A 270,967-nucleotide genomic window follows, 5' to 3' on the forward strand; every position below is an offset into this window, starting at 1 on the left:
TGCATTATACAACACATGTGCCGATGGATTCCCGAACATCGCACACAATAGATGTGGCCTAGTACACCTGCCGCACGTTGGGCTCAGATCCCTCCCAGCATCCCTGCGGCGTGTGCATTATACAACACATGTGCCGATGGATTCCCGAGCATCGCACACAATAGATGTGGCCTAGTACACCTGCCGGACATTGGGCTCAGATCCCTCCCAGCATCCCTGCGGCGTGTGCATTATACAACACATGTGCCGATGGATTCCCGAGCATCGCACACAATAGATGTGGCCTAGTACACCTGCCGCACATTGGACTCAGATCCCTCCCAGCATCCCTGCGGCGTGTGCATTATACAACACATGTGCCGATGGATTACCAGCATCGCACACAATAGATGTGGCCTAGTACACCTGCCGCACATTGGGCTCAGATCCCTCCCAGCATCCCTGCGGCGTGTGCATTATACAACACATGTGCCGATGGATTCCCAGCATCGCACACAATAGATGTGGCCTAGTACACCTGCCGCACATTGGGCTCAGATCCCTCCCAGCATCCCTGCGGCGTGTGCATTATACAACACATGTGCCGATGGATTCCCAGCATCGCACACAATAGATGTGGCCTAGTACACCTGCCGCACATTGGGCTCAGATCCCTCCCAGCATCCCTGCGGCGTGTGCATTATACAACACATGTGCCGATGGATTCCCAGCATCGCACACAATAGATGTGGCCTAGTACACCTGCCGCACGTTGGGCTCAGATCCCTCCCAGCATCCCTGCGGTGTGTGCATTATACAACACATGTGCCGATGGATTCCCAGCATCGCACACAATAGATGTGGCCTAGTACACCTGCCGCACATTGGACTCAGATCCCTCCCAGCATCCCTGCGGCGTGTGCATTATACAACACATGTGCCGATGGATTCCCGAGCATCGCACACAATAGATGTGGCCTAGTACACCTGCCGTACATTGGACTCAGATCCCTCCCAGCATCCCTGCGGCGTGTGCATTATACAACACATGTGCCGATGGATTCCCGAGCATCGCACACAATAGATGTGGCCTAGTACACCTGCCGCACATTGGACTCAGATCCCTCCCAGCATCCCTGCGGCGAGTGCATTATACAACACATGTGCCGATGGATTCCCGAGCATCGCACACAATAGATGTGGCCTAGTACACCTGCCGCACGTTGGGCTCAGATCCCTCCCAGCATCCCTGCGGCGTGTGCATTATACAACACATGTGCCGATGGATTCCCGAGCATCGCACACAATAGATGTGGCCTAGTACACCTGCCGCACGTTGGACTCAGACCTTAGATCCCTCCCAGCATCCCTGCGGCGTGTGCATTATACAACACATGTGCCGATGGATTCCCGAGCATCGCACACAATAGATGTGGCCTAGTACACCTGCCGCACGTTGGGCTCAGATCCCTCCCAGCATCCCTGCGGCGTGTGCATTATACAACACATGTGCCGATGGATTCCCAGCATCGCACACAATAGATGTGGCCTAGTACACCTGCCGCACATTGGACTCAGATCCCTCCCAGCATCCCTGCGGCGTGTGCATTATACAACACATGTGCCGATGGATTCCCGAGCATCGCACACAATAGATGTGGCCTAGTACACCTGCCGCACGTTGGGCTCAGATCCCTCCCAGCATCCCTGCGGCGTGTGCATTATACAACACATGTGCCGATGGATTCCCAGCATCGCACACAATAGATGTGGCCTAGTACACCTGCCGCACGTTGGACTCAGATCCCTCCCAGCATCCCTGCGGCGTGTGCATTATACAACACATGTGCAGATGGATTCCCGAGCATCGCACACAATAGATGTGGCCTGGTACACCTGCCGCACGTTGGACTCAGACCTTAGATCCCTCCCAGCATCCCTGCGGCGTGTGCATTATACAACACATGTGCCGATGGATTCCCGAGCATCGCACACAATAGATGTGGCCTAGTACACCTGCCGCACGTTGGACTCAGATCCCTCCCAGCATCCCTGCGGCGTGTGCATTATACAACACATGTGCCGATGGATTCCCGAGCATCGCACACAATAGATGTGGCCTGGTACACCTGCCGCACGTTGGGCTCAGATCCCTCCCAGCATCCCTGCGGCGTGTGCATTATACAACACATGTGCCGATGGATTCCCGAGCATCGCACACAATAGATGTGGCCTAGTACACCTGCCGCACATTGGACTCAGATCCCTCCCAGCATCCCTGCGGTGTGTGCATTATACAACACATGTGCCGATGGATTCCCGAGCATCGCACACAATAGATGTGGCCTAGTACACCTGCCGCACATTGGGCTCAGATCCCTCCCAGCATCCCTGCGGCGTGTGCATTATACAACACATGTGCCGATGGATTCCCGAGCATCGCACACAATAGATGTGGCCTAGTACACCTGCCGCACGTTGGACTCAGATCCCTCCCAGCATCCCTGCGGCGTGTGCATTATACAACACATGTGCAGATGGATTCCCGAGCATCGCACACAATAGATGTGGCCTGGTACACCTGCCGCACGTTGGACTCAGACCTTAGATCCCTCCCAGCATCCCTGCGGCGTGTGCATTATACAACACATGTGCCGATGGATTCCCGAGCATCGCACACAATAGATGTGGCCTAGTACACCTGCCGCACGTTGGGCTCAGATCCCTCCCAGCATCCCTGCGGTGTGTGCATTATACAACACATGTGCCGATGGATTCCCGAGCATCGCACACAATAGATGTGGCCTAGTACACCTGCCGCACATTGGGCTCAGATCCCTCCCAGCATCCCTGCGGCGTGTGCATTATACAACACACGTGCCGATGGATTCCCGAGCATCGCACACAATAGATGTGGCCTAGTACACCTGCCGCACGTTGGACTCAGATCCCTCCCAGCATCCCTGCGGCGTGTGCATTATACAACACATGTGCCGATGGATTCCTGAGTATCGCACACAATAGATGTGGCCTAGTACACCTGCCGCACATTGGGCTCAGATCCCTCCCAGCATCCCTGCGGCGTGTGCATTATACAACACATGTGCCGATGGATTCCCGAGTATCGCACACAATAGATGTGGCCTAGTACACCTGCCGCACATTGGACTCAGATCCCTCCCAGCATCCCTGCGGCGTGTGCATTATACAACACATGTGCCGATGGATTCCCAGCATCGCACACAATAGATGTGGCCTAGTACACCTGCCGGACATTGGGCTCAGATCCCTCCCAGCATCCCTGCGGCGTGTGCATTATACAACACATGTGCCGATGGATTCCCAGCATCCCTGCGGCGTGTGCATTATACAACACATGTGCCGATGGATTCCCAGCATCGCACACAATAGATGTGGCCTAGTACACCTGCCGCACGTTGGACTCAGATCCCTCCCAGCATCCCTGCGGCGTGTGCATTATACAACACATGTGCCGATGGATTCCCGAGCATCGCACACAATAGATGTGGCCTAGTACACCTGCCGCACATTGGACTCAGATCCCTCCCAGCATCCCTGCGGTGTGTGCATTATACAACACATGTGCCGATGGATTCCCAGCATCGCACACAATAGATGTGGCCTAGTACACCTGCCGCACATTGTACTCAGATCCCTCCCAGCATCCCTGCGGCGTGTGCATTATACAACACATGTGCCGATGGATTCCCGAGCATCGCACACAATAGATGTGGCCTAGTACACCTGCCGCACGTTGGACTCAGATCCCTCCCAGCATCCCTGCGGCGTGTGCATTATACAACACATGTGCCGATGGATTCCCAGCATCGCACACAATAGATGTGGCCTAGTACACCTGCCGCACGTTGGACTCAGATCCCTCCCAGCATCCCTGCGGCGTGTGCATTATACAACACATGTGCCGATGGATTCCCGAGCATCGCACACAATAGATGTGGCCTAGTACACCTGCCGTACATTGGACTCAGATCCCTCCCAGCATCCCTGCGGCGAGTGCATTATACAACACATGTGCCGATGGATTCCCGAGCATCGCACACAATAGATGTGGCCTAGTACACCTGCCGCACATTGGACTCAGATCCCTCCCAGCATCCCTGCGGCGTGTGCATTATACAACACATGTGCCGATGGATTCCCGAGCATCGCACACAATAGATGTGGCCTAGTACACCTGCCGCACATTGGACTCAGATCCCTCCCAGCATCCCTGCGGCGTGTGCATTATACAACACATGTGCCGATGGATTCCCAGCATCGCACACAATAGATGTGGCCTAGTACACCTGCCGCACGTTGGGCTCAGATCCCTCCCAGCATCCCTGCGGCGTGTGCATTATACAACACATGTGCCGATGGATTCCCAGCATCGCACACAATAGATGTGGCCTAGTACACCTGCCGCACATTGGACTCAGATCCCTTCCAGCATCCCTGCGGTGTGTGCATTATACAACACATGTGCCGATGGATTCCCGAGCATCGCACACAATAGATGTGGCCTAGTACACCTGCCGCACATTGTACTCAGATACCTCCCAGCATCCCTGCGGCGTGTGCATTATACAACACATGTACCGATGGATTCCCGAGCATCGCACACAATAGATGTGGCCTAGTACACCTGCCGCACATTGGACTCAGATCCCTCCCAGCATCCCTGCGGTGTGTGCATTATACAACACATGTGCCGATGGATTCCCGAGCATCGCACACAATAGATGTGGCCTAGTACACCTGCCGCACATTGGACTCAGATCCCTCCCAGCATCCCTGCGGTGTGTGCATTATACAACACATGTGCCGATGGATTCCCAGCATCGCACACAATAGATGTGGCCTAGTACACCTGCCGCACATTGGGCTCAGATCCCTCCCAGCATCCCTGCGGCGTGTGCATTATACAACACATGTGCCGATGGATTCCCAGCATCGCATACAATAGATGTGGCCTAGTACACCTGCCGCACATTGTACTCAGATCCCTCCCAGCATCCCTGCGGCGTGTGCATTATACAACACATGTGCCGATGGATTCCCAGCATCGCACACAATAGATGTGGCCTAGTACACCTGCCGCACATTGGGCTCAGATCCCTCCCAGCATCCCTGCAGCGAGTGCATTATACAACACATGTGCCGATGGATTCCCAGCATCCCTGCGGCGTGTGCATTATACAACACATGTGCCGATGGATTCCCAGCATCGCACACAATAGATGTGGCCTAGTACACCTGCCGCACGTTGGACTCAGATCCCTCCCAGCATCCCTGCGGCGTGTGCATTATACAACACATGTGCCGATGGATTCCCGAGCATCGCACACAATAGATGTGGCCTAGTACACCTGCCGCACGTTGGGCTCAGATCCCTCCCAGCATCCCTGCGGTGTGTGCATTATACAACACATGTGCCGATGGATTCCCGAGCATCGCACACAATAGATGTGGCCTAGTACACCTGCCGCACATTGGACTCAGATCCCTCCCAGCATCCCTGCGGCGTGTGCATTATACAACACATGTGCCGATGGATTCCCGAGCATCGCACACAATAGATGTGGCCTAGTACACCTGCCGCACATTGTACTCAGATCCCTCCCAGCATCCCTGCGGCGTGTGCATTATACAACACATGTGCCGATGGATTCCCGAGCATCGCACACAATAGATGTGGCCTAGTACACCTGCCGCACATTGGACTCAGATCCCTCCCAGCATCCCTGCGGCGTGTGCATTATACAACACATGTGCCGATGGATTCCCAGCATCGCACACAATAGATGTGGCCTAGTACACCTGCCGCACATTGGACTCAGATCCCTCCCAGCATCCCTGCGGCGTGTGCATTATACAACACATGTGCCGATGGATTCCCAGCATCGCACACAATAGATGTGGCCTAGTACACCTGCCGCACGTTGGGCTCAGATCCCTCCCAGCATCCCTGCGGCGTGTGCATTATACAACACATGTGCCGATGGATTCCCGAGCATCGCACACAATAGATGTGGCCTAGTACACCTGCCGCACATTGGACTCAGATCCCTCCCAGCATCCCTGCGGCGTGTGCATTATACAACACATGTACCGATGGATTCCCAGCATCGCACACAATAGATGTGGCCTAGTACACCTGCCGCACGTTGGGCTCAGATCCCTCCCAGCATCCCTGCGGCGTGTGCATTATACAACACATGTGCCGATGGATTCCCAGCATCGCACACAATAGATGTGGCCTAGTACACCTGCCGCACATTGGACTCAGATCCCTCCCAGCATCCCTGCGGCGTGTGCATTATACAACACATGTGCCGATGGATTCCCAGCATCGCACACAATAGATGTGGCCTAGTACACCTGCCGCACATTGGACTCAGATCCCTCCCAGCATCCCTGCGGCGTGTGCATTATACAACACATGTGCCGATGGATTCCCGAGCATCGCACACAATAGATGTGGCCTAGTACACCTGCCGCACATTGGGCTCAGATCCCTCCCAGCATCCCTGCGGCGTGTGCATTATACAACACATGTGCCGATGGATTCCCGAGCATCGCACACAATAGATGTGGCCTAGTACACCTGCCGCACATTGGGCTCAGATCCCTCCCAGCATCCCTGCGGTGAGTGCATTATACAACACATGTGCCGATGGATTCCCGAGCATCGCACACAATAGATGTGGCCTAGTACACCTGCCGCACATTGTACTCAGATACCTCCCAGCATCCCTGCGGCGTGTGCATTATACAACACATGTGCCGATGGATTCCCGAGCATCGCACACAATAGATGTGGCCTAGTACACCTGCCGCACATTGGGCTCAGATCCCTCCCAGCATCCCTTCGGCGTGTGCATTATACAACACATGTGCCGATGGATTCCCGAGCATCGCACACAATAGATGTGGCCTAGTACACCTGCCGCACATTGGGCTCAGATCCCTCCCAGCATCCCTGCGGCGTGTGCATTATACAACACATGTGCCGATGGATTCCCGAGCATCGCACACAATAGATGTGGCCTAGTACACCTGCCGCACATTGTACTCAGATCCCTCCCAGCATCCCTGCGGCGTGTGCATTATACAACACATGTGCCGATGGATTCCCGAGCATCGCACACAATAGATGTGGCCTAGTACACCTGCCGCACATTGGACTCAGATCCCTCCCAGCATCCCTGCGGCGTGTGCATTATACAACACATGTGCCGATGGATTCCCAGCATCGCACACAATAGATGTGGCCTAGTACACCTGCCGCACATTGGACTCAGATCCCTCCCAGCATCCCTGCGGCGTGTGCATTATACAACACATGTGCCGATGGATTCCCAGCATCGCACACAATAGATGTGGCCTAGTACACCTGCCGCACATTGGACTCAGATCCCTCCCAGCATCCCTGCGGCGTGTGCATTATACAACACATGTGCCGATGGATTCCCAGCATCGCACACAATAGATGTGGCCTAGTACACCTGCCGCACGTTGGACTCAGATCCCTCCCAGCATCCCTGCGGCGTGTGCATTATACAACACATGTGCCGATGGATTCCCGAGCATCGCACACAATAGATGTGGCCTAGTACACCTGCCGCACATTGGACTCAGATCCCTCCCAGCATCCCTGCGGCGTGTGCATTATACAACACATGTGCCGATGGATTCCCGAGCATCGCACACAATAGATGTGGCCTAGTACACCTGCCGCACATTGTACTCAGATCCCTCCCAGCATCCCTGCGGCGTGTGCATTATACAACACATGTGCCGATGGATTCCCGAGCATCGCACACAATAGATGTGGCCTAGTACACCTGCCGCACATTGGACTCAGATCCCTCCCAGCATCCCTGCGGCGTGTGCATTATACAACACATGTACCGATGGATTCCCGAGCATCGCACACAATAGATGTGGCCTAGTACACCTGCCGCACATTGTACTCAGATCCCTCCCAGCATCCCTGCGGTGTGCATTATACAACACATGTGCCGATGGATTCCCGAGCATCGCACACAATAGATGTGGCCTAGTACACCTGCCGCACATTGGACTCAGATCCCTCCCAGCATCCCTGCGGCGTGTGCATTATACAACACATGTACCGATGGATTCCCAGCATCGCACACAATAGATGTGGCCTAGTACACCTGCCGCACGTTGGGCTCAGATCCCTCCCAGCATCCCTGCGGCGTGTGCATTATACAACACATGTGCCGATGGATTCCCAGCATCGCACACAATAGATGTGGCCTAGTACACCTGCCGCACATTGGACTCAGATCCCTCCCAGCATCCCTGCGGCGTGTGCATTATACAACACATGTGCCGATGGATTCCCAGCATCGCACACAATAGATGTGGCCTAGTACACCTGCCGCACATTGGACTCAGATCCCTCCCAGCATCCCTGCGGCGTGTGCATTATACAACACATGTGCCGATGGATTCCCGAGCATCGCACACAATAGATGTGGCCTAGTACACCTGCCGCACATTGGGCTCAGATCCCTCCCAGCATCCCTGCGGCGTGTGCATTATACAACACATGTGCCGATGGATTCCCGAGCATCGCACACAATAGATGTGGCCTAGTACACCTGCCGCACATTGGGCTCAGATCCCTCCCAGCATCCCTGCGGTGAGTGCATTATACAACACATGTGCCGATGGATTCCCGAGCATCGCACACAATAGATGTGGCCTAGTACACCTGCCGCACATTGTACTCAGATACCTCCCAGCATCCCTGCGGCGTGTGCATTATACAACACATGTGCCGATGGATTCCCGAGCATCGCACACAATAGATGTGGCCTAGTACACCTGCCGCACATTGGGCTCAGATCCCTCCCAGCATCCCTGCGGCGTGTGCATTATACAACACATGTGCCGATGGATTCCCGAGCATCGCACACAATAGATGTGGCCTAGTACACCTGCCGCACATTGGGCTCAGATCCCTCCCAGCATCCCTGCGGCGTGTGCATTATACAACACATGTGCCGATGGATTCCCAGCATCGCACACAATAGATGTGGCCTAGTACACCTGCCGCACGTTGGACTCAGATCCCTCCCAGCATCCCTGCGGCGTGTGCATTATACAACACATGTGCCGATGGATTCCCGAGCATCGCACACAATAGATGTGGCCTAGTACACCTGCCGCACATTGGACTCAGATCCCTCCCAGCATCCCTGCGGCGTGTGCATTATACAACACATGTGCCGATGGATTCCCGAGCATCGCACACAATAGATGTGGCCTAGTACACCTGCCGCACATTGGACTCAGATCCCTCCCAGCATCCCTGCGGTGTGTGCATTATACAACACATGTGCCGATGGATTCCCGAGCATCGCACACAATAGATGTGGCCTAGTACACCTGCCGCACATTGTACTCAGATACCTCCCAGCATCCCTGCGGCGTGTGCATTATACAACACATGTGCCGATGGATTCCCGAGCATCGCACACAATAGATGTGGCCTAGTACACCTGCCGCACATTGGGCTCAGATCCCTCCCAGCATCCCTGCGGCGTGTGCATTATACAACACATGTGCCGATGGATTCCCAGCATCGCACACAATAGATGTGGCCTAGTACACCTGCCGCACATTGGACTCAGATCCCTCCCAGCATCCCTGCGGCGTGTGCATTATACAACACATGTGCCGATGGATTCCCAGCATCGCACACAATAGATGTGGCCTAGTACACCTGCCGCACGTTGGACTCAGATCCCTCCCAGCATCCCTGCGGCGTGTGCATTATACAACACATGTGCCGATGGATTCCCGAGCATCGCACACAATAGATGTGGCCTAGTACACCTGCCGCACATTGGGCTCAGATCCCTCCCAGCATCCCTGCGGCGTGTGCATTATACAACACATGTGCCGATGGATTCCCGAGCATCGCACACAATAGATGTGGCCTAGTACACCTGCCGCACATTGTACTCAGATCCCTCCCAGCATCCCTGCGGCGTGTGCATTATACAACACATGTGCCGATGGATTCCCGAGCATCACACACAATAGATGTGGCCTAGTACACCTGCCGCACATTGTACTCAGATCCCTCCCAGCATCCCTGCGGTGTGCATTATACAACACATGTGCCGATGGATTCCCAGCATCCCTGCGGCGTGTGCATTATACAACACATGTGCCGATGGATTCCCGAGCATCGCACACAATAGATGTGGCCTAGTACACCTGCCGCACGTTGGGCTCAGATCCCTCCCAGCATCCCTGCGGCGTGTGCATTATACAACACATGTGCCGATGGATTCCCAGCATCGCACACAATAGATGTGGCCTAGTACACCTGCCGCACATTGAGCTCAGATCCCTCCCAGCATCCCTGCGGCGTGTGCATTATACAACACATGTGCCGATGGATTCCCAGCATCGCACACAATAGATGTGGCCTAGTACACCTGCCGCACATTGGACTCAGATCCCTCCCAGCATCCCTGCGGCGTGTGCATTATACAACACATGTGCCGATGGATTCCCGAGCATCGCACACAATAGATGTGGCCTAGTACACCTGCCGCACATTGGACTCAGATCCCTCCCAGCATCCCTGCGGCGTGTGCATTATACAACACATGTGCCGATGGATTCCCGAGCATCGCACACAATAGATGTGGCCTAGTACACCTGCCGCACATTGGACTCAGATCCCTCCCAGCATCCCTGCGGCGTGTGCATTATACAACACATGTGCCGATGGATTCCCGAGCATCGCACACAATAGATGTGGCCTAGTACACCTGCCGCACATTGGACTCAGATCCCTCCCAGCATCCCTGCGGCGTGTGCATTATACAACACATGTGCCGATGGATTCCCGAGCATCGCACACAATAGATGTGGCCTAGTACACCTGCCGCACGCTGGACTCAGATCCCTCCCAGCATCCCTGCGGCGTGTGCATTATACAACACATGTGCCGATGGATTCCCAGCATCGCACACAATAGATGTGGCCTAGTACACCTGCCGCACATTGGACTCAGATCCCTCCCAGCATCCCTGCGGCGTGTGCATTATACAACACATGTGCCGATGGATTCCCGAGCATCGCACACAATAGATGTGGCCTAGTACACCTGCCGCACATTGTACTCAGATCCCTCCCAGCATCCCTGCGGTGTGTGCATTATACAACACATGTGCCGATGGATTCCTGAACATTGCACACAATAGATGTGGCCTAGTACACCTGCCGCACGTTGGACTCAGATCCCTCCCAGCATCCCTGCGGCGAGTGCATTATACAACACATGTGCCGATGGATTCCCAGCATCGCACACAATAGATGTGGCCTAGTACACCTGCCGCACATTGGGCTCAGATCCCTCCCAGCATCCCTGCGGCGTGTGCATTATACAACACATGTGCCGATGGATTCCCAGCATCGCACACAATAGATGTGGCCTAGTACACCTGCCGCACATTGTACTCAGATCCCTCCCAGCATCCCTGCGGCGTGTGCATTATACAACACATGTGCCGATGGATTCCCAGCATCGCACACAATAGATGTGGCCTAGTACACCTGCCGCACGTTGGACTCAGATCCCTCCCAGCATCCCTGCGGCGTGTGCATTATACAACACATGTACCGATGGATTCCCAGCATCGCACACAATAGATGTGGCCTAGTACACCTGCCGCACGTTGGACTCAGATCCCTCCCAGCATCCCTGCGGCGTGTGCATTATACAACACATGTGCCGATGGATTCCCGAGCATCGCACACAATAGATGTGGCCTAGTACACCTGCCGCACATTGTACTCAGATCCCTCCCAGCATCCCTGCGGCGTGTGCATTATACAACACATGTGCCGATGGATTCCCAGCATCGCACACAATAGATGTGGCCTAGTACACCTGCCGCACATTGTACTCAGATCCCTCCCAGCATCCCTGCGGCGTGTGCATTATACAACACATGTGCCGATGGATTCCCAGCATCGCACACAATAGATGTGGCCTAGTACACCTGCCGCACATTGGACTCAGATCCCTCCCAGCATCCCTGCGGCGTGTGCATTATACAACACACTAGGTGATTCATCGCGCCCTACGGGCGCTCTTCACACCGGCGTAAGGGGCTACGCCCCTTAATTTGTGAACATTTGTATTGTGAGAAATATGGTTAGAATTGTATGAAAGATGCCCTGTATTGCAGCTTCTGGCAGTGGGTGAGGGTCCAGCGTGGCAGCACAGGAGTACCGGACGGTGGCCCTGAGTCAGTGTCTCCTCCTACTGGGTGGGAGTTAGGGTGCATGAGAGCAGGAGGCTGGGATATGAGGCATGATAGGGGTATGTGGGCAACACAGCGTCAGCGATTACCCAGTGGTGGAAGTTACGGTTCAGGAGAGCAGGAAGCTGGGTAGTGATAGGGGTGTGTGGGCATACGGGGGACTAAAGAGGGTGGTGGACACTGTGCAGCTTCTGCCAGTGGGTGAGGGTCCAGCGTGGCAGCACAGAAATACAGGAGTCAGTGTCTCCTCCGACTGGGTGGGAGTTAGGGTGCATGAGAGCAGGAGGCTGGGATATGAGGCATGATAGGGGTATGTGGGCAACACAGCGTCAGCGATTACCCAGTGGTGGAAGTTACGGTTCAGGAGAGCAGGAAGCTGGGTAGTGATAGGGGGGTCCCGGGGGACTAAAGAGGGTGGTGGACACTGTGCAGCTTCTGCCAGTGGGTGAGGGTCCAGCGTGGCAGCACAGAAATACAGGAGTCAGTGTCTCCTCCGACTGGGTGGGAGTTAGGGTGCATGAGAGCAGGAGGCTGGGCGGTAAAGCATGATAGGGGAATGTGGGCAACACAGGGTGAGCGGGTCTCCACTGGCAGAAGTTACGGGGCAGGAGAACAGGAGGCAGGGCAGTGTCCTCCCACATTGATGGCAAAAGTATTCAACATCGGCCATAAACCATCGATTATTTGAAAATCATTGATGGTCGATGGGCATCCCTAGAACTGGAGGAGGGTGGGGGACAGTATGCAGCTCCCGGCAGTGGGTGAGCGTCTCCTCCCACTGGGAGGGAGTGAGCGTGCATGAGAGCAGGAGGCTGTATAATAGTGGTATGTGGGCAAGACATTGATAAAAGTTGTGGCGCTGGTGCAGAGGGCAGTGGGGAAACCTGCAGTGCGGCAGCCAGGGCCGGATTTCCCACCTAGGGGCGGTACCTGCTTGTGGTGGTACAGGATCCCCCATTGTCACGGGGGTACGTGAAATGTGGGAGCGGGGGCCGCGGTGGTCCGCTGGGGGGGTGGAATTGCCGGAAGGGGGTCTGGGGGGTCTGCAAATTGCGGGAGGGGTGGTGGTGTGTGGGGATCCGCGGTTAGCGGGAGGGGGCGGGGGTCCGCAAATCGTGGGCGGGGGCGCGGGGGGGCTTGAATCGTGGGAAGGGGGGTCCGCAAATTGCGGGAGGGGGGTTGTCGGGGTTAGTGAATTGCGGGAGGGGGGGTTGCGGAGGTCCGTGAATTGCGGGAGGGGCGCGTGGGGTGCCGTGAGTCAAGAGGGGGTGGTGCGGGGGTCCGTGAATCACGGGTGGGGTCATGAATCACAGGAGGCGGGGGTCGTGGGGGGGCTGCGAATCGCAGGAGGGGGGGTGTGGGGGGTTGCCGTGAATTGCATGAGGGGGGCGTGAATCAAGGGAGGGTGGGCGCAGGGGGGTGGTGCGGGGGTCCGTGAATCGCGGGAGGGGGCATGAATCGCGGGAGGGGGGTCGTGGGGGGTTCCGAATCGCAGGAAGGGGGGTATGGGGGGTGCCGTGAATTGCGTGAGGGGGACATGAATCGCGGGAGGGGGGGTCCCCGAATGTGTGAATTACGGGGCGGTCGCAAATTGCGAGAGGTGCCGAGGGGGCCCGCAAATCGCGGGAGGGGGGCGCTACGGGGGGTTTCGTGAATCGCGGGAGGGGGGGTCGTGAGGGGTTGCGAATCGCAGGAAGGGGGGTGCCGTGAATTGCGTGAGGGGGGCATCAATCGCGGGAGGTGGGGTCCCCGAATGTGTGAATTAGGGGGCGGTCGCAAATCGCGAGAAGTGCCGAGGGGGCCCGTGAATCGCGGGAGGGGGGCGCTACGGGGGGTTCCGTGAATCGCGGGAGGGGGCGGCGCGAATTGCGGGAGTAGGGTCGCAAATCACAGTAGGGGGGGTGCCGTGAATCGCGGGAGGGGGGGGTCGCGGGGGGCCCTTTTAATGCCGGGAGGGGGGGTCGCAGGGGTCCCGCGAATCGCGGGAGGGGAGGATGCAGGGGTCCTGCGAATCGCGGGAGGGGGCTCGCGGGAGGGAGGGGTCGCTGGGGTCCCGCGATTTGCGGGAGGGTCGCGGGAGGGGGTGGTCGCGGAGGTCCAGCGAATCGCGGGAGGGGGTGGTCGGGTCTGGGACGGATATTAGACAGCACTTACATCGACAGCCATTACATCGACACCATTAGTTCGACAGCTCAATAGGTCGACATGGTTTTAGGTCGACATACCATTAGGTCGACATGTCATTATGTCGACAGCTCATTAGGTCGACAGCTCATTAGGTCGACATGTTTTTAGGTCGACACTGCCATTAGGTCGACAGAGTCTATGTCGACAGTCAAAAGGTCGACATGGGTTTTTTCACTGTTTTTTGGCCGAAATGTCGACACAGTCGACATGGACACCGTTTGAAGTGTACCGCAGCCGCTCGCTATGCTTCGGGCACGGTGCCTCGCTGCGCTCGGCACACTATTTTATTCTCCCACCACGCCCTAGTGGATAGTAGGGCATGAAATACCGCCTGTCGGCACATGTCGGCTCAATAAACAGTGAAAAAACCCATGTCGACCTTTTGACTGTCGACATAGACACTGACGACCTAATGGCAGTTGCGACCTAAAAACATGTCGACCTAATGAGCTGTCGACCTAATGAGCTGTTGACCTAATGAGCTGTCGACATAATGACATGTCGACCTAATGGTATGTCGACCTAAAACCATGTCGACCTATTGAGGTGTCGAACTAATGGTGTCGATGTAATGGCTGTCGATGTAAGTGCTGTCTAACAATAGTCCGGATACCGGGGTGGTCGCGGGGGTCCCGCGAATTGCGGGAGGGGGGTCGCGGGGGTCCCGCGAATCGCGGGAGGGGGGGTTCGCGGGGGTCCCGCGAATCAAGGGAGGGGGGGTCGCGGGGGTCCCGCGACTTGCGGGAGGGTGGAAAGCGGGGGTCCCGCAAATTGCGGGAGGGGGGGTGCGGGGTCCTGCGAATGGCGGGAGGGGGGGTCACGGGGGTTCCGCAAATCGCGGGAGGGGGGGTCGCGGGGGTCCCGCGAATCGCGGGAGGGGGGGCCGCGGGGGTCCAGCAAATCGCGGGAGGGGGGTCGCGGGGGTCCCGCGATTCGCGGGAGGGGGGGGGTCGCGGGGGTCCCGCGATTCGCGGGAGGGGGGGTCACGGGGGGTCCCGCAAATCGCGGGAGGGGGGGTCGCGGGAGGTCCCGCGAATCGCGGGAGGGGGGTCGCGGGGGTCCTGGCAGAGGGTAGGGATGTGCAGGAGTAATGGTGGATGGTGGCTGTGGAGTAATGGTGGATGGTGGGCGTGTACTGTAGCCCTGGCTGGGCGGGGGAAGGTGATGTCAAGGGGGTGGAACGTCAGACACATGAAAGTGAAACTGTTCTACACAGGAACGTTCTCCACAGGGGTTGAGTGACAGATCTGGCTAAATATATAAGAGATGTGACGATGGATTCCCAGCATCGCACACAATAGATGTGGCCTAGTACACCTGCCGCACATTGAACTCAGATCCCTCCCAGCATCCCTGCGGTGTGCATTATACAACACATGTGCCGATGGATTCCCAGCATCCCTGCGGCGTGTGCATTATACAACACATGTGCCGATGGATTCCCAGCATCGCACACAATAGATGTGGCCTAGTACACCTGCCGCACATTGGACTCAGATCCCTCCCAGCATCCCTGCGGCGTGTGCATTATACAACACATGTGCCGATGGATTCCCGAGCATCGCACACAATAGATGTGGCCTAGTACACCTGCCGTACATTGGACTCAGATCCCTCCCAGCATCCCTGCGGCGTGTGCATTATACAACACATGTGCCGATGGATTCCCGAGCATCGCACACAATAGATGTGGCCTAGTACACCTGCCGCACATTGGGCTCAGATCCCTCCCAGCATCCCTGCGGCGTGTGCATTATACAACACATGTGCCGATGGATTCCCGAGCATCGCACACAATAGATGTGGCCTAGTACACCTGCCGCACATTGGACTCAGATCCCTCCCAGCATCCCTGCGGCGTGTGCATTATACAACACATGTGCCGATGGATTCCCAGCATCGCACACAATAGATGTGGCCTAGTACACCTGCCGCACGTTGGGCTCAGATCCCTCCCAGCATCCCTGCGGTGTGTGCATTATACAACACATGTGCCGATGGATTCCCAGCATCGCACACAATAGATGTGGCCTAGTACACCTGCCGTACATTGGACTCAGATCCCTCCCAGCATCCCTGCGGCGTGTGCATTATACAACACATGTGCCGATGGATTCCCGAGCATCGCACAGAATAGATGTGGCCTAGTACACCTGCCGCACGTTGGACTCAGATCCCTCCCAGCATCCCTGCGGCGTGTGCATTATACAACACATGTGCCGATGGATTCCCAGCATCGCACACAATAGATGTGGCCTAGTACACCTGCCGCACATTGGGCTCAGATCCCTCCCAGCATCCCTGCGGCGTGTGCATTATACAACACATGTGCCGATGGATTCCCGAGCATCGCACACAATAGATGTGGCCTAGTACACCTGCCGTACATTGGACTCAGATCCCTCCCAGCATCCCTGCGGCGTGTGCATTATACAACACATGTGCCGATGGATTCCCGAGCATCGCACACAATAGATGTGGCCTAGTACACCTGCCGCACATTGGGCTCAGATCCCTCCCAGCATCCCTGCGGCGTGTGCATTATACAACACATGTGCCGATGGATTCCCGAGCATCGCACACAATAGATGTGGCCTAGTACACCTGCCGCACATTGGACTCAGATCCCTCCCAGCATCCCTGCGGCGTGTGCATTATACAACACATGTGCCGATGGATTCCCAGCATCGCACACAATAGATGTGGCCTAGTACACCTGCCGCACGTTGGGCTCAGATCCCTCCCAGCATCCCTGCGGTGTGTGCATTATACAACACATGTGCCGATGGATTCCCAGCATCGCACACAATAGATGTGGCCTAGTACACCTGCCGTACATTGGACTCAGATCCCTCCCAGCATCCCTGCGGCGTGTGCATTATACAACACATGTGCCGATGGATTCCCGAGCATCGCACAGAATAGATGTGGCCTAGTACACCTGCCGCACATTGGGCTCAGATCCCTCCCAGCATCCCTGCGGCGTGTGCATTATACAACAATGTGCCGATGGATTCCCAGCATCGCACACAATAGATGTGGCCTAGTACACCTGCCGTACATTGGACTCAGATCCCTCCCAGCATCCCTGCGGCGTGTGCATTATACAACACATGTGCCGATGGATTCCCGAGCATCGCATACAATAGATGTGGCCTAGTACACCTGCCGCACGTTGGACTCAGATCCCTCCCAGCATCCCTGCGGCGTGTGCATTATACAACACATGTGCCGATGGATTCCCAGCATCGCACACAATAGATGTGGCCTAGTACACCTGCCGCACGTTGGACTCAGATCCCTCCCAGCATCCCTGCGGCGAGTGCATTATACAACACATGTGCCGATGGATTCCCAGCATCGCACACAATAGATGTGGCCTAGTACACCTGCCGCACATTGGGCTCAGATCCCTCCCAGCATCCCTGCGGCGTGTGCATTATACAACACATGTGCCGATGGATTCCCAGCATCGCACACAATAGATGTGGCCTAGTACACCTGCCGCACGTTGGGCTCAGATCCCTCCCAGCATCCCTGCGGTGTGTGCATTATACAACACATGTGCCGATGGATTCCCAGCATCGCACACAATAGATGTGGCCTAGTACACCTGCCGCACATTGGACTCAGATCCCTCCCAGCATCCCTGCGGCGTGTGCATTATACAACACATGTGCCGATGGATTCCCGAGCATCGCACACAATAGATGTGGCCTAGTACACCTGCCGTACATTGGACTCAGATCCCTCCCAGCATCCCTGCGGCGTGTGCATTATACAACACATGTGCCGATGGATTCCCGAGCATCGCACACAATAGATGTGGCCTAGTACACCTGCCGCACATTGGACTCAGATCCCTCCCAGCATCCCTGCGGCGTGTGCATTATACAACAATGTGCCGATGGATTCCCGAGCATCGCACACAATAGATGTGGCCTAGTACACCTGCCGCACGTTGGGCTCAGATCCCTCCCAGCATCCCTGCGGCGTGTGCATTATACAACACATGTGCCGATGGATTCCCGAGCATCGCACACAATAGATGTGGCCTAGTACACCTGCCGCACATTGGACTCAGATCCCTCCCAGCATCCCTGCGGCGTGTGCATTATACAACACATGTGCCGATGGATTCCCGAGCATTGCACACAATGGTGACTAACTTAGGGGGTTATTCAGACCTGATCGCTTCTCTGCTGATTAGCGGAGCCTTGCGATCAGATAGCCACAACCCCACCAGAGTGAAATCACACCCCGGGCGAAATGTAATAGGGTGCGATTTTTTAGACATGTGCGATTTTTGGTCAAAAACGGCCGAAATCGCACATTTTCCGAAAATCGCACATTTAATAGGTTAAAAATCGCGGTAAAAAGCGCACTTTTTACCGCGAAATCGCACATTTTAAAGATGCGATTTTCAGTCACACTGAAAATCGCATCCAGATGTTTTCCCATAGAAAACTATAGAACTCGCATATGTAATAGGATGCGAGTTCTAAAGTCGCATATGGGACCTTACCAAAAAACGCAAAAAAAATAGACCAGCTTCTTGCTGGCGATTTTTACAGAACCATGCACAAATCTGTGTGATCTGTGCATGGTTCTGTCCAAAAAAAGGCTAAAAGTTAAAGTAAAAAAAAAAAACGGCGTGGGGTCCCCCCTCCAGAGCATAACCAGCCCCGGGCTGAAAGAGCCGGTCCTGGTTTCATAAAATCACAGGAACAAACAAGTTGGGGTTCCGTGCATTTTATAAAACCAGCACCAGGCTCAAGGGCCGGTCCTGGTTCCCAAAATACGGGGGACAAAATGACTAGGGGTCCCCCGTATTTCAAGAACCAGCACCGGGCCCAACCAGCCAGCAGGGTAATGCCACAGCCGGGGGGAGACTTTTTATACAAGTCCCCCCGGCCAAAGCATTTAGCCCTCTGACCGGTCAGCATGGGCAGGGGTCCTGGGGGAGTGGGGACCCCCCCAAAGAAGGGGTCCCCCCCCTCCAGAACTTACCAGCCCATGCTGAAGCCCGGGGCTGTCCTCGATGCCCCTGGGCGGTGGGCATCGAGCTGATATTTGGTGTAAAAAAATAGATAAACTATTGTTTTTTACTGTGGCACTACAAGTGCCAGCAAGCCTCCCCAGCAAGCTGGGACTTGGAGAACCACAAGTCCCAGCCTGCTGGGCATTAAAGGGCCCGCTGGCACTTGTAGTTCCACAGTTAAAAAAATAGTGCACAAAACACACTGACACACATTTTAAATAAAACTTTAATACACACATTACACACATACTAATACTTACCTATCTTCTTCCCGTAGGTAGCCCTGGTCCTGATGTCCTCCGGTCCTGTGTCGGCGTTCCTCTTCATGTCGACGTCCTTCTTGAAGTCGACGTCCCTGTCGGCGATGGCGTCCGGTGTCCGGGTCCGACGAAATCCATGGAGGAAGCTGTGGAAGGAAACCATACTCACCTGTCCCAGCGCGACGTAGTCCAGGTAAGGGTCTTTGCAAAAAAACAAACCGACACCCGAATCCAGCCGGACAGAGAGCCGCACGGTGTTTACATCGTGCGGCTCCGCCTCCCGAATGCCGCTATTGGCCGCCTTGCGGCCTAGCGGCTCCTGATTGGCCGCTAGGCCGCAAGGCGGCCAATAGCGGCATTCGGGAGGCGGAGCCGCACGATGTAAACACCGTGCGGCTCTCTGTCCGGCTGGATTCGGGTGTCGGTTTGTTTTTTTGCAAAGACCCTTACCTGGACTACGTCGCGCTGGGACAGGTGAGTATGGTTTCCTTCCACAGCTTCCTCCATGGATTTCGTCGGACCCGGACACCGGACGCCATCGCCGACAGGGACGTCGACTTCAAGAAGGACGTCGACATGAAGAGGAACGCCGACACAGGACCGGAGGACATCAGGACCAGGGCTACCTACGGGAAGAAGATAGGTAAGTATTAGTATGTGTGTAATGTGTGTATTAAAGTTTTATTTAAAATGTGTGTCAGTGTGTTTTGTGCACTATTTTTTTAACTGTGGAACTACAAGTGCCAGCGGGCCCTTTAATGCCCAGCAGGCTGGGACTTGTGGTTCTCCAAGTCCCAGCTTGCTGGGGAGGCTTGCTGGCACTTGTAGTGCCACAGTAAAAAACAATAGTTTATCTATTTTTTTACACCAAATATCAGCTCGATGCCCACCGCCCAGGGGCATCGAGGACAGCCCCGGGCTTCAGCATGGGCTGGTAAGTTCTGGAGGGGGGGGACCCCTTCTTTGGGGGGGTCCCCACTCCCCCAGGACCCCTGCCCATGCTGACCGGTCAGAGGGCTAAATGCTTTGGCCGGGGGGACTTGTATAAAAAGTCTCCCCCCGGCTGTGGCATTACCCTGCTGGCTGGTTGGGCCCGGTGCTGGTTCTTGAAATACGGGGGGACCCCTAGTCATTTTGTCCCCCGTATTTTGGGAACCAGGACCGGCCCTTGAGCCTGGTGCTGGTTTTATAAAATGCACGGAACCCCAACTTGTTTGTTCCTGTGATTTTATGAAACCAGGACCGGCTCTTTCAGCCCGGGGCTGGTTATGCTCTGGAGGGGGGACCCCACGCCGTTTTTTTTTTAATTTTATTTTTTTACCCAAAATCGCATATATGAAAATGCGCACATTTTCATGACTGAAAATGCGCACATTTTCATGACTGGAAATCGCAGCAAATCGCATTTTTTGCCGCTAATTCGCATCTCATTACATATGCGAATTCGCGGCAAAAAACGCGATTTTTAAAGGTGCGATTTCTGGCGAGTTTGGAACTCGTCCAAAAATCGCACCCTATTACATTTCGCCCCCCATGTACGTGTGCAATCAGCCTGCAAAAAATACTACAGGTCTACTCCGTGCCAGATTAAGCCTTCGGGGGGCCCGGGGCACTTTAGACAGGGGGGCCCCTTGCACTGGTCTTTACTGGCCGCAGACTGCACAGGAGATTATTACACTGTCAAAACACAGAGTAAAGACTTGGACCATAAACTTGGTCAATGGGTAACTGCAGGGGGGATAGATAGATATACATATATACCACATGAAAAGCCTGTGTTTGTCCCTCTGCACCTTACTCTGTAGGAGACCTTACAGGCTCAGTGCTACCTCTGATTAAAAACCCTCCCATGACTAGGCTGTTGCTGCTGCTGTACTCCATGGGCCTGAGAAGCACGTAGTGAGCTCCACCAATCAGAGCTCAGCCCAAGCCTCTCAGCTGCTGACCTCTTGTGCAAAGTCTCATGGGACAACTCCCAGTAATGCATTGCACACTTGTGCAGTCAGCGATCCTTGGATCCCAATGCTCAGCACCATAAATCATTGTCACATTGGCAGATAGGTGAAGCTGCAGCACTACCCCACTGCCATGCACAAAAGCATTAGCTAACAAAAAATGTTTTTTATTTTTTTAAATACATGCTGACCACAGGTAAAAGCTAAGTTTCAGGGACATGTACCATGTGAGAACTTAATACTGAGACAACTGCATTGCAAGCAAAAAGTTAAATGTTTAGGAAATTTGAATGTAAGATTAAGTGTTAAACTTGTCACAAAATAGGTCACAAGGAAATCAATTGTAAACAGATAAAAGTGGATACAAAGTCAGAACTGTGATGGCAAGGATCAATCAGTCCTGGGTGTAACCGATCCCCACAGAAACTATTCCTGGTATATTGATTCAGGTGCAACAAGAGATTCCAGCTGCAGTAAGGCGTGGTTCACCAACATAAGGGCTTGCTACCCTATCACAATCAAAGTAATTGGCCATCAAACTTGGACAGCTACTAAAGTTAGACCAATTGAAGGTCAAATGAGGATTGAATCAAGAACCAGGGTCACATAAATCTGAAATGTATTCTTTGTAACAGAAATCAGTACAGATCTGATTGCCACCCACATCCAAAAACAAAGAGGCCAAAAAGTTCAGTTTGTAAGAGGTAAGTGCATTGTGAGCAACAGAAGTGGAACAATCACAACTGCAATCATGAAACCATCAATTGTTGGTCTGTGTATTGTATGGAGAAATCTACAGTAGCAAAGAAAACGACTAGAGAATCAAAGACGCTCAACATTCTCAACAGGGAACTGCTGGCAGGATATGGGGCAGGGCATCAGCTGATCGTTGTTTATTAGAGTACAAGCAAGCCATGCCCTAGTAGAGAACGTACGGAGTTTGCTGAAGGCTACAAACTTAGAGGAACGGAATCATCCGCAGCCTACTAAGAGAAGTGTTCTGCAAACATTGCTTAAAGGGCATAACACCAACTGAGTCCTGGCCACAAAACAAAGCCAAGTTTAAAGCACCTGAGAATATAAGCACTGCTTGTGTCCATATAATGATGGAAAGACCGCGCAATCTGGATCCACAATGAATCGGCATGACCAGTGGTGTCTATGAGACTGTGACCGGCAGTGACTTCCTTTTGGATGTCCAACCTGTCAGTCACCCAAGGCAGTCTCAGATGAAGCAGCCCATAGAACCAGGGGTATAAGCAGGCGCTGGTCCTGGCACCTGTACCAGGCACAGATGTACAGGTGCCGGCTGCGCAGCGGGGAGCGGCCAGTGGCGGCCCCCTCCTACAATACAATGATGTCGGGTATACAGCCTGGTTATTGGGCCTGACTAAGCATGAATCGTTAAGCAGAGAAGCCATTCTGCTCTGCCAGCTACCAAAGCAGAGGTCTGCTCCGTGACCAGTGGTGAACCAACCGACACCAGTCGGGGGGTGTCAGCAGCGGGTCAACGCACACGTGCCAGCGTTTGGGCCTGAGGAGGTAACGGTGCAGGCGTCACCTAGTAGGAGCCTGGTGGTGGCAGCGATATCCCCGCCCACTGGTGGTGGGCAGAGTAAGTTTTAGGAGGTTACTGACGGATATTGGGGATCATCTTGTGTATAAAGCATGGTAGAGGACAGATGTCCTTCTCATAGCCCCAGAGATCTGCTCCGTGACTCCGCTACAACCACCGTTATTTGAGTGTCAGGCCTGTCATGATCGTGTTGGGTATAGCGGTACAATCCCCTGGCAATTTGAGTGACAGGAAGCCGGCGTTTGTGGGTGGTAACCCGGACGTTTTCTGTGAGTATCCAGAAAAACGCAGTATCCATCGGATCTGACATCACAAATGGGCAAATGCGCCCGTCCACCGAGCTGTCAATCACCAGCAGCTCAGCGCGGCCAGTGTATACACACCTGTCTTCATCTGCATATATATGCAGATGAACAGGCAGGTCTGAATTAGACCCACACTCAGACGGAGAAACCGCGCCTGCTAGGGGCTGCTGGAAGTTCCCATGGTGTAACCTAAAGACACTAATCAGTATTTCAATGTCTACGAGCGCTAGGCATGGGTTTATTAGACGCTCGGATCTCCGCCAGGGAAGTGCCCTGTAGCAGCATTATTATACCTGTGCAGACGAGATTGCATCAGAACCGGCGCCTGTGTGTTGTATTACGGTGCAGGTACACTAGACCCCGCTTTTATCCTGGATTAGGTTATATTCTGCATTCGTACAATAAATACCCATTTACCACCAGGCCCAAGGGGTGAGAAGAGACGATCTCCCCGCTCGCCAACTAGGAATCCTACTGCGTCATTGGTCAATATTTAAACATAAGGACATTTCCGTGCTGTAAAAGTCAGGCTGAGGGTCCAACTGGGGGAGCAACAAGATTAGTAGACTGAGCAAATAATCAGCGAGACAGCAAATACTCAGCGAGACAGCAAATAGCGAGACAGTCAGGAAACCGGTATGACAGGTCTGTACCCAGCAGTTGCTGAGTTTGTGAAGAAATGGTCGCTTTCGAAGTTTTACTGGTTTGCAAATCCCCTCTCCAAGATTAAAGTCTTCCAGATAAGATAACACAACAGCACTGGCCGGAGCTGATCCGCTGCTGACAGAACCTTAGACAGAGGTTTCAGTCTGAAATAGTTTTTTTTCCCGGCAAGAAACTTGATCATTCAGCAGACATTAGCGCGAGGTATAAATAGATGTGACCTACTTGTATGTCGGGGGGAAATAAGGCCGGGAGGAACGCGGAGCTATTTGTGTTTTTCTCAGGCAGAATCTATATAAAAAAAGGCAATCTGCCCATTTCCAAAATGTTCCCCGAAATGGCCGCCCCTCGCTAAGTAACATCATAGGCCCGAGTCGCACGCAATCCCGAATACCCATGTAACTGAGTAAATGTAAAAAGATGTCTGAAATCACCAAAGTGCAAGGTTCAATGCTGTAACCGATGGCAACGGATAAGACCGCACCAATCTGTATTACAGTCTACATTGCTCACACTAGTAATTGGTAGCAACTTCCCCATGTCGCTGAGATGCTTCCAATCCCCGCTGGGCTTCCTCCACCGGAACGCAGTGCTCAGCACGGGATCTCCCAGAGTGCATCACTCTACGCAGTCCTCAGCGCGGGATCTCCCAGAGTGCATCACTTTACGCAGTCCTCAGTGCGGGATCTCCCAGAGTGCATCACTCTACGCAGTCCTCAGCGCGGGATCTCCCAGAGTGCATCACTCTACGCAGTCCTCAGCGCGGGATCTCCCAGAGTGCTTCACTCTACTCAGTCCTCAGCGCGGGAACTCCCAGAGTGCATCACTCTACGCAGTCAGCGCGGGATCTCCCAGAGTGCATCACTCTACGCAGTCAGCGCGGGATCTCCCAGAGTGCATCACTCTACGCAGTCCTCAGCGTGGGATCTCCCAGAGTGCATCACTCTACGCAGTCCTCAGCGCGGGATTTCCCAGAGTGCATCATTCTCTGTCAGTGTGTCATTGTCCTGGGTCCCCAGGTGTCAGTGTGTCATTGTCCTGGGACTCCGGGTGTCAGTGTGTCATTGTGCTGGGACCCCTGGTGTCATGCTGGGACCCCAAGTGTCAGCGTGCCATTGTTCTGGGACTCCGGGTGTCAGTGTGTCATTGTGCTGGGACCCCAAATGTCAGTGTTCTGGGACCCCAGGTATCAGTATGTCATTGTTCAGTGTGACAAGGGCCCAAGCATCCACAGAAATTGATGAGCACCCACGGGCCGAGTCCCACTGTTGGGCCGCTGTATTAACTTGGTAATTTGCGGCTGCAGCACCCGCATCGCCGGACCTGCCGCCTGGGAAACAGTACGCCGGGACAGTGGGAAGAGTGAATTCCGTCCGCAGAGTAATACACGGATGTGGGTGAGCGGCTGTTATCTGGGAGTGTCAGGTAATACGCAGGCGTGGCCAGGTGTGTGAGGGGAAGTCATGTGACATCAGCTCCGCCCCCGATCAGCCTGATTCTATCACAGCCGCTGAGTAAGTCCTGGGCTACGCACACACTGCACACACTGGGGAATCATTACATGGTGAGCGGCTGTTATCTGGGAGTGTCAGGTAATACGCAGGCGTGGCCAGGTGTGTGAGGGGAAGTCATGTGACATCAGCTCCGCCCCCGATCAGCCTGATTCTATCACAGCCGCTGAGTAAGTCCTGGGCTACGCACACACTGCACACACTGGGGAATCATTACATGGTGAGCGGCTGTTATCTGGGAGTGTCAGGTAATACGCAGGCGTGGCCAGGTGTGTGAGGGGAAGTCATGTGACATCAGCTCCGCCCCCGATCAGCCTGATTCTATCACAGCCGCTGAGTAAGTCCTGGGCTACACACAGACTGCGCACACTGGGGAATCATTACATGGTGAGCGGCTGTTATCTGGGAGTGTCAGGGAATACGCAGGCGTGGCCAGGTGTGTGAGGGGAAGTCATGTGATGTCAGCTCCACCCCCGATCAGCCTGATTCTATCACAGCCGCTGAGTAAGTCCTGGGCTACGCACATACTGCACACACTGGGGAATCATTACATGGTGAGCGGCTGTTATCTGGGAGTGTCAGGTAATACGCAGGTGTGGCCAGGTGTGTGAGGGGAAGTCATGTGACATCAGCTCCGCCCCCCGATCACCCTGATTCTATCACAGCCGCTGAGTAAGTCCTGGGCTACGCACAGACTGCACACACTGGGGAATCATTACATGGTGAGCGGCTGTTATCTGGGAGTGTCAGGTAATACGCAGGCGTGGCCAGGTGTGTGAGGGGAAGTCATGTGACATCAGCTCCGCCCCCGATCAGCCTGATTCTATCACAGCCGCTGAGTAAGTCCTGGGCTACACACACACTGCACACACTGGGGAATCATTACATGGTGAGCGGCTGTTATCTGGGAGTGTCAGGTAATACACAGGTGTGGCCAGGTGTGTGAGGGGAAGTCATGTGACATCAGCTCCGCCCCCGATCAGCCTGATTCTATCGCAGCCGCTGAGTAAGTCATGGGCTGCACACTGACTGCACACACTGGGGAATCATTACATGGCGAGCGGCTGTTATCTGGGAGTGTCAGGTAATATGTAGGTGTGGCCAGGTGTGTGAGAGGAAGTCATGTGATGTCAGCTCCGCCCCCGATCAGCCTGATTCTATCACAGCTGCTGACTAAGTCCTGGGCTACGCACACACTGCACACACTGGGGAATCATTACATGGTGAGCGGCTGTTATCTGGGAGTGTCAGGTAATATGTAGGTGTGGCCAGGTGTGTGAGGGGAAGTCATATGACATCGGCCGGCCTCTGTTACATCCATTCGCCGGCCTCTGTTACATCCATTCGCCTCTGTTACATCCATTCGCCGGCCTCTGTTACATCCATTCGCCGGCCTCTGTTACATCCATTTGCCTCTGTTACATCCATTCGCCGGCCTCTGTTACATCCATTCGACGGCCTCCGTTACATCCATTCGCCGGCCTCCGTTACATCCATTTGCCTCTGTTACATCCATTCGCCGGCCTCTGTTACATCCATTCGCCTCTGTTACATTCATTCGCCGGCCTCTGTTACATCCATTCTCCGGCCTCTGTTACATCCTTTCGCCTCTGTTACATCCATTCTCCGGCCTCTGTTACATCCATTCGCCTCTGTTACATCCATTTGCCTCTGTTACATCCATTCGCCGGCCTCTGTTACATCCATTCGCCGGCCTCTGTTACATCCATTCGCCGGCCTCTGTTACATCCATTCTCCGGCCTCTGTTACATCCATTCGCCTCTGTTACATCCATTCACCGGCCTCTGTTACATCCATTCTCCGGCCTCTGTTACATCCATTCGCCTCTGTTACATCCATTCTCCGGCCTCTGTTACATCCATTCGCCTCTGTTACATCCATTCGCCGGCCTCTGTTACATCCATTCGCCGGCCTCTGTTACATCCATTCAACGGCCTCTGTTACATCCATTCGCCGGCCTCCGTTACATCCATTCGCCGGCCTCCGTTACATCCATTTGCCTCTGTTACATCCATTCGCTGCCTCTGTTACATCCATTCTCCGGCCTCTGTTACATCCATTCGCCTCTGTTACATCCATTTGCCGGCCTCTGTTACATCCATTCGCCGGCCTCTGTTACATCCATACGCCTCTGTTACATCCATTCGCCGGCCTCCGTTACATCCATTCGCCGGCCTCTGTTACATCCATTCGCCTCCGTTACATCCATTCGCCGGCCTCTGTTACATCCATTCGCCTCTGTTACATCCATTCGCCGGCCTCTGTTACATCCATTCGCCTCTGTTACATCCATTCGCCTCTGTTACATCCATTCGCCGGCCTCTGTTACATCCATTCGCCTCCGTTACATCCATTCGCCTCTGTTACATCCATTTGCCTCTGTTACATCCATTCTCCGGCCTCTGTTACATCCATTCGCCTCTGTTACATCCATTTGCCGGCCTCTGTTACATCCATTCGCCGGCCTCTGTTACATCCATACGCCTCTGTTACATCCATTCGCCGGCCTCCGTTACATCCATTCGCCGGCCTCTGTTACATCCATTCGCCTCCGTTACATCCATTCGCCGGCCTCTGTTACATCCATTCGCCTCTGTTACATCCATTCGCCGGCCTCTGTTACATCCATTCGCCTCTGTTACATCCATTCGCCTCTGTTACATCCATTCGCCGGCCTCTGTTACATCCATTCGCCTCCGTTACATCCATTCGCCTCTGTTACATCCATTCGCCTCTGTTACATCCATTCGCCTCTGTTACATCCATTCGCCTCTGTTACATCCAATCGCCTCTGTTACATCCAATCGCCTCCGTTACATCCATTTGCCTATGTTACATCCATTCGCCTCTGTTACATCCATTCGCCTCTGTTACATCCATTCGCCGGCCTCCGTTACATCCATTTGCCTCCGTTACATCCATTTGCCTCCGTTACATCCATTCGCCGACCTCTGTTACATCCATTCGCCCGCCTCTGTTACATCCATTCGCCTCTGTTACATCCATTCACCGGCCTCTGTTACATCCATTCGCCGGCCTCTGTTACATTTATTCACCGGCCTCTGTTACATCCATTCGCCTCTGTTACATCCATTTGCCGGCCTCTGTTACATCCATTCGCCGGCCTCTGTTACATCCATTCGCCTCTGTTACATCCATTCGCCTCTGTTACATCCATTCGCCTCTGTTACATCCATTTGCCCACCTCTGTTACATCCATTCGCCGGCCTCTGTTACATCCATTCGCCGGCCTCTGTTACATCCATTCGCCGGCCTCTGTTACATCCATTCTCTGGCCTCTGTTACATCCATTCGCCGGCCTCTGTTACATCCATTCGCCGGCCTCTGTTACATCCATTCGCCTCCGGTACATCCATTCGCCTCTGTTACATCCATTCTCCGGCCTCTGTTACATCCATTCGCCTCTGTTACATCCATTCGCCGGCCTCTGTTACATCCATTCTCCGGCCTCTGTTACATCCATTCGCCTCTGTTACATCCATTCTCCGGCCTCTGTTACATCCATTCGCCTCTGTTACATCCATTTGCCTCTGTTACATCCATTCGCCGGCCTCTGTTACATCCATTCGCCGGCCTCTGTTACATCCATTCGCCTCTGTTACATCCATTCTCCGGCCTCTGTTACATCCATTCGCCTCTGTTACATCCATTCACCGGCCTCTGTTACATCCATTCTCCGGCCTCTGTTACATCCATTCGCCTCTGTTACATCCATTCTCCGGCCTCTGTTACATCCATTCGCCTCTGTTACATCCATTCGCCGGCCTCTGTTACATCCATTCGCCGGCCTCTGTTACATTCATTCGCCGGCCTCTGTTACATCCATTCGCCGGCCTCTGTTACATCCATTCGCCGGCCTCTGTTACATCCATTCGCCGGCCTCTGTTACATCCATTCGCCGGCCTCTGTTACATCCATTCGCCGGCCTCTATTACATCCATTCGCCTCTGTTACATCCATTCTCCGGCCTCTGTTACATCCATTCGCTTCTGTTACATCCATTCGCCGGCCTCTGTTACATCCATTCTCCGGCCTCTGTTACATCCATTCGCCTCTGTTACATCCATTCTCCGGCCTCTGTTACATCCATTCGCCTCTGTTACATCCATTCGCCTCTGTTACATTCATTCGCCGGCCTCTGTTACATCCATTCGCCTCTGTTACATCCATTCGCCGGCCTCTGTTACATCCATTCGCCAGCCTCTGTTACATCCATTCGCCGGCCTCTGTTACATCCATTCGCCTCTGTTACATCCATTCGCCTCTGTTACATCCATTTGCCTCTGTTACATCCATTTGCCTCTGTTACATCCATTCGCCGGCCTCTGTTACATCCATTCGCCTCTGTTACATCCATTCGCCGGCCTCTGTTACATCCATTCGCCTCTGTTACATCCATTCGCCTCTGTTACATCCATTCGCCTCTGTTACATCCATTCGCCTCTGTTACATCCATTCGCCGGCCTCCGTTACATCCATTTGCCTCCGTTACATCCATTCGCCTCTGTTACATCCATTCGCCTCTGTTACATCCATTCGCCTCTGTTACATCCATTCGCCCGCCTCTGTTACATCCATTCGCCGGCCTCTGTTACATCCATTCGCCGGCCTCTGTTACATCCATTCGCCGGCCTCTGTTACATCCATTCTCTGGCCTCTGTTACATCCATTTGCCGGCCTCTGTTCCATCCATTCGCCGGCCTCTGTTACATCCATTCGCCGGCCTCTGTTACATCCATTCGCCTCCGGTACATCCATTCGCCTCTGTTACATCCATTCTCCGGCCTCTGTTACATCCATTCGCCTCTGTTACATCCATTCGCCGGCCTCTGTTACATCCATTCTCCGGCCTCTGTTACATCCATTCGCCTCTGTTACATCCATTCTCCGGCCTCTGTTACATCCATTCGCCTCTGTTACATCCATTTGCCTCTGTTACATCCATTCGCCGGCCTCTGTTACATCCATTCGCCGGCCTCTGTTACATCCATTCGCCTCTGTTACATCCATTCTCCGGCCTCTGTTACATCCATTCGCCTCTGTTACATCCATTCACCGGCCTCTGTTACATCCATTCTCCGGCCTCTGTTACATCCATTCGCCTCTGTTACATCCATTCTCCGGCCTCTGTTACATCCATTCGCCTCTGTTACATCCATTCGCCGGCCTCTGTTACATCCATTCGCCGGCCTCTGTTACATTCATTCGCCGGCCTCTGTTACATCCATTCGCCGGCCTCTGTTACATCCATTCGCCGGCCTCTGTTACATCCATTCGCCGGCCTCTGTTACATCCATTCGCCGGCCTCTGTTACATCCATTCGCCGGCCTCTATTACATCCATTCGCCTCTGTTACATCCATTCTCCGGCCTCTGTTACATCCATTCGCCTCTGTTACATCCATTCGCCGGCCTCTGTTACATCCATTCTCCGGCCTCTGTTACATCCATTCGCCTCTGTTACATCCATTCTCCGGCCTCTGTTACATCCATTCGCCTCTGTTACATCCATTCGCCTCTGTTACATCCATTCGCCGGCCTCTGTTACATCCATTCGCCTCTGTTACATCCATTCGCCGGCCTCTGTTACATCCATTCGCCAGCCTCTGTTACATCCATTCGCCGGCCTCTGTTACATCCATTCGCCGGCCTCTGTTACATCCATTCGCCTCTGTTACATCCATTCGCCGGCCTCTGTTACATCCATTCGCCTCTGTTACATCCATTCGCCTCTGTTACATCCATTCGCCTCTGTTACATCCATTTGCCTCTGTTACATCCATTCGCCTCTGTTACATCCATTCGCCTCTGTTACATCCATTTGCCTCTGTTACACCCATTTGCCTCTGTTACATCCATTCGCCTCTGTTACATCCATTCGCCGGCCTCTGTTACATCCATTCGCCTCTGTTACATCCATTCGCCTCTGTTACATCCATTTGCCTCTGTTACATCCATTTGCCTCTGTTACATCCATTCGCCGCCTCTGTTACATCCATTCTCCGGCCTCTGTTACATCCATTCTCCGGCCTCTGTTACATCCATTCGCCTCTGTTACATCCATTCGCCGGCCTCTGTTACATCCATTCGCCGGCCTCGGTTACATCCATTCGCCTCTGTTACATCCATTCGCCGGCCTCTGTTACATCCATTCGCCGGCCTCTGTTACATCCATTCGCCTCTGTTACATCCATTCACCTCTGTTACATCCATTTGCCTCTGTTACATCCATTCGCCTCTGTTACATCCATTCGCCTCTGTTACATCCATTCGCCTCTGTTACATCCATTTGCCTCCGTTACATCCATTTGCCTCCGTTACATCCATTTGCCTCTGTTACATCCATTTGCCTCCGTTACATCCATTTGCCTCTGTTACATCCATTTGCCTCCGTTACATCCATTTGCCTCTGTTACATCCATTTGCCTCCGTTACATCCATTTGCCGGCTCCTGTGAGCAAGTCGCCCTTGCGATTGGGTGGTGGCAGCCAACCATTCACAACGCCAGCTTCGCAAGGGTGTGAATTCGCATCCGAGCGAATCAACCAGAATAACCCCCAGAATGCGCACACTGGGAAATCATAGTAACATAGTAACATAGTAACACAGTAACACAGTAACATAGTAATATAGTAACATAGTAACATAGTAACACAGTAACACAGTAACACAGTAACACAGTACCATAGTAACACAGTAACACAGTAACACAGTAACATAGTAACATAGTAACATAGTAACATAGTAACACAGTAACATAGTAACACAGTAACACAGTAACACAGTAACACAGTAACACTGTAACACAGTAACACAGTAACATAGTAACACAGTAACACAGTAACATAGTAACATAGTAACACAGTAACACAGTAACATAGTAACACAGTAACACAGTAACATAGTAACACAGTAACATAGTAACACAGTAACACAGTAACATAGTAACACAGTAACACAGTAACACAGTAACACAGTAACATAGTAACACAGTAACACAGTAACATAGTAACACAGTAACATAGTGCCATAGTAACATAGTAACACAGTAACATAGTGCCATAGTAACATAGTAACACAGTAACATAGTAACACAGTAACACAGTAACATAGTAACATAGTAACACAGTAACACAGTAACATAGTAACACAGTAACACAGTAACACAGTAACACAGTAACATAGTAACACAGTAACATAGTGCCATAGTAACATAGTAACACAGTAACATAGTAACATAGTGATTCCAGGTGAAAACAGACGTTAGTCCATGGAGTCCAACCTATCCGACGTGTAACTACTGACGTGAGTCATATCTATAGGATTCCCTTAGTGGCCAGTATTGATATACATTCAGTATCAGTAGTTGCTGTAACCCCCCACTGGCAATGAGTTCCAGAATGTTACTGCTCTAATGGTGAAGAATCCTCTTCTTAATTCAGTATGGAATTTGGTACTTGTGTATTATCACGGCGCCCCGATATGTGATCGCGCAATATTTAATCGCATCGCATGCCGTACACCCGATGCAGTGCGATTTTAGCCCCCTATGTGATGAAAAATTGTATAAGCACCCTAATGCTTACAATGTTTAATGCACCCCCACGGAACCCCCCAGTACAAACGGGAACCCGAAGCGTGGTGAGCGCACGCGTATACCTGTGAAGTTATGCGCATCCCATCTCGGGGCTCGCTGCGCTCGCCACGCTTTGGGCTCGCTGCGCTCGCCACACTTTGGGCTCGCCACACTTTATAAAATCAACTCCACGCCGACGTGGATAGTGGGGGTATGAAAAGGTCGTAGGACGCGTACCACCGCCCCTCGCAGGCTCGCTGCGCTCACCACGCTTCGGGTTCACGTTTATACTGGGGGGTGGCCTGGGTGTGCATTTAACATTGTAAGCACCCATTAGGGTGCTTATACAAGTTATAATCGCATCCCATCGCATTGTATGGCATTGTATGACATATACAATACCATACAATTTAAAAATTTACAACATCGCGCGATATCGCATCGCATACCATCGCATCGCATGCCTTATGGTATGCGATGCGATGGGCGCCGTGATAGTACCGGAATTTCTTTTTCCCGAGCCTCAGTACATGCCCGCGTGTCCTAAATATAGGCCTGTTAGTGACCAATCATCTCCCAGTTCCATATGATTCCCAATCCTGTATTTGAACATACAGATGTAGCACGCCAGACCACCCCCGCTGGCGAGCGGACGCTACATCTGACTGGGATGCCAGTCCCACACGCACGCGCGTCCTAGTTTACCGCCAGTGGGGGACGGGAACCCTGCCTGTCTCCGCTTCAGTAACCCTAATTTACCTAGTCTCATTAATAACCTTTTATGAGGCACAAAAGCTTAAGCGAAATCAAGCAGTATTACATCAACAGATTTCCGTAAGTCTAGCCCCCTACTGACTTCCTCATATCCTCTATTTTTGATGAACCCATGCTGAGCCTTACTTATCACATTCTCCGGATCTAAGAAAATGTTGATACTATCTCTTATTATTCCTTCTAATATTTCCCCCACAATGGATGTAAGGCTGACCGGTCTATAATTTAAGGGTTAGATTTTATACCTTTTTTCCATATTGGTATACGTTAGCTATGCGCCAGTCCTTGGTACCGTCCCCGAGTTTATTGATTCCCCGAATATCAGATATAATGGTAGTGCTATGACAGAACTCAATTATTTTAGTATCCTAGGGTGTATATCGTCCGGGCCAGGAGATTTGTTACTACAGTATTTAGGTTCTTTAATCTATTTTTGACCATTTCCTCACTAAAACCTACAGTTTGGGAGCAATCAGGAGCCGAGCATTTAATCTGTGGGAGATCTTATGAAGATTCTTCCCTTGTAAATACCGAAGCAAAATATTCACTGAATAATTCCGCTTCCTCTTTTCCTTCTATTACCAGGGACCCTGCTTATTTATTAGTGGGCCAATATTTTCCTTCCTTAACCGTTTCTGGTTTATATAACTGTAGAATCTTTTGGGATTAGATTTGCTATCTGCGGCTATTTTACATTCAGTCTCTAATTTAGTCATCTTGATTGTATTTTTACATTACATTCTTTACATGCGGCAAATGATTTGGTGTCCCATCTTGAATGCCCTCCTTTTTGTAGCTATTTCAAATCTTCCTCCAAAACGAGGGTCTTTAGTTCCCCCATTTTACCAGTTAAACTCCTGGCACTCAGATAAAGGCTTTTCAGATCTTGTTTTTCCTTTGCCCTTGTTACAGTTACAGAAGGTTCCTGAGATGATAAATCCGTATCATGGACAAGCAGGGTGGATGGATTTGCAGGAGAATCCCCAATACGGTTACATTTCGCAAGCTGTGCTCAGCCATTCGCAGGTGGGATTTCCCTCTGGCGGGGCATCTGCTATCTGATAGCTGGGCATGAATCAGGCCCAAGGTGCGCGCAGGGATTGTCTATGTGAAGACAAATTTTGACCTTATAAAACTGCCCCGCGGTGTGTTACTACAAAATGGACATTTTGGGTCTGATTCTGGGTCACACACAAAAGGGGAAATGTACTAAAAAATACAAATATGTCCGATGCCGAGTACGACCGCATGCGACCGTCATTGGCCGTATTTTCGGAAAATTACAATAAGTAAATAGGGCAGATTCACTAATCTGTGTATTTAAGGGATTCATACTTCTTGATGGCGCAGGCGGCTGTATGCCTGCGTATGCGGCGACCATATATACGGAAATACGCCTCATATTCCAGCCGTGTTTGGCTGAAGCCTGCATGAATCTGACTGATCTGACTGATCTGACTGATCTGTGCAGGCTTCAACCAAATACGGCTGGAATATGAGATAGTCAATTTGGTGATTCGTATTCTATCGTATACATTCGTATTCAGAAATACGAATATGCCCGGAATACTGTGGGGGAAATTTACTAAGAATACGAGAACAAAAAATCGTATTTGTATTCTTAATATGAATGAACACGACTGTATGCGGCTGTTTCAGCCATATGCAAAGTCGTGTTCCGGAGGGGTATTTACAAAGCAGTCAAATACGACTGCTATGTAACCCTCCGATGGCGTAATGATTCGTATATACAGCCGCTAATACGAATTCCTACAGGCAGTCTGCACGGATCAGTCAGATCCGTCAGATCAGTCAGATCCATCATATCAGTCAGATCCGTGCAGGCTGCAATGGGTAAACAAAAATGGTTAAATAAATAAATAAATAAATAAAAAAACCCGCATGGGGTTCCCCCCCACAGCTGTAACCAGCACCAGGCTGGTATTAAAAAATCAGGAAACCCAGCAAATAGGGGTTCCCCAATTTTTTTTAAAACCAGCCCCAGGTTCCAGGTCCGGGGCTGGTTCCCAAAATACGGGGGACAAAATGACTAGGGGTCCCCGTATTTTAATAACCAGCCCCAGGCCAAACCAGCCAGCAGGGTAATGTCACAGCCGGGGGACACTTATTATATAAGATCCCAAGGCCAAAACATCACCATACTGACCAGTCAGCCTGGCCAGGGGCCCTGGGGGAGTGGGGACCCCCCCAATAAAGGGGTCCCCCCCCTCCAGGACTTACCTGACCAGGCTGAAGCCTGGTGCTGTCCCCGGTGACCCTGTGCGGTGGTCACCGGGCTGATCTTTGTGTAAAAGAAAGAATAAAAAACTATTGTTTAATACTGTGGAACTATGAGTCCCAGCAAGCCTCCCCCTCAAGCTGGAACTTGCAGTTCCACAGTAGTAAAAGTAGTCAAATAAACAGTGAGTGAGTGCAGGGTACAGTAGGCAGAGGGTGAGTGCAGGGCACAGCAGGTAGAGGGTGAGTGAAAGGTACCGCAGGCAGAGGGTTAGTGCAGGGTACAGCAGGCAGAGGGTGAGTGCAGGGTACAGCAGGTAGAGGGTGAGTGTAGGGCACAGCAGGCAGAGAGTGAGTGCAGGGTACAGCAGGTAGAGGGTGAGTGTAGGGCACAGCAGGTAGAGAGTGAGTGCAGGGTACAGCAGGTAGAGGGTGAGTGCAGGGCACAGCAGGTAGAGGGTGAGTGCAGGGTACAGCAGGCAGAGGGTGAGTGCAGGGTACAGCAGGTAGAGGGTTAGTGCAGGGTACAGCAGGCAGAGAGTGAGTGCATGGTACAGCAGGTAGAGGGTGAGTGTAGGGCACGGCAGGCAGAGAGTGAGTGCAGGGTACAGCAGGTAGAGAGTGAGTGCAGGGTACAGCAGGAAGAGGGTGAGTGTAGGGCACAGCAGGTTTAGTGTGAGTGCAGGGTACAGCAGGTAGAGGGTTAGTGCAGGGTACAGCAGGCAGAGAGTGAGTGCAGTGTACAGCAGGTAGAGAGTGAGTGCATGGTACAGCATGTAGAGGGTGAGTGTAGGGCACGGCAGGCAGAGAGTGAGTGCAGGGTACAGCAGGTAGAGAGTGAGTGCAGGGTACAGCAGGAAGAGGGTGAGTGTAGGGCACAGCAGGTAGAGAGTGAGTGCAGGGTACAGCAGGTAGAGGGTGAGTGCAGGGCACAGCAGGTAGAGGGTGAGTGCAGGGTACAGCAGGCAGAGGGTGAGTGCAGGGTACAGCAGGTAGAGGGTTAGTGCAGGGTACAGCAGGCAGAGAGTGAGTGCATGGTACAGCAGGTAGAGGGTGAGTGTAGGGCACGGCAGGCAGAGAGTGAGTGCAGGGTACAGCAGGTAGAGAGTGAGTGCAGGGTACAGCGGGAAGAGGGTGAGTGTAGGGCACAGCAGGTTTAGTGTGAGTGCAGGGTACAGCAGGTAGAGGGTTAGTGCAGGGTACAGCAGGCAGAGAGTGAGTGCAGTGTACAGCAGGTAGAGGGTGAGTGTAGGGCACGGCAGGCAGAGAGTGAGTGCAGGGTACGGCAGGTAGAGAGTGAGTGCAGGGTACAGCAGGTAGCGAGTGAGTGCAGGGTACAGCAGGAAGAGGGTGAGTGCAGGGCACAGCAGGTTTAGTGTGAGTACAGGTAGAGGGACCGCACACTCAGTGTGTACCCCCCGTTCCCCCTCCACACATACCATTGCATTTTGATTGTGTTTGGATTGGCCATAGACCTAACAGGGAAGATTCCCAGTAGGCCGACACACCCATGGGGGTGTCAACCAATTACTTTTTTAAAGAAGCCTCCTATGTGCTCCCATCAGTAGTGGTGCTATCTGGGGTATTTCTGGTCTCTACTGGGGCGGGGTGCAGGTATGTGTGATATTCAGTGGATTATGGTAATGAGTTGTCTGCACGCTTAATGGAGAATTGTTTGATATTCTACATTTTGATTTGTCGCAGCATCTTAAAGGTCAGGGGCCACCAGATTGCCAAGCACATGAAAACCACTGGCTTCCACACAGGTGCAGTGATGGATTCATCGGGTGACATTCTATGGAGTGAGATAATCTGACTTTGGCGATGTATTTCGCAAAAACGGCCGAAATCGCATTTTTTTCCATTTTCGCATATTTAATGAGGTGCGAAAATTTGAAAAAAGTGCGATTTTGGCCAACAAGTTGGACACACTGGAAATGCGATGGCTGCTTTTCGCAGCACATCGCATCCAGATGTTTTCACATGGAAAAGTATACAAATCGCATATTTAATGGTATGCGATTTGTATAAAGTGTGACTATAATTCGCCCAAAAATCAGACCAGGTTCTGTTTGGCGAATTAGCCAGAAACCTGCACAGATCGCAATGTTCTGTGCAGGGTTCTGGTGTAAAAAAAGTTTAAACAGTTAAAATAAAAAAAAAAAAACGAGCGCGGGGTCCCCCGCCAGAGCATAACCAGCCCCGGGCTCATTGAGCCGGTGCTGGTGACATAAAATCAGGGTCTCCGACAAATAGGGGTCCCCTTGATTTAATGAAACCAGCACCAGGCTCAAGGTCCGGCGCTGGTTCCCAAAATACGGGGGACAAAATGACTAGGGGTCCCCCGTATTTTAAGAACCAGCACCGGACACAACCAGCCAGCAGGGTAATGCCACAGCCGGGGGACACTTATTATATAAGGTCCCGCGGCCAAAGCATTAACCCCCTGGCTGGTCAGCATGGGCAGGGGTCCTGGGGAAGTGGGGACCCCCCCAATGAAGGGGTCCCCCCCCTCCAGGACTTACCAGCCCATGCTGAAAGTCCGGGGCTGTCCCCGATGCCCCTGGGCGGTGGGCATCGGGCGGATGCAAAGTGTAAAAAATAGAATAAAATCTATTGTTTTCTACTGTAGAACTATGAGTCCCAGCAAGCCTACCCCGCATGCTGGGACTTGGAGAACCACAAGTCCCAGCATGCAGGGCATTAAAGGGCCCGCTGGCACTTGTAGTTCTACAGTACAAAAAATAGTTAAATAAAACACACTGACACCCTGAAAAATAAAATAAGTTTAATACACACATAACACACACACTGATACTTACCTACCTTGAGCCCGTAGGTCGGTCCCTGGATCCTGGGTCCGGGGCTCCTGGACAGAAGAGTCCGGTTCCGGGGCCTTGGTCCTGGTTCCGGGGCTGGTCCGGGGTCCTGTGCTCCAGGGCTGATGTCTCCAGGATCCGAAGTAGTCCAAAAGGGGTTCCTAAGGAAGGAAATCCTACTCACCTGGTCCCCGGCGACGACATCGGCATCCTCTCCGGCAGACGCGCTGCTCCCGGCTGGTACCCGCTCACAGACTGGAGAGGCGCAGAGATGTTCATCTTCCGCGCCTTTCCTCCGAATGATTCTATTGGCCGCCTAGGGCAGAGGTCGTCACCGGGGACCAGGTGAGTAGGATTTCCTTCCTCAGGTACCCCTTTTGGACTACTTCGGATCCTGGACCCCGGAGACATCAGCCCTGGAGCCCAGGACCCCAGACCAGCCCCGGAACCAGGACCAAGGCCCCGGAACCGGACTCTTCTGTCCAGGAGCCCCGGACCCCGGATCCAGGGACCGACCTACGGCCTCAAGGTAGGTAAGTATCAGTGTGTGTGTTATGTGTGTATTAAACTTTTATTTTTCAGGGTGTCAGTGTGTTTTATTTAACTATTTTTTGTACTGTAGAACTACAAGTGCCAGCGGGCCCTTTAATGTCCCGCATGCTGGGACTTGTGGTTCTCCAAGTCCAAGCATGCGGGGTAGGCTTGCTGGGACTCATAGTTCTACAGTAGAAAACAATAGATTTTATTCTATTTTTTACACTTTGCATCCGCCCGATGCCCACCGCCCAGGGGCATCGGGGACAGCCCCGGACTTTCAGCATGGGCTGGTAAGTCCTGAAAGGGGGGGGACCCCTTCATTGGGGGGTCCCCACTTCCCCAGGACCCCTGCCCATGCTGACCAGCCAGGGGGATAATGCTTTGGCCGTGGGACCTTATATAATAAGTGTCCCCCGGCTGTGGCATTACCCTGCTGGCTGGTTGGGTCTGGTGCTGGTTCTTAAAATACGGGGGACCCCTAGTCATTTTGTCCCCTGTATTTCGGGAACCAGCGCCGGACCTTGAGCCTGGTGCTGGTTTCATTAAATCAAGGGGACCCCTATTTGTCGGGGACCCTGATTTTATGTCACCAGCACCGGCTCAATGAGCCCGGGGCTGGTTATGCTCTAGCGGGGGACCCCGCGCTGTTTTTTTTTTTAAAATGCGATTTCCTGCAAACGTGCGATTTTCAGACCTGAAAATCGCACATTTTCAGGACTAAAGAAATCGCACCAAATCGCACCTATTCGCACTATTTGGACCGTTTTTCGCATCTCATTAAATATGCGAAAAACGGGCCAATCTTGCGATTTTCAAAAGTGCAATGTGGTGCGATATAAAAACATGCGCATTTATCTCAATCCATAGAATGTCACCCATCTTGTCTATATGGCGTTGGTGTCGCTCACGTGAGGCCACTGCTAGAAATTTTCTCAGGGCCACTTTTAGTTCCCAATCCGCTCCTGGTTTAGCGTAACTGTGCGATCCAGGGTCTCCGCTGTACACAGAACCCACCGACTAAGAGTGTGGAGCCTGAGGCGTCTCACCCCACTCCAGCAGGACTCAGTCACCTGCAACATTGAGGCCGTGCACAGGCACATACCTCATACACCTCCCGGCAGCAGGGGTAGCGGCTAAGTCCGGAGCACTCACAGCAGCAGGCAGTCAGGCGGGTACCGGGAATACCACCCGCACCCAGCGCCATCTGTCTATGCTGTGTACCCGAACCGATCTATAGCCACCCCCACCCCCGAAATTGTATATGGGGTACATTGTATTGTTAGCCCACTGTAACCGTACATAAGGTTAGTTATTCATTGGGCTACCTAATACCGGTGAAGAGTGTAATACCATCAATTTCATTGAATTTTAATAAAAGTGTTACTAATTTGTGAAACGAATCCCCTCTTATCCACGTTTACCCACCTCTGCGTCATCACCCATAAGCAGACCCATATATTCCATATATCACCCTTATATCTACATGATATGAGACAAGCTGGTAGATTCTTTTGGAGAATTAACACTGTGTCCAAATACTTTCCAATCTTCAATCTGCCAATTACTGCATACACACCAAAGGATCAGACAAGTTGCATGGTCAACCTAATTACAGAGGGAAAAGTGTATGGGGGTGGGGGGTCCACGGAGTGAGGATTTTTATCCTTTTTAACTCACATCTGTGTCTATGTGTCATGTTATGTGTTTTATTTTGCAACCTTTTAAAATGAGTCAATAAAAGTTGCATTGTATTCAGTTGAATCTTTAGGTGCCCCACACATGGACACACTTTCCTTACCTTTTCTTTACAGGTAGAGCGAGATTGCAGGGAACAGCAGGTAGAGGGTGAGTGTAGGGCACAGCAGGTAGAGGGGGAGTGCAGGGTACAGCAAGTACAGGGTGAGTAAAGGGTGAGGGTGAGTGTAGGGTACAGCAAGTAGAGGGTGAGTGCAGGGCACAGCAGGTAGAGGGTGAGTGCAGGGTACAGCAAGTAGAGGGTGAGTGCAGGGCACAGCAGGTAGAGGGTGAGTGCAAAATACAGGTAGAGGGTGAGTGCATGGTACTGTGGGTGAGTGTAGGGCACAGCAGGTAGAGGGGGAGTGCAGAGTACAGGTAGAGGGTGAGTGCATGGTACAGGGTGAGTGTAGGGCACAGCAGGTAGAGGGTGAGTGCAAAATACAGGTAGAGGGTGAGTGTAGGGCACAGCAGGTAGAGGGCGGAGTACAGAGTACAGGCAGAGGGGGAGTGCATTGTACAGGTAGAGGGTGAGTGCATGGTACAGGTAGAGGGTGAGTGTGGGGAACAGCAGGTAGAGGGGGAGTACAGGTAGAGGGTGAGAGCAGAGTACAGCTAGAGGGTGAGTGCAGTGAACAGCAGGTAGAGGGTGAGTGCAGGGTATAGAAGGTAGAGGGTGGATGCAGAGTAAGGGTGAGTGCAAGTAGAGGGTTAGAGCAGGCTACAGCAGGTAGAGGATGAATGTAGGGCACAGCAGGTAGAAGGTGAGTGCACTGCACAGCAGGTAGAGGGTGAGTACAGGTAGAGGGAGATTGCAGGGAACAACAGGTAGAGGGTGAGTGTAGGGCACAGCAGGTAGAGGGGGAGTGCAGTGTACAGGTAGAAGGTGAGTGCAGGTAGAGGGCGAGAGCAGAGCACAGGTAGAGGATGAGTGCAGGGAACAGCAGGTAGAGGGTGAGTGCAGGGTGCATGTAGAGGGTGAGTGCAGAATATAAGTAGAGGGTGAGTTCAGGGTACAGCAGGTAGAGGGGTGAGTGCAGGGCACAGCAGGTAGAGGGTGAGTGCAGGGTACAGCAGGTAGAGGGTGAGGACAGTTAGAGGGTGAGGACAGGTAGAGGGGTGAGTGCAGGGTACAGCAGGTAGAGGGGTGAGTGCAGGGTACAGCAGGTAGAGGGGTGAGTGCAGAGTACAGCATGTAGAGGGGTGAGTGCACGGTACAGGTAGAGAGTGAGTACAGGTAGAGGGGTGAGTGCAGGGTACAGGTAGAGGGTGAGTGCATGGTACAGGGTGAGTGTAGGGCACAGCAGGTAGAGGGTGAGTGCAAAATACAGGTAGAGGGTGAGTGTAGGGCACAGCAGGTAGAGGGCGGAGTACAGAGTACAGGCAGAGGGGGAGTGCATTGTACAGGTAGAGGGTGAGTGCATGGTACAGGTAGAGGGTGAGTGTAGGGAACAGCAGGTAGAGGGGGAGTACAGGTAGAGGGTGAGAGCAGAGTACAGCTAGAGGGTGAGTGCAGTGAACAGCAAGTAGAGGGTGAGTGCAGGGTATAGAAGGTAGAGGGTGGATGCAGAGTAAGGGTGAGTGCAAGTAGAGGGTTAGAGCAGGCTACAGCAGGTAGAGGATGAATGTAGGGCACAGCAGGTAGAAGGTGAGTGCAATGCACAGCAGGTAGAGGGTGAGTACAGGTAGAGGGAGATTGCAGGGAACAACAGGTAGAGGGTGAGTGTAGGGCACAGCAGGTAGAGGGTGAGAGCAGAGCACAGGTAGAGGATGAGTGCAGGGAACAGCAGGTGGAGGGTGAGTGCAGGGCACAGCAGGTAGAGGGTGAGTGCAGGGTACAGCAGGTAGAGGGTGAGGACAGTTATAGGGTGAGGACAGGTAGAGGGGTGAGTGCAGGGTACAGGTAGAGGGTGAGTGTAGGGCACAGCAGGTAGAGGGGGAGTGCAGAGTACAGGTAAAAGGTGAGTGCAAGTAGAGAATGAGTGCAGGGTACAACAGGTAGAGGGTGAGTGCAGGGTGCATGTAGAGGGTGAGTGCAGAATATAAGTAGAGGGTGAGTGCAGGGTACAGCAGGTAGAGGGGTGAGTGCAGGGCACAGCAGGTAGAGGGTGAGTGCAGGGTACAGCAGGTAGAGGGTGAGGACAGTTATAGGGTGAGGACAGGTAGAGGGGTGAGTGCAGGGTACAGGTAGAGGGTGAGTGTAGGGCACAGCAGGTAGAGGGGGAGTGCAGAGTACAGGTAAAAGGTAAGTGCAAGTAGAGAATGAGTGCAGGGTACAACAGGTAGAGGGTGAGTGCAGGGTGCATGTAGAGGGTGAGTGCAGAATATAAGTAGAGGGTGAGTGCAGGGTATAGCAGGTAGAGGGTGAATGCAGGGTACAGCAGGTAGAGGGGTGAGTGCAGGGTACAGCAGGTAGAGGGGTGAGTGCAGGGTACAGCAGGTAGAGGGGTGAGTGCAGGGTACAGCAGGTAGAGGGTGAGTGCAGGGCACAGCAGGTAGAGGGTGAATGCAGGGTACAGGTAGAGGGTGAGTGTAGGGCAAAGCAGGTAGAGGGTGAGTACAGGGCACAGCAGGTAGAGGATGAGTGCAGGGTACAGCAGGTAGGGGGGTGAGTGCAGAGTACAGGTATAGTGTGAGTGTAGGACACAGCAGGCAGAGGGGTGAGTGCAGGGTACAGCAGGTAGATGGTGAGTGCAGGGTACAGGTAGAGGATGAGTGTAGGGCACAGCAGGTAGAGGATGAGTACAGGGTACAGGTAGAGGGGTGAGTGCAGAGTGCAGGTAGAGGGTGAGTGCAGAGCACAGGTAGAGGGGTGAATGCAGGGCGCAGCAGGTAGAGGGTGAGTAGAGGTAGATGGTGAGTGCAGGGTGCAGCATGTCGAGGGTGATTGCAGGGTACAGTAGGCAGAGGGTGAGTGCAGGGTACAGCAGGTAGAGGGTGAGTGTAGGGCACAGCAGGTAGAGGGTGAGGACAGGTAGAGGGGTGAGTGCAGGGTACAGGTAGAGGGTGAGGACAGGTAGAGGGGTGAGGACAGGTAGAGGGGTGAGTGCAGGGTACAGGTAGAGGGTGAGGACAGGGCACAGGTAGAGCGTGAGGACAGGTAGAGGGGTGAGTGCAGGGCACAGTAGGTAGAGGGGTGAATGCAGGGTACAGCAGGTAGAGGGGTGAGTGCAGGGTACAGCAGGTAGAGGGGTGAGTGCAGGGTACAGCAGGTAGAGGGTGAGGATAGGTAGAGGGTGAGTGCAGGGTACAGCGGGTAGAGGGTGAGTACAGGTAGAGGGGTGAGTGCAGGGCGCAGCAGGTAGAGGGTGAGTACAGGGCACAGGTAGAGGGTGAGCACAGGTAGAGAGGTGAGTGCAGGGCACAGCAGGTAGAGGGTGAGTGAAGGTAGAGGGGTGAGTGCAGGGCACAGTAGGCAGTAGGTAGAGGGTGAGCACAGGTAGAGGGGTGAGTGCAGGGCACAGCAGGTAGAGGGTGAGTACAGGGCACAGCAGGTAGAGGGTGAGTACAGGGCACAGGTAGAGGGGTGAGTGCAGGGTACAGCAGGTAGATGGTGAGGACAGGTAGAGTGGTGAGTGCAGGGTACAGCAGGTAGAGGGGTGAGTGCAGGGTACAGCAGGTAGAGGGTGAGGATAGGTAGAGGGGTGAGTGCAGGGTACAGGGGTGAGTGCAGGGTACAGCGGGTAGAGGGTGAGTACAGGTAGAGGGGTGAGTGCAGGGCGCAGCAGGTAGAGGGTGAGTACAGGGCACAGGTAGAGGGTGAGTACAGGTAGAGTGGTGAGTGCAGGGCACAGCAGGTAGAGGGGTGAGTGCAGGGCACAGCAGGTAGAGGGGTGAGTGCAGGGTACAGCAGGTAGAGGGGTGAATGCAGGGTACAGGTAGAGGGTGAGTACAGGTAGAGAGTGAGGACAGGTAGAGGGGTGAGTGCAGGGTACAGCAGGTAGAGGGGTGAGTGCAGGGTACAGGTAGAGAGTGAGTACAGGTAGAGGGGTGAGTGCAGGGCACAGCAGGTAGAGGGGTGAGTGCGGGGTACAGCAGGAAGAGGGGTGAGTGCAGGGCACAGCAGGCAGAGGGGTGAGTGCGGGGTACAGCAGGAAGAGGGGTGAGTGCAGGGTACAGGTAGAGGGTGAGTACAGGTAGAGGGGTGAGTGCAGGGCACAGCAGGTAGAGGGGTGAGTGCAGGGCACAGCAGGTAGAGGGTGAGTGAAGGTAGAGGGGTGAGTGCAGGGCACAGTAGGTAGAGGGTGAGTACAGGTAGAGGGGTGAGTGCAGGGCACAGCAGGTAGAGGGTGAGTACAGGGCACAGGTAGAGGGGTGAGTGCAGGGCACAGTAGGTAGAGGGTGAGTACAGGTAGAGGGGTGAGTGCAGGGCACAGCAGGTAGAGGGTGAGTACAGGGCACAGGTAGAGGGGTGAGTGCAGGGCACAGCAGGTAGAGGGGTGAGTGCAGGGCACAGCAGGTAGAGGGGTGAGTGCAGGGCACAGCAGGTAGAGGGGTGAGTGCAGGGTACAGCAGGTAGAGGGGTGAGTGCAGGGTACAGCAGGTAGAGGGGTGAGTGCAGGGTACAGGTAGAGGGTGAGTACAGGTAGAGGGTGAGTACAGATAGAGGGGTGAGTGCGGGGCACAGCAGATAGAGGGGTGAGTGCGGGGCACAGCAGGTAGAGGGGTGAGTGCAGGGTACAGGTAGAGGGTGAGTACAGGTAGAGGGTGAGTACAGATAGAGGGGTGAGTGCGGGGCACAGCAGATAGAGGGGTGAGTGCGGGGCACAGCAGGTAGAGGGGTGAGTGCGGGGTACAGCAGACAGAGCAGCAGCGAGCGAGTAGCAGAAGGCGGCACTAGGACCCGGCGGCGGCGACGGCTGCAGCCCGGATCAGGGGAGGAGGCGGTGCAGGCGGCAGCAGCAGCAGAAACCGGGGGGTGGGGGGACGTGCACAGAGGACTGAGGGGGACACAGGCAGGAGAAGGAGGGATAAGACCCCCCATCCACGACCACCGACCTGCCCCGGGGTAAGTGCACATGGGTGGGGTGACGGCGCCTAATAATATCATGTGTGCGGGGGGAGCCTCCTGGGGTGTCATACATCTGTCATACATGCAACGTGCATTAAAGCCTGTGGCAGTGTGCTGCATGCAGTGCGGGGAGGGGGCACTGAAGGGAGATCTGTGCCCACCCAGCTGCTGGCACTGCCTCTGCATGCAGAGTCTCAAGGTGCCCCAATTGCTGCACTGCCCGGCCCTGCCTACCTCTTCCCTCCGCCTGGCTGTCTCATGCCCCTTCCTGGCTGTCTCATGCCCCTTCCTGGCTCTCTTCCCTCTGCCTGGCTGTCTCATGCCTCTTCCCTCTGCCTGGCTGTCTCATGCCCCTTCCTGGCTGTCTCATGCCCCTTCCTGGCTGTCTCATGCCCCTTCCTGGCTGTCTCTTCCCTCTGCCTGGCTGTCTCATGCCCCTTCCTGGCTGTCTCATGCCCCTTCCTGGCTGTCTCTTCCCTCTGCCTGGCTACCTCTTCCCTCCGCCTGGCTGTCTCTTCCCTCTTCCTGGCTGTCTCATGCCCCTTCCTGGCTGTCTCATGCCCCTTCCTGGCTACCTCTTCCCTCCGCCTGACTGTCTCTTCCCTCTGCCTGGCTGTCTCATGCCCCTGCCTGGCTGTCTCATGCCCCTTCCTGGCTGTCTCATGCCCCTTCCTGGCTGTCTCATGCCCCTTCCTGGCTGTCTCATGCCCCTTCCTGGCTGTCTCTTCCCTCTGCCTGGCTGTCTCATGCCTCTTCCCTCTGCCTGGCTGTCTCATGCCCCTTCCTGGCTGTCTCATGCCCCTTCCTGGCTGTCTCTTCCCTCTGCCTGGCTGTCTCATGCCTCTTCCCTCTGCCTGGCTGTCTCATGCCCCTTCCTGGCTGTCTCATGCCCCTTCCTGGCTGTCTCTTCCCTCTGCCTGGCTGTCTCATGCCCCTTCCTGGCTGTCTCATGCCCCTTCCTGGCTGTCTCTTCCCTCTACCTGGCTGTCTCATGCCCCTTCCAGGCTGTCTAATGCCCCTGCCTGGCTGTCTCATGCCCCTTCCTGGCTGTCTCATGCCCCTTCCTGGCTGTCTCATGCCCCTTCCTGACTGTCTTATGCCCCTGCCTGGCTGTCTTATGCCCCTTCCTAGCTGTCTCTTCCCTCTGCCTGGCTGTCTCTTCCCTCTGCCTGGCTGTCTCTTCCCTCTGCCTGGCTGTCCCTTCCCTCTGCCTGGCTGTTCCTTGCCCCTGCCTGGCTGTCCCTTGCCCCTGCCTGGCTGTCCCTTGCCCCTGCCTGGCTGTCCCTTGCCCCTGCCTGGCTGTCCCTTGCCCCTGCCTGGCTGTCCCTTGCCCCTGCCTGGCTGTCCCTGGCCCCTGCCTGGCTGTCTCATCCCCTGCCTGGCTGTCTCATACCCCTTCCTGGCTGTTTCTTCCCTCTGCCTGGCTGTCTCATGCCCCTTCCTGGCTGTCTCTTTCCTCCACCTTGCTGTCTCTTTCCTCCACCTGACTGTCTCATGCCCCTTCCTGGCTGTCTCTTCCCTCTGCCTGGCTGTCTCTTCCCTCTCCCTGGCTGTCTCATGCCCCTTCCTGGCTGTCTCTTCCCTCTGCCTGGCTGTCTCTTCCCTCTGCCTGGCTGTCTCTTCCTTCTGCCTGCCTGTCTCTTCCTTCTGCCTGCCTGTCTCTTCCCTCTGCCTGCCTGTCTCTTCCTTCTGCCTGCCTGTCTCTTCTCTCTGCCTGCCTGTCTCTTCCTTCTGCCTGCCTGTCTCTTCCCTCTGCCTGCCTGTCTCTTCCCGCTGCCCTCTCACATCTCCTGCATGTCTCTTCCATCTCTCACATCCCTTCTGTCTCTTCCCTCTCTGTCTCTTACGCCTGCCTGTCTCTTCCCCTTGCCTGCCTGCCTGTCTCATCCATCTGCCCTCTCTCACATCCCCTGCCTGTCTCATCTCTCTGCCCTCTCTCACATCCCCTGCCTGTCTCATCCCTCTGCCCTCTCTCACATCCCCTGCCTGTCTCATCCCTCTGCCCCCTTTCACATCCCCTGCCTGTCTCACCCCTCTGCCCTCTCTCACATCCCCTGCCTGTCTCATCCCTCTGCCCTCTCTCACATCCCCTGCCTGTCTCATCCCCCTGCCCTCTCTCACATCCCCTGCCTGTCTCATCCCCCCTGCCTGCCTGTCTCATCCCCCTGCCCTCTCTCACATCCCCTGCCTGTCTCATCCCCCTGCCCTCTCTCACATCCCCTGCCTGTCTCATCCCCCCTGCCTGCCTGTCTCATCCCCCCTGCCTGCCTGTCTCATCCCCCTGCCCTCTCTCACATCCCCTGCCTGTCTCTTCCCTCTCTCACATCCTCTCTCTGTGACTGTCATGTCTGCCCTTGAGGGCTGGCTGAGGCCTGGCATTAGTGTAGCTGTATAAGGTGGCACTGGGCATTGTGTGTGTGCCAGGCAGACAGACCCTTTCCCTGCCAGGCACGCTGCCCCTGCACTGCTCTGGAGACAGACCCTGGCAGCGGGATTGATGTCAGCCACCTGTAGCTTGTTGCTGTGTGGGGTTACACGGGGTTACCAGCACTGTGCTTCGGGGGGCTTGCTGTTTAGCATGGACGCCCCTCCCTGGGGCAGCGGATTCCATAACTCCTTCCTAATGACCAGAGACAGGGTGATTGGGGGCTTTGTCTGTGCCTGGAGGTGTGAGGGTCTCCCCAGCTGTCAGGCAGGGGGCACATGTGGGTAACCCCCCTGCCTGAGGCCTGTGATGCTGTGCTGGGGGCTCTGCCGTGGTTACTGACGTAAATGATATTTACCTAGCTCCGTTTTACATGGTGCGGTGAGGAAACGGCACGGTGGGGGAGGGGAGGGTGTGTGTGCCGGGATAAGGGGGGCTTCATCCTCTAATCTGAGGATAATCTGATCTCTCTCCGCTTCGTCCTCAGTTACCCCTTGACTGTAATCAGAAACAGCTCTGTATTGTAGGGCCGTCAGGACGCGGGTAGGACCGGCGCGGGCACCTCTGAGGCAAGGAGGGGGTTAATGCAGCTGTATCTGTGCCTGATGGGGACAGAGAGGACACCCCCTGCATCTGAGGAACCCCCCACTCAGTCCCCCCCCCTGCCCCACACAGTATGCTGGTGCCTCTGCAGCTAGGATAGGGTTAATACAGCGGTGTCTGTTCCTGATGGGGATCTGGAGGACCCCCCCACCCCCAGACATGTACAGTGACTGCTAGCATTACCTTATCCACGCCTGGCAAACACCCCAACGCCCCATCCCCCAGCAGCTCTGTATTGTGTATTACATACAGGAGATGGGGACACAGCGGCCATTGTTAGCCAGAAGTCTGTAAACAGATGTTTTACTCACAGATAACGCTGTAATATAGAACATCCAGCCCGGCTGACTAGGCCCAGCATCCCTACAGATCCCTACACCAACGGCTCTCTAACTACAACCCCCAGCATGCCTTGCCATGGTTTTTCCTGTTATGGTATGCTAAACGGTGGCCGGGTATGCTGGGATGTGTAGTTCCACAGCTGCTGGAGAGACACAGGCTGCCTTCCTATAACCTACGGAGGTATCAAACCTTGGTGGGAGGTGGAGACTTTGCCCATAGCAACAGCTTCTACTGTCCTGTCATGCGTGCTGCAGCGGCCTCCAGCGGGAGAATTGTACAGTGTGGTACATAGGTGTCAGGCCCCAGTGATAATAATGGGGACCTCTGTGTACAGTGCGGATTGGCCGCCGGCAGGAGATTTCTGTGAGAGTTAATCAGGGCATGATTGAGATGCCAGCGCAGGGTTGCCAATTCCCAGGACGGGCGATTATCGAATAACCTATAGGGTATAATACTACCGGTGACCGGTGCGATGCAGAACAGAGGCGTCTCATTGCTCCCTCCGCCTATAGGGTATAATATTACCGGTGCCCGGTGCGTTGCAGAACAGAGGCCTCTCATTGCTCCCTCCGGCCTATAGGCTGTAATATTACCGGTGCGTTGGAGAACAGAGTCTTCTCATTGCTCCTTCCGGCCTCTAGGCTGTAATATTACCGGTGCCCGGTGCGTTGCAGAACAGAGGCGTCTCATTGCTCCCTCCGGCCTATAGGCTGTAATATTACTGGTGCGTTGGAGAACAGAGGCGTCTCATTGCTCCCTCCGGCCTATAGGCTGTAATATTGCAGGTGCCCGGTGCGTTGCAGAACAGAGGCGTCTCATTGCTCCCTCCGGCCTATAGGCTATAATATTACCGGTGCCCGGTGCGTTGGAGAACAGAGTCTTCTCATTGCTCCTTCCGGCCTATAGGCTGTAATATTACCGGTGCCCGGTGCGTTGCAGAACAGAGGCGTCTCATTGCTCCCTCCGGCCTATAGGCTATAATATTACCGGTGCCCGGTGCGTTGGAGAACAGAGGCGTCTCATGGCTCCCTCCGGCCTATAGGCTGTAATATTGCCGGTGCTCGGTGCGTTGCAGAACAGAGGCGTCTCATTGCTCCCTCCGGCCTTTAGGCTATAATATTACCGGTGCCCGGTGCGTTGGAGAACAGAGGCGTCTCATAGCTCCCTCCGGCCTATAGGCTGTAATATTGCCGGTGCTCGGTGCGTTGGAGAACAGAGGCGTCTCATTGCTCCCTCCGGCCTATAGGCTGTAATATTGCCGGTGCCCGGTGCATTGCAGAACAGAGGCGTCTCATTGCTCCCTCCGGCCTATAGGCTGTAATATTACCGGTGCCCGGTGCATTGGAGAACAGAGGCGTCTCATTGCTCCCTCTGGCCTATAGGATATAATATTACCGGTGCCCCGTGCAGTGGGGAACAGGGGCGTCTCATTGCTCCCTCCGGCCTATAGGGTATAATATTACCGGTGCCCGGTGCATTGGGGAACAGAGGCGTCTCATTGCTCCCTCCGGCCTATAGGCTGTAATATTGCCGGTGCCCGGTGCGTTGCAGAACAGAGGCATCTCATTGCTCCCTCCGGCCTATAGGCTGTAATATTACCGGTGCCCAGTGCGTTGGTGAACAGAGGCGTCATTGCTCCTTCCGGCCCATAGGGTATAATATTACCGGTGCCCGGTGTGTTGCAGAACAGAGGCGTCTCATTGCTCCCTCCGCCTATAGGCTGTAATATTACCGGTGCCCAGTGCGTTGGGGAACAGAGGCGTCTCATTGCTCCCTCCGGCCTATAAGGTATAATATTACCGGTGCCCGGTGCGTTGGAGAACAGAGGCGTCTCATTGCTCCCTCCGGCCTATAGGCTATAATATTACCGGTGCCCGGTGCGTTGGTGAACAGAGGCGTCTCATTGCTCCCTCCGGCCTATAGGGTATAATATTACCGGTGCCCGGTGCATTTTGGAACAGAGGCATCTCATTGTTACTTCCGGCCTGTAGGCTATAATATACCCGGTGCGTTGGGGAACAGAGGTGTCTCATTGCTCCTTCCGGCCTGTAGGCTATAATATTACCGGTGTGTTGGAGAACGGAGGGGTCTCATTGCTCCCTCCGGCCTATAGGCTATAATATTACCGGTGCCCTGTGCATTGGGGAACAGAGGCGTCTCATTGCTCCCTCCGCCTATAGGCTGTAATATTATCGGTGCCCGGTGCGTTTGGGAACAGAGGCGTCTCATTGCTCCCTCCGGCCTATAGGCTGTAATATTCCGGTGCGTTGGGGAACAGAGGCGTCTCATTGCTCCCTCCGGCCTATAGGCTGTAATATTACCGGTGCCCGGTGCGTTGGGGAACAGTGGCGTCTCATTGCTCCCTCCGCCTATAGGGTATAATATTACCGGTGCCCGGTGCGTTGGGGAACAGAGGTGTCTCATTGCTCCCTCCGGCCTATAGGCTGTAATATTACCGGTGCCCGGTGCGTTGGGGAACAGAAGCGTCTCATTGCTCCCTCCGGCCTATAGGCTGTAATATTACCGGTGCCCGGTGCGTTGCAGAACAGAGGCGTCTCATTGCTCCCTCCGGCCTATAGGCTATAATATTACCGGTGCCCGGTGCGTTGGGGAACAGAAGCGTCTCATTGCTCCCTCCGCCTATAGGGTATAATATTACCGGTGCCCGGTGCGTTGGGGAACAGAGGCGTCTCATTGCTCCCTCCGGCCTATAGGCTGTAATATTACCGGTGCCCGGTGCGTTGGGAACAGAGGCGTCTCATTGCTCCCTCCGGCCTATAGGGTATAATATTACCGGTTCCCGGAGCGTTGGGGAACAGAGGCGTCTCATTGCTCCCTCCGGCCTATAGGGTATAATATTACCGGTTCCCGGAGCGTTGGGGAACAGAGGCGTCTCATTGCTCCCTCCGCCTATAGGGTATAATATTACCGGTGCCCCGTGCAGTGGGGAACAGGGGCGTCTCATTGTTCCTTCCGGCCTATAGGCTGTAATATTACCGGTGCCCGGTGCGTTGGAGAACAGAGGCATCTCATTGCTCACTCCGGCCTGTAGGGTATAATATTACTGGTGCCCGGTGCGTTGGAGAACAGAGGCGTCTCATTGCTCCCTCCGGCCTATAGGCTGTAATATTACCGGTGCCCGGTGCGTTGGATAACAGAGGCGTCTCATTGCTCCCTCCGGCCTATAGGCTGTAATATTACCGGTGCCCGGTGCGTTGGAAAACAGAGGCGTCTCATTGCTCCCTCCGCCTATAGGGTATAATATTACCGGTGCCCGGTGCGTTGAATAACAGAGGCATCTCATTGCTCCCTCCGCCTATAGGGTATAATATTACCGGTGCCCGGTGCGTTGGAGAACAGAGGCGTCTCATTGCTCACTCCGGCCTATAGGGTATAATATTACCGGTGCCCGGTGCGTTGGAGAACAGAGGCGTCTCATTGCTCACTCCGGCCTATAGGGTATAATATTACTGGTGCCCGGTGCGTTGGAGAACAGAGGCATCTCATTGCTCCCTCCGGCCTGTAGGTGTCTCAGAGGGAGGTTATGCTGTGCACCCAGGATAGAGGGAGGTGGTCCTGTGCTCCTGGGATAGAGGGAGCTGGTGCTGTGCTCTCGGGATAGAGGGAGCTGGTGCTGTGCTCTCGGGATAGAGGGAGATGGTGCTGTGCTCCCGGGATAGAGGGAGGTGGTGCTGTGCACCAGGGATAGAGTGAGGTGGTGCTGTGCACCCGGGATAGACGGAGGGGGTGGTACTAGTGTTTATTCCAGGAGGGCATGATGCATCAAGCATAGCTTCGGTAGCTGTATCACACATAATTTTGCCCTTCGAAATTTTAACCTTCCCCTTTTCCTGATTAGATGCAGAGTGCTAGAGGGGCATAGTGGGAAGTATGGCTGGGAATCAGTGACACGGGATGCAGTTAAAATCCCGGCGGTCGGGATCCCGGCGTTCAGAATCCCGACGCCGGAATCCCGGCGTTCAGAATCCCGACGCCGGAATCCCGACCTCCGAAATGCCGACACATTCTCCCTCCTTTGGTGTCCACGACACCCCTGGAGGGAGAATAAATTAGTGTGCCGAGCGTAGCGAGGCACCGGGCCCGCTGCGTGGCGAGCGCAGCGAGCCCGCAAGGGGGGGCGATCCACGTCCCCCCCCTTGTCGGCATTTCGGCTGTCGGGATTCCGGCGTCTGGATTCTGAACGCCGGGATCCCGACCGCCGGGATTCAATACTGAATCCCAGTGACACAGGGAAGTGGTACTGTGCACCCGGGATAGAAGGAAGTGGTACCGTGCACTGGACAATTAGAACATGATTCATGGTATATTTCTGTATGAGGAGTCCCTGAGGATCCTGCACAGCACAGGAACCTGTGGGAACACCTGTGACAGGTATATGGGGTGGGCAGGTGACAGGTGCGTACTACAGATGTCAGGCATCCTCCTGGGAATTCACATCTATGAACCAGTCACAGAACCTCGCATTCTGGTGGAATCGATGCAATAAAGAATACATTATCTATCCTTATGTATCAATGCCTATTTCCCTATAGATTGTAAGCTTGCGAGCAGGGCCCTCCTACATTTTGACTGTCTGTAAATACCCTGTTTTGTTGTATCACTGTCCCCTTTGTAAAGCGCAACGGAATATGCTGCGCTATATAAGACACTGTTAATAAATAATAAATAAATAAATAAATAAAATAAATCTATGCTTATATAGTGAGGCTAAGACTGTGCACCCCCCCTCCCCCTGATGCACCCCTCTCTTTGCACCATTTCCCCTGATGCACCCCCCTCTGTGCACCCTTACCCCGGATATACCCCTCTTTATGCACCATCCCTCCCACTGCACCCCCCCCCCCCCTTGGATGCACCCCTCTCTGTGCATCATCCCCCCCCCCCCCGGATATACCCCTCTCTGAGCACCCTCCCTCCGGATGCACCACTCACTGTGCACCATCCCTCCGGATGCACCCCTCACTGTGCATCATCTCCCCGGATATACCCCTCTCTGTGCACCCTCCCTCCGGATGCACCCCTCACTGTGCACCATCCCCCCGTATATACCCTTCCCTGTGCACCATCCCCCCTGGATGCACCAATCTCTGTGCACCATCCCTCCGGATGCACCCCTCTCTGTGCACCATTCCCCCCCCTAATGTGCACTCCTCCGGATATACCCCTGTCTGTGCACCCTCCCTCCGGGTGCACCCCTCTCTGTGCGCCATCCCTCCGGATGCACCCCTCTCTGTGCCGATGCCAGGAAGGTGGAGCCGATGCCAGGAAGAGGGTTTAGTTGTTACATAGAAACATAGAAAGTGACGGCAGATAAGAACCACCTGGTCCATCTAGTCGGCCCTTCTATTAAACATGTTACCTCAAACCATATTTGATCCTTATTTTCTTGTAAGGATATCAATATGCCTATCCCAAGCATGTTTACATTGTACTACTGTATTTGCCTCTACCACCTCTGATGGGAGGCTATTCCACTTATCTACTACTCTTTCTGTGAAGTAATTCTTCCTCACATTTCCCCTGAACCTTCCTCCCTCTAGTGTCAGTGCATGTCCTCGTGTTCTGTTGCTCCTCTTCCTGTGACTAATGTCTCCCACCTGTAGCTTCCTCCCTCTAGTGTCAGTGCATGTCCTCGTGTTCTGCTGCTCCTCTTCCTGTGAAGAATGTCTCCCACCTGTACCTTCCTCCCCCTAGTGTCAGTGCATGTCCTTGTGTTCTGCTGCTCCTCTTCCTGTGAAGAATGTCTCCCACCTGTACCTTCCTCCCTCTAGTGTCAGTGCGTGTCCTCGTGTTCTGCTGCTCCTCTTCCTGTGACGAATGTCTCCCACCTGTACCTTCCTCCCTCTAGTGTCAGTGCGTGTCCTCGTGTTCTGTTGCTCCTCTTCCTGTGACTAATGTCTCCCACCTGTACCCTCCTCCCTCTAGTGTCAGTGCGTGTCCTCGTGTTCTGCTGCTCCTCTTCCTGTGAAGAATGTCTCCCACCTGTACCTTCCTCCCTCTAGTGTCAGTGCGTGTCCTCGTGTTCTGCTGCTCCTCTTCCTGTGAAGAATGTCTCCCACCTGTACCTTCCTCCCTCTAGTGTCAGTGCGTGTCCTCGTGTTCTGTTGCTCCTCTTCCTGTGACTAATGTCTCCCACCTGTACCCTCCTCCCTCTAGTGTCAGTGCGTGTCCTCGTGTTCTGCTGCTCCTCTTCCTGTGAAGAATGTCTCCCACCTGTACCTTCCCCCCTCTAGTGTCAGTGCGTGTCCTCGTGTTCTGCTGCTCCTCTTCCTGTGAAGAATGTCTCCCACCTGTACCTTCCCCCCTCTAGTGTCAGTGCGTGGCCTCGTGTTCTGCTGCTCCTCTTCCTGTGACTAATGTCTCCCACCTGTACCTTCCTCCCTCTAGTGTCAGTGTGTGTCCTCGTGTTCTGCTGCTCCTCTTCCTGTGACGAATGTCTCCCACCTGTACCTTCCTCCCCCTAGTGTCAGTGTGTGTCCTCGTGTTCTGCTACTCCTCTTCCTGTGAAGAATGTCTCCCACCTGTACCTTCCTCCCTCTAGTGTCAGTGCGTGTCCTCGTGTTCTGTTGCTCCTCTTCCTGTGACTAATGTCTCCCACCTGTACCCTCCTCCCTCTAGTGTCAGTGCGTGTCCTCGTGTTCTGCTGCTCCTCTTCCTGTGAAGAATGTCTCCCACCTGTACCTTCCCCCCTCTAGTGTCAGTGCGTGTCCTCGTGTTCTGCTGCTCCTCTTCCTGTGAAGAATGTCTCCCACCTGTACCTTCCCCCCTCTAGTGTCAGTGCGTGGCCTCGTGTTCGGCTGCTCCTCTTCCTGTGACTAATGTCTCCCACCTGTACCTTCCTCCCTCTAGTGTCAGTGTGTGTCGTCGTGTTCTGCTGCTCCTCTTCCTGTGACGAATGTCTCCCACCTGTACCTTCCTTCCCCTAGTGTCAGTGTGTGTCCTCGTGTTCTGCTGCTCCTCTTCCTGTGACGAATGTCTCCCACCTGTACCTTCCTCCCCCTAGTGTCAGTGCATGTCCTCGTGTTCTGCTGCTCCTCTTCCTGTGAAGAATGTCTCCCACCTGTACCTTCCTCCCTCTAGTGTCAGTGCATGTCCTTGTGTTCTGCTGCTCCTCTTCCTGTGTAGAATGTCTCCCACCTGTCCCTTCCTCCCTCTAGTGTCAGTGCATGTCCTCGTGTTCTGATGCTCCTCTTCCTGTGACTAATGTCTCCCACCTGTACCTTCCTCCCCCTAGTGTCGGTACCTGTCCTCGTGTTCTGCTGCTCCTCTTCCTGTGACTAATGTCTCCCACCTGTACCTTCCTCCCCCTAGTGTCAGTGCATGTCCTCGTGTTCTGCTGCTCCTCTTCCTGTGAAGAATGTCTCCCACCTGTACCTTCCTCCCCCTAGTGTCAGTGCGTGTCCTCGTGTTCTGCTGCTCCTCTTCCTGTGACTAATGTCTCCCACCTGCACCTTCCTCCCTCTAGTGTCAGTGCGTGTCCTCGTGTTCTGCTGCTCCTCTTCCTGTGAAGAATGTCTCCCACCTGGACCTTCCTCCCTCTAGTGTCAGTGCGTGTCCTCGTGTTCTGTTGCTCCTCTTCCTGTGACTAATGTCTCCCACCTGTACCTTCCTCCCTCTAGTGTCAGTGTGTGTCCTCGTGTTCTGCTGCTCCTCTTCCTGTGACGAATGTCTCCCACCTGTACCTTCCTCCCCCTAGTGTCAGTGTGTGTCCTCGTGTTCTGCTGCTCCTCTTCCTGTGAAGAATGTCTCCCACCTGTACCTTCCTCCCTCTAGTGTCAGTGCGTGTCCTCGTGTTCTGTTGCTCCTCTTCCTGTGACTAATGTCTCCCACCTGTACCCTCCTCCCTCTAGTGTCAGTGCGTGTCCTCGTGTTCTGCTGCTCCTCTTCCTGTGAAGAATGTCTCCCACCTGTACCTTCCCCCCTCTAGTGTCAGTGCGTGTCCTCGTGTTCTGCTGCTCCTCTTCCTGTGAAGAATGTCTCCCACCTGTACCTTCCCCCCTCTAGTGTCAGTGCGTGGCCTCGTGTTCGGCTGCTCCTCTTCCTGTGACTAATGTCTCCCACCTGTACCTTCCTCCCTCTAGTGTCAGTGTGTGTCCTCGTGTTCTGCTGCTCCTCTTCCTGTGACGAATGTCTCCCACCTGTACCTTCCTCCCCCTAGTGTCAGTGTGTGTCCTCGTGTTCTGCTGCTCCTCTTCCTGTGACGAATGTCTCCCACCTGTACCTTCCTCCCCCTAGTGTCAGTGCATGTCCTCGTGTTCTGCTGCTCCTCTTCCTGTGAAGAATGTCTCCCACCTGTACCTTCCTCCCTCTAGTGTCAGTGCATGTCCTTGTGTTCTGCTGCTCCTCTTCCTGTGTAGAATGTCTCCCACCTGTCCCTTCCTCCCTCTAGTGTCAGTGCATGTCCTCGTGTTCTGATGCTCCTCTTCCTGTGACTAATGTCTCCCACCTGTACCTTCCTCCCCCTAGTGTCGGTACCTGTCCTCGTGTTCTGCTGCTCCTCTTCCTGTGACTAATGTCTCCCACCTGTACCTTCCTCCCCCTAGTGTCAGTGCATGTCCTCGTGTTCTGCTGCTCCTCTTCCTGTGAAGAATGTCTCCCACCTGTACCTTCCTCCCCCTAGTGTCAGTGCGTGTCCTCGTGTTCTGCTGCTCCTCTTCCTGTGACTAATGTCTCCCACCTGCACCTTCCTCCCTCTAGTGTCAGTGCGTGTCCTCGTGTTCTGCTGCTCCTCTTCCTGTGAAGAATGTCTCCCACCTGGACCTTCCTCCCTCTAGTGTCAGTGCGTGTCCTCGTGTTCTGTTGCTCCTCTTCCTGTGAAGAATGTCTCCCACCTGTACCTTCCTCCCCCTAGTGTCAGTGCGTGTCCTCGTGTTCTGCTGCTCCTCTTCCTGTGACGAATGTCTCCCACCTGTACCTTCCTCTCTCTAGTGTCAGTGCATGTCCTCGTGTTCTGCTGCTCCTCTTCCTGTGACTAATGTCTCCCACCTGTACCTTCCTCCCCCTAGTGTCAGTGCATGTCCTCGTGTTCTGCTGCTCCTCTTCCTGTTCAGAATGTCTCCCACCTGTACCTTCCTCCCTTTAGTGTCAGTGCATGTCCTCGTGTTCTGTTGCTCCTCTTCCTGTGACTAATGTCTCCCACCTGTACCTTCCTCCCTCTAGTGTCAGTGCATGTCCTCGTGTTCTGCTGCTCCTCTTCCTGTGACTAATGTCTCCCACCTGTACCTTCCTCCCCCTAGTGTCAGTGCATGTCCTCGTGTTCTGCTGCTCCTCTTCCTGTGACGAATGTCTCCCACCTGTACCTTCCTCCCTCTAGTGTCAGTGCATGTCCTCGTGTTCTGCTGCTCCTCTTCCTGTGAAGAATGTCTCCCACCTGTACCTTCCTCCCCCTAGTGTCAGTGCATGTCCTCGTGTTCTGCTGCTCCTCTTCCTGTGACTAATGTCTCCCACCTGTACCTTCCTCCCCCTAGTGTCAGTGCATGTCCTCGTGTTCTGCTGCTCCTCTTCCTGTGAAGAATGTCTCCCACCTGTACCTTGATATATGTGAAAGTTTCTATCATGTCCCCCCTTTCCCTTCTCTGCTCTAAAGTATACATATTAAGATCTTTTAGTCTTTCCTGGTAGGTTTTGTGATGTAGGCCATGCACCATTTTAGTTGCTCTTCTTTGTACAGTCTCTAATGTATTTATATCCTTCTGGAGATATGGCCTCCAGAACTGAACACAATACTCTAGGTGAGGTCGTACCAATGACCTATACAGTGGCATTATTACTTCTTTCTTTCTACTGCTGATACCTCTCCCTATGCAACCAAGCATCTGACTTGCCTTCTTCATTGCTTTGTTACATTGCCTACCTGCCTTTAAGTCCCCTGAAATAGTGACACCTTGATCCCTCTCTTCCTCAGTAGTTTCCATTATAGTGCCATTTATACTATATTGAGTCTTTGGATTTTTGCAACCCAAGTGCATGATTTTGCATTTTTTGGCATTAAACTGTAGTTGCCATGCTCTTGACCATTCCTCTGATCTACCTAGATCATCAATCATTTGTTTTACCCCTCCTGGTGTGTCTACCCTGTTGCATACCTTTGTGTCATCTGCAAAAAGGCTCATTTTACCCTCAATTCCATTTGCAATATCACCAATAAAGATATTAAAAAGCACCGGTCTAAGTACAGATCCCTGGGGTACTCCACTTGTAACCTTTCCCTCCTGTGACTGTACTCCGTTTACTACAACTCTGTTTTCTGTCCTGCAACCACGCTCTTATCCATTCAACTATCTTAGAATCCAATCCCAAGCTTTCAAGTTAATGGGCCAGATGTATCAACTGATAAAATGAAGAGTGATAAATTGCCAGCCAATCAGCTTTTAACTGCCATGCTACAGGCTGTATTTGAAAAATGACAGTTAGCAGCTGATTGGCTGGTGGTTTATCACTCTCCATATTATCACTTTTTGAAGCTTGATACACCTGGCTCTCAGGAACACTGCCATCTGTTGGCAGCAAGTGAAACTACATCTAATAGCTTCCAAAGCATCAGCTTTGAGTGGGGTTACTGGTATATACACACAAAACCACAACAAGGTGGGGCTGGGTATATACACACAAAACCACAACAAGGTGGGGCTGTAGATGTAGCTTATCTAGACTTTAGTAAGACTTCTGACACTGTCCCACATCGCAGACTGTTAGAATAGAGCCAGATAAACCACCAGCCAATCAGCAGCTACCTGTCATTTTTCAAACACAGCCTGTAACATGGCAGTTAAAAGCTGATTGGCTGGCTGTTTATCACTCTCCATTTTATTACTTGATACATCTGGCCCGTAGACGTATATATTATAGATTTATAAAGCATCACAAGTGGTTCGGAGCGCCGTACAGAGGGCACACATTGGAACAGTACATGATACGCACGGCACCGTCCTGAGCCAATATAAGACTGGCAAATAGAGCCGGGCTCACCAGCTGTAAACCTAAAACCGACTAGGCGTTATTGCGTCGGCACCAGTAACGACGCCCTCACTCGTGTTCCTATAAAGCATCCGCAGGTGAAGCCGTTTTCTAGACAAAGCCGCGGACAGCTGCCCAGCCACCTGCTCTTATCACACCGCTGTGCAGATAAGGGGAGCGGTGAGATTTATGGCCGGCACCTGCCGACAGCCCCGGCCACTGACTGTCTCCCCGTACCCTCCCGCTGCTTCTCCCAGCCAGGCCACACTGCAGGGGGCATTCAGGACAGCAAGAATGGAACTCTGTGACAGGGCGGCTTAAAGCGTGCCTCATACCTCGCTGATATCACATGATATCATCCAGGTGCTGTGATTGGTCACACATTCAGTAGCTATGACGTATATGACATGGCAGCTGCGGTGCCCAGCCATGTTTGGGGGCGCGGAGGGGGTGGAGTACTGGGGGGCAGACCAGCTCAGGGCCCATGTTCTCATCTCTCTGTCGGCAGACTGACCGGGGTAAATTGGGGATTTACAGAGACGGGCCGCACCGCAGGGATTATACCCTCATTCCTAGGCCGCTGTGTACCCGCGCCCTGGCACATTCATTTCTCCTTTATACATTGACTGAATTTATCTCCTCCTGTCGCAGACTCTATAGTTCGGCCGCCGTCCGGCGCAGGCCTGCGGTTATTACCACCATTATTGGAGATAATCTTGTGTACAGATTTGTCCTCCTGACCCTAGCGCCTGTGTTCCTGGCGGCGCGGACTTGCGCACCAAACGTTACTCTCCATTTTGCGGCTGCAAACGCATTAATTTGTGATGGTTGGACGGCTCTGCGCTGTGTACTGCTGTGTTGTTGCGATGGTTGAACGGCTCTGCGCTGTGTGTACTGCGGTGTTGTTGCGATGGTTGGACGGCTCTGCGCTGTGTGCTTTGTGTGTACTGCGGTGTTGTTGCGATGGTTGGATGGATCTGCACTGTGTGCGTTGTGCGTACTGCTGTGTTGTTGCTATGGTTTGACTGCTCTGCGCTGTGTACTGCTGTGTTGTTGCGATGGTTGGACAGCCCTGCGCTGTGTACCTTGTGTGTACTGCGGTGTGATGGTTGAACGGCTTTGCGCTGTGTACGTTGTGTGTACTGCTGTGTTGTTGCGATGGTTGGACGGCTGTGCACTGTGTACGTTGTGTGTACTGCTGTGTTGTTGCGATGGTTGGATGGCTCTGCGCTGTGTACGTTGTGTGTACTGCTGTGTTGTTGCGATGGTTGGATGGCTCTGCGCTGTGTGCGTTGTTTTAACTGCGGTGTTGTTGCGATGGTTGGGCGGCTCTGCGCTGTGTACGTTGTGTGTACTGCAGTGTTGTTGCGATGGTTGGACAGCCCTGCGCTGTGTACCTTGTGTGTACTGCGGTGTGATGGTTGAACGGCTTTGCGCTGTGTACGTTGTGTGTACTGCTGTGTTGTTGCGATGGTTGGACGGCTGTGCACTGTGTACGTTGTGTGTACTGCAGTGTTGTTGTGCGATGGTTGGATGGCTCTGCGCTGTGTACGTTGTGTGTACTGCTGTGTTGTTGCGATGGTTGGATGGCTCTGCGCTGTGTACGTTGTGTGTACTGCGGTGATGTTGTGATGGTTGGACGGCTCTTCACTGTGTACGTTGTGTGTACTGCGGTGATGTTGCGATGGTTGGACGGCTCTGCACTGTGTACGTTGTGTGTACTGCTGTGTTGTTGCGATGGTTGGACGGCTGTGCGCTGTGTACGTTGTGTGTACTGTGGTGATGTTGCGATGGTTGGACGGCTGTGCGCTGTGTACGTTGTGTGTACTGCGGTGATGTTGCGATGGTTGGACAGCCCTGCGCTGTGTACCTTGTGTGTACTGCTGTGTTGTTGCGATGGTTGGACAGCCCTGCGCTGTGTACCTTGTGTGTACTGCGGTGATGTTGCGATGGTTGGACAGCCCTGCGCTGTGTACCTTGTGTGTACTGCGGTGATGTTGCGATGGTTGGACAGCCCTGCGCTGTGTACCTTGTGTGTACTGCAGTGCGATGGTTGGACAGCTGTGCGCTGTGTACGTTGTGTTTACTGTGGTGATGTTGCGATGGTTGGACGGCTCTGTGCTGTGTACGTTGTGTGTACTGCGGTGATGTTGCGATGGTTGGACAGCTCTGCGCTGTGTACGTTGTGTGTACTGCGGTGATGTTGCGATGGTTGGACGGCTCTGCGATATGTACGTTGTGTGTACTGCTGTGTTGTTGCGATGGTTGGACGGCTCTGAGCTGTGTACGTTGTGTGTACTGCTGTGTTGTTGCGATGGTTGGACGGCTCTGCGCTGTGTACGTTGTGTGTACTGTGGTGTTGTTGCGATGGTTGGACGGCTCTGCGCTGTGTACTGCGGTAATGTTGCGATGGTTGGACGGCTCTGCGCTGTGTACGTTGTGTGTACTGTGGTGTTGTTGCGATGGTTGGACGGCTCTGCGCTGTGTACGTTGTGTGTACTGCGGTGTTGTTGCGATGGTTGGACGGCTCTGCGCTGTGTACGTTGTGTGTACTGTGGTGTTGTTGCGATGGTTGGACGGCTGTGCGCTGTGTACATTGTGTGTACTGCTGTGTTGTTGCGATGGTTGGACGGCTCTGCGCTGTGTACGTTGTGTGTACTGCGGTGCGATGGTTGGACGGCTCTGCGCTGTGTACGTTGTGTGTACTGCGGTGCGATGGTTGGACGGCTCTACGCTGTGTACGTTGTGTGTACTGCGGTGATGTTGCGATGGTTGGACAGCCCTGCGCTGTGTACCTTGTGTGTACTGCGGTGCGATGGTTGGACGGCTGTGCGCTGTGTACGTTGTGTGTACTGCGGTGATGTTGCGATGGTTGGACGGCTCTGCGCTGTGTACGTTGTGTGTACTGCTGTGTTGTTGCGATGGTTGGACGGCTCTGCGCTGTGTACGTTGTGTGTACTGTGGTGTTGTTGCGATGGTTGGACGGCTCTGCGCTGTGTACTGCAGTAATGTTGCAATGGTTGGACGGCTCTGCGCTGTGTACGTTGTGTGTACTGCTGTGTTGTTGCGATGGTTGGACGTCTTTGCGCTGTGTACGTTGTGTGTGCTGCGGTGCGATGGTTGGACGGCTCTGCACTGTGTACGTTGTGTGTACTGCAGTGCGATGGTTGGACGGCTCTGCGCTGTGTACGTTGTGTGTACTGCGGTGTGATGGTTGGACGGCTCTGCGCTGTGTACATTGTGTGTACTGCGGTGCGATGGTTGGACGGCTCTGCGCTGTGTACATTGTGTGTACTGCGGTGCGATGGTTGGACGGCTCTGTGATGTGTACGTTGTGTGTACTGCGGTGATGTTGCGATGGTTGGACGGCTCTGTGCTGTGTACTTCGGTGATGTTGCGATGGTTGGACGGCTCTGCGCTGTGTACGTTGTGTGTACTGTGGTGATGTTGCGATGGTTGGACGGCTGTGCGCTGTCTACGTTGTGTGTACTGCTGTGTTGTTGCGATGGTTGGACGGCTGTGCGCTGTGTACGTTGTGTGTACTGCGGTGATGTTGCGATGGTTGGACGGCTCTGCGCTGTGTACGTTGTGTGTACTGCAGTGCGATGGTTGGACGGCTCTGCGCTGTGTACGTTGTGTGTACTGCGGTGTGATGGTTGGACGGCTCTGCGCTGTGTACGTTGTGTGTACTGCGGTGTGATGGTTGGACGGCTCTGCGCTGTGTACATTGTGTGTACTGCGGTGCGATGGTTGGACGGCTCTGCGCTGTGTACATTGTGTGTACTGCGGTGCGATGGTTGGACGGCTCTGTGATGTGTACGTTGTGTGTACTGCGGTGTGATGGTTGGACGGCTGTGCGCTGTGTACGTTGTGTGTACTGCGGTGATGTTGCGATGGTTGGACGGCTCTGTGCTGTGTACTTCGGTGATGTTGCGATGGTTGGACGGCTCTGCGCTGTGTACGTTGTGTGTACTGTGGTGATGTTGCGATGGTTGGACGGCTGTGCGCTGTCTACGTTGTGTGTACTGCTGTGTTGTTGCGATGGTTGGACGGCTGTGCGCTGTGTACGTTGTGTGTACTGCGGTGATGTTGCGATGGTTGGACGGCTCTGCGCTGTGTACTGCGGTGATGTTGCGATGGTTGGACGGCTGTGCGCTGTGTACGTTGTGTGTACTGTGGTGATGTTGCGATGGTTGGACGGCTCTGTGCTGTGTACGTTGTGTGTACTGTGGTGATGTTGCGATGGTTGGACGGCTCTGCGCTGTGTACGTTGTTTGTACTGCGGTGATGTTGCGATGGTTGGACAGCCCTGCGCTGTGTACATTGTGTGTACTGCAGTGATGTTGCGATGGTTGGACGGCTCTGAACTGTGTACGTTGTGTGTACTGCTGTGTTGTTGCGATGGTTGGACGGCTGTGCGCTGTGTACGTTGTGTGTACTGCGGTGGTTGGCCGGCTGTGCGCTGTGTACGTTGTGTGTACTGCGGTGATGTTGCGATGGTTGGACGGCTCTATGCTGTGTACGTTGTGTGTACTGCGGTGATGTTGCGATGGTTGGACGGCTCTGCGCTGTGTACGTTGTGTGTACTGCGGTGATGTTGCGATGGTTGGACGGCTCTGCGCTGTGTACTGCGGTGATGTTGCGATGGTTGGACGGCTCTGCGCTGTGTACGTTGTGTGTACTGCGGTGATGTTGCGATGGTAGGACGGCTCTGCGCTGTGTACGTTGTGTGTACTGCGGTGATGTTGCGATGGTTGGACGGCTCTGCGCTGTGTACGTTGTGTGTACTGCGGTGATGTTGCGATGGTTGGACGGCTCTGCGCTGTGTACTGCGGTGATGTTGCGATGGTTGGACGGCTCTGCGCTGTGTACGTTGTGTGTACTGCGGTGTGATGGTTGGACGGCTGTGCGCTGTGTACATTGTGTGTACTGCGGTGATGTTGCGATGGTTGGACGGCTGTGCGCTGTGTACGTTGTGTGTACTGTGGTGATGTTGCGATGGTTGGACGGCTCTGCGCTGTGTATGTTGTGTGTACTGTGGTGTGATGATTGGACGGCTCTGCGCTGTGTACGTTGTGTGTACTGCTGTGTTGTTGCGATGGTTGTACGGCTCTGCGCTGTGTACGTTGTGTGTACTGCTGTGTTGTTGCGATGGTTGGACGGCTCTGCGCTGTGTACGTTGTGTGTACTGTGGTGATGTTGCGATGGTTGGACGGCTCTGCGCTGTGTACGTTGTGTGTACTGCGGTGATGTTGCGATGGTTGGACGGCTCTGCGCTGTGTACGTTGTGTGTACTGCGGTGTGATGGTTGGACGGCTGTGCGCTGTGTACGTTGTGTGTACTGCGGTGTGATGGTTGGACGGCTGTGCGCTGTGTACGTTGTGTGTACTGCGGTGATGTTGCGATGGTTGGACGGCTCTGCGCTGTGTACGTTGTGTGTACTGTGGTGATGTTGCGATGGTTGGACGGCTCTGCGCTGTGTACTGCGGTGATGTTGTGATGGTTGGACGGCTCTGCGCTGTGTACGTTGTGTGTACTGTGGTGATGTTGCGATGGTTGGACGGCTCTGCGCTGTGTACTGCGGTGATGTTGCGATGGTTGGACGGCTCTGCGCTGTGTACATTGTGTGTACTGCGGTGATGTTGCGATGGTTGGACGGCTCTGCGCTGTGTACGTTGTGTGTACTGCGGTGCGATGGTTGGACGGCTCTGCGCTGTGTGCGTTGTGTATACTGCGGTGATGTTGCGATGGTTGGACGGCTCTGCGCTGTGTACGTTGTGTCTGTGTTACTGTTCTATCAACACGGAGACGGCGGCTCTGATGAAATCTGTGCTGGCAGCTGGTAATCAGGCGACAGACAGCCCACGTCTGGGGGGATATACATTGTCTGCAGACTTTCCAATGGGAGTACTCCCGTTTTATCCAGCGACACAACTAAGAACTCCTTCACAGTCTCCCTTCCGTACCCGCGCGGCTCCCATGTGACTGTGCACAACGTCTTATTCCATCGCTTTATGACAACAGTACAACAGTTGCCTCGTTAATAAATGACCCTAACGTACCTGAGCGCTGCATCCATATAACATTACACCGTCCGTACTGCCCCATGAGAGAGAGATAAAGTACGGCCAATCCGCTCCTGATGTGTTTCATTGGCACATGAAGATTGAGCGACAGCTAGTGTTCTCTGTTATCAGGGGGGGGGGGGGGCGCGGCTTCAGTGGGGTTACTGACTGTTCTGGGAAGTAAACATCAGGGCCTTATCCCCCTGTAATCTCCATTCTGAGAGGCGGGGGGGGGGGGGGGGACCTATTGCAATTTGGTAAATGTGTTACCAGGATGGGTTATCTCTTGTCAGCCACATATAGGGTGCGGCTGTGCGGTCAGACGTGACCCCCATAGGAGGGGGCGCGGTGCCACCGTGCCAGGGATGGCAGAGACTCTGCCTCTGGGAACCGTGGGGCTTTCCTGCATGTCTCATGTAATACATCTGTTGTCACCACCTGGTTAACCCCTCGCGGGAAGGACTCCGCCGCCCTCACCTCACTGCTGGTGCCCCCTGCTAGCTGCACAGCATATATACACCACCAGGGGGCAATGTACCAAGCCTTTATGTCTACCTTATCTGTGTCCAAGGCTAAAGGGGCCTACACACGTACAGGTCACAGGACAGTCCACGCCGGGGTCACAGGACAGTCCACGCCGGGGTCACATCCCTGCCCCGAGGTCACAGGACAGACCACGCCGGAGTCACATCCCTGCCCCAAGAGGTCACAGAACAGACCACGCCGGGGTCACATCCCTGCCCCAAGAGGTCACAGAACAGACCACGCCGGGGTCACATCCCTGCCCCGAGGTCACAGGACAGACCACACCGGGGTCACATCCCTGCCCGAGGTCACAGGACAGACCACGCCGGGGTCACATCCCTGCCCCGAGGTCACAGGACAGACCACGCCGGGGTCACATTCCTGCCCCGAGGTCACAGGACAGACCACGCCGGGGTCACATTCCTGCCCCGAGGTCACAGGACAGACCACGCCGGGGTCACATCCCTGCCCCGAGGTCACAGGACAGACCACGCCGGAGTCACATCCCTGCCCCGAGGTCACAGGACAGTCCACGCCGGGGTCACATTCCTGCCCCGAGGTCACAGGACAGACCACGCCGGGGTCACATCCCTGCCTCGAGGTCACAGGACAGACCACGCCGGAGTCACATCCCTGCCCCGAGGTCACAGGACAGACCACGCCGGGGTCAAATGCCTGCCCCGAGGTCACAGGACAGACCACGCCGGGGTCACATTCCTGCCCCGAGGTCACAGCCCTGCCCCGAGAGGTCACAGAACAGGCCACGCCCGGGGTCACATCCCTGCCCCGAGAGGTCACAGGACAGACCACGCCGGGGTCACATCCCTGCCCCGAGGTCACAGGACAGACCACGCCGGGGTCACATCCCTGCCCCGAGGTCACAGGACAGACCACGCCGGGGTCACATCCCTGCCCCGAGGTCACAGGACAGACCACGCCGGGGGTCACATCCCTGCCCCGAGGTCACATAACAGACCACGCCGGGGTCACATCCCTGCCCCAAGAGGTCACAGAACAGACCACGCCGGGGTCACATCCCTGCCCCGAGAGGTCACAGGACAGTACACGCTGCCCCACTGCTGGTCCTAGCTGCTGTACAGTATGCATCCTTATGATCAATGACCTCAGTGAGGCACCTAGTGCCTCGTGGCTCTGTGCTGGGAACGTCCTGTCTGTGTATGGCCGCAGTAACGTAGGTCAGTGTGTAACATTCCAGCGTTATCTCCCGCAGTACAGGGTGTGTGAGTGCCAGAGCTGGGCCTAGCCATGCACATTAACCCTGCGCTGCCTGGTGCTCGGCTGAGTATATTACTGCCCCTCTCTCCTGTACTGAGACCACACAAGCCCAGACAGACCCGCATCATTATACACAGGTGACCGGGACATTGACAGATTCACAATCAGGGGCGCGGCCGGCCATGTCTGTACAAGTTGGATGGGAAATAACTGGCATGCTGTGCTCTGCTGTTTCAAGTCTTTGTCCTTCGCCCCCCTGGCCATTGTTGAGATCCCTTTGATGTGTGTGTCTGTTGTCTGTGGAGGGAATACACCGTCTTTGTCCCCACTCAGCAGCCTGGAGGTACATTGTACTGATGCCATCAGATTCCTCCGTCACTGATGTCAGGATCTCCTGTAACACCGACCTCCGCTCAGGACACTCCTTATCCTGGGATATTCACTAAGGACCGGAGACCTCTCAGAGACAAGAGGCCAGTAACCTGCGGCTTCTTACACCTGGTTACCCCCAGGTCCTACAGGTATCTATTGCTGCTGTGACCCAGTGACACAGATCAGCCAGGAGATCACAGATAGAATAGAGGGTGGTACTCCACCACTGCTAGGGATTCCCTTCTCACCACCTGCCGCCACCTGCTACTAACTCCGCCCACTGCGTCAGGGCGGCATGGGCCTGGGGCTGAGAGAAGTGTAGGATCTGTGCTGCGTAGGCGTGGTTAGTGCCATATGGGTGTGGTTAGTGCCATATGGGTGTGGTTAGTGCCATATGGGTGTGGTTAGTGCCATATGGGTGTGGTTAGTGCCGTGTGGATGTGGTTAGTGATGTGTGGGTGTGGCTTTCTCTGTGCCTGACCCTACCTGGCCTTCGGTATGTCTGACATTTGCCAGATTGCCGGTCCGGCCCTATATTGGATCCTATTTATCATTGCGGTTTGCCCCAGTTCTCATGCTGCACTTCCTCTATATACCGCTCTGTAATACCATATACTACCCTGCGATGCTGTAATCTGTCCTGTGCCTCTATATACCACTCTGTGATACCATATACCACCCTGCGTTGCTGTAATCTGTCCTGTGCCTCTATATACCGCTCTGTGATACCATATACTACCCTGCGATGCTGTAATCTGTCCTGTGCCTCTATATACCGCTCTGTGATACCATATACTACCCTGCGATGCTGTAATCTGTCCTATGCCTCTATATACCGCTCTGTAATACCATATACTACCCTGCGATGCTGTAATCTGTCCTGTGCCTCTATATACCGCTCTGTGATACCATATACTACCCTGCGATGCTGTAATCTGTCCTATGCCTCTATATACCGCTCTGTGATACCATATACTACCCTGCGATGCTGTAATCTGTCCTATGCCTCTATATATACTGCTCTGTGATACCATATACTACCCTGCGATGCTGTAATCTGTCCTATGCCTCTATATACTGCTCTCTGATACCATATACTACCCTGCAATGCTGTAATCTGTCCTATGCCTCTATATACTGCTCTCTGATACCATATACTACCCTGCGATGCTGTAATCTGTCCTATGCCTCTATATACTGCTCTCTGATACCATATACTACCCTGCGATGCTGTAATCTGTCCTATGCCTCTATACTACCCTATAATGTCTGTAACCTGTCCTGTGTCAATCTGTATATCTTGGTGAGCTCTGTATTGTATTCTGGCCACTGATCGGGGGTGGAGCGGGTACTAAGTACCCGGGCCTGGGCTTGCTAGAGGGGCCCAGCAGGGGCTCTATTGTATTCTGGCCCTTAATCAGATCTGATTGCAGTACAAATTTGTTCTCAAAATGGGCAAAACCATGTGCACTGCAGGTGGGGCAGATGTAACATGTGCAGAGAGTTAGATTTGGGTGGGGTGTGTTAAAACTGAAATCTAAATTGCAGTGCACGAATAATGCAGCCAGTATTTACCCTGCACAGAAACAAAATAACTCACCCAAATCTAACTCTCTATACATGTTACATCTGCCCCACCTGCAGTGCAGCATGTTTTTTTCCATTTTGAGAACAAATTTGTACTGCGATCAGATCTGAATAAGGGCCTCTGGCCACTGAGCGGGGAGCTCTGTATTGTATTCTGGCCACTGAGCGGGGAGCTCTGTATTGTATTCTGGCCACTGAGCGGGGAGCTCTGTATTGTATTCTGGCCACTGAGCGGGGAGCTCTGTATTGTATTCTGGCCACTGAGCGGGGAGCTCTGTATTGTATTCTGACCACTTAGCGGGGAGCTCTGTATTGTATTCTGGCCACTGAGCGGGGAGCTCTGTATTGTATTCTGGCCACAGAGTGGGGATCTCTGTATTGTATTCTGGCCACTGAGCGGGGAGCTCTGTATTGTATTCTGGCCACAGAGTGGGGATCTCTGTATTGTATTCTGGCCACTGAGCGGGGAGCTCTGTATTGTATTCTGGCCACTGAGCGGGGAGCTCTGTATTGTATTCTGGCCACTGAGCGGGGAGCTCTGTATTGTATTCTGGCCACTGAGCGGGGAGCTCTGTATTGTATTCTGGCCACTTAGCGGGGAGCTCTGTATTGTATTCTGGCAACTTAGCGGGGAGCTCTGTATTGTATTCTGGCCACTGAGCGGGGAACTCTGTATTGTATTCTGGCCACTGAGCGGATAGCTCTGTATTGTATTCTGGCCACTTAGCGGGGAGCTCTGTATTGTATTCTGGCCACTTAGCGGGGAGCTCTGTATTGTATTCTGGCCACTGAGCGGGGAGCTCTGTATTGTATTCTGGCCAATTAGCGGGGAGCTCTGTATTGTATTCTGGCCACTTAATTGGGGATCTCTGTATTGTATTCTGGCCACTTAGCGGGGAGCTCTGTATTGTATTCTGGCCACTTAATTGGGGATCTCTGTATTGTATTCTGGCCACTTAGCGGGGAGCTCTGTATTGTATTCTGGCCACTGAGCGGGGAGCTCTGTATTGTATTCTGGCCACTTAGCAGGGAGCTCTGTATTGTATTCTGGCCACTTAGCGGGGAGCTCTGTATTGTATTCTGGCCACTTAGCGGGGAGCTCTGTATTGTATTCTGGCCACTTAGCGGGGAGCTCTGTATTGTATTCTGGCCACAGAGTGGGGATCTCTGTATTGTACACCGGCATTTATGCACTGAGCATTGTGGGTGGGATAACTGTATAACATTATTGCTGAGAGTACTCATGTCCCTGATTTTATGCTAATTTTTTGTTTATTTTTCCAAAAATATCTAGAACAACAGAAGGAAGATTTGACAGAAACGTTCAGCTGGTGCTTTTTTATCCTAAACGTCGTCTTTTTCACAACTTCTGGTTTTTAATCACTCTGGATTTATATCAAGTTCTCCAAAGGATTCCTCTGTGTCCCAACCAGTAACTCTCCCCCCCCCCCCTCCCCCAAACATTGGATTACCGGGAACCTCTTCCCAATGATGCTGTCCAATGGCACCATCCTCAACACCAGCAGCCCCGCCACGGACACAGACGTCATCCAATCGCACAAGGTGAGGCCATCTTGTTATATAGACCCCTCCTGTGGTGCGGGCCCTGTCCTGTAATGTAGACCCCTCCTGTGGTGCGGGCCCCGTCCTGTAATGTAGACCCCTCCTGTGGTGCGGGCCCCGTCCTGTAATGTAGACCCCTCCTGTGGTGCGGGCCCTGTCCTGTAATGTAGACCCCTCCTGTGGTGCGGGCCCCGTCCTGTAATGTAGACCCCTCCTGTGGTGCGGGCCCTGTCCTGTAATGTAGACCCCTCCTGTGGTGCGGGCCCCGTCCTGTAATGTAGACCCCTCCTGTGGTGCGGGCCCCGTCCTGTAATGTAGACCTCTCCTGTGGTGCGGGCCCCGTACTGTAATGTAGACCCCTCCTGTGGTACGGGCCCCGTCCTGTAATGTAGACCTCTCCTTTGGTGCGGGCCCCGTACTGTAATGTAGACTCCTCCTGTAATGCGGGCCCCGTCCTGTAATGTAGACCCGTCCTGTGGTGCGGGCCCCGTCCTGTAATGTAGACTCCTCCTGTGGTGCTGGCCCCGTCCTGTAATGTAGACCCCTCCTGTGGCGCGGGCCCCGTCCTGTAATGTAGACCCCTCCTGTGGTGCGGGCCCCGTCCTGTAATGTAGACCCCTCCTGTGGTGCGGGCCCCAGCCTGTAATGTAGACTCCTCCTGTCTGTAATGTAGACCCGCCTTCCTGGACGCTTTCCCCCCGCTGCTTCCTGGACGCTTTCCCCCCGCTGCTTCCTGGGCGCTTTCCACCCGCTGCTTCCTGGGCGCTTTCCCCCCGCTGCTTCCTGGGCGCTTTCCCCCCGCTGCTTCCTGGGCGCTTTCCCCCCGTGCCTTCCTGGGCACTTTCCCCCCGTGCCTTCCTGGGCGCTTTCCCCCCGCTGCTTCCTGGGCGCTTTCCCCCCGCTGCTTCCTGGACGCTTTCCCCCCGTGCTTCCTGGGCGCTTTCCCCCCGTGCCTTCCTGGGCGCTTTCCCCCCGTGCCTTCCTGGGCGCTTTCCCCCCGTGCCTTCCTGGGCGCTTTCCCCCCGCTGCTTTCTGGGCGCTTTCCCCCCCGCTGCTTCCTGGGCGCATTCCCCCCGCTGCTTCCTGGGCGCATTCCCCCCGCTGCTTCCTGGGCGCATTCCCCCCGCTGCTTCCTGGGCGCTTTCCCCCCGTGCCTTCCTGGACGCTTTCCCCCCGCTGCTTCCTGGACGCTTTCCCCCCGCTGCTTCCTGGGCGCTTTCCCCCCGCTGCTTCCTGGGCGCTTTTCCCCCCGCTGCTTCCTGGGCGCTTTTCCCCCCGCTGCTTCCTGGGCGCTTTTCCCCCGCTGCTTCTTGGGCGCTTTCCCCCCCGCTGCTTCCTGGGCGCTTCCCCCCCGCTGCTTCCTGGGCGCTTTCCCCCCGCTGCTTCCTGGACACTTTCCCCCCGCTGCTTCCTGGGCGCTTTCCCCCCGCGCCTTCCTGGGCGCTTTCCCCCCGCTGCTTCCTGGACGCTTTCCCCCCGCTGCTTCCTGGGCGCTTTCCCCCCGCTGCTTCCTGGGCGCTTTCCCCCCGCTGCTTCCTGGGCGCTTTCCCCCCGCTGCTTCCTGGACGCTTTCCCCCCGCTGCTTCCTGGGCGCTTTCCCTCCGCTGCTTCCTGGGCGCTTTCCCCCCGCTGCTTCCTGGGCGCTTTCCCCCAGCTGCTACTTGGGCGCTTTCCCCCCCGCTGCTTCCTGGACGCTTTCTCCCCCGCTGCTTCCTGGATGCTTTCCCCCCGCTGCTTCCTGGGCGTTTTCCCCCCGCGCCTTCCGGGGCGCTTTCCCCCCGCGCCTTCCGGGGCGCTTTCCCCCCGCGCCTTCCGGGGCGCTTTCCCCCCGCGCCTTCCGGGGCGCTTTCCCCCCGCGCCTTCCGGGGCGCTTATCCCCCCGCTGCTTCCCGGGCGCTTATCCCCCCGCTGCTTCCCGGGCGCTTATCCCCCCGCTGCTTCCCGGGCGCTTATCCCCCCGCTGCTTCCCGGGCGCTTATCCCCCCGCTGCTTCCCGGGCGCTTATCCCCCCGCTGCTTCCCGGGCGCTTATCCCCCCGCTGCTTCCCGGGCGCTTATCCCCCCGCTGCTTCCCGGGCGCTTATCCCCCGCTGCTTCCCGGGCGCTTTCCCCCCGCGCCTTCCCGGATGCTTCCCCCGCGCCTTCCCGGACGCTTCCCCCGCTGCTTCCCGGACGCTTTCCCCCCGTGCCTTCCCGGACGCTTTCCCCGCACCTTCTCGGGCGCTGTCCCCCCCGCGCCTTCCTAGGCGCTTCGCCCCCGTGCGTTTGCCCCCGTTGGGATCTGTGTTCTCTTAGTGTGTGTATCCCTGCGGTGTGTGTGTGTATCCCTGCGGTGTGTGTGTGTGTGCAGCACGTCTTTGTCTCCTGGCAGCAGATGAGAGCACAGCAACCGCCCATACACCTGTTCTGAAGACAGCTCCCGGCTCCCCGTGTCTGTGGGAAAGTCCTGTGACGGTTGGAGGCCCTGTAGGGAGTCGCACGTGGGGCGGTTGGAGGCTCTGTAGGGTGTCACACGTGGTGCTGTTGGAGGCCCTGTAGGGAGTCGCACGTGGGTCGGTTGGAGGCTCTGTAGGGTGTCACACGTGGGGCGGTTGGAGGCCCTGTAGGGAGTCGCACGTGGTGCTGTTGGAGGCCCTGTAGGGTGTCGCACGTGGGGCGGTTGGAGGCCCTGTAGGGAGTCGCACGTGGGGCGGTTGGAGGCACTGTAGGGAGTCGCACGTGGGGCGGTTGGAGGCACTGTAGGGAGTCGCACGTGGGGCGGTTGGAGGCCCTGTAGGGAGTCGCGGTTGGAGGCCCTGTAGGGAGTCGCACGTGGGGCGGTTGGAGGCCCTGTAGGGAGTCGCACGTGGGGCGGTTGGAGGCCCTGTAGGGAGTCGCACGTGGGGCGGTTGGAGGCCCTGTAGGGAGTCGCACGTGGGGCGGTTGGAGGCCCTGTAGGGAGTCGCACGTGGGGCGGTTGGAGGCCCTGTAGGGAGTCGCACGTGGGGCGGTTGGAGGCCCTGTAGGGAGTCGCACGTGGGGCGGTTGGAGGCCCTGTAGGATGTCGCACGTGGGGCGGTTGGAGGCCCTGTAGGGAGTCGCACGTGGGGCGGTTGGAGGCCCTGTAGGTGCATCATAGACTCACAGATCCTACATGTATGACCGCCCCAGCCCCGTCCTGTAATGTAGACCCCTCCTGTACATGTATGACGCCCCAGCCCCGTCCTGTAATGTACACCCCTCCTGTACATGTATGACCGCCCCAGCCTGTAATGTAGACCCCTCCTGTACATGTATGACCACCCCAGCCCCAGCCTGTAATGTAGACCCCTCCTGTACATGTATGACCGCCCCAGCCCCATCCTGTAATGTAGACCCCTCCTGTACATGTATGACCGCCCCAGCCCCGTCCTGTAATGTAGACCCCTCCTGTAGATGTATGACCGCCCCAACCTGTAATGTAGACCCCTCCTGTACATGTATGACCGCCCCAGCCTGTAATGTAGACCCTCCTGTGCATGTATGACCGCCCCAGCCTGTAACATAGACCCCTCCTGTCCTTGTATGACCACCCCAGCCCCAGCCTGTAATGTAGACCCTCCTGTACATGTATGACCGCCCCAGCCTGTAATGTAGGCCCCTCCTGTACATGTATGACCGCTCCAGCTGAGACTGAAATGTTGTATCGTATGAGCAACTCACAGACAGACAAAGCGGTAAGAGGGCGCTGCTCACACCTACAGCTGGGAACAAAGTATTAGTAGGAGACCAGGCACTCGCAGACAGATAAAGTGGCAAGAGGGCGCTGATCATATGCTACAGCTGCAAACACAGTAATAGTAGGAGACTGGCACTCTCAGACAGACAAAGCGGTCAGAGGGCGCTGCTCACACCTACAGCTGGGAACATAGTAATAGTAGGAGACCAGTACTCACAGGCAGATAAAGCGGTCAGATGGCGCTGCTCACACCTACAGCTAGGAACACAGTAATAGTAGGAGACCAGCACTCATAGACAGATAAAGCGGTAAAAGGGCGCTGCTCACCTACAGCTGCGAACACAGTAATAGCAGTAGACGGAACTTACAGACAGACAAAGCGGTAAGAGGGCGCTGCTCACACCTACAGCTGGGAACACAGTAGTAGCAGGAGACCAGCACTCACAGACAGACAAAGCGGTAAGAGGGCGCTGCTCACACCTACATCTGGGAACACAGTAATAGCAGGAGACCAGCACTCACAGACAGATAAAGCGGTAAGAGGGCGCTGCTCACACCTACATCTGGGAACACAGTAATAGCAGGAGACTGGCACTCACAGACAGATAAAGCGGTAAGAGGGCGCTGCTCACACCTACAGCTGGGAACACAGTAATAGCAGGAGACTGGCACTCACAGACAGATAAAGCGGTAAGAGGGCGCTGCTCACACCTACAGCTGGGAACACAGTAATAGCAGGAGACTGGCACTCACAGATCGACAAGTGGTAAGAGGGCGCAGCTCACACCCACAGCTGGGAACACTGTAATAGCAGGAGACCGGCACTCACAGACAGACAAAATGGTCAGAGGGCGCTGCTCAGACCTTCAGCTGGAAACATAGTAATAATAGGAGACCGGCACTCACAGACAGATAAAGCGGTAAGAGGCCGCAGCTCACACCTACAGCTGGGAACACCGTAATAGCAGGAGACCGGCACTCACAGACAGACAAAATGGTCAGAGGGCGCTGCTCACACCTACAGCTGGGAACATAGTAATAATAGGAGACCGGCACTCACAGACAGACAAAGCGGCAAGAGGGCGCTGCTCACACCTACAGCTTGGAATACAGTAATAGCAGGAGACTGGCACTCACAGACAGATAAAGCGGTAAGAGGGCGCTGCTCAGACCTTCAGCTGGGAACACAGTATTAATAGGAGATCAGGCACTCATTGACAGATAAAGCGGTTAGAGGGCGCTGCTCACACCTACAGCTGGGAACACAGTATTAGTAGGAGACCGGCACTCACAGACAGATAAAGCGGTTAGAGGGCGCTGCTCACACCTACAGCTGGGAACACAGTATTAGTAGGAGACCGGCACTCACAGACAGATAAAGCGGTCAGAGGGCGCTGCTCACACCTACAGCTGGGAACACAGTATTAGTAGGAGACTGGCACTCACAGACAGATAAAGCGGTAAGAGGGCGCTGCTCACACCTACAGCTGGGAACACAGTAATAGTAGGAGACCAGCACTCACAGACAGATAAAGCGGTAAGAGGGCGCTGCTCACACCTACAGCTGGGAACATAGTATTAATAGGAGACCGGCACTCACAGACAGATAAAGCGTAAGAGGGCGCTGCTCACACCTACAGCTGGGAACACAGTAATAGCAGGAGACAGACAAAGTGCTCAGAGGGCGCTGCTGACACCTACAGCTGGGAACACAGTAGTAGCAGGAGACCAGCACTCACAGACAGACAAAGCGGTAAGAGGGCGCTGCTCACACCTACATCTGGGAACACAGTAATAGTAGGAGACCAGCACTCACAGACAGATAAAGCGGTAAGAGGGCGCAGCTCACACCTACAGCTGGGAACATAGTATTAATAGGAGACCGGCACTCACAGACAGATAAAGCGTAAGAGGGCGCTGCTCACACCTACAGCTGGGAACACAGTAGTAGCAGGAGACCAGCACTCACAGACAGACAAAGCGGTAAGAGGGCGCTGCTCACACCTACAGCTGGGAACACAGTTATAGCAGGAGACCTGCACTCACAGACAGACAAAGCGGTCTGAGGGCGCTGCTCACACCTACAGCTGGGAACACCGTAATAGCAGGAGACCGGCACTCACAGACAGACAAAACAGTCAGAGGGTGCTGCTCAGACCTTCAGCTGGGAACATAGTAATAATAGGAGACCAGCACTCACAGCCAGACAAAGCGGTAAGAGGGCGCTGCTCACACCTACAGCTGGGAACACAGTAATAGCATGAGACCTGCACTCACAGACAGATAAAGCGGTAAGAGGGCGCTGCTCAGACCTTCAGCTGGGAACACAGTAATAGTAGGAGACCAGCACTCACAGACAGACAAAGTGGTCAGAGGGCGCTGCTCACACCTACAGCTGGGAACACAGTAATAGTAGGAGACCTGCACTCACAGACAGATAAAGCGGTCAGAGGGCGCTGCTCACACCTACAGATGGGAACATAACTGGAGTCCGGCACTCACAGACAGACAAAGCGATAAGAGGGCGCAGCTCACACCTACAGCTGGGAACACAGTAATAGCAGGAGACCTGCACTCACAGACAGATAAAGCGGTAAGAGGGCGCTGCTCAGACCTTCAGCTGGGAACATAGCAATAATAGGAGACTGGCACTCACAGACAGATAAAGCGGTAAGAGGGCGCTGTTCATACCTACAGCTTGGACCACAGTATTAATAGAAGACCAGGCACTCATTGACAGATAAAGCGGTCAGAGGGCGCTGTTCACACCTACAGCTGGGAACACCGTAATAGCATGAGACCGGCACTCACAGACAGATAAAGCGGTAAGAGGGCGCTGCTCACTACTAGAGCTGGGAACACAGTAATAGCAGGAGACCTGCACTCACAGACAGATAAAGTGGTCAGAGGGCGCTGCTCACACCTACAGCTGGGAACACAGTATTAGTAGGAGACCGGCACTCACAGACAGACAAAGCGGTAAGAGGGTGCTGCTCACACCTACAGCTGGGAACACAGTAATAGTAGGAGACTGGCACTCACAGACAGACAAAGCCGTAAGAGGGCGCTGCTCACACCTACAGCTGGGAACACAGTAATAGTAGGAGACCAGCACTTACAGACAGATAAAGCGGTAAGAGGGCGCTGCTCACTCCTAGAGCTGGGAACACAGTAATAGCAGGAGACCTGCACTCACAGACAGACAAAGCGGTAAGAAGGCGCTGCTCACACCTACAGCTCTGTCCCCTTTGTACCCCTGTAGCATGTATGTGCCTCTCCCTGTCCCCTCTGCGTGCCTCTCCCTGTCCCCTCTGCGTGCCTCTCCCTGTCCCCTCTGCGTGCCTCTCCCTGTCCCCTCTGCGTGCCTCTCCCTGCCCCCTCTGCGTGCCTCTCCCTGCCCCCTCTGTAGCATGTATGTGCCTCTCCCTGTCCCCTCTGCGTGCCTCTCCCTGTCCCCTCTGCGTGCCTCTCCCTGTCCCCTCTGCGTGCCTCTCCCTGTCCCCTCTGCGTGCCTCTCCCTGTCCCCTCTGCGTGCCTCTCCCTGTCCCCTCTGCGTGCCTCTCCCTGTCCCCTCTGCGTGCCTCTCCCTGTCCCCTCCGCGTCCCTCTCCCTGTCTCCTCTGCGTGCCTCTCCCTGTCTCCTCTGCGTCCCTCTCCCTGTCTCCTCCGCGTGCCTCTCCCTGTCCCCTCTGCGTGCCTCTCCCTGTCCCCTCTGCGTGCCTCTCCCTGTCCCCTCTGCGTGCCTCTCCCTGTCCCCTCTGCGTGCCTCTCCCTGTCCCCTCTGCGTGCCTCTCCCTGTCCCCTCTGCGTGCCTCTCCCTGTCCCCTCCGTGTCCCTCTCCCTGTCTCCTCTGCGTGCCTCTCCCTGTCTCCTCTGCGTCCCTCTCCCTGTCCCCTCTGTACCTCTGTAGCATGTATGTACCCCTCTCTGTCCTCATGTCACCTGTGCCTCCCTGTTACTTGTCCCCCTCTCACTTCTGCAGCTGGGGCTGCACATTCTGAGATCTGAGCCAGATGTGAGTGGCGGGCGCTGAGGGTGCGGCGGCTTCCTCTCGCCTCCCCTGGGCTCTGTTACCTGGTTTGACTTTGCACTGCAGTACAGATGTAGCTGGAGAAGAGCCAGGATAGAGTGTGAGTGAGCAGTCATATTACGTGTGTGTGTGCGCATTATAGCACCGCAACCTGCTCTCCTACATACAGTGTGTTACAGGAGAGCAGAGATAGAGGGAGCTGAGGGGGTGTTACAGGAGAGCAGAGATAGAGGGAGCTGAGGGGGGATGTTACAGGAGAGCAGAGATAGAGGGAGCTGGGGGGGGGGAATGTTACAGGAGAGCAGAGATAGAGGGAGATCGGGGATGTTACAGGAGAGTAGAGATAGAGGGAGCTGGGGGTGTTACAGGAGAGCAGAGATAGAGGGAGCTGAGGGGGGGGGGGAATGTTACAGGAGAGCAGAGATAGAGGGAGATCGGGGATGTTACAGGAGAGCAGATATAGAGGGAGCTGGGGGTGTTACAGGAGAGCAGATATAGAGGGAGCTGGGGGGTGTTACAGGAGAGCAGAGATAGAGGGAGCTGAGGGGGTGTTACAGGAGAGCAGAGATAGAGGGAGCTGAGGGGGGGATGTTACAGGAGAGCAGAGATAGAGGGAGCTGGGGGGGGGTAATGTTACAGGAGAGCAGAGATAGAGGGAGATCGGGGATGTTACAGGAGAGCAGAGTTAGAGGGAGCTGAGGGTGTAATAGGAGAGCAGAGATAGAGGGAGCTGGGGGGGTTGTTACAGGAGAGCAGAGATAGAGGGAGCTGAGGGGGGGGGGTGTTACAGGAGAGCAGAGATAGAGGGAGCTGAGGGGGGGGGTTACAGGAGAGCAGAGATAGAGGGAGCTGGGGGGGTGTTACAGGAGAGCAGAGATAGAGGGAGCTGAGGGGGGGGGGTTACAGGAGAGCAGAGATAGTGAGAGCTGGGGGTGTTACAGGAGAGCAGAGGTAGAGGGTGCTGAGGGTGTTACAGGAGAGCAGACATAGAGGGAGCTGGGGGGGGGTGTTACAGGAGAGCAGAGATAGAGAGAGCTGGGGGGTGTTACAGGAGAGCAGAGATAGAGAGAGCTGGGGGGTGTTACAGGAGAGCAGAGATAGAGGGAGCTGGGGGGTGTTACAGGAGAGCAGAGATAGAGGGAGCTGGGGGGTGTTACAGGAGAGCAGAGATAGAGGGTCCTGGGGGGGTTACAGGAGAGCAGAGATAGTGGGAGCTGGGGGTGTTACAGGAGAGCAGAGGTAGAGGGAGCTGAGAGGGGGGGGGGGAATGTTACAGGAGAGCAGAGATAGAGGGAGATCGGGGATGTTACAGGAGAGCAGATATAGAGGGAGCTGGGGGTGTTACAGGAGAGCAGATATAGAGGGAGCTGGGGGGTGTTACAGGAGAGCAGAGATAGAGGGAGCTGAGGGGGTGTTACAGGAGAGCAGAGATAGAGGGAGCTGAGGGGGGGATGTTACAGGAGAGCAGAGATAGAGGGAGCTGGGGGGGGGTAATGTTACAGGAGAGCAGAGATAGAGGGAGATCGGGGATGTTACAGGAGAGCAGAGTTAGAGGGAGCTGAAGGTGTAATAGGAGAGCAGAGATAGAGGGAGCTGGGGGGGTGTTACAGGAGAGCAGAGATAGAGGGAGCTGAGGGGGGGGGTGTTACAGGAGAGCAGAGATAGAGGGAGCTGAGGGGGGGGGGTTACAGGAGAGCAGAGATAGAGGGAGCTGGGGGGGTGTTACAGGAGAGCAGAGATAGAGGGAGCTGAGGGGGGGTTACAGGAGAGCAGAGATAGTGAGAGCTGGGGGTGTTATAGGAGAGCAGAGGTAGAGGGAGCTGAGGGTGTTACAGGAGAGCAGACATAGAGGGAGCTGGGGGGGGTGTTACAGGAGAGCAGAGATAGAGAGAGCTGGGGGGTGTTACAGGAGAGCAGAGATAGAGGGAGCTGGGGGGGGGGTTACAGGAGAGCAGAGATAGAGAGAGCTGGGGGGTGTTACAGGAGAGCAGAGATAGAGGGAGCTGGGGGGTGTTACAGGAGAGCAGAGATAGAGGGAGCTGGGGGGTGTTACAGGAGAGCAGAGATAGAGGGTGCTGGGGGGGGGGGGTTACAGGAGAGCAGAGATAGTGGGAGCTGGGGGTGTTACAGGAGAGCAGAGGTAGAGGGAGCTGAGAGGGGGGGGTGTTACAAGAGAGCAGAGATAGAGGGAGCTGGGGGGGGGGGGTTACAGGAGAGCAGAGATAGAGAGAGCTGGGGGGTGTTACAGGAGAGCAGAGATAGAGGGTGCTGGGGGGGGGGTTACAGGAGAGCAGAGATAGTGGGAGCTGGGGGTGTTACAGGAGAGCAGAGGTAGAGGGAGCTGAGGGTGTTACAGGAGAGCAGAGGTAGAGGGAGCTGAGGGTGTTACAGGAGAGCAGACATAGAGGGAGCTGGGGGGGTGTTACAGGAGAGCAGAGATAGAGAGAGCTGGGGGGTGTTACAGGAGAGCAGAGATAGAGGGAGCTGGGGGGGGGGTTACAGGAGAGCAGAGATAGAGAGAGCTGGGGGGTGTTACAGGAGAGCAGAGATAGAGGGAGCTGGGGGTGTTACGTCTTTGCTGCAGCCCCTCCCACTGCGCCACATTTTGTCAGACTGTATTAGCGCCAGGTGCCTTTTTTACCGTAAGTGCGTTTTAGTAGTTCCTTCTGCCTGATGACGGCTGCGCCAACATTGGGGGCATTCATCTGCTGTGTGAGGGAGCAGCTGCTAAGGAGGTGCCTGGTGTCCCTTATATCTAGGTGTTAGACACGGCCAGGGCTTCCGCCACAGGGGCAGTAATGGCACGCATAGAGTATTGCTGAGGGTTCAGTGCTATGTCTGACACTGTGTCACCCGTCGGCTCCATCAGTAACCTCTATAACCTGCCACGGGATGTCCCCAGTACTATGACACGTGCGCGGCGAATACAGGACCATATACTGAATGTGGCCATACGTGCATGGACAATAACATGGTCTCCTGTTATTCTGCAGGGAAAAGACGACTCCAGGGATCAGAAGAGTAAGGACGAGAAGGATGTTGGGGCGTCTGCGAAGAAAGTTGGGCGTCCAGGCAGGAGACGCCGAGTTGACACGGTGAGTAGTAGGTGACTGGTAGCCCCCTTCCCCACTGGCTTTATCCTTCCCCTCCTTGGATCATATGTTCTTGTTGGGGTGAGCTAGCGGCTACATGCCCACCGTGTTCTCAATGTGCGCTCCTGCCGTACGTTGACTGTATTCAGTGAGAAAACTCTTTGCAAAGTATACAGTTTAGCCATCTGCACCCGAACCATGTATATAGAACGTACTCTCCCCCATCCCCCTCCCCTCCACCCCATGGAACTCCCAAAACCATAATGATTTGCCAACAACCATTCACTGCCGTTCTTGTAGGCTGGCCTCACATTTGCTCCCGTCTATTTCTTGCGAACATGGAGGGTGATCTGACCGTATCTCCTTTCATGACCATGCTTCACCACCCGGGGTTTTACGGTCAGTAACCACCCGTTGCCGATTCCTACTGCACCCTAAGAGCACCAGGCTCCTGCACCTGGAACCGCTTGCCTCTGTGTATGCTGCCACGTCATCTGGACGCTTACTGTGGCCCTTCTCTGGCGTGGTACTGAGCAGAGTCGCTGGGGACAGTCGGGGAGTGCGCACGCCGTTGTGCTTATCTTGTGTTCTTGGAGACAACTACTATAGGAAGTATTGTCCACAGAAACTCGGCTCCTATAGTGTTACAATACGTTCCAGCTGTATCGTTGGAACAGTGAACTGTGTATATTTAGAAGTACTCGCTCTACACAACATTTACAACATATTCTGACCGCATAAGGCAAATCGTGCTAACATTGGTCCTCGGGGGTAAGAACCCTATGGAGCAAGTTGGAGAACCACTGTTCTAGGGAATGTAGACAAGAGTAAGGGTTTTGGTGCCTTTTATAGCAAGTCATTACCAACCTGTCTCTTTCAGCTATTGTGAAACTACATATACCAGCACGTCCTGCTACAGTTTAAGCATTCCATAATAATAAAACTGTGTGCAGGGCATGCTGGGACTTGTGGTTTCACAACAACTGGAGAGCCACTGGTTGTCAATGCCTAATCTGTAGAGATTGTTGAGCAGAGTAGAGAATATTGAGGACAGTAGGAGTGGTAGTGACTCTCCAGAGAATGTTAAGGCGATTGTGGGTGTTGGTGCTGCTCTAGAGAATATTAAGAAGATCAGGAATGTTAATGCCGCTCTAGAGAATGTTGAGGAGAGTTGGTAGTGCCTCTCCAGAGAATGTTGAGGAGAGTTGGTAGTGCCTCTTCAGAGAATGTTACAGAGAGTAGGGTTGGTAGTGTCTCTCCAAAGAATGTTGAGTAGGGTAGAGTGGGGTTTTTGCTGCCCCTATAGACAATGTTGTGGAGAATAGGGTTGTTGATGCCTCTATAGATAATGTTGAGGATAGTAGGGTTGTCTGTGCCTCCGTAGATAATATAATATAGTAGGGTTGCTGTCCCCTATAGGGAATGTTGTGGAGAGTAGGATTGTTGGTGCCTCTGTAAACAATGTTGTGAAGAGTAGACTTGTTGGTGTCTCTGTAGAGAATGTTGAGAAGAGTAGGGTTGGTGGTACCTCTGTAGAGAACATTGAGGAGAGTAGGATTGGTGCCTCTGTAGAGAATGTTGAGGAGAGTAGGCTTGTTCGTGGCTCTGTAGAGAAAGTTGAGGGGAGTAGGATTGTTGGTGTTTCTGTAGAGAATGCTGAGGAGAGTAGGGTTGGTGGTACCTCTGTAGAGAATGTTGAGGAGAGTAGGGTTGGTGGTACCTTTGTAGAGAATGTTGTGGAGAGTAGGGTTGGTGGTACCTCTGTAGAGAATGTTGAGGAGAGTATGCTTCTTGGTGCCTCTGTAGAGAATGTTGAGGAGAGTAGGCTTGCTCTCCTCAACATTCTCTACAGAGACACCAACAAGCCTACTCTTCACAACATTGTTTACAGAGGCACCACCTCTTGAGGAGAGTAAGCTAGCTGGGGTCTGTAGAGAACATTGAGGAGAGTAGGGTTGCTGGTGCCTCTGCAGAGAATGCTGAGGAGAGTAGGGTTGCTGGTGCCTCTGCAGAGAATGTTGAGGAGATTAGGGTTGTTGGTGCCTCTGTAGGGAATATTGAGAAGAGTAGGGTTGTTTGTGCCTCTGTATAGAATGTTGAGTAGAGTAGAGAATGTTGAGGATAGTGGGGTTGCTGGTGCCTCTGTAGACAATGTTGTGGAGAGTAGGGTTGTTCGTGTCTCTGTAGAGAATGTTGAGGAGAGGAGGGTTGTTGGTGTTTCTGTAGAGAATGTTGAGGAATGTAGGGTAGGTGGTGCCTCTGTAGAGAATGTTGAGGAGAGTAGGCTTGTTGGTGCCCCTATAGACAATATCGAGGAGAGTAGGGTTGTTGATGCAACTCTAGAGAATGTTGTGGAGAGTAGGGTTGTTGGTGCCTCTGTAGATAATGTTGAGGATAGTAGGGTTGCTGGTGTCCCTATAGGGAATTTTGTAGAGAGTAGAGGGGTTGGTGCCTCTGTAGAGAATGTTGTGAAGAGTAGGCTTGTTGGTGTCTCTGTAGAGAATGTTGAGGAGAGACAGGTTGGTGGTACCTCTGTAGGCTTGTTTGGCTCAATGCTTTTTCCAACCTGCTAGCTAGCAGAACTTATTGCACAAATGGTGTCTTGAGGGTAAACCTCAGATCTGAAGTGATGCTGCTGCCTCCTCCATAGCAGTGAACGGGACCCGGGGCGCTCGACCCAGGTTACCTGTTCAGACTGCCCAGCAACTCAGCTCCGACCATGTAAAACCTTTCTTTTAACCTGGGTCGGAATACCGGGTTGCTGGACCTGGTTTTTTTTTAAATGTCGGTTGAGACCCGGCAAAACCGCGGGTCGGAACCGCTTTAGTTAGAGGTCAACACGCAAAGGGCCTGATTCTGGTTCACTTGCATAAGAAAAGTCAATCTCTAATGGTCACAACCATGTGCACTGCAGGTGGGGCAGATGTAACATGTGCAGAGAGAGTTACATTTGGGTGTTATTTTGTTTCTGTGCAGGGTAAATACTGGCTGCTTTATTTTTGTTTTCTACACTGCAATATAGATCTTAGTTTGAAGTACAAACCCCACCCAAATCTCTCTGCACAGGTTACATCTGCCCCACCTGCAGTGCAGCATGGTTTTGTCCACTAGAGAGTGAATTTGCTTTTGCAAGTGAACCAGAATCATGCCCAAAGTGTGGTTGTCGTATTTTTGGGTGTACGCCATCATTTTCAATGTATTGCGTATTATCACACTATTTGCTGATTAAAGAAGGTTCATTGTATTGTTTTGTGTATGTTTCATAGTGATCTACTCCATATACATTCCCTTATGGTTACCTTCACATTCAGTGCATTCATAATTAAATACTGGATCCTGGTAAGTGCCGACATCACTGGGTCCCAGCGGGAGAGGGGAAGAATCACTACTGTGGCTTTGACTCAGTGAAATTTAATATTCAGTCTTATGAAAAATTTAAGTCATGATTTATTCAGAGACATATAGTGCAGCTTGTATTTCTATTCATTGGCTGGCTAGCCGTCACCTGGTGTTACCTCTGTCCCCAGCTGTCACCTACAGTTTGCTGTATCTGTACCCTGTTACCTGGTGTTACCTCTGTCCTCTGCTGTCACCTACAGTATGCTGTATGCTGTATCTGTACCCTGTTACCTGGTGTTACCTCTGTCCTCTGCTGTCACCTACAGTATGCTGTATCTGTACCCTGTTACCTGGTGTTACCTCTGTCCTCTGCTACCTACAGTATGCTGTATCTGTATCTGTACCCTGTTACCTGGTGTTACCTCTGTCCTCTGCTGTCACCTACAGTATGCTGTATCTGTACCCTGTTACCTGGTGTTACCTCTGTCCTCTGCTGTCACCTACAGTATGCTGTATCTGTACCCTGTTACCTGGTGTTACCTCTGTCCTCTGCTGTCACCTACAGTATGCTGTATCTGTACCCTGTTACCTGGTGTTACCTCTGTTCTCTGCTGTCACCTACAGTATGCTGTACCTGTACTTGTACCATTACCTGGTGTGACCTCTGTCCCCTGCTGTCACCTACAGTATGCTGTACCTGTACTTGTACCATTACCTGGTGTGACCTCTGTCCTCTGCTGTCACCTACAGTATGCTGTATCTGTGCCCTGTTACCTGGTGTTACCTCTGTCCTCTGCTGTCACTTACAGTATGCTGTATCTGTACCTGTACCATTACCTGGTGTTACCTCTGTCCTCTGCTGTCACCTACAGTATGCTGTATCTGTACCCTGTTACCTGGTGTTACCTCTGTCCTCTGCTGTCACCTACAGTATGCTGTACCTGTACCCTGTTACCTGGTGTTACCTCTGTCCTCTGCTGTCACCTACAGTATGCTGTATCTGTACCTGTACCATTACCTGGTGTTACCTCTGTCCTCTGCTGTCACCTACAGTATGCTGTATCTGTACCCTGTTACCTGGTGTTACCTCTGTCCTCTGCTGTCACCTACAGTATGCTGTATCTGTGCCCTGTTACCTGGTGTTACCTCTGTCCTCTGCTGTCACCTACAGTATGCTGTATCTGTACCCTGTTACCTCTGTCCTCTGCTGTCACCTACAGTATGCTGTATCTGTACCCTGTTACCTGGTGTTACCGCTGTCCTCTGCTGTCACCTACAGTATGCTGTATCTGTACCCTGTTACCTGGTGTTACCTCTGTCCTCTGCTGTCACCTACAGTATGCTGTATCTGTACCCTGTTACCTGGTGTTACCTCTGTCCTCTGCTGTCACCTACAGTATGCTGTACCTGTACCCTGTTACCTGGTGTGACCTCTGTCCTCTGCTGTCACCTACAGTATGCTGTATCTGTACCCTGTTACCTGGTGTTACCTCTGTCCTCTGCTGTCACCTACAGTATGCTGTATCTGTACCCTGTTACCTGGTGTTACCTCTGTCCTCTGCTTTCACTTACAGTATGCTGTATCTGTACCCTGTTACCTGGTGTTACCTCTGTCCTCTGCTGTCACCTACAGTATGCTGTATCTGTACCCTGTTACCTGGTGTTACCTCTGTCCTCTGCTGTCACCTACAGTATGCTGTATCTGTACCCTGTTACCTGGTGTTACCTCTGTCCTCTGCTTTCACTTACAGTATGCTGTATCTGTACCCTGTTACCTGGTGTGACCTCTGTCCTCTGCTGTCACCTACAGTATGCTGTATCTGTACCCTGTTACCTGGTGTGACCTCTGTCCTCTGCTGTCACCTACAGTATGCTGTATCTGTACCCTGTTACCTGGTGTGACCTCTGTCCTCTGCTACCTACAGTATGCTGTACCTGTACCCTGTTACCTGGTGTTACCTCTGTCCTCTGCTGTCACCTACAGTATGCTGTATCTGTACCTGTACCATTACCTGGTGTTACCTCTGTCCTCTGCTGTCACCTACAGTATGCTGTATCTGTACCCTGTTACCTGGTGTTACCTCTGTCCTCTGCTACCTACAGTATGCTGTATCTGTACCCTGTTACCTGGTGTGACCTCTGTCCTCTGCTGTCACCTACAGTATGCTGTATCTGTACCCTGTTACCTGGTGTTACCTCTGTCCTCTGCTGTCACCTACAGTATGCTGTATCTGTACCCTGTTACCTGGTGTGACCTCTGTCCTCTGCTGTCACCTACAGTATGCTGTATCTGTACCCTGTTACCTGGTGTTACCTCTGTCCTCTGCTGTCACCTACAGTATGCTGTATCTGTACCCTGTTACCTGGTGTTACCTCTGTCCTCTGCTACCTACAGTATGCTGTATCTGTACCCTGTTACCTGGTGTTACCTCTGTCCTCTGCTGTCACCTACAGTATGCTGTATCTGTACCTGTACCCTGTTACCTGGTGTGACCTCTGTCCTCTGCTGTCACCTACAGTATGCTGTATCTGTACCTGTACCCTGTTACCTGGTGTTACCTCTGTCCTCTGCTGTCACCTACAGTATGCTGTATCTGTACCCTGTTACCTGGTGTTACCTCTGTCCTCTGCTGTCACCTACAGTATGCTGTATCTGTACCCTGTTACCTGGTGTTACCTCTGTCCTCTGCTGTCACCTACAGTATGCTGTACCTGTACCCTGTTACCTGGTGTTACCTCTGTCCTCTGCTGTCACCTACAGTATGCTGTACCTGTACCATTACCTGGTGTGACCTCTGTCCTCTGCTGTCACCTACAGTATGCTGTACCTGTACCCTGTTACCTGGCGTTACCTCTGTCCTCTGCTGTCACCTACAGTATGCTGTATCTGTACCCTGTTACCTGGTGTTACCTCTGTCCTCTGCTGTCACCTACAGTATGCTGTACCTGTACCCTGTTACCTGGTGTTACCTCTGTCCTCTGCTGTCACCTACAGTATGCTGTATCTGTACCTGTACCATTACCTGGTGTTACCTCTGTCCTCTGCTGTCACCTACAGTATGCTGTATCTGTACCCTGTTACCTGGTGTTACCTCTGTCCTCTGCTGTCACCTACAGTATGCTGTATCTGTACCCTGTTACCTGGTGTTACCTCTGTCCTCTGCTGTCACCTACAGTATGCTGTATCTGTACCCTGTTACCTGGTGTTACCTCTGTCCTCTGCTGTCACCTACAGTATGCTGTATCTGTGCCCTGTTACCTGGTGTTACCTCTGTCCTCTGCTGTCACCTACAGTATGCTGTATCTGTACCCTGTTACCTGGTGTTACCTCTGTCCTCTGCTGTCACCTACAGTATGCTGTACCTGTACCCTGTTACCTGGTGTGACCTCTGTCCTCTGCTGTCACCTACAGTATGCTGTATGCTGTATGCTGTATCTGTACCCTGTTACCTGGTGTTACCTCTGTCCTCTGCTGTCACCTACAGTATGCTGTATCTGTACCCTGTTACCTGGTGTTACCTCTGTCCTCTGCTGTCACCTACAGTATGCTGTATCTGTACCTGTACCGTTACCTGGTGTTACCTCTGTCCTCTGCTGTCACCTACAGTATGCTGTATCTGTACCCTGTTACCTGGTGTGACCTCTGTCCTCTGCTGTCACCTACAGTATGCTGTATCTGTACCCTGTTACCTGGTGTTACCTCTGTCCTCTGCTACCTACAGTATGCTGTATCTGTGCCCTGTTACCTGGTGTTACCTCTGTCCTCTGCTGTCACCTACAGTATGCTGTATCTGTGCCCTGTTACCTGGTGTTACCTCTGTCGTCACCTACAGTATGCTGTATCTGTACCTGTACCATTACCTGGTGTTACCTCTGTCCTCTGCTGTCACCTACAGTATGCTGTATCTGTGCCCTGTTACCTGGTGTTACCTCTGTCCTCTGGTATTGCCTGTACTGTATCTGTACCATGTTACCAGGTGTTAATTGTGCTGTACCTGTGTATTTTTACCTGTACTGTATCTTTCTGGTGTTACCTGTACTGAATCTGTGTGTTGTTACCTGTACTGTACCTGTGTATTGTTACCTGGTGTTATCTGTACTGTACCTGTGTGTTGGTACCTGGTGTGTCCTGTACTGTTCCTGTGTATTGTTACCTGTACTCTTCCTGTGTATTGTTACTTGTACTGTATCTGTGTATTGTTACCTGTACTCTACCTGTGTATTGTTACCTGTACTGTATATGTGTGTTGTTACCTGGTGTTACCTGTACTGTACCTGTGTGTTGTTACCTGGTGTTACCTGTATTGTTACCTGTATTATACCTGTGTGTTGTTACCTGTACTGTATATGTGTGTTGTTACCTGTACTGTACCTCTGTATTGTTACCTGGTGTTGCCTGTACTGTACCTGTGTGTTGTTACCTGGTGTTACCTGTACTGTACCTGTATATTGTTACCTGTACTGTACCTGTGTATTGTTACCTGTAATGTACCTGTGTATTGTTACCTGTAATGTACCTGTGTATTGTTACCTGGTGTTGCCTGTACTGTACCTGTGTGTTGTTACCTGGTGTTACCTGTACTGTACCTGTGTTGTTCCCTGGTGTTGCCTGTACTGTACCTGTATAATGTTACCTGTACTGTACCTGTGTATTGTTACCTGGTGTTACCTGTAATGTACCTGTGTATTGTTACCTGTAATGTACCTGTGTATTGTTACCTGGTGTTGCCTGTACTGTACCTGTGTGTTGTTACCTGGTGTTACCTGTACTGTACCTGTATATTGTTACCTGTACTGTACCTGTGTATTGTTACCTGGTGTTGCCTGTACTGTACCTGTGTGTTGTTACCTGTACTGTACCTGTATATTGTTACCTGTACTGTACCTGTGTATTGTTACCTGGTGTTACCTGTACTATACCTGTGTGTTGTTACCTGGTGTTACCTGTACTGTACCTGTGTGTTGTTACCTGGTGTTACCTGTAATGTACCTGTGTATTGTTACCTGTAATGTACCTGTGTATTGTTACCTGGTGTTGCCTGTACTGTACCTGTGTGTTGTTACCTGGTGTTACCTGTACTGTACCTGTGTTGTTCCCTGGTGTTACCTGTACTGTACATGTGTGTTGTTACCTGGTGTTACCTGTACTGTACCTGTGTATTGTTACCTGGTGTTACCTGTAATGTACCTGTGTATTGTTACCTGTAATGTACCTGTGTATTGTTACCTGGTGTTGCCTGTACTGTACCTGTGTGTTGTTACCTGGTGTTGCCTGTATTGTACCTGTGTGTTGTTACCTGGTGTTGCCTGTATTGTACCTGTGTGTTGTTACCTGGTGTTACCTGTACTGTACCTGTGTTGTTCCCTGGTGTTGCCTGTACTGTACCTGTGTGTTGTTACCTGTACATCTTTGTCCTAAGTATATGAAAGGATGTGGTTTCTTTGTTGGGGTTCGGTTCCATCGTGTTCATTGTGAATATATAAGAACTTGAGTGACATCTATCAGCCAGACTATGTGAATATGGGTGACGGGAGGTGACAGGGCCTCTGCGCACAGCTGGTATTAGGACACCTGCTGTCCTCTCTGGTCTGTATCGCCGAGGTGTCATGTCCTAGACTGCGGATCACTCAGACCGTGCTCAGTCACATGAGGACACCACTAAATATATCTGCGCGACAGGAAATGCACCTAATTCTGACTTCCTGCACCAGCTGCCTCCTTCCTTTCTCCCTGCTGATAGTATTATCTACATGTGTGTAAGCAAAGCAACTGGGTAACACCATGCTACATTGCAGGTGGGGTAGATGTAACAAGCACCTGGGAACACCATGCTACATTGCAGGTGGGGCAGATGTAACATGCACCTGGGTAACACCATGCTACATTGCAGGTGGGGCAGATGTAACATGCAACTGGGTAACACCATGCTACAATGCAGGTGGGGTAGATGTAACAAGCACCTGGGAACACCATGCTACATTGCAGGTGGGGTAGATGTAACATGCACCTGGGTAACACCATGCTACATTGCAGGTGGGACAGATGTAACATGCAACTGGGTAACACCATGCTACATTGCAGGTGGGGTAGATGTAACAAGCACCTGGGAACACCATGCTACATTGCAGGTGGGGTAGATGTAACATGCACCTGGGTAACACCATGCTACATTGCAGGTGGGGCAGATGTAACATGCACCTAGGTAACACCATGCTACATTGCAGGTGGGGCAGATGTAACATGCAAGTATGCTGCACTGTAGGGGGGTTGCATGTATCCCACACATTTTAGAAAGCTTAATTGTTGCACTGCAATTTAGATTTCAGATTCTACCTGCCCCCCCTGCATGTTACATCTGCCCCCCTGCAGTGCAGCATGGCACTGAACAGTTGCTGTATTTTTCGCTTTACATACAAACATGAATCAGGCCCTTAATGCCGGCATATGTCAGCATTCAGAGCATGTCGACATGTTTCCTATCAACACTTTTTACGACCTCATAGTGGATGAGTTTTTAGTGTTGGATGTTTAACCCTGCAATGCTGAGCAGCCAATGTTTCCTCAACATCGCTAGATTTCTCCCCCGACAACTTAAAAAACAGTAACACACACTGTCACGGTGTATGCTGCTGCTGAGGCGGGTGACAGAGTGAAAGACAGTCTGGTCAGCCAATCAGCAGCAGCACACAGGATAGCCCCACCCCTGCCTCACTGCAACTGGTGCTGTTAGTGAGTCACTGGTTGCTATGATGGCTGGCTCTGTAGCTATTGGTCACTAAGCAGTGACTGACAGCTTGTGTCAGGCAATCACTGTATGACAGACCCAGGCCAGCGGTGCCTATAAGTCTGGAGTGACATCATTGGCGAGGAGCTGAGAGAGAGGAAGGGTTTGAGAGGTAACATACTACAGAGTGCGGGCCAGATGCACTAAGCTTCAAAAGCGATAAAATGGAGAGTGTTAAACCACCAGCCAATCAGCTCCTGCCTGACATGTCACATGCTGTGTTTGAGAACTGTCAGGCAGGAGCTGATTGGCTGGTGGTTTATCACTCTCCATTTTATCGTGTGTGTGGTGATGATACAGACTTCAGTTGGGAGAGGAGAAGAGAGAGAGAAGGGGGAACTACAGAGGAAGTGAGAACATTAAAGGTACGGGATAGGACGCGCCTACAGTTGTTTCAACGTACATTGGGGCAGATGTACTAAGCCTGGAGAAGAGATAAAGTGGAGACAAAGCACCAGCCTGTACTGTGTTTGAAAATGACAGTTGGGAGCGGATTGGCTGGTGCGTTATCTCCTTTCACTTTATCGCCACTTTATCTCTTCTCCGGGCCTAAGGGGTGTACACACGGAGCGACTTTTGCTAGTGAGCGATTTTGACTATACTAGAATGAACATACTTGGTTGGTACTCATTGCAGATCGCCTAGTGATTATCTCCCGCAGCAGTGAATAGCAGACAGCCAGCGATCTAGCCAAAATATTCCTGCCTGGCAACTCTTTATTACTAGGCGATATTATAGGGAGATTTGTCACCGTGACAGAGATCTGTACTAACCTTCTAAGCAATTTTGACTATGTAGTCAAAATCGCTTAGAAGGATCTCACCGTGTGTACACCCCCTTAGTACATCTGCCAGAGTATGTTCATGACATAGATGTGACGGCAGATAAGAACCCCTTGGCCCATCTAGTCGGCCCCTCTATTAAACATGTTACCTCAAACCATTCTGTGTAAGGATATCACTATGCCTATCCCAAGCATGTTTACATTGTACTACTGTATTTGCCTCTACCACCTCTGATGGGAGGCTATTCCACTTATCTACTACTCTTTCTGTGAAGAATGTCTCCCACCTGTACCTTGTTATAACCCTTGGTAAATCTGACAGTGTCTATCATGTCCCCCCTTTCCCTTCTCTGCTCCAAACTATACATATTAAGATCTTTCTTGGTACGTTTTGTGATGTAGGCCATGCACCATTTTAGTTGCCCTTAAAAAAAAAAAAAGGGCAGCTAATAGCAGATTGTGAGCCGCTGTGACATGTAGCAGATTGTGAGCCGCTGTGACATGTAGCAGATTGTGAGCCGCTGTGACATGTAGCAGATTGTGAGCCGCTGTGACATGTAGCAGATTGTGAGCCGCTGTGACATGTAGCAGATTGTGAGCCGCTGTGACATGTAGCAGATTGTGAGGCACTGTGACATGTAGCAGATTGTGAGGCGCTGTGACATGTAGCAGATTGTGAGGCGCTGTGACATGTAGCAGATTGTGAGGCGCTGTGACATGTAGCAGATTGTGAGGCGCTGTGACATGTAGCAGATTGTGAGGCGCTGTGACATGTAGCAGATTGTGAGGCGCTATGACATGTAGCAGATTGTGAGGCGCTGTGACATGTAGCAGATTGTGAGGCGCTGTGACATGTAGCAGATTGTGAGCCGCTGTGAGATGTAGCAGATTGTGAGCCGCTGTGACATGTAGCAGATTGTGAGGCGCTGTGAGATGTAGCAGATTGTGAGCCTCTGTGACATGTAGCAGATTGTGAGCCGCTGTGACATGTAGCAGATTGTGAGCCGCTGTGACATGTAGCAGATTGTGAGCCGCTGTGAGATGTAGCAGATTGTGAGCCGCTGTGACATGTAGCAGATTGTGAGGCGCTGTGACATGTAGCAGATTGTGAGCCGCTGTGACATGTAGCAGATTGTGAGCCGCTGTGACATGTAGCAGATTGTGAGCCGCTGTGACATGTAGCAGATTGTGAGGCGCTGTGAGATGTAGCAGATTGTGAGCCGCTGTGACATGTAGCAGATTGTGAGGCGCTGTGAGATGTAGCAGATTGTGAGCCGCTGTGACATGTAGCAGATTGTGAGGCGCTGTGACATGTAGCAGATTGTGAGGCACTGTGACATGTAGCAGATTGTGAGGCGCTGTGACATGTAGCAGATTGTGAGCCGCTGTGACATGTAGCAGATTGTGAGCCGCTGTGACATGTAGCAGATTGTGAGGCGCTGTGACATGTAGCAGATTGTGAGCCGCTGTGACATGTAGCAGATTGTGAGCCGCTGTGACATGTAGCAGATTGTGAGGCGCTGTGACATGTAGCAGATTGTGAGCCGCTGTGACATGTAGCAGATTGTGAGGCGCTGTGACATGTAGCAGAATGTGAGGCGCTGTGACATGTAGCAGATTGTGAGGCGCTGTGACATGTAGCAGATTGTGAGCCGCTGTGAGATGTAGCAGATTGTGAGCCGCTGTGACATGCAGCAGATTGTGAGGCGCTGTGACATGTAGCAGATTGTGAGCCGCTGTGACATGTAGCATGATGTGAGGCGCTGTGACATGTAGCAGATTGTGAGCCGCTGTGACATGTAGCAGATTGTGAGCTGCTTTGACATGTAGCAGATTGTGAGGCGCTGTGACATGTAGCAGATTGTGAGCCGCTGTGACATGCAGCAGATTGTGAGGCGCTGTGACATGTAGCAGATTGTGAGCCGCTGTGACATGTAGCATGATGTGAGGCGCTGTGACATGTAGCAGATTGTGAGCCGCTGTGACATGTAGCAGATTGTGAGCTGCTTTGACATGTAGCAGATTGTGAGGCGCTGTGACATGTAGCAGATTGTGAGCCGCTGTGACATGTAGCATGATGTGAGGCGCTGTGACATGTAGCAGATTGTGAGCCGCTGTGACATGTAGCAGATTGTGAGCTGCTTTGACATGTAGCAGATTGTGAGGCGCTGTGACATGTAGCAGATTGTGAGGCGCTGTGACATGTAGCAGATTGTGAGGCGCTGTGACATGTAGCAGATTGTGAGGCGCTGTGACATGTAGCAGATTGTGAGGCGCTGTGACATGTAGCAGATTGTGAGGCGCTGTGACATGTAGCAGATTGTGAGCCGCTGTGAGATGTAGCAGATTGTGAGCCGCTGTGACATGTAGCAGATTGTGAGGCGCTGTGACATGTAGCAGATTGTGAGGCGCTGTGACATGTAGCAGATTGTGAGGCGCTGTGACATGTAGCAGATTGTGAGCCGCTGTGACATGTAGCAGATTGTGAGGTGCTGTGACATGTAGCAGATTGTGAGGCGCTGTGAGATGTAGCAGATTGTGAGCCGCTGTGACATGTAGCAGATTGTGAGCCGCTGTGACATGTAGCAGATTGTGAGGTGCTGTGACATGTAGCAGATTGTGAGGTGCTGTGACATGTAGCAGATCGTGAGCCGCTGTGACATTTAGCAGAATGTGAGCCGCTGTGACATGTAGCAGAATGTGAGCCGCTGTGAGATGTAGCAGAATGTGAGCCGCTGTGACATGTAGCAGATTGTGAGCCGCTGTGACATGTAGCAGATTGTGAGGCGCTGTGACATGTAGCAGATTGTGAGGCGCTGTGACATGTAGCAGATTGTGAGCCGCTGTGACATGTAGCAGATTGTGAGGCGCTGTGACATGTAGCAGATTGTGAGGCGCTGTGACATGTAGCAGATTGTGAGCCGCTGTGACATGTAGCAGATTGTGAGGTGCTGTGACATGTAGCAGATTGTGAGGTGCTGTGACATGTAGCAGATCGTGAGCCGCTGTGACATTTAGCAGAATGTGAGCCGCTGTGACATGTAGCAGAATGTGAGCCGCTGTGAGATGTAGCAGAATGTGAGCCGCTGTGACATGTAGCAGATTGTGAGCCGCTGTGACATGTAGCAGATTGTGAGGCGCTGTGACATGTAGCAGATTGTGAGGCGCTGTGACATGTAGCAGATTGTGAGCCGCTGTGACATGTAGCAGATTGTGAGGCGCTGTGACATGTAGCAGATTGTCACCTCCTGTGAGTTGTTGCAATAAAGTGCAGTTAATGCTCCATGCTTTTTTTCCTTCCGTAACAAATTTTATTTACCACAAAACCTGAATCATATATCCAACTTTCTGTGTATAACTGTAATGCTGCGCACACACTATATAGTCAAAATCGCATCGGTATCGCATGCAGATTGTATGCAGATCGCACGGGTTTTTCACCTTGCGCTCCCGCTGCGCGCTCCCCGTGGCAGCACAAATAGAAACCCAGATAGATAGACAGGGCAGCAATGACTATATGGTGCAAATCTAATGCAGATAGCAAGAATTGTATGTAAATGGTACAGAGTCAGCAAAGATTGCATAGCAAGGGAATCTCACCGTGTGTACACAGCATAAGCCTCCAACAAGATAAACTTAATAGAAGGATTGTCGGTACTTCTTTACTTTCACGGCGCCACTAGATTAGGAAAGATAGGATATCGCGGTCATCACGGGCATTAAATGCACTAAAAAAATCGGGTGCGACGCGATGCCCGCGATTTCCCATAGGGACCAATGTTAAATTTCTCAATTGACACGATTTTTCTGTTCAATGCCTCAATTGACACGATTTTTCCATAGGAATCAATGTTAAATGGCCCACAGAGGCCAAATAGACACCCTGAAGTGTGAAATGGCCCCCACAATTGTTAACGCCACCCCACGATCAACGCGAACCCGAAGCGTGGCGAGCGCAGCGGTACGCGTCCTACGACCTTTTCATACCCCCACTATCCACGTCGGCGTGGAGTTGAGAATAGAATAGTGTGGCGAGCCACCGAGCCCGAAGCATGGCGAGCGGACGAGGATACCTGTGAAGCCCGCGAAGGGACGCGTTTACCTGTGAAGGTATCCGCGTCCCCTCGCGGGGCTCGCTGTGCTCGCCACGCTTCGGGCTCGGTGGCTCGCTGCACTCGCCACACTATTCTATTCTCAACTCCACGCCGACGTGGATAGTGGGGGTATGAAAAGGTCGGAGGACGCGTACCGCCGCCCCTCGCGGGCTCGCTGCGCTCGCCACGCTTCGGGTTCACGTTGATCGTGGGGTGGCGTTAACAATTGTGGGGGCCATTTCACACTTCAGGGTGGCTATTTGGCCTCTGTGGGCCATTTAACATTGTTTCCTATGGAAAAATCGTGTCAATTGAGGCATTGAACAGTAAAATCGGGTCAATTGAGAAATTTAACATTGGTCCCTATGGGAAATCGCGGGCATCGCGTCGCACCCGATTTTTAGTGCATTCAATGGCCGCGATGCCCGCGATTTCTAGTGGCGCCGTGAAAGTACAGGAGTACCGGATTATTTATCATTTCAGCAGTGTAATAGTGTATTTTATGCTTAAGTAAACCCTTTATTAAAAAAAAAGACTATAGAAACATCGGTTAACCAATGTTTTCTCTTCGATGTCCCTATGCCGACTGTTACGCCTGTGTTGGGCCATTTCAGCCACACCAATAGCTACCCCAGGAGTTAGAGCGGTGTACACATGATCCTTGTAGGTGGTGACCTTACAGTCTCTCTCCAGCAGAGGGCGTCTTACAGATGCTTGTAGTCCTCCCCATTGGGAATGTCTGTTGCTGTAGGGAGCGGGGATAAAGGCTCTGTGCTTAGTGTAGCACACGACCTGGGGATCGGAGCCTTTGTAGAGGTTTGTATTTAGGGGTCTGGAGTTGGTGTGAGTTGCTGACGGTTCGGCTGTGTCGGCATCAGGGAGTAAGGACTCACTGCACTGTGGATTACCCATGTCCCCACCAGAGAGGTTACACTGCACTGCGGATCAGCCATGTCCCCACCAGAGAGGTTACACTGCACTGCGGATCAGCCATGTCCCCACCAGATAGGTTACACTGCACTGTGGATTATCCATGTCCCCACCAGAGAGGTTACACTGCACTGCGGATCAGCCATGTCCACACCAGATAGGTTACACTGCACTGCGGATCAGCCATGTCCACACCAGAGAGGTTACACAGCACTGCGGATCAGCCATGTCTCACCAGAGAGGTTACACTGCACTGCGGATCAGCCATGTCCCCACCAGATAGGTTACACTGCACTGTGGATTATCCATGTCCCCACCAGATAGGTTACACTGCACTGCGGATCAGCCATGTCCACACCAGAGAGGTTACACTGCACTGCGGATTATCCATGTCCACACCAGATAGGTTACACTGCACTGTGGATTATGCATGTCCCCACCAGAGAGGTTACACTGCACTGCGGATCAGCCATGTCCCCACCAGAGAGGTTACACTGCACTGCGGATCAGCCATGTCCACACCAGAGAGGTTACACTGCACTGCGGATCAGCCATGTCCACACCAGATAGGTTACACTGCACTGCGGATCAGCCATGTCTCACAAGAGAGGTTACACTGCACTGCGGATTATCCATGTCCACACCAGAGAGGTTACACTGCACTGTGGATTATGCATGTCCCCACCAGAGAGGTTACACTGCACTGCGGATCAGCCATGTCCCCACCAGATAGGTTACACTGCACTGTGGATTATCCATGTCCCCACCAGATAGGTTACACTGCACTGCGGATCAGCCATGTCCCCACCAGATAGGTTACACTGCACTGCGGATCAGCCATGTCCACACCAGAGAGGTTACACAGCACTGCGGATCAGCCATGTCCACACCAGATAGGTTACACTGCACTGCGGATCAGCCATGTCCACACCAGAGAGGTTACACAGCACTGCGGATCAGCCATGTCCACACCAGAGAGGTTACACAGCACTGCGGATCAGCCATGTCCCCACCAGAGAGGTTACACTGCACTGCGGATCAGCCATGTCCACACCAGAGAGGTTACACAGCACTGCGGATCAGCCATGTCCACACCAGAGAGGTTACACTGCACTGCGGATCAGCCATGTCCACACCAGAGAGGTTACACAGCACTGCGGATCAGCCATGTCCACACCAGAGAGGTTACACTGCACTGCGGATCAGCCATGTCCCCACCAGATAGGTTACACTGCACTGCGGATCAGCCATGTCCCCACCAGAGGGGTTACACTGCACTGCGGATCAGCCATGTCCCCACCAGATAGGTTACACTGCACTGCGGATCAGCCATGTCCACACCAGATAGGTTACACTGCACTGCGGATCAGCCATGTCCCCACCAGAGAGGTTACACTGCACTGCGGATCAGCCATGTCCACACCAGAGAGGTTACACAGCACTGCGGATCAGCCATGTCCACACCAGATAGGTTACACAGCACTGCGGATCAGCCATTTCCACACCAGATAGGTTACACAGCACTGCGGATCAGCCATGTCCACACCAGATAGGTTACACTGCACTGCGGATCAGCCATGTCCACACCAGATAGGTTACACTGCACTGTGGATTATCCATGTCCCCACCAGATAGGTTACACTGCACTGCGGATCAGCCATGTCCACACCAGATAGGTTACACAGCACTGCGGATCAGCCATGTCCACACCAGAGAGGTTACACAGCACTGCGGATCAGCCATGTCCACACCAGAGAGGTTACACTGCACTGCGGATCAGCCATGTCTCACAAGAGAGGTTACACTGCACTGCGGATCAGCCATGTCCACACCAGAGAGGTTACACTGCACTGTGGATTATCCATGTCTACACCAGAGAGGTTACACCGCACTGCGGATCAGCCATGTCCACACCAGAGAGGTTACACTGCACTGCTGATCAGCCATGTCCCCACCAGAGAGGTTACACTGCACTGCGGATCAGCCATGTCCACACCAGAGAGGTTACACTGCACTGCGGATCAGCCATGTCCACACCAGAGAGGTTACACTGCACTGCGGATCAGCCATGTCCACACCAGAGAGGTTACACTGCACTGTGGATTATCCATGTCCACACCAGAGAGGTTACACCGCACTGCGGATCAGCCATGTCCACACCAGAGAGGTTACACTGCACTGCGGATCAGCCATGTCCCCACCAGATAGGTTACACTGCACTGTGGATTACCCATGTCCTCACCAGAGAGGTTACACTGCACTGCGGATTATCCATGTCCCCACCAGAGAGGTTACACTGCACTGCGGATCAGCCATGTCCCCACCAGATAGGTTACACTGCACTGCGGATCAGCCATGTCCACACCAGAGAGGTTACACTGCACTGTGGATTATCCATGTCCCCACCAGAGAGGTTACACTGCACTGCGGATCAGCCATGTCCACACCAGAGAGGTTACACTGCACTGTGGATTATCCATGTCCACACCAGATAGGTTACACTGCACTGTGGATCAGCCATGTCCACACCAGAGAGGTTACACTGCACTGTGGATTATCCATGTCCACACCAGAGAGGTTACACAGCACTGCGGATCAGCCATGTCCCCACCAGAGAGGTTACACTGCACTGCGGATCAGCCATGTCCACACCAGAGAGGTTACACTGCACTGCGGATCAGCCATGTCCACACCAGAGAGGTTACACTGCACTGCGGATCAGCCATGTCCCCACCAGAGAGGTTACACTGCACTGCAGATCAGCCATGTCCACACCAGAGAGGTTACACTGCACTGCGGATCAGCCATGTCCACACCAGAGAGGTTACACTGCACTGTGGATTATCCATGTCCACACCAGAGAGGTTACACAGCACTGCGGATCAGCCATGTCCACACCAGAGAGGTTACACTGCACTGTGGATTATCCATGTCCACACCAGAGAGGTTACACAGCACTGCGGATCAGCCATGTCCACACCAGAGAGGTTACACTGCACTGTGGATTATCCATGTCCACACCAGAGAGGTTACACAGCACTGCGGATCAGCCATGTCCACACCAGAGAGGTTACACTGCACTGCGGATCAGCCATGTCCACACCAGAGAGGTTACACTGCACTGTGGATTATCCATGTCCACACCAGAGAGGTTACACAGCACTGCGGATCAGCCATGTCCACACCAGAGAGGTTACACTGCACTGCAGATCAGCCATGTCCACACCAGAGAGGTTACACTGCACTGCGGATCAGCCATGTCCCCACCAGAGAGGTTACACTGCACTGTGGATTATCCATGTCCACACCAGAGAGGTTACACTGCACTGCGGATCAGCCATGTCCACACCAGAGAGGTTACACTGCACTGCGGATCAGCCATGTCCACACCAGAGAGGTTACACTGCACTGCGGATCAGCCATGTCCACACCAGAGAGGTTACACTGCACTGCGGATAAGCCATGTCCACACCAGAGAGGTTGCACAGCACTGCGGATCAGCCATGTCCCCACCAGAGAGGTTACACTGCACTGCGGATCAGCCATGTCCACACCAGAGAGGTTACACTGCACTGCGGATCAGCCATGTCCCCACCAGATAGGTTACACTGCACTGCGGATTATCCATGTCCCCGCCAGATAGGTTACACAGCACTGCGGATCAGCCATGTCCCCACCAGAGAGGTTGCACAGCACTGCTGATCAGCCATGTCCCCACCAGAGAGGTTACACTGCACTGCGGATCAGCCATGTCCACACCAGAGAGGTTACACTGCACTGCGGATCAGCCATGTCCACACCAGAGAGGTTACACTGCACTGCGGATCAGCCATGTCCCTACCAGATAGGTTACACTGCACTGTGGATTATCCATGTCCCCGCCAGATAGGTTACACAGCACTGCGGATCAGCCATGTCCCCACCAGAGAGGTTACACTGCACTGTGGATCAGCCATGTCCCCACCAGAGAGGTTACACTGCACTGTGGATCAGCCATGTCCCCGCCAGAGAGGCGTGGGCGTAACATTGAGCTTGGCGGCCCTGGGGGGTAACAAAGTATCGGTGGCACCGTAGTGGAGTGTTCCTGCCTATATGGGGCTGTGAGACACTGGACACGGCGCGGTCTGTGCGGCACAGGGACCACTGTCAGCATAGCAAATACTGTATATAAACCAAAAGTGTGCTGCTAAGATAGTCGCACCCTGCACCGTGGTCGCACTCCCCTGTCCCTTCTGTCATATATAAGTGCTGGTGGTGGTGGACACGGTGGTCGTCCCTCAGATTTAGGATTGCACAAGGGAGGCTAGCGTTCCTCCAGGGCACATGGAGCATGAAAGTGGGGTCACCGCAGAGGGGACGGCTGTATGTGGGGATCAGGCGTGCCAAGGCTGTATGTGGGGAGCAGGCGTGCCAAGGCTGTATGTAGGGAGCGGGCGTGCCAAGGCTGTATGTAGGGAGCGGGCGTGCCAAGGCTGTATGTAGGGAGCGGGCGTGCCGAGGCTGTATGTAGGGAGCGGGCGTGCCGAGGCTGTATGTAGGGAGCGGGCGTGCCGAGGCTGTATGTAGGGAGCGGGCGTGCCGAGGCTGTATGTAGGGAGCGGGCGTGCCGAGGCTGTATGTAGGGAGCGGGCGTGCCGAGGCTGTATGTAGGGAGCGGGCGTGCCGAGGCTGTATGTAGGGAGCGGGCGTGCCGAGGCTGTATGTAGGGAGCGGGCGTGCCGAGGCTGTATGTAGGGAGCGGGCGTGCCGAGGCTGTATGTAGGGAGCGGGCGTGCCGAGGCTGTATGTAGGGAGCGGGCGTGCCGAGGCTGTATGTAGGGAGCGGGCGTGCCGAGGCTGTATGTAGGGAGCGGGCGTGCCGAGGCTGTATGTAGGGAGCGGGCGTGCCGAGGCTGTATGTAGGGAGCGGGCGTGCCGAGGCTGTATGTAGGGAGCGGGCGTGCCGAGGCTGTATGTAGGGAGCGGGCGTGCCGAGGCTGTATGTAGGGAGCGGGCGTGCCGAGGCTGTATGTAGGGAGCGGGCGTGCCGAGGCTGTATGTAGGGAGCGGGCGTGCCGAGGCTGTATGTAGGGAGCGGGCGTGCCGAGGCTGTATGTAGGGAGCGGGCGTGCCGAGGCTGTATGTAGGGAGCGGGCGTGCCGAGGCTGTATGTAGGGAGCGGGCGTGCCGAGGCTGTATGTAGGGAGCGGGCGTGCCGAGGCTGTATGTAGGGAGCGGGCGTGCCGAGGCTGTATGTAGGGAGCGGGCGTGCCGAGGCTGTATGTAGGGAGCGGGCGTGCCGAGGCTGTATGTAGGGAGCGGGCGTGCCGAGGCTGTATGTAGGGAGCGGGCGTGCCGAGGCTGTATGTAGGGAGCGGGCGTGCCGAGGCTGTATGTAGGGAGCGGGCGTGCCGAGGCTGTATGTGGGGAGCGGGCGTGCCAAGGCTGTATGTGGGGAGCGGGCGTGCCAAGGCTGTATGTGGGGAGCGGGCGTGCCAAGGCTGTATGTGGGGAGCGGGCGTGCCAAGGCTGTATGTAGGGAGCGGGTGTGCCTCGGGGAGCAGTGAGGTACCAGCATGGTATATGGTGCCTCATGGCAGAGGTAATACTGAGAAATGACCCTAGCGTGCTGGTTTCTGGGAATGACATACGTGTTTGAGGTGTGTGGTTTCCGCTGTAGGTGCCTGGTCCCGGCGTGCACCTCAGCTGCGGCTTCCTGATCCCCTACACAGGGGGATGCAGGCACTGTGGCCTCACCACACAAGTCTGCCCGCTACCCCCGCTTCTCCAGTCTCAGGGTGACAGACTTCCTGTCCGGGCCGGGGCACACATGTGATAGAGTGTCAGCTCTTTGTCCCCATTTGGGGGAACAGGTCATGCTTAGTAATAGTGACCCTGAGTGCAGAAGTTTTACATGTGGTAAACACAACAAGATCAGGTGCAATGAAATAATTACTGCTCTCTCCACAGCCACTGACTGTATATAGCTCCTGTGCAATATCCATCGGTGTACCAGGAAATGTATTTATTTATTACCAGGTATTATATAGCACAGGCATAGTCCGCAGCACTGTACAGAGATTATTATTACCAGTTATTATATAGCGCACACATATTCCGCAGCACTGTACAGAGACTATTATTACCAGTTATTATATAGCGCACACATAGTCCGCAGCACTGTACAGAGATTATTATTACCAGTTATTATATAGCGCACACATATTCCGCAGCACTGTACAGAGAATATTATTACCAGTTATTATATAGCGCACACATAGTCCGCAGCACTGTACAGAGATTATTATTACCAGTTATTATATAGCGCACACATATTCCGCAGCACTGTACAGAGAATATTATTACCAGTTATTATATAGCGCACACATAGTCCGCAGCGCTGTACAGAGATTATTATTACCAGTTATTATATAGCGCACACATATTCCGCAGCGCTGTACAGAGAATATTATTACCAGTTATTATATAGCGCACACATATTCCACAGCGCTGTACAGAGATTATTATTACCAGTTATTATATAGCGCACACATATTCCACAGCGCTGTACAGAGATTATTATTACCAGTTATTATATAGCGCACACATATTCCGCAGCACTGTACAGAGACTATTATTACCAGTTATTATATAGCGCACACATATTCCACAGCGCTGTACAGAGAATATTATTACCAGTTATTTATATAGCGCACACATATTCCGCAGCGCTGTACAGAGACTATTATTACCAGTTATTATATAGCGCACACATTCCAGCGCTGTACAGAGAATATTATTACCAGTTATTATATAGCGCACACATATTCCGCAGCGCTGTACAGAGAATATTATTACCAGTTATTATATAGTGCACACATATTCCGCAGCGCTGTACAGAGAATATTATTACCAGTTATTATATAGCGCACACATATCCCGCAGCGCTGTACAGAGAATATTATTACCAGTTATTTATATAGCGCACACATATTCCACAGCGCTGTACAGAGATTATTATTACCAGTTATTATATAGCGCACACATATTCCGCAGCACTGTACAGAGATTATTATTACCAGTTATTATATAGCGCACACATATTCCGCAGCACTGTACAGAGAATATTATTACCAGTTATTATATAGCGCACACATAGTCCGCAGCGCTGTACAGAGATTATTATTACCAGTTATTATATAGCGCACACATATTCCGCAGCACTGTACAGAGAATATTATTACCAGTTATTATATAGCGCACACATATTCCACAGCGCTGTACAGAGATTATTATTACCAGTTATTATATAGCGCACACATATTCCGCAGCACTGTACAGAGAATATTATTACCAGTTATTATATAGCGCACACATATTCCGCAGCGCTGTACAGACTATTATTACCAGTTATTATATAGCGCACACATATTCCGCAGCGCTGTACAGAGACTATTATTACCAGTTATTATATAGCGCACACATATTCCACAGCGCTGTACAGAGATTATTATTACCAGTTATTATATAGCGCACACATATTCCGTAGCGCTGTACAGAGAATATTATTACCAGTTATTATATAGCGCACACATATTCCGCAGCGCTGTACAGAGATTATTATTACCAGTTATTATATAGCGCACACATATTCCCGCATCGCTGTACAGAGATTATTATTACCAGTTATTATATAGCGCACACATATTCTGCAGCGCTGTAAGAGATTATTATTACCAGTTATTATATAGCGCACACATATTCCGCAGCGCTGTACAGAGAATATTATTACCAGTTACTATATAGCGCAGGGTATCACACACAGCAGAGCTGCGGAGACACAGGGTATAATACACAGAGCAGAGACGCAGGGTATAATACACAGCGCTGAGACGCAGGGTATAATACACAGCGCTGAGACGCAGGGTATAATACACAGCGCAGAGACGCAGGGTATAATACACAGCGCAGAGACGCAGGGTATAATACACAGCGCAGAGACGCAGGGTATAATACACAGCGCAGAGACGCAGGGTATAATACACAGCGCAGAGACGCAGGGTCTAATACACAGCGCAGAGACGCAGGGTATAATACACAGCGCAGAGACGCAGGGTATAATACACAGCGCAGAGACGCAGGGTATAATACACAGCGCAGAGACGCAGGGTATAATACACAGCGCAGAGACGCAGGGTATAATACACAGAGCAGAGACGCAGGGTATAATACACAGCGCAGAGACGCAGGGTATAATACACAGCGCTGAGACGCAGGGTATAATACACAGCGCTGAGACGCAGGGTATAATACACAGCGCTGAGACGTAGGGTATAATACACAGCGCAGAGACGCAGGGTATAATACACAGCGCAGAGACGCAGGGTATAATACACAGCGCAGAGACGCAGGGTATAATACACAGCGCAGAGACGCAGGGTATAATACACAGCGCAGAGACGCAGGGTACAATACACAGCGCAGAGACGCAGGGTATAATACACAGAGCAGAGACGCAGGGTATAATACACAGAGCAGAGCTGCAGAGACGCAGGGTATAATACACAGAGCAGAGACGCAGGGTATAATACACAGAGCAGAGCTGCAGAGACGCAGGGTATAATACACAGAGCAGAGACGCAGGGTATAATACACAGAGCAGAGACTCAGGGTCTAATACACAGCGCAGAGACGCAGGGTATAATACACAGCGCAGAGACGCAGGGTATAATACACAGCGCAGAGACGCAGGGTATAATACACAGCGCAGAGACGCAGGGTATAATACACAGCGCAGAGACGCAGGGTATAATACACAGCGCAGAGACGCAGGGTATAATACACAGCGCAGAGCTGCAGAGACGCAGGGTATAATACACAGCGCAGAGCTGCAGAGACGCAGGGTATAATACACAGCGCAGAGACGCAGGGTATAATACACAGAGCAGAGACGCATGGTATAATACACAGAGCAGAGACGCAGGGTATAATACACAGAGCAGAGACGCAGGGTATAATACACAGAGCAGAGACGCAGGGTATAATACACAGCGCAGAGCTGCAGAGATGCAGGGTATAATACACAGCGCAGAGCTGCAGAGATGCAGGGTATAATACACAGCGCAGAGACGAGGGGTATAGTACACAGCGCAGAGACGCAGGGTACAATACACAGCGCAGAGACGCAGGGTACAATACACAGAGCAGAGACGCAGGGTATAATACACAGCGCAGAGACGCAGGGTATAATACACAGCGCAGAGACGCAGGGTATAATACACAGAGCAGAGACGCAGGGTATAATACACAGAGCAGAGACGCAGGGTACAATACACAAAGCAGAGACGCAGGGTACAATACACAGCGCAGAGACGCAGGGTACAATACACAGCGCAGAGACGCAGGGTACAATACACAGAGCAGAGACGCAGGGTATAATACACAGAGCAGAGACGCAGGGTATAATACACAGAGCAGAGACGCAGGGTATAATACACAGCGCAGAGCTGCAGAGACCAGGGATAATACACAGAGCTGCAGAGCCTTTTGCTCTGCCAGCGATGAGATAATACATGTGCAGCCTGCTGTGGAAGTGACTGATTGTGAGACCGGTGACACACAGAGGAGGCCGCTAGTGAAAGTGTCCCAGACACACAGGAAGCAGGAGAAAGTGAGCAGATGCAGAACACTGCACAGCACCGTTACCACGTGCATTGTACACACAGAGCCCAGCACAGGCCATGGTGAGACTCATCCGCTTCCTCGCTGCAGACTGCGCAGGGACACCTACATCCATGTACTCATTAGGGACCTATGTACCAGTACAGTGTCCACCAGTCTGTATCGCAGGCCGATAAACAAATAGCTATTTATCAAGGTGGGAGAGTTCTTGGGAAAAGTGCCTTCCCGGGGTGACACATGTCGCCGTGTGATGGCGCTTATATCGCCAATGCTGACTTCTGCCACAGACAGGTGGAAACAGCGATACATATAGTAAATAGGCCCCTTATTGAGATAGGTGACCAGCTTTGGTAAGGATCTAAGTGGCCGATTCAAACCATTTATATGCGGCAGGTAAATGCCTGCTCGGATAGGGCAGCTGATGTCACATGACATCAGAGCCCGCCCCCTTTTGTGCGTTCACTTTAGACTGACGTTTATTACCAAAGGGGATAAAAATGATTCAATGCTGTGCGCCCATCGGAGGATTTCTCTCCCGATCGCCCGCATGTGAGGCGGTTTGTCAGGTAACATGCTAGTGATGGGATTTGGGTGCCGGGGAGGGGCAGACGTTTGGGCAAGTATACGCAGCTTAGCAAACCGGTCTGAATCAGCTCCTAAATGTGGTCCTATTCCTGTATCCGTGGTACCTGGTGCAGGGGCGCAGGACACGGCCTCATTTAGTGGATGTGTGTAAGGACAGACCTGAGCGTGGAAGTGGGAGAGCAGACAGTAGGAGGTGTCAGTAGCACAGGCGGGGAGCAGGCAGTAGGAGATGTCAGTAACACAGGTGGGGGAGCAGACAGTAGGAGGTGTCAGTAGCACAGGCGGGGAGCAGACAGCAGGAGGTGTCAGTAGCACAGGCGGGGAGCAGACAGTAGGAGGTGTCAGTAGCACAGACGGGGAGCAGACAGTAGGAGGTGTCGGTAGCACAGGCGGGGAGCAGACAGTAGGAGGTATCGGTAGCACAGGCGGGGGAGCAGACAGTAGGAGGTGTCAGTAGCACAGACGGGGAGCAGACAGTAGGAGGTGTCAGTAGCACAGGCGGGGTAGCAGACAGTAGGAGGTGTCAGTAGCACAGGCGGGGGAGCAGACAGTAGGAGGTGTCAGTAGCACAGACGGGGAGCAGACAGTAGGAGGTGTCAGTAACACAGGCGGGGAGCAGACAGTAGGAGGTGTCAGTAACACAGGCGGGGGAGCAGACAGTAGGAGGTGTCAGTAACACAGGCGGGGGAGCAGACAGTAGGAGGTGTCAGTAGCACAGGCGGGAGCAGACAGTAGGAGGTGTCAGTAACACAGACGGGGGAGCAGACAGCAGGAGGTGTCAGTAGCACAGGCGGGGGAGCAGACAGTAGGAGGTGTCAGTAGCACAGATGGGGGAGCAGACAGTAGGAGGTGTCAGTAACACAGGCGGGGAACAGACAGTAGGAGGTGTCAGTAGCACAGGCGGGGAGCAGACAGTAGGAGGTGTCAGTAGCACAGGCGGGGAGCAGACAGTAGGAGGTGTCAGTAGCACAGGCAGGAGAGCAGACAGTAGGAGGTGTCAGTAACACAGACGAGGGAGCAGACAGCAGGAGGTGTCAGTAACACAGGCAGGGAGCAGACAGTAGGAGGTGTCAGTAGCACAGGCAGGAGAGCAGACAGTAGGAGGTGTCAGTAACACAGACAGGGGAGCAGACAGTAGGAGGTGTCAGTAGCACAGGCGGGGGAGCAGACAGTAGGAGGTGTCAGTAACACAGGCGGGGAGCAGACAGTAGGAGGTGTCAGTAGCACAGGCGGGGAGCAGACAGTAGGAGGTGTCAGTAGCACAGGCAGGAGAGCAGACAGTAGGAGGTGTCGGTAGCACAGGCGGGGAGCAGACAGTAGGAGGTGTCGGTAGCACAGGCGGGAGAGCAGACAGCAGGAGGTGTCAGTAACACAGGCGGGGGAGCAGACAGTAGGAGGTGTCAGTAACACAGGCGGGGAGCAGACAGGAGGTGTCAGTAGCACAGGCGGGAGAGCAGACAGTAGGAGGTGTCAGTAGCACAGGCGGGGAGCAGACAGTAGGAGGTGTCAGTAGCACAGGCGGGGAGCAGACAGTAGGAGGTGTCAGTAGCACAGGCGGGAAGCAGACAGTAGCAGGTGTCAGTAGCACAGGCGGGGGAGCAGACAGTAGGAGGTGTCAGTAGCACATTCGTGTTAGCAGACAATATGAGGTGTCAGTAGCACAGGCAGGAGAGCAGACAGTAGGAGGTGTCAGTAGCACAGGCGGGGTAGCAGACAGTAGGAGGTGTCAGTAGCACAGGCGGGGTAGCAGACAGTATGAGGTGTCAGTAGCACAGGTGGGGGGAGCAGACAGTAGGAGGTATCGGTAACACAGGCGGAGGAGCAGACAGTAGGAGGTATCGGTAGCACAGGCGGGGGAGCAGACAGTAGGAGGTGTCGGTAGCACAGGCGGGGGAGCAGACAGTAGGAGGTGTCAGTAGCACAGGCGGGGGAGCAGACAGTAGGAGGTGTCAGTACCACAGGCGGGGGAGCAGACAGTAGGAGGTGTCAGTACCACAGGCGGAGGAGCAGACAGTAGGAGGTGCCAGTAGCACAGGCGGGGAGCAGACAGTAGAAGGTGTCAGTAGTACAGGCGGGGAGCAGACAGTAGGAGGTATCGGTAACACAGGCGGGGAGCAGACAGTAGGAGGTGCCAGTAGCACAGGCGGGGGAGCAGACAGTAGGAGGTATCGGTAACACAGGCGGGGGAGCAGACAGTAGGAGGTGTCAGTAACACAGGCGTGGGAGCAGACAGTAGGAGGTGTCAGTAACACAGGTGGGGGAGCAGACAGTAGGAGGTGTCAGTAACACAGGCGGGGGAGCAGACAGTAGGAGGTGTCAGTAGCACAGGCGGGGAGCAGACAGTAGGAGGTATCGGTAGCACAGGCGGGAGAGCAGACAGTAGGAGGTGTCATTAGCACAGGCGGGGGAGCAGACAGTAGGAGGTGTCAGTAACACAGGTGGAGGAGCAGACAGTAGGAGGTATCGGTAGCACAGGCGTGGGAGCAGACAGTAGGAGGTGTCAGTAGCACAGGCGGGGGAGTAGACAGTAGGAGGTATCGGTAGCACAGGCGGGAGAGCAGACAGTAGGAGGTGTCATTAGCACAGGCGGGGGAGCAGACAGTAGGAGGTGTCGGTAACACAGGCGGAGGAGCAGACAGTAGGAGGTGTCAGTAGCACAGGCGGGGGAGCAGACAGTAGGAGGTGTCAGTAGCACAGGCGGGGGAGCAGACAGTAGGAGGTGTCAGTAACACAGGTGGAGGAGCAGACAGTAGGAGGTATCGGTAGCACAGGCGGGGGAGCAGACAGTAGGAGGTGTCAGTAGCACAGGCGGGGAGCAGACAGTAGGAGGTATTGGTAGCACAGGCGGGGGAGCAGACAGTAGGAGGTATCGGTAGCACAGGCGGGGGAGCAGACAGTAGAAGGTGTCAGTAGCACAGGTGGGGGAGCAGACAGTAGGAGGTATCGGTAACACAGGCGGGGAGCAGACAGTAGGAGGTGCCAGTAGCACAGGCGGGGGAGCAGACAGTAGGAGGTATCGGTAACACAGGCGTTGGAGCAGACAGTAGGAGGTGTCAGTAACACAGGCGTGGGAGCAGACAGTAGGAGGTGTCAGTAACACAGGTGGGGGAGCAGACAGTAGGAGGTGTCAGTAACACAGGCGGGGGAGCAGACAGTAGGAGGTGTCAGTAGCACAGGCGGGGAGCAGACAGTAGGAGGTATCGGTAGCACAGGCGGGAGAGCAGACAGTAGGAGGTGTCATTAGCACAGGCGGGGGAGCAGACAGTAGGAGGTGTCAGTAACACAGGTGGAGGAGCAGACAGTAGGAGGTATCGGTAGCACAGGCGTGGGAGCAGACAGTAGGAGGTGTCAGTAGCACAGGTGGGGGAGTAGACAGTAGGAGGTATCGGTAGCACAGGCGGGAGAGCAGACAGTAGGAGGTGTCATTAGCACAGGCGGGGGAGCAGACAGTAGGAGGTGTCCGTAACACAGGCGGAGGAGCAGACAGTAGGAGGTGTCAGTAGCACAGGCGGGGGAGCAGACAGTAGGAGGTGTCAGTAGCACAGGCGGGGGAGCAGACAGTAGGAGGTGTCAGTAACACAGGTGGAGGAGCAGACAGTAGGAGGTATCGGTAGCACAGGCGGGGGAGCAGACAGTAGGAGGTGTCAGTAGCACAGGCGGGGAGCAGACAGTAGGAGGTATTGGTAGCACAGGCGGGGGAGCAGACAGTAGGAGGTATCGGTAGCACAGGCGGGGGAGCAGACAGTAGGAAGTATCGGTAGCACAGGCGGGGGAGCAGACAGTAGGAGGTATCGGTAGCACAGGCGGGGGAGCAGACAGTAGGAGGTGTCAGTAGCACAGGCAGGAGAGCAGACAGAAGGAGGTGTCAGTAGCACAGGCGGGGGAGCAGACAGTAGGAGGTGTCAGTAGCACAGGCGGGGGAGCAGACAGTAGGAGGTGTCAGTAGCACAGGTGGGGGAGCAGACAGTAGGAGGTGTCAGTAGCACAGGCGGGGAGCAGACAGTAGGAGGTGTCAGTAGCACAGGCGGGGGAGCAGACAGTAGGAGGTGTCAGTAGCACAGGTGGGGGAGCAGACAGTAGGAGGTGTCAGTAGCACAGGCGGGGAGCAGACAGTAGGAGGTGTCAGTAGCACAGGCGGGGAGCAGACAGTAGGAGGTGTCAGTAGCACAGGCGGGGGAGCAGACAGTAGGAGGTGTCAGTAGCACAGGTGGGGGAGCAGACAGTAGGAGGTGTCAGTAGCACAGGCGGGGGAGCAGACAGTAGGAGGTGTCAGTAGCACAGGTGGGGGAGCAGACAGTAGGAGGTGTCAGTAACACAGGTGGAGGAGCAGACAGTAGGTGGTATCGGTAGCACAGGCGGGGGAGCAGACAGCAGGAGGTATCGGTAGCACAGGCGGGGGAGCAGACAGTAGGAGGTGTCCGTAGCACAGGCGGGGGAGCAGACAGTAGGAGGTGTCAGTAGCACAGGCGGGGAGCAGACAGTAGGAGGTATCGGTAGCACAGGCGGGGGAGCAGACAGTAGGAGGTATCGGTAGCACAGGCGGGGGAGCAGACAGTAGGAGGTGTCAGTAACACAGGCCGGGGAGCAGACAGTAGGAGGTGTCCGTAGCACAGGCGGGGGAGCAGACAGCAGGAGTTGTCAGTAGCACAGGCGGGGAGCAGACAGTAGGAGGTGTCAGTAACACAGATGGAGGAGCAGACAGTAGGAGGTATCGGTAGCACAGGCGGGGGAGCAGACAGTAGGAGGTGTCAGTAACACAGGCGGAGGAGCAGACAGTAGGAGGTGTCAGTAACACAGGCGGGGGAGCAGACAGTAGGAGGTATCGGTAGCACAGGCGGGGGAGCAGACAGCAGGAGGTGTCAGTAGCACAGGCGGGGGAGCAGACAGTAGGAGGTGTCAGTAACACAGGCGGGGGAGCAGACAGTAGGAGGTATCGGTGGCACAGGCGGGGGAGCAGACAGCAGGAGGTGTCAGTAGCACAGGCGGGGGAGCAGACAGTAGGAGGTGTCAGTAACACAGGCGGGGAGCAGACAGTAGGAGGTGTCAGTAGCATAGGCGGGGGAGCAGACAGTAGGAGGTGTCAGTAGCACAGGTGGGGGAGCAGACAGTACGAGGTGTCAGTAGCACAGGCGGGGGAGCAGACAGTAGGAGGTGTCAGTAGCACAGGTGGGGGAGCAGACAGTAGGAGGTGTCAGTAACACAGGTGGAGGAGCAGACAGTAGGTGGTATCGGTAGCACAGGCGGGGGAGCAGACAGCAGGAGGTATCGGTAGCACAGGCGGGGGAGCAGACAGTAGGAGGTGTCGGTAGCACAGGCGGGGGAGCAGACAGTAGGAGGTGTCCGTAGCACAGGCGGGGGAGCAGACAGTAGGAGGTGTCAGTAGCACAGGCGGGGAGCAGACAGTAGGAGGTATCGGTAGCACAGGCGGGGAGCAGACAGTACGAGGTGTCAGTAACACAGACGGAGAGCAGACAGTAGGAGGTGTCAGTAGCACAGGCGGGGAGCAGACAGTAGGAGGTGTCAGTAGCACAGGCGGGGGAGCAGACAGTAGGAGGTATCGGTAGCACAGGCGGGGGAGCAGACAGTAGGAGGTGTCAGTAACACAGGCGGGGGAGCAGACAGTAGGAGGTGTCAGTAACACAGGCGGGGGAGCAGACAGTAGGAGGTATCGGTAGCACAGGCGGGGGAGCAGAGAGTAGGAGGTATCGGTAGCACAGGTGGGGGAGCAGACAGTAGGAGGTGTCAGTAGCACAGGCGGGGGAGCAGACAGTAGGAGGTGTCCGTAGCACAGGCGGGGGAGCAGACAGTAGGAGGTGTCAGTAGCACAGGCGGGGAGCAGACAGTAGGAGGTATCGGTAGCACAGGCGGGGAGCAGACAGTACGAGGTGTCAGTAGCACAGGCGGGGGAGCAGACAGTAGGAGGTGTCAGTAGCACAGGTGGGGGAGCAGACAGTAGGAGGTGTCAGTAACACAGGTGGAGGAGCAGACAGTAGGTGGTATCGGTAGCACAGGCGGGGGAGCATACAGCAGGAGGTATCGGTAGCACAGGCGGGGGAGCAGACAGTAGGAGGTGTCAGTAGCACAGGCGTGGGGGCAGACATTAGGAGGTGTCCGTAGCACAGGCGGGGGAGCAGACAGTAGGAGGTGTCAGTAGCACAGGCGGGGAGCAGACAGTAGGAGGTATCGGTAGCACAGGCGGGGAGCAGACAGTACGAGGTGTCAGTAACACAGACGGGGAGCAGACAGTAGGAGGTGTCAGTAGCACAGGCGGGGAGCAGACAGTAGGAGGTGTCAGTAGCACAGGCGGGGGAGCAGACAGTAGGAGGTATCGGTAGCACAGGCGGGGGAGCAGACAGTAGGAGGTGTCAGTAACACAGGCGGGGGAGCAGACAGTAGGAGGTGTCAGTAACACAGGCGGGGGAGCAGACAGTAGGAGGTATCGGTAGCACAGGCGGGGGAGCAGACAGTAGGAGGTATCGGTAGCACAGGCGGGGGAGCAGACAGTATATATATATGGGATTATATATGTCTGCCTGGTGTGTGCGCTCAGGTGACCTGCAGGAGGAAGGAAGAGAAGGTGCGCTTATACGAGACAAGAATATCGCTTGTTGTTACACTTTATCTCTCTCCCCTGTAACGTGTAGGAGCGGGGCCATCTCCAGATCAGCGGATGGTGTAATAGATGTAGCCACCCTGGGGTGGGCAATAAGTGTCCTTCCAACTGCTGTGGGATTGCACGACCCAGCATGCCCTGCTATCAAGGTATGCTAAAACTGTAGCAGGGCATGCTGGGATGTGTGGTTCACCGGCATCTAGAGGACCACTTATTGGCCACCCATGATGGCTTCCATGGAGTCAGTCAGTGCCGGCTGTGAGACGTGGTCACCAGTGACCCCGCAGCGCTATCCTGTGCCCAGCCACACCCACCGTGCCAGGAGTTCAAGCCTCTGCTGCTGGTGTCAGCATGTCGATATTTTGCTTGTGTCAATCTCTTGTCAATGTCTACCATGTGCATGTCGACGTATTGGTGTCAACCCATTGACTATGTAGATCAGGGATGGGACACATTTGGCCCTACAGTAAACTACGCAGGTGTGGTATAGGGGTCCGACAGTCGGGATCCCGACAGTCATTATCCCGATGTCGGGAACCCGACTGGCCTGATCCAGACAGCATGGTGAGCGCAACTAAGTCCCTTGCGAGATCGCCACGCTCGCCACGCTGTGGGCACGGTGGCTTCATACGCATGCCACCTATTCTATTCTCCCTCTATGGGGGTCGTGGACCCCACGAGGGAAAATAGCAGGTGGCCGTCGGGAACCCGGCTGTCGGTGTTTTGACAGTCGGGATCCCGACGTCGGGTGAATGGCTGTCGGGACCCCGTCCGGCACCCAACTACGCATCCCAGCATGCCCTGCTACAGTTTTAGCATGGACAAATAGCAAAACTGTAGCAGGGCATGCTGAGATGTGTAGTTCCCCAGCAGCCGGATAGAGACGTCAGGGACCCACTGTTCCCCTGCAGCCTGTGTTACCTGTCCCGGTATCACCCCTCGCTGCACCTGTCCCGTCCCCTGCCAGGGATTGATGGAATTCTCCCTCTGGCCCAGGCGGAGGAGGTGACGGATACGTGAGTGACATGTGGATGAGCGCAGTGCTCAGGCATCTGGGATATACACAGATCTGGTTTCCTAGCACCTTCTGATTCTGGCCTTGATGTTGCTATATGTCAGTGAGGGGCTTATCTGCAAGCAGCAACGTCTTCACGGGCGGGGGAATCAGGCAACGAAAACCACATTGATACAAGGAACTTTACATAAAATGTGTGTCCACATTTTGGTGTCGACGTAGACCTTTTGGTGTCGACGTAGTGTTTTGGGAGGGGGGGATTGGGCCCTTATTGTACAGGACTCAGGGGTACCCTCCTATGGCACAGTCCCCTCTACACACAATGTGCCCCCTTAGTGGCATGTGAAGGTGGATTAATGCCGACACAAGGATATACGTTTGGTTTTAGGTCGTCGTTTCCTGGAGGCCCCGGGTCGGTACAGCAGAGACGGGGTTAACAGCTCTGTAAATCCATCAGTGCGGATTAGCTGTAAGGTGACATCACCGGTTACCAGTGTAACGTGTCATTATAGCCTAATCCCCCCTTAGCATGTTACATAAATCACTCTGCAACATTACTATCATTACAGGTGTCAGACGCCGGTAATCCTCCGCACCAGCCGGGGCCGCAGGCCTACAGCAGGGTCATAGACATGCCTGGAATATGGCTGCTACTTTATCTCTCGCCAGTGCATAATACAGAGGCCCCTATATCTTGGAGCCAGGACAGTTGTTAATGTGGTGCCAGTTACTGGTACGGTGTCCTTCCTTCGCCCTCGGGGCATCACAGTGCTATTAACACTTAACCTGCCCGGCACCAGTCTCCTGGGTAACTGAGGAAATGTTTGACCAGCTGGATTTATGCCCGTGGGTGTCTGTGGGGGAGGGGATCCCAGCTCCTGACGGTCGCCATTCCTCCATGGTTGTCAGAGAGACCAGATTTGGGCGGGCAGAAGAGGTAGCTCATGTTTGTAAGCATGTTACCTGTGGTACCTAGGATTACCACCTTGTCCCTTTAATTCCAGACACATATTAATTACACAGGTTCTGTGGATGGTTGACTTCAAGACTCCATTTCACCTGGTTTTAATCAGCCACAGAACCTGTGTAATTAATATGTGTCCAGAATTAAAAGGATGAGGTGGTCACCCTAGTGGTACCGCTAGGCAGGTGTATGTAAGCATGTTACCTGTGGTACCGCTAAGCAGGTGTATGTAAGCATGTTACCTGTGGTACCGCTAGGCAGGTGTATGTAAGCAAGTTACCTGTGGTACCGCTAGGCAGGTGTATGTAAGCATGTTACCTGTGGTACCGTTAGGCAGGTGTATGTAAGCATGTTACCTGTGGTACCGCTAGGCAGGTGTATGTAAGCATGTTACCTGTGGTACCGTTAGGCAGGTGTATGTAAGCATGTTACCTGTGGTACCGCTAGGCAGGTATATGTAAGCATGTTACCTGTGGTACCGTTAGGCAGGTGTATGTAAGCATGTTACCTGTGGTACCGTTAGGCAGGTGTATGTAACCATGTTACCTGTGGTACCGCTAGGCAGGTGTATGTAAGCATGTTACCCGTGGTACTGCCAGGCAGGTGTATGTAAGCATGTTACCTGTGGTACCGCTAGGCAGGTGTATGTAAGCATGTTACCTGTGGTACCGCTAGGCAGGTGTATGTAAGCATGTTACCTGTGGTACCGTTAGGCAGGTGTATGTAACCATGTTACCTGTGGTACTGCTAGGCAGGTGTATGTAAGCATGTTACCTGTGGTACTGCCAGGCAGGTGTATGTAAGCATGTTACCTGTGGTACCGCTAGGCAGGTGTATGTAAGCAAGTTACCTGTGGTACCGCTAGGCAGGTGTATGTAAGCATGTTACCTGTGGTACCGTTAGGCAGGTGTATGTAAGCATGTTACCTGTGGTACCGCTAGGCAGGTGTATGTTAGCATGTTACCTGTGGTACCGTTAGGCAGGTGTATGTAAGCATGTTACCTGTGGTACCGTTAGGCAGGTGTATGTAACCATGTTACCTGTGGTACCGCTAGGCAGGTGTATGTAAGCATGTTACCTGTGGTACTGCCAGGCAGGTGTATGTAAGCATGTTACCTGTGGTACCGCTAGGCAGGTGTATGTAAGCATGTTACCTGTGGTACCGTTAGGCAGGTGTATGTAACCATGTTACCTGTGGTACCGCTAGGCAGGTGTATGTAAGCATGTTACCTGTGGTACCGCTAGGCAGGTGTATGTAAGCATGTTACCTGTGGTACCGTTAGGCAGGTGTATGTAACCATGTTACCAGTGGTACTGCTAGGCAGGTGTATGTAAGCATGTTACCTGTGGTACTGCCAGGCAGGTGTATGTAAGCATGTTACCTGTGGTACCGCTAGGCAGGTGTATGTAAGCAAGTTACCTGTGGTACCGCTAGGCAGGTGTATGTAAGCATGTTACCTGTGGTACCGTTAGGCAGGTGTATGTAAGCATGTTACCTGTGGTACCGCTAGGCAGGTGTATGTAAGCATGTTACCTGTGGTACCGTTAGGCAGGTGTATGTAAGCATGTTACCTAGTGTACCGTTAGGCAGGTGTATGTAACCATGTTACCTGTGGTACCGCTAGGCAGGTGTATGTAAGCATGTTACCTGTGGTACTGCCAGGCAGGTGTATGTAAGCATGTTACCTGTGGTACCGCTAGGCAGGTGTATGTAAGCATGTTACCTGTGGTACCGTTAGGCAGGTGTATGTAACCATGTTACCTGTGGTACCGCTAGGCAGGTGTATGTAAGCATGTTACCTGTGGTACCGCTAGGCAGGTGTATGTAAGCATGTTACCTGTGGTACCGCCAGGCAGGTGTATGTAAGCATGTTGGCACGAACTGTGGATAGGATATCAGCAGTACAGGTAGATCTGACACCTGTCAATATAGATCTGACAGCTGCACAGGTAACTCTGACACATGTCTATATAGATCTGACACCTGTACAGTAAACTCTGACACCTGTCTATAAAGATCTGATACCTGGACACCTGTACAGGTAACTCTGACACCCATCTATATAGAACTGACAACTGTACAGGTACCTGACACCTGTGCATACAGATTTGACAACTGTACAGGTAGAGCTGACACCTGTCTATATAGATCTGACACCTGTACATGTAACGCTGACACCTGTCTATATAGATCTGACACCTGTATAGGTAACTCTGACACCTGTGCAGGTACCTGACACCTGTGCATACAGATCTGACAACTGTACAGGTAGAGCTGACACCTGTACATGTAACGCTGACACCTGTCTATATAGATCTGACACCTGTACATGTAACGCTGACACCTGTCTATATAGATCTGATAACTGTACAGGTAACTGACACCTGTGCATACAGATCTGACAACTGTACAGATAGAGCTGACACCTGTCTATATAGATCTGACACCTGTACATGTAACGCTGACACCTGTCTATATAGATCTGACACCTGTACTGGTAACTCTGACACCTGTGCATACAGATCTGACACCTGTACTGGTAACTCTGACACCTGTACAGGTAGAGCTGACACCTGTCTATATAGATCTGACACCTGTACTGGTAACTCTGACACCTGTGCATACAGATCAGACACCTGTACAGGTAACTCTGACACCTGTCTATATAGATCTGACACCTGTACTGGTAACTCTGACACCTGTGCATACAGATCAGACACCTGTACAGGTAACTCTGACACCTGTCTATATAGATCTGACACCTGTACAGGTAACTCTGACATCTGTACAGGTAACTCTGACACCTGTGCATACAGATCAGACACCTGTACAGGTAACTGTGACACCTGTCTATATAGATCTGACACCTGTACAGTTAAATCTGACACCTGTCTATATAGATCTGACACCTGTACAGGTAACGGACACCTGTGCATACAGATCAGACACCTGTACAGGTGGAGCTGACACCTGTCTATATAGATCTGACACCTGTACAGGTAACTCTGACACCTGTCTATATAGATCTGACACCTGTACAGGTAACTATGACACCTGTCTATATAGATCTGACACCTGTACAGATAACTCTGACATCTGTCTATATAGATCAGACACCTGTACAGGTAACTATGACACCTGTCTATATAGATCTGACACCTGTACAGGTAACTCTGACACCTGTCTATATAGATCTGACACCTGTCTATATAGATCTGACACCTATACAGGTAACTCTGACACCGGTGCATACAGATCAGACACCTGTACAGGTAACTATGACACCAGTCTATATAGATCTGACACCTGTACAGGTAACTCTGACACCTGTCTATATAGATCTGACACCTATACAGGTAACTCTGACACCGGTGCATACAGATCAGACACCTGTACAGGTAGATCATACAGGTAGGTATATGCCCATCACATGCAGAGCTGATAGTACCCCCCCCCCCCCCGTGCCTTCCTATGGTCTGTGACCGCTGTGGTGACTGTTCTGTCTCCGTGCAGGTGGAAAGCGTCAGCGCATCCAAAGACATCGCCTCAGTCCCTAAGTGCCACTTGTCCTCGCACACCAGCCGCCCAGATCCCCTGCACAACGGAGAGGTTAAGGCAGCTCAGCTAAAGCCCGAGACGCCCACCCCGGAGAGGGTGAGCCCCGAACGTGCCCCCAGGGACCGGAAGAAGTGTGAGTACGCAGGAGATGGCCCCACGGGTGGGGAGGCCGTGCTGGAGAACGGCCGCTGTGTGCCGAGTGACGGGCCAGATTCTGAGGACACCGATGAGGCTGACGCCATGATGATCTCCACTCCCAAGAAGAGAGGCCGGAGAAGCCTGTCGGACAGTGCAGAGAAAAGTAAGTGTTACCCCTGGGGGGGCATCTGATCCCCCCCCCCCCTCCCCCACACACACACACAGCATTTACCTGCAGCTCCACAGGATCTGGTGTGAATTTATTCTATATCGTCTTGTTACACTCTGTAGCCGGCCGGCACTGTACCCCCCCCCCCCCCCCCCATTGCTGCGGGGCATAGATCATTGCATTGACAAGCAGATGTTACCCGTAGATTAGGCAGCATTTCCTGTTGGCCTTCCTCAGGGCCCCGAGACGGCTTTCTAAGAACCAAGGCCTCATCCAGGCGTCCTGAGGAGGAAACCGCCAGCGCCCCCAATATAGACGGCTTCCTCATCACTGCACCTAGATGCTAGACCTCGGCGGTGGCACCATTCTCAGTAGCTGATAATATCTGCAGACATCCTGAGGAGGAAACCGCCAGCGCCCCCAATATAGACGGCTTCCTCATCACTGCACCTAGACGCTAGACCTCGGCGGTGGCACCGTTCTCAGTAGCTGATAATATCTGCAGACGTCCTGAGGAGGAAACCGCCAGCGCCCCCAATATAGACGGCTTCCTCATCACCGCCCTTAGACGCTAGACCTCGGCGGTGGCACCGTTCTCAGTAGCTGATAATATCTGCAGACGTTCTGTTATTGGAAAGGCACGACAAACAGAAAGTAGCAGCGTAGGGTACGGAATGCGGGAAGGAATAGGGGGCGGCAGCAGAGCGGGACAGCTGGGCGATACATAAAGCCAAGGTTGTCCCAACAGAATAAGATTAGCGCTGGGTGGGGCGCGCACCGGCACTGTAATTAGTGGAGCATCACATAGGTGGAGATTACGCGGTTAGGTCTGAATGCTCCTCCTACATCAGTGCCGTGAATTCCTTTGAGCACTCAATCCTAGTGACACTCGTGTCCTAGTAGCGGGCACACACGCACAAAAGCTGGACAGTCATTCGACACATTATTTTAAAGTTGTAATAGCCGCCGCTGCGGCGGTGCACACTGATGATCATTTGAGATCCGCCGCAGCCCGCCCCCACTGCTCCTCACAGGAACCGCTGCTGCCCCATGCCTGCTCCTCACCGGCACCGCTGCTGCCCGCCCCACTGCTCCTCACCGCCCTGCAGCTCCCCGGTTTTTTTTACATGTGATAAATCGCATGCGATTTATCACATGTAAAAAATTGCACATCAAGGGCCAAATTGTTTGTGAGCCTCCCGGGGAGCTGCCGGGAAGCTCGCAGGAGAATTGGGTCCGAATTGTCCTTAGGACAAGTCAGTCTAATGCATGGGGGCCTTTAGCCAGTGTGCTTGGTGCCAGCCTGCAATGTCCCATAGACGCTTTAGCCAGTGTGCTAGGTGCCAACCTGCATTGTCTCAGTGGCACATCCAAATTTACATCAGATAAATCACATGTGATTTATCTGACGCAAATTGGATGTAAAGAATGGCACATCTAGTGTCAAATTGTATGTAAGCCTCCTGGGAAGCAGCCGGGGAAATTCAAGGGAAATCAGATGCAATTTTACAGGTAAGATAAATCTCATAGTGTATGGGGGCCTTTAGCGTGAAGAAAACACTCAGATCCACATGGCTCATCTGTAAGTAACATCATTATCCTCCTGGTGACCTCTAAATTCTATTTGTCTCTTTAGATAAAGAAGAAGAAAAGGAAGACGAGGACTCGGGATCCCCAAAATCTGAGGTGAGGATCAACCCCCCCCATCATTCTGTTATAATACTATAGGCTACACTGCTGCTTATACTCACATCTTTGTCTTGTGGTCAGTCAGCGGCACCCCAAGTCTTCTGTTCCTCTCACTTATCCCCCGTAGTGCTAATGATACGGAGGGAGGTAGATCTGTGGCTGGTGTCTCCCCGGCTATCACCGGACGGTACAATGCTGAGAGATGGTGGTCCAATTATCTGCTTGTTTGGCACCAGCTTAGACCCAGCCACATGTGACCCTGTCCTTATGTCACCACGAGGGTAGTGTCCCAGAATTTGCACCACGTTTTTGTGAGATTATCTGACCGACCGTGGTCAGCACCCAAATGATTTTCCCTGTCCTGTTCCCGATCTGTGGCCTGAACATCCTCACATGTGGTTATATTTCAGTAGCGCCTATAAGGGCACTGGCCAATATATAAATGTGAGTGACCAGCGAGCCTGAGAGATTGGGACATTTCCAAATCAGGATTAAGGTTTAATAAATGATCCACGTGAGATATATAATCCATGCCAGATCCCAGTGATCGATAATCCATTCTAGATCCCAGTGATCGATAATCCATTCTAGATCCCAGTGATCTATAATCCATTCCAGATCCCAGTGATCTATAATCCATGCCAGATGCCAGTGATCTATAATCCATGCCAGATCCCAGTGATCTATAATCCATGCCAGATCCCAGTGATCTATAATCCATGCCAGATCCCAGTGATCTATAATCCATGCCAGATCCCAGTGATCTATAATCCATGCCAGATCCCAGTGATCTATAATCCATGCCAGATCCCAGTGATCTATAATCCATGCCAGATCCCAGTGATCTATAATTCATGCCAGATCCCAGTGATCTATAATCCATGCCAGATCCCAATGATCTATAATCCATGCCAGATCCCAGTGATCTATAATTCATGCCAGATCCCAGTGATCTATAATCCATGCCAGATCCCAATGATCTATAATCCATGCCAGATCCCAGTGATCTATAATCCATGCCAGATTCCAGTGATCTATAATTCATGCCAGATCCCAGTGATCTATAATCCTTGCCAGATCCCAATGATCTATAATCCATACCAGATCCCAGTGATCTATAATCCATTTCAGTTTCCAGTGATCTATAATCCATTCCAGATCCCAGTGATCTATAATCCATGCCAGATCCCAGTGATCTATAATCCATGCCAGATCCCAGTGATCTATAATCCATTCCAGATCCCAGTGATCTATAATCCATTCCAGATCCCAGTGATCTATAATCCATTCCAGATCCCAGTGATCTATAATCCATTCCAGATCCCAGTGATCTATAATCCATGCCAGATCCCAGTGATCTATAATCCATGCCAGATCCCGGGAATATATATTTCATGCCAGATCCCAGGGATATATAATCTATGCCAGATCCCAGTGATCTATAATCCATGCCAGATCCCAGTGATCTATAATCCATGCCAGATCCCGGGAATATATATTTCATGCCAGATCCCAGGGATATATAATCTATGCCAGATCCCAGGGATATATAATCTATGCCAGATCCCGGGGATATATAATCTGGTGTATCTGGTGGTATATAATCCAATCCAAATCCATGTGATACAGTATGTGATGTATGTTGTAACCTGGTGATATATAATCCATCCCGGATCAAATTTATATATAAATAACTGCATTATTTTTTTATTTTTTTTTAAGTTTCTTATGTAGTGCAGCATATATTTACATATTGTGTAAACTCTGTTTGACCCTGTATCGCCAGGTGTCTTTTCTTTGTAACTTTTTCTGTTGAAATGTGTCTTATTTGCAAAGCAGAGCATATAGGACGCACAAGCAGCTTCCTTTAATTAAAATGATATGCAGCATGCCTATATTCAGTGTGTGACTGCTGCTGTATCTGCATAAGAATTGAATCATTGCACTATTTTCTAGTAAAACACTGTAACATTCCAATTCTTATGCAGATACAGCAGCAGTTACACACGGAATATAGGCATGGTGCATATCATTTTTATCAGAAGAAGCTGTTTGTGCATAAATCCCACTGTTTTGCAACTAAGACACATTTTAAATTAAAAGATGCCTGGCACTATCAGTCGCACCAATGCATGGCGTGTTAAATGCAAATGGGGGGTTAGATGTAAGTGGGGTAGTGCTTAAGATGGGGGAGCTGGCATCAGATGAGGTAATGTGTCAGATGGTGAACTGGCATCAGACGGGGCGGGGAGTATGTCAGATGGGGGCTGGCATCAGACGGGGGAGTGTGTCTATGGCGGAGCTTGCAACAGATGGGCGTCCTGGCATCAAATGGGGAGTGTGTCATATGGGGGGTTTGTTATCAGACAGGGGTGTGTGTCAGATGGGGGGCTTACATCCGATGGGGGGGGGGGGGCTGAATCAGGCGAGAGGAGTATGGCAGGTGAGGGGCTTGCATCAGATTGGGGGAGTTTGTCAGATGGGGGGCTGGCATCTGACAGAGGTGTGTGTCAGATGAAGGGGCTGGCATCAGATGGGGGTTAGCATCACGCGGGGGGGGGGAGTGTATCCAGTGGGTGAATGGTATCAGGTCGGGGGTACCTGGGGGAGTGTGGACCCCCCAATAAAGGGGTCTCCCCCTCCAGGGTACGCTTGGCCTGGACTGTGGGCGCCGGGCTGATAGCAAATAAAGGGTTAAATAAGTGTAAAAAATAGATATTGGATTTTGTAGTAGAACTACAGGGGCCAGCAAGCCCCCCCCCACATACTGGGACTTGGAGAACCACAAGTTCCAGCATGTGGGGCATTAATAAACCCACTGGGACTTGTAGTCTCTTTTTAGAACTAATAGCCCAATAACTGACATACACACACGGATTTAAATAAAGTTATAATACACCCTTCACAGATCCAGACTCGCCTATCTTGGTCAGGTAGGTCCGGCCCACTTCTCCATGTAGAATCCAAACCGGTATCTGTGAAAAAAAATCCACCCGGTGCAGATCGCGTCCTCTTCTTTCCATGTAGGCAGCCTCGGTTCATATGGACTGAAGGAAGCCCATTTATACACATGGGCTTCCTTCCCCCCAAATGCTGGGTCCCCAAATGACTCCTGTTACTTTAGAACCCGGCAGTCAATAAGGAAGCGCTACAGCAGCCTCGCTCCCTTGATTGGCTGAGGTCTAACCTGTCAGTCAAGCAGAGCTCTGTTTCTATTTAGGACAGGGAGGGAATCCCAGCGCTAAATCACTGTGGGAGCTTTGTGGTTTCCAAAGCCACAAAGGTTAATTAGGTCAGACCATTCACTTGACTAGCCTCAATGCTCATGCTTTGGACGGGGACCTCATGTAGAAAGTGTCCCCCGCTGTCTGTTTGTGCCTGGTGCTGGTTTCCAAAATATGGGGAACCCCCTACTCCTTTTGTCCCCCATATTTTGGGAACCATGACCGGACCAAGAGCCTAGTGCTTGTTATAAGAATACAGGGGAACCTAGTGTTCATTCTAGCACCCGCCATCTTTGAAAACCCATGCAGTTCCTGTTCCCTGCCTGCGGTGTCGCTGTCTGCTGTAGTGCTTCTAGCACAGTGTGGTCTGTATATCAGCACTGATATGCAAACCAGACCTGTGCTAGAAACACCACAGCAGACAGTGACACCCCAGGCAGGGAAGAGGAACTGCATTGGTTTTCAAAGATGGCGGGTGCTAGAATGAACCCTATTTGAAACAATAAATTTTGCTTTCACTTTCTGATATGTAGTAATTTCGTCCGTCGAGTGGCCACTGGTGGGACCTAACCTCAAAGAGGGAGTCTGCACACAGGTCTCCTCCTCTCTAGAAGCGCTTCTGCATTAGACCCACCCCTAACTGAGTCTTCTGAAAATGTTGATATTTTGACAATAAACCAAGAATACTGACTGCTCACCATTAAAGAGTGTATTGCTTTTATACACCGGCAGATGGATGCTTTTATTAGGAGGGTTATTTTGATATATATAAACCTAGAGGAGGTTTTGATATATTTTAGATACATATCATATGAAAATACTGGTGTGGTGGTTGGTGTCTGACGGCCGTTTCACCTACAACCAGACATCTGTCTCGTCGGGCATCAGCAACCACACCAGTTCATATGATATGTATCTGACGTTAAGCCCTCTTATACCGCTTTGCGATCACAAAATGCAGGGTCGCACCGGGACTTTGAATCGGTTCAGTACTATAGCGACCCTGTATTTTGCTCTCCCTGGACCCTTCAGTGACCCGGCAATATTGCCGGTTGGCTGACGTCATGTGCGGCAGAGTAGCGGACCTTTATCAGGGGCGAGGGAGAAGGCAGCGCTTGAATCTGGCGCTGCTCCAAGCACTGCCTCTTTCATCAGTGTGAACAGGAACTGGGTCGTTTGACCCCATTAACCCGTTCACACTGCAAAGCAACCCGGCAATGAACCGGTAAGGACCCCGCATTTTTACCGGTTCGTAATGAGGGGTTGCTGAACCCGGTAAGCCCTTTCAGATTGCACCTATTACTGGGTTGAACCGGCAACCAACCGGCATGGACCTGGTAATTAGGTGTGATCTGAAAGGGGTATTAGGAAATTGAATGTAAGTGCCGGACATCCGCTTTGTCCCATGTGGAGGAGGTGACTGTGTTTATTCATCATATTGCTGAATTGGCAGATATTCATATGATACATGGGTCTATGTGTCTGGCATCACCACAAAATACCTATATTGTAGGATATATGGATTAATACAGTGGAGCAATGACACAGCTGGAGATGCAGGGGTGTGATTCTGGTTATCCGCACTGTATTCCCCTGCGCACACCCTTCTAAGGTTCCATCCTACCTGGGGAATCCTCAACTACATCCCAGCCCTTACTTCTCATTCCTGAGGTCATCATACAACATAGTGATATGTTCTGGGGACCATATATAGCAGAGCCTCATCGTGGTATACCATGCAGAGCTGTGTTCTGGGAACCATTGTATATTGCAGAGCCTCATCGTGGTATACCATGCAGAGCTGTGTTCTGGGGACCATATATTGCAGAGCCTCATCGTGGTATACCATGCAGAGCTGTGTTCTGGGAACCATTGTATATTGCAGAGCCTCATCGTGGTATACCATGCAGAGCTGTGTTGGGAACCAGTGTATATTGCAGAGCCTCATCGTGGTGTAGGTTGCAGAGCTGTGTTCTGGGAACCATTGTATATTGCAGAGCCTCATTGTGGTATACCATGCAGAGCTGTGTTCTGGGAACCATTGTATATTGCAGAGCCTCATTGTGGTATACCATGCAGAACTGTGTTCTGGGAACTATTGTATATTGCAGAGCCTCATCGTGGTATACCATGCAGAACTGTGTTCTGGGAACTATTGTATATTGCAGAGCCTCATCGTGGTGTACCATGCAGAGCTGTGTTCTGGGAACCATTGTATATTGCAAAGCCTCATTGTGGTATACCATGCAGAACTGTGTTCTGGGAACTATTGTATATTGCAGAGCCTCTTCGTGGTATACCATGCAGAGCTGTGTTCTGGGAACCATTGTATATTGCAGAGCCTCATCGTGGTGTACCATGCAGAGCTGTGTTCTGGGAACCATTGTATATTGCAGAGCCTCATCGTGGTGTACCATGCAGAGCTGTACTCTGGGAACCATTGTATATTGCAGAGCCTCATCGTGGTGTACCATGCAGAGCTGTGTTCTGGGAACCATTGTATATTGCAGAGCCTCATCGTGGTGTACCATGCAGAGCTGTGTTCTGGGAACCATTGTATATTGCAGAGCCTCATTGTGGTATACCATGCAGAGCTGTACTCTGGGAACCATTGTATATTGCAAAGCCTCATTGTGGTATACCATGCAGAGACGTATTCTAGGGACTATTATATATTGCAGAGCCTCATTGTGGTATAACATGCAGAACTGTGTTCTGGGAACCATTGTATATTGCAGAGCCTCATCGTGGTGTACCATGCAGAGCTGTGTTCTGGGAACCAGTGTATATTGCAGAGCCTCATCGTGGTATACCATGCAGAGACGTATTCTAGGGACTATTGTATATTGCAGAGCCTCATTGTGGTGTACCATGCAGAGACGTATTCTAGGGACTATTGTATATTGCAGAGCCTCATCGTGGTGTAGGTTGCAGAGCCGTACTCTGGGCACTATTGTATATAGCTCCCAGAGTCTATTCGTGGTATACCATGCAGAGATGTATTCTGGGGACCATTGTATATTTCAGAGCCTATTCGTGGTATACCATGCAGAGCCGTACTCTGGGGACTATTGTATATTGCAGAGCCTAATCGTGGTATACCATGCAGAGCCGTACTCTGGGGACCATTGTATATTGCAGAGCCTATTCGTGGTATACCATGCAGAGACGTACTCTAGGGACTATTGTATATTGCAGAGCCTAATCGTGGTATACCATGCAGAGCCGTACTCTGGGGACCATTGTATATTTCAGAGCCTATTCGTGGTATACCATGCAGAGCCGTACTCTGGGGACTATTGTATATTGCAGAGCCTAATCGTGGTATACCATGCAGAGCCGTACTCTGGGGACCATTGTATATTGCAGAGCCTATTCATGGTATACCATGCAGAGTCGTACTCTGGGGACCATTGTATATTTCAGAGCCTTTTAGTGGTATACCATGCAGAGCCGTATTCCTGTAACCATTGTATATTGCAGAGCCTCATTGCGGTATACCAGGCAGAGCCGTATACTGGAACCATTATATTTCTTAGCCCAATCGTGGTATATCAGGCATAGCTTTATTTTAGGGGCCACTGTATATTGAACCTAATCAGGGTATACCATGCAGAGCCGTATTCTGGGTACCACTTTGTATTGCAGAGCCCCACGGGTTTCTGTGCAGGAATGGACACTTTCTGTTACGTTAGCGGTGCTGCTTTAATAGAACAAATTGTCTTCTGCTTCACCCAGTCCTCTCACTGAGACTCTGTCGCATCGCACAGCCCCTCTCACTCAAACTCTGCCAAACCACACAGCGTCTCTCACTGAGACTCTGCCACACCACACAGCCTCTCTCACTGAGACTCTGCCACACCACACAGCCTCTCTCACTGAGACTCTGCCACACCACACAGCCTCTCTCACTGAGACTCTGCCACACCACACAGCCTCTCTCACTGAGACTCTGCCACACCACACAGCCTATCTCACTGAGACTCTGCCACCTCACACAGCCTCTCTCACTGAGACTCTGTCACGTTGCACAGCTCCTCTCATTGAGACTCTGCCACACCACATAGCCCCTCTCACTAAGGCTCTGCCACACCACACAGCCTCTCTCACTGAGACTCTGCCACACCACACAGCCTATCTCACTGAGACTCTGCCACCTCACACAGCCTCTCTCACTGAGACTGTCACGTTGCACAGCTCCTCTTCTCTAATTGAGACTCTGCCACACCACATAGCCCCTCTCACTAAGGCTCTGCCACACCACACAGCCACTCTCACTGAGACTCTGCCACACCACACAGCCTCTCTCACTGAGACTCTGTCACGTTGCACAGCTCCTCTTCTCTAATTGAGACTCTGCCACACCACACATCCCCTCTCACTAAGGCTCTGCCACACCACACAGCCCCTCTCACTGAGACTCTGCCACACCACACAGCCTCTCTCACTGAGACTCTGCCACATCGCACAGCTTCTCTCACTGAGACTCTTCCACACCACACAGTCTTTCTCACTGAGTCTCTGCCACGTCGCACAGCTCCTCTCACTGAGACTCTGCCACGTCGCACAGCCCTCTCACCAAGACTCTGCCACATCACACAGCCTCTCTCACTGAGACTCTGCCATGTCGCACAGCTCCACTCACCAAGACTCTGCCACACCACACAGCCTCTCTCACTGAGACTCCACCGCACAGCTCCTCTCACTGAGACTCTGCCACGTCGCACAGCCCTCTCACCAAGACTCTGCCATGTTGCACAGTTCCTCTCACTGAGACTCTGCCTCATCGCACAGCCCTCTCAATGAGACTCTGCCGCATCACACAGCCCCTCTCCCTGAGACTCTGTCACACCACACAGCCTCTCTCACTGAGACTCCACCGCACAGCTCCTCTCACTGAGACTCTGCCGCACCGCACAGCGGTGGACCATCCATGTGGAATATGATTAGCGATCGTAATCTGTGCCAAGTGCACCGGTAGTAGAGTGTTCCACCTTGCCTGGTGCGAGCCCACAAGGGTACACGTATGTAATAATTGTGCTCACGTATGATGAAACAGAGAACATGACACCCACATTCTTCACAAATCTCGTGGGGACCTTTTTGTGTCAAAAAATTTCATGTCGACCTTTTGAGCTTGCCGTCAATGCATGTCGACCATATTCTGTCGACCTAGTGATTGTATGTAATTCCTGTAGATCTTCTGGCATATGGTCATTAGGTCGACACACCAAAGGCCAACATTCATTGAGTGGACCACTATGGCTTATGTCAACACCTCAGATGTCGACCTAACCATTGTCGACCATCAGGGGTTGACCTAATGCATGTTGACCTTTGGTTGGTTGACCCAGTGACCCATACTTGACATTGTATATCGCACCCCCCTATTAGCGTGTCTCACTGTGGATGGGACAGCCGGGAAGGGTATTGCTGCGTTCCACAGGGGACATGACCGGAGCCTGGTGTTCCCGGATCTCTCACTGAGCTGGGCTGCGGTCTGGCTAGGGGGCAGGGTACTGCATGAGGAGGGTGATTGGGGTGCACGGATTGTCTTGTTGTGTTATTGTGTGGTGCACGTTACCTCCACCCTGTTGCTTACACAGTCTTAACTACCGTTGAGCAGGGTTACCGAAGCCGATTACGTGGAGGGTTGGGCTGGGAGTCCGGTCTGCGTCAGAGGCCCGTGCCGAGGCTGCCTTTCCAGGCTGGGGACCCATATTACGTCAGCAAGAGGAAGAGAGATGAGTGGCTGGCCAGATGGAAGAAAGAGGTAAGAACATGGCCTAGATTTCCCTATAACTGTATTGTGTTTGTGCTGATGGAAGCCGTGGTGGCCAAGTCCCAGCAGAGCGTTACAGCCCTCATCTAGTAGACACATGCAGCCGCACATACTGGTCCATTCCCTACCTGCGTGTAATCTGGATGGGACACGTGAGTGTCATTATTATTGTGTCCCCAGATCTGGCATCATAGGACAATGAATTTATGGTGACCATAAGGTTGTGTAGATCCACCAGCCTGGCACCAGTCCAGCCCAAATGTCCTGACCCCTAGTCATGTATTGGGTCATTGTACTGGGATAACCTCTATATAGGTGTGTATGTGATGCCCCCTCTCTCTATATATATATATTATACAGCTGAGGTGTGCATGTGATGTCCTCTTTATATATTATACAGATGAGGTGTGCATGTGATATCCTCTATATATATTATACAGGTGAGGTGTGTATGTGATATCCTCTATATATATATATTATACAGATGAGGTGTGTGTGTGATGTCTTATATATATATATTATACAGCTGAGGTGTGAATGTGATGCCCTCTCTCTCTCTCTCTCTCTCTCTCTCTCTCTATCTATATATATATATATATATATATATATATATATTATACAGGGTAGGTGTGTATGTGATGTCCTCTATATATATTATACAGATGAGGTGTGTGTGTGATGTCCTCTATATATATTATACAGGTGAGGTGTGTATGTGATATCCTCTATACCTCTATATATATTATACAGCTGAGGTGTGCATGTGATGTCATATATATATATATATATATATATATATATATATTATACAGGTGAGGTGTGTATGTGATATCCTCTATATATACTATACAGATGAGGTGTGTGTGATGTCTTATATATATATATTATACAGCTGAGGTGTGTATGTGATGCCTTCTCTCTCTCTATATATATATATATATATTATACAGGGGAGGTGTGTATGTGATGTCCTCTATATATATTATACAGATGAGGTTGCATGTGATGTCCTCTATATATATTATACAGGTGAGGTGTGTATGTGATATCATCTATATATACTATACAGCTGAGGTGTGTGTGTGATGTCATATATATATATATATATATATATATATATATATATATATTATACAGCTGAGGTGTGTATGTGATGCCCTCTCTCTATATATATATATTATACAGGGGAGGTGTGTATGAGATGTCCTCTATATATTATACAGGTGAGGTGTGTATGTGATGTCCTCTATATATTATACAGGTGAGGTGTGTATGTGATGTCCTCTATATATATTATACAGCTGCGGTGTGTATGTGATGTCCTCTGTATATATTATACAGATGAGGTGTGTATGTGATGTCATATAGATATATTATACAGATAAGGTGTGTATGTGATGTCCTCTGTATATATTATATAGATGAGGAGTGTATGTGATGTCCTTTGTATACATTATACAGATGAGGTGTGTATGTGATGTCATATATGTAATACATTATACAGATGAGGTGTATATGGGTTGCTCTATATATCTGTATAAGAACCGTGTGTGTGTGTCTATGCAGTGGGTGGGGTTATCGCTGCCACCACCAGACTCCTCCTACGTGGCGTCTGGAACCACGGTTACCTCAGGCCCAAACGCTAGTACCTGAGTAGTACCTACTGGAGTGTGTGTGCGGCGACACGCTGCTGACACACCCTGACTGGCATCGATTGGTTCCCCACTGGTCACGGACCAGATCTCTGCTGCGGTAGCAGGCAGAGCGGAACTCGGAGACGCTGGATGCTATACCCAGAACAGCCGGAGAACGGAATTATTGCAGTAATTCTGTTGGTCGCTAGATAAAAGCAGTCGTCTTGGGCAATAGATGGTTTATTTGCTCAAAGTAGAAGCTCTACAAGTAATGTTACAGAACTCAGATCAGGTAGATTGTACAATTAACTCAGGGCTGAGCCCTCCTTTTATGCTACTCCAACACACAGTACCACAAGGGGTAAGCCCACCCTGTGGTCTCCAACCAATCATCTTAAGTGCATGAGATGTGCATGCATTAGGCAAATGCACAGTCAGCATTGACCCCTATGGACAGAGGGGAGTGGTTACTCTGAGCCACAGCCCACCTGGGGGGACCAGGTACCACCCAGGTGCCGGTCTGTCTGGCCAGGGGGGATGTTTCCCTCTAAAACGTACTTCCAGGATCCTGGTAGGGGAGGAGCTGAACACCTCTGACCCAGACATGAGCTCCAGAGATGGGCAGCCCTGATCCCCTGCCCGGGTCTCCTGCCCGCCGACGGAGAACCCAATGGAGCACCAAGGAACCACTCAGCTTGTTGGAAGCGTGCACAGTCTACCCCCCCTCCCCCCCCCCCCCCCAGCGCCTGGGTTCCTGGGCGCAGCCACTTCCCCATAGCCCCAGCGCGCTGGGGGTTAACCATTTATGCCACCCGCCGCAGCCTCTGACCTGGGCTGTGGCGCACCCACACCCTGCTGGTGCCCCCAGCGCGCCAGGGGTTAACGGCGGTGATTCGCCACGGCTGCAGCGTGGATGAGTCCCGGCTCCCCCTGGCGGCCGCCACACGCCGGGAGCCGGGGAATCCAGACTCCCCACGCTGGCCAACACTCCTGGAGATGGGGTGCACATAGGTTGTCCGCAGCTGCCGGTGGAGGACCGGGGCCGCGGCGCCCACACACATAAATAAAACAGTAGGTCCTGTTTGAATTTTGGCGCCAAGCGCCCTTTGTCCTGCGGCCGGTGCTGAATGGGGTTAACCCTTTCAGTCCCGCGGACGCCATTGTCCGTGTGCCGAGGCCTCCGGCCACAGTATCATGTATATTATTCTATGTATATGGATCAGAGCCGTCCTCGGTGCCCAGTGTGCGCTGTATGTATATTAGCCTGCGCCGCCGTGCGGCCTGTGGATGAGGTTACAGCCGCTCCCTCCCCAGGGTTGCTCTGCAGACGCCAGATGCCTTGTTGCCTGTCTCTGCCTCGCGTCTCCCCGTGGTTGGTAATTACATTTTGCTTCGGGTTTCATCACGTTCTACGACTTAACCCCTTCCTCCCCAGCGCTGCCAGTGACTGCGCTCTCTGTCACGGCTGGCTGAGGATGTCGGAGCCCAGTGGGGAATCTCCAGTGCAGAATGATATTGGTGAGGAAGACATTACTGGCGTCTCCATAGCAACCAGTCTTTATATAGAACTGTGCGCGCCGCGGCCTCATCCCTGCTGGATTATCTCAGGGCAAGGCCAGGGTGTTATACAGAGATTATATACAGGGTGTTATACGGAGATTATATACAGGGTGTAATACGGAGATTATATACAGGGTGTTATACGGAGATTATATACAGGGTGTAATACGGAGATTATATACAGGGTGTTATACAGATGATATATACTGGGTGTTATACGGAGATTATATACAGGGTGTAATACGGAGATTATATACATGGTGTTATACGGAGATTATATACAGGGTGTAATAGGGAGATTATATACAGGGTGTAATACGGAGATTATATACAGGGTGTTATACGGAGATTATATACAGGGTGTTATACGGAGATTATATACAGGGTGTAATACGGAGATTATATACAGGGTGTTATACGGAGATTATATACAGGGTGTTATACGGAGATTATACACAGGGTGTAATACGGGGATTATATACAGGGTGTTATACGGAGATTATATACAGGGTGTAATACGGAGATTATATACAGGGTGTTATACGGAGATTATATACAGGGTGTTATACGGAGATTATATACAGGGTGTTATACGGAGATTATATACAGGGTGTTATACGGAGATTATATACAGGGTGTTATACGGAGATTATATACAGGGTGTTATACGGAGATTATATACAGGGTGTTATACGGAGATTATATACAGGGTGTTATACGGAGATTATATACAGGGTGTTATACGGAGATTATATACAGGGTGTTATACGGAGATTATATACAGGGTGTAATACGGAGATTATATACAGGGTGTTATACAGATGATATATACTGGGTGTTATACGGAGATTATATACAGGGTGTAATACGGAGATTATATACAGGGTGTAATACGGAGATTATATACAGGGTGTTATACGGAGATTATATACAGGGTGTTATACGGAGATTATACACAGGGTGTAATACGGGGATTATATACAGGGTGTTATACGGAGATTATATACAGGGTGTAATACGGAGATTATATACAGGGTGTTATACGGAGATTATATACAGGGTGTTATACGGAGATTATATACAGGGTGTTATACGGAGATTATATACAGGGTGTTATACGGAGATTATATACAGGGTGTTATACGGAGATTATATACAGGGTGTTATACGGAGATTATATACAGGGTGTTATACGGAGATTATATACAGGGTGTTATACGGAGATTATATACAGGGTGTTATACGGAGATTATATACAGGGTGTAATACGGAGATTATATACAGGGTGTTATACGGAGATTATATACAGGGTGTTATACGGAGATTATATACAGGGTGTAATACGGAGATTATATACAGGGTGTTATACGGAGATTATATACAGGGTGTTATACGGAGATTATATACAGGGTGTTATACGGAGATTATATACAGGGTGTTATACGGAGATTATATACAGGGTGTTATACGGAGATTATATACAGGGTGTAATACGGAGATTATATACAGGGTGTTATACGGAGATTATATACAGGGTGTTATACGGAGATTATATACAGGGTGTTATACGGAGATTATATACAGGGTGTAATACGGAGATTATATACAGGGTGTTATACGGAGATTATATACAGGGTGTTATACGGAGATTATATACAGGGTGTAATACGGAGATTATATACAGGGTGTTATACGGAGATTATATACAGGGTGTTATACGGAGATTATATACAGGGTGTTATACGGAGATTATATACAGGGTGTTATACGGAGATTATATACAGGGTGTTATACGGAGATTATATACAGGGTGTTATACGGAGATTATATACAGGGTGTTATACGGAGATTATATACAGGGTGTTATACGGAGATTATATACAGGGTGTAATACGGAGATTATATACAGGGTGTAATACGGAGATTATATACAGGGTGTAATACAGAGATTATATACAGGGTGTAATACGGAGATTATATACAGGGTGTAATACGGAGATTATATACAGGGTGTAATACGGAGATTATATACAGGGTGTAATACGGAGATTATATACAGGGTGTAATACGGAGATTATATACAGGGTGTTATACGGAGATTATATACAGGGTGTTATACGGAGATTATATACAGGGTGTTATACGGAGATTATATACAGGGTGTTATACAGAGATTATATACAGGGTGTAATACGGAGATTATATACAGGGTGTTATACGGAGATTATATACAGGGTGTAATACGGAGATTATATACAGGGTGTAATACGGAGATTATATACAGGGTGTTATACGGAGATTATATACAGGGTGTAATACGGAGATTATATACAGGGTGTTATACAGATGATATATACTGGGTGTTATACGGAGATTATACACAGGGTGTTATACGGAGATTATACACAGGGTGTTATACGGAGATTATATACAGGGTGTAATACGGAGATTATATACAGGGTGTAATACGGAGATTATATACAGGGTGTAATACGGAGATTATATACAGGGTGTAATACGGAGATTATATACAGGGTGTAATACGGAGATTATATACAGGGTGTAATACGGAGATTATATACAGGGTGTAATACGGAGAGTATATACAGGGTGTTATACGGAGATTATATACAGGGTGTTATACGGAGATTATATACAGGGTGTTATACGGAGATTATATACAGGGTGTAATACGGAGATTATATACAGGGTGTTATACGGAGATTATATACAGGGTGTAATACGGAGATTATATACAGGGTGTAATACGGAGATTATATACAGGGTGTTATACGGAGATTATATACAGGGTGTAATACGGAGATTATATACAGGGTGTTATACAGATGATATATACTGGGTGTTATACGGAGATTATATACAGGGTGTTATACGGAGATTATACACAGGGTGTTATACGGAGATTATATACAGGGTGTAATACGGAGATTATATACAGGGTGTAATACAGAGATTATATACAGGGTGTAATACGGAGATTATATACAGGGTGTAATACGGAGATTATATACAGGGTGTAATACGGAGATTATATACAGGGTGTAATACGGAGATTATATACAGGGTGTAATACGGAGATTATATACAGGGTGTTATACGGAGATTATATACAGGGTGTTATACGGAGATTATATACAGGGTGTTATACGGAGATTATATACAGGGTGTAATACGGAGATTATATACAGGGTGTTATACGGAGATTATATACAGGGTGTTATACGGAGATTATATACAGGGTGTTATACGGAGATTATATACAGGGTGTTATACGGAGATTATATACAGGGTGTTATACGGAGATTATATACAGGGTGTTATACGGAGATTATATACAGGGTGTTATACGGAGATTATATACAGGGTGTAATACGGAGATTATATACAGGGTGTTATACGGAGATTATATACAGGGTGTAATACGGAGATTATATACAGGGTGTTATACGGAGATTATATACAGGGTGTTATACGGAGATTATATACAGGGTGTTATACGGAGATTATATACAGGGTGTTATACGGAGATTATATACAGGGTGTAATACGGAGATTATATACAGGGTGTTATACGGAGATTATATACAGGGCGTAATACGGAGATTATATACAGGGCGTTATACGGAGATTATATACAGGGTGTTATACGGAGATTATATACAGGGTGTAATACGGAGATTATACACAGGGTGTTATACGGAGATTATACACAGGGTGTTATACGGAGATTATACACAGGGTGTAATACGGAGATTATATACAGGGTGTAATACGGAGATTATATACAGGGTGTAATACGGAGATTATACACAGGGTGTTATACGGAGATTATACACAGGGTGTTATACGGAGATTATACACAGGGTGTAATACGGAGATTATATACAGGGTGTAATACGGAGAGTATATACAGGGTGTTATACGGAGATTATATACAGGGTGTTATACGGAGATTATATACAGGGTGTTATACGGAGATTATATACAGGGTGTTATACGGAGATTATATACAGGGTGTTATACGGAGATTATATACAGGGTGTTATACGGAGATTATATACAGGGTGTTATACGGAGATTATACACAGGGTGTAATACGGAGATTATACACAGGGTGTTATACGGAGATTATATACAGGGTGTTATACGGAGATTATATACAGGGTGTTATACGGAGATTATATACAGGGTGTTATACGGAGATTATATACAGGGTGTAATACGGAGATTATATACAGGGTGTTATACGGAGATTATATACAGGGTGTTATACGGAGATTATACACAGGGTGTTATACGGAGATTATACACAGGGTGTAATACGGAGATTATATACAGGGTGTAATACGGAGATTATATACAGGGTGTAATACGGAGAGTATATACAGGGTGTTATACGGAGAGTATATACAGGGTGTTATACGGAGATTATATACAGGGTGTTATACGGAGATTATATACAGGGTGTTATACGGAGATTATATACAGGGTGTAATACGGAGATTATACACAGGGTGTTATACGGAGATTATACACAGGGTGTTATACGGAGATTATACACAGGGTGTAATACGGAGATTATACACAGGGTGTTATACGGAGATTATATACAGGGTGTTATACGGAGATTATATACAGGGTGTTATACGGAGATTATATACAGGGTGTAATACGGAGATTATATACAGGGTGTAATACGGAGATTATACACAGGGTGTTATACGGAGATTATACACAGGGTGTAATACGGAGATTATACACAGGGTGTTATACGGAGATTATACACAGGGTGTTATACGGAGATTATATACAGGGTGTAATACGGAGATCATATACAGGGTGTAATACGGAGATTATATACAGGGTGTTATACGGAGATTATATACAGGGTGTTATACGGAGATTATATACAGGGTGTAATACGGAGATTATATACAGGGTGTAATACGGAGATTATATACAGGGTGTTATACGGAGATTATATACAGGGTGTTATACGGAGATTATATACAGGGTGTAATACGGAGATTATATACAGGGTGTTATACGGAGATTATATACAGGGTGTTATACGGAGATTATATACAGGGTGTAATACGGAGATTATATACAGGGTGTAATACGGAGATAATATACAGGGTGTTATACGGAGATTATATACAGGGTGTTATACGGAGATTATATACAGGGTGTTATACGGAGATTATATACAGGGTGTTATACGGAGATTATACACAGGGTGTTATACGGAGATTATACACAGGGTGTAATACGGAGATTATATACAGGGTGTAATACGGAGATTATATACAGGGTGTAATACGGAGATTATATACAGGGTGTAATACGGAGATTATATACAGGGTGTAATACGGAGATTATATACAGGGTGTAATACGGAGATTATATACAGGGTGTAATACGGAGATTATATACAGGGTGTTATACGGAGATTATACACAGGGTGTTATACGGAGATTATACACAGGGTGTTATACGGAGATTATATACAGGGTGTTATACGGAGATTATACACAGGGTGTTATACGGAGATTATACACAGGGTGTAATACGGAGATTATACACAGGGTGTAATACGGAGATTATATACAGGGTGTAATACGGAGATTATATACAGGGTGTAATACGGAGATTATATACAGGGTGTAATACGGAGATTATATACAGGGTGTAATACGGAGATTATATACAGGGTGTAATACGGAGATTATATACAGGGTGTAATACGGAGATTATATACAGGGTGTAATACGGAGATTATATACAGGGTGTTATACAGCGATTATATACAGGGTGTTATACGGCGATTATATACAGGGTGTTATACGGAGATTATATACAGGGTGTAATACGGAGATTATATACAGGGTGTTATACGGAGATTATATACAGGGTGTTATACGGAGATTATATACAGGGTGTAATACGGAGATTATATACAGGGTGTTATACAGATGATATATACTGGGTGTTATACAGAGATTATATACAGGGTGTAATACTGGGATTATATACAGGGTGTTATACGGAGATTATATACAGGGTGTTATACGGAGATTATATACAGGGTGTTATACGGAGATTATATACAGGGTGTAATACGGAGATTATATACAGGGTGTAATACGGAGATTATATACAGGGTGTAATACGGAGATTATATACAGGGTGTAATACGGAGATTATATACAGGGTGTAATAGGGAGATTATATACTGGGTGTTATACGGAGATTATATACAGGGTGTAATACGGAGATTATATACAGGGTGTTATACGGAGATTATATACAGGGTGTTATACGGAGATTATATACAGGGTGTAATATGGAGATTATATACAGGGTGTTATACGGAGATTATATACAGGGTGTCACTGAGATTATATACAGGGTGTTATACAGAGATTATATACAGGGTGTTATGCTGAGATTATATACAGGGTGTTATACGGAGATTATATACAGGGTGTAATACGGAGATTATATACAGGGTGTTATACGGAGATTATATACAGGGTGTAATACGGAGATTATATACAGGGTGTTATATGGAGATTATATACAGGGTGTAATACGGAGATTATATACAGGGTGTAATACGGAGATTATATACAGGGTGTAATACGGAGATTATATACAGGGTGTAATACGGAGATTATATACAGGGTGTTATACAGCGATTATATACAGGGTGTTATACGGCGATTATATACAGGGTGTTATACGGAGATTATATACAGGGTGTAATACGGAGATTATATACAGGGTGTAATACGGAGATTATATACAGGGTGTTATACGGAGATTATATACAGGGTGTTATACGGAGATTATATACAGGGTGTAATACGGAGATTATATACAGGGTGTTATACAGATGATATATACTGGGTGTTATACAGAGATTATATACAGGGTGTAATACTGGGATTATATACAGGGTGTTATACGGAGATTATATACAGGGTGTTATACGGAGATTATATACAGGGTGTTATACGGAGATTATATACAGGGTGTAATACGGAGATTATATACAGGGTGTAATACGGAGATTATATACAGGGTGTAATACGGAGATTATATACAGGGTGTAATACGGAGATTATATACAGGGTGTAATAGGGAGATTATATACTGGGTGTTATACGGAGATTATATACAGGGTGTAATACGGAGATTATATACAGGGTGTTATACGGAGATTATATACAGGGTGTTATACGGAGATTATATACAGGGTGTAATATGGAGATTATATACTGGGTGTTATACGGAGATTATATACAGGGTGTAATACGGAGATTATATACAGGGTGTTATACAGAGATTATATACAGGGTGTTATGCTGAGATTATATACAGGGTGTTATACGGAGATTATATACAGGGTGTAATACGGAGATTATATACAGGGTGTAATACGGAGATTATATACAGGGTGTTATACGGAGATTATATACAGGGTGTAATACGGAGATTATATACAGGGTGTTATATGGAGATTATATACAGGGCGTAATACGGAGATTATATACTGGGTGTTATACGGAGATTATATACAGGGCGTAATACGGAGATTATATACGGAGATTATATACAGGGTGTTATACGGAGATTATATACAGGGTATAATACGGAGATTATATACTGGGTGTTATATAGATGATATATACTGGGTGTTATACAGATGATATATACTGGGTGTTATACAGATGATATATACTGGGTGTTATACAGATGATATATACTGGGTGTTATACGGAGATTATATACAGGGTGTTATACGGAGATTATATACAGGGTGTTATACGGAGATTATATACAGGGTGTTATACGGAGATTATATACAGGGTGTTATACGGAGATTATATACAGGGTGTTCTACAGAGATTATATACAGGGTGTTATACGGAGATTATATACAGGGTGTTATACGGAGATTATATACAGGGTGTAATACGAGATTATATACAGGGTGTTATACGGAGATTATATACAGGGTGTAATACAGAGATTATATACAGGGTGTTATACGGCGATTATATACAGGGTGTAATACGGAGATTATATACAGGGTGTTATACAGAGATTATATACAGGGTGTTATACTGAGATTATATACAGGGTGTTATACTGAGATTATATACAGGGTGTTATACTGAGATTATATACAGGGTGTAATACGGAGATTATATACAGGGTGTAATACGGAGATTATATACAGGGTTTTATACGGAGATTATATACAGGGTGTAATACGGAGATTATATACAGGGCGTTATACGGAGATTATATACAGGGTGTTATACGGAGATTATATACAGGGTGTAATACGGAGATTATATACAGGGCGTTATACGGAGATTATATACAGGGTGTTATACGGAGATTATATACAGGGTGTAATACAGATATTATATACAGGGTGTTATACGGAGATTATATACAGGGTGTTATACGGAGATTATATACAGGGCGTTATACGGAGATTATATACAGGGCGTTATACGGAGATTATATACAGGGTGTTATACGGAGATTATATACAGGGTGTAATACGGAGATTATATACAGGGCGTTATACGGAGATTATATACAGGGCGTTATACGGAGATTATATACAGGGTGTTATACGGAGATTATATACAGGGTGTAATACGGAGATTATATACAGGGTGTTATACGGAGATTATATACAGGGTGTTATACGGAGATTATATACAGGGTGTTATACGTAGATTATGTTATACGGAGATTATATACAGGGTGTTATACGGAGATTATATACAGGGTGTTATACGGAGATTATATACAGGGTGTTATACGGAGATTATATACAGGGTGTTATACGGAGATTATATACAGGGTGTTATACGGAGATTATATACAGGGTGTTATACAGAGATTATATACAGGGTGTTATACGGAGATTATATACAGGGTGTTATACGGAGATTATATACAGGGTGTTATACGGAGATTATATACAGGGTGTTATACGTAGATTATATACAGGGTGTTATACGGAGATTATATACAGGGTGTTATACAGAGATTATATACAGGGTGTTATACGGAGATTATATACTGGGTGTTATATGGAGATTATATACAGGGTGTTATACGGAGATTATATACAGGGTGTTATACGGAGATTATATACAGGGTGTAATACGGAGATTATATACAGGGTGTTATACGGAGGCTGTGTGCCCGGTGTTATACGGAGGCTGTGTGCCCGGTGTTATACGGAGGCTGTGTGCCCGGTGTTATACGGAGGCTGTATGCCCACTGTTATACGGAGGCTGTATGCCCACTGTTATACGGAGGCTGTATGCCCACTGTTATACGGAGGCTGTATGCCCACTGTTATACGGAGGCTGTATGCCCGGTGTTATACGGAGGCTGTATGCCCACTGTTATACGGAGGCTGTATACCCACTGTTATACGGAGGCTGTATGCCCGGTGTTATACGGAGGCTGTATGCCCGGTGTTATACAGAGGCTGTGTGCCCGGTGTTATACAGAGACTATATGCCCACTGTTATACGGAGGCTGTGTGCCCGGTGTTATACGGAGGCTGTATGCCCACTGTTATACGGAGGCTGTATGCCCACTGTTATACGGAGGCTGTATGCCCACTGTTATACGGAGGCTGTATGCCCACTGTTATACAGAGGCTGTATGCCCACTGTTATACACATGTTAGCCGTGCACTTAGAATAGGCTACTTCTGCCCACCCAGTGGGTATATATACAGTGATATGAGAAGTGTTGTGTTCTCTCCTGATAGTACATAGCCCCTGTCTCTCTCTACCAGGTTAATGGAAGTGAAAGCGATTTCTGGGCTTTTCTCTTGCAGCCCCTGCGATCCCCCTTCACCCCAGCCGGACCCCTCTCAGTCCCTTATTACAGTGAGCGAGGCGGCCCATGACAGTGTGCGTGTGTGTATGTGTGGGGGGGGGGTCAGTGTGTGTGTGTATGTCTGTGGGGGGGTTGTTACCCTGCATTATACCCTGTGTTATACCCTTCAGTGCACCCTGCAGGTGACAGGAATCCACCCCCCGCCCGCTCCTGCCCACCCGGCACATTGCTTGTGGCCCCCTTAGGCTAGCAGAGCCCATATCCTCCTATAACACTCTCTGGGGTCTTGTTAATGGATTTCCCCGGTTCAGTGAAGCTCTCCCACTGGGGCTTGTTAATAGGATTTCGGTTCGGAGCCCCCGGAGAGCGGATCTGGAGCTGTGACACGTGGAGCACACACCGGCTGCAGCATCGTCTGTGGCGCTCATCATCGTGCCTTGGCGTGTGCGCAGTGCGACTGCGTAAATCCCGGGACTGTGCCCATCGGTGTAACCCACATACTAGGGCTCATAAATAGGTCTGCAGCCAACTAGTGTCCTGCGAAAGAGGGAACAGCGCATCCATATATTATCCACGCAATCACGCTGGAGAACATACAAACTCCACACAGACAGGACTTGCTTTTCCGCCATTACAGTATTACATACTGTACCCACATGTATCAATATAGGGGTTCTGTAAAATGGTGCCCACCGCCCCGCTGGCTGTCCCCCAAGTGTCACTCATGAGTAGAACGTCTGTGTCCCCCCCCAATGAATAGGCAGAGGAATATACCATCTGCAGCCACATATCTGCCTGGGAATGGGAACTATGTCATACTACGCTGTTGTGCAATGGTAAACATTGGCTATTGACCGTAGGTTCACGACCTTTCTCTTGGCCAGCACCCAGATAGGCAGTGAGTCAGCGCCGTCACCGCGGGTAGGAATTAATCATGTCGTTCCTTTTACTCATTTTGAAATTCGTCTTTTAATGTAAACGCTTCCAGCATCCCGGGATGAGCGACAGCATTCACACCTGTGCTAGTGAACATGTGGTCTGGTCCTCATGTGGCTGTAAAGTCTCCCAGGCCTCAGTCCTGCTCCCACTAAGTGTGTTCCTAATTGTAGTGCACCCCTGGATAGGATCCTTAGGTCCTGGTGTCAGGTGTCATCAGGGTCTCCCCTCCGCTTGTCACCCCCCCCCCCCCCCCGCCTGTACTGAGTGTGAGAGCCGGTCATCAGTCCTAATATAAGGCAGGGGAGCACAGTGATCACCTGCAGCAGAGTCCCCGCAGTGCACATTAAAGCCCAATGTCACATTGGGACATTATTTGCATATCATTTGCATATTGAATGGGGCCTGCGTCTCACTATAATACATAGCACCTGCCTCCATCTGTAGGACAGGTCACATGACATGAATATACGGGGCAGTACTCTGCAGCGCTCACTATGACTGTGCACATAACATGAAGATGGAAGCTGCGTGTATTGTATGTAACTAGTATTATTGGGGGTCCTCACTATATCTGCCATAAGGGGATCAGTCATAATCTGGGGCACAACAGCGTCCCCCATCCTCTACCACAGTGTTATCTGACAGGCAAGGATGCTCCCTTCTGCCCGGCAACAGCCTCTGATTGGTGGGTGGCAGGGGACGTGGAGGTGAGACAGGAATGGAGATGAGGCATCTCTGCATTTGCCACCCGTGCCAACGTTATAGATTCTGTATCCAGATGCCAACCCTGCATTATAGGTTCTACGTTATATAGGTGCTGGGCACAGATGCGTTACGTCTGCTGGTGTGATTCTCCCACGCTCCCTCTCCTACCTGCAGTATGTGTGTAATGTGCTTATATAGATCTATAATATCTCTGGAGGTCCGGCAGTACTCTCATATATATATAGTGCAGGGCCCTGGTCTCCTACCTGCAGTATGTGTGTAATGTGCTTATATAGATCTATACAATCTCTGGAGGTCCGGCAGTACTCTCATATATATAGTGCAGAGTCCTGGTCTGCTACCTGCAGTATGTGTATAATGTGCTTATATAGATCTATAATATCTCTGGAGGTCCGGCAGTACTCTCATATATATAGTGCAGAGCCCTGGTCTCCTACCTGCAGTATGTGTATAATGTGCTTATATAGATCTATACAATCTCTGGAGGTCCGACAGTACTCTCATATATATAGTGCAGAGCCCTGGTCTCCTACCTGCAGTATGTGTGTAATGTGCTTATATAGATCTATACAATCTCTGGAGGTCCGGCAGTACTCTCATATATATAGTGCAGAGCCCTGGTCTCCTACCTGCAGTATGTGTGTGTAATGTGCTTATATAGATCTATACAATCTCTGGAGGTCCGGCAGTACTCTCATATATATATAGTGCAGAGCCCTGGTCTCCTACCTGCAGTATGTGTGTAATGTGCTTATATAGATCTATAATATCTCTGGTGGTCCGGCAGTACTCCCATATATATAGTGCAGAGCCCTGGTCTCCTACCTGCAGTATGTGTATAATGTGCTTATATAGATCTATACAATCTCTGGAGGTCCGGCAGTACTCTCATATATATATATAGTGCAGAGCCCTGGTCTCCTACCTGCAGTATGTGTGTAATGTGCTTATATAGATCTATACAATCTCTGGATGTCCGGCAGTACTCTCATATATATAGTGCAGAGCCCTGGTCTCCTACCTGCAGTATGTGTATAATGTGCTTATATAGATCTATACAATCTCTGGAGGTCCGGCAGTACTCTCATATATATAGTGCAGAGCCCTGGTCTCCTACCTGCAGTATGTGTGCAATGTGCTTATATAGATCTATACAATCTCTGGAGGTCCGGCAGTACTCTCATATATATAGTGCAGAGCCCTGGTCTCCTACCTGCAGTATGTGTGTAATGTGCTTATATAGATCTATACAATCTCTGGAGGTCCGGCAGTACTCTCATATATATATAGTGCAGAGCCCTGGTCTTCTACCTGCAGTATGTGTATAATGTGCTTATATAGATCTATACAATCTCTGGAGGTCCGGCAGTACTCTCATATATATAGTGCAGAGCCCTGGTCTCCTACCTGCAGTATGTGTGTAATGTGCTTATATAGATCTATACAATCTCTGGAGGTCCGGCAGTACTCTCATATATATAGTGCAGAGCCCTGGTCTGCTACCTGCAGTATGTGTGTAATGTGCTTATATAGATCTATACAATCTCTGGAGGTCCGGCAGTACTCTCATATATATATATAGTGCAGAGCCCTGGTCTCCTACCTGCAGTATGTGTGTAATGTGCTTATATAGATCTATACAATCTCTGGAGGTCCGGCAGTACTCTCATATATATATAGTGCAGAGCCCTGGTCTCCTACCTGCAGTATGTGTGTAATGTGCTTATATAGATCTATACAATCTCTGGAGGTCCGGCAGTACTCTCATATATATAGTGCAGAGCCCTGGTCTCCTACCTGCAGTATGTGTGTAATGTGCTTATATAGATCTATACACTCTCTGGAGGTCCGGCAGTACTCTCATATATATATATATATAGTGCAGAGCCCTGGTCTGCTACCTGCAGTATGTGTGTAATGTGCTTATATAGATCTATAATATCTCTGGAGGTCCGGCAGTACTCTCATATATATAGTGCAGAGCCCTGGTCTCCTACCTGCAGTATGTGTATAATGTGCTTATATAGATCTATACAATCTCTGGAGGTCCGGCAGTACTCTCATATATATAGTGCAGAGCCCTGGTCTCCTACCTGCAGTATGTGTGTAATGTGCTTATATAGATCTATAATATCTCTGGAGGTCCGGCAGTACTCACATATATATAGTGCAGAGCCCTGGTCTTCTACCTGCAGTATGTGTATAATGTGCTTATATAGATCTATAATATCTCTGGAGGTCCGGCAGTACTCTCATATATATAGTGCAGAGCCCTGGTCTCCTACCTGCAGTATGTGTGTAATGTGCTTATATAGATCTATACAATCTCTGGAGGTCCGGCAGTACTCTCATATATATAGTGCAGAGCCCTGGTCTCCTACCTGCAGTATGTGTGTAATGTGCTTATATAGATCTATAATATCTCTGGAGGTCCGGCAGTACTCTCATATATATAGTGCAGAGCCCTGGTCTCCTACCTGCAGTATGTGTATAATGTGCTTATATAGATCTATACAATCTCTGGAGGTCCGGCAGTACTCTCATATATATAGTGCAGAGCCCTGGTCTCCTACCTGCAGTATGTGTATAATGTGCTTATATAGATCTATACAATCTCTGGAGGTCCGGCAGTACTCACATATATATAGTGCAGAGCCCTGGTCTCCTACCTGCAGTATGTGTGTAATGTGCTTATATAGATCTATAATATCTCTGGAGGTCCGGCAGTACTCTCATATATATATAGTGCAGAGCCCTGGTCTCCTACCTGCAGTATGTGTGTAATGTGCTTATATAGATCTATACAATCTCTGGAGGTCCGGCAGTACTCTCATATATATAGTGCAGAGCCCTGGTCTCCTACCTGCAGTATGTGTATAATGTGCTTATATAGATCTATACTATCTCTGGAGGTCCGCCAGTACTCTCATATATATATAGTGCAGAGCCCTGGTCTCCTACCTGCAGTATGTGTGTAATGTGCTTATATAGATCTATACAATCTCTGGAGGTCCGGCAGTACTCTCATATATATAGTGCAGGGCCCTGGTCTCCTACCTGCAGTATGTGTATAATGTGCTTATATAGATCTATAATATCTCTGGAGGTCCGGCAGTACTCTCATATATATATATATAGTGCAGAGCCCTGGTCTCCTACCTGCAGTATGTGTGTAATGTGCTTATATAGATCTATACAATCTCTGGAGGTCCGGCAGTACTCTCATATATATAGTGCAGAGCCCTGGTCTCCTACCTGCAGTATGTGTGTAATGTGCTTATATAGATCTATAATATCTCTGGAGGTCCGGCAGTACTCTCATATATATAGTGCAGAGCCCTGGTCTCCTACCTGCAGTATGTGTATAATGTGCTTATATAGATCTATACAATCTCTGGAGGTCCGGCAGTACTCTCATATATATAGTGCAGAGCCCTGGTCTCCTACCTGCAGTATGTGTGTAATGTGCTTATATAGATCTATAATATCTCTGGAGGTCCGGCAGTACTCTCATATATATAGTGCAGAGCCCTGGTCTCCTACCTGCAGTATGTGTATAATGTGCTTATATAGATCTATACAATCTCTGGAGGTCCGGCAGTACTCTCATATATATAGTGCAGAGCCCTGGTCTCCTACCTGCAGTATGTGTATAATGTGCTTATATAGATCTATACTATCTCTGGAGGTCCGGCAGTACTCTCATATATATATAGTGCAGAGCCCTGGTCTCCTACCTGCAGTATGTGTGTAATGTGCTTATATAGATCTATACAATCTCTGGAGGTCCGGCAGTACTCTCATATATATATAGTGCAGAGCCCTGGTCTCCTACCTGCAGTATGTGTGTAATGTGCTTATATAGATCTATACAATCTCTGGAGGTCCGGCAGTACTCTCATATATATAGTGCAGAGCCCTGGTCTCCTACCTGCAGTATGTGTATAATGTGCTTATATAGATCTATACAATCTCTGGAGGTCCGGCAGTACTCTCATATATATAGTGCAGAGCCCTGGTCTCCTACCTGCAGTATGTGTGTAATGTGCTTATATAGATCTATACAATCTCTGGAGGTCCAGCAGTACTCTCATATATATAGTGCAGAGCCCTGGTCTGCTACCTGCAGTATGTGTGTAATGTGCTTATATAGATCTATACAATCTCTGGAGGTCCGGCAGTACTCTCATATATATATAGTGCAGAGCCCTGGTCTCCTACCTGAGGTATGTGTATAATGTGCTTATATAGATCTATAATATCTCTGGAGGTCCGGCAGTACTCTCATATATATAGTGCAGAGCCCTGGTCTCCTACCTGCAGTATGTGTGTAATGTGCTTATATAGATCTATACAATCTCTGGAGGTCCGGCAGTACTCTCATATATATAGTGCAGAGCCCTGGTCTCCTACCTGCAGTATGTGTATAATGTGCTTATATAGATCTATACAATCTCTTGAGGTCCGGCAGTACTCTCATATATATAGTGCAGAGCCCTGGTCTCCTACCTGCAGTATGTGTATAATGTGCTTATATAGATCTATAATATCTCTGGAGGTCCGGCAGTACTCTCATATATATATAGTGCAGAGCCCTGGTCTCCTACCTGCAGTATGTGTGTAATGTGCTTATATAGATCTATACAATCTCTGGAGGTCCGGCAGTACTCTCATATATATAGTGCAGAGCCCTGGTCTCCTACCTGCAGTATGTGTGTAATGTGCTTATATAGATCTATACAATCTCTGGAGGTCCGGCAGTACTCTCATATATATAGTGCAGAGCCCTGGTCTCCTACCTGCAGTATGTGTGTAATGTGCTTATATAGATCTATAATATCTCTGGTGGTCCGGCAGTACTCTCATATATATATAGTGCAGAGCCCTGGTCTCCTACCTGCAGTATGTGTATAATGTGCTTATATAGATCTATACAATCTCTGGAGGTCCGGCAGTACTCTCATATATATAGTGCAGAGCCCTGGTCTCCTACCTGCAGTATGTGTATAATGTGCTTATATAGATCTATACAATCTCTGGAGGTCCGGCAGTACTCTCATATATATAGTGCAGAGCCCTGGTCTCCTACCTGCAGTATGTGTGTAATGTGCTTATATAGATCTATAATATCTCTGGAGGTCCGGCAGTACTCTCATATATATAGTGCAGAGCCCTGGTCTCCTACCTGCAGTATGTGTATAATGTGCTTATATAGATCTATAATATCTCTGGAGGTCCGGCAGTACTCTCATATATATAGTGCAGAGCCCTGGTATCCTACCTGCAGTATGTGTGTAATGTGCTTATATAGATCTATACAATCTCTGGAGGTTCGGCAGTACTCTCATTCATATAGTGCAGAGCCCTGGTCTCCTACCTGCAGTATGTGTGTAATGTGCTTATATAGATCTATAATATCTCTGGAGGTCCGGCAGTACTCCCATATATATAGTGCAGAGCCCTGGTCTCCTACCTGCAGTATGTGTGTAATGTGCTTATATAGATCTATAATATCTCTGGAGGTCCGGCAGTACTCTCATATATATATAGTGCAGAGCCCTGGTCTCCTACCTGCAGTATGTGTATAATGTGCTTATATAGATCTATACAATCTCTGGAGGTCCGGCAGTACTCTCATATATATAGTGCAGAGCCCTGGTCTCCTACCTGCAGTATGTGTGTAATGTGCTTATATAGATCTATAATATCTCTGGAGGTCCGGCAGTACTCTCATATATATAGTGCAGAGCCCTGGTCTCCTACCTGCAGTATGTGTATAATGTGCTTATATAGATCTATACAATCTCTGGAGGTCCGGCAGTACTCTCATATATATAGTGCAGAGCCCTGGTCTGCTACCTGCAGTATGTGTATAATGTGCTTATATAGATCTATACAATCTCTGGAGGTCCGGCAGTACTCTCATATATATAGTGCAGAGCCCTGGTCTCCTACCTGCAGTATGTGTGTAATGTGCTTATATAGATCTATACACTCTCTGGAGGTCCGGCAGTACTCTCATATATATAGTGCAGGGCCCTGGTCTCCTACCTGCAGTATGTGTGTAATGTGCTTATATAGATCTATACAATCTCTGGAGGTCCGGCAGTACTCTCATATATATATAGTGCAGAGCCCTGGTCTCCTACCTGCAGTATGTGTGTAATGTGCTTATATAGATCTATGCAATCTCTGGAGGTCCGGCAGTACTCTCATATATATAGTGCAGAGCCCTGGTCTCCTACCTGCAGTATGTGTGTAATGTGCTTATATAGATCTATACAATCTCTGGAGGTCCGGCAGTACTCACATATATATAGTGCAGTGCCCTGGTCTCCTACCTGCAGTATGTGTGTAATGTGCTTATATAGATCTATAATATCTCTGGAGGTCCGGCAGTACTCTCATATATATAGTGCAGAGCCCTGGTCTCCTACCTGCAGTATGTGTATAATGTGCTGATATAGATCTATAATATCTCTGGAGGTCCGGCAGTACTCTTATATATATAGTGCAGAGCCCTGGTCTCCTACCTGCAGTATGTGTGTAATGTGCTTATATAGATCTATACAATCTCTGGTGGTCCGGCAGTACTCTCATATATATAGTGCAGAGCCCTGGTCTCCTACCTGCAGTATGTGTATAATGTGCTTATATAGATCTATACAATCTCTGGAGGTCCGGCAGTACTGTCATATATATAGTGCAGAGCCCTGGTCTCCTACCTGCAGTATGTGTATAATGTGCTTATATAGATCTATACAATCTCTGGAGGTCCGGCAGTACTCTCATATATATAGTGCAGAGCCCTGGTCTCCTACCTGCAGTATGTGTGTAATGTGCTTATATAGATCTATAATATCTCTGGAGGTCCGGCAGTACTCTCATATATATAGTGCAGAGCCCTGGTCTCCTACCTGCAGTATGTGTATAATGTGCTTATATAGATCTATACAATCTCTGGAGGTCCGGCAGTACTCTCATATATATAGTGCAGAGTCCTGGTCTGCTACCTGCAGTATGTGTATAATGTGCTTATATAGATCTATACAATCTCTGGTGGTCCGGCAGTACTCTCATATATATAGTGCAGAGCCCTGGTCTGCTACCTGCAGTATGTGTGTAATGTGCTTATATAGATCTATACACTCTCTGGAGGTCTGGCAGTACTCTCATATATATATATAGTGCAGAGCCCTGGTCTCCTACCTGCAGTATGTGTATAATGTGCTTATATAGATCTATACAATCTCTGGAGGTCCGGCAGTACTCTCATATATATAGTGCAGAGCCCTGGTATCCTACCTGCAGTATGTGTGTAATGTGCTTATATAGATCTATACAATCTCTGGAGGTCCGGCAGTACTCTCATATATATAGTGCAGAGCCCTGGTCTCCTACCTGCAGTATGTGTATAATGTGCTTATATAGATCTATACAATCTCTGGAGGTCCGGCAGTACTCTCATATATATAGTGCAGAGCCCTGGTCTCCTACCTGCAGTATGTGTGTAATGTGCTTATATAGATCTATACAATCTCTGGAGGTCCGGCAGTACTCTCATATATATATATATAGTGCAGAGCCCTGGTCTCCTACCTGCAGTATGTGTGTAATGTGCTTATATAGATCTATAATATCTCTGGAGGTCCAGCAGTACTCTCATATATATAGTGCAGAGCCCTGGTCTCCTACCTGCAGTATGTGTGTAATGTGCTTATATAGATCTATAATATCTCTGGAGGTCCGGCAGTACTCTCATATATATAGTGCAGAGCCCTGGTCTCCTACCTGCAGTATGTGTATAATGTGCTTATATAGATCTATACAATCTCTGGAGGTCCGGCAGTACTCTCATATATATAGTGCAGAGCCCTGGTCTCCTACCTGCAGTATGTGTGTAATGTGCTTATATAGATCTATAATATCTCTGGAGGTCCAGCAGTACTCTCATATATATAGTGCAGAGCCCTGGTCTCCTACCTGCAGTATGTGTGTAATGTGCTTATATAGATCTATACAATCTCTGGAGGTCCGGCAGTACTGTCATATATATATAGTGCAGAGCCCTGGTCTCCTACCTCCCCTGCGCTGTCTGTATAATGTGTTCCCTGTATACTGTATACATACAGTCAGGTCCATAAATATTGGGACAGCGACACAATTCTCATATGGCCACAGTGGACTTGAAATGAACCAAACAAGATGAGCTGTATCTGCAGACTTTCAGCATTAATTTGATGGTATTTAACGTCCGGATCAGGTGACTGGTGTACGAATTACAATGGTTTCTATATGCGCCTTCCACTTTTTAAGGGACCAAAAGTAATGGGACAAACTAAATCCTAAATTAATGTTTCACTTTGTAATACTTTGCAGTCAGTTACAGCCTGAAGTCTGGAACACATAGACATCACCAGACGCTGGCATACCTCCCAACTTCTGTGTTGGGGAAGCGCGAGCGCCCCAAAAGGGGGCGGGGCGTATGCAAATGAGGGCACGGCTTATGCTAACATGCTAACAGGTCATTGCACGACGGCCGTTTCGGTGCTAGTATGCACCTTAGTATGCACATGATTAAGGTGCATAATAGCAGCGAAACGGCCGTCGTGCAATGACCTGTCTATGGCGGAGGACCATGCCTGTTTAGTATTCCCATGTTATTGGATGCATTTGAATCTGCTTTATGGACTCCTCTTGCTGATTTTTTGTCACTCTTGCACTTTATATGCCATAAACATATGTTGCTGGTCTTCAGTTCCACTATATATATATATATATATATATATTACTCCAAGTAGGCGGCACTCACACAGGCTTGCCTTCTCTGGAGAGACCAGATGCAGCATTGGAGTTCTTTTACCATATCCTGGATGATTGACCTACCATTCACATTATAGGTAAAAATAATTTGCGGGAGAGGAGGCCAACTGGATTATTTTTATCTATTAATCTTTTAGGCATTATATTGCCATCTTTTTAATTGCACAGTAAGAATTGGACATATTAATTAGGATATATCAAGCCTTAAACAGATAGAGGCACTGGAGAAAAATAAGGAGTTAATCACTTCACCCAGTCGCTTTAATCTTACACAAAAAAATTTATGTTTTCCCTGATGAAGTCTCTGTGAGACGAAACGCGTTGGAAACTGTCTACTCGTTGATTTTACTCAGATAATCCTCTGAAGACCAATAAATAAGTGCTGGAAGATTCCTCTTATGTGCTTCATTGGATACGATTGTGTTATTTGGACATTTACATTATAATTGTTGGCGCCATACCACTATTGGGTAAAAGTGTTGTGGTCTGTTTGTTCCCTACCCCTCAGGGAGCATAGTGGTGAGGCTGCCTGATATCTATTAACTAAGTGTGTTAAACAGGCTATTAGCGCGATTTGGAATCTTGGGGATATACATATATATATACATATATATATATATATATATACATGTAGTCAGAGAGGTAGGTGCACCTATATGTATGTACTCAGATAGGTAGGTGCACCTATATGTATGTACTCAGAGAGGGGTAGCTGCACCTATATGTATGTACTCAGAGAGGTAGGTGCACCTATATGTATGTACTCAGATAGGTAGGTGCATCTATATGTATGTACTCAGGGGTAGGTGCACCTATATGTATGTACTCAGAGAGGGGTAGGTGCACCTATATGTATGTACTCAGGGGTAGGTGCACCTATATGTATGTACTCAGAGAGGGGTAGCTGCACCTATATGTATGTACTCAGAGAGGTAGGTGCACCTATATGTATGTACTCAGATAGGTAGGTGCATCTATATGTATGTACTCAGGGGTAGGTGCACCTATATGTATGTACTCAGAGAGGTAGGTGCACCTATATGTATGTACTCAGGGGTAGGTGCACCTATATGTATGTACTCAGAGAGGGGTAGGTGCACCTACATGTATGTTCTCAGAGAGGTAGGTGCACCTATATGTATGTACTCAGAGGGGTAGGTGCACCTATGTAGTGTGTGTGTGTGTATGTATGTATGTATTTATTTATTCATTCAGAGAGAGGTAGCTGCACCTATATGTATGTACTCAGAGAGAGGTAGGTGCACCTATGTGCTGTGTGTATGTATGTATGTATGTATGTATGTATGCACCTATATGTATGTACTCAGGGATGGGTAGGTACACCTATATGATGTGTGTGTATGTATGTGTGCATCTACCTATATGTATGTACTCAGGGAGGGGTAGGTGCACCTATATGCATGTACTAAGAGAGGTAGGTGCACCTATATGTATGTACTCAGAGAGGTAGGTGCACCTATATGATGTGTGTATGTATGTATGTATGTATGTATGTATGTATGTGTGCACCTACCTATATGTATGTACTCAGGGAGGGGTAGGTACACCCATATGATGTGTGTGTATGCATGTGCACCTACCTATATGTATGTACTCAGGGAGGGGTAGGTGCACCTATATGATGTGTGTATGTGTGCACCTACCTATATGTATGTACTCAGAGAGGTAGGTGCACCTATATGCATGTACTCAGAGAGGTAGGTGCACCTATATGTATGTACTCAGAGAGGTAGGTGCAACTATATGATGTGTGTATGTGTGCACCTACCTATATGTATGTACTCAGGGAGGGGTAGGTACACCTATATGATGTGTGTGTATGTATGTATGTATGTATGTATGTGTGCACCTACCTATATGTATGTACTCAGGGAGGGGTAGGTACACCTATATGATGTGTGTGTATGTATGTGTGCACCTACCTATATGTATGTACTCAGGGAGGGGTAGGTGCACCTATATGATGTGTGTGTGTGTATGTATGTGTGTGTGCACCTACCTATATGTATGTACTCAGGGAGGGGTAGGTGCACCTATGTGCTGTATGTATGTATGTATGTATGTATGCACCTATATGTATGTATTCAGAGAGAGGTAGATGCACCTATATGCTGTGTGTATGTATTATGTATGTATGTATGCACCTATATGTATGTACTCAGAGAGGGGTAGGTGCTTCTATATGATGTGTGTATGTATGTGTGCACCTACCTATATGTATGTACTCAGGGGGGGGGTAGGTGCACCTATATGCATGTACTAAGAGAGGTAGGTGCACCTATATGTATGTACTCAGAGAGGTAGGTGCACCTATATGATGTGTGTATGTATGTGTGCACCTACCTATATGTATGTACTCAGGGAGGGGTAGGTGCAACTATATGATGTGTGTATGTGTGCACCTACCTATATGTATGTACTCAGGGAGGGGTAGGTACACCTATATGATGTGTGTGTATGTATGTATGTATGTATGTATGTATGTGTGCACCTACCTATATGTATGTACTCAGGGAGGGGTAGGTACACCTATATGATGTGTGTGTATGTATGTGTGCACCTACCTATATGTATGTACTCAGGGAGGGGTAGGTGCACCTATATGTATGTACTCAGGGAGGGGTAGGTGCACCTATATGATGTGTGTGTATGTATGTGTGCACCTACCTATATGTATGTACTCAGGGAGGGGTAGGTGCACCTATATGTATGTACTCAGGGAGGGGTAGGTGCACCTATATGATGTGTGTGTATGTATGTGTGCACCTACCTATGTGTATGTACTCAGGGAGGGGTAGGTGCACCTATGTGCTGTATGTATGTATGTATGTATGTATGTATGCACCTATATGTATGTATTCAGAGAGAGGTAGATGCACCTATATGCTGTGTGTATGTATTATGTATGTATGTATGTATGCACCTATATGTATGTACTCAGAGAGGGGTAGGTGCTTCTATATGATGTGTGTATGTATGTGTGCACCTACCTATATGTATGTACTCAGGGGTAGGTGCACCTATATGTATGCACTCAGGGGTAGGTGCACCTATATGTATGCACTCAGAGGTAGGTGCACCTATATGTATGCACTCGGGGGTAGGTGCACCTATATGTATGTACTCAGGGGTAGGTGCACCTATATGCATGCACTCAGAGGTAGGTGCACCTATATGCATGCACTCAGAGGTAGGTGCACCTATATGTATGCACTCAGAGGTAGGTGCACCTACATGACGAGCCTGTCTCTCCCCAGCAGACACTGTATATGCAGACCGTGCTGGCTCCATTCCAGCGTGTGCGGCCCCCTCCTCTCTCTCCCCTGCCCCCCCCTCCCCTCCTCAGCCAACCACATAACACCACCAGGAACACGTGAGGTGCTGTTTTAGACAAAGAAAATCCTCAGTTCTTTCCCCCTTTGGCCCCCGAACCTATACACCCTCTCCCCCCTCCTTCCAATCCAGCTGCAATATCAGACAGAGGGTGAGGGGGGAGAGGAGGAGTGGGGGACGCTGGGGGGCGTGAGGACAGAACACCTGACTGCATCCTCATTGCCGAGCGGCACCAGGGTTTATGGGTATGTCCCTTAACCTTTTTCCATCAGGGGATGTAGATGTGGTGGTGTGGGGGGGTTGTCTTCCTGCTGAGTGAGTGTGGTGGTGGTGGTTTAGGGGTCTTCCTGCTGAGTGAGTGTGAGAGGAGACGGGGATACCAGAGCGAATGAGGACGCAGAGTGCTGAGTAAGATCTCTATTGGGGGTGGGGAGGATGGAGGCAGAAGGATGGAGCTGGCACCCTCCTCCAGGATGAGCCGCAGATGAGTGCCAGCGAGGGGGATTCCGCGTGACGGCAGAACCGCACCGGGCCCCTCGGCACTGCCGGCAAGGTCGGGATATAATGGATGTTATTGGTGTAGTTTGTTACGTGATACAGTCAGCCGGGATCCCCGTGTATTGTCCTATGTATTATTAGTGCTGGGATGCCCTTCTGTAACGTCACACGTATTACCTTTCTGCCGGAGACGTTCCGCGCTGTTCCTGTGTGTTACCTGCTGGAGGTGAGCGTCTGTGCAGTCAGTGACACCTGGCTACACCTGTACGTGTCATAATACAGAGATGTGGCGTCCCCGCAGCCTCAGCGTAACCCCAGCATAACATGGAGTGTACCGGTGTATAGTCCTGGGGTAATACGGTAACAGCCGGAGCGCCTAGTCCTGGGGTAATACGGTAACAGCCGGAGTGCCTAGTCCTGGGGTAATACGGTAACAGGCTGAGCGTATAGTCCTGGTGTAATACGGTAATAGCCTGAGCGTAGAGTCCTGGGGTAATACTGTAACAGCCTGAGCGTATAGTCCTGGTGTAATACGGTAACAGCCTGAGCGCCTAGTCCTGGGGTAATACTGTAACAGCCTGAGCGTATAGTCCTGGGGTAATACTGTAACAGCCTGAGCGTATAGTCCTGGGGTAATACGGTAACAGCCTGAGCGTATAGTCCTGGGGTAATACGGTAACAGCCGGAGCGTATAGTCCTGGGGTAATACGGTAACAGCCGGAGCGTATAGTCCTGGGGTAATACGGTAACAGCCGGAGCGCCTAGTCCTGGGGTAATACGGTAACAGGCTGAGCGCCTAGTCCTGGGGTAATACTGTAACAGCCTGAGCGTATAGTCCTGGGGTAATACGGTAACAGCCTGAGCGTATAGTCCTGGGGTAATACGGTAACAGCGGGAGCGTATAGTCCTGGGGTAATACGGTAACAGCCGGAGCGTATAGTCCTGGGGTAATACGGTAACAGCCGGAGCGCCTAGTCCTGGGGTAATACGGTAACAGCCGGAGCGCCTAGTCCTGGGGTAATACGGTAACAGCCGGAGCGCCTAGTCCTGGGGTAATACGGTAACAGGCTGAGCGCCTAGTCCTGGGGTAATACTGTAACAGCCTGAGCGCCTAGTCCTGGGGTAATACTGTAACAGCCTGAGCGTATAGTCCTGGGGTAATACGGTAACAGCCTGAGCGTATAGTCCTGGGGTAATACGGTAACAGGCTGAGCGTATAGTCCTGGGGTAATACTGTAACAGCCTGAGCGTATAGTCCTGGGGTAATACGGTAACAGGCTGAGCGTATAGTCCTGGGGTAATACTGTAACAGCCTGAGCGTATAGTCCTGGGGTAATACGGTAACAGCCTGAGCGTATAGTCCTGGGGTAATACGGTAACAGCCGGAGCGTATAGTCCTGGGGTAATACGGTAACAGCCTGAGCGTATAGTCCTGGGGTAATACGGTAACAGCCGGAGCGCCTAGTCCTGGGGTAATACTGAAACAGCCTGAGCGTATAGTCCTGGGGTAATACCGTAACAGCCTGAACGTATAGTCCTGGGGTAATACCGTAACAGCTGGAGCCCCTAGTCCTGGGGTAATACCGTAACCGCCTGAGCGTATAGTCCTGGGGTAATACTGTAACCACCTGAGCGTATAGTCCTGGGGTAATACCGTAACAGCCTGAGCGTATAGTCCTGGGGTAATACTGTAACAGCCTGAGTGTATAGTCCTGGGGTAATACCGTAACAGCCTGAGCGTATAGTCCTGGGGTAATACCGTAACCGCCTGAGCGTATAGTCCTGGGGTAATACTGTAACAGCCTGAGCGTATAGTCCTGGGGTAATACCGTAACAGCCTGAGCGTATAGTCCTGGGGTAATACTGTAACAGCCTGAACGCATAGTCCTGGGGTAATACTGTAACAGCCTGAGCGTATAGTCCTGGGGTAATACCGTAACAGCCCGAGCGTATAGTCCTGGGGTAATACTGTAACAGCCTGAACGCATAGTCCTGGGGTAATACTGTAACAGCCTGAGCGCATAGTCCTGGGGTAATACTGTAACAGCCTGAGCGTATAGTCCTGGGGTAATACCGTAACAGCCTGAGCGTATAGTCCTGGGGTAATACCGTAACCGCCTGAGCGTATAGTCCTGGGGTAATACCGTAACAGCCTGAGCGTATAGTCCTGGGGTAATACCGTAACCGCCTGAGCGTATAGTCCTGGGGTAATACCGTAACCGCCTGAGCGTATAGTCCTGGGGTAATACTGTAACAGCCTGAGCGTATAGTCCTGGGGTAATACTGTAACAGCCTGAGCGTATAGTCCTGGGGTAATACTGTAACAGCCTGAGCGTATAGTCCTGGGGTAATACTGTAACAGCCGGAGCGCCTAGTCCTGGGGTAATACTGTAACAGCCTGAGCGTATAGTCCTGGGGTAATACTGTAACAGCCTGAGCGCATAGTCCTGGGGTAATACGTTAACAGCCTGAGCGTATAGTCCTGGGGTAATACCGTAACAGCCTGAGCGCATAGTCCTGGGGTAATACCGTAACAGCCTGAGCGCATAGTCCTGGGGTAATACCGTAACAGCCTGAGCGTATAGTCCTGGGGTAATACTGTAACAGCCTGAGCGTATAGTCCTGGGGTAATACTGTAACAGCCTGAGCGCATAGTCCTGGGGTAATACCGTAACAGCCTGAGCGCATAGTCCTGGGGTAATACTGTAACAGCCTGAGCGTATAGTCCTGGGGTAATACTGTAACCGCCTGAGCGTATAGTCCTGGGGTAATACCGTAACAGCCTGAGCGTATAGTCCTGGGGTAATACCGTAACCGCCTGAGCGTATAGTCCTGGGGTAATACGGTAACAGCCGGAGCGCCTAGTCCTGGGGTAATACGGTAACAGCCGGAGCGTATAGTCCTGGGGTAATACGGTAACAGCCGGAGCGTATAGTCCTGGGGTAATACTGTAACCGCCTGAGCGTATAGTCCTGGGGTAATACCGTAACAGCCTGAGCGTATAGTCCTGGGGTAATACCGTAACACCCGTCCTTCTCCAACAAGCGTCCCACTTGTCCCTCCAACATCTAACCAGTCTTTTTGCAGCCAGCGTCCCACCCGTCCTTCTGCAGCCAGCGTCCCACCCATCCTTCTGCAGCCAGCGTCCCACCCGTCCTCCTGCAGCCAGCGTCCCACCCATCCTTTTGCAGCCAGCGTCCTACCCGTCCTTCTGCAGCCAGCATCCTACCTGACCTGTTCCAGCCAGGGAGCCTCCCAACCATCACAAGCCAGAGTTCCACCCGTCCTTCTCCAGCCAGCATCCCAACCAACCTGCTCCAGCCAGCATCCGAACAATCCTGCTTCTGCCAGCATCCCATCTGATCAATTCCCACTCAACCTGCTCCAGCCAGCATCCCACTCAATCTCCTCTAACCAGCATCAATCCCAAACTGCTCCAGCCAGTGTCCCACCCATACCCCAACCAGCCTCTCACCCATTCTCTAGCCAGCATCCCGCCTGACCTGCTCCAGCCAGCATCCTGTTCGACCTGCTCCAGCCAGCATCCTGCCCACCCTGCTCTAATCAGCATCTAACCCAAACTGTTACCGCCAGCATCCCATTCGTCCTTCTCCAACTAGCCTCTCGACCTGCTTGAGTCAGCGTTCCAGCCCTCTTTTCCAGCCAGCATCCTGCCCAAACTGCTTCTGCCAGCGTCCAGACTGTCCTGCTCCAGCCAGCATCCCACCACCCATTCGACTTGCTCCAGCTAGTTTCCTGTCTGTTCTTCTCCAGCCAACAGCCCAACTGTCCTCTATACAGCTCAGCCTGTTACACTTGACGCCACATACTGCTTAGCCTGTTACACTTGGCACCACATACAGCTCAGCCTGTTACACTTGGCACCACATACAGCTCAGCCTGTTACACTTTTCACCACATATGGCTTAGCCTGTTACATTCGGCACCACATATGGCTTAGCCTTTTACACTCGGCACCAGATATGGCTTAGCCTGTTACACTTGGCACCACATATGGCTTAGCCTGTTACACTCTGCATCGACTGTCCTGCTCCAGCAAGCATCCCACCACCTGCCCGACTTGCTCCAACTAGTATCCTGTCCATTCTTCTCCAGCCAACATTTCAACTGTCCTTCTCCCACCCTGTTCCACTTTGCACCACATACGGCTCAGCCTATTACACTTGGTACCAGTTACGGTTCAGCCTGTTCCACTTGGCACTACATACTGCTTAGCCTGTTCCACTTGGCACTACATACGGCTCAGCCTGTTACACTTTGCACCACATTCAGCTCAGCCTGTTTCCCTCGGCATCACATATGGCTCAGCATGTTACTTTTTGCACCACATTTGGCTCAGCTTGTTACACTTGGCTTCACATATGGCTCAGCCTGTTACACTCGGCACCACATATGGCTTATTCTGTTACATTCGGCACCACATATGGCTTAACCTGTTGCACTCAGCACCATATATGGCTTAGCCTGTTACATTCAGCACCACATATGGCTTAACCTGTTACACTCAGCACCACATATGGCTTAACCTGTTACACTCGGCACCATATATGGCTTAGCCTGTTACATTCAGCACCACATATGGCTTAACCTGTTACACTCAGCACCACATATGGCTTAACCTGTTACACTCAGCACCACATATGTGGCTTAGCCTGTTACACTCGGCACCACATATGACTTAGCCTGTTACACTTGGCACCATATATGGCTTAGCCTGTTACACTCAGGACCACATATGTGGCTTAGCCTGTTACACTCGGCACCATATATGTCTTAGCCTGTTACACTCGGCACCACATATGACTTAGCCTGTTACACTTGGCACCATATATGGCTTAGCCTGTTACACTCAGGACCACATATGTGGCTTAGCCTGTTACACTCGGCACCATATATGTCTTAGCCTGTTACACTCGGCACCACATATGACTTAGCCTGTTACACTTGGCACCATATATGGCTTAGCCTGTTACACTCGGCACCACATATGACTTAGCCTGTTACACTTGGCACCATATATGGCTTATTCTGTTACACTCGGCACCACATATGGCTTAGCCTGTTACACTTGGCACCATATACAGCTCAGCCTGTTACATTTGGCACCATACAGTATATACGGCTCAGTATACTTGTTTAGCTTTGAGTAAATTTCCCAAACAAACATAATTTGCAGCTGACTTGTTACACTTAGCATTCGTAGAAATGTCTGAATTGTGTACTGTGTATACAAGAGGGTCTCTCCTGGTTCTATGTGTGTTTGTGTGTGTGTGTGTGTGTGTGTGTACTGTATATATAATCACAGAGGATCTCTCCTGGTTCTATGTGTGTGTGTGTGTGTACTGTATATATATATATAATCACAGAGGGTCTCTCCTGGTTCTATGTGTTTGTTACACTTGGCTTCACATATGGCTCAGCCTGTTACTCTTAGCACCACATATGGCTTAACCTGTTACATTCAGCACCACATATGGCTTAACCTGTTACACTCAGCACCACATATGGCTTAACCTGTTACACTCAGCACCACATATGGCTTAACCTGTTACACTCAGCACCACATATGTGGCTTAGCCTGTTACACTCGGCACCATATATGACTTAGCCTGTTACACTCGGCACCATATATGGCTTAGCCTGTTACACTTGGCACCACATATGGCTTAACCTGTTACACTTGGCACCACATATGACTTAGCCTATTACACTTGGCACCATATATGGGTTAGCCTGTTACACTTGGCACCCCATATGACTTAACCTGTTACACTCGGCACCACATATGACTTAGCCTGTTACACTCGGCACCACATATGACTTAGCCTGTTACACTCGGCACCATATATGGCTTAGCCTGTTACACTCGGCACCACATATGACTTAGCCTGTTACACTCGGCACCACATATGACTTAGCCTGTTACACTTGGCACCACATATGGCTTAACCTGTTACACTCAGCACCACATATGTGGCTTAGCCTGTTATACTCTGCACCACATATGACTTAGCCTGTTACACTTGGCACATATATGGCTTAGCCTGTTACACTCAGGACCACATATGTTGCTTAGCCTGTTACAATCTCTTATATATTTGGCTACATCTGTCACTCAAAGTGTGTCTGGAGATATAACACTGGGTGGAGCCTCTGACTTATTTTTCACTTTTTCAATGTTTTCATATTCATTCTCATGTGTCGACATGGACACCAATGAAGTGCCACACTTATGTCAACATTAACATGTGTTGACCTTTCTGTGTTGATTTTTTCTTGTGGCGATTCGCGGCACCCCCCGCGACCCCCCTCCCGCGATTTGCAGCACACCCCCCGCAATTCGCGGCACCCCCGGTGACTCCCGCGATTCGCGGCCCCACCCCGTGACACCCCCCTCCTGCAATGCGCAGCACCCCGCAACCCCCCCTCCCACGATTCGCGCCAACCCCCCGGGCCCCCCCTCCCGCGGTTCACGGTGCCCCCCACGACCCCCCCTACCGCGATTCCCCACCCCTGACCCCCCCTTCTGTCATTGCGGCAACCCCCCGCCCCCGCGACCCCCCCTCCCGCGATTCACTGCAACCCCCCGCGCCCCCCATCCCACGATTCGCGGCACCCCCCCTCCCCCCCCCCGCGACCCCCCCTCCCGCAATTCACGGCATCCACCCACGACCCCTCCTCCCGTGATTCGCGGACACCCCTCACCTCCTCCCTCCCCCCCCACTCTCACGGCAACCCCAGGATTAAATGGCACATGCAAAACACTGGCATGGCTATGGTCGACAATGAAAAAGGTTGACATGAGTTTTTGAAGATTTATTTTTCTTTTTTTGAATGCTTTCATATTCATTCTCATGTGTTGACATGGACACCGATGAAGTGCCACACTTATGTCAACATTTACATGTGTTGAACTTTCTGTGTTGATTTTTTCTTGTAGCAATTTTTTTCCAGTGACAACTATGAACTATGTGCACGTCAACCTACACATTATCAACCAATTCTTTGTATAATATATAACACCTGTTCTGTTTTACTGTAGGTGTTTTAAGTCAGACCTTTTACTGCTACTATTACTGTTTATGTAAATGCATCTGAATGACCGCAACATCCTACCATCCTTCTACAAGAATATATAACCAACTAGGTGATTCATCGCGCCCCGTGCCCCCCCCTCCCGCAATTCACGGACCCCCCGCGCACCTCCCTCCCACGATTCGCAACCCGCCCTCGCGCAATTTACGCCCCCTCCCACGCTTTGCGGACCCCCGCCCTCTCCCACGATTCGCCGACACCTGCGCCCCCTCCCTCCCTTGATTCACGGCACCCCCGCGCCCCTCCCGCAATTCACGGCACCCCTAAGCCCCTCTTTAGTCCCCCGTATACTCACACACCCCTATCACTACCCAGCTTCCTGCTCTCCTGAACCGTAACTTTCACCACTGGGGAGTCGCTGACGCTGTTTTGCTCACATGCCCCTATCATGCCTCATAGCCCAGCCTCCTGCTCTCATGCACCCGAACTCCCACCCAGTAGGAGGAGACACTGACTAAGGGCCACCATCCTGTACTGCCACGCTGGACCCTCACCCACTGGCAGAAGCTGCACAGTATCTCCCACCCTCCTCTTTAGTCCCCCTTATGCCCACACACCACTACCCAGCCTCCTGTTTTCCTGTGTCGTGACCTCCGCCAGTGGGGAGCCGCTGACTCAGAAACACCCTACTATACTATTACACACACACACCTAAACAACATGCACACACAGCCCCCCCCACACCCACAAATGTCACTGTACCATCCACACTATCAATGTACATCTTACTCTGTAACCGCTTTTTAATTAAACAAAACAACACACACCCCCTTCCACATCATATGCTCTCTATTTAACACATTTCACCTATAACTCAAGTTGCAATACAGGCCATCTGTCATACAAATTAACCATATTTCTCATATACAAATGTTCACAAATTAAGGGGGCGCAGCCCCTAAAGACGGTGTGAAGAGCGCCCGTAGGGCGCAATGAATCACCTAGTTGGCACCATATATGTCTTAGCCTGTTACACTCGGCACCACATATGACTTAGCCTGTTACACTCGGCACCACATATGACTTAGCCTGTTACACTTGGCACCATATATGGCTTAGCCTGTTACACTCAGCACCACATATGACTTAGCCTGTTACACTTGGCACCATACAGTATATGGCTTATTCTGTTACACTCGGCACCACATATGACTTAGCCTGTTACACTTGGCACCATATATGGCTTAGCCTGTTACACTCAGGACCACATATGTGGCTTAGCCTGTTACAATTGGCACCATATATATCTTAGCCTGTTACACTCGGCACCACATATGACTTAGCCTGTTACACTCGGCACCATATATGGCTTAGCCTGTTACACTTGGCACCATATATGGATTATTCTGTTACACTTGGCACCACATATGGCTTAGCCTGTTACACTTGGCACCATATACAGCTCAGCCTGTTACACTTGGCACCATATACAGCTCAGCCTGTTACACTCGGCACCACATATGGCTTAGCCTGTTACACTCGGCACCACATATGACTTAGCCTGTTACACTTGGCACCATATATGGCTTATTCTGTTACACTCGGCACCACATATGGCTTAGCCTGTTACACTTGGCACCATATACAGCTCAGCCTGTTACACTTGGCACCATATATACGGCTCAGTATACTTGTTTAGCTTTGAGTAAATTTCCCAAACAAACATAATTTGCAGCTGACTTGTTACACTTAGCATTCGTAGAAATGTCTGAATTGTGTACTGTGTATACAAGAGGGTCTCTCCTGGTTCTATGTGTGTGTGTGTGTGTGTGTGTGTGTACTGTATATATAATCACAGAGGATTCTCTCCTGGTTCTATGTGTGTGTACTGTATATATAATCACAGAGGCTCTCTCCTGGTTCTATGTATGTGTGTGTGTGTGTGTGTGTGTGTGTGTGCACTGTATATATAATTACAGAGGGTCTCTTCTGGTTCTATGTGTGTGTGTGTGTGTGTGTTTGTGTGTGTGTGTATACTGTATATATAATCACAGAGGCTCTCTCCTGGTTCTATGTGTGTGTGTGTGTGTGTGTGTGTGTGTGTGTGTGTGTACTGTATATATAATCACAGAGGATTCTCTCCTGGTTCTATGTGTGTGTACTGTATATATAATCACAGAGGCTCTCTCCTGGTTCTATGTATGTGTGTGTGTGTGTGTGTGTGTGTGTGTGTGTGTGTGTGTGCACTGTATATATAATTACAGAGGGTCTCTTCTGGTTCTATGTGTGTGTGTGTGTGTGTGTGTGTGTGTGTGTGTGTATACTGTATATATAATCACAGAGGCTCTCTCCTGGTTCTATGTGTGTGTGTTTGTGTGTGTGTGTGTGTGTGTGTACTGTATATATAATTACAGAGGGTCTCTCCTGGTTCTATGTGTGTGTGTGTGTGTGTACTGTATATATATAATCACAGAGGATACTCTCCTGGTTCTATGTGTGTGTGTACTGTATATATAATCACAGAGGATACGCTCCTGGTTCTATGTGTGTGTGTGTGTGTGTGTGTACTGCATATATAATCACAGAGGATTTCTCCTGGTTCTGTGTGTGTGCTGTATATATAATCACTCTCCTGGTTCTCTGTGTGTGTACTGTATATATAATCACAGAGGCTCTCTCCTGGTTCTATTTGTGTGTGTGTACTGTATATATAATTACAGAGGGTCTCTCCTGGTTCTATGTGTGTGTGTGTGTGTGTGTGTGTGTGTGTGTGCTGTATATATAATCACAGAGGATACTCTCCTGGTTCTATGTGTGTGTGTACTGTATATATAATCACAGAGGATTTCTCCTGGTTCTATGTGTGTGTGTGTGTGTGTGTGTGTACTGTATATATAATCACAGAGGATACTCTCCTGGTTCTATGTGTGTGTGTGTGTGTGTGTGTGTACTGTATATATAATCACAGAGGCTCTATCCTGGTTCTATGTGTGTGTGTGTGTGTGTGTGTGTGTGTATACTGTATATATAATCACAGAGGATACTCTCCTGGTTCTATGTGTGTGTGTACTGTATATATAATCACAGAGGATTTCTCCTGGTTCTATGTGTGTGTGTATACTGTATATATAATCACAGAGGGTCTCTCCTGGTTCTATGTGTGTGTGTGTGTGTACTGTATATATAATCACAGAGGATTTCTCCTGGTTCTATGTGTGTGTGTGTGTGTGTGTGTGTGTACTGTATATATAATCACAGAGGATACTCTCCTGGTTCTATGTGTGTGTACTGTATATATAATCACAGAGGATACTCTCCTGGTTCTATGTGTGTGTGTGTGTGTGTGTGTGTGTGTGTACTGTATATATATATATATATATATATATATATATATATATATATAAAATCACAGAGGGTCTCTCCTGGTTCTATGTGTGTGTGTGTGTGTACTGTATATATAATCACAGAGGCTCTCTCCTGGTTCTATGTGTGTGTACTGTATATATAATCACAGAGGATACTCTCCTGGTTCTATGTGTGTGTGTGTGTGTGTGTGTGTGTGTGTGTGTGTGCTGTATATATAATCACAGAGGATTTCTCCTGGTTCTATGTGCGTGTGTGTGTGTGTGTACTGTATATATAATCACAGAGGATACTCTCCTGGTTCTATGTGCGTGTGTGTGTGTGTGTGTACTGTATATATAATCACAGAGGATACGCTCCTGGTTCTATGTGTGTGTGTGTGTGTGTGTGTGTGTACACTGTATATATAATCACAGAGGCTCTCTCCTGGTTCTATGTGTGTGTGTGTGTGTGTGTGTGTGTACTGTATATACAATCACAGAGGGTCTCACCTGGTTCTATGTGCGTGTGTGTGTGTGTACTGTATATATAATCACAGAGGATACGCTCCTGGTTCTATGTGTGTGTGTGTGTGTGTGTGTGTACACTGTATATATAATCACAGAGGCTCTCTCCTGGTTCTATGTGTGTGTGTGTGTACTGTATATACAATCACAGAGGGTCTCACCTGGTTCTATGTGCGTGTGTGTGTGTGTACTGTATATATAATCACAGAGGATACTCTCCTGGTTCTATGTGCGTGTGTGTGTGTGTGTGTGTGTACTGTATATATAATCACAGAGGGTCTCACCTGGTTCTATGTGCGTGTGTGTGTGTGTACTGTATATATAATCACAGAGGATACGCTCCTGGTTCTATGTGTGTGTGTGTGTGTGTACTGTATATATAATCACAGAGGATTTCTCCTGGTTCTATGTGTGTGTGTGTGTGTGTGTGTGTGTGTGTGTGTGTGTGTGTGTGTACACTGTATATATAATCACAGAGGATTTCTCCTGGTTCTGTGTGTGTGCTGTATAAATAATCACTCTCCTGGTTCTCTCTGTGTGTGTGTGTGTACTGTATATACAATCACAGAGGGTCTCACCTGGTTCTATGTGCGTGTGTGTGTGTGTGTGTGTACTGTATATATAATCACAGAGGGTCTCTCCTGGTTCTATGTGTGTGTGTGTGTACTGTATATATAATCACAGAGGCTCTCTCCTGGTTCTATGTGTGTGTGTGTGTGTGTGTGTACTGTATATACAATCACAGAGGGTCTCACCTGGTTCTATGTGCGTTTGTGTGTGTGTACTGTATATACAATCACAGAGGATACGCTCCTGGTTCTATGTATGTGTGTGTGTGTGTGTGTGTGTGTACTGTATATACAATCACAGAGGGTCTCACCTGGTTCTATGTGTGTGTGTGTGTGTGTGTGTACTGTATATATAATCTCAGAGGCTCTCCCCTGGTTGTGTGTGTGTGTGTGTGTACTTCAGCCTTTTATGACGTAACTTTTCAATAATATAGAACATTATTTTGCAACATTTCAGTGTACAGAGTATATTACAGTGCAGTGTTGCAGTGTACGGAGTATATTACAGTGCGGTGTTGCAGTGTACGGAGTATATTACAGTGCGGTGTTGCAGTGTACGGAGTATATTACAGTGCGGTGTTGCAGTGTACGGAGTATATTACAGTGCAGTGTTGCCGTGTACGGAGTATATTACAGTGCAGTGCTCCATTGTACAGAGCATGTTACAGCATGGTGTTGCAGTGTACGGAGTATATTACAGTGCGGTGTTGCAGTGTACGGAGTATATTACAGTGCAGTGTTGCAGTGTACGGAGTATATTACAGTGCAGTGCTCCATTGTACAGAGCATGTTACAGCATGGTGTTGCAGTGTACGGAGTATATTACAGTGCGGTGTTGCAGTGTACGGAGTATATTACAGTGCGGTGTTGCAGTGTACGGAGTATATTACAGTGCGGTGTTGCAGTGTACGGAGTATATTACAGTGCGGTGTTGCAGTGTACGAGTATATTACAGTGCAGTGTTGCAGTGTACGGAGTATATTAGAGTGCAGTGCTCCATTGTACGGAGCATGTTACAGCATGGTGTTGCAGTGTACGGAGTATATTACAGGGCGGTGTTGCAGTGTACGAAGTATATTACAGTGCAGTGTTGCAGTGAACGGAGTATATTACAGTGCGGTGTTGCAGTGTACGGAGTATATTACAGTGCGGTGTTGCAGTGTATGGAGTATATTACAGTGCGGTGTTGCAGTGTATGGAGTATATTACAGTGCGGTGTTGCAGTGTATGGAGTGTATTACAGTGCAGTGCTCCATTGTACGGAGTATATTACAGTGCAGTGTTGCAGTGTACGGAGTATATTAGAGTGCAGTGCTCCATTGTACGGAGCATGTTACAGCATGGTGTTGCAGTGTACGGAGTATATTACAGTGCAGTGCTGCAGTGTACAGAGTATATTACAGTGCGGTGTTGCAGTGTACAGAGTATATTACAATGCGGTGTTGCAGTGTACGGAGTATATTAGAGTGCAGTGTTGCAGTGTACGGAGTATATTACAGTGCAGTGCTCCATTGTACGGAGCATGTTACAGCATGGTGTTGCAGTGTATGGAGTATATTAGAGTGCGGTGTTGCAGTGTACGGAGTATATTACAGTGCAGTGTTGCAGTGTACGGAGTATATTACAGTGCAGTGCTCCATTGTACAGAGCATGTTACAGAATGGTGTTGCAGTGTACGGAGTATATTACAGTGCGGTGTTGCAGTGTACGGAGTATATTACAGTGCGGTGTTGCAGTGTACGGAGTATATTACAGTGCGGTGTTGCAGTGTACGGAGTATATTACAGTGCGGTGTTGCAGTGTACGGAGTATATTACAGTGCAGTGTTGCCGTGTACGGAGTATATTAGAGTGCAGTGCTCCATTGTACGGAGCATGTTACAGCATGGTGTTGCAGTGTACGGAGTATATTACAGGGCGGTGTTGCAGTGTACGGAGTATATTACAGTGCAGTGTTGCAGTGAACGGAGTATATTACAGTGCGGTGTTGCAGTGTACGGAGTATATTACAGTGCGGTGTTGCAGTGTACGGAGTATATTACAGTGCGGTATTGCAGTGTATGGAGTATATTACAGTGCGGTGTTGCAGTGTATGGAGTGTATTACAGTGCAGTGCTCCATTGTACGGAGTATATTACAGTGCAGTGTTGCAGTGTACGGAGTATATTAGAGTGCAGTGCTCCATTGTACGGAGCATGTTACAGCTTGGTGTTGCAGTGTACGGAGTATATTACAGTGCAGTGCTGCAGTGTACAGAGTATATTACAGTGCAGTGTTGCAGTGTACAGAGTATATTACAATGCGGTGTTGCAGTGTACGGAGTATATTAGAGTGCAGTGTTGCAGTGTACGGAGTATATTACAGTGCAGTGCTCCATTGTACGGAGCATGTTACAGCATGGTGTTGCAGTGTATGGAGTATATTAGAGTGCGGTGTTGCAGTGTACGGAGTATATTACAGTGCGGTGTTGCAGTGTACGGAGTATATTACAGTGCGGTGTTGCAGTGTACGGAGTATATCATGGTGCAGTGCTGCAGTGTTCAGAGTATATTATGGTGCAGTGCTGCAGTAAACGGCGTATACAGCTCGGCCTTGCAGTGTATGGAGTTTATTACAGCGCAGTGTACAGAGTATATTACAAAACGGCATTGCGGTGTATGGAGTATATTACACAGCGGCGTAGCGGTGTATGGAGTATATTACAGTGTGGCGTTCCAGTGTACAGAGTATATTACAGTGCTGCATTGTAGTGTACGGAGTATATTCCAGCGTGGCATGGCACTGTACAGAGTATATTACAGCGCAGTGCTGCAGCGTACAGAGTAAATTACAGTGTGGTATTGCAGTGTACGAAGTATATTATGGTGCTGTGCTGCAGTGTACGAGTATATTATGGTGCAGTGTATGGAGTAAATTACAGCACAGTGCAGCAGTGTATGGAGTATATTACAGTGCGGTGTTGCAGTGTACGAAGTATATTATGGTGCTGTGCTGCAGTGTACGAGTATATTATGGTGCAGTGTATGGAGTATATTACAGTGCAGTGTTCCAGCATATGGACTGAATTGCGGTGCTGCAGAGTATGGAGTATATTATGGTGTAAGGAGTAAATTACAGCACAGTGCTGCAGTGTACTGAGTATATTATGGTGCAGTGCTGCAGTAAACGGCGTATACAGCTCGGCCTTGCAGTGTATGGAGTTTATTACAGCGCAGTGTACAGAGTATATTACAAAATGGCATTGCGGTGTATGGAGTATATTACACAGCGGCGTAGCGGTGTATGGAGTATATTACAGTGTGGCGTTCCAGTGTACAGAGTATATTACAGTGCTGCATTGTAGTGTACGGAGTATATTCCAGCGTGGCATGGCACTGTACAGAGTATATTACAGCGCAGTGCTGCAGCGTACAGAGTAAATTACAGTGTGGTATTGCAGTGTACGAAGTATATTATGGTGCTGTGCTGCAGTGTACGAGTCTATTATGGTGCAGTGTATGGAGTAAATTACAGCACAGTGCAGCAGTGTATGGAGTATATTACAGTGCGGTGTTGCAGTGTACGAAGTATATTATGGTGCTGTGCTGCAGTGTACGAGTATATTATGGTGCAGTGTATGGAGTATATTACAGTGCAGTGTTCCAGCATATGGACTGAATTGCGGTGCTGCAGAGTATGGAGTATATTATGGTGTAAGGAGTAAATTACAGCACAGTGCTGCAGTGTACTGAGTATATTACAATGTGGTGTGGCAGTGTACATAGTGTATTATGGTGTGGTATTAGAGAGTATAAAGTATATTATGGTGTGGGGCTGCAGTGTACGGAGTATGTTAAAATGCGGTGCTGCAGTGTATTTATTTATTAACAGTTTCTTATATAGCGCACACATATTCCACAGCACTGTACAGAGACTATTATTACCAGTTATTTATATAGCGCACACATATTCCACAGTGCTGTACAGAGACTATTATTACCAGTTATTTATATAGTGCACACATATTCCACAGCGCTGTACAGAGACTATTATTACCAATTATTATATAGCGCACACATATTCCACAGCGCTGTACAGAGATTATTATTACCAGTTATTATATAGCGCATACATATTCCACAGCGCTGTGCAGACTATTATTACCAGTTATTATATAGCGCACACATATTCCGCAGCGCTGTACAGAGAATATTACCAGCTATTATATAGCGCACACATATTCCGCAGCGCTGTACAGAGACTATTATTACCAGTTATTATACAGCGCACACATATTCCGCAGCGTTGTACAGAGAGTATTATTACCAGTTATTATATAGCGCACACATATTCCACAGCGCTGTACAGAGATTATTATTACCAGTTATTATATAGCGCACACATATTCCGCAGCGCTGTACAGAGACTATTATTACCAGTTATTTATATAGCGCACACATATTCCGCAGCGCTGTACAGAGAATATTATTACCAGTTATTATATAGTGCATACATATTCCACAGCGCTGTACAGAGACTATTATTACCAGTTATTATATAGCGCATACATATTCCACAGCGCTGTACAGAGAATATTATTACCAGTTATTATATAGCGCACACATATTCCACAGCACTGTACAGAGACTATTATTACCAGTTATTTATATAGCGCACACATATTCCACAGTGCTGTACAGAGACTATTATTACCAATTATTTATATAGAGCACACATATTCCACAGCGCTGTACAGAGATTATTATTACCAGTTATTATATAGTGCACACATATTCCACAGCGCTGTACAGAGAGTATTATTACCAGTTATTATATAGCGCACACATATTCCACAGCACTGTACAGAGACTATTATTACCAGTTATTTATATAGTGCACACATATTCCACAGCGCTGTACAGAGAATATTATTACCAGTTATTATATAGCGCACACTTATCCGCAGCACTATACAGAGAATATTATTACCAGTTATTTATATAGTGCACACATATTCCGCAGCGCTGTACAGAGACTATTATTACCAGTTATTATATAGCGCACACATATTCCGCAGAGCTGTACAGAGACTATTATTACCAGTTATTATATAGCGCACACATATTCCGCAGAGCTGTACAGAGACTATTATTACCAGTTATTATATAGTGCACACTTATTCCGCAGCACTGTACAGAGACTATTATTACCAGTTATTATATAGCGCACACATATTCCGCAGCGCTGTACAGAGACTATTATTACCAGTTATTTATATAGCGCACACATATTCCGCAGCGCTGTACAGAGACTATTATTACCAGTTATTTATATAGCGCACACATATTCCACAGCGCTGTACAGAGAATATTTGAACACTCTCATCAGTCCCTGCCCCAGTGGAGCTTACAATCTATATTCCCTATAAAAACAGTGGTGAGAGCTGCTCAATCAAACTAGTAATGCCTCCCAGGTGCTGCAAGGGAGGGGGATTTAACCCCCAGCACACCAAAGGGCATTAGTAATAAGATTTGAAAAACCAACATAATAGAGAGTCATTCAGAGATCTAATACCCCTTTTACACCGCCGAAAAATCCGGGTCAGCGGCGGGTCAGACCCGGATCTTCGGCGGTGTAAATCCCTAATGCCGTGTCCCTTTACACTGGACTTCTACCCAGGTCCTGACCTGGGTAGAACACGGCTAGGACCTGGGTAGAGGGCGGTGTAAATGGGAACGACGGGTCGGATGACCCGGCTCCCATTTACATGAATGGGGAACGTCCAACCTGCGGACTGCAGCGTCCGCAGGTTGGACGGATTGTCAGTCTGACACTGACAGCCGGCGCTGCTTTCTGCTATACTCTGCAGACAGCAGCGGCGGGGGAGGGAGGTGAACGGATGCCTGTGTGCGGCATCCATTCACCTCCTGTCCAATGGCGGGGGGGTGCGCGCGGGGACTGGGGGCAGCCTAGCAGCTTACCTTAGTGCTGGGCTGCCCCCAGCAGCGTTCCGGGTACGGCGGCGTCGATCGGCACTTGAAGATGATATCGCGCTGTCATCTTCAAGCACCGGGAAGGGGCGGGAGGGGGGTGCGGGTGTTTAAGCCCGTCCGGTGTAAATGCCCCTAAACGCCGGGTCGCACCCGGCTTCAACCAGGGTCCAAAAAGCCGGGTGCGACCCGGCGTTTTGGTCTAAAAAGGGTATTAGTTACATATATTTTGCAGAAGATATGATAAGCTTCCGGGCCTCGTCAAGGCTTCTCTGATACCGGAAGTCCTACACTGCATGATAACAGCACCCAATCTGGGCCATATAATTGTCTACTGTAAGGCTACATGATAACAGCACTTACCAATATATCTAAGTTGAGAGCCAGCCTATCAGGAGTTACCCCTAAATCCTTTTTGTGGCACTACAGGAACCAGCATGCCCTCCAAATGCAGGTCCCAACACATGCCTCTTGCATATAAAAACAGTGGTGAAAGCTGCTCAATCAAACTAGTAATGCCCCCCAGGTGCTGCAAGGGAGGGAAATTTAACCACCAGCACACCAAAGGGCATTAGTAATAAGATTTGCAAAAACCAACATAATAGTGGGTCATTCAATAGAGGGTACACGCACACACAGACATTCTAGGGTTAATTTGTTGGGAGCCAATTAACCAACCAGTATGGTTACCACCTTTCCCCTTTAATTCCGGACACATATTAATTACACAGGTTCTGTGGCTGGCTGACTTCAAGACTCCATTTCACCTGATTTTAAACTTCCACAGAACCTGTGTAATTAATATGTGTCCGAAATTAAAGGGGGAAGGTGGTAACCCTACCTACCAGTATATTTTTAGATTGTGGGAGGAAACCGGAGTATCCAGAGGAAACCCACGTAAGCACGGGGAGAATATACAAACTCTGCACAGTTAGAGCCATGGTTGGAATAGAACCCATGACCTCAGTGCTGTGAGGCAGTAATGCTAACCATTACACCATCCGTGCTGCCCGTATATATAACACATGGTGGGGATAGAACCCATGACCTCAGCGCTGTGAGGCAGTAATGTAACCATTACACCATCCGTACTGCCCCGTATATATAACACATGGTGGGGATAGAACCCATGACCTCAGCGCTGTGAGGTGGTAATGCTAACCATTACACCGTCCGTACTGCCCTGTATAACACATGGTGGGAATAGAACCCATGACCTCAGCGCTGTGAGGCAGTAATGTAACCATTACACCATCGATCCCACGTAAGCACGGGGAGAATATACAAACTCTGCACAGTTAGAGCCATGGTTGGAATAGAACCCATGACCTCAGTGCTGTGAGGCAGTAATGCTAACCATTACACCATCCGTGCTGCCCGTATATATAACACATGGTGGGAATAGAACCCATGACCTCAGCGCTGTGAGGCAGTAATGTAACCATTACACCGTCCGTACTGCCCCGTATATATAACACATGGTGGGGATAGAACCCATGACCTCAGCGCTGTGAGGCAGTAATGTAACCATTACACCATCCGTACTGCCCTGTATATATAAAACATGGTGGGGATAGAACCCATGACCTCAGCGCTGTGAGGCGGTAATGTAACCATTACACCATCCATACTGCCCCGTATATATAACACATGGTGGGGATAGAACCCATGACCTCAGTGCTGTGAGGCAGTAATACTAACCATTACACCATCCGTACTGCCCCGTATATATAACACATGGTGGGAATAGAACCCATGACCTCAGCGCTGTGAGGCAGTAATGTAACCATTACACCATCGATCCACACCCATACAGAGAATATTGCTGTACTGGAGTGTATGGAGTATATTACGGTGCGGTGCTGCAGTGTATGGAGTATATTACTGTGCGGTGCTGCAGTGTATGGAGTATATTACGGTGCAGTGCTGGAGTGTACGGAGTATATTACAGTGCTGCAGTGTATGGACTATATTACTGTGCGGTGCTGCAGTGTATGGAGTATATTACGGTGCAGTGCTGGAGTGTACAGAGTATATTACAGTGCTGCAGTGTATGGAGTATATTACTGTGCGGTGCTGCAGTGTATGGAGTATATTACGGTGCAGTGCTGGAGTGTACAGAGTATATTACAGTGCTGCAGTGTATGGAGTATATTACTGTGCGGTGCTGCAGTGTATGGAGTATATTATGGTGCAATGCTGGAGTGTACACAGTATATTACAGTGCTGCAGTGTATGGAGTATATTACTGTGCGGTGCTGCAGTGTATGGAGTATATTATGGTGCAGTGCTGGAGTGTACAGAGTATATTACAGTGCTGCAGCGTATGGAGTATATTACTGTGCAGTGCTGCAGTGTATGGAGTATATTATGGTGCAGTGCTGGAGTGTACAGAGTATATTACAGTGCTGCAGCGTATGGAGTATATTACTGTGCAGCGCGGCAGTGTTTGGAGTATATTATGGTGCAGTGCTGGAGTGTATAGAGTATATTACAGTGCTGCAGCGTATGGAGTATATTACGGTGCAGTATGAAGTGTACAGAGTATATTACAGTGCTGCAGTGTATGGAGTATATTACTGTGCAGCGCGGCAGTGTTTGGAGTATGTTATGGTGCAGTGCTGGAGTGTACAGAGTATATTACAGTGCTGCAGTGTATGGAGTATATTACTGTGCAGCGCGGCAGTGTTTGGAGTATATTACGGTGCAGTGCTGGAGTGTACAGAGTATATTACAGTGCTGCAGTGTATGGAGTATATTATTGCGCAGTGCTGCAGTGTTTGGAGCATGTTACGGTGCAGTGCTGGAGTGTATAGAGTATATTACAGTGCTGCAGCGTATGAAGTATATTACTGCGCAGTGCTGCAGTGTTTGGAGCATGTTACGGTGCAGTGCTGCAGTGTATAGAGTATATTACAGTGCTGCAGCGTATGGAGTATATTACGGTGCAGTGCTGGAGTGTACAGAGTATATTACAGTGCTGCAGTGTATGGAGTATATTACTGTGCAGTGATGCAGTGTATGGAGTATATTATGGTGCAGTGCTGGAGTGTACAGAGTATATTACAGTGCTGCAGTGTATGGAGTATATTACTGTGCAGCGCGGCAGTGTTTGGAGTATATTATGGTGCAGTGCTGGAGTGTACAGAGTATATTTCAGTGCTGCAGTGTATGGAGTATATTACTGTGCGGTGCTGCAGTGTATGGAGTATATTACTGTGCAGTGTTGCAGTGTATGGAGTATATTATGGTGCAGTGCTGGAGTGTACAGAGTATATTACAGTGCTGCAGTGTATGGAGTATATTACTGCGCAGTGCTGCAGTGTTTGGAGCATGTTACGGTGCAGTGCTGCAGTGTATGGAGTATATTATGGTGCAGTGCTGGAGTGTACAGAGTATATTACAGTGCTGCAGCGTATGGAGTATATTACTGTGCAGTGCGGCAGTGTTTGGAGTATATTATGGTGCAGTGCTGGAGTGTACAGAGTATATTACAGTGCTGCAGTGTATGGAGTATATTACTGTGCAGCTCGGCAGTGTTTGGAGTATATTACGGTGCAGTGCTGGAGTGTACAGAGTATATTACAGTGCTGCAGTGTATGGAGTATATTACTGCGCAGTGCTGCAGTGTTTGGAGCATGTTACGGTGCAGTGCTGGAGTGTATAGAGTAGATTACAGTGCTGCAGTGTATGGAGTATATTACCGCGCAGTGTTGCAGTGTGCGGAGAATTTGTGGTACATCATTTACATGAGTGTAGGTGTGTAGTGTGGTGACTAAACACTAAATTCCCCAATAATAAGACACAACATCCAACACATCTGTGCACTGCTCTAGTGTGTCACAGTTGTGTGTCGTCATACTGTGGTTGTGTGTGTACTTTGTAATATTATTATTATTGTGTGCTGGTATGTGTTGCTGTGTGCTGCCAGTATGTGTACACACTACACGGTGCATAAAGCCTGTGGTTACTGAGCTGCCCGGGACAGGACTCTCAACCTCCCCAGCCAGCTGGGAGCAGTAGTCCTACATACACAGTGTGGTAATGGCTACATGTGTGAGTGAGCTGACATGTAATTGCAAGCTCTTCTGTCTAGCAGCTATGCCATGACCTCCCTGGGCCTGGGCCAGTTACCTCTCTGTCACCCTGCCAGGGAACCGGTGGGAATCAAAAGGACAGAACAATGGTCGCCCCTCTCTGAGGGGTCTGATCCAGAGGCCAAGAGCCTGATGGCGAAAACAATTACTCAGCTTTGGAAACCAGCTTAGATCCCCAGTGCCCCCCCCCCCCCTCCCCTTATCCCAGGCGCAGTGATGGAGAATCCCAGTGTTGGCCCCCAGTGCCTCCCCGTATCCCAGGTGCAGTGATGTAGAATCCCAGTGTTGGCCCCAGTGCCTCCCAGTATCCCAGGCGCAGTGATGTAGAATTCCAGTGTTAGCCCCAGTGCCTCCCAGTATCCCAGGCGCAGTGATGTAGAATCCCAGTGTCGGCCCCCGTTGTTCCCCCTCCCCGTATCCCAGGCGCAGTGATGTAGAATCCCAGTGTTGGTCCCCAGTGCCTCCCAGTATCCCGGGCGCAGTGATGTAGAATCTCAGTGTCAGCCCCTGATTATTATTATTATAATTTTATTTATAAGGCGCCCCAAGTGTTTCGCAGCGCCGTACAAAGGAACAGTACAGGGAGACAAAGCTTTGCATAACATTGAATAAATACAGTACAAATAAAGAGCGCCACAGATCAATACACATTACAGCTTGGATATAAGTAGTGAGGACCCAATCAGCATACTATAAGAGGCTTGAGGCCAATGATGGAGATGAGTATGCGGACAAAGATGGTCACTGAGTGTTGGAGTATAGGAGAGCTGTGAGTGACATGTGAAGAGAAGAGGGCTTTGACAACAGGAGGGAAGAGGGCCCTGCTCAGAGGAGCTTACAATCTAGTAGGAAGGGGAGACAGACAGATTACAAGAGGTGCAAGCGAGTGGGTGGTGGTTAGATAGCAGGATGTAAACAGGCAAGGGGTCGGAGAACCAGCTGGTTTATGCAGTGGAAGGGTACGCTTTGATGAATAGGTGAGTTTTCAGTGCCCGTTTGAAGCTTTGCAAGGTCGGGGAGAGTGCCGATGTGGCCCTCCCAGTATCCCAGGCGCAGTGATGTAGAATCCCTGTGTTGGCCCCCAGTGCCTCCCAGTATCCCAGGCGCAGTGATGTAGAATCCCAGTGTCAGCCCCTGATATGCCCCTCCCAGTATCCCAGATGCAGTGATGTAGAATCCCAGTGTCAGCACCTGGTGCACCCATCCCAGTATCCCAGGCGCAGTGATGTAGAATCCCAGTGTTGGCCCCCGTTGCCCCCCTCCCAGTATCCCAGGCGCAGTGATTTAGAATCCCAGTGTCGGCCCCGTTGTCCCCCCCCCCCCAGTATCCCAGATGCAGTGATGTAGAATCCCAGTGTTGGCCCCCGTTGCCCCCCTCCCAGTATCCCAGGCGCAGTGATTTAGAATCCCAGTGTCGGCCCCTGATATGCCCCTCCCAGTATCCCAGATGCAGTGATGTAGAATCCCAGTGTCAGCACCTGGTGCACCCATCCCAGTATCCCAGACGCAGTGATGTAGAATCTCAGTGTCGGCCCCGTTGTCCCCCCTCCCAGTATCCCAGGCGCAGTGATTTAGAATCCCAGTGTCAGCACCTGGTGCACCCATCCCAGTATCCCAGGCGCAGTGATTTAGAATCCCAGTGTCGGCCCCGTTGTCCCCCCTCCCAGTATCCCAGGCACAGTGCTGTAGAATCCCAGTGTTGGCACCCGGTGCCCCCCTCCCAGTATCCCAGACGCAGTGATGTAGAATCTCAGTGTCGGCCCTGTTGTTCCCCCTCCCCGTATCCCAGGCGCAGTGATGTAGAATCCCAGTGTTGGCCCCCGTTGCCTCCCCCTCCCAGTATCCCAGGCGCAGTGATGTAGAATCCCAGTGTCAGCCCCTGATGTGCCCCTCCCAGTATCCCAGGCGCAATGATGTAGAATCCCAGTGTCAGCCCCTGATGTGCCCCTCCAAGTATCCCAGACGCAGTGATGTAGAATCCAAGTATTGGCCCCTGGTGCCCCCCCTCCCCGTATCCCAGACGCAGTGATGTAGAATCCCAGTGTCAGCCCCTGATGCTCCCCCCTCCCGGTATCTCAGACACCGTGGTAAGACAGTGACGGGTCTCACCACAGGCTGGTAAGACAGTGACGGGTCTCACCACAGGCTGGTAAGACAGTGACGGGTCTCACCACAGGCTGGTAAGACAGTGATGGTCTCACCACAGGCTGGTAAGACAGTGATGGTCTCACCGCAGGCTGGTAAGACAGTGACGGGTCTCACCGCAGGCTAGTAACACAGTAATGGGTCTCACCGCAGGCTGGTAACACAGTAACGGGTCTCACCGCAGGCTGGTAACACAGTAACGGGTCTCACCGCAGGCTGGTAACACAGTGACAGGTCTCACCGCAGGCTGGTAACACAGTGACGGGTCTCACCGCAGGCTGCTAACACAGTGATGGGTCTCACCGCAGGCTGGTAACACAGTGACGGGTCTCACCACAGGCTGGTAACACAGTGACGGGTCTCACCACAGGCACCAGGGTCATCACAGGCTGGTAACAAAGTGATGGGTCTCACCTCCAGGCACCAGGGTCACCACAGGCTGGTAACACAGTGACAGGTCTCACCAAAGGCTGGTAACACAGTGACAGGTCTCACCAAAGGCTGGTAACACAGTGACGGGTCTCACCGCAGGCTGGTAAGACAGTGACGGGTCTCACCGCAGGCTGGTAAGACAGTGACGGATCTCACCGCAGGCTGGTAACACAGTAATGGTCTCACCTCAGGCTGGTAACAGTGACGGGTCTCATCTCAGGCTGGTAACACAGTGACGGGTCTCACCTCAGGCTGGTAACACAGTGACGGGTCTCACCGCAGGCTGGTAACACAGTAACGGGTCTCACCGCAGGCTGGTAACACAGTAACGGGTCTCACTGCAGGCTGGTAACACAGTGACGGGTCTCACCACAGGCACCAGGGTCATCACAGGCTGGTAACACAGTGGTGGGTCTCACCTCCAGGCACCAGGTTCACCACAGGCTGGTAACACAGTGACGGGTCTCACCGCAGGCTGGTAACACAGTGACGGGTCTCACCGCAGGCTGGTAACACAGTAACGGGTCTCACCGCAGGCTGGTAACACAGTAACGGGTCTCACTGCAGGCACCAGGGTCATCACAGGCTGGTAACACAGTGGTGGGTCTCACCTCCAGGCACCAGGTTCACCACAGGCTGGTAACACAGTGACGGGTCTCACCGCAGGCTGGTAACACATTGACGGGTCTCACCGCAGGCTGGTAACACAGTGACGGGTCTCACCGCAGGCTGGTAACACATTGACGGGTCTCACCGCAGGCTGGTAACACAGTGACGGGTCTCACCGCAGGCTGGTAACACAGTGACGGGTCTCACCGCAGGCTGGTAACACAGTGACAGGTCTCATCCCCATCTGACGGCAGTGGGCGCTGATACAGACTGAGGGATCCCTGGAGATGGGTTGGTGTTATGCACACAGTAGGTCAGTATGTGTCCTGTAGTGACTGGGATTATGGGTACGGCAGAGTGCCTAGCATACGTGCCAAGATATTAATAGTGTAGGGTGTCATTGTTAATGTCTATATTAACAGGGGGAGGAGTCACTTTCCCAGTTCTTCCTATGTAAAGTAACAGGGGAAAGGTTCGGCGGTCGGCTGCTGCAGAGCACACACTGTGAGTTCTGTCACTGTGTATTGGCTGTGATATCTGGGCTCCGCCCAGGGGGAGGAGTCACTTTCCCGGTTCTTCCTATGTAAAGTAACGGGAAAGGTTCGGTGGTCGGCTGCTGCAGGGCACACACTGTGAATTCTGTCTTCGTTTATTGGCTGTGATACCTGTGCTCCACCCATGGGGAGGAGTCACTTTCCCTGTTCTTCCTATGTAAAGTAAAAAGGGAAATGTTCGGCGGTCGGCTGCTGCAGGGCACACACTGTGAGTTCTGTCACCATTTATCGGCTGTGATATCTGTGCTCCGCCCAGGGGGAGGAGTCACTTTCCCGGTTCTTCCTATGTAAAGTAACAGGGGAAAGGTTCGGTGGTCGGCTGCTGCAGGGCACACACTGTGAGTTCTGTCACCATTTATTGGCTGTGATATCTGTGCTCCGCCCACAGGGGGAGGAGTCACTTTCCCGGTTCTTCCTATGTAAAGTAACAGGGAAAGGTTCGGCGGTCGGCTGCTGCAGGGCACACACTGTGAGTTCTGTCACCATTTATTGGCTGTGATATCTGTGCTCCGCCCAGGGGGAGGAGTCACTTTCCCAGTTCTTCTTATGTAAAGTAAAAAGGGAAATGTTCGGCGGTCGGCTGCTGCAGGGCACACACTGTGAGTTCTGTCACTGTGTATTGGCTGTGATATCTGTGCTCCGCCCACAGAGGGAGGAGTCACGTTCCCGGTTCTTCCTATGTAAAGTAACAGGGGAAAGGTTCGGCGTTCGGCTGCTGCAGAGCACACACTGTGGGCGAAATGTAATAGGGTGTGATTTTTGGACGAGTTCCAAACTCGCCAGAAATCGCACCTTTAAAAATCGCGTTTTTTACTGCGAATTCGCATATGTAATGAGATGCGAATTAGCGACAAAAAATGCGATTTGCCGCGATTTCGGGCGATTTTTAGTCATGAAAATGTGCGCATTTTCAGTCATGAAAATGTGCGCATTTTCATAAATGCGATTTTGTGCAAAAAAAAAACGGCGTGGGGTCCCCCCTCCTAAGCATAACCAGCCCCGGGCTCATTGAGCCGGACCTGGTTCCAAAAATACGGGGGGACAAAAAGCATAGGGGTCCCCCGTATTTCTGAAACCAGCCCCGGACTCTTGGACCGGTCCTGGTTCCAAAAATACGGGGGACAAAAAATCTGGGGGTCCCCCGTATTTTGAAACCAGCACCGGGCTCCAACAGCCCACGGTGTCATGCCACAGCCGGGGGACACTTTTTATACAAGGTCCCCCGGCCAAAACATGAGCACCGTGGCTGGTCAGCCTTGGACGGGGTACCTGGAGGAGTGGGGACCCCCCCAATAAAGGGGTCCCCCCCCCCAGGCTTCACCCGTCCAGGGCTGAAGCCCGGGGCTGTCACCGGCGTCCGTGGCCAGTGGACGCCGGCCTGATAGGGTTAAATCGATCATACATATCATTACATTGCTTTATACCGGAGAACTACAAGTGCCAGCAGACCTCCCCCGCATGCTGGGACTTGGAGAACCACAAGTCCCAGCATGCGGGGCATTAATGGGCCCGCTGGGACTTGTAGTCCACCTGTAAAAAGAATGTTTATAAAAAACACACACAGAGAGAAGTAAAAGTTTATTACACACACACACCTCACTTTTACACCAGCGTTACTTACCATTCCTGGATCCAGCGCTGGTCTGGCTGCTTCACAGCCGGCTCCCCCCGCACTGACAGGCAGCGGGGAGAACCGGCTTTCTCCGTTGCCTCTAACAGCTTCTGTAGCGCTGTCCGAGAGGCTGAGAGCGCGATTGGCTGAGCTATGCGTCTCCATGGAGACGCATAGCTCAGCCAATCAGGACTGAGCTATGCGTCTCCATGGAGACGTATCGGCCAATCGCGCTCTCAGCCTCTGTAGCACTCGGACAGCGCTACAGAAGCTGTTAGAGGCAACGGAGAAAGCCGGTTCTCCCCGCTGCCTGTCAGTGCGGGGGGAGCCGGCTGTGAAGCAGCCAGACCAGCGCTGGATCCAGGAATGGTAAGTAACGCTGGTGTAAAAGTGAGGTGTGTGTGTGTAATAAACTTTTACTTCTCTCTGTGTGTGTTTTTTATAAACAAACATTCTTTTTACAGGTGGACTACAAGTCCCAGCGGGACCATTAATGCCCCGCATGCTGGGACTTGTGGTTCTCCAAGTCCCAGCATGCGGGGGAGGTCTGCTGGCACTTGTAGTTCTCCGGTATAAAGCAATGTAATGATATGTATGATCGATTTAACCCTATCAGGCCGGCGTCCACTGGCCACGGACGCCGGTGACAGCCCCGGGCTTCAGCCCTGGACGGGTGAAGCCTGGGGGGGGGGGCCCCTTTATTGGGGGGGTCCCCACTCCTCCAGGTACCCTGTCCAAGGCTGACCAGCCACGGTGCTCATGTTTTGGCCGGGGGACCTTGTATAAAAAGTGTCCCCCGGCTGTGGCATGACACCGTGGGCTGTTGGAGCCCGGTGCTGGTTTCAAAATACGGGGGACCCCCAGATTTTTTGTCCCTCGTATTTTTGGAACCAGGACCGGTCCAAGAGTCCGGGGCTGGTTTCAGAAATACGGGGGACCCCTATGCTTTTTGTCCCCCCGTATTTTTGGAACCAGGTCCGGCTCAATGAGCCCGGGGCTGGTTATGCTTAGGAGGGGGGACCCTACGCCGTTTTTTTTTTTATAAAAACACTTTTACACATTTTTATTAACAGGACCATGCACAGATCTCAATGATCTGTGCATGGTTCTGTCAAATTCGCCTGTCAGAACCTGGTCTATTTTTTTTGCGATTTTTGGTAACATTTACCAAAAATCACACCCTATTACATTTGCGAGTTGTATACTATATACTATATACTTTATAATGGGAAAACATCTGCGATTTTTTACCGCGATTTTCAACCTATTAAATGTGCGATTTTCGGAAAATGTGCGATTTCGGCCGTTTTTGACCCAAAATCGCACATGTCCAAAAATCACACCCTATTACATTTCGCCCTGTGAGTTCTGTCACTGTGTATTGGCTGTGATATCTGTGCTCCGCCCAGGGGGAGGAGTCACTTTCCCGATTCTTCCTATGTAAAGTAACAGGGGAAAGGTTCGGTGGTCGGCTGCTGCAGGGCACACACTGTGAATTCTGTCATCATTTATTGGCTGTGATATCTGTGCTCCGCCCAGGTGGAGGAGTCACTTTCCCTGTTCTTCCTATGTAAAGTAACAGGGGAAAGGTTTGGCGGTCGGCTGCTGCAGGGCACACACTGTGAGTTCTGTCACCATTTATTGGCTGTGATATCTGTGCTCCGCCCAGGTGGAGGAGTCACTTTCCCGGTTCTTCCTATGTAAAGTAACAGGGGAAAGGTTCGGTGGTCGGCTGCTGCAGGGCACACACTGTGAGTTCTGTCACTCTGTATTGGCTGTGATATCTGTGCTCCGCCCAGGGGGAGGAGTCACTTTCCCGGTTCTTCCTATGTAAAGTAACAGGGGAAAGGTTCGGTGGTCGGCTGCTGCAGGGCACACACTGTGAGTTCTGTCATCATTTATTGGCTGTGATATCTGTGCTCCGCCCAGGGGGAGGAGTCACTTTCCCGGTTCTTCCTATGTAAAGTAACAGGGGAAAGGTTTGGTGGTCGGCTGCTGCAGGGCACACACTGCGAGTTCTGTCACCATTTATTGGCTGTGATATCTGTGCTCCGCCCACAGGGGGAGGAGTCACTTTCCCGGTTCTTCCTATGTAAAGTAACAGGGAAAGGTTTGGCGGTCGGCTGCTGCAGGGCACACACTGTGAGTTCTGTCACCATTTATTGGCTGTGATATCTGTGCTCCGCCCACAGAGGGAGGAGTCACGTTCCCGGTTCTTCCTATGTAAAGTAACAGGGGAAAGGTTCGGCGGTCGGCTGCTGCAGAGCACACACCGTGAGTTCTGTCACTCTGTATTGGCTGTGATATCTGTGCTCCGCCCACAGAGGGAGGAGTCACTTTCCCGGTTCTTCCTATATAAAGTAACAGGGGAAAGGTTCGGCGGTCGGCTGCTGCAGGGCACACACTGTGAGTTCTGTCACCGTGTATTGGCTGTGATATCTGTGCTCCGCCCAGGGGGAGGAGTCACTTTCCCGCTTCTTCCTATGTAAAGTAACAGGGGAAAGGTTCGGCGGTCGGCTGCTGCAGGGCACACACTGAGTTCTGTCACCGTGTATTGGCTGTGATATCTGTGCTCCACCCACAGGGGGAGGAGTCACTTTCCCGCTTCTTCCTATGTAAAGTAACAGGGGAAAGGTTCGGCGGTCGGCTGCTGCAGGGCACACACTGTGAGTTCTGTCACCGTGTATTGGCTGTGATATCTGTGCTCCACCCACAGGGGGAGGAGTCACTTTCCCGCTTCTTCCTATGTAAAGTAACAGGGGAAAGGTTCGGCGGTCGGCTGCTGCAGGGCACACACTGTGAGTTCTGTCACTGTATGCAATACTATATGTATTATATAGCTTCCCTTCTGGACTTGTAACTTGGTGGGACTGCTATGCTATTACTGGTGCCTGTCCTTGTGTTTCCCTCCTACGTCCCTATAGATTGTAAGCTTGCAGCAGGGCCCTCCTACCTCAAGTCTGTCTGTTGTTACCCAGTTTTATCACTACTATTGTAAAGCGCAACGGAATCTGCTGCGCTATATAAGACGCTGTAACGGAATCTGCTGCGCTATATAAAACGCTGTAACGAAATCTGCTGCACTATATAAGATGCTGTAACGGAATCTGCTGCGCTATATAAGACACTGTAACGGAATCTGCTGCGCTATATAAGAGACTGTAACGGAATCTTCTGCGCTATATAAGACACTGTAACGGAATCTGCTGCGCTATATAAGACACTGTAACGTAATCTGCTGCGCTATATAAGACACTGTAACGGAATCTGCTGCGCTATATAAGACACTGTAACGGAATCTGCTGCGCTATATAAGACGCTGTAACGGGATCTGCTGCGCTATATGAGACGCTGTAACGGAATCTGCTGAGCTATATGAGACGCTGTAACAGAATCTGCTGAGCTATATGAGACGCTGTAACGGAATCTGCTGCACTATATAAGACGCTGTAACAGAATCTGCTGCGCTATATAAGACACTAACGGAATCTGCTGCGCTATATAAGACACTGTAATGGAATCTGCTATGCTATATATGACACTATAACGGGATCTGCTGCGCTATATGAGACGCTGTAACGGAATCTGCTGAGCTATATGAGACGCTGTAACAGAATCTGCTGCGCTATATAAGACGCTGTAACAGAATCTGCTGAGCTATATGAGACGCTGTAACGGAATCTGCTGCACTATATAAGACGCTGTAACAGAATCTGCTGCGCTATATAAGACACTATAACGGGATCTGCTGCGCTATATAGGACACTGTAACGGAATCTGCTGCACTATATAAGACACTGTAACGGAATCTGCTGCGCTATATAAGACGCTGTAACGGAATCTGCTGCACTATATAAGACGCTGTAACGGAATCTGCAGCGCTATATTAGACGCTGTAACGGAATCTGCTGCGCTATATAAGACGCTGTAACGGAATCTGCTGCGCTATATAAGACACTGTAACGGAATCTGCTGCGCTATATACGACACTGTAAAGGAATCTGCTGCGCTATATAAGACACTGTAACGGAATCTGCTGCGCTATATAAGACACTGTAACGGAATCTGCAGCGCTATATAAGACACTGTAACGGAATCTGCTGCGCTATATAAGACACTGTAACGGGATCTGCAGCGCTATATAAGACACTGTAACGGAATCTGCTGCGCTATATAAGACACTGTAACGGAATCTGCTGCGCTATATAAGACACTGTAACGGAATCTGCTGCTCTATATAAGACACTAACGGAATCTGCTGCGCTATATAAGACACTGTAACGGAATCTGCTGCGCTATATAAGACACTGTAACGGAATCTGCTGCGCTATATAAGACACTGTAACGGAATCTGCTGCGCTATATAAGACACTGTAACGGAATCTGCTGCGCTATATAAGACACTGTAACGGAATCTGCTGCGCTATATAAGACACTGTAACGGAATCTGCTGCGCTATATAAGACACTGTAACGGAATCTGCTGCTCTATATAAGACACTGTAACGGAATCTGCTGCGCTATATAAGACACTGTAACGGAATCTGCTGCGCTATATAAGACACTAACGGAATCTGCTGCGCTATATACGACACTGTAAAGGAATCTGCTGCGCTATATACGACACTGTAAAGGAATCTGCTGCGCTATATAAGACACTGTAACGGAATCTGCTGCGCTATATACGACACTGTAACGGAATCTGCTGCGCTATATAAGACACTGTAACGGAATCTGCTGCGCTATATAAGACACTGTAACGGAATCTGCTGCGCTATATAAGACACTGTAAAGGAATCTGCTGAGCTATATGAGACGCTGTAACAGAATCTGCTGAGCTATATGAGACGCTGTAACGGAATCTGCTGCACTATATAAGACGCTGTAACGGAATCTGCTGCGCTATATAAGACACTGTAACGGAATCTGCTGCTCTATATAAGACACTAACGGAATCTGCTGCGCTATATACGACACTGTAAAGGAATCTGCTGCGCTATATACGACACTGTAAAGGAATCTGCTGCGCTATATAAGACACTGTAACGGAATCTGCTGCGCTATATAAGACACTGTAACGGAATCTGCTGCGCTATATACGACACTGTAACGGAATCTGCAGCGCTATATAAGACACTGTAACGGAATCTGCTGCGCTATATAAGACACTGTAACGGGATCTGCAGCGCTATATAAGACACTGTAACGGAATCTGCTGCGCTATATAAGACACTGTAACGGAATCTGCTGCGCTATATAAGACACTGTAACGGAATCTGCTGCGCTATATAAGACACTGTAACGGAATCTGCTGCGCTATATAAGACACTGTAACATAATCTGCTGCGCTATATAAGACACTGTAACGGAATCAGATGCGCTATATAAGACACTGTAACAGAATCTGCTGCGCTATATAAAACGCTGTAACGGAATATGCTGCGCTATATAAGACACTGTAACGGAATCTGCTGCGCTATATACGACACTGTAAAGGAATCTGCTGCGCTATATAAGACACTGTAACGGAATCTGCTGCGCTATATAAGACACTGTAACGGAATCTGCTGCGCTATATAAGACGCTGTAACGGAATCTGCTGCGCTATATAAGACACTGTAACGGAACCTGCTGCGCTATATAAGAAACTGTAACAGAATCTGCTGCGCTACATAAGACACTGTAACGGAATCCGCTGCGCTATATAAGACACTGTAACAGAATCAGATGCACTATATAAGACACTGTAACAGAATTTGCTGCGCTATATAAGACACTGTAACGGAATCTGCTGCGCTATATAAGACGCTGTAACGGAATCTGCTGCGCTATATAAGACACTGTAAATAAATAGAGGGGGTTTGCAGGTGCACTATGCACTCATTACTGCTAACATATATTCCTTTATTATTTAATTTCTGAGGTTGTTGGCATACATGTGGCCACAGATATGGTACCTGCCCACCACGTTAAGGTCACCTCTTTAGAGCAGGTCCCTGGCAGTATGGGGTTCATGTCTGGTGTCACCGTGAGTTCTGTCACTGTGTATTGGCTGTGATATCTGCGCTCCGCCCAGTGGGAGGAGTCACTTCCCCAGTCTATGTGAAGCAACAGGGGGGACTTCTGTGTTGGCTGCTGCGTACATGGCCCATTGCCAAGATATCAAATCAGATGGAGGCGCTGGACGATCTGGCATGTCCACTCACCTCAGTCCTTGTACATCTGGCTGCACGGATATTAGTCACGGAAGGAGGTTGTTATGGCAAACGCCGATACACTGCTGCGTGCGACTCTGAGTAAGCCCCTGACCAGCGCACATTACACCAGAGAATTGTGGAATAACCAGGCTCCAGGCTCTAAAGGCCCCCATACACTAGGGCGACAAGTCGCCCCCGACTTCCCCCTGAGCTTCCCCGGCTGCTCCCCGGGGGAGCTTGATTAGATTGGCACTTGATGTGCCATTTTTTACATGTGATAAATCGTCTCGATTTATCACATGTAAAAAACCCGGGGAGCAGGGGGGGGCTACAGAGCAGGGCTGCTGGTGGGAGCAGGGGGGGCTGGGGACGCTGCAGGGGACACAGGCGGCATAGAGCCGGGCAGAGGGAGCCGGGAGCTGTCAGTGCTAGAAAAAAAAGCCTATACAATGAATGGGCAGCCTGTGATTGGCTGAGCGCTCTCTCAGCCAATTGCTGACTGGCTGAGAGAGCGCTCAGCCAATCACAGGCCGCCCATTCATTGTATGGGCTTTTTTTTTAATTCAGTACTGACGGCTCCCGGCTCCCCCTGCCCGGCTCTATGCCGCCTGTGTCCCCCACAGCATCCCCAGCCCCCCCTGCTCCCTCCACCGCCGCCCCACTAGGTCCCAAGTTGGGTGGTCGGACGTGCAGCAGGTCCGACCACCCAACGCAGATCCGATGCGCACGGGACCGCGCATCGGATCTGAGGGGACATCAAAACTAGCCGATTTTGGTCCGATTTCGGCCAGATCCGACTGATCTGGCCGAAATCTGACCAAAATCGGCTAGTGTATGGGGGCCTTAAGAGCCGGTCTTGGTTTACAAATTGAGGGGTTAAAAGCATTGGGGTTCTTCTTTATTTCTAAAACCAGCACCAGGCTCAAGGGCCAGTCCTGGTTCCCAAAATACGGGGGACAAAATTAGCAGGTGTCCCCTGTATTTTGAGAACCAGCACCGGGGCCAAACAGCCAACATGGTAATGCCACAGCTGGGGGAAACTATTTATATTTGTTCCCCCGGCCAAAGCATTATCCCCCTGACTGTTCAGCCCAGGCAGGGACCCCCTAATAAAGGGTCACCCCCTCTCTAGAATATCCCCTGCCTGGGCTGAAGCCCGGGGCTGTCCCCAGTGCCCCAGTGTGATGGGCTCCGGGCTGATTGTATTGTTTAAAAAATAGATCTAAAACTATTGTGTTTTGCTGTCGAACTACAAGTTCCAGCAAGCCTGCCCAAATGCAGGGACTTGGAGAACCACAAGTTAAAGCATGCAGGGCATTAAAGGGCCCGCTGTTAATTGTAGTTCAACATCAAAACACACACATAGAGAAATAAAACTTTCATCCATACTACAGTCATTCATACTCACCAGTGTATTCCATTGTTCATCAGTTCTCTTCTCCAGTACAAACCCAATCGGTACCTGTGGAAGGAAATAATACTTCCCTCGGCCTCCGGCGAAGATCACGTCCTCTACCATCCGTAGCAGCAGCCATGTGGTATAAAAAGAAAAAAACAAACACTGTTCCCCTGGGTGATTGGCGCGGCCCTAGCCAATCAGGAGCAGCCTCTGGGGAAACTCCGCTCCTGATTGGCTGGGGGCGCACCAATGTGTACAAAGAAAGCACTAGCTAGGCAACTTACGTATCCAGCTGGTGTGAAACTATAAGTACCAGAATGGCCTTCCCCTGACTGTGTATTGGGGTATTAGTGAGCTGGGGATAGCAGGAGGAAGCCCCCACCCCAGGCTGTGTATTGGGGTAGCATGAGGAAGCCCCACACCAAAGGCTGTGTATTGGGGTAGCAGGAGGAAGCCCCCACCTCAGGCTGTGTGTATTGGGGTAGCAGGAGGAAGCCCCCACCTGAGGCTGTGTGTATTGGGTAGCAGGAGGAAGCCCCCCACCTCAGGCTGTGTATTGGGGTAGCAGGAGGAAGCCCCCCACCCCAGGCTGTGTATTGGGGTAGCAAGAGGAAGCCCCCCACCCCAGGCTGTGTATTGGGGTAGCAGGAGGAAGCCCCCCACCCCAGGCTGTGTATTGGGGTTGCAGGAGGAAGACCCCACCCCAGGCTGTGTATTGGGGTAGCAGGAGGAAGCCCCCCACCCCAGGCTGTGTATTGGGGTAGCAGGAGGAAGCCCCCCACCCCAGGCTGTGTATTGGGGTAGCAGGAGGAAGACCCCACCCCAGGCTGTGTATTGGGGTAGCAGGAGGAAGCCCCCCACCCCAGGCTGTGTATTGGGGTAGCAAGAGGAAGCCCCCCACCCCAGGCTGTGTATTGGGGTAGCAGGAGGAAGCCCCCCACCCCAGGCTGTGTATTGGGGTAGCAGGAGGAAGACCCCACCCCAGGCTTTGTATTGGGGTAGCAGGAGGAAGCCCCCCACCCCAGGCTGTGTATTGGGGTAGCAAGAGGAAGCCCCCTACCCCAGGCTGTGTATTGGGGTAGCAGGAGGAAGCCCCACACCCCAGGCTGTGTATTGGGGTAGCAGGAGGAAGACCCCACCCCAGGCTGTGTATTGGGGTATCAGTGAGCTGGGGGTAGCAGGAGGAAGCCCCCCACCCCAGGCTGTGTATTGGGGTAGCAGGAGGAAGACCCCACCCCAGGCTGTGTATTGGGGTAGCAGGAGGAAGCCCCCCACCCCAGGCTGTGTATTGGGGTATCAGTGAGCTGGGGTAGCAGGAGGAAGCCCCCCACCCCAGGCTGTGTATTGGGGTAGCAGGAGGAAGACCCCACCCCAGGCTGTGTATTGGGGTAGCAGGAGAAAGCCCCCACCTCAGGCTGTGTATTGGGGTAGCAGGAGAAAGCCCCCACCCCAGGCTGTGTATTGGGGTGGAAGGAGGAAGCCCCCACCTCAGGCTGTGTATTGGGGTATCAGTGAGCTGGGGGTAGCAGGAGGATGGCCCCACCCCAGGTTGTGTATTGGGTAGCAGGAGGAAGCCCCCCACCCCAGGCTATGTATTTGGGTATCAGTGGGGTGTGGGTAGCAGGAGGAAGCCCCCCACCTAAGGCTGTGTGTATTGGGGTAGCAGGAGGAAGCCCCCACCCCAGGCTGTGTATTGGGGTATCAGTGGGGTGTGGGTAGCAGGAGAAAGCCCCCCACCTCAGGCTGTGTGTATTGGGTAGCAGGAGGAAGCCCCCACCTCAGGCTGTGTGTATTGGGGTAGCAGGAGGAAGCCCCCACCTGAGGCTGTGTGTATTGGGGTAGCAGGAGGAAGACCCCACCCCAGGCTGTGTATTGGGGTAGCAAGAGGAAGCCCCCCACCCCAGGTTGTGTATTGGGGTAGCAGGAGGAAGCCCCCCACCCCAGGCTGTGTATTGGGGTAGCAGGAGGAAGACCCCACCCCAGGCTGTGTATTGGGGTAGCAGGAGGAAGCCCCCCACCCCAGGCTGTGTATTGGGGTAGCAAGAGGAAGCCCCCCACCCCAGGCTGTGTATTGGGGTAGCAGGAGGAAGCCCCCCACCCCAGGCTGTGTATTGGGGTAGCAGGAGGAAGCCCCCCACCCCAGGCTGTGTATTGGGGTAGCAGGAGGAAGACCCCACCCCAGGCTGTGTATTGGGGTAGCAGGAGAAAGCCCCCATCTCAGGCTGTGTATTGGGGTAGCAGGAGAAAGCCCCCACCCCAGGCTGTGTATTGGGGTGGAAGGAGGAAGCCCCCACCTCAGGCTGTGTATTGGGGTATCAGTGAGCTGGGGGTAGCAGGAGGATGGCCCCACCCCAGGTTGTGTATTGGGTAGCAGGAGGAAGCCCCCCACCCCAGGCTATGTATTTGGGTATCAGTGGGGTGTGGGTAGCAGGAGGAAGCCCCCCACCTAAGGCTGTGTGTATTGGGGTAGCAGGAGGAAGCCCCCACCCCAGGCTGTGTATTGGGGTATCAGTGGGGTGTGGGTAGCAGGAGGAAGCCCCCCACCTCAGGCTGTGTGTATTGGGGTAGCAGGAGGAAGCCCCCACCTGAGGCTGTGTGTATTGGGTAGCAGGAGGAAGCCCCCACCTCAGGCTGTGTGTATTGGGGTAGCAGGAGGAAGCCCCCACCTGAGGCTGTGTGTATTGGGTAGCAGGAGGAAGCCCCCCACCTCAGGCTGTGTGTATTGGGGTAGCAGGAGGAAGCCCCCCACCTCAGGCTGTGTGTATTGGGTAGCAGGAGGAAGCTCCCCACCTCAGGCTGTGTGTATTGGGTAGCAGGAGGAAGCCCCCCCACCCCAGGCTGTGTGTATTGGGGTATCAGTGAGCTGGGGTAGCAGGAGGAAGCCCCCCCACCCCAGGCTGTGTGTATTGGGGTATCAGTGAGCTGGGGTAGCAGGAGGAAGCCCCCCACCCCAGGCCGCCGCTGCATAGTCAGCCAGTCAGTCACGGGGGAAGTGGTGCTGCTGGATACAATGTATCAGGGGGCCCGGGCGCCGCTGATTGGCTGGAAGTTGCAGGACCGGGAGGAGGAGAGGGAGGACCCGGGAGTGGGGGCCCCGGAGCACACACCAGCACAACACGGCCGGGGCACCATGAGGAAGCATCGGTGCAGGGGCAGAGCGGACCAGGTGCAGTATCCCGGACCCCAGCCATCATGTCACCTGGGCAGGGTGGGGCTACATGTGGGGGCGGCCACCTGGGGCAACTGTCTATGGACACTCAGGGGCCCTGGCTGTATCCTGGGGCCCGTTCTGCCCCTGAGAGCGGGAGACTCGTGTCGTGTGTGTCCTGCACTGACACTTCCATCCTGCAGCCACCAGGGGGCGCCCACCGGGGTCTGACCGCTGCTTGTTCTCTATTCCCGGCTGGTGGCAGCCTGGAGACCCGGCAGCCCCCCACCCAGTGTATACGGGACTAATGCAGGGACACAGGACTGTATATAGGACTAATGCAGGGACACAGGACTGTATACGGGACTAATGCAGGGACACAGGACTGTATATAGGACTAATACAGGGGCACAGGACTGTATATAGGACTAATACAGGGGCACAGGACTAATGTAGGGACACGGGACTAATGCAGGGACACAGGACTAATGTAGGGACACGGGACTAATGCAGGGACACCGGACTGTATATAGGACTAATACAGGGGCACAGGACTGTATATAGGACTAATGCAGGGACACAGGACTGTATATAGGACTAATACAGGGGCACAGGACTGTATATAGGACTAATGCAGGGACACAGGACTGTATATAGGACTAATACAGGGGCACAGGACTGTATATAGGACTAATGCAGGGACACAGGACTGTATATAGGGCTAATGCAGGGACACATGGGCTGTATATAGGACTAATGCCGGGACACATGGGCTGTATATAGGACTAATGCAGGGACACAGGACTGTATATAGGACTAATGTAGGGACACAGGACTAATGCAGGGACACCGGACTATATATAGGACTAATACAGGGGCACAGGACTGTATATAGGACTAATGCAGGGACACAGGACTGTATATAGGGCTAATGCAGGGACACATGGGCTGTATATAGGACTAATGCAGGGACACATGGGCTGTATATAGGACTAATGCAGGGACACATGGGCTGTATATAGGACTAATGCCGGGACACCAGTGCTTTATAAATAGCACTGCTACAGGGACACCAGGACTTTATATTGGTCTGGTGGGAGGCACTCACAGTGCACTATTAGGACTGGATGAGAGGTGCACAATTAGGACTGGATGAGAGGTGCACAGTGCACAATTAGGACTGGATGAGAGGTGCACAGTGCACTATTAGGACTGGATGAGAGGTGCACAGTGCACAATTAGGACTGGATGAGAGGTGCACAATTAGGACTGGATGAGAGGTGCACAGTGCACTATTAGGACTGGATGAGATGTGCACAGTGCACTATTAGGACTGGATGAGAGGTGCACAGTGCACTATTAGGACTGGATGAGAGGTGCACAGTGCACTATTAGGACTGGATGAGATGTGCACAGTCACTATTAGGACTGGATGAGAGGTGCACAGTCACTATTAGGACTGGATGAGATGTGCACAGTGCACTATTAGGACTGGATGAGATGTGCACAGTGCACTATTAGGACTGGATGAGAGGTGCACAGTGCACTATTAGGACTGGATGAGATGTGCACAGTGCACTATTAGGACTGGATGAGATGTGCACTATTAGGACTGGATGAGATGTGCACAGTGCACTATTAGGACTGGATGAGAGGTGCACAGTCACTATTAGGACTGGATGAGAGGTGCACAGTCACTATTAGGACTGGATGAGATGTGCACAGTCACTATTAGGACTGGATGAGAGGTGCACAGTGCACTATTAGGACTGGATGAGAGGTGCACTATTAGGACTGGATGAGACGTGTGCACAGTGCACTGTTAGGATTGGATGAGAGGTGCACAGTGCGCAATTAGGACTGGATGAGATGTGCACAGTGCACTATTAGGACTGTATGAGAGGTGCACAGTACACTATTAGGACTGGATGAGAGGTGCACAGTGCACTATTAGGACTGGATGAGAGGTGCACAGTGCACTATTAGGACTGGATGAGAGATGCACAGTGCACTATTAGGACTGGATGAGATGTGCACAGTGCACTATTAGGACTGGATGAGATGTGCACAGTGCACTATTAGGACTGTATGAGAGGTGCACTATTAGGACTGGATGAGAGGTGCACAGTGCACTATTAGGACTGGATGAGAGGTGCACAGTCACTATTAGGACTGGATGAGATGTGCACAGTGCACTATTAGGACTGGATGAGATGTGCACAGTCACTATTAGGACTGGATGAGAGGTGCACAGTCACTATTAGGACTGGATGAGATGTGCACAGTGCACTATTAGGACTGGATGAGATGTGCACAGTGCACTATTAGGACTGGATGAGAGGTGCACAGTGCACTATTAGGACTGGATGAGATGTGCACAGTGCACTATTAGGACTGGATGAGATGTGCACAGTGCACTATTAGGACTGGATGAGATGTGCACAGTGCACTATTAGGACTGTATGAGAGGTGCACTATTAGGACTGGATGAGAGGTGCACAGTCACTATTAGGACTGGATGAGATGTGCACAGTGCACTATTAGGACTGGATGAGATGTGCACAGTCACTATTAGGACTGGATGAGAGGTGCACAGTCACTATTAGGACTGGATGAGATGTGCACAGTGCACTATTAGGACTGGATGAGATGTGCACAGTGCACTATTAGGACTGGATGAGAGGTGCACAGTGCACTATTAGGACTGGATGAGATGTGCACAGTGCACTATTAGGACTGGATGAGATGTGCACAGTGCACTATTAGGACTGGATGAGAGGTGCACAGTCACTATTAGGACTGGATGAGAGGTGCACAGTCACTATTAGGACTGGATGAGAGGTGCACAGTCACTATTAGGACTGGATGAGATGTGCACAGTCACTATTAGGACTGGATGAGAGGTGCACAGTGCACTATTAGGACTGGATGAGAGGTGCACTATTAGGACTGGATGAGACGTGTGCACAGTGCACTGTTAGGATTGGATGAGAGGTGCACAGTGCGCAATTAGGACTGGATGAGAGATGCACAGTACACTATTAGGACTGGATGAGAGGTGCACAGTGCACTATTAGGACTGGATGAGAGGTGCACAGTGCACTATTAGGACTGGATGAGAGATGCACAGTGCACTATTAGGACTGGATGAGATGTGCACAGTGCACTATTAGGACTGGATGAGATGTGCACAGTGCACTATTAGGACTGTATGAGAGGTGCACTATTAGGACTGGATGAGAGGTGCACAGTGCACTATTAGGACTGGATGAGAGGTGCACAGTCACTATTAGGACTGGATGAGAGGTGCACAGTCACTATTAGGACTGGATGAGATGTGCACAGTGCACTATTAGGACTGGATGAGATGTGCACAGTGCACTATTAGGACTGGATGAGAGGTGCACAGTGCACTATTAGGACTGGATGAGATGTGCACAGTGCACTATTAGGACTGGATGAGATGTGCACAGTGCACTATTAGGACTGGATGAGATGTGCACAGTGCACTATTAGGACTGGATGAGAGGTGCACAGTGCACTATTAGGACTGGATGAGAGGTGCACAGTCACTATTAGGACTGGATGAGAGGTGCACAGTCACTATTAGGACTGGATGAGATGTGCACAGTGCACTATTAGGACTGGATGAGAGGTGCACTATTAGGACTGGATGAGACGTGTGCACAGTGCACTGTTAGGATTGGATGAGAGGTGCACAGTGCGCAATTAGGACTGGATGAGAGATGCACAGTACACTATTAGGACTGGATGAGAGGTGCACAGTGCACTATTAGGACTGGATGAGAGGTGCACAGTGCACTATTAGGACTGGATGAGAGATGCACAGTGCACTATTAGGACTGGATGAGATGTGCACAGTGCACTATTAGGACTGGATGAGATGTGCACAGTGCACTATTAGGACTGTATGAGAGGTGCACTATTAGGACTGGATGAGAGGTGCACAGTCACTATTAGGAGTGGATGAAAGGAGCACATTCACTATTAGGAGTGGATGAGACGTGTGCACAGTGCACTGTTAGGATTGGATGAGATGTGCACAGTGCACTATTAGGACTGGATGAGATGTGCACAGTCACTATTAGGACTGGATGAGAGGTGCACAGTCACTATTAGGACTGGATGAGATGTGCACAGTGCACTATTAGGACTGGATGAGATGTGCACAGTGCACTATTAGGACTGGATGAGAGGTGCACAGTGCACTATTAGGACTGGATGAGATGTGCACAGTGCACTATTAGGACTGGATGAGATGTGCACAGTGCACTATTAGGACTGGATGAGATGTGCACAGTGCACTATTAGGACTGTATGAGAGGTGCACTATTAGGACTGGATGAGAGGTGCACAGTCACTATTAGGACTGGATGAGATGTGCACAGTGCACTATTAGGACTGGATGAGATGTGCACAGTCACTATTAGGACTGGATGAGAGGTGCACAGTCACTATTAGGACTGGATGAGATGTGCACAGTGCACTATTAGGACTGGATGAGATGTGCACAGTGCACTATTAGGACTGGATGAGAGGTGCACAGTGCACTATTAGGACTGGATGAGATGTGCACAGTGCACTATTAGGACTGGATGAGATGTGCACAGTGCACTATTAGGACTGGATGAGAGGTGCACAGTCACTATTAGGACTGGATGAGAGGTGCACAGTCACTATTAGGACTGGATGAGAGGTGCACAGTCACTATTAGGACTGGATGAGATGTGCACAGTCACTATTAGGACTGGATGAGAGGTGCACAGTGCACTATTAGGACTGGATGAGAGGTGCACTATTAGGACTGGATGAGACGTGTGCACAGTGCACTGTTAGGATTGGATGAGAGGTGCACAGTGCGCAATTAGGACTGGATGAGAGATGCACAGTACACTATTAGGACTGGATGAGAGGTGCACAGTGCACTATTAGGACTGGATGAGAGGTGCACAGTGCACTATTAGGACTGGATGAGAGATGCACAGTGCACTATTAGGACTGGATGAGATGTGCACAGTGCACTATTAGGACTGGATGAGATGTGCACAGTGCACTATTAGGACTGTATGAGAGGTGCACTATTAGGACTGGATGAGAGGTGCACAGTGCACTATTAGGACTGGATGAGAGGTGCACAGTCACTATTAGGACTGGATGAGAGGTGCACAGTCACTATTAGGACTGGATGAGATGTGCACAGTGCACTATTAGGACTGGATGAGATGTGCACAGTGCACTATTAGGACTGGATGAGAGGTGCACAGTGCACTATTAGGACTGGATGAGATGTGCACAGTGCACTATTAGGACTGGATGAGATGTGCACAGTGCACTATTAGGACTGGATGAGATGTGCACAGTGCACTATTAGGACTGGATGAGAGGTGCACAGTGCACTATTAGGACTGGATGAGAGGTGCACAGTCACTATTAGGACTGGATGAGAGGTGCACAGTCACTATTAGGACTGGATGAGATGTGCACAGTGCACTATTAGGACTGGATGAGAGGTGCACTATTAGGACTGGATGAGACGTGTGCACAGTGCACTGTTAGGATTGGATGAGAGGTGCACAGTGCGCAATTAGGACTGGATGAGAGATGCACAGTACACTATTAGGACTGGATGAGAGGTGCACAGTGCACTATTAGGACTGGATGAGAGGTGCACAGTGCACTATTAGGACTGGATGAGAGATGCACAGTGCACTATTAGGACTGGATGAGATGTGCACAGTGCACTATTAGGACTGGATGAGATGTGCACAGTGCACTATTAGGACTGTATGAGAGGTGCACTATTAGGACTGGATGAGAGGTGCACAGTCACTATTAGGAGTGGATGAAAGGAGCACATTCACTATTAGGAGTGGATGAGACGTGTGCACAGTGCACTGTTAGGATTGGATGAGAGGTGCACAGTGCGCAATTAGGACTGGATGAGAGATGCACAGTACACTATTAGGACTGGATGAGAGGTGCACAGTGCACTATTAGGACTGGATGAGAGGTGCACAGTGCACTATTAGGACTGGATGAGAGGTGCACAGTGCACTATTAGGACTGGATGAGAGGTGCACAGTGCACTGTTAGGACTGTATGAGAGGTGCACAGTGCACTATTAGGACTGTATGAGAGGTGCACAGTGCACTGTTAGGACTGGATGAGAGGTGCACAGTGCACTATTAGGACTGGATGAGAGGTGCACAGTGCACTATTAGGACTGGATTAGAGGTGCACAGTGCACTATTAGGACTAGATCAGAGGTGTGCACTGTTAGGACTGGGTCAACACTGCCAAATGGTTGACACAAGTTTATGGTTGCCATAGGCAATGTCAACATGAGTTTTTGATGATATTTGGTGTCCATTTAATCGTAAGTCAACATGGACAATGTATAAGTGTATCTAGAGGTGTTATACACAGGCACTGGTGATGTCACTGTGTACTGGTACCAGTGATGTCACTGAGGTGTTATACACAGGCACTGGTGATGTCACTGTATACTGGCTCCGGTGCTGTTACTAGCGGTGTTATACACAGGCACTGTTGATGTCACTGTATACTGGCTCCGGTGATGTCACTAGCGGTGTTGTACATAGGCACTGGTGATGTCACTGTGTACTGGCTCCGGTGATGTCACTAGCGGGGTTGTACATAGGCACTGAGGATGTCATTGTGTACTGGCTCTGGTGCTGTTACTAGAGGTGTTATACACAGGCACTGGTGATGTCACTGTGTACTGGTACCAGTGATGTCACTGAGGTGTTATACACAGGCACTGGTGATGTCACTGTACTGGTGATTTCACTGAGGTGTTATACACAGGCACTGGTGATGTCACTGTGTACTGGCTCCGGTGATGTCACTAGCGGGGTTGTACATAGGCACTGAGGATGTCATTGTGTACTGGCTCCGGTGCTGTTACTAGAGGTGTTATACACAGGCACTGGTGATGTCACTGTATACTGGCTCCGGTGCTGTTACTAGCGGTGTTATACACAGGCACTTTGTACTGTTACTGGCAATGTTGTGACCACACTCCCCTCCTGATTTGACATAAATGTTCTGACGTAAATGTTTTGTCTCCTGATAGGCTGAAAAAAAGCAGCAGCTGGTTGCGGTGATAAACGCCATGGAAGAGACGGTGTCACAGGAACCCCAGAAAGAAGAGGAGACCACTCCGCCTGCATCTCAGCAACCCACTGACCCTGCCTCACCTACTGTGGCCACCACTCCTGAGCCTGTGGTGGCAGATACCGTGGACAAGAGCGCCTCAAAGCCAGCGGAGGATGAAGCAGAGTATGAGGTGCGGAGAGCCGGGGCACAGTAATTGCTTTCGCTCTCTCACCCTGTGACACAAGTGTCTGACCCTTCTGTATTACACCTAGGACGGCCGTGGCTTTGGCATTGGGGAGCTGGTTTGGGGCAAGCTACGTGGGTTCTCCTGGTGGCCTGGTCGCATCGTCTCATGGTGGATGACCGGAAGGAGCCGGGCAGCAGAAGGGACGCGATGGGTGATGTGGTTTGGAGACGGCAAGTTTTCTGTGGTAAGTTGACACTAGAGTGTTGAAGGCCATGTCTGGAGCGGTTTCTGGTCATGTTACTCTATAATACCGTACGTGGTCTCTCTTCCTTGTCAGGTCTGCGTGGAGAAGCTGATGTCACTGAGTTCCTTTTCCAACACTTTCCACCAGGCAACGTACAGTAAACAGCCCATGTACAGGAAAGCCATCTACGAGGTCCTACAGGTGAGAAGACGCCTCCCACCGTGGTATGGCCGGAGCCACAAGCTTGGGTCTCCTGAGATGCCCCTTAGAACCTAGTAGATGATTTCTCAGGCTTATGCCTAGGTCTTTAATGACCATAATGGGAGCCAAGCCTTCGAAGATGATAGAGAAGGTGCATGCCACGCGGGATTACAGGCGGACCTGGTCCTCTACCATCCGTGTCTTGTGTTTTCTATAGGTGGCCAGCACCCGAGCCAGAAAAGTTTTCCCATCATGCCCTGAGAACGATGAGACGGATACTTCCAAATCTATAGACCTCCAGAACAAGCAGATGATAGAGTGGGCCTTGGGCGGATTCCAGCCATCGGGTCCCAAGGCCCTGGACCCCCCTGAAGGTGAGAGAAAGTTCCAAGTGGTGAGGGTGGGTGGGCAGGTGACACACGGTAACCATTGTGTCTTGGGAACCTTGGAACTTCATTTTGTTAGAGGAGATTGCTGTTTTTGCAGCCTTGTTGGTGGAGACCGGCCACTTCAGTAGACCCATCTTCTTATGGCGGTTCTAGAGGTACATGCACCCCCATTTGGCCTCTGCATGATCTGAGGTACTTTGGGAATTTTTTTTTAAATTAACATGGAGCTCCCCAGAACGCACCCGGTTGTAGAGGCCGCACCGTGCCACTGCTTCACCCAATTGCCAGCAGTACTCACTTAGTAAATAATAAAATCCACAGTGCACTATCATTTATAAATCTGTGGTTACCGGCGGTGTCACATCAACTCCAGAGTTCAGACCAGACCACACTATGGGAACGTGCAGCTGCAGAGCCCCCTAGTGTTTGATGTTCAGTGCTGCAGGACTCTCAGACGTGAATTATTCTATTACCTTCCATGACAGTCCCGGTGTATTGTGAGAGCTCTAATCCACACGGCCTAGTTGCAGTAAAATGCTGGGCCCTGTGCTTGCGTAATGATGAACGTGTTGCTCTCTTGCAGATATTCACAAGGTTGTGTCTTTGCTTATGTATCTCTATAGAGGAACGCAACCCGTACAAAGAGGTTTACACAGAAATTTGGGTAGAACCGGAAGCTGCTGCTTACGCCCCGCCCCCTCCTGCCAAGAAACCCAGAAAAAGCACAGAGAAGCCCAAGGTGAAGGAGATCATTGACGAGCGCACGCGAGGTAGGTCCCACTGGCACTCACTACGGAGACCCTCGTATTGCATGCATTCAAGAGAAACCCGGCAAACCTTGCTGTTACAGGCAGGATCGGCCCACGGGGCCACCCAACACCACCGCCAAGGGCCACATCGTTGTGGACATAACTGTGTATAGTGTTACTGAGCTAAGTATAGTGGAAGAGGGAGTCACAAGAGTGAGATCCACGTTTGTGGGCTGTGCGGGCAAATGAGATTCTTTGATGGCACTTTTTGTGTCTGTATTTTAACCTTGGTGTTTGGGGCTTCTCCCTCTTCTATCACTCCGGACCGGTGGAGACTAGGACTTCTTCGATTGGTTTGGCCATCTGCCTAATTGTAGATGTGCTCAGTGCCATTGGTGGATTCATTCTGGTGGGTGGTACATCTGTGATAAAGTGGGTTATCCCACCCTTGTCTGTTGCGTTAATTAATAGCTTGGGTTGAACGCACCCACCTGAGATGACCGCGTGCCCGTCCAGCAAGTCCTATTTACTAAGGTCACGCAATGCATTCTAGATGCAGCAGGTGCAGAAAAGGGCAGATGTGCAATCTCACGGCAACTTGTTGGTAAGAAGATCCATCAGCTGCTTCTCCTGTGTTTGAAGCGGACGTCCTTGAGATGCCGCTGAGCATCCCCCACCTTGCTCCCTCGCTGTACTGTGATTGGCAGTCGGAGTGCTTGTGTTAAGACCACCAATACTGGTGTCCTCTGCGCAGCACTGTGAGCGAGGGATGGCTAGGCTGCAGAGCAGGTGCCGGCTGGTGTCCTCTGCGCAGCACTGTGAGCGGGGGATGGCTAGGCTGCAGAGCAGGTGCCGGCTGGTGTCCTCTGCGCAGCACTGTGAGCGAGGGATGGCTAGGCTGCAGAGCAGGTGCCGGCTGGTATCCTCTGCGCAGCACTGTGAGCGAGGGATGGCTAGGCTGCAGAGCAGGTGCCGGCTGGTGTCCTCTGCGCAGCACTGTGAGCGAGGGGTGGCTAGGCTGCAGAGCAGGTGCCGGCTGGTGTCCTCTGCGCAGCACTGTGAGCGGGGGTTGGCTAGGCTGCAGAGCAGGTGCCGGCTGGTGTCCTCTGCGCAGCACTGTGAGCGAGGGATGGCTAGGCTGCAGAGCAGGCACCGGCTGGTGTCCTCTGCGCAGCACTGTGAGCGAGGGATGGTTAGGCTGCAGAGCAGGTGCCGGCTGGTGTCCTCTGCGCAGCACTGTGAGCGAGGGATGGCTAGGCTGCAGAGCAGGCACCGGCTGGTGTCCTCTGCGCAGCACTGTGAGCGAGGGATGGTTAGGCTGCAGAGCAGGTGCCGGCTGGTGTCCTCTGCGCAGCACTGTGAGCGTGTGATGGTTAGGCTGCAGAGCAGGTGCCGGCTGGTGTCCTCTGCGCAGCACTGTGAGCGAGGGATGGCTAGGCTGCAGAGCAGGTGCCGGCTGGTGTCCTCTGCGCAGCACTGTGAGCGAGGGATGGTTAGGCTGCAGAGCAGGTGCCGGCTGGTGTCCTCTGCGCAGCACTGTGAGCGAGGGATGGTTAGGCTGCAGAGCAGGTGCCGGCTGGTGTCCTCTGCGCAGCACTGTTAGCGAGGGATGGCTAGGCTGCAGAGCAGGTGCCGGCTGGTGTCCTCTGCGCAGCACTGTGAGCGAGGGATGGCTAGGCTGCAGAGCAGGAGCCGGCTGGTGTCCTCTGCGCAGCACTGTGAGCGGGGGGTGGCTAGGCTGCAGAGCAGGCGCCGGCTGGTGTCCTCTGCGCAGCACTGTGAGCGGGGGATGGCTAGGCTGCAGAGTAGGCGCCGGCTGGTGTCCTCTGCGCAGCACTGTGAGCGGGGGGTGGCTAGGCTGCAGAGCAGGTGCCGGCTGGTGTCCTCTGCGCAGCACTGTGAGCGAGGGATGGTTAGGCTGCAGAGCAGGTGCCGGCTGGTGTCCTCTGCGCAGCACTGTGAGCGAGGGATGGCTAGGCTGCAGAGCAGGTGCCGGCTGGTGTCCTCTGCGCAGCACTGTGAGCAAGGGATGGCTAGGCTGCAGAGCAGGTGCCGGCTGGTGTCCTCTGCGCAGCACTGTGAGCGAGGGATGGCTAGGCTGCAGAGCAGGTGCCGGCTGGTGTCCTCTGCGCAGCACTGTGAGCGAGGGATGGCTAGGCTGCAGAGTAGGCGCCGGCTGGTGTCCTCTGCGCAGCACTGTGAGCGGGGGATGGCTAGGCTGCAGAGCAGGCACCGGCTGGTGTCCTCTGCGCAGCACTGTGAGCGAGGGATGGCTAGGCTGCAGAGCAGGTGCCGGCTGGTGTCCTCTGCGCAGCACTGTGAGCGAGGGATGGTTAGGCTGCAGAGCAGGTGCCGGCTGGTGTCCTCTGCGCAGCACTGTGAGCGAGGGATGGCTAGGCTGCAGAGCAGGTGCCGGCTGGTGTCCTCTGCGCAGCACTGTGAGCGAGGGATGGCTAGGCTGCAGAGCAGGCGCCGGCTGGTGTCCTCTGCGCAGCACTGTGAGCGAGGGATGGCTAGGCTGCAGAGCAGGTGCCGGCTGGTGTCCTCTGCGCAGCACTGTGAGCGGGGGTTGGTTAGGCTGCAGAGCAGGTGCCGGCTGGTGTCCTCTGCGCAGCACTGTGAGCGAGGGATGGCTAGGCTGCAGAGCAGGTGCCGGCTGGTGTCTTCTGCGCAGCACTGTGAGCGAGGGATGGCTAGGCTGCAGAGCAGGTGCCGGCTGGTGTCCTCTGCGCAGCACTGTGAGCGGGGGTTGGTTAGGCTGCAGAGCAGGCGCCGGCTGGTGTCCTCTGCGCAGCACTGTGAGCGAGGGATGGCTAGGCTGCAGAGCAGGTGCCGGCTGGTGTCCTCTGCGCAGCACTGTGAGCGGGGGTTGGTTAGGCTGCAGAGCAGGTGCCGGCTGGTGTCCTCTGCGCAGCACTGTGAGCGAGGGATGGCTAGGCTGCAGAGCAGGTGCCGGCTGGTGTCTTCTGCGCAGCACTGTGAGCGAGGGATGGCTAGGCTGCAGAGCAGGTGCCGGCTGGTGTCCTCTGCGCAGCACTGTGAGCGGGGGTTGGTTAGGCTGCAGAGCAGGCGCCGGCTGGTGTCCTCTGCGCAGCACTGTGAGCGAGGGATGGCTAGGCTGCAGAGCAGGTGCCAGCTGGTGTCCTCTGCGCAGCACTGTGAGCGGGGGATGGCTAGGCTGCAGAGCAGGTGCCGGCTGGTGTCCTCTGCGCAGCACTGTGAGCAAGGGATGGCTAGGCTGCAGAGCAGGTGCCGGCTGGTGTCCTCTGCGCAGCACTGTGAGCGAGGGATGGCTAGGCTGCAGAGCAGGTGCCGGCTGGTGTCCTCTGCGCAGCACTGTGAGCGGGGGATGGCTAGGCTGCAGAGCAGGCGCCGGCTGGTGTCCTCTGCGCAGCACTGTGAGCGAGGGATGGCTAGGCTGCAGAGCAGGGGCCGGCTGGTGTCCTCTGCGCAGCACTGTGAGGGGGGGATGGCTAGGCTGCAGAGCAGGCGCCGGCTGGTGGATCTAACAGAACGATTGCGGCACAGCAGGGTAAGTGTCTTATTCTCATTCCTTGTGTCTTGGCAGAGAGGCTGGTGTATGAAGTAAGACAGAAGTGTCGGAGCATTGAAGGTGAGTGTCCCCCATGACGTCGGATGACTGTGGTTTGCATGATATGCTGTCACAGGTTACACAATAGACAGTGACACAATTGTGCGGAGTGTGTCATGACGCCGTGCTCCGTGGGGAAATGTGATCACATCCCTGCACCCCGATAGTGAACCCCAATAGTATGAGACCTACCTGACAAGGATACTTTGATGTTTGGTGGGTAGGCCTATAATATTGGCCTTTAATCTGATGTATTATTATTGTAGTGGCTGTAGGCTGCCCCTGATCTCTCGGTTCCATGTCGTCTCACACCCCTACTTTGTATACTGCTGTGAAATATCATCAGTTATTGAATATGTTTCCCCATATTATTCAGTTTTATTATATGAAATAAGAGAAACCTTTCCAGCATCATCACCAAACATAGAATACGGTCGGGGAGCTGACTGTTATTAACCCCCTCTATACCCAGCGAAAACATGCAGTACATACAAACATCCCATTCTGGTAATAGTATGTGATTACGCACTTGCTGAATGCTGAGACCAGGGTTACATGTGTTTCTCTGCTCATTTCCAGATATTTGCATCTCATGCGGCAGTCTAAATGTTTCCCTGGAACACCCCCTGTTTAATGGGGGAATGTGCCAAAACTGCAAGGTAATTTCATGATAATTTCACTTAATGATAGAGCTTGTTATACAGGGGGAGGAGAAGCTGTGATGTGTGGTGGAAGATGTTAGTAAGGATAGAGCTTGTTATACAGGGGGAGGAGAAGTTTTGATGTGTGGTGGAAGATGTTAGTAAGGATAGAGCTTGTTATACAGGGGTAGGAGAGGCTCTGATGTGTGGTGGAAGATGTTAGTAAGGATAGAGCTTGTTATACAGGGGGAGGAGAAGCTCTGATGTGTGGTGGAAGATGTTAGTAAGGATAGATCTTGTTATACAGAGGGAGGAGAAGCTCTGATGTGTGGTGGAAGATGTTAGTAGGGAATAGAGCTTGTCATACAGGGGGAGGAGAAGCTCTGATGTGTGGTGAAAGATGTTAGTAAGGATAGAGCTTGTCATACAGGGGAAGGAGAAGCTCTGATGTGTGGTGGAAGATGTTAGTAAGGATAGAGCTTGTTATACAGGGGGAGGAGAAGCTCTGATGTGTGGTGGAAGATGTTAGTAAGGATAGAGCTTGTTATACAGGGGGAGGAGAAGTTTTGATGTGTGGTGGAAGATGTTAGTAAGGATAGAGCTTGTTATACAGGGGTAGGAGAGGCTCTGATGTGTGGTGGAAGATGTTAGTAAGGATAGAGCTTGTTATACAGGGGGAGGAGAAGCTCTGATGTGTGGTGGAAGATGTTAGTAAGGATAGATCTTGTTATACAGAGGGAGGAGAAGCTCTGATGTGTGGTGGAAGATGTTAGTAGGGAATAGAGCTTGTCATACAGGGGGAGGAGAAGCTCTGATGTGTGGTGAAAGATGTTAGTAAGGATAGAGCTTGTCATACAGGGGAAGGAGAAGCTCTGATGTGTGGTGGAAGATGTTAGTAAGGATAGAGCTTGTTATACAGGGGGAGGAGAAGCTGTGATGTGTGGTGGAAGATGTTAGTAAAGATAGAGCTTGTTATACAGGGGGAGGAGAAGCTCTGATGTGTTGTGGAAGATGTTAGTAAGGATAGAGCTTGTTATACAGGGGGAGGAGAATCTCTGATGTGTGGAGGAAGATGTTAGTAACGATAGAGCTTGTTATACAGGGGGAGGAGAAGCTGTGATGTGTGGTGGAAGATATTAGTAAGAAATAGAGCTTGTTATACAGGGGGAGGAGAATCTGATGTGTGGATGAAGTTATTAATATGGACGGAGCTTCTTATACAGGGGGAGGAGAAGCTCTGATGTGTGGTGGAAGATGTTAGTAAGGATAGAGCTTGTCATACAGGGGGAGGAGAATCTCTGATGTGTGGTGGAAGATGTTTGTAATGATAGAGCTTGTTATACAGGGGGAGGAGGCTCTGGTGTGTGTAGGAAGTTGTTAGTAACGATAGAGCTTGTTATACAGGGGGAGGAGAAGCTCTGATGTGTGGTGGAAGATGTTAGTAAGGATAGAGCTTGTTATACAGGGGGAGGAGAATCTCTGATGTGTGGTGGAAGATATTAGTAAGAAATAGAGCTTGTTATACAGGGGGAGGAGAATCTCTGATGTGTGGATGAAGTTGTTAATATGGACGGAGCTTCTTATACAGGGGGAGGAGAAGCTCTGATGTGTGGTGGAAGATGTTAGTAAAGATAAAGCTTGTTATACAGGGGGAGGAGAAGCTCTGATGTGTGGTGGAAGATGTTAGTAAGGATAGAGCTTGTTATACAGGGGGAGGAGAATCTCTGATGTGTGGTGGAAGATGTTAGTAAAGATAGAGCTTGTTATACAGGGGGAGGAGAAGCTCTGATGTGTGGTGGAAGATGTTAGTAAGGATAGAGCTTGTTATACAGGGGGAGGAGAAACTCTGATGTGTGGAGGAAGATGTTAGTAACGATAGAGCTTGTTATACAGGGGGAGGAGAAACTGTGATGTGTGGTGGAAGATATTAGTAAGAAATAGAGCTTGTTATACAGGGGGAGGAGAATCTGATGTGTGGATGAAGTTGTTAATATGGACGGAGCTTCTTATACAGGGGGAGGAGAAGCTCTGATGTGTGGTGGAAGATGTTAGTAAGGATAGAGCTTGTCATACAGGGGGAGGAGAATCTCTGATGTGTGGTGGAAGATGTTTGTAATGATAGAGCTTGTTATACAGGGGGAGGAGGCTCTGGTGTGTGTAGGAAGTTGTTAGTAACGATAGAGCTTGTTATACAGGGGGAGGAGAAGCTCTGATGTGTGGTGGAAGATGTTAGTAAGGATAGAGCTTGTTATACAGGGGGAGGAGAATCTCTGATGTGTGGTGGGAGATATTAGTAAGAAATAGAGCTTGTTATACAGGGGGAGGAGAATCTCTGATGTGTGGATGAAGTTGTTAATATGGACGGAGCTTCTTATACAGGGGGAGGAGAAGCTCTGATGTGTGGTGGAAGATGTTTGTAAGGATAGAGCTTGTTATACAGGGGGAGGAGAAGCTGTGATGTGTGGTGGAAGATGTTAGTAAGGATAGAGCTTGTTATACAGGGGGAGGAGAAGCTCTGATGTGTGGTGGAAGATGTTAGTAAGGATAAAGCTTGTTATACAGGGGTAGGAGAAGCTCTGATGTGTGGTGGAAGATGTTAGTAAGGATAGAGCTTGTTATACAGGGGTAGGAGATGCTCTGATGTGTGGTGGAAGATGTTTGTAAGGATAGAGCTTGTCATACAGGGGGAGGAGAAGCTCTGATGTGAGGTGGAAGTTGTTAATACGGACAGAGCTTCTTATACAGGGGGAGGAGAAGCTCTGATGTGTGGTGGAAGATGTTAGTAAGGATAGAGCTTGTTATACAGGGGTAGGAGAAGCTCTGATGTGTGGTGGAAGATGTTAGTAAGGATAGAGCTTGTTATACAGGGGGAGGAGAAGCTCTGATGTGTGTAGGAAGTTGTTAGTAAGGATAGTGCTTGTTATACAGGGGGAGGAAGCTCTGGTGTGTGTAGGAAGTTGTTAGTAAGGATAGTGCTTGTTATACATGGGGAGGAGAAGCTGTGATGTGAGGAGGGAGCTGTTAGTAAAGATAGAATTTTCCGTACATTGTAGACATATATAAATCAGTGTGCGGACTAATACTGATCTTTACACTGTCATCTCTTGGTTGGTGGGAAATAGTAATTTCTCTGGTGTGCAAATGTCCAGCATCTGGTGCTGTTATTGGGATTTCTGCTGACTCTTCTTCCACAGAACTGCTTCCTAGAGTGTGCATACCAGTACGATGATGACGGATACCAGTCCTACTGCACCATCTGCTGTGGAGGACGGGAGGTGCTAATGTGTGGCAACAATAACTGCTGCAGGTGAGGCTAGGGTTCTGTGTGCCTTCTTCAGCTCTGTTCTCTGTGCTGACCCTAGAGAGCAGGGACTGGTTCCGTCTGGCGATATAGAGCAGGGACTGGTTCCGTCTGACCCTAGAGAGCAGGGACTGGTTCCGTCTGACCCTAGAGAGCAGGGACTGGTTCCGTCTGACCCTAGAGAGCAGGGACTGGTTCCGTCTGACCATAGAGATCTGGGTCTGGTTTTGTCCAACCATAGAGAACAGGGACTGGTTCCGTCTGACCATAGAGAGCAGGGACTGGTTCCGTCTGACCATAGAGATCTGGGTGTGGTTCCGTTCGACCATAGAGAGGAGGGACTGGTTATTTCTGCCCCTAGAGAGCAGGGACCGGTTCCGACTGCCCTTAGAAAACAGGGACTGGTTCCGTCTGGCGATAAAGAGCAGGGGCTGGTTACATCTGGCCATAGAGTGCAGGGACTGGTTCCGTCTGGCGATAAAGAGCAGGGGCTGGTTACATCTGGCCATAGAGTGCAGGGACTGGTTCCGTCTAACCATAGAGAGCAGGGTTTGTTTTTTTCTGACTATAGAGAGCAGGGACTGGTTCCGTCTGACCCTAGAGAGCAGGGACTGGTTTTGTCTAACCCTAGAGAGCAGGCACTGGTTCCATCCGACCATAGAGAACAGGGACTGGTTCCGTCTAACCATAGAGAGCAGGGACTGGTTCCGTCTAAACATATAGATCAGGGACCGGTTCCGTTCGACCATAGAGAGCAGAGACTGGTTCTTTCTGCCCCTAGAGAGCAGGGACCGGTTCCGACTGCCCTTAGAGAGCAGGGACTGGTTCCGTCTGCCCCTAGAGAGCAGGGACTGGTTCCGACTGCCTTTAGAGAGCAGGAACTGGTTCCGTCTGCCCCTAGAGAGCAGGGACTGGTCCAACTTCCCCTAGAGAGCAGGGACTGGCTCTGCCCCTAGAGAGCAGGGACCGGTTCCGTCTTCCCTAGAGAGTAGGGACTGGCTCTGTCTGCCCCTAGAGAGCAAGGACTGTTTCTGCCCCTAGAAAGCAGTGACTGGTTCCTTCTGCCCCTAGAGAGCAGGGACCGGTTCCATCTGCCCCTAGAGAGCAGGAACCGTTTTCGTCCAACCCTACAGAGCAGTGACTGGTTCCCTCTGACCCTGGAGAGCAGGGACTGATTCCATCCGACCCTAGAGAGCAGGGACTGGTTCCGTCCAAACCTGGAGAGCAGGGACTGGTTCCCTCTGACCATAGAAAGCCGGACTGGTTCCTTCTGCCCTAGAGAGCAGGGACTGGTTCCATCTAACCATAGAGAGCAGGTTCTGTTTCCGTCCGACCATAGAGAACAGCTACTGGTTCCGTCTGACTCTAGAGAGCGGGGACTAGTTCAGTCCGACCCCAGAGAGCGGGGACTGGTTCTGTTCGACCATAGAGAGCGGGGACTGGTTCTGCCCGACCCCAGAGAGCGGGGACTGGTTCTGTTCGACCATAGAGAGCGGGGACTGGTTCTGTCCGACCATAGAGAGCAGGGACTGGTTCCATCCGACCATAGAGAGCAGGGACTGGTTCTGTCCGACCATAGAGAGCGGGGACTGGTTCCGTGGGACCATAGAGAGCAGGGACTGGTTCTGTCGGACCATAGAGAGCAGGTGCTGGTACCACCCCTCCATAGAGAGCAGGGACTGGTTCCGTCTGACCATAGAGAGCAGGGACTGGTTCCGTCTGACCATAGAGAGCAGGGACTGGTTCCGTCTGACCATAGAGAGCAGGGACTGGTTCCGTCTGACCATAGAGAGCAGGGACTGGTTCCGTCTGACCATAGAGAGCAGGGACTGGTTCCGTCTGACCATAGAGAGCAGGGACTGGTTCCCTCTGACCATAGAGAGCAGGGACTGGTTCCCTCTAACCATAGAGAGCAGGGACTGGTTCAGGGACTGGTTCCATCTGACCATAGAGAGCTGGACTGGTTCCGTCTGCCCCTAGAGAGAAGGAATTAGTTCCTGTTATCACCATCAGGACTGACCACAGGGGATATCACCATCAGGACTGACCACAGGGGATATCACCATCAGGACTGACCACAGGGGATATCACCATCAGGACTGACCACAGGGGATATCACCATCAGGACTGACCACAGGGGATATCACCATCAGGACTGACCCCAGGGGATATCACTATTTGGACACAGTGGGTCTCGTGCCTAGAGTAATTACCGTTTCTCCGGCATGTTTCCAGGTGTTTCTGTGTGGAATGTGTGGACTTGTTGGTGGGACCAGGTGCGGCTCAGGCAGCTATTAAAGAAGACCCCTGGAACTGCTACATGTGTGGGCACAAGGGTATCTACGGGTTACTGCGGAGGCGAGATGACTGGCCCTCCCGCCTGCAGCTCTTCTTCGCCAATAACCATGACCAAGAATTTGTGAGTACCCTTCATGTGATATATGCTGGACATTACATTGTATCCTGTGGTGGCGCTCTGCTGCGCAGTCATATCCGCTGCCTATATGCTGGACATTACATTGTATCATATGATGGCGCTCTGCTGCGCAGTCATATCCGCTGGCTATATGCTGGACATTACATTGTATCATGATGGCGCTCTGCTGCAAAGTCATATCCGCTGCCTATATGCTGGACATTACATTGTATCATATGATGGCGCTCTGCTGCACAGTCATATCCGCTGGCTATATGCTGGACATTACATTGTATCATATGATGGCGCTCTACTGCACAGTCATATCCGCTGGCTATATGCTGGACATTACATTGTATCATATGATGGCGCTCTGCTGCACAGTCATATGTGCTGCCTCTATGCTGGACATTACATTGTATCCTGTGGTGGCGCTCTGCTGCAAAGTCATATCCGCTGCCTATATGCAGGACATTACATTGTATCATATGATGGCGCTCTGCTGCGCAGTCATATCCGCTGCCTATATGCTGGACATTACATTGTATCCTGTGGTGGCGCTGTGCTGCGCAGTCATATCCGCTGCCTATATGCTGGACATTACATTGTATCATATGATGGCGCTCTGCTGCGAAGTCATATCCGCTGCCTATATGCTGGACATTAAATTGTATCTTGTGATGGCGCTGTGCAGTCATATCCGCTGCCTATATGCTGGACATTACATTGTGTCATATGATGGCGCTCTGCTGCGCAGTCATATCCGCTGCCTATATGCTGGACATTACATTTTATCCTGTGGTGGAGCTCTTCTGCGCAGTCATATCCGCTGCCTATATGCTGGACATTACATTGTATCATATGATGGCGCTCTGCTGCAAAGTCATATCCGCTGCCTATATGCTGGACATTACATTGTATCTTGTGATGGCGCTGTGCTGCGCAGTCATATCCGCTGCCTATATGCTGGACATTACATTGTATCATGTGATGGCGCTGTGCTGCGCAGTCATATCCGCTGCCTATATGCTGGACATTACATTGTATCATGTGATGGCGCTCTGCTGCGCAGTCATATCTGCTGCCTATATGCTGGACATTACATTGTATCCTGTGGTGGCGCTGTGTTGCGCAGTCATATCTGCTGCCTATATGCTGGACATTACATTGTATCCTGTGGTGGCGCTGTGCTGCGCAGTCATATCTGCTGCCTATATGCTGGACATTACATTGTATCGTGTGATGGCGCTCTGCTGCGCAGTCATATCTGCTGCCTATATGCTGGACATTACATTGTATCCTGTGGTGGCGCTCTGCTGCACAGTCAGATCCGCTGACTATATGCTGGACATTACATTGTATCACATGATGGCGCTCTGCTGCGCAGTCATATCCTCTGTCTATATGCTGGACATTACAGTGTATCCTATGATGGCGCTGTGCTGCGCAGTCTGACCCGATGCCTGTATGCTGAACATTACATTGTATCCTGTGGTGGCGCTGTGCTGCATAGTCATATCCGCTGCCTGTATGCTGGACATTACATTGTATCCTGTGATGGCGCTGTGCTGCACAGTCAGATCCACTGCCTGTATGCTGGACATTACATTGTATCCTATGTTCTGGGTTTGGCGTCCATTATTTTTTAATTTTCTTTTCTTTATAGGAGCCACCAAAGTTTTATCCGCCTACTATAGCTGAGAAGCGGAAGCCTATCCGAGTACTGTCTTTGTTTGATGGCATTGCAACAGGTGAGCTGGCATTGCTGGGCCAGGTGAGCTGGCATTGGGGCAGGTGAGCTGGCATTGCTGCGGCAGGTGAGCTGCCATTGGGAAAGCAGGTGAGCCGGCATTGCTGGGGCAGGGGAGCCGGCATTGCTGGGGCAGGGGAGCCGGCATTGCTGGGGCAGGGGAGCCGGCATTGCTGGGGCAGGGGAGCCGGCATTGCTGGGGCAGGTGAGCCGGCATTGCTGGGGCAGGTGAGCTGGCATTGCTGGGGCAGGTGAGCTGGCATTGCTGGGGCAGGTGAGCTGGCATTGCTGGGGCAGGTGAGCTGGCATTGCTGGGCCAGGTGAGCCGGCATTGATGGGCCAGGTGAGCCGGCATTGCTGGGCCAGGCGAGCCGGCATTGCTGGGCCAGGTGAGCCGGCATTGAGAAAGCAGGTGTGCCGGGCTTGCATCCTGTTGTCGTCTGCACTTGTATTCAGGATCTCCCTTCAGCCTACTGTGTGTGGATTCTCTGTAAGGCAGCTTTGTTTTCTCCATCCAGGTCTATTGGTGCTAAAGGATCTTGGGATCCAGGTAGACCGGTACATTGCCTCTGAGGTGTGTGAAGACTCCATCACTGTGGGAATGGTGCGACATCAGGGCAAGATAATGTATGTTGGAGATGTGCGCAACATCACCCGCAAACATGTAAGTTATAACAGTGGCTGACTGTGATGTACTGGGGGAGGGGTGGCTGCTCTGATGTACTGGGGGGGGGGGGGGGCTATATGTGATGTAGAGGGGGGCAGGATGTAATATTCAAGGGGAGGGGGCTGGTTATGATATTCTGGGGGAGGGGGGCTGACTGTGATGTACTGGGGTGGGGTGTCTGGCTGTTATGTACTGGGGTGGGGTGTCTGGCTGTTATGTACTGTGGGGGGTGTCTGGCTGTGATGTAGAGGGGGGCTGGCTGTGATGTACTGGGGGAGCAGGGCTGACTGTGAAGTACAGGGGTGGGGGGGTCTGACTGATGTACTGGGGGAGGGGGGGGGGCTGTATGTGATATTCAAGGGGAGGAGGTTGGTTATGATATTCTGGGGGAGGGGGACTGGCTGTGATGTACTGGGGGGGGGGTGTCTGGCTGAGATGTAGGGAGGGGGGCTGGCTATGATGTACTGGGGGAGCAGGGCTGACTGATGTACTGGGGGGGGGGGGGTATGGCTGTGATGTAGTACATCATAGCTGGCTATGATGTACTGGGGAGCAGGGCTGACTGTGATGTACTGGGGGGGGGGGGGGTGTCTGGCTGTGATGTAGAGGGGGGGGGGGGGGGGCTGGCTATTATGTACTGGGGGAGCAGGGCTTCCTGTGATGTACTGGGGGGGTTTCTGGCTGTGATGTAGAGGGGGGGTCTGGCTATTATGTACTGGGGGAGCAGGGCTGCCTGTGATGTACTGGGGGGGGGGTGTCTGGCTGTGATGTAGAGGGGGGGCTGGCTATGATGTACTGGGGGAGCAGGGCTGACTGATGTACTGGGGGGGGGGGGTGCTGGCTATGATGTACTGGGGGAGCAGGGCTGACTGATATACTGGGGGGGGGGTGTCTGGCTGTGATGTAGAGGGGGGGAGCTGGCTATGATGTACTGGGGGAGCAGGGCTGACTGATGTACTGGGGGGGGTGCTGGCTATGATGTACTGGGGGAGCAGGGCTGACTGATGTACTGGGGGGTGTCTGGCTGTGATGTAGAGGGGGGCTGGCTATGATGTACTGGGGGAGCAGGGCTGTCTGTGATGTACTGGGGGGGTGTCTGGCTGTGATGTAGAGGGGGGGCTGGCTATTATGTACTGGGGGAGCAGAGCTGCCTGTGATGTAATGGGGGGGTGTCTGGCTGTGATGTAGAGGGGGGGGCTGGCTATTATGTACTGGTTGAGCAGGGCTGCCTGTGATGTACTGGGGGGGGGTGTCTGGCTGTGATGTAGAGGGGGGGCTAGCTATGATGTACTGGGGGAGCAGGGCTGCCTGTGATGTACTGGGGGGGGGGGTGTCTGGCTGTGATGTAGAGGGGGGGCTAGCTATGATGTACTGGGGGAGCAGGGCTGTCTGTGATGTACTGGGGGGGGTGTCTGGCTGTGATGTAGAGGGGGGGCTGGCTATGATGTACTGGGGGAGCAGGGCTGACTGTGATGTAACGGGGGGTCGGTGTCTGGCTGTGATGTAGAGGGGGGGGCTGGCTATGATGTACTGGGGGAGCAGGGCTGACTGTGATGTAACGGGAGGGGGTGTCTGGCTGTGATGTAGAGGGGGGGCTGGCTATGATGTACTGGGGGAGCAGGGCTGATTGTTATGTACTGGGGGTGGGGGGTGTCTGACTTTGTTGTAGAGGGGGATGGCTGGCTATGATGTACTGGGGGAGCAGGGCTGACTGTGATGTACTGGGGGGGGGGGGGTCTGACTGTGATATACCCGGGGCTGTGATGTGCAGGAGGAGGCTTGTCCTGTGGCCCTAGTTAGTGTTGCAGTTGCTCATGTACTGCCGGACAGGGGTATTAATGTCTTCTCTATTTCATCTTCCCACAGATTCACGAGTGGGGCCCCTTTGACCTAGTGATTGGGGGAAGTCCGTGCAATGATCTTTCCATCGTGAACCCAGCCCGGAAAGGTCTCTTTGGTACGTGGTTCCGTCAGCGTCTGGTTTCCCAGGCTCTTACACAGAACGCTATAGAACCATAATCATTTATTTTTTACTTTGAAATTCCATAGTAAAACTGTTTGTATTAATTTACACAGACTGTTGTTGAGAACCTTAAATGTCTGCGATAGATTATACTCCTCCTGCCGCTATAATGTACTTACTCCTGGGCACTGGGCACCAGCAGCTTCTGTATCTCCTCCCCTGGAGAACGCAGTGTCCTGGATTGAGGAACGTATGAGATAACTCCAGGACACAGTCCACCCAGGTCCAGGAGGCAACAGTCTGCCTGTCCACTGTCAGCTGCTGGCCTTCCATTGTATGTACTGTGTGCTCTCTCCAGGACTAACATCCTCCTTACCTGACATCTGGAAGCTGCTGCGTAAGAGACCGATGCCCTTGGAGAGGACCCAGTGTATGCTGGCACCCCGATGTGGAGTTTGAGCTTTCATAGTTTCTCCTGGACGATTGGGACCATTTAGGAACCTAAATTATTAAAAGCCAGTGTAGAACCAGGGCACATGTTCTGCTGGAAACTGACCTTAGTACAACAAAGGTCCTCTGCATATAGAGCTTTACCTTCTAATGGACTTTTCCATGATTAGAGGACTACCTCATGATGGACCTCTCAATTTAGAGGTTTACATCATAATGGACATCTCCATATATATAGAGGACTACCTCGTGATGGACATCTCCATATATATATATATATAGAGGACTACCTCGTGATGGACCTCTCCATATCTAGAGGGCTACATTGTGATGGACCTATCCATATCTAGAGGGCTATCTCACGATGTACCTTTCAGATTAGAGGACTACCTCGTGATGGACCTCTCCATATCTAGAGGGCTACATTGTGATGGACCTATCCATATCTAGAGGGCTATCTCACGATGTACCTTTCAGTTTAGAGGACTACCTCGGGATGGACCTCTCCATATTTAGAGGGGTATTTCATGATGGGCTTCACCATATTTGGAAGGCTACCTCGTGATGAACCCCCTAATCTTTAAAGGGTTACCTTGTCTTAGGCTGCTACCTCAAGATGACGCTCTCCATGTTTAGAGGGCTACCTCATGGTTGACATCTCCATATTGAGTGGGCTAGTTCTTGATTGGCCTCTCCATTTATTTCTTCTAGAGGGCACAGGCCGGCTCTTTTTCGAGTTCTACCGTTTGCTCCATGAAGCTCGACCAAAGCAAGGTGATGACCGGCCGTTCTTCTGGCTGTTTGAGAATGTGGTGGCCATGGGCGTTAGTGATAAAAGGGACATATCTCGTTTCCTAGAGGTAAGGAAACTACCGCTGAGGAACAATTAAGGTTTGGAGCTTAAAGACAGACCGAAATTCACTTGGAAGAGTTTGGCCAACCGTGTATGTTCTATAATAAGGGCAAGAAAAGGAGATACACATGACAATGCCCAGATGATAAGCGCCTAGGGGGTTCTGTAGATGTATTTTGCACTTGGGGGCCTATTTATCTTTGGATGCAGCGGAATACCTAACATATAACATACCTCTGTGTCATGTATGTATTGATTTAAGTTATTAATGTAGTAGTCACACCTGCGTACCCGTTAAGGATATTCCGCCTGTCCACTGGTGACCACAGTGGTGGACGCTCACAGAGATGCCTCCCCATGCTCCAATCTTTCCATTGGATTTAGGCCAAAGATGGTGACCGTTGTTGGGGGCCAAGCAAGCTAAATAAGTTGTAACAATTTTTGTGGGTTTTCCAGATGTTTCACCAGTATTTAATCCAATTTAGAATTTCCATAAAAAAAAAAAAAAAAAAATTTGTGCAGAAACACACCGGTTCAGCGAAACCTGTGTGTTCTTGCCGTCCCAGCACATAAATTGTATACCACCCATTATATCTTGTTTTCCAGTCAAACCCGGTGATGATCGACGCCAGGGAGGTGTCTGCAGCGCACAGAGCCCGCTACTTCTGGGGTAACCTTCCCGGTATGAACAGGTTGGTGACAGCATGGTGAGGAGGACTGGCGTTAGGGTCCACATACATGAGAGGACTGTGCTGTCATGTCATTTGCTGTAGGTTGCTTGTCAATCATCTAGCTGTTATCACTTCGGAGATGGGCTATCGGGCGGTAGAGGTAATGAAGGGGTTACTAGAGAAATAGTGGTTAGACCAGATTAGTGTCCCTGGTTACATCATACATGAGGCTTATTGCACAACCCTCATGCTGGGACTGTACGGGTGACGCAGGGACAAGTTCCCCCACCATGTGATGAATCTCCTGCTCACAAAGGACTTGGCATGGCCTGGGGCAGTAGCGTCCTGGCACAAACATAACAGGCTGCGGTGCCTTTGACTGCCAACATCTCTGTGAGAGATATGCAGAATATCCGCTAAAAATACCAGTGTTGCTCATATTTGTTATATAAATTCAAATAAAAAATGGGTACTTGTTTCCTAGCACGGCCACATATCTTATGGATCGTGTACCTTTAGTTAAGGTACACGATCCATAAGATGGACCCGATTTCCTTTGAAATCAGGTCCATTTGGCCGGCTAGGACAAAATATCGGGGGCATCGCGTCGGTCGGGACCGTTAACAATGGTCCCGACGCGATGCCCGCGATTTCCCCATAGGCTTCAATGTTAAAAAATATTTTAACATTGAAATCGTGTCGGGAAAGGTAAAATATCGGGGGCATCGCGTCGGTCGGAACCATTAACATAGGTCCCGACGCGATGCCCGCGATTTCCCCATAGGCTTCAATGTTAAAAAATATTTAAACATTGAAATCGTGTCGGGAAAGGTAAAATATCGGGGGCATCGCGTCGGTCGGGACCATTAACATAGGTCCCGACGCGATGCCCCCGATTTTTACATAGGCTTCAATGTTAAAAGATTTTTTAACATTGAAATCCTGAAAAAATGTGAAATGGGCCAATATGACCCATTTCACATTTTAGATGTCCCCGTCGTCACCCCACGATAGACGCCAACCCGAAGCGTGGCGAGCGCAGCGAGCCCGCGAGGGGCGACGGTGCGCGTCCTCCGACCTTTTCATTCCCCTACTATCCACGTCGGCGTGGAGTTGAGAATAGAATAGTGTGGCGAGCGCAGCGAGCCACCGAGCCCGAAGCGTGGCGAGCGCAGCGAACCCCGCGAGGGGACGCGGATACCTTCATACCTTTATACGCGTCCCCTCGCGGGCTTCACAGGTGTCCGTGGCGACGCGGACACCTGTGAAGTCCGCTGCTCTCGCCACACTATTCTATTCTCAACTCCACGCCGACGTGGATAGTAGGGGAATGAAAAGGTCGGAGGACGCGCACCGCCGCCCCTCGCGGGCTCGCTGCGCTCGCCACGCTTCGGGTTGGCGTCTATCGTGGGGTGGGGTGTACGCCGTGACATTTGGGGGGGTTGGGATTATTTTACATTGAATCCAATGTAAAATCGGGTCCCAGGGACCCGATTTACATTTAATTCAAAAAAAAAAATCGGGTCCAAAATCGGTCGGTCGCGACGATCGCATCGCATGCGACCAAATCGCATGCGATGCGATCGACCCGATTTTTCCGACACGACCACCCCGATGTAAATCGGTGTGGCCGTGCTAGGAAACAAGTACCAAAAAATGTTATGTAATAAAAGATTCTATTTCCTATGTAAGGTGACATTACCCGTCATTATGGTGAATAAAGATGTTTGCTGGGCAATTTTCACACCTATTTGACAAATTCACTTGGCGCTCAAATGGTTAATACAAAATCAACCCGCATGGCGCTGTAAGTCTGTATGACTGCGACTGCTCCGTGACTGCACGTATGCGGGCTGTTACATGTGCGCCGCCCAGTCGCTTCTCTTACACGCACTGAGGAACGCGCTCGCTTCCAGCATCTGCGTCCCACTCCCTATGGGGGAGGCGGTAGCCGTTGGTTTGATAACTGGGTTTGGAGGCCAGAAGGCTGTCGGGATGTATACATGGGCTATGGCGCATTCTGGTTGACTCGCTCGGATGCGAATTCGCACCATTGTGTGTCCACCAGAACCCGCCCTGCAAATGGCAGGCAGTCCGTCCCCCCCATTCGCGCGCCGCGCTCATTTGTACGGCCTGTGAATGGATGTTTTACATAAACATCCATTCACAGGCCGGTGGGAAACTCGCCAACCATCGATAGATGTGGTGTGTGCATATATAAAGTGTCTCTCAGGAAATGGGCAGGTAGCCTGTCCCCGGCGCCCACGTCACCGGGCGATTTCTATGGGAACACCCGCATTTTCATCGGAACTCCCATGAAACGCTGGGCGTGTACCCCAGCCCGCTGCCCCCGCCCACAATGTTGGGTGCGTGCACCCCGGCGAACACTCTGTCTGGACCCGTGCGAATGCACACCCATGGCCGAACAGACCTGAATAAGGACCTATGTACGATGTGTGCACCACTGTTATCTACCATATGGATTTGTCAGCTTTGTCACTCATTGCCGTCGGCAGCTAAACCTTCTGTGACGCCGCGATACTAAGGGGGAGATGTATGAAGCAGTGATAAGGGAGGAGAAGTGATAAAGTTCCTGGTACTTTATCACCGGCCAATCAGCTCCTGACGGCTAAGTGACAGGCTGGGTTAATAAAGGGACAGTCAGGAGCTGATTGGCCGGTGATATAGCACCAATCAGCTCCTGACTGTCCCTTTATTAACCCAGCCTGTCACTTAGCCATCAGGATCTGATTGGCCGGTGATAAAGTACCAGGAACTTTATCACTTCTCCTCCCTTATCACTGCTTCATACGTCTCCCCCTGAGATCTCCCGGTGTAGGAGTACTGACTGTGTCCACGCTTCGCTGCTTCTAATTGGTCCTTTGTTTCTGTGTCTCAGGCCTCTGGCGTCCACAGTTAATGACAGGCTGGACTTACAGGACTGCCTGGAACACGGCCGGATAGCCAAGGTGAGGAGGGTTCTTATTAGGTTATTGTAAGGGGGCTTCATGTACCCGTACAGTGTATCCCGCCATAGCTCTCATAATCAGTGCTATAAGATTGTGTTATTATGAAGTTATAGCAATGGATGCAGCCATTGGTCATGCTGATTTCAGATGCTTCTGCTGTCAAGCCCCTCCCTATTTTTTAAGCTCCGCCCTTTCCTGTCAAGTGCCAGTAACCCCGGCAAAAGCTCGCACTACGCTTACTGTGTCTGACAACGTTGTATGTAGTAGTCTCACCGGTTACATATATGAAGTGCCGCTTGCAGTCAGAAAACTAATTGGTCGCTGTTGTTGTGCTGTATCGCAGCTCCTTTGCAGTGCGCCAATCACCTGCTTCCGTTGAGGCAGCCATTTTGTGGTATTAAGCAGCCATTTTGTATTACTTCGGACTTGCGATGTAGTAGGAGTTAGATGAATTTTTTTTATGACCGCTGCCAATAACCAAAGCTAAGAGGCGCGAGGTACGAGGCTAGCCTGTATTGTTGGTAAAGCCACAACATGGCTGCCTCTGTGTGTGGAGACGCGCACTGCAAAGGACGGGTCTATGTGGAATATGTCTCTGCTAAATGAATGTAATAAACCTGAATATTCTGTCCTCATTATAAGTCCTGGCAGAGAGACAGGGCCGCTCCGTATGTGACACTGGCACAGGAAAGATGCCAGTCATTAGCAGAGTGTACCCAACCAATTCAGAATGCTACAGGCCCCTCACCCCCCGCTGTCCATGCTGACACCACCTCGTATCATGTGCACAGTGCCCGCCATCATCTTGTCCACCCTGATACTGGGTGCTGGCGGCAGAATGCTACAGGCCCCTCACCCCCCCCCGCTGTCCATGCCGTCACCCCGTATCATGTGCACAGTGCCCGCCATCATCTTGTCCACCCTGATACTGGGTGCTGGCGGCAGAATGCTACAGGCCCCTCACCCCCCCCCCCCGCTGTCCATGCCGTCACCACCCCGTATCATGTGCACAGTGCCGCCATCATCTTGTCCACCCTGATACTGGGTGCTGGCGGCAGAATGCTACAGGCCCCTCACCCCCCGCTGTCCATGCCGTCACCCCGTATCATGTGCACAGTGCCGCCATCATCTTGTCCACCCTGATACTGGGTGCTGGTGGCAGAATACTACAGGCCCCTTACCCCCCGCTGCCCATGCCGTCACCACCCCGTATCATGTGCACAGTGCCGCCATCATCTAGTCCACCCTGATACTGGGTGCTGGCGGCAGAATGCTACAGGCCCCTCACCCCCGCTGTCCATGCTGACACCACCTCGTATCATGTGCACAGTGCCCGCCATCATCTTGTCCACCCTGATACTGGGTGCTGGCGGCAGAATGCTACAGGCCCCTCACCCCCCGCTGTCCATGCCGTCACCCCGTATCATGTGCACAGTGCCGCCATCATCTATTACACCCTGATACTGGGTGCTGGTGGCAGAATGCTACAGGCCCCTCACCCCCCGCTGTCCATGCCGTCACCCCGTATCATGTGCACAGTGCCGCCATCATCTATTACACCCTGATACTGGGTGCTGGTGGCAGAATGCTACAGGCCCCTCACCCCCGCTGTCCATGCCGTCACCCCGTATCATGTGCACAGTGCCCGCCATCATCTTGTCCACCCTGATACTGGGTGCTGGTGGCAGAATGCTACAGTCCCCTCACCCCCCGCTGTCCATGCCGTCACCCCGTATCATGTGCACAGTGCCCGCCATCATCTTGTCCACCCTGATACTGGGTGCTGGCGGCAGAATGCTACAGGCCCCTCACCCCCCGCTGTCCATGCCATCACCCCGTATCATGTGCACAGTGCCCGCCATCATCTTGTCCACCCTGATACTGGGTGCTGGTGGCAGAATGCTACAGTCCCCTCACCCCCCGCTGTCCATGCCGTCACCCCGTATCATGTGCACAGTGCCCGCCATCATCTTGTCCACCCTGATACTGGGTGCTGGTGGCAGAATGCTACAGTCCCCTCACCCCCCGCTGTCCATGCCGTCACCCCGTATCATGTGCACAGTGCCCGCCATCATCTTGTCCACCCTGATACTGGGTGCTGGCGGCAGAATGCTACAGGCCCCTCACCCCCCGCTGTCCATGCCGTCACCACCCCGTATCATGTGCACAGTGCCGCCATCATCTTGTCCACCCTGATACTGGGTGCTGGCGGCAGAATGCTACAGGCCCCTCACCCCCGCTGTCCATGCCGTCACCCCGTATCATGTGCACAGTGCCCGCCATCATCTTGTCCACCCTGATACTGGGTGCTGGTGGCAGAATGCTACAGGCCCCTCACCCCCCGCTGTCCATGCCGTCACCCCGTATCATGTGCACAGTGCCGCCATCATCTTGTCCACCCTGATACTGGCTGCTGGCAGCAGAATGCTACAGTCCTCACCCCCGCTGCCCATGCCGTCACCACCCCGTATCATGTGCACAGTGCCCGCCATCATCTTGTCCACCCTGATACTGGCTGCTGGCAGCAGAATGCTACAGGACCCTCACCCCCCGCTGTCCATGCCGTCACCACCCCGTATCATGTGCACAGTGCCGCCATCATCTAGTCCACCCTGATACTGGGTGCTGGTGGCAGAATGCTACAGGACCCTCACCCCTCGCTGTCCATGCCGTCACCCCGTATCATGTGCACAGTGCCGCCATCATCTTGTCCACCCTGATACTGGGTGCTGGCGGCAGAATGCTACAGGCCCCTCACCCCCCGCTGTCCATGCCGTCACCACCCCGTATCATGTGCACAGTGCCCGCCATCATCTAGTCCACCCTGATACTGGGTGCTGGTGGCAGAATGCTACAGGCCCCTCACCCCCCGCTGTCCATGCCGTCACCACCCCGTATCATGTGCACAGTGCCGCCATCATCTTGTCCACCCTGATACTGGGTGCTGGCGGCAGAATGCTACAGGCCCCTCACCCCCCGCTGTCCATGCCGTCACCCCGTATCATGTGCACAGTGCCGCCATCATCTTGTCCACCCTGATACTGGGTGCTGGCGGCAGAATGCTACAGGCTCCTCACCCCCCGCTGTCCATGCCGTCACCCCCCCGTATCATGTGCACAGTGCCCGTCATCATCTATTACACCCTGATACTGGGTGCTGGCGGCAGAATGCTACAGGCCCCTCACCCCCCGCTGTCCATGCCGTCACCCCGTATCATGTGCACAGTGCCGCCATCATCTTGTCCACCCTGATACTGGGTGCTGGCGGCAGAATGCTACAGGCCCCTCACCCCCCGCTGTCCATGCCGTCACCCCGTATCATGTGCACAGTGCCGCCATCATCTTGTCCACCCTGATACTGGGTGCTGGCGGCAGAATGCTACAGGCTCCTCACCCCCCGCTGTCCATGCCGTCACCACCCCGTATCATGTGCACAGTGCCGCCATCATCTTGTCCACCCTGATACTGGGTGCTGGCGGCAGAATGCTACAGGCCCCTCACCCCCCGCTGTCCATGCCGTCACCCCGTATCATGTGCACAGTGCCGCCATCATCTTGTCCACCCTGATACTGGGTGCTGGCGGCAGAATGCTACAGGCTCCTCACCCCCCGCTGTCCATGCCGTCACCCCGTATCATGTACACAGTGCCACCATCATCTAGTCCACCCTGATACTGGGTGCTGGTGGCAGAATGCTACAGGCCCCTCACCCCCCGCTGTCCATGCCGTCACCACCCCGTATCATGTGCACAGTGCCCGCCATCATCTTGTCCACCCTGATACTGGGTGCTGGTGGCAGAATGCTACAGGCCCCTCACCCCCGCTGTCCATGTCGTCACCACCCCGTATCATGTGCACAGTGCCGCCATCATCTAGTCCACCCTGATACTGGGTGCTGGTGGCAGAATGCTACAGGCCCCTCACCCCCCGCTGTCCATGCCGTCACCCCGTATCATGTGCACAGTGCCACCATCATCTAGTCCACCCTGATACTGGGTGCTGGTGGCAGAATGCTACAGGCTCCTCACCCCCCGCTGTCCATGCCGTCACCCCGTATCATGTGCACAGTGCCACCATCATCTAGTCCACCCTGATACTGGGTGCTGGTGGCAGAATGCTACAGGCCCCTCACCCCCCGCTGTCCATGCCGTCACCACCCCGTATCATGTGCACAGTGCCCGCCATCATCTTGTCCACCCTGATACTGGGTGCTGGTGGCAGAATGCTACAGGCCCCTCACCCCCCGCTGTCCATGCCGTCACCACCCCGTATCATGTGCACAGTGCCGCCATCATCTAGTCCACCCTGATACTGGGTGCTGGTGGCAGAATGCTACAGGCCCCTCACCCCCCGCTGTCCATGCCGTCACCCCGTATCATGTGCACAGTGCCGCCATCATCTAGTCCACCCTGATACTGGGTGCTGGTGGCAGAATGCTACAGGCCCCTCACCCCCCGCTGTCCATGCCGTCACCCCGTATCATGTGCACAGTGCCGCCATCATCTTGTCCACCCTGATACTGGGTGCTGGCGGCAGAATGCTACAGGCCCCTCACCCCCCGCTGTCCATGTCGTCACCACCCAGTATCATGTGCACAGTGCCCGCCATCATCTTGTCCACCCTGATACTGGGTGCTGGTGGCAGAATGCTACAGGCCCCTCACCCCCCGCTGTCCATGCCGTCACCCCGTATCATGTGCACAGTGCTGCCATCATCTTGTCCACCCTGATACTGGGTGCTGGCGGCAGAATGCTACAGGCTCCTCACCCCCCGCTGTCCATGCCGTCACCCCGTATCATGTGCACAGTGCCACCATCATCTAGTCCACCCTGATACTGGGTGCTGGCGGCAGAATGCTACAGGCCCCTCACCCCCCGCTGTCCATGCCGTCACCCAGTATCATGTGCACAGTGCCCGCCATCATCTTGTCCACCCTGATACTGGGTGCTGGCGGCAGAATGCTACAGGCTCCTCACCCCCCGCTGTCCATGCCGTCACCACCCCGTATCATGTGCACAGTGCCGCCATCATCTAGTCCACCCTGATACTGGGTGCTGGCGGCAGAATGCTACAGGCCCCTCACCCCCCGCTGTCCATGCCGTCACCACCCCGTATCATGTGCACAGTGCCCGCCATCATCTAGTCCACCCTGATACTGGGTGCTGGCGGCAGAATGCTACAGGCCCCTCACCCCCCACTGTCCATGCCGTCACCACCCCGTATCATGTGCTCCCCCTATAATCTGGTCGCCCCTTCTATTGGGCACTGGTAGCAGAATGCCCGCGCCCTGCACTGTCACACTCTGCCAGCTGATGTACCAGGGGATATTGGGTCTATTACATTCCTTTGGATAGAAATCACATGGACGCGGCACCAATGTGATGGACGACTGGTCCCTGAATTGTCATCACAGTTATAAAACTGTCTTCTCCAGTTTAGCAAAGTCCGAACCATCACCACTAGGTCTAACTCCATCAAACAGGGCAAGGACCAGCATTTCCCCGTCTTCATGAATGAGAAGGAGGACATCCTGTGGTGCACGGAGATGGAGCGGTGAGTAAACTGGGGTGGGGGATTTGGGGGGCCACTTACTGTCCCCAGACTGTGCTGTGACAAATGAACCATGACCCCATTACATATACATGATATAACGTTCTGCTATGTCCGGTACACAAGAGGGAATAGTGTAATAGTGTATTGTTACTGCATATACAGCAGCCGTACAATCCGGATACAGGACCGTAATAATATACAGCATCCATACAATCCGGATACAGGACCGTAATAATATACAGCATCCGCACAATCCAGATACAGGACCGTAATAATATACATCGTCCGTACAATCCAGATACAGGACCGTAATAATATACAGCGTCCGTACAATCCGGATACAGGACCGTAATAATATACAGCATCCATACAATCTGGATACAGGACCGTAATAATATACAGCATCCATACAATCCAGATACAGGACCATAATAATATACAGTGTCTGTACAATCCGGATACACAACCGTATTAATATACAGTGTCCGGATAAAAAAATGTAATAATATACAGCATCCATACAATCCAGATACAGGACCGTAATAATATACAGCGTCCGTACAATCCGGATACAGGACTGTAATAATATACAGCGTCCGTACAATCCGGATACAGGACCGTAATAATATACAGCATCCATACAATCCAGATACAGGACCGTAATAATATACAGCATCCATACAATCCAGATACAGGACCGTAATAATATACAGCGTCTGTACAATCTGGATACAGGTCCGTAATAATATACAGCATCCATACAATCCAGATACAGGACCATAATAATATACAGCGTCTGTACAATCCGGATACGCAACCGTAATAATATACAGCGTCCGAATACAAAACCGTAATAATATACAGCATCCATACAATCCAGATACAGGACCGTAATAATATACTGCGTCCGTACAATCTGGATACAGGACCGTAATAATATACAGCATCCATACAATCCAGATACAGGACCGTAATAATATACTGCGTCCGTACAATCCAGATACAGGACCGTATTAATATACAGCCTCCGTACAATCCAGATACAGGACCGTAATAATATACTGCGTCCGTACAATCTGGATACAGGACCGTAATAATATACAGCATCCATACAATCCAGATACAGGACCGTAATAATATACTGCGTCCGTACAATCCAGATACAGGACCGTATTAATATACAGTGTCCATAGAATCCGGATTCAGGACCGTAATAATATACAGCGTCCGTACAATCCGGATACAGGACCGTAATAATATACAGCGTCCGTACAATCCGGATACAGGACCGTAATAATATACAGGGTCCGTACAATCCGGATACAGGACTGTAACGTAACATACTATCGCTGCAATGCTTATGACATTAAGGGTTTATTATAAAATAGTCCCGATAGTGATTCTAATATTATTATTCTTTAAGTCTCTTATAGAGCGCAGACAATTCAGTTGCGGGTTACGCTGGGTACACATTACACGATGAGCTGAACGATGTGGCCGCTCCCGTCAGATTGGGATTTTAGAACCGCTCCCATGAGTGCTTCATCGTGTCTTCAGTTTGATTGTGCGTGCAGTTAGTGGCGCCATGCTGACTATTCTGGCATGGCCGGGTCACGTCGTTCAGGCGATCCTTGCGCGCTAAGTGCGTACATATAGGATCCCCATTGCTCGCGATATTGTCAGCTAATGTTTATACAGTTTTACAATTGGAGACAATAGTGATGAAACAAATGTGGGTAGTTAACGATGGACATAGAGGAAGGAGGGCCCTGCTCGCAGGCTTACACTCTATAGGGGAATAGGCACTGATACACAAGGGCAGGTGGTATCTATGGTATTCTGGTCACCAGAGGCTCTTGGTGGGCTGTATGATATAGTGACCCAGCTATGTTGTTCTGGGGTCAGGAGGATGGGAACATTACAGACAGTGATGGATAGAATAATACAATAAGGGGGCATTCAATCCCGCCCGCTATTTCCACCAGGGGAAATAGCGCCCGCCACCTCTTCAATGATACCGCTTCCGATGGGTGGAGAAGGTGCATTAACGGCGACTTTCAGTGTTTTTGAGGGTCTCCGCTAATGAAGGTGGACGTCGGCCATGTTCCTGTAAATCATTTATTCTTTGCCATTGCAGAATGAGTTCCTGTTTATGTAACCAGTCAGATACGGGGGACACGAGGCCGTAGTGAATGATATAAAGCGTTTCCTAATCTGAATTCGGGCTGTGTCTTCTTTGCAGGGTGTTCGGATTCCCAGTCCACTACACAGACGTCTCCAACATGAGCCGCTTGGCCCGGCAGAGGCTTCTGGGAAGATCCTGGAGCGTCCCGGTCATCCGCCACCTCTTCGCCCCCCTAAAGGAGTATTTTGCCTGTGTTTAAGTCATGAGGCAAAAGGGACCTGAGGCCGATCGCCCCAACCTTCCAGCTCCCCAGAGCCTGCGGCGCCTCACTGCTCCTCTCACTTCCACAAGTAGAAGAATATTCAGTAGGAAAATACAAAAACCTGGTGGAAGTGAACCCGCTGCGCCTAGGAGCCTGGTGGGACATGAGAGGACCGAGCAGACCCTTCTTCGTAATTCTCCTTCCATGTTACACTCTCCTTTGCATATGTCTACATGTCTCGTTTTATGTTTTTTAAGTTTTTACCTTGACGTTTTATAGAGGGAGGTGTTGGGACCTTTTAGTCCCCTCCCGGCCCGGGTTTTAGTAAACTATAAGTCAATGAGTCTTTAGAGAGGTTCATCCTGGGGGTGGGGGGCGACGTCTTCGCAGGATGTTCTCTCAGGTTTTACATTGTTAGTCCAGTTTTGAGACGGCGTTCCCCTGTTGCTGAAAGGCTCAGTCCCTGGATAGTTTTATGGGTCTTTTAATCTGCTCCCCTGCTGGGGGGCGGGTGAGAATTTGGGGTTTAGGTTAAGCAACAAGAGAGTGTGAGGTGGCCTACGGGCGGACGTAGCCACACAAGGGAGGAGATGCAGTCCGTACGTCTCCTGTTGCAGCACACGAGGCCCAGGACTGCTAAGTCGTGCGATTTCAGGGGTGGCTGCCCCAGAGTGCCGCTTAGTGGTCCGTTATACCGGTATGGGGGGGTCCGTATGTCTCTTGTATTGTTCAGTTTAAGTCACCATTAGGTTATTTGACAAACAGCATTTCTGGTGTGATCATGCAGCAGGATTCATGTTCCTTGTTAAGAAAAAAGGTGGCAAAAATATACAATTTTAGATATTTTTTTTATATATAAATAATGTGTTTTTTTTTTTTTACAGTGTTTCTGGTGCCTCGTGCAAGAGGCTTGGTATATAGCAGCTCAGACAAACAGCTCTGACCTCTACCACTGTTTACAGATATATACTGTATGTGTAATACCTCTGCAGGTGTGAGCACAGCCTGTCTGTGGCATGGCCCCTCCCCCAGTCCGGTGGCGCCGGTAGGCCCGCAGAGACGTGTGCCGATTTTGGGGTCCTTATTACGGTGCTTAATCTTTTCACTTCTTTATCATGTGATCTTCCTCAATATACGTCTCTGCAGCTGGGGTGTGCCACTGCGACTGGTGGGGGGGGGAAGCCGACCATGCTCCGTTGGGTGGGTGTGTGTATATATGTGCGTATACATACAGTACGTAGATATACACCCACACGCCTACGGATAGAGCCCTCCTCATCTAGCCCTTTAATAGGATTACTCTGCTAATCCCCTGCTGTATTGTTCTATGTATTGTATTGCAGCTGAGAACAATCGGCCTTGGCTCCCCATGGCTCTCCCGAGGAGGCCGGCTGGGGAGGGCTCCATCTGTATATCGTACTGGTTTTGTCCATAAGTCCATATTGGACCTCGTTGCCATTATCATGATTTAGGCATTTTCCCTCACAACCCCTACGAGGGGGTCGCTGGGGGGGTCTGCCAGTCACTGTATGAGCATGGGGCTTCCATCGTAGACACGTGGTATGTGCACACACTTGTAGCGGTAATATATACAACTCTACTGGTACTACTTACTACTACTGTACAATTTCCTCACGTGGTGCTTTCCAACAGAGGGATGACTAAAAACATCAGCTCCCACGGTGCCTTACTGAAATGCTGTGCCACCCTCCAGCAACAGGGAAAACGTGGCACTTCCTGGACATGTGATCATGGTGCTCGCCACATGGCCCGGTGCTTCTTTCTTAGATTTGTGCCTAAGTTACAGATATCACAGGGGCATCATGGCACGACCACGTGCCAGACCAGAACGGTGATCTGTCCCAAACCGACCAGCGGTACAGGGGCTGAGTGCTAGAACCGATTTCCCCCATCAAGGTGCATAATCCCATCCACGCTCTAGAACCTTAGAGTGCCTTACTGCACTGTGGGTGGTTGTTTTCTCCTTACTGCACTGTGTGTGGGCAGTTTTCTTCTCCTTACTGCACTGTGTGTGGGCGGTTGTCTTCTCCTTACTGCACTGTGGGTGGTTGTTTTCTCCTTACTGTACTGTGTGTGGGCAGTTTTCTTCTCCTTACTGCACTGTGTGTGGTTGTCTTCTCCTTACTGTACTGTGGGTGGGCGGTTGTCTTCTCCTTACTGCACTGTGGGTGGGCGGTTGTTTTCTCCTTACTGCACTGTGGGTGGGCGGTTGTTTTCTCCTTACTGCACTGTGGGTGGGTGGTTGTCTTCTCCTTACTGCACTGTGTGTGGGCGGTTGTCTTCACCTTACTGCACTGTGTGTGGGCGGTTGTCTTCACCTTACTGCACTGTGTGTGGGCGGTTGTCTTCTCCTTACTGCACTGTGTGTGGGCGGTTGTCTTCTCCTTACTGCACTTTGTGTGGGCGGTTGTCTTCTCCTTACTGCACTGTGGGTGGGCAGTTGTCTTCTCCTTACTACACTGTGGGTGGGCGGTTGTCTTTTCCTTACTGCACTGTGGGTGGGCGGTTGTCTTCTCCTTACTGCACTGTGTGTGGGCGGTTGTCTTCTCCTTACTGCACTGTGTGTGAGCGGTTGTCTTCTCCTTACTGCACTGTGTGTGTGGGTGGTTGTCTTATCCTTATTGCACTGTGTGTGGGTGGTTGTCTTCTTCTCTGGCCTCGTGAACCCACCTCCCCATTAGAATAAACGGAATATGGAAAGGCATACATATGTAAGAACTGGACATGGAGGGACAGAGGTATAAGGATGATGGCGATCCTTAGACATCTACTTCCACCAGATGAAACCACTCTTAGTAGTGGTGGGTGCCTAACGCAGAAATGTAGTCCTCCATGAGCCACTTCTATAGGTCCTAGTTAATGACTGGTGCTATCCCCCAGTGCGGTATGCTAGCACCTACACCCAGTGGAGGCTGCCATGTTTAGGAACCAGTCTCAGGCTTGTGAGCCAATGAGAAGCTTTGATACATGAATGTTGCTTCCACTTTGTGTAGGTGACCGGGACGCCATAGCCATTGTCTCTGAACAGATCCATGCTCTCTATACGGTGCCTTATTGCCAACATGCTTATGTATAACTGGCACCACCATTCCTAATGGTCATTTTCTATCTGAAGCAGGGGGTTCCAGACATGGCCTAGTCAGCCGCCTATTTGACGCAGTGGTTCCACCGATGCCAATAACCCAGGCCTGCATCCTGTCCCATCTCACAGCTATGCAATAGAAGAGTCCCAAGGTTCAAGATCACTGTTGGTGCAACCTCCGTCAGCCCTGCCGTTCCTCGGGCCCGTTCCATCTCTCCTGACAGGAGAATGATGTGCAATATGCAGAATTACACACTCAAGGGCCAACCATGGTGCTTGCTGTCTAGATTTCTACACAGTTACTGTATTAATGGGGAAATGTGCCCCCATTGAGTGCTAAATTATACTGGAGCTTCCAACGGAGCCGCTCAGGCAAGGCAACCCTCGCGCCCCTTTGGTGGGAGGACAAGCGATGTTTTTACTCATCCCTAAAAGCAAACAATAGCAGCTTCGTTTTATATGTCTATTTATAAACAAGGTCTTTAATCAAACACGATCCTTCTCAGCCCAACATCAGCGGGTTGCGTTATTTCACAACTGTTTGAAATCTGTAATACTGGGATTAATTTGAGTTACGAAGAACAGGAGGGGGTGGGCTTCCCCTTTCCCGATGAAAGAGGTGGGGGTGCACTTCAAAGCCTCCTCTGATATTTTCTAGTCTATAACCTCTGGGTCTGCTTACAATAATCTAGACTATCACAAGTGTTTTTGTGTTGTAGGGGGCTAACACCCCTCTGCTCTCTTCTTCTTTGTATCAGATGTGAACATATTTTTGATTTTGTGTCCAAAGTACTTGATGAAGACGGGGCTGTGCTGTATCACTCAGACCGAGCTTAAACACAACTGTGTACCGGTGCCCATCTCCTCGTTATACTGTACACCACACGGCCTCAATTGGCCATCGTCATGACCCAAGCCTGTGCTCGCTGGCCGGCCAGTGTGTACATCACTACCCCCGGCCAGGCGCATCATAGTGGGACTGCCAGTCACGGACCTAAAGGCACCGTGTTTCTCATGCCAGAACATCTTGGCGCGTCATCTTATACCAGAGCAGCTTTTGAATAATGGGCAACTAATAAGCTACACCCAAAAAAAGTGAATATATTATAATGCAAATGACGGAGAAAATTCTGCTTTGCATTTTTGATACTTTGGGAAAAATGTATTTCTTACAAATTTACACTTTCATCTCTGTAGAAAATTGTCCGCAAACTTCTGCAATAATCACAGTAATTCCTTCCCCCATTTATGGCGGCTAATCCCATGGCATCTTCTTCTGGTGAGCACTGAGCTCTGCAACTGAGCTCTAGTGTCTCATCCTTGCCCGGCATGGGCAGTGTAGCAGGTAGGTTGGCCTGGAATCTGTAGATCTAGACTGAAGCAGTGTGCTAAGTAAATTTCCCTGGGTTAGTTGAAACGGTTATTACAAAGTCGACATATTCTGTAATGCTTTGTGGTTGGTTAGCCGAGACTGGTGGCTCTTCCCGATGGTGAGTACCTGTCGGGTTGATGTCATTCTGTTCTCCCTATTCATCTCTGACCACCCCAACCCAAAAAATCTAATTGTTTAGGAATTTTGAATGACTTTAGGGTATTTTGGCGGCCAATGAATTAAAAAATTAAACTAGTTTCCCAAATTGGATCTAGTGCTTGAGATAATAGATGCCCTCAATTAATAGGCAACTTAGCCACAATGTGTGCATATGGGAAACTACCGGAAACTTCTAGAAGGTGAGATGTTAATATTCTAGGTGTTCAGTCTGTGATCATTCTACAATATTCAACCTCCATATAGAAGTGACTGGTAGTTGGGCTCTTTGCCTTGTCTGGTCCATGTATCTCAAAAATGAGAGCGAATATACTGTAGCAAGACCAGAATGAGCACCACAAAGTTGCCCTACTATAAACGGCCAAACAATGGCTGTTGACCATTGTATTGATGAGTGAGGTAGACTACAAAGAAGCCCAATGTCTGACCTTCGTAAGTGGAGATGGTTCACCCATCCTTCAGGAGGTCCGACTGGAGTAGTGGAGTGAGTGGAAATAACTTCTAGACCATATCAGTGATAGTAATGCCACCGCTGGTATCTGAATGGATGGCCCTCATGTAGCCACATCCATCCATGTGGCCATATCTGGTGTTGGAGCCCATTTTATAGATGGTAGAATTAGGTTCTTAATGAACTGGAATATAATTAATGATACCTTGACACTGGCCACCAAAGAGGAGATCCTGTTAGACTTTAGGTTGTGCTCTGGCCAGGTTTCGGTTACCGAATGCCGGAACACTTGGTGCTCTCTCCTCAAACATGTATGTAAGTTGTAGGAGTTACATGGTGCACAACGAGGTTCTCTGCTTAGGAACTCTTATAATGAGCAGAAGCTTTCGCCAGTCACCTGGGGAACTATCCTCTGGTATGTATCCTAAAGCTGCAGACCTTTGGCTTGGTTTCTAACCCACAGGTTCTCAAACTCATTCCTCAGGGCCCCAAACTGTTCACCTTTTCCAGATCTCTCAGAATCACAGGTGAAATAATTAGACTCATCTATGGGTCAGTGAGTAATGAGTACACCTATGCACCTGCCTGGTGACCTGGGAAACGTGAACTGTGCGGGGTCCCGAGGACCGAGTTTGAAAACCACTGGTCGGACCTGTGCGACTTTATTACAAAATGCTCTTTACCTCCTCTGCACATGATCTTTACTATAATGAGTACACACCTTTGGAATCTTAAAGAGAGGTGTACAGAGAGGCACATGTGCCTCTCCATGTCTCGGCCCGGCAGCCGACACATTTACCGGTGTAATATATTGATAACGGATCCAGAGATTATAAGTAACATATATCGATGTCCGTGCTATTGATCGTTCTCTATGACACCGGCAACTGAAACAACTTTCAAAAGTTCTTCCCCGACAGGCCGTGTCAGTGTCATCCCGCATCACCAACGATGTGTTACCCCTGGTCAAGGTCTATGAGAGATGGTAGGGACGGCTCTGGCTGGGCACCCATGGGCCCGCAGAGTGCCAGAGAGAAGATATGTATTATGTAATATTACTTGTAAATCACGATGATATACGCTAGCACCATATGAAGAAATGGTCATAATATTGAAAATGATTAAACTGTATTCCATATTGGATAAGCACTGTGCAGGTACCCTCTAATAACGCTTCCCGCACACAGATGGTCTGTAGTCAGGGGAGGGGGGTTGTTGGATGAAACATGTTTACTGACAGTCTGGAGGTTTCACCTTCATGATTTGGGAGAGCTCACCGGTAGTAGAGCAGACCGTCATAGGGTGGACAATGAATGCATTAATATGGGGACTGGCTGCTGTCTCTAGTATGGTATGCCCAGAACCCTGTATTATTACTATATTCTGGGTGACAGCTTCCCTGGAAATGTTTAACAAGTCCGTAGCTTACACATTTGCGACTAGAAAAGTGCATACAAACATGAGGCGAAATGTACACTATGGGATGTACTGTTATATATCGCAGTCCATTGCGTGTGTATATATATATATATATATATATATATATATATTGCAGTCCATCCTGTCCTAGAGAACGGCAACAGAGCAAAGAGCATTTTGTAATATTCTTAACTTAAAAATGTGACTCCTTCCAGGGCGGATTTCCATACACCTAATGTATGAGTGACCTGCCCAGGTGGGGGCGGCAGTATTAGTCTGGCACGCTGCAGTGATTGAGCGCCCAGCTCCACTCTTGCAGCAGACTTGGTAGTATAACCCCCTGGTCACTAGGATAGCGCCTCAGCATCATCCCTTATACAGCATGCTGTGGCATAACATCTAGTAAAATCATATACAATATAGCTCTTGTCATGATTTGAACCACTGGGCTGGAGGAAAATTTCTGGGCAACTGGAAACCCCCCCCTCCTGCTCATACTTACGGCATCTGACACAATACCCGACTCGGTCATTGCTGTACAGAGTTGTCCCACAACTCTATTGGCTCATGGGTCTTTAACAAGCTGATTGGTTGCTGCAGCTCAGTGCAAAATGTACCATGATCGGGTTCAGCTATGTACGGAACATGATCGTCTGGATTCATAGATCATTGCTTCCAATTTCACTAGATTAAAACTCAAGACCAAAAAGTTGCCCCTTATTCACTTTCGAGACACACACACAAACGAATGACCTCTATACCCAAGAACTTGCGTTCAGCAAACATGCGTTCTAAAGGTGCTGGGATAATTCTCTCTGTATAGAATTTCACATACTTCAATTTTTTTTTTTTCATTTTTTTTGGCACAGCCCTAAGAAATCGAAAACCTAAAAAATAGAAACAAAAAAATCTATTAAAAAATGCCTGAATTCCTTAAAATAAGCAGAAGGTGGGCGGTGATTTTAAAGGTGCTAAACATTTTATGAAAAATATATATTGTTAAATTAAATCTATCTGGTTGATGACTGACTGTTTTTTTTTTTTCCTTTTGAACCTTATTTTTTTATTTTTCGTTCTCTTATTATATGGGGGTGGGGGGTGTTGAGGGATTCTCAGAGTGCTCCGTGAAAGCACCGTTATTTTACTCTTCTATATTATTATTACGGAAACAAACAAAAAAAAAAATGTAAAAAAAAAACATTAAAAAGGCATTTTAACTTTGTACTTGAAATAAATACATAAGAAAAAAACCTAAAAAATAAAATAAAAATGCAAGCAGAAGATTTTATGTGTTTTAGCCTAGACATTGAAATAGTTGGTGCTTTAACTCTTTGTGACAATGATGTATACTGAATTGAAGATTAAACTATGTAGAGGATTTGATAACTTTTACTGTTACATATGACAATTGTATCATGTTTCGCCCATGTTGGAAGCTGGTTTCTGTTGATCATGTCCCCACATTCCGTGCCCAGCTAGCTTACGTACTTATTGTCTTCTTTCCTTTGGCATAAGATGTCCTATCCATCCCTGTGACCTCCTGTTCTCAGTCACGACTGTGAGTTCTATGTGCGATTCCGCGCTCATCCGGCAATTTGCTCGACGAGTGGCGTCACCAAGAAAAAGAAAAGTAGTGATGGTGTGGTAGTGTGGCAGGAGATAAGGAGTTACCAGGCAGATGGGTATCCTACACGTGAACCTAGACTAGTCATAGTCCCTTATCTCCTGTCTGCTATTGACTAAAGCTACTGGTTTACAGCGCCATTTGTATTAGCATTTGCCAGCTGACCCTGGGTGAGATGCAAGTGGAGGTCCACTGTCCCCATTGTGTAATACTTTGGTTAATGTGTCTCTGGAACTCGTGCTTTGTAATGATGGCTTTAATTACGTCAGTATATTAATGATCGAAGTACACATCTAGGTGCGGCGCCTACAGATTTCCTGCCGGTGCCCAGCCTTTGGAGGTTCAGTGCATTTCAGGGGGTCAGATGACTCCCAAGGTTTGAAAGGACCCTTGAATTTGTCCTTTTCTGGTAGACTTACCAATGGACCACACAACGGGCTCCAGACCACACCTCGTAAGCCACATTGGCAATTCCAGATAGTCTGCCACGGATGTTGTTGCATCTCACGTGGAGCTCTGGTTGGGGTCCTTCAGAAGTTGAACCAACGGGAGTGTCAGTGGCCTGGTTGACCGTGTCATACCCCTCCGATAACTGCTTTTCGTTCCTTTATTAAGGAGACGCTCTGTCATTAAGTGGTGTTAGCCCTTGTTTTGTTCTAGAACTGCTATTTATTGACAGTAATAATGTACATTTCACCAAATGATTGCTGGAAGGAGAAGCGCAGGTGGAGAGAGGAGAACCTGAAAGACGTTAGTGGGGATGATTGGGGTTTTTGTTACTTAGGGGTATGTTTTAGAGAAACGAGCCCTCTTCTGTTGACATTCTGTTGTATCTCTATGTAATTGATGCTTGTGGCATAGCTGTATATGAACGATGAGGGAGTTCTGCCTGACGCAGATGGTCCCATCTGTATCTTCACCTCATTATTATTTTTGTGCCCAGAAAAATAAAGAGAAATAAAACATTTGAATTTATATAGTCCTTTATTTGTGTGATTTTATGTGAAAATGTCTTTAAAAAAAAATTATAATGTTGATTTATTTCCATGTGACTCCATATCCTTCTACACCTATTGTCAAGGCTGCTAGAACCATTTTTGTTTTTTGTCTTTTCCCATCATGCATTGGGTTCACGTATACCTGGAGGGGGGGACCATAAATCTGTGGCTAGCCCATGAGGGTACAATGTTGCTGAAATAAAAGACAATAACCTACACCTACATAAATTGCAGATAAAACAAAAACAAAAAACACTTTGAGGGCATCTAACAACTTCCGCCCTCACCTAATGTCAGGTCAAAAAACAAGCTGGACACCTGGTCGAACCGAGCTACTCCGAGCAGTGTCACGTATCTTCTTTTTGGTTAAATTGCTTAAAACTAGGGTTGGCTGGTTAAAACCAAATGGGTTTAATAAAAATAAAACACTATTTTTTTTTATTATCACACAGGTATGGGGAGGGTAAACCAGATCAGAGTGCTATTTAGTCTGCCTAGCATCAGCTAAGTCTCCACAAACTACTCGTACATTCGATTATTCAGAAAAATGAGGGAGAAACAAGTACATTTACAGAGGAGAAAGTCCTACCAGAACTCTCAAAACTGAACGTGGATAAATCAATGGGGCCAGATGGGATACATCCAAGGATACCAAAAGAGCTTAAAGGAGAGCTGGTAAAATCATTAACAGAATTATTCAACCAGTCACTGGATTAATCCCAGAGGACTGGAAAATAGCAAATGTAGTCCCACTGCACAAAAGTGGAAGCAAGGAAGAGGTAAGCAACTATCGACCAGTGAACCTTACATCAGTAGTAGGGAAACTGATGGAAACACTCTTAAAACAAAGAGTTGTAGATTATCTCAAAACCAGCAACTTACAGGGTCCGAAACAGCATGGGTTTACTGGGGGAAGATCATGTCAAACAAATCTTATTGACTTTTTTGACTGGGTGACTAAAGTAATAGATCAAAGTGGGGCTGTAGATGTAGCTTATCTAGACTTTAGTAAGGCTTTTGACACTGTCCCACATCGCAGACTGTTAAATAAACTTGAAAGTTTGGGATTGGATTCTAAAGGCCGCCATACACTATGCGATTTGGGCCCGATTTGACCCTATTCTGAGGAATCGGGCCGTGAAATCGGGCCGAATCGCATGTGCAGACATCCCATCCGACCCGATGCGCGGTCCCGTGCGCATCGGGTCGGATTCGGGAGGTCGGACGGGCTGCACATAAGATTTGTTAAATCTTATGTGCAGCCCAAGGTGGGCAGGGGACGCAGCGTATAGTACGTGCAGTGGAGGGAGCCGAGCGGGGGACTGTAAGCAGGGAGTCGGGCTAGAGAGGCAGTGGGCGCACTATCCTGGGCGGGGGGGGAATGCCGCAAATAGTACTTCCAGTTCCAGGCGGTGAACGCCGCAAGGGGATCAGAGACAGAGACTGGGTAGCGTTGGGGAAGCCGGGCACATAGAAATGAATGGACAGCCAGTAATTGGCTGAGAGCTCTCTGACTGAGAGAGCTCTCAGCCAATCACTGACTGTTAATTCATTTCTATGTCCGCCCGCTGCTGCCCGGCTTCCCCTACACTACCCGGTCTCTGGTCCCCTCGCAGAGTTCACCGCCTGGACCAGTGCGCCCACTGCCTCCCCTGCCTGGCTCCCTGCTTGCAGTCCCCCGCTCGGCATCTGGCTCCCTCCACCGCATGTACTACAGGCTGCGTCCGCTGCCTGCTTGCAGCCCCCAGGCCCTGCTCAGCTCCCGGCTCCCGCTGACAGCAGCTCCCCGGGAGGACTGCATGTGATAAATCGCATGCGATTTATCACATGCAAAACCTGGCACATCAAGTGCCAAATCGTATGTGACCCCCCCCCCCCCAGGGGAGTTGTCAGTAGATAAGGTCTGACTTGTCCTTTGGACAAGTCGGCCTAATGTATGGGGGCCTTAAGATGGTTGAATGGATAAGATCTTGGTTGCAGGACAGAAGTTGTAGTAAATGTAGTACAGTCAAAGGAGGGAAAGGTTACAAGTGGGGTACCCCAGGGATCTGTACTTGGACCAGTGCTTTTTAATATCATTATTGGTGCAATTTTTTTGCCTTTTTGCAGATGACACAAAGGTATGTAACAGGGTAGACACACCAGGAGGGGTAAAACAAATGATTGAGGATCTAGGCAGATTAGAGAAATGGTCAAGAGAATGGCAACTACAGTTTAATGCCAAAAAATGCAAAATCATGCACTTGGGTCTCAGAAATCCAAAGACTAAATATAGTATAAATGGCACTATAATGGAAACTACTGAGGAAGAGAGGGATCTAGGTGTCACTATTTCAGGGGACTTAAAAGCAGGTAGGCAATGTAACAAAGCAATGAAGAAAACAAGTCAGATGCTTGGTTGCATAGGGAGAGGTCTCAGCATTAGGAAGATAGAAGTAATAATGCCACTGTATAGATCATTGGTACGACCTCATCTAGAGTATTGTGTTCAGTTCTGGAGGCCATATCTCCAGAAGGATATAAATACATTAGAGACTGTACAAAGAAGGGCAACTAAAATGGTGCATGGCCTACATCACAAAACGTACCAGGAAATACTAAAATATTTTAATATGTATACTTTAGAGCAGAGAAGGGAAAGGGGGGACATGATAGAAACTTTCACATATATCAAGGGTTATAACAAGGTACAGGTGGGAGACATTCTTCACAGGAAGAGGAGCAGCAGAACACGAGGACATGCACTGAAACTAGAGGGAGGAAGGTCCAGGTGGGAGACATTCTTCACAGGAAGAGGAGCAGCAGAACAGGAGGACACGCACTGACACTAGGGGGAGGAAGGTACAGGTGGGAGACATCAGTCACAGGAAGAGGAGCAGCAGAACACGAGGACATGCACTGACACTAGAGGGAGGAAGGTACAGGAGGGAGACATTCTTCACAGGAAGAGGAGCAGCAGAACACGAGGACAAGCACTGACACTAGAGGGAGGAAGGTACAGGAGGGAGACCTTCTTCACAGGAAGAGGAGCAGCCGAACACGAGGCCATGCACTGACACTAGAGGGAGGAAGCTACAGGTGGGAGACATTAGTCACAGGAAGAGGAGCAGCAGAACACGAGGACATGCACTGACACTAGAGGGAGGAAGGTACAGGTGGGAGACATTAGTCACAGGAAGAGGAGCAGCAGAACACGAGGCCATGCACTGACACTAGAGGGAGGAAGGTACAGGTGGGAGACATTAGTCACTGGAAGAGGAGCAGCAGAACACGAGGCCATGCACTGACACTAGAGGGAGGAAGGTACAGGTGGGAGACATTAGTCACAGGAAGAGGAGCAGCAGAACACGAGGACATACACTGACAATAGGGGGAGGAAGATTCAGGGGAAATGTGAGGAAGAATTACTTCACAGAAAGAGTAGTAGATACGTGGTATATCCTCCCATCAGAGGTGGTAGACGCAAATACAATAGTACAATGTAAACATGCTTGGGATAGGGATATTGATATCCTTACAAAGAAATAAGGATCAAATATGGTTTGAGGTAACATTGTTTAAAAAAGGGGCCGACTAGATGGGCCAAGTGGTTCTTATCTGCCGTCACATTCTATGTTTCTAATCCTCAGAAAAGATTGTGAACAGCGCTGAGCTTCACTGAAAAACTTCAATAACACAATACGTTGACTGTCTAAAAACAATTTAATGAAATGATTTACCTCCTTAAATCGATTCCTACACATACATTCTCAATAAAACAATTATAACGCATATACACCTCCCATTGGATGTCTATAGTGCTACGTAGAGTCCATCAAACAGCATTTGTGAATTACTAAGATGTCCTCGCAAAGATGGCTTGCATTCCAGGACGGTAGATCCTGACCTCCTTCGCTGTTGACGCTGGTCTGGAACTGGTTGGTGGAAGCAAAGAAAGTGTTGACCGAACGCATTTCATAGAAATCCGGCCTGGTGTGGAGAGTTCCGAGTGGTGTCACAAGCAAGGACTGCGAGAACCCAAGTCCCAACATTGAGGGAGAGCAGGTGGTTTTCTGGGCTGGTTCAGTTTGGCAAGCAAAGTATAGTAGTCCTCCAATGCTCCTGGAAATGGATTCCTGAGTATTCCATTGTATACCAACTACTTTTTCAAAGGTTATTAAACTGCCTGCGGGGATAACAGGGGAGCCGCCTGGCAGCATTTCTGTGCGGCTGCGGCCTCGCTTGCTGCTGGTTTCTCAGCATGGGAGAGAAGTATCCTTTGTAATGCAAATGCAGGAGGAGGTGCCTACCAGCCCTGCCTGCCTACCACCCCCTGCCTGCACACCACCTGCCTGCTTACAATCTTCTGTCTACACACCACCCCCTGTCAGCCTACCACCTGTCTGCACACCACCACCTGCCTGCATACCACCCCCTGCCTGCACACCACCTGCCTGCCTACAATCTTCTGTCTACACACCACCCCCTGTCTGCCTACCACCTGCCTGCACACCACCCCCTGCCTACAATCTTCTGTCCACCACCACCCCCTGTTTGCATTCCACCTAATGCCTGCACACCACCCCCTGCCTTCTTACCACCTGTCTGCACACCACCCCCTACCTGCACACCACCTTCCTGCATACCACCCCCTGCCTACATTCTTCTGTCTCCACGCCACCTCCTTCCTACACACCACCCCCAGCCTACACACCACCCCCAGCCTACACACCACCCCCTGTCTGCATACAATCTTCTGTCTGCATATCACCTCCTGCCTTCACGCCACCTCCTACCTGCATACCATCCCCTGACTGCATACCACCTCCTGCCTGCACACACACCTCCTACCTGCATACCATCCCCTGACTGCATACCACCTCCTGCCTGCACACACATCCCCTGACTGCATACCACCTCCTGCCTGCACATACACCCCCTACCTGCATACCATCTACTGCCTGCACACCGCCCCCTAGCTGCACCCCCCTGACTGCATACCACCTCCTGCCTGCACACACACCCCCTACCTGCACACCACCTACTGCCTGCACACCCCTCCTACCTGCACACCACCCCCTACCTGCACACCACCCCATGCCTGCACACACCCTTCTGCCTGCATACCACCTCCTACCGGCACACTGCCCCCTACCTGCACACCACCTCCTGCCTGCACACCACCTTTTGCCTGTACACCACCCCCTGTCTGCATACAATCTTCTGTCTGCATATCACCTCCTGCCTTCACGCCACCTCCTACCTGCATACCATCCCCTGACTGCATACCACCTCCTGCCTGCACACACCCCCCTACCTGCACACCACCTACTGCCTGCACACCGCCTCCTGCCTGCACACCACCCCCTACCTGCACACCACCCCATGCCTGCACACTGCCCCCTACCTGCACATCACCTCCTGCCTGCACACCACCTTTTGCCTGTACACCACCCCCTGTCTGCATGCAATCTTCTGTCTGCATATCACCTCCTGCCTTCACACCACCTCCTACCTGCATACCATCCCCTGACTGCATACCACCTCCTGCCTGCACATACACCCCCTACCTGCACACCACCTACTGCCTGCACACCGCCTCCTGCCTGCACACCACCACCTACCTGCACACCACCCCATGCCTGCACACAACCTCCTACCGGCACACCGCCCCCTACCTGCCTGCACACCACCTTTTGCCTGTACACCACCCCCCGCCTGCATACCACCCCTGCCTGCATTCCACCTCCTATCTGCACACCAACTCCTGTCTGCATACCACCCCCTGCCTGCACACCACCTCCTGCCTGCACACACATCTCCTACCGGCACATCGCCCCCTACCTGCACACCACCTCCTGTCTGCACACCACCTCCTGCCTGCACACCACCTCCTGCCTGCATACTGCCCCCTGCCTGCATACCACCTCCTGCCTGCACACCACCTCCTGCCTGCATACCACCTCCTACCTGCACACCACTTCCTACCGGCACACCGCCCCCTACCTGCACACCACCTTTTGCCTGTACACCACCCCCCCGCCTGCATACCACCTCCTGCCTGCACACCCCCCCCCCCCTACCTGCACACCACCTCCTGCCTGCACACCACCCCATGCCTGCACACACCCTCCTGCCTGCATACCACCTCCTACCGGCACACCGCCCCCTACCTGCACACCACCTTTTGCCTGTACACCACCCCCGCCTGCATACCACCTCCTGCCTGCACACCCCCCCCTACCTGCACACCACCTCCTGCCTGCACACCACCCCATGCCTGCACACACCCTCCTGCCTGCATACCACCTCCTACCGGCACACCGCCCACTACCTGCCTGCATTCCACCTCCTATCTGTACACCAACTCCTGCCTGCATACCACCCCCTGCCTGCACACACATCTCCTACCGGCACATCGCCCCCTACCTGCACACCACCTCCTGCCTGCACACCACCCCCTGCCTGCACACCACCTTCTGCCTGTACACCACCTCCTGCCTGCATACTGCCCCCTGCCTGCATACCACCTCCTGCCTGCACACACACGCCCTACCTGCACACCACCCACGCAAGTACGGAGAGAATATACAAACTGTGCACAGTGCTGTGAGGCAGTTATGCTAACCATTACACCGTCCGTGCTGCCCCGTATATATAACACATGGTGGGGATAGAACCCATGACCTCAGTGCTGTGAGGCAGTAATGCTATAACCATTACACCATCCGTACTGCCCCGTATATATAACACATGGTGGGGATAGAACCCATGACCTCAGCGCTGTGAGGCAGTAATGCTAACCATTACACTGTCCGTACTGCCCCGTATATATAACCCCTGGTGGGGCTAGAACCCATGACCTCAGCGCTGTGAGGCAGTAATGCTAACCATTACACCATCCGTACTGCCCCGTATATATAACACATGGTGGGGATAGAACCCATGACCTCAGTGCTGTGAGGCAGTAATGCTAACCATTACACCATCCGTACTGCCCCGTATATATAACACATGGTGGGGATAGAACCCATGACCTCAGTGCTGTGAGGCAGTAATGCTAACCATTACACCATCCGTACTGCCCCGTATACATAACACATGGTGGGGATAGAACCCATGACCTCAGTGCTGTGAGGCAGTAATGCTAACCATTACACCGTCCGTACTGCCCCGTATATATAACACATGGTGGGAATAGAGCCCATGACCTCAGTGCTGTGAGGCAGTAATGTAACCATTACACCGTCCGTACTGCCCTGTATATATAACACATGGTGGGGATAGAACCCATGACCTCAGCGCTGTGAGGCAGTAATACTAACCATTACACCATCCGTACTGCCCCGTATATATATAACACATGGTGGGGATAGAACCCATGACCTCAGTGCTGTGAGGCAGTAATGTAACCATTACACCGTCCGTACTGCCCCGTATATATAACACATGGTGGGAATAGAACCCATGACCTCAGCGCTGTGAGGCAGTAATGCTAACCATTACACCGTCCATACTGCTCCGTATATATAACACATGGTGGGGATAGAACCCATGACCTCAGCGCTGTGAGGCAGTAATGTAACCATTACATCATCCGTACTGCCCCGTATATATAACACATGGTGGGGATAGAACCCATGACCTCAGCGCTGTGAGGCAGTAATGTAACCATTACATCATCCGTACTGCCCCGTATATATAACACATGGTGGGGATAGAACCCATGACCTCAGCGCTGTGAGGCAGTAATGCTAACCATTACACCATCTGTACTGCCTCGTATATATAACACATGGTGGGTATAGAACCCATGACCTCAGTGCTCTGAGGCAGTAATCTAACCATTACACAATCCGTACTGCCCCGTATATATAACACATGGTGGGGATAGAACCCATGACCTCAGCGCTGTGAGGCAGTAATGCTAACCATTACACCATCCGTACTGCCCCGTATATCTAACACATGGTGGGGCTAGAACCCATGACCTCAGCGCTGTGAGGCAGTAATGCTAACCATTACACCGTCCATGATGCCACACATAAAACACACTTCTGCAGTTCTCCAGAATCCTGCAGTGATTTGAGCACAGACCACTTTGCCATGTGACCCTTTACTACTCTGCCTGCCGCTATCTTGGCCCAGTGTGCTCAGGTGGTACACGGTGGTACACGGTGGCCTATCCACTGCAACAGAAGATAATGCCGATCAAAACCAAATAGATATAGGCAGAAAGATGAACATAGCTAGCAGCAGGAGAAGCACAAACACAACTTTAAGAGCTATGTGTGCAAATGCTAGGAGCTTAGGAAATAAAATCCCAGAACTAATTGCAATAATGACAAGGGATAAACTGGATATTGTGGCTATTACAGAGACATGGTGCAATGAAAATCATGACTGGGACATAGCTATACCAGGATATACTTTATTTAGGAAGGACAGAATGGGAAAAATTGGAGGAGGGGTTGCAATATATGTGAAAAAAATATATAAAGACTACCTTAATACAAAGTATTGAAGAAAAAACGGAGGCCCTTTGTTTGACCATAGAAACAGGGGAGAAGGCGATTCTTCGTATAGGGGTGATCTACAGACCACCAGGTCAGGAAGAGGAACTAGACAAGAGCCTATTGCAGGACATCAATAAAATGGCATTAAAAGGAGAGGTGATAATCATGGGAGACTTTAATCTACCTGATGTAAACTGGGAGCTGCCTGTTGCAAGTTCCACCAGAAGTAGGGACATGCTGAATTCCTTGCAAGGAGCATCCCTCCAGCAATTGGTGAGGGAGCCCACTCGTAAGGACGCAATATTAGACTTAATACTTACAAATGGTGACAGAATATCTGACATAAATGTGGGTGAAAATCTGGGATCCAGTGACCATCAAGCAGTATGGTTCAAAATAATGACAGAGACTGACTCATCGCACACAAAAAACAAAGGTGTTAGATTTTAGGAAGGCTGATTTTGTAGAGATAGGAAACTCTGTAAGGGATTCTTTGGCAGAGTGGAAGAACTTGGAAGGAGTGCAGGATAAGTGGGAAAAATTAAAAAGTGCAATTCTAAAAGCAACAGAACTTTGTGTCAAAAGAGTTAGGAAACACAAGAAAAAGAAAGCCATTGTGGTTTGCAAAAGAAGTAGCAAGTATTGTGAAAGCAAAAAAGTTGGCCTTTAAGAAATTTAAGCAGACGCAGAAGAATGAGGACAAAGAGGTGTATCTTGTTAGACAGAAGGAGGCTAAGAAGGTAATCAGATGTGCAAAAGCACAGGCTGAAGAGAAAATGGCCCAGTCAGTGGGTAAAGGGGGGAAAACTTTTTTTAGATATATAAGTGAAAGGAGAAAAACAAAAAGTGGAATAATTAGACTGAAGACAGAGAGTGGAAGTTTTCTTGAGGGGGACAATGTAATAGCAGATAATATTAATAATTATTTCTGCTCAGTATTCACTGCTGAAAGAGAGGGGAAGGGGACACAGTTAAGTTGCAAGTATAGTCAGAAAACTGAGGGAGAGACTAGTACATTTACAGAGGAGAAAGTCCTCACAGAACTCTCAAAACTGAAAGTGGATAAATCAATGGGGCCAGATGGGATACATCCAAGGATACTAAAAGAGCTTAAAGGGGAGCTGGTAAAACCAATAACAGAATTATTCAACCAGTCACTAGCTACTGGAGTAATCCCAGAGGACTGGAAAACAGCGAATGTAGTCCCACTGCACAAAAGTGGAAGCAAGGAAGAGGTAAGCAACTATCGACCAGTGAGCCTTACATCAGTAGTAGGGAAATTGATGGAAACACTCTTAAAACAAAGAGTTGTAGAATATCTCAAAACCAGCAATTTACAGGATCCAAAACAGCATGGGTTTACTGGGGGAAGATCATGTCAAACAAATCTTATTGACTTTTTTGACTGGGTGACTAAAGTAATAGATCAAGGTGGGGCTGTAGATGTAGATTATCTAGACTTTAGTAAAGCTTTTGACACTGTCCCACATCGCAGACTGTTAAATAAACTTGAAAGCTTGGGATTGGATTCTAAGATAGTTGAATGGATAAGAGCGTGGTTGCAGGACAGAAAACAGAGAGTTGTAGTAAACGGAGTACAGTCAAAGGAGGGAAAGGTTACAAGTGGAGTACCCCAGGGATCTGTACTTGGACCGGTGCTTTTTAATATCTTTATTGGTGATATTGCAAATGGAATTGAGGGTAAAATGTGCCTTTTTGCAGATGACACAAAGGTATGCAACAGGGTAGACACACCAGGAGGGGTAAAACAAATGATTGAGGATCTAAGCAGATTAGAGAAATGGTCAAGAGAATGGCAACTACAGTTTAATGCCAAAAAATGCAAAATTATGCACTTGGGTCTCAGAAATCCAAAGACTCAATATAGTATAAATGGCACTATAATGGAAACTACTGAGGAAGAGAGGCATCTAGGTGTCACTATTTCAGGGGACTTAAAAGCAGGTAGGCAATGTAACAAAGCAATGAAGAAGGCAAGTCAGATGCTTGGTTGCATAGGGAGAGGTATCAGCAGTAGAAAGAAAGAAGTAATAATGCCACTGTATAGGTCATTGGTACGACCTCACCTAGAGTATTGTGTTCAGTTCTGGAGGCCATATCTCCAGAAAGATATAAATACATTAGAGACTGTCCAAAGAAGAGCAACTAAAATGGTGCATGGCCTACATCACAAAACATACCAGGAAAGACTAAAAGATCTTAATATGTATACTTTAGAGCAGAGAAGGGAAAGGGGGGACATGATAGAAACTTTCAAATATATCAAGGGCTTTAACAAGGTACAGGTGGGAGACATTCTTCACAGGAAGAGGAGCAACAGAACACGAGGACATGCACTGAAACTAGAGGGAGGAAGATTCAGGGGAAATGTGAGAAAGCATTTTTTCACAGAAAGAGTAGTAGATAAGTGGAATAGCCTCCCAACAGAGGTGGTAGACGCAAATACTGTAGTACAATTTAAACATGCTTGGGATAAGCATATTGATATCCTTACAAAAAAATAAGGATCAAATATGGTTTGAGGTAACATGTTTAAAAAAGGGGCAGACTAGATGGGCCAAGTGGTTCTTATCTGCCGTCAAATTCTATGTTTCTATGGTGTATTGTTGCAATAATACATTAATTCCATTTTTAAAATACTAAACCATTTTTTGAAATGAATCTCAGGCTTTAATTAGTTTTTTATTTTGTTAGTATATTTTGTCTACTTTCAAACGTTTGATCAGTGTTTTGTGCACACGGATGTATGCACAGAGAGACCCAGGGACAGGTATGTTACCCTGCGCGGCAGGCCAGGATTGCTGCGGAACCTTTGCCAGCACTTTCTCCTTGCAAAATAAAGGAGTTGGGGGCAAAGTATGCTCTGATGTTAAATAAAATAAATACATTGTGGGTCACTGAATGGTTGATAACTAGCACTCGGGTATCAGAATCACCCTTATTCCACTTCCATATCCAATAATACAGTGCATACTGTATATCGCTGGACCTGCAGGGTGATCCATGTTCAGCCACTAGATGGCGACGCTGAACTGCTTCTCATAGATGCAGTGTTTCCTGCTGCATATTATCCTTAATCTCAGTTATTAGTTTAATCAGAGACCACAATCTTTATTCGGATATTACTGCGCTGGTTCTGCAAATGCAACAATAGATAAATCTCAGACTTTCGCTGAGAACCGGGGGGAGGCTGGACCCTCTCTCCTCTCAGTCATTTCATACACAGTCGCCTCTTATTGTTCTACCAATGTAAATAAGTACAAACGTATGTGAAGTCTTTTCTGCCATCTGAGAGCCAATGACCTGAGCCACGCCTGGGGCCTGAGAGCCAGTGACCTGAGCTGATGCCAGCCACGCCTGGGGCCTGAGAGCCAGTGACCTGAGCTGATGTCAGCCACGCCTGGGGCCTGAGAGCCAGTGACCTGAGCTGATGTCGGCCACGCCTGGGGCCTGAGAGCCAGTGACCTGAGCTGATGTCGGCCACGCCTGGGGCCTGAGAGCCAGTGACCTGAGCTGATGATGTCAGCCACGCCTGGGGCCTGAGAGCCAGTGACCTGAGCTGATGACGGCCACGCCTGGGGCCTGAGAGCCAGTGACCTGAGCTGATGATGTCAGCCACGCCTGGGGCATGAGAGCCAGTGACCTGAGCTGATGTCGGCCACGCCTGGGGCCTGAGAGCCAGTGACCTGAGCTGATGTCAGCCATGCCTGGGGCCTGAGAGCCAGTGACCTGAGCTGATGTCAGCCACGCCTGGGGCCTGAGAGCCAGTGACCTGAGCTGATGCCAGCCACGCCTAGGGCCTGAGAGCCAGTGACCTGAGCTGATGCCACTTTTTTCGACTAGCCTATCCCTCCTCCTAACCTCTTTTGATCCTCCTATCCTGCCTCCGTTCCCCTCCGTTCCTACTTATCCTATTGTATTTCGTTCGTCCACCCACCTATTTTTAGTATGTTAACTCTTATGAGCAGGGCCCTCCTTCCTCACGTACTCACCCTACCTCATTACCTCACCTGTGCTCCTGTCCTGTTCTTCCCTTCCTCTACTTCATCTTCGGTCTCCTTGACTATTTTGACACCTACTTCTGAACTGATGCTGATTTTAGTTCTACCAGCTATACCGCTATTTATACTGTATCTTTCTACACACCCTGTACGTTACCTTGTCATTTTTTATTTTTTTTTGTTTGCTATGTACGGCGCTGCGGACACTTTGTGGCGCCTTATAAATAAACGTACTACTACTACTACTGATGTCAGCCACGCCTGGGGCCTGAGAGCCAGTCACTTGAGCTGATGTCGGCCACGCCTGGGGCCTGAGAGCCAGTGACCTGAGCTGATCTGGCCACGCCTGGGGCCTGAGAGCCAGTGACCTGAGCTGATGTCGGCCACGCCTGGGGCCTGAGAGCCAGTGACCTGAGCTGATGTCGGCCACGCCTGGGGCCTGAGAGCCAGTGACCTGAGCTGATGTCGGCCACGCCTGGGGCCTGAGAGCCAGTGACCTGAGCTGATGTCGGCCACGCCTGGGGCCTGAGAGCCAGTGACCTGAGCTGATGACGGCCACACCTGGGGCCTGAGAGCCAGTGACCTGAGCTGATGTCGGCCACGCCTGGGGCCTGAGAGCCAGTGACCTGAGCTGATGTCGGCCACGCCTGGGGCCTGAGAGCCAGTGACCTGAGCTGATGACGGCCACACCTGGGGCCTGAGAGCCAGTGACCTGAGCTGATGTCGGCCACGCCTGGGGCCTGAGAGCCAGTGACCTGAGCTGATGTCAGCCACGCCTGGGACCTGAGAGCCAGTGACCTGAGCTGATGTCGGCCACGCCTGGGGCCTGAGAGCCAGTGACCTGAGCTGATGTCGGCCACGCCTGGGGCCTGAGAGCCAGTGACCTGAGCTGATGTCAGCTACGCCTGGGGCCTGAGAGCCAGTGACCTGAGCTGATGTCAGCCACGCCTGGGGCCTGAGAGCCAGTCACTTGAGCTGATGTGGGCCACGCCTGGGGCCTGAGAGCCAGTGACCTGAGCTGATGTCGGCCACGCCTGGGGCCTGAGAGCCAGTGACCTGAGCTGATGTCAGCCACGCCTGGGGCCTGAGAGCCAGTGACCTGAGCTGATGATGTCAGCCACTCCTGGGGCTGAGAGCCAGTGACCTGAGCTGATGACTGCCACGCCTGGGGCCTGAGAGCCAGTGACCTGAGCTAATGTCGGCCACGCCTTGGGCCTGAGAGCCAGTGACCTGAGCTGATGTCAGCCACACCTGGGGCCTGAGAGCCAGTGACCTGAGCTGATGCCAGCCACGTCTGGGGCCTGAGAGCCAGTCACTTGAGTTGACGACAGCCACGGATGGCGCCTGAGAGCAAGTGACCTCAGCTGATGTCGGCCACGCCTGAAGCCTGAGAGCCAGTGACCTGAGCTGATGTCAGCCACGCCTGGGGCCTGAGAGCCAGTGACCTGAGGTGATGACTGCCACGCCTGGGGCCTGAGAGCCAGTGACCTGAGCTAATGTCGGCCACGCCTTGGGCCTGAGAGCCAGTGACCTGAGCTGATGTCGGCCACGCCTGGGGCCTGAGAGCCAGTGACCTGAGCTGATGACGGCCATGCCTGGGGCATGAGAGCCAGTGACCTGAGCTGATGTCGGCCACGCCTGGGGCCTGAGAGCCAGTGACCTGAGCTGATGTCGGCCACGCCTGGGGCCTGAGAGCCAGTGACCTGAGCTGATGTCGGCCACGCCTGGGGCCTGAGAGCCAGTGACCTGAGCTGATGTCGGCCACGCCTGGGGCCTGAGAGCCAGTGACCTGAGCTGATGTCGGCCATGCCGGGGGCTGGGATCGGTAGTTAATTGTACACAAAGAACAGTACAGATAACAGCGTAATGTATTCCCATCTCACTGGAAGACCAATGGCATCACCAGGGATGGGATGGCCTCGTGGGAAGGCGGCATGGCCTCTACTCGCCTACTTGTGAATAAGCATGTCAGGCAGAATGTGCAGGTGGCACCTAGAGGTGTGGATGTCAGAAATTGCATCAGTGATCTGTGTCCGTGTCTCTTCCCCGCGCGCTGGTGCATCCTGTGACGCAAATCCCTGTTTAGCGCTGTCCCCAGTATCTGTGGAAAGATGTCCACGATGATTTCCTGGGGCCTAGTCGGAGTTCCACATTGATCCCAAGCAGGTCCCACGCTGCATGGGTGCCGCCATGACACTTGCAGTCACAAGTCGGATTCCTCCAATGATTTCCCTGTGACCTTGTTACTCTGACCTGTACACTGGATCATGTGACCAAGGTGTGCACAGGTACATCCTGTGGTTAATTGATACTGTGACTTGCAGCCAATCAGAGACAGGTAGGGGGGATATAGGTCAGGCCTCTGGCACTTCCTGCTTGGCTTGAACAACTCGTCTGTTCCCTGAGTACTCCCCAGTAGTCAGCGTTCTAGGCTCGAGGTTCCTTGTCCCAGAGTTACCTGTTATCTGCTGCTGATGATCATTATACAAGAGCTCCCTGGTGAACCATTCATCTGCCAGGTTACTTCCCAGCTTATAACATCCATAGCTTCCAGGAGAAGAGGTCTGAGCTTATCCAGCTTCCACCAGCAGAGACCACCATTGGTTCCCAAGCCATATACCATCATCGACTCCCTAGTCGACACATGTCGACTCTCGAAGTCTACACAGTTTGTCCTCGGCTCCCAGGCCGTCAATGTCCATCTCGGCTCCCAGGTCATCGACACCCATCTTGGCTCCCAGGCCTTCAATGTCTACCTTGTCTCCCAGGCTGTCGCCATCCCTCTGGCACCCAGGCCATCAACATCCCTCCTGCTCCCAGGCCGTCGCCATCCCTTCCGGCTCCCAGGCCGTCGCCATCCCTCCGGCTCCCAGGCCGACGCAGTCCACAACTCCAGAGCCAACATCGTCAACAGTTCCCCAAGACCACTCAGTCCACAGCTCCCAGGCCGACACAGTCTCAAGTTCACCAGCACTACCCATCAGTAAGTGATTGGCCAGTTAGGTGTGGGAACTCTGTCAGAGGGCCGCGACCTGTCCACTGAATGCAGCGAAGTTCAAACCTCCTTGCGGGGGTCCCTGATAAAAAACGTTGGTAGGGGTTAGACTCCACTCCTCTGTCTCGAATCATCAACTCCCCCACCTAGCTGTGTCCTCAGTGCCCAGTGTTCTATAAACTGTCCATACCACAAGCCTCCCGTGTTCCAGTTCCCTGACCCTTCCACTAGCTCACTGCTGCCACAGCCGAGGACACCAGATACCCAAGCCTTGACAGTTTGTTCAAGGCCCATGGACCTGGCACATGAACATAATGTGGGGCCAGCGGCTTTACAAGATGTCACATCCCAGATGGAGACACAGGAAGCAACACAGCAATGGGTAATAACTTACTATACCTACAAGAAGTTTCTTCCTGCCTGGGCAGCCTTCAGCAGTCTCTCGCCAGACAGGCTCCTGGGGTGGCATCCTCCCCTGCCCCATCACCTGCCACTGCCTAGTCCCGCCTCCAGTTGTCAACTCCACAGAAGTATGATGGGAATCCCAAACATTGCCAGGGTCTTATCAATCAGTGTGAGGTCCTGTTCGAGTTGCTTCCACTGAATTTCCTAACACCCGAGTAAAGGTGGCCTATATTATTTCTCTGCTTACTGGCTCTGCACTAGCGTGGGTTTCTCCCTTATGGGAGAGAGCTGATTCTCTTCTGAGAAAATTTCACAGCTGCCTTTCAAAGATGATCCAGGGCGACCTGCCTCTGCAGCCACTGATCTATGGGTCAATATGTCATCCAATTTCAGACTCTGGCTGGATGTTTTTGATCCTGTCAAAGATGCCTTAGCAACTCAAGACTTACCCAGCAAACTGGAGGACCTGATCTCTCTATGTATTAAGATGGATCTGCGTCTTCGAGAACAAAATCAAGAAAAAATAAAGAATGAACCTTCCATGCCCCAGTCTCTACCACGTCCGGTGTCAACAATCCAGGAAGAACCTATGCAGCTAGGTAGATCCCATCTGACACTTGAGGAACATGATAGGAGACAACAAAACCATTTGTGTCTTTATTGTGCCGCTTCCTTAGGTCAGTTCATCAAAACTTCTCCAGCTCATGATTTGGTCTTGCCCCTGACCATACAGTCCCAGTCTGGTCCCCAAGTGTTCTCTGCTCTGATCAATTCAGGAGCAGCTGGGAACTTCATCATCCTAGATGTGGTAAAGAAGTTCAACTTACCTGTAGTCCCTATGGACTCGCACTTCTTCCTAACTGCAGTGGATGGGAGCAAGATCATCAGCAGGGATGTCACTTACTTGACCAGTCTCGACCAAGTCGGGGTCCTACACAAAGAAATGATGGAATTCCTTATCATTCCTAAAACTTCCTATAGTATTGTGTTGGCTATGGCCTGGCTTTGGGTACATGACCCCCGGATCAACTGGGTAACATTACAGATCGAAGAATGGAGAAACCAATGTCATAAACACTGTCTGTATACTCAAAAAGCAACAGATTTGCCATATAGTATCCAGCAGAAAATTATATACTTAATGAAATTAACAAAATATAATAGTAACAAAGAATATGAACCAAATAATAATACTCTCTAAAGTTCAAGCAAATGGGAACTAACGTCCCACAGAAATATAAATAAAGGACAAAAAGTATGTTATCATTACTTAAATGAAGGTTACCCGACTTGTTAAGGTTAGGGACCTGATAAACATTACTGGCCACAACAGAGCCGTTAGGTACAGTCGAGAACAAAGAAGCAAACAAGAAAAATTGACAAGAATATAATTTTTTGTATCAGCAGTCCATCCTATAGAACCACATTAAGGTGTTCATCGTTTAGTCCAGCTGGTGATAAAGAATTCATTTTGTATATATATTCACTTTCTCTCTGTAATAAAATTAAATGCCGGGCACCACCTCTTTTGAGAGGCTTAATACCATGGGTCTTCAAACTGTGGCCCTCCAGATGTTGTGAAACTACAAATCCCAGCATACCTTGCTACAGTTTTAACACTCCCTTATAGCAAAACTGTGGCAAGGCACGCTGGGATTTGTAGTTTCACAACATCTGGAGGGCCGCAGTTTGAAGAACCATGCTTAATACAGTCCACAGGTATAAATTTAAAGTCCCGTATTGTATGTCCGGCTTCAGAAAAGCGTTTGGCAACTGGTGGTGTGCTGGAGTCTCGAACGGTTGTTGCTCGCTTAATAGGGGAACGGTGCGTGGCAATCCGTTCCGTCACCATTCTGATCGTTTTTCCCACATATATCTTCCGGCAGAGACAAATAATTACATACATGACAAATTTGCTGTCACATGTCAGTCGATGTCTAATCAGGAATATGTCCCCAGTGATTGGGTGAATAAACGACTCTTCCGGAATTAAAAATTGGCAATTAACACTTCCGCTGCAGCAGAATGCTCCATTCTTGATAGTCAGCCAATTAGTGTTTTTACTTGTTGGGCTGATATCTGAAATGGTGACACAGTCCTTCAAGTTGTTACTTCTTTTATAAGCAAACAGAGATTTTTCCTGGCAAAATTTGGCTATTACAGGATCAGACTCCAGAATATAATTTGTTTTTTCAGGATCACTTCTCTCCCTAGTGGAATAGGGGGTAAAGCTGTAATGTGCAGCTCCCCCATGTCACAATAATAAGTAACCTTGTTATCTGGCTTACAACTTTGATGGTTTACATAGCCATATTTGCAATACAATTGACTTTCCTTAAAAAAAAAGGTGGTGTGCTGGTCTCTATTCCTCTGCATGTATTTGGATGGGAAAATCTACTATATATATATATATATATATATATATATATATATATATATATATATGAGAAAAACAATAGTTTTATACAGCTGCGCTCAAACCGTGTAGGAGTGTCAATTAGCAGTCCAGCAAAAAAGTCCTCCTCTTTAAAACTTTTCAAATCGAGACACACCACTTCTGGGTCTCCTTGCTTAGGTCCCTTTAAACACAGACTGTCGCTCCCCAAAGTAAAAAGACCCGTGTCCAGCGGGTATTAGAAATCTGCAGAGATAAGAAGGACAATGGGGGCGCCTCATAGCGTAGTATTTTTATTGTAAAAACATATAGACAAAACAGCAGTATTAAAAATAGTCAGAGGATGGTACCCGTACCATATAGTTCCTCCGCTGTGGGCTCAAATACCACAAGGTTTTTAATATCTACCCGTCCACGGATAACAGCACGCCTCCTCCTGCGGGATTACAGCACACCACACTGCACTTGTAGCCTTCCACAGGCAACAAGCACGCCGGTACCTTCTCCACGCTGGTTCAGGGAACGCTGAACACCGGGACACGGAGCACGGATGACGTCACACAGGCACGCCCCAAACGCGTTTCGTCATAGAGACTTCGTCAGTGGGTTGTCCTGTGTGATGCTCATCGCCATCCTTTATTCCCCGTACAGCCAATCATAGCCGGTCATAGCTGGACAATCCCTCTAGCCTTAGAAGCCGGGTGTCAGTACATTTTAACTAGTAGCGGGCAGATAGTAACAATTAAGTTTCTATAAAACACTACAATCAAGTTTTAAAATAATGAGAAAAATAGTGAACAGAAGCAACCAAAAATAAGCACTTAAATATACGCTTGTTAGAGTTAATATTCTATTAAAAAACGTTCAGAGAAGGTCACACGGCCAATCATATAATAACCTCGTTTTATCGAGCTGTGTAATATCACGCTTCAGGTTTAATGAAGCATAGTTGGTCATTTTAACACGCCAACTCGGCGCTATTGTTAGTGGAATAAGACATTAGTATGGAGATCAGGGCTAGTAAGTATTATGATATGAAGATCAGAGCAAGTAGATATTTATGCGTGCGGTGAAGATATTTCTAGCTCACCCGTCTTTTAAAGCTACAGCGACTTTACAGCGCATAAACTCAGTAGTCATATAGACTTCACATTGAACGACATAGTTTGCCACTGGGATAGGATTTCTATAAGTTTTCAGTGACTAGATTGTTCATACATAGTAATAGTACAAAGATTACAACAGATATAGAGGAAAAAAAGGTTATATAGATATAAATTAATGCGACAATACATTTTCAACATCAGCATATATATGGTGGATCTTCATTAGCAGCAAATTATTTTTCTTTATGTGTAAGGAATTATTTGGAATTACAGGGAAATGTAGGAGGGGAATATTTCTATTTATATTTCAATATTTTATTTTTTAATTTTTTAAATTATTTTTTATTATTATTATTTTTGGGAAGGTGTATCTTTCAGGAGTCTTCAATAAAGGGGGTAATTTCATAATTTTCATTAAGGCCATGGGGCACTATGGTGTTTAACATGAGGATCCAGTAGGTCTCTCTTTTTATGAGATCCTTTTCTCGATCTCCACCCCTTTTATTTTGTAGGACATGTTCTATTCCCTTAAATTTTAATCCTGACGGGTCCCCGTTATGTGCACTCTTGAAATGTCTTGGAATGCTGTGGTTAGTTACTCCATTTTTTATGTTTCGAACATGTTCAAGCATGCGAATTTTTAGGGGTCGCTTCGTCTTCCCTATATAAGACATCCCACAGGGACAATTTATCATGTATACTGTGAAGGTGGTTTTACAGTTAATAAGGCTTTTAATTTTGTGTTCTTCCACTCCATTGGAATTTTTTAATGTTTTTGCTCCCTTCTCACTTAGCGCACACATTTTGCAGCCATTGCAGGGGAAAAAAGCCTTTTATGTCCCCTAAGATGGATATTGTTTTCTTTTAATTTTTCTTAATTTCTAGGCAACTTTTAGACACATAGGATTTTATATTTTTGGCCTTTTTATAAATTATGTCCGGCCTATTTGGGAGATGCTCAGATAGGACAGGGTCCAGTTTTAGAATGTGCCAGTTATCCTTTATTATCTTCTCCACCCCCTTTTGGGAGGAGCTGTATTCTGTAATAAACGGACAAAAGATTTTTTTATTATTGCTGGTCGGATTTTTCTTATCCTCTTTTGGTTTATACACAAGTAAGGAGTCTGTCCCTTTTTCTCTTATTTTCATTTTTGAATTTTCAATCAAACTCATCGGGTACCCCCTCTCCTTAAATCTTTCTGTGTAGACCTCGGCTTGTTCATCATATCTTAGATCAAATGCAGGAGAAAATGAGGTTTTTTTAGGACAGGTCCAGCAGACAAAAAACCCAGATTTAAGAAACTGGAGGACAGGGAACCCCCCGACACCGGTAGGGATAAAAAGAAGGTTCGTAGAAAAAGAGGAAGGAGAGCTACCAAGAAAAGACCCCAAAAAGAGAGCTCTCCAATAGTACCTGAAAAGGGAATTTTCAACATCTCTAAAATAGAACTAAAACCTGTAGAAACGAGTGTACTAAAAAAGGGACTCTCTTATGCTCCCTCCTGTAAAGCAGATAAATTCAATCTCTACATCGACCTAAACTTGTACGTGAGAAAATTAACTCTAAAACGACACTACCTGAAAAAATCAGATGCTGTTATAAAAAACTGGGAAAATAATGATTCTAAGAAAGAAACGTCAGGGCTAAAGCCCAGATCTACTTTTTTCCCCATTGAATCTAAAGGCCCATATGTGGAAATGTTTTCACAATTGGCAAAAAAAGATATAGATGCAATGGAATGTTCAATAAAGAAAAATGAAAATAATCTTACACCAGGGGAATTCAAAGCTCTTAAAGGCCTGGCAGAGAACCAGGAAATTGTGATTAAAAACGCTGACAAAGGGGGCGGGATAGTCGTGATGGATAGGGAATATTATATAGAGGAGGCATTTAACTTACTACATGATGAAAAATCATACACAAAATTAAGGAATAATCCGACTGAAATATTTTTAGAAGAACTTGAAGTTCTACTGAGGGAGGGTCTTAGTACTCAGAGCATTGACCAAGATGAATTTTCTTATTTACTTAATAAACATCCGAGGTTTGCCACCTTCTATCACATTCCCAAAATCCATAAGCGACTATCCCGTCCCCCAGGTAGACCTATAATCAGTGGTATAGGATCATTGACATCCCGGATGTCTGAATTTGTGGACAGCTATCTCAAAAAATATGTACCAAAAATGGATACCTATATCCAAGATACCACCCACCTGTTACAAATTCTGAAAGATGTAGAATGGTCTGAGGAATTTAAATGGTGCAGTATTGATGTACAATCATTGTATACAGCTATTCCGCATAAAAAAGGTATAGAGACGATTAGAATCATACTTGAAGAATTCGGTGATTTGAAAAAAGAAAAGATTGATTTTGTCTGCAAATGTCTAGAATACGTGTTAAAACATAACTATTTCACTTTCCTAGATGAGTGGTATATCCAGACTTGCGGGACGGCAATGGGTAGTATTTGTGCCCCAAGTATGGCTAACTTATACATGTCACACTGGGAGAGGGTCTTGAAAAATTGTCCATACTCAGAATGTCTGATTGTCACAAAACGGTACATTGATGACATTATAATAATATGGAAGGGGTGTGAGGAGGATTTTGAAAACTTTATGCTGTGGATAAATAATAATGAATATAATCTAAAATTCACTCACACTATAAATCCTAACAGAATAGAATATCTAGACGTTGTGATAAGCACAGAAAACTTTAGAACTACGGGAGAAATTGAAACCTCTACACATTTCAAAGCTGTAGATAGCAACAGCTATGTTGAATTTTCCAGTTGCCATTTAAAATCTTGGAAACAGAATATCCCTGCATCACAGTACACAAGGCTTAGAAGGTATTGTTCTAACATCGAGAGATATGATGAACAAGCCGAGGTCTACACAGAAAGATTTAAGGAGAGGGGGTACCCGATGAGTTTGATTGAAAATTCAAAAATGAAAATAAGAGAAAAAGGGACAGACTCCTTACTTGTGTATAAACCAAAAGAGGATAAGAAAAATCCGACCAGCAATAATAAAAAAATCTTCTGTCCGTTTATTACAGAATACAGCTCCTCCAAAAAGGGGGTGGAGAAGATAATAAAGGATAACTGGCACATTCTAAAACTGGACCCTGTCCTAGCTGAGCATCTCCCAAATAGGCCGGACATAATTTATAAAAAGGCCAAAAATATAAAATCCTATGTGTCTAAAAGTTGCCTAGAAATTAAGAAAAATTAAAAGAAAACAATATCCATCTTAGGGGACATAAAAGGCTTTTTTCCCCTGCAATGGCTGCAAAATGTGTGCGCTAAGTGAGAAGGGAGCAAAAACATTAAAAAATTCCAATGGAGTGGAAGAACACAAAATTAAAAGCCTTATTAACTGTAAAACCACCTTCACAGTATACATGATAAATTGTCCCTGTGGGATGTCTTATATAGGGAAGACGAAGCGACCCCTAAAAATTCGCATGCTTGAACATGTTCGAAACATAAAAAATGGAGTAACTAACCACAGCATTCCAAGACATTTCAAGAGTGCACATAACGGGGACCCGTCAGGATTAAAATTTAAGGGAATAGAACATGTCCTACAAAATAAAAGGGGTGGAGATCGAGAAAAGGATCTCATAAAAAGAGAGACCTACTGGATCCTCATGTTAAACACCATAGTGCCCCATGGCCTTAATGAAAATTATGAAATTACCCCCTTTATTGAAGACTCCTGAAAGATACACCTTCCCAAAAATAATAATAATAAAAAATAATTTAAAAAATTAAAAAATAAAATATTGAAATATAAATAGAAATATTCCCCTCCTACATTTCCCTGTAATTCCAAATAATTCCTTACACATAAAGAAAAATAATTTGCTGTTAATGAAGATCCACCATATATATGCTGATGTTGAAAATGTATTGTCGCATTAATTTATATCTATATAACCTTTTTTTCCTCTATATCTGTTGTAATCTTTGTACTATTACTATGTATGAACAATCTAGTCACTGAAAACTTATAGAAATCCTATCCCAGTGGCAAACTATGTCGTTCAATGTGAAGTCTATATGACTACTGAGTTTATGCGCTGTAAAGTCGCTGTAGCTTTAAAAGACGGGTGAGCTAGAAATATCTTCACCGCACGCATAAATATCTACTTGCTCTGATCTTCATATCATAATACTTACTAGCCCTGATCTCCATACTAATGTCTTATTCCACTAACAATAGCGCCGAGTTGGCGTGTTAAAATGACCAACTATGCTTCATTAAACCTGAAGCGTGATATTACACAGCTCGATAAAACGAGGTTATTATATGATTGGCCGTATGACCTTCTCTGAACGTTTTTTAATAGAATATTGACTCTAACAAGCGTATATTTAAGTGCTTATTTTTGGTTGCTTCTGTTCACTATTTTACTCATTATTTTAAAACTTGATTGTAGTGTTTCATAGAAACTTAATTGTTACTATCTGCCCGCTGGTGAACATTCCAGAGCTAAATGAGGAATTATGGAGTAACGCCCTTAAAAATATGTGTAAGGCGACTAGTTCACCTAGAATTCACCAAGTTCAACTGAATATTGTGTATTACACGTATTTGACCCCGGTCAGGATAAATAGATACTCTCAGGGGGGTGGGGATAATTGCCCCAAATGTCGTTTGCCAAAATGCGATTTTTGGCACCTGATTTGGGCATGCGAGTACCTGCGGGAATTTTGGAAGGGGGTTGAGGAAGTACTTTCAGATATAGGCCTGAGCGGATATAAGGTTTCACCCGTGTCGGCAATACTGGGGGTATGGCCTAGCGATACACCAAAAGGGATTGCTCAATTTTTGATAAATGTATGTGCAACCGCTAAAGTCACGATTGCGAGAAGTTGGATGGGGAAAAAGGGACCATCAATCCAAGAGTGGATCGCCTTGGTAAACAGTACGGCTAATCATGAACAATACTTGTATCTCTCCAGGAAGGCGATAGAAAAATTTAATGATATTTGGGACAGGTGGTATATTTCATCGTATAGTAAAGTAAAAAGTCCACACTAATTAAACTGTATTATAAGTGGGTGCTACAGAGCAAAATCCCTTTCCCCCTTTCCCCCCCCCTTTTTTTTTTTTTTTTCCTTCTTCTCCTTCTCCCTCACATAGGCCCTTATTCTGGTTGGTGCGGTCGAGCCGCATATGCGGCTCCGACCGCACCAGACGAATCCCCGCCTACAAGACGGATCGGCACGGCCGTCCGTACACGGACGGCTGCCGATCCGCATGAAAATGGCGGGGCGTACGCCTCCACCATGTTGGGAGCTGCCCCCTGCATTCGATGGTCGATGACCATCGAAGGCAGGGCCGCACGCTCCCCCCGCTCACGCAAGCTTAGAGCACACGGACAATCGTCCGTGTGAAAGCTTGTATTGGGGCGGGCAGCTGACATCCGGCGATGTCAGCTTTCCGCCCCCATCACTGGCGTCATAGCCTCATTACCATGCATACGCCCCGCGTTTGCATGGGAACGCCCATGAAACGCTGGGCGTATACATAGGGTAATGAGGCTATTAAGCCCCTCACACCCCTATACGCCCCCTTTGCGGCGTCTAAATTTTTTACACGGCGAATTCCCCTGCACATGCGCAGAGTGACCTCTGCGCATGTGCAGACGGAAAACATCGGCGGTACGGCCGCACGCGGGCCGTACCGCTCGAATCTGAATAAGGGCCATAGACACTTGATAAGTAATGAAATTAGTTAATATTTTTTTAGTATAAAGTGTCACTTAAAAAATCAATATTCTTTTTTAGGTATTCTACAATAGGAAAGTAAAAAGGGTGTACACTAAGTCGGAGATGTCGTGTGGCAATTAAAGTAAAATTCTTAAGTAGAATCGAATTAAGTATAAGGTCAACTCACATATATATCGAATCAAGTATATGGGTAAAGCACATATATATCTGACTGTAATGAATTTAGCGAACACTTCTTTAGTATAAAAGTTAATTTAAATGATTATTTTTTTCTTTTTGTAGTAAAAATTAATGCCCTGGGAAGGGCTGCACGGGGGGAAGTTATTTTATAAATAGGAAAGTTAAAAGTGTGTGCATGAAGTTGGAGATGCTGTATGGTAACTATGGTTAAAATTCCCAATATGGGGTAAGAAATAATCCCTTTTTTTTTTTTTTTTTTTTTCTCTCTCCACTTTTTGTGGCTAGGTGGGGAGGGGGTGGGGCAGGGTGGGAGGGGAAAAATAGAGAAAAAGAAAACAAAAGTACCCCCTGGAGCGATACAAGGGTTTACTAAATGTATAAGCCTACACTGTGAGTAAGTACATGAGGTAACAAGCCAGCTAGTCGAATACGATGTCTGAAGTAGTACCTCTTAACATAAATTTGTATAATCTATAATTGTTGTGTTCACTATATGTAAAAGCCCACAATGTGAGTAACTACTGGACATGAGGTAACAAGCCAGCTAGTCGAGTATGATGTCTGAAGTAGTATCTCTTACCATAAATCTGTATAATCTATAACTGTTGTGTCTAAATCACACCTATGTTTTTAGTGTATTTGTATGTCTTTGTATTGTTATGAAATTTATAAAACTTTAATAAAGATTAATAAAAAAAAAAAAAAATGTAAGGGAATAGAACATGTCCTACAAAATAAAAGGGGTGGAGATCGAGAAAAGGATCTCATAAAAAGAGAGACCTACTGGATCCTCATGTTAAACACCATAGTGCCCCATGGCCTTAATGAAAATTATGAAATTACCCCCTTTATTGAAGACTCCTGAAAGATACACCTTCCCAAAAATAATAATAATAAAAAATAATTTAAAAAATTAAAAAATAAAATATTGAAATATAAATAGAAATATTCCCCTCCTACATTTCCCTGTAATTCCAAATAATTCCTTACACATAAAGAAAAATAATTTGCTGCTAATGAAGATCCACCATATATATGCTGATGTTGAAAATGTATTGTCGCATTAATTTATATCTATATAACCTTTTTTTCCTCTATATCTGTTGTAATCTTTGTACTATTACTATGTATGAACAATCTAGTCACTGAAAACTTATAGAAATCCTTATTCTTATATTTAATGTCTTATTCCACTAACAATAGCGCAGAGTTGGCGTGTTAAAATGACCAACTATGCTTCATTAAACCTGAAGCGTGATATTACACAGCTCGATAAAACGAGGTTATTATATGATTGGCCGTGTGACCTTCTCTGAACGTTTTTTAATAGAATATTAACTCTAACAAGCGTATATTTAAGTGCTTATTTTTGGTTGCTTCTGTTCACTATTTTTCTCATTATTTTAAAACTTGATTGTAGTGTTTTATAGAAACTTAATTGTTACTATCTGCCCGCTACTAGTTAAAATGTACTGACACCCGGCTTCTAAGGCTAGAGGGATTGTCCGGCTATGACCGGCTATGATTGGCTGTACGGGAAATAAAGGATGGCGATGAGCATCACACAGGACAACCCACTGACGAAGTCTCTATGACGAAACGCGTTTGGGGCGTGCCTGTGTGACGTCATCCGTGCTCCGTGTCCCGGTGTTCAGCGTTCCCTGAACCAGCGTGGAGAAGGTACCGGCGTGCTTGTTGCCTGTGGAAGGCTACAAGTGCAGTGTGGTGTGCTGTAATCCCGCAGGAGGAGGCGTGCTGTTATCCGTGGACGGGTAGATATTAAAAACCTTGTGGTATTTGAGCCCACAGCGGAGGAACTATATGGTACGGGTACCATCCTCTGACTATTTTTAATACTGCTGTTTTGTCTATATGTTTTTACAATAAAAATACTACGCTATGAGGCGCCCCCATTGTCCTTCAATCTCTGCAGATATATATATATATATATATATATATAAACAAACAAACAAACAAACAAACAGGAGAGCAGCACTCCAGATAGCTTCAAGAAAGTTTTAATCCTCCACAGAATCTCTCTCTCTCTCTATATATATATATATTAGTGGTGGGCAATGATTAAAATTTTTAATCGCGATCAATCGCATGAAATTTTTGCGATTAATCGCACTGATAGGCACATAGGCGCTGCTTACCTAAAATCTTGTTGCCAGAGGTTCCGTTCTCGTTGCCAGGTGGGATTACATGCGTGTTGCGAAGGGGGATTGCATGCATTTTGCCATAGTGGGTTCCCTGCTTGTTGCCAGGGGAGGGTTACTTGCTTGTTGCCAGGGAGGTTTACTTGCTCATTGCCAGGGGGGGTTTATTGCTCGTTGCCGGGGGCAGCCCCATCGACCATTCGTTTCCCGTGCCCGCCAGCCACTTTTTCCTGTTCCCTGCTACCATATCACCCCCCTTGCACCCCCCTCCCCGTGTTAAATATTTTAATCGCAGTTAATGGGCCGGCGCGTTAATGCGTTAACGTGCCCAGCACTAATATATATATATATATATATATATATATATATATATACTTTGTCGATATGCCGGGCACTTCCTCCTATTGCTGTTGCTTGTCGGGTGCCTTGGTCCCATAAATCATATAGACTGTTTGGGGGGTAGACGAAGCACTCCAGACCTTGTTCAGTGTCCAAAAAACGATTTTATTTTGAGTCACAGCAACGTTTCAATGCTACTGCATTATCATATATACTCGAAGCTCGTAAGAGGGTGACTCCAACAGTGCTACAACTGTGACACCTTTTACACTGAGTTGTCGCTCCTGCGGACCCTGTCCCTGTAGAGGAACAGCAGTGTAGGCAGGATGGGCATACATTGAGAGTCGCCGGGTAGCACCACAC

The 270,967-nt window shown here is 50.4% G+C and overlaps 1 protein-coding gene across 6 annotated transcripts; it reads left to right on the forward strand.

Annotated features, from left to right (window-relative positions):
- Positions 1–46,412: 46,412 nt before the first annotated feature.
- LOC146064915 (DNA (cytosine-5)-methyltransferase 3A-like) lies at positions 46,413–242,732 on the forward strand. 6 transcript variants are annotated; one of them, XM_083178924.1, is made up of 23 exons: positions 46,413–46,548; positions 71,978–72,246; positions 82,965–83,066; positions 121,347–121,692; positions 123,335–123,384; positions 132,238–132,384; positions 204,608–204,820; positions 204,903–205,061; positions 205,155–205,262; positions 205,480–205,636; positions 206,275–206,421; positions 209,969–210,013; positions 210,572–210,651; positions 213,828–213,940; positions 216,170–216,353; positions 218,017–218,101; positions 218,619–218,764; positions 220,634–220,724; positions 221,892–222,040; positions 222,640–222,740; positions 225,604–225,673; positions 231,106–231,224; positions 233,467–242,732. In XM_083178924.1, exons 2-23 carry the CDS (start codon positions 72,172–72,174, stop codon positions 233,606–233,608), a joined length of 2,829 nt encoding a protein of 942 aa, XP_083035050.1. In that variant the 5' UTR covers positions 46,413–46,548; positions 71,978–72,171; the 3' UTR covers positions 233,609–242,732. The 6 variants fall into 6 exon arrangements, with proteins under 6 accessions (XP_083035050.1, XP_083035052.1, XP_083035051.1 ...); XM_083178926.1 differs by having other exon boundaries at positions 231,154–231,224; XM_083178925.1 differs by having other exon boundaries at positions 222,640–222,725.
- The last annotated feature ends 28,235 nt before the right edge of the window (positions 242,733–270,967 follow it).

This window comes from Crinia signifera, chromosome 3 (assembly GCF_055691185.1).
Source record: "Crinia signifera chromosome 3, ASM5569118v1, whole genome shotgun sequence".
In the NCBI taxonomy this organism is placed as follows: Eukaryota; Metazoa; Chordata; class Amphibia; order Anura; family Myobatrachidae; genus Crinia; species Crinia signifera.

What these genes read in the sequence shown, in the direction of transcription:
- LOC146064915 (XM_083178924.1), top strand. Translation starts at nt 72,172, where the DNA reads ATGATGCTGTCCAATGGCACCATCCTCAACACCAGCAGCCCCGCCACG. An exon ending in ACGTCATCCAATCGCACAAG is followed by an intron (nt 72,247 to 82,964) that starts GTGAGGCCATCT and finishes GTTATTCTGCAG; the next exon opens with GGAAAAGACGACTCCAGGGA. An exon ending in GAATGTGCCAAAACTGCAAG is followed by an intron (nt 210,652 to 213,827) that starts GTAATTTCATGA and finishes CTTCTTCCACAG; the next exon opens with AACTGCTTCCTAGAGTGTGC.